Source organism: Patagioenas fasciata, chromosome 5 (genome assembly GCF_037038585.1).
Source record: "Patagioenas fasciata isolate bPatFas1 chromosome 5, bPatFas1.hap1, whole genome shotgun sequence".
Taxonomy (NCBI): domain Eukaryota; kingdom Metazoa; phylum Chordata; class Aves; order Columbiformes; family Columbidae; genus Patagioenas; species Patagioenas fasciata.
Window position 1 is genome coordinate 68,405,747 of NC_092524.1, and position 245,736 is coordinate 68,651,482.

Genomic DNA, 245,736 nt, shown 5'->3' on the forward strand with positions numbered 1-245,736 from the left:
CAGGGCAGAATGGGAGCAAGGTGTCCCAGGGAAACAACCCCGGGGGTCTCTCAGAGAACAACCTGCTGTTGAAGGAGATGTTTGAATATTAAGATATTCAAAGCAGGCAACTAATACCGGTATTTGTACTTCAGAGTCAATCCTAGGGGAAGAGAGCTGGGGGAGGTGAGTCCAGCCTGAGCTGCTGTCACCACGACCAAGTCTGAAATGGGGTAGAGTTAAGAGACCCCAAATTTGTGCTCTGCTCCGGGTGCTGCTGCATCTCAACCCAGCACAGACAGCATCTCCCACCTAAACCCTCCAGAGTTATCTGGGGTTACCTGTAAAATAGAGCTAGGAAGCAACCAGCAATACCTCCAAGTAGGAATATTGATCAGTTAAAGTAATTTCCCGGTTATTTCTCATTCAGATCTCTCTTTTCACGTCTGTATGTTGCTCACACTGGAAGTATGAGACAGTTTTTCTCAGTGATCTCAAGGAGATCCCTGTCCCTACACAGGATGCTCTGAAAAATCACACATCAGAGCTCTATCAGGATGGGTGTTTTTGGAAGCAGAGAAGCTGGATGAGCAGCACAGCCCATATAAATGGTACAGCAGGGACACAGCCTCTGTGTTTTCTAGATGACAGAGGGATGTGGCGAGCAAGTCAGAAGGAGGGAACAAACCAAGGGGTGTCCTGACCTTGGGCACTCCCAAAAAGCAGGAAAAAGGAAGTTTTGCTCAGTCTACAGAGAACTCAGTGTGGGCACTGAGGCTGTGTCTCCAATGGACCCCAGCATCTCAGACAATCACAGAATCACAGGATATCAGGGGTTGGAAGGGACCTGGAAAGCTCATGCAGTGCAATCCCCCATGGAGCAGGAACACCCAGCTGAGGTTCCACAGGAAGGTGTCCAGGCGGGTTTGAATGGCTGCAGAGAAGGAGACTCCACAGCCTCCCTGGGCAGCCTGGGCCAGGCTCTGACACCCTCACCAGGAACAAGTTTCTTCTCATATTTAAGTGGAACCTTTTGTGTTCCAGTTTGCACCCATTACCCCTTGTCCATGCACAATGCACAGCATGGAGCCTCCTGGATGGGATCTGTGTGTCCTGGCAGCAAAAAAAGAAAAGCATGAAGCAAAGGAAAAAATAAAACACTTTCAGCACCACTTTGGGTCTTTCTGATTTTCACAGACAAGTGCCAACACTGTTTTCATCACTCAGGTACTGATGAGCTTCGGCCAGGCTGCCAGCAAAACCACAAGAAGCAGAGGTAGAGGAGATTCAGCACAGCTAAACCAGCTGCTAAGGCCATAGGGTATGAGATGGAGAGCATCCAAAGCTGCTCACCTGGGGGGATGTGTAGGCAGAGCTGCCTGTTCCCAAGATAAATCAAGTCATCCAGGATGCCCTGTGTGGGGTGACATGAACCACATCCCCTCTAACTGAGTGGGGACCCCGAACCCCCAGCCCTCAGTCCAGCAGCTGGCGTGTCCCCTTCCCCAGAACCAGGCTCATTCCTGCAGAAAGGTTTATATCCACAGTGGTAAATTATTAACTGTCCCAGGGCACACACGGCTGCCCTGAGCCGAAGCCGGATAAAAGCACTCACGCAGGCTTTTAAAGCAATTTTGGCTACTGCTGCAGTAGCGTTTATCATTATGGATGCTGTGGCTGAAATGTAGTAGCTGGTGCCTTCTCAGTGGGGTGAGTTCAGTGTCCGCTGCCATCCTGTGACCTGAATGGGCAGGACAAGCCACAAGGGCCACCTCAGCTTCTCTGGGCTGCTTTGTGCAGAAATGGCCCCGTTCATCCCTGGAGACATCCCAGGCCAGGCTGGACGGGGCTCTGAGCAACCTGAGCTGGTGAAGATGTCCCTGCTCACGGCAGTGGGCTTGCACTAGGTGACCCTGAAAGGTCCCTTCCAACTCAAACTATTGTACTATTCTCTAAGTGTGCACTAGCTCTCTTTAACCACAAGAGTGTGCCTGGACCACAGTTTTGGGAAAACGTAAGCATTTGGCTAAGATGATGTGAAAACCTTTCCCTCTCATCTGCAAGCAAAGGGTCCTGGCTCTACCCTCCTATCCACACGAGATCTCCCAAAACATCGGTGTCATCTCCAGAAGCCACTTCGCTTCATTACTGTTCCCATCTTGCACCCGCTCTGCCCACAGAAAAGCTGCGTTTTGCCTGAGCTACCAAGATGAGGTGTAGGTGTTCTGGGAGAGTCTCAGCCCTCCTTTCATCAAAGGACCAGCCAGGATCCTCTGTAGGCTTGGAGAGATGAACCAGACTGATAAAAGTGATTGCTGATCTGCATATGGTTGGGAGTTTTCAGAACACCCAGCTCCATGTGGTGGGATCACACCGAGGATCTGAGGTCTGATTTGGAGCTGAACACTCACATTCCATGGGGATTTGGGCAAAACTGCTTGGGAGACACTTCAGGAATCAAGCCAAGCTGCCAAGTCTTGGGTTTGGTGCAAAGCTGAGTTCTCTCAAAGCAGAGGTGATGGGGAAGATGGATTTGGGTTGGCAACAAATCCCCATCACTTTCAATTTGTTAATGAAGACCAGACTCTGCCAGCAGCTGCCATCTCTATCAGTCTGCTTGGACACAGCCATTTCTCTGCTTGGGATCCAGGCAAAAGAAGACAGCCGAGATAAATATTTGGTTCTAAAGTGCTCATAGCTTACCAGGGGCAAAATGACATATTGCTCATCTGACGGACAGGGTTCCTCCTGGCGCAGTCTTAACCTCTCCAAAATGGGAATGGTGGATTGCCCTGTCTGTGCATTGCTCTTGACATCACCTTTTCTTAAGCAGATGGGTGGGAGGATTGATCATCGCATCCATGCTATGAAAACACTAGAGCAAAGAACATTTTGGAAGCTACCTGGCTATTTCAGCAGCGGTGGTTTCCTGGCTCTCCATCTACGTGGCTGCTCAAATAATTGAACCGCTTTGGTTGTGTTCATTCAGCAGAGGTGTTTCTGTGGGCCTTTGTTGGGGGGAGGTTGTTGGTGGCCTCTGTACACGCACGTACATGCTTTCTCTGTCTGCTTCGGGGTGCAGAAGACTTGGGGAGCATATTCTGCCCAGGCTTCCCAGCTCCAATCTGCCCCTCCCAGCAAAGGATATATTTGGAGAATTTTTCTTTCCTTCATCCCACTTACACAAGAGTCAAATATTGTAGCCAATAAACTAACCATGGTGACTTTTTTTTTCCATATAAATACATATACATTACTTTCAAGTGGCTCGAATTATAATTACAGATGAGCTTGTGCTGTCTGGACTAGAGCAACGGTTTTATTCAACAAGCACATGTGGAATAGAAACAAGGCTGAAAACTGGGTACTAAATGCCTATTAGTTATCCTAACAGTCTTTACAAATGTGGATTATATTAGGAGACAGATTCTGCCTTCTCTTTCTCTGCTTAGTATATTACTTATCTTCAATTTTACCGGGAACTGAATTTTTGTTTCCACAGAACTATCAATACTGCATAGAACTATCAATACAAATAGATTTCTTTCCTGAGCAGGTAAGAGCCATTAGAGTCTATCATTACATATACATACTTAGTTATTTTTCTTGTGTTTATAATTTGGTGCTTATCAGAGCTTCCCTGGAGTTTACCCGACAGTCATTAGGTATTGGGATCTGTTTTCTTCAATAGACATTAATCTTTAGCTTTGACTATCCCATGTAATTGTGTACTACCAGCAAGCTGTGGCATCTCAGAAATGCCCTGGTGAGACCACACCTGGAATATTGTGTCCAGTTGTGGCCCCTCAGTTCCAGAAGGACAGGGAACTGCTGGAGAGAGTCCAGCGCAGCCACCAAGATGCTGAAGGGAGTGGAGCATCTCCCGTGTGAGGAAAGGCTGAGGGAGCTGGGGCTCTGGAGCTGGAGAAGAGGAGACTGAGGGGGGACTCATTCATGGGGATCAATATGGAAAGGGGCAGTGTCAGGAGGATGGAGCCAGGCTCTTCTCGGTGACAACCAGTGACAGGACAAGGGGCAATGGGTTCAAACTGGAACACAAGAGGTTCCACTTAAATATGAGAAGAAACTTGTTCCTGGTGAGGGTGTCAGAGCCTGGCCCAGGCTGCCCAGGGAGGTTGTGGAGTCTCCTTCTGTGCAGCCATTCAAACCCGCCTGGACACCTTCCTGTGGAACCTCAGCTGGGTGTTCCTGCTCCATGGGGGGATTGCACTGGATGAGCTTTCCAGGGCCCTTCCAGTCCCTCACATTCTGGGATTCTGTGACTCTGTGAAATCCCTTTTTTTTCTGGTCAGCTGCAAATATTCTGAACAGTTTGAGCAGACCTTTAGGCAACCCTGCTTGATAACCCCTCCATGGTGAAAAATGATCATTATTTCTATATTTTCTTTCCTCTCTTTAAAAAAAATAGTAATTACTGACGCAGCTTCCCTCTTATCCCATGATAATGTAATTTCTTCAATAATTTATTGTGATAAATCTGCTAAAAAGATTTTGTAGTGACTGATCTTCCCCAGTCTTCAATATTACCAAGTATTCTAGTGTAAAATTCCCTAACACATCTTGCCAATTTGCCTGCTACACAAACGAGCCTTGCCAGTCTGTGGTTTCCAGGGTAGCCCTTGCATCGCCCAGCACCAGAACCACACCACACCAGGCTGATTCAACCCACACTTGCTTTATAACTTGTCTCCTGCATGGGCCAAATTGAACATCAAGGAAAAGAACAGGATGAACATAAAGTGTGTTTTCTCTGACACTGTCTCAGTCTACAACGATTTGCCTCTTTGGAACTACCGAAGCCAAAGATGTTTGCGGATAGAAGCTCTCAGTTGATGCTTCTCTCTGGCCTCTTGAACCCACATACATGTTGTAATTCACAATTCCACTTGATCTACAGCCTTTTGCCATCCCACTATACATATATATAGATATGTTTACATATCCCCCTCTATATCCATAAATGAACCAGAACTGATATACTCAAGATGGAGCGAGCCATAGACTTAGATCATGACATGAAAATGTTAAAATCTGGTGTCACATCTATCACTTCCCATTTTTCTGGTAGGTATCACTGCGTTCATAAGACTTTTTGGTTACATTTCTATGCTTATTTTTTCTCTTTATAATATTCAAATTCAGGAAGTTTGACATTTTCTACCCTCAGTGTTCCAAAGGATGCTGGAAAACATCCAGTACTCATTTTATCACTTTACTTTTTGGCCAGATTTCAGTGTAGCCTTTTTCATGCGGAATTAAAAGATCATACAACAGATTCATTTTTCATATGTTTCATTGTTTTAAATAATTAGTTCAATTTAGGGTCTTTTTTGTGTTCTCTTTTCAGAGACTTCGCAATCAATATGTTTACTACCAACTGAAGACATCATGAATATATGTGCGCATTAGCGGATAAATGCAAAAATTACATTTCGAATTCACTGTCACAAGCACTCACCCCTACAACACTCTTTTGAGGGTTTAATCAAGAAACAAAAACTTGTGAACCCAAAGAAAACATCTCGACTTTCTAATTTCATCTGCTAAATACTCACCCGGGCTGTATATGAATGAATTACCGACCTGAAATTATGCACATAAATTATTCGGCAAACAAGGCTGAGTAATGAACAAATGTGAGTGAATTGCTGTGTTGGGGAAAAGAAAGCGAGGCACAATTCATTCAATCACCTACTCGTTATGGCTGATTCCCTAGGCTCAAATTAGGCAATAATCAAGGATCCTTCAGCACGGCGTTGCTGGGGCCTCCGACTCTCATTCATAGCACTAAAAGCCCTGATAGAAACACTTGGACACCCCACATGCATCAAGAAACTGCAATGCTTGATTTCACTTCAAAATACTCTCAGGTGTCTTTGTGCCAAACAATACTCAATGTGTGGCCTAATCCAGAATCATAGAGTCATTTCAGTTGGAAGAGACACTCATTGAGTCCAACCATAACCTAACCCAACTCTAGCACAAAACCATGTCCCTAGGAACCTCGTCTAAACACCTTTTAAACCCCTCCAGGGATGGTGACTCCACCACTGCCCTGGGCAGTCTGTTCCAATGCCCGACAACTCCTTCCGGGAAGAATTTCTTCCTAATATCCAATCTAAACCACCCCTGGTGTAACTTGAGGCCAAACTTGAGACCAACTGCTATCTTGTAGTGTAAACAGGGTAATGACATCAGCACAGGTAAAACCCTGAGGAGAAGGAATTGGGGTGTTGGTTGATGAGAAGCTCAACACGACCCGACAACGTGCCATCACAGCCCAGATCAATTATATCTTGGGCTGTATCCCCAACCCTATGGGCAGCAGGTGGAGGGAGGTGATTCTGCCCCTCTGCCGCGCTCTGGTGAGACCCCCCTGCAGTGCTGGTCCAGCTCTGGGTCCTCAGCACAGGACACACATGGACCTGCTGGAGAGGGGCCAGAGGAGCCACAGGAATGATCTGAGGCTGGAACAGCTCTGCTGGGAGGACAGGCTGAGAGAGTTGGGGTGTTCAGCTGCAGAAGAGAAGCTCCAGGGAGACGTTATAGCAGCCTGCCAGTACATAAAGGGGACCTACAGGAAAGCTGGAGAGGGACTTTTTACAAGAACATGTAGTGATAGGACAAGGGGTAATGGCTTTAAACAGAAATAGGGGAGATTTAGATTAGATATAAGGAAGAAATTCTTGCCCAGGAGGGTGCTGAGGCCCTGGCACAGGCTGCCCAGAGAAGCTGTGGATGCCCCATCCCTGGAAGTGTTCAAGCCCAGGCTGGATGGGACTTTGAGCAACCTGGTCTGGTTGGAAGGTGACCCTGCCCATGGCAGGGGGGTGCAACTAGATGATCTTTAAGGTCCCTTCCAACAAAACCATTCTGTGATTCTACAAAAACCTATCCTGTGTCATATTTGAGCTTCCATACTCACACTGGGCACAGAACATGCACTGATGCTCCTGCACACTCTGCTTTTGGCACATCCACAGGATAAACCCTGATGAGGATTTGCTTGCAGGAAGCCCTTTCTTCCAGCCTCAGACAGAAAGGGCCACTCTAAAACTCCATCCATAATCCTCATCCTTGCAGAGTGGTCGGGCAAGGTGAGGACGGGCTCTCACTGCCACCCAGGACATCACCCTGAACCCTCCAGAAGGGTCCCTCCAGTCAACCCAGCACCGACTACTGAATCACTGGGGCTCATGCAGTTTTGCGCTGTTGCCTGCAAAACTCTCCCCTACACTCCCCAGTGGATCTAACGAGACTTTGACAACAGGCTTCCCAGTAAGGGGGTTATATTGCAGGATAAACTACCCCTTGTTCTGTTATCTGCTGCGTGGTGACTTTCTGCTCTGCGAAGGAGCAGGAGGTACTGTTATTATGCACCTCTGCAAATGGGAACAGCCATTACCTGAAAATGTGGAAAGGATGCACAGACCAAATCAGATCCAAATCTGTATTCCCACTTGTAATTACCAAAGAGGTTTAAGAGTGATTTAGGAGATCTCCACTTCTTGAATAAGGCTGTCTTCTAGCCAGTTCTTCAAAGGCACATTCTTTTTCCACGCAGAATTATTGGTCACTTGCATTTTGCGGTTCGCATGGGACTTCTGGAAATCTTGTTCTTGATGAAGGATCCTGACAAACTTGTGCACAGCTTATACATTGGGTGTGACCTCTCACCGCAGCTGCTCTCTATCCAACCATGCCCTCAGCCCTCATCTCCTGCCCGCTGAGCCAACACGACACACAAAGTCCACCTCCAAGCTTCCTGGCTGCCCTTTGGCCTCACCATACAGGTGTTTCATAGCTCTGATGTTTTGGGGAGAAACATTGTGCTAGCTGTGCTGGATGGTTGCTCTGTGCATGCACAAAACAGAGCCGGCATGCAGACATCTCTCAGGAAGCCAAGGATCGACAAAACACCCTCTGCCCTGAAGCTTTTTGGTTAAACACCTCTCCAATCAGACTTCTGGTGACTTAGTCTTCTGCTGAATCTCATGAAAAGTAAAAGGTGGAGGTTTTCTATGCAAACACAGCACTAAACAGATTATTAGCATGGGCCAAAATGAGCTCTATTCTCCTTTCATGTGTCCCCATTGCATTCTCAGGGTCCACCCTGAAGTGTCCACACCTTTGGTTTTGGCTACCAGTGTTCATTTAGTGCTTAGGCAACATGGAACATATTTTCAAAATGCCTTGAAGGATGTAGAAGTTACTATTCCCATAAAAATATGGGGATAGTAACTATATTTTAAAGGAGAGGAGAAATAGAAGCAGGAAAGAGATTAAAACCAGCAGTCATGTAGTGGAGAAAGAGCTTTCCACTGTGCAAGTCCACTGTATTGTTGACAGCTTTACCATTAAATGTCACCTGTTTGTTGTAAAGGCTGCAGCAGCCGGTCTGTTGTTTGGTTTGGTTTTTTTTTACAATGCACAACTTTTAGATCAAGACCATAATTGTAACAGTTTTGTCCAGAGTCATGACAGGGTGTCAGTAAATGAGCAGAGTAAAAGCATTCAGAGCATCGAGGGTCCTGTTGTTTTCCATTCGAGGAAAATATACAGCAAAACAAGATCGAATATTCAGTTAAATCTGGATTTTGGTTCTGGTGACCATCAAAACAAATGTAAAGGTGAGATTCCCAAGCCACTTTTACTCCAGTCACCTTCATCCAGCCAATTCTGATTTCCTGAGTAGGAGTAGCAGGTGGTGGAGGAGTTACAGCCAAGACTTACCGGGAGGATATTTTTGAAAGTATTAAAAAATATATCCCTGGAACTATCCTGAGCATTGCAAGCAGCACTTTTCTGCCTCAGAAAGGAATGTGGACACTTGTATTTCCTCACTAAAGGCAAAATACCACTGCCTATCTCTGGCCCTGTGTGAGCCAACTAAGCCTCAGTGTAGAATAGCCAGTATGAGTTGAATTCTTGCCCCAGGGAAATCAGAGCTGAGTTATTGTTTGGTGACATCAGGATTTGATTCAGTGCGAACCAGAGAAAAATGAAGGCAAAACTATGAGATCCCAGCCAGCAATATATTCAAACCCACATGTAAGCTTAAGATCACAAATAGTCCCAAATCAAATACAAGTACTGGAGGTACTGGTCTTAAGTGAATAAAAATGGGTTTGCGCATGCACGGTAATAAATTGTAAGAAGGATGATGGTTGAAGTTGCCTAATTCCCTGCAGCGTTTCGGAGTTTCTGCTTCTAGTTATCTTAAATATCTACGCCACGATGAAGAGAGAGTGACAAGATCAGCATTGCCGCAGTGTGGTGTGGAGCAAGCGGGAGTTTCACTTCCCAGGCCAGATATTCTCCCTTTCTGCTCCCCAAGCGAGTCCTGTTAAAGGGAAATTTGTGCCTGTAGCATCACATGAGAGAAGTAACCAACACTTTCATACGCCACTTTACACTGAAATGTTTGTTTAATACTCACTGTAATGTAATCTTTGATATAATTAGATTAGCAGACACGAAATACTCTGCTAGTTCCATTCTCAGTACCCCGCCAGTGAAGTTAGTAGAATGATCTGGCGTCAGCTTCGCGTTCATCACACGTGCTTGTAATATAAAATCCACTTTTTACAATAAAAGATTATTCTATTGCTGAAATTTTAGTAAAAGCAGAGGATGAAAAGACCTCAAGAACATCCTCTAATCTATCCCCGTGTAACCAGAAAGGATCAGCTATACATTTTTTGTTCTTAAAAGCTTGCCATGGTGACCCTCTCCAGGAGCTGACTGCAAGACTTCACTGGCCGCAGTTAACATCTTTTTCAGGATTCTTTAGGTCAGTACTTCTCGCCCTGTCCACCCTGGACATGAAGATGGTGTCTTGTGTTAGTTGACTCTTTCATAAGCTGAAGAAGCCCATGACAAGTCCTGGTTTGGAGCTCTCTGCTCATTGCTGTGTGCCACTTGGCACACTTCTGAATTAGCCCCCGGGATTCTTGCTGGGCTCCAGCTGCTGCTTCCTGACAGCTCAGGCTCCTCTTCATGCTCTTTTCCAAAGAGCTCCAGCTGTTTTCCCATTGTTCTCCAGCCTGTATTTGTGTAGCTGTTTGTTCCTTCCTAAGCCTAGCACCTTGTGCTCCTCTTAATCCAAGTGTTCTGCCTTTTTCAGACTGCGTTTCTGCTTTCTCAAGATCCTTTGCAACTCTGGTCCTGTCTCTGCAGTTCAGCCTTGCCTGGCTTTGCCTCCAAATGTAAAAAATACCATTTCTAGTCCATTGAAAATTTTGAATAATACACCAGCTCTCACCCATCTCTTAGACTTTACTGGTGAACCATTGAGAATTATTCTCTGAATCATTTTGCACTCAGACTTTTACAACTTCACATACACCACATTTCCTTAGCTTGCCTGTGAGAACGGCCGGTCAAAGTCTAACTCATGTCAAGACTTACGACTTGAACCATTTCTCCTCTGTCTCAACACCTGTTACTCTTGTCACGTAAGGAAATTAGACCGGTTTAACATGATTTGTCCTTGACTAATCCATGTTGACTGTCATTAATCTTCTCGTTTTCTCTTAAATGCTTAGAAATTGTTTGATTATTTGTTTCAGGATTTTTCAGGAAATTTAAGATAAGCTGATGTGTCCATAATTCCTTAACTCCTCCTTCCAACCCTTCCCTATTCCAATAAGTTTCCATTCCCATCTTCTTCATCTTCCACAGTTATGAAGGGTATTTACTCACTTAAATATTTCATATCATAGGGAATCTATAAGCAAAACAGCAGCTGGCAGAGGACCTTCTGAAAATATTATTGTATTTTAATGACCATATGCTAAATCATATTTTAAACAGTTTTAGGTAGCTTTTTTCAAAAGACTATAGTGTTGATCTGTGTGTCTGCTGAAGAAAATAAGAGATTTCTCATTGGCTCCAATTTATTTCCTTAAATTCAGAGATATTCAATATACATTGCTACGGTAAATGGTGAACATGGTGCCTATTGTACAGCTTTCAGCAAACTCACTCAAGAGGATAGAGAGCCACATGATTTTTTAATATGCTGGAACTACATTCTGCTCTTGCTTGACAGCTGTAAACCAAACCCAAGCGAAGTGGTCAAACTGAGCCTAAAACTGTTGACGGGTGTTATTGCAAGAATTTCCTGCCAGCCTGCTCTGTTCAAGCAATAAAGTGGGATGGGTCGGAGTGTGTGGGTGAGCAGCTCTTGCAAGAAGATCAGCATATTGACTTGCTCAAGTGAAAATATCTCCTTGTGCAATGCTGAGAGCACCAAACAATGACGGAACGAGCAACTGGCTGGATGAGAAAGCCGAACACGTGTAATTCTCATAGCGCTTTCCCTTCTGTGCCAGGAACTGTTTTCAGCGGAGTTGGGTCTATACACATCAGCTGAGATCATAGCTACCGGCCTTAGCTTTGCAGCTCTACATTGAGCTTTCCCGTACATCACATTTGCAGCTTCCCCCTGAACCCTTCCTTCTCTGCCCCTTTTTGATAAAGGGTTGTGAAGAGAAGAGCTGGCTCTGGCTGTCCACAGTGCAGCACATCATTTTAAATTGATAATTCCCCATTAGCTTCACAGGCCAGGTGCCAGGCATAACGGAATGTTCTATGAAATCATCTCTAAAGAAGCATCTCTGCTCTTAAGTATATTTTCACTGGGTTTCTAAGCACACATCAAGTGCAGGTTCAACAGAAAGGTGGGGAGATTCCCCGTGCTCTGTTGTTTCTTCCAAAACCAGTAAGGGCCGCTGTGTCCCCAAGAGATGGGGAGAAGTGAGAGGAGTCTTGGCAGGGTAGCAAAGACAGAAAGAAACTCTTCCTGGAAAGCTCAAGAGCTCCTTATTAGAAGGAGCATTCTCAAATGAGGTTACCAACCCACCTTTTACTCCTGCTGAGCCAGGACTTCTTCCTGCCATTGAGAGTAGGCAAGGGGGAGAGAAGTCAGCTTTACTTATCAAGGAGTCATATGATTTCACCTATAGCAGGAAGAAAAAAGTTAAGTCCAAGAAATGGAATAAATATTGCAATGACGCATCAGTGACAGATCTCTGCTTGATTTGTTTCTTTTTTTTTTAACCTGTCCAACCTCTCTCACTGTTATTTCACACTTGGTTTCAACGTACCTACAGAGGTGGAGATGGCAATTCTGCCGCTGTATTGATTCTGACGCATGAGAAAAATGTCATCTTCCCAAGGACTGCTGTCGGAAGTGATGCAGATTGTGACTTTTGTGTCTTCCTCTGCTAAAATAAACTTGGTTTATGGCAGAGGGTCACTGCTGTGGGAATTGCAGAGAGGCTGGAGTGCTGTACAACACTACCCTCTTGTGATTTCTCTTGTTACGACACTTTCTGAACTGTGTTTTTTGCAGAGTGACCATTTTACACAGAAGATTCCCTCTCTGAACATGAATCCTACCATTAAACAGCCAGTTTCCTCACTGGGAACTGAACAACGCTATTTGATACAAACACCTACATTTTGTTTTTACCGAATTCCTCTTTTCTTGTGTTTATAACTTTGTGTAATTTTTGTATGATTCTATATTTGCTGCTTCAGGAACTTGGACAAACCCAGTATTTCCACTTCTGTCAGCAAGTGTTGCTTTTCCCCTCTGAACGCAGAGTTCAGTGCAGAAATTTCAGACTTGCACGTACATCTTTGCTATCATGGAATCATGGAATCATAGAACTGTTTGGGTTGGAAGGGACCTTAAAGACCATCTAGTTCCAATCCCCTGCCATGGGCAGGGACATCTTCCACTAGACCAAGTTGCTCAAAGCCCCATCCAACCTGGTCTCAGACACTCCAAGGGATGGGACACCCACAGCTTCTCTGGGCAGCCTGTCCTAGAGCCTCACCACCATCATGGGAAAGGATTTCTTCCTTATGTCTAATCTAAATCTCCCCTCTTTCAGTTTAAAACCATTATCCCTCGTCCTGTTACTGCACTCCCTGATAACGATCCCTCCCCATCCTTTTGTAGGCTCCCTTTAAATACTGGCAGGCTGCTATAAGGTCTTCCTGGAGCCTTCAGTCATCTCAACTGCAGAGGACCAAAGTCAAGCCGCGTTAGTTTAACAACAGCCTGCCAGTTGTTTGTACCCTCTCTTTATCCTTAAAATATCACAAAAAAAGACAAGGGAATTAGCACCAGGAGCCCTGATCTCCGTGGCGAGGTGCAGGGACACTCATACACCCAGTAGCCAAGGAACAGCAAAGTTAGACGCTGGTTGTCCAACTGGTTGTCCAACTGGTTGTGACAGCAAGGTGGGCTGGGTGGAAGAGGTGAGGACAGCAAGGTGGCCTCAACAACAAAGACACAGCCCAGCAGCACCCGAGCAAAGCAAACAGAGATGCTTGGGTGCCAGAGCCTGGCCCAGGCTGCCCAGAGCGGGTGTGGAGTCTCCTTCTCCGAGACATTCAAGCCTGCCTGGACCAACCTGTGTGATCTGCTCTGTGATCCTGCGTGAGCAGGGGGGTTGGACTGGGGGATCTACAGAGGTCCCTTCAACCCAAACCACCCTGTGATTCTGTGATTTTGTGAGAGCAACCAGGTTCAGTTGAGAGTCCAGATCATCAGACAAGTCCATGGCGATGGGGTAAGTGCAAGGAGAAGCAGACACAGTCGTGCTGGTCAGCCATCCACTGCAACCAAAGGTGTCCCTGAGCCCAACCACGCAAACCCCCAGGAAGGGCACGTCCATGGGGCCGTAACGCTGACAAGCCACATGAAAACCTTCTTACCTGAAAAATCAGATCCTAAAATGTCTCATTTATTTTTTACTTGGACACGTGGAAAGGAAAAAGTGACAATTTCATTATTGATTTGCTGCTGAACTCAGAGTTCAAGTAACATGGTCACTGTTACATGCTGGGTAACCTTTTTCAAGAATCATTGTTGATAAGTGAAGAACAATGGAGAACATTTAGTTGGAAGGAATTCTACTTCCATGTCAAATGCTCATGTCAAACTACTTCCCCTTCTTTGAGAAAATAAAAGAATGCTTCTTTGTTAAGCACTGACCTGCTCCCACTGTTTATTGCCCAGATTAAGTACATCTCAATATTCTGTCACCAACATCCCTATTTCTGGTGCAGCTGGGATGTCACCTTTATTATAACAGGGATCGTGGCATGTTTAGATGTCCGTTTTCCACCAAGGTCTCCTTGAGATCAGATCTAATGTAGAGCCATTGTGAAGCTAAATAAATTTGTAGGTATTTCCTTTAAATACTTAAGAGAAAAAGAGGAAGGTCATGAACAGCTCCCTTTCTTTTCATAGATAAAAACTACACAGGGTTTCCCTAAGTGTGGGTGTTTTCTTAACAAGTAAGTTAGCCATAGAAACCCCCGAGGTCACAGAGTTACTAAACAAAGAACTAGAAACAAGGAAGCTTGTGTTCCAACCCCATCTCTGCTTCAGAAGGTGTGATTTTCAACAGCATGAGGGTGCTCAAGGCTGCCAGAGGTTCAACAAACACTGAGAGGAAACCTATGGAATAAAATGTACCTAAAGCTATTTTAAAAAGACAAGAAATAAAACAACAAAGAGGTACAGTAGGGACTCAGACTAAGACCATCTCAGTAGTGACTGTAGGACACCTTTCACCTAACGTCAGAGAGTGACAGTGGGGTTATCCGAGACAAACCAGTTATGCCAAGTTCCCTTTATTGAACGAGATGATAGCAAATCCAAAGCACAATTTATCTACTTTAGGATGAGCTCGATCCCAGCACAGAAGCGCCTTTTCCTCTCCGTTGAAGTTAAGTGGAATCAAAAGCACCAGCTCAGAGGCATCTGTCCTGCCCATGTCTGCTTTGGGCAGATGGATCCTCACTACGGATAAGGAACAGTTAAGACCTTCTGAGGTTGGAAGTGGTTCAACAGGTATTGGAAGCGGAACAAAGAATATTACCGGTGTGTAGAAGAGCACACAAAAGAGGCTTTTTTTTTGCATGGTTCCTGTAGCCTCACTGCAGTTAGTAGCGTGTTTCCATGATAAGTTAGATGATCTTCACCCTCTCTAATAACGTTTGGTGGCATTGGATCATCTTCCTAACACAGATATCACCCTAATGTGTGGCTGAGACGCTCTCAATCACCCTGCAGCAACATAGCAAAGTAGAACAGAATTTGGGCCACCCCTGCAGTGACAGGACATTTGTTTGTTCTTTCTGTTTAAACTACCAGAGGACAGTGAACGTAACAGTGCTGCTGGTGAGCCAGAGCAGTTCTGATCAGGCCCACAAGTGTCCTTTGGTGCCCGAAAACACACCAAAAAAACTCATTAAACCCCTGAACAAAATTATTTATGTGAAACATCTTTGCAGAGCAGATATAAGTGTCTAAAATCTGCAGAGCAACTGGATACATGAAGTCAATGTGAACAGAGATAATATGCATTAAACTTTCTCAATGGGGACTTGGAAAAGAACAAATATATCTCATTGTCAAAAATAAAGCATTTCCATCATTAATTACTTTGAATAATAGCTTTATAATTCACTCACTTTAAAATAGCTATTTTACTCTTTTCTTACTTTACTTCAGAACTCAGCAATTCATAAACAGAAACCTGTAACCCCACGGTCTATTTTCTTCCTAATTAAAGAATCCTGTTAGGACACGTAGAGTAGTTGCTGGATTTTCCTTTTAAGTCCAGACCTGTCACTTCCTTGAAAAATAACTGTAGCAAATGAAAATGAGCAGGTCTTACAACAGCCCTGCAAAGCTTTCATGTGAGAACAGACCGAAACACAGGAGGCTCCATCTGAACATGAGGAGAAACTTCTTTGCTGGGAGGTGCCAGAGCCTGGGCCAGGCTGCCCAGAGCGGGTGTGGAGTCTCCTTCTCTGAGACATTCAAACCCGCCTGGACCCACCTGTGTGATCTGCTCTGGGACCCTGCGTGAGCAGGGGGGTTGGACTGGGGGATCTACAGAGGTCACTTCAACCCCAAACATCCTGTGATTCTGTGAACAGAAAGAACGCACTATTTCTTTGTCCTTTGAGAAGCGGCGTGTGTACACTAACGGAAACCTCCGACTGAAAGGATTTGTTGCTGAAATCTAGCAGTGTCTTCTTAAAACTGGGATTATTTAATGTGGAACAGCAGTGGAGAAACTAGATTGCTTGATACTCAGCTTTGTTGAGTTTCCACCGTGTTCAGATGCACAAGGCAGCCATGTGCCCATCCAGCTGAGGAACCACGTCCTGCACGCAGCTTTGGGAAGGAATAGCAACAACTCCTGTGCTCTTCCCTCATCTGTAACCGAGCATCACCCACCAGAACACTGTTCCCAGACCCAGCACTGCTGGCAGCGTCCTGTGGGCAGCGCCTGTGCTGACAAAACAAAACAAAGCACAAACGCCAGTGCGACCACCTCCTGGGGCAGGGGAGGCAGCAAAGGGAGGTGTTTAATCATAGAGTCCCAGAATGCCAGGGATTCGAAGGGACCTGGAAAGCTCATCCCATGGAGCAGGAACACCCAGCTGAGGTTCCACAGGAAGGTGTCCAGGCGGGTTTGAATGTCTGCAGAGAAGGAGACTCCACAACCTCCCCGGGCAGCCTGGGCCAGGCTCTGACACCCTCACCAGAAACAAGTTTCTTCTCATATTTAAGTGGAACCTCTTGTGTTCCAGTTTGAACCCACTGCCCCTTGTTCTGTCACTGGTTGTCACCCAGAAGAGCCTGGCTCCATCCTCCTGACACTCCCCCTTTCCATATTGATCCCCAGGAATGAGTCCCCACTCAGTCTCCTCTCCTCCAGCTCCAGAGCCCCAGCTCCATCAGCCTTTCCTCACACGGGAGATGCTCCACTCCCTTCAGCACCTTGGTGGCTGCGCTGGACTCTCTCCAGCAGTTCGTCCCTCTAGAACTGAGGGGCCCAGAACTGGACACAATATTCCAGGTGCGACACAATATTCCAGACATAGACAGAGGCTCCATAGGCGCAGGGACACCGGCCGGGGGCTGAACGGGCCCGAAGGCCTCAGCCTCACCCCAGCGCCGCCTCACCCGGCCAGGCCGCGACCCCAGCAGCTGCTCCGGGTGCGGGTGTCCCGGTCCTCTCCGGGCTGTGCAGCGGGGGCCGCAGGATTCTGCGGTCACAGACACCGCACACGGGGCGGCGGGGCCGGGCCGCCAGCCTGAGGAACTCGCTCCCCGCCCGCGCTCGCTGCCCCGCCCCGCCGTCGCTAGGCCGCGCCGCCAAGGGAGGAAGTGTCGTAAAGGCTGACAGGAAACTTGGCCGCGAGTTACGGCAGCGGCGGCCGCGCTTGGCGGCCGCTGGCTGAGCGGAGAGTGGGAGCCGCGGCGCTGAGGAGACGCGGGGGTGAGTGGCGGCGGCGGCGGGCGGGGAGGCCGCGGCGGCGGCGGGTGCCCGCCCGGGGCCCCCAAGGGAGCGGTGAAGGGCCCCGGCGGCGGTGGCGGGGGGAACGGGACGGCAGGAAGAGGCGGCGGCGGGGCGGCGAGGCGGGGCCCGGGCACCGTCTCTGCCTTTGTTCGCGCCCCCCCCCCCCCCACCTTCGCCCCCCTCACCCCGACCGCGGACCGTGAGGAGGCCGCCCCCCCCCCCGCCCCCGTCTCGTCTGACGCCCCCCTCCTCGGTGGGTTTGTGTCGGTCTCTCCCGTAGGATATGGCCGAGGTACCGCCGGGGCCTAGCAGCGTCCTCTCCCCGCAGGGGGACACGCTCTCCCCCTTCCCTGGAGGAGGAGGAGGGGGGGCTGCTTCCTCCTCCTCCTCTTCCCCCTCCTCTGCCGCCGCCGCCGCCTGCACCGGGGCCCAGGACGAGGAGGCCGAAGAGGAGGAGGAAGAGGAGAGACCCGCGGGCGGCTGGGAGCAGCAGCAGCGAGGAGGAGGCGGCAGCGACAAGGGGGGGCAGCAGCACCGCCTCCACCGCCACCACCACCACCATCCCCCGCACCACAACCACCAGCTCAACGGCCTCATCAGCCCCGAGCTGCGGCACCTGCGGGCCTCCCTCAAGAGCAAGATCCTCAGCTCGGAGGCAGGGACAGCCCCCGAGGGGCTGGAGAACAAGCGAGCCAGCAAAACAATGGGCTCCGGACAGCAGCAGCAGTCCTCGCCCCCGACCACAGCACCGTGCTCGTCCCCCCTTAGCAACCACCTCCCTCCCCAGGGAAGGACTGCGCCCTCTCCTCCTCCTTCTCCCCCAGCAGCAGCAACAGGGGACAGGAGCCAGCCTGCTGCCACAACTACAACTGCTGCTAAGACTGCAGCCCGCAATGGACTGGCAGGAGGGACTGGCTTGGAGGAGGAAGAGCAGGAGGATGGGGATGAAGGAGGTGAGGAGGAGGAGGAGGAGTCCCTGCTGCAGCTCTCCAGGTCCTTAGAGGCAGCTTGCAGTTTGAAAGGCTCGGGAACGGACTCTCAGCCCGAGGAGGACCTAACGATACGATACGTCCGATATGAGTCAGAGCTGCAGATGCCCGATATCATGAGACTGATCACCAAAGATCTGTCTGAACCCTACTCCATTTACACATATAGGTATTTTATCCACAACTGGCCACAACTTTGCTTTTTGGTAAGTGCTGGAGGGGTCAGGGAGGGCAAGAATGGGGAGTGATTTGGGGCTGGGGAGGAGAGGGTTAAAGGGTTGACATTTGTGGAAATACTTCTAATAATTTTTTTTGTGGATAAGGCCAAGGTTTTTTGGAAGTACCTGTCTTCCTAATGAAGTTCCCTTGTGACCTGTGCTTGTATAAGTAAAACATACGACTGAAGTTCTTACATTCATTAATTGATGTTTTAAGTGGTGGGGTAAAGGTTTGAGCACAGGGCTAGGATCCAGGAATTCAAGGCTTCTAATCTTGGGTTTGACATTGACTTTTGTGACCTTTGGTAGATCATTTTGTCATTCTGTCTCAGTTCCTAGGTTTGCATTTAAAAAAAGAATGTTCTTGCCCACTAGTGTCTTATGAGTGCTTAGTAATTCTTGCACAATGGTTTTAAAAGGGACTTCATGGCTAGCTTATAAACGTTAAGTGATACATGGAGAGGCAGCTGAAGGTTTTGTAGACTTTTTGATCTACTAGCTTTGAAAAAGACAAGTACAACTATTGCTTCTTACAGGTGTGATAGTGTTTGCTGCTTAGATTCCCTTGCTGTGCTAACAGTGTGATCAGTTTTATGTTCTTCCTACTGTACTATTGGAAAGATTGGTTTAGATGTCACCCTGTCTTTCTAAACGTTCAGGCCTACTTATGGAAAAACTTGTGTCTGGGTTGAAAAGGATGCTTTTAGGATGCTAATCTGCCCACAGATAGAGGAAACTGAGTGTAAGTTGGCCTGGGGGGTGTACGTGCATAGCGTGAGCTTAGCTGTGTTTGATTTACTCACAGGAAAACTGATATCTTCAAAAGAGAACATTTCTGGGAGTGTGTGGCACTTCCTTGTTAAGGTAAATGATGAATTCTTCTCTCTCAGTGTTTTAATCAAGGCTGGACACCTCTCTGAAAGGTGTGATTTAGCCAGAGCCAAGACACCCTTCGATTCAGGAGTGTCTCTGTAAAATTTCAATAGAATATGAGTACAGGAGGTGAGGCTAATGGAATCCATCTGGCCATAAACTTCCTGAATGTTCTTGGTTTAGGGTCTGGTATAATTTATGGCGGGATTTATGTGATTTATAGGAGGATTTTCAGAGCTGTGCTTCTTAAAACCCCGCAAAGGGAATACAGTAGGATTATACAAAGTTGAGCAAAGCATTAACTTCTGGAACAAAATAGAAATATGAAAATATTTGAAAACATTGTTCGGTACAGAGTCATGTTTGCCATTATAAGGATGCTGATGGGAGCAGAATGGTATTTTTCAAGCCCTGAGCTGTGCGTGCGACCGGTTCACCTCATATTGAAAAGAAATGCTTGTGAACTACAAATGTCCATCCTTTCAGCATCAAGTGTATTGCCGGTAATGTTGATTACTGTTAGATCACAATGCATCTGTTTAGACTTTAAATGTTGTGGGGTTTTTTTTGTCCAGGAATAACTGGGGAAATTTTGTTAGGAAAAGAGCAATAGCAAGTCGTTTGACAGAGAACTAGATCAGATGATTTCTAATAAGTGCATTCAAAGAATAAGATATCACTCAAGGAAAAGAAAGTGTCTTAAGCTTATTTTGTAATGACAGCTTCTTTTTTTTAGTAGCCTTGAAGAATCAACAAAACTTCACATGAACTCTGTATATTTGCCACTTTTTTTGAAGGGTGGCACAATGTAAAGTACATAAAACCATAGAGAAGAATATATGGCTATGAATGTCTAAAGCTGTTAGCAAATAGTTATCTACTTAATAATTTCAAGCTTTTGCAGTATGTTGAGTCAAATTTGATGGTGGTGTTTGACTCATTTTAGTATTTGTAAGGTTTGTTTTTTAGGGGTTGTCTTGGAGACTTTGTGTTCTATAAAATTTAATTTGTTCCTGCAGTTAATGGATTCCTGAACTACTTCTGTCTAATAAGCCTCTTTGAAATATTTATCTTCAGTCAGGGACTGCATATTCCAATTAGCAAGAACAGTGTCAGGATGGTGAACAGCAGCATAGCGCCTGATCTCACAGAATTATTTGCCTTTGATACCTTGTGGCCTCCCACCCGTCTGGTTTCAGGTTTTGGTTTGATTGGTCTTGCAGAGAGAGGTTAGTCTGCAATTCAATTGTATTTGAAAAAATTATGTCTAGGGGTTCAATCAATTCCTTTACAGAACATTGCCGTCATTTTTTAAAATCTCTCAGTGCATATTCAGCTGTCTTCGTTGCGCTGTCATGGGCTTCTTTGCCTTTCTCCACATGTGAGGGGAAAGTACTAACACCATTTAAATTGAACATGGGATGTGTATTTTCCATGCGTGATCAGCAATTGTCCCTTGCTGATATTTATTCAATCAACCATCTTAAAACACCGTATTTTTGCTGTCTAGCGTTTTGCATACCTGACAATGCAGAGCTGTTTCCTGGGGACGTTATTAAGATTGTTTCTGTCAATGATTGTCTCACGGGTTTGAAACTTGCTGAGTTTTGGCTTGGCTTTCCCAAAGTGTGCACTGGTGCTCTCAGGGCAAGTGCGATCCAAAAGGCTCCTCGCTTTTCCTTTTTGTTCGGCTCCCTCTTCCTGGCTTGGCTAACCCTTGCATTTCTCTGATTTGGGAAGCTAAGGTAGCCCTCCCACCACAACCATATATTTAAAAGTGTGTGTGTGTCTGTATATATTTTAGGATCAGGCTTTTGTTGGTTTAGGGCTCCAGACATATTCACAGTAGGATGTCACACGTGTTGGTACAAGGGAAGAGGTGAGAATGCCCAGCAGGAGGGAAGCCATCGAACCAACCCTAACTAGTCACTGTATGAAACCACATCCTATCTGTACGCTCAAAAAAGAAGTTCATATTCCACTTTAAATGAACCTGGAGATACTGGGCATCTTCGAAACTAGAGTCACATGTATCCTTATAACTGCCTTCCTGAATCTAGGGGTAACAAGTTGAGAACACCTGATCAGTTCTGATGTGTTACACTCCAACAGCTGAGCTGTTGCAAGGTAATAACCTTCTCCTCCATAAACTGCAACTCTCTGCTTAGACTCAGGTCTTACTTGTCTTTGGGAGGGCAGGTTCACGCTGCGTGCTGGCTGGGGATGCCCTGTAAATACCTGGTTTGTACTTATTCCCAGGTGCTCTGTCAGTCCAATTCCTCTTCAAATGACTTATGATAACCACTCATCTGTCAAAAAAATGACAGAGGAAAGGGCTCTTTTCTTTTACATGAAGCACTTTCAAGCATCACTACAGCTATGTCCTCGTATGGATTGTAAATGCATTTTCGAAGTTGAAGCTTCCTTTGAAAGTGTTTTCATGGCTTCTGGTCTTAGCAGTGTTCAAGTTCTAAAGCTTCCATTTAGAACTGATACATTAATTATTTCCGAAAATTGTTTTCAAAATACTTCAGTGTGGGAGAGGTGAGCTTAGGAAACCTTGCTCTGTGTCAAAGTTTGGATAGACAGGACATAATAAAAGCAGAGTTGGGGCTGAGTTTTGTAACCTCTCCTGTAATTCGTAATATCGTAGCACTCAGCTGCCTTTGAAGAAAAATCTGGAAAATCTGTGCTTTTATTGGGTTCTTAACTTTGCTACTAGCTATAGCACCATTTATAATTTAAATTTTCACAAGTTTAAAAATAACCTATTAATTCCATGTGAGTAGTTTTAGATGTGTTGTGAATCCTAAGTGACTGCAGTTAAGGTCTTGTTTTATATTAATGCTTTGCCTTTTTTGTTTTTCCATTGGATTTTATTCAAGAGTCTGAGCATCCTTCCTGTTGAAATTAAGACTTGTAAGGCATCACCCCTGTTTTTCAGTTGTGGAAACCTTGGGGAATAAAAGAAGAACCAGAAAAATTAGGAAATTGGTTGGGAAGTCTCCTTAGCCTCATGGCAGACCTAGGAAGAAATTCTCTCTCCCAGTTTGCAAACTCTCTTTGCATTCCAGTTTCCTCTTAGGTACGATTGTGCTTTCAGGTACCGGCTTGCTCTGCTGCTTCTCACTGTCACAGGCTTTGTGAAAACTTCAGTTATTGCAGCATCCGAGTACGTAAAAACAACCAGAGTAGTTATTCTGGCAATGCCCTTGTACGGGAGGGAATTACTGGTGTCCAGTTTCATCGAGTGGAAACAGAGCGACTTAGTGATTTGCCCAGTATCGTAAAGAGCTCTGACTGAATTGCCAGGCTTTAGGTTAAAACCATTAGCCTAAATGTATCCTCTAATGGCATCCAAGAACACGATCACTAAATGTGAGCCGAAGGATTCGTGCAGAGCTGTTTCTGTGATGCTTCGGGATGGATTTTGGTGCATGTGCAGAAGGGAAGTTCTGTTGCGGTAGCGCAGGTTCTACTGCATTTGAATCACAAAATATTTCTCTTTCAGGGCTAGTTGGTTGTTTTAATCTTCTTTAAATGGGAACAAGTGTCCCAGAATCTGGGTATGAAATGCATACTCGGACTGTGGGTGACAGACTTCATGCTGTCTTTGATAATGAAGTTAATGGCAATTGTTTAATTTTGTGAAAAGTAATATTCTTGCTGATTTACAGCCATTTCTGTGCTAACTCTTCTAGGAATACATGGTTGCAATACAAAGATATTAAAATCTACTTTATTTTAAATATCTAAACTTATTCATAAGAACAAAGTTGATGCAAATGTTGGATTTGAATTCATATATGTAAATCCTGGTAATGACTTATGATTGAGTAAATCTAAGAGTACTCTGTGGGGTTTATAATATATAATAGCAACTTGGGCTGAATTCTGTTTGTAGAAACTCATGTATGTTTAGAAGTAATCCATACACCTGAAAAGAAAATTTGGCCCATAATTGACTTTTCATAAATGTTCTGTGGCTGCTGCTTCTCTCTCCTCCCCACTCTCTGTATTTCAGTCTGGTTTGGTTTTATTCAAATACTTCAACCTTCTCCAGGGAATTAAATTATGAAGTTTTACATCACAGTTCAAGTTCATTTCTGGCTCTAGGTAAGGTTGGAAAGAAGGAGAAAGGAGAGGAAAGGCAACAAAAAACCTCAAACTGAGGTGGAAATGATGCAGCACTCCCTCAGTAAGTGGGAAAAACGTAGATTAACTGGCAGATTTACCTGCCTAAAGACAGAGAAATAGATTCACGTGTTGGGGAAACTGGTTACAAAGTCATACGTTATTCAGCTTTCTGGCTATAAGTGGTAAAACCAGTGGGTATTTGCTGCTTTGATCACCGAAACAAAATTCTTTACCGTTCATTTAGCGCTTTAAATCTATGATTCATGAACGCAGCTTTTCGCCAAAGTTCCCCAAATGAGAACAGACACAGATATGCGGTGTCTAGAATGTCATTCTCTTGAAGTTCGTGAAATATATATCTTCAAAATTCTTCACATGACTGTTACAATCAACAATTTGCACGTGTTCACTTCAGGGCAAAGCAAAACTGTAACATGCTAGTTTGTAGTGTGCTGCTTTTTTTTTAGTGGAGTATAAGATTACATCTAGGTACTCTGCATAATTATAGCAGTGTTATGAGCAGTCTGTCTGCTGATACTCTTTATTTAACTCCCCGGTTTTCTCAGGTCTGAGCCGAGACACAAAACTTGCCTTGAGCTGACACTTTGCATACACAGTTTTAGTATAAGTACAACTTTCCTAGGGAATAAACTGTATTTTAGACCAAATGGAAGACTGCTTAGAGGCTGTGTATTTCAGTCCTTTTAGGTCATGCTACAGTTTTTAAGAAACACTTGTTTAGATTGTTCAGAGTTGTTCTCGGATACTGCTAAAACATGTATTTTCCTGCCAAATAAAAACTTTGCAATAATTCTATTTGCCTGATGAGCTTAAACTATATTAGAAATGCATTTAGGATCATGCTCTGTCATAGAGCTTTGGAGCTGCAGCACGGATATTTTGGGCTGCTTCGTTTTCACCTTTGATACAGCTAGGTGGTTAATAACCCACCTTCCAGGTAGGGATGCTAAAAGACGTTCTTTTTATGACAAAAAAGCTGTGGTTCTGTACCTGTGATATGATCTGCATGAACCAACCTTCTGTCCGTTGAGCTTTAGCCTATAGGCCGTGCACAAAAATGTTTAGATGGTTGGAGACTATAGAGTCTATACCATAGACTTTAGAGATCCCGGCTTTGCCGAGTTCTTTTCATTTGCCGTGTTTTCCTGCTGTAAATTTGGATTATCCCAAAGCGCTTGTGCCAGCACATGCTTGTGCCAATCATGTGCTGTAGTCCCGGTTTAGCTGCTGCACTTGAGCCGAAAGCTGGTTCCCCACTACAGATACAGGTCTGTCAAAGTCTGTGGATCCACTTATACGCCCGTATGTACAATTAAGAGTTTCTTTTTATCTCTGTCAATCTTTCCTGAATGAATAGAGTTTCATTTTGCCCCTGGATGCTGTCCTACTCTGCAGCATTATTCAGTGTTAGTGCTGCAGGTTATAATGTCATTAATCCCTCACGCTGCCTAATCCTTCAGTTAACATATGACTTAGTTTTTCTTACAGCCTTTCTCTAATATATTTCATGGTAAAATTTTGGTGAACAGAATAGTTGTGCAAGTAGTTTGATAAGTGGTTGGGGGGAGTTGTTTTCCTTAACATTTCGGAATAACATCTCCTTGACCACACTTTTTGTGACAGTGCCGTTGGGATTAACTGTCAGTGCGTAGCTCTTAACAAATGAAATCTCCAAACAGTTAAAATGTGTGAAATTAAGTGTGTGCTTTTTTGTTTGTTCTTTGGGTGTCATATGGCTGAAAATGACAGTTTCTAAAGATGAAACACAGCAACATTTTTCTCTGATCCATTGTGGCCTTGACATTAAAACCAGGCAAGAATTAAGCATGTTATCTACTACAGCCCTTGTACATGAAAATTCAGATCAGTATAAAACAGAAATGGACTTGTTGAGAAGGTCATTTATGCCTTAGCCTTTTCCCTATCACACACCTGTAGACTTCGTGGAATAATACTGTGATTCTCTCCAGGACAATTCATCGGTTGTTAATTGACTGTAACTTTATTTGAATGTAATAAAGAAATAAGAGTCCTTTAATGTTATTTATACTTCTGGATGAGTTTTAAAAAATTAATTATTTGGGGTTTTTTTTAATAGCTTTTATGCAAACAAATGTTATGTGGCTGTTTCAGTTAAAATGAACTGGTTTACTGCTTTTGGTAGCACTGGAGATCATGAACTGAGGATGCGTACATGTATGTTTGTCTTTAAGGCCATGGTAGGTGAGGAGTGTGTAGGTGCCATCGTCTGCAAGCTGGATATGCACAAAAAGATGTTCCGCAGAGGTTATATAGCCATGTTAGCAGTGGATTCCAAATACAGAAGAAAAGGAATTGGTAAGAATAGCCTTTTTTTTGTTGTTATTTCCTATTTCAATCCTATAGTTGGGATAAGTATAGCAGTCATAAAGATTTCAGCAAAACCAAACTTCCAGATGTGGTGGTTTGTCTGTCATCCCTGCATTACTCAACCACACGAGCTCCCCGGTGACCTTTTTTCTTGTGTTAGAATAACCCGAAATGCCCTATGAGGTTTACCCCTGGGATAAGATAAAGCTAAAAAGAAAGGCGGTCAGCAGCCCCTTGCTTCTGCCTATTACCACTCTCAGACAACCACAGTGGGAATTGCTTTGCATTCTTATTTGTGCCCTCAACACTGTATTTCTGTGTTGTGTTCAATCTGTCTTGTTTCAGTCAGCTTACCCCTGGCTTTCCCCTATCAATTATGCATATATTGCCCATTGGGGAGAATGTATGTAGCTCACTGTTGTATTAATAAGAGAAGAAAAATAGTTGTGTGTTGTTACTTGAATGACTGAAAGGGAGATCTGGTTTGTTGGGGAGTTATATCATAAAAGAAATGGTCTTGGCAGGGAGTTTCCCTTCCCTCATTGACCATTTTTCCCCTCCCTCATTGATCATTTTTGCCCTGATGAAGGGATTTAATTCTAACACCACTTATCCTAGTTGGCTTAATTAAAGATCTGTTCTAATATAACTTGATTTTTTGTGTGTGTTGGTTATTGCGAGATGACATTTTAGAACATTTTTAACTTAAAATGTAAAAGCGAGCTTTAAAGGCTAGAAATGTGCTTTGTTGCTCGTTCCCACCGAACAGGTCATACTTTTGTGATTAAAGACAGAAAATTCCTTGCAATGGAAAAATACGGTGATCCGATACAGAATGGTACCATTGCCTTTGTTCTGCTCTTCAAAAAAACCCCTAAACTCAAAAAACCTCGAAGCACTACCCATTATGACGACTCTTGAAGCATGTGCAGATTTCTTTCCTTTCTTCAGTGCGGTTCAAAAGCCGTTGTTGGTTTCTGAAGTGGAGCAGAGGGAAGAGGATCCTGAGAAATCCCTGTGTCTCCTTCCCTTTTAGCTGAGTCACGAAGGAGACGGCCATAATTTAATTGCAGGTGTTTGGGTTCATAAGTAAATAAGAACCGATGCTGTTATTATGAAGATCTCTGCAAGATTTTCCCCTCGCTTTAGTCAGTACATTATTTTAGAATGATATAAATAGAATTTATATGTAAAGCATTGCTTACTTTAGCGTTCTGTATGTTGACTTTTTCCTACGCTTGCCACCTCGCTGTTTCTCAAAGCGTGCTGTTAATCTGAAGATTTGTTTGAAATGTAGTACAGTTTTGTCATACGTTCAATGAAAATCATAATTGATTAAAGTTTTGAGAGTACTTTAAAACATTCTCTAGATTCCTTGGGGTTTTTTTTTCCTTTTCCTTAGCTTTCTTATGGAAGTGAGATTTATGCAATTTCATTGAACAGCAGTTTTTTCCACTAATAACTTTGAAATCAACTTTCAATTTCACCCCAATTCTACAGACAGGTAGGGATATTACATTTGTAGAACTGTTGTGAAATAGATGAAAAATAATGATAAAGAATTAAATTAATGCTTGGCTGAGGGGAAGGGATGGGCTTCAACCATGTTATTAGATACTAGCAAATCCAAATGGGAGTGAGCCCCAAGAAAAGTGGTTTCATAAGTTCTGTTACTAATAGAAGAATTTGTTTTAGTAAGAGGAAATTCCCTTGGAAGATGAATGTCCTTCAAGTACGTGCCAGCGAATTTTGAGTTTAAATGCAACAAAAAGGAATGAATCACATCTTGGAAGGCTATATATAACACTATGTTAAACATAGAAGCCTGTTTCTAATATCCTTGTGTTAGAAGAATCTTGCGCTCAAGCTGAGTCTCTGGATTACTTTATGGATTATTTTAACGTTCAAGCTTGAGACTGCAACTTGACTGCAACTTCCCTTCTCCTCCCTTTTTCCCCCTTCTCCTCCCTTTTTCCCCCTTCTCCTCCCTTTTTCCCCCTTCTCCTCCCTTTTTCCCCCTTCTCCTCCCTTTTTCCCCCTTCTCCTCCCTTTTTCCCCCTTCTCCTCCCTTTTTCCCCCTTCTCCTCCCTTTTTCCCCCTTCTCCTCCCTTTTTCCCCCTTCTCCTCCCTTTTTCCCCCTTCTCCTCCCTTTTTCCCCCTTCTCCTCCCTTTTTCCCCCTTCTCCTCCCTTTTTCCCCCTTCTCCTCCCTTTTTCCCCCTTCTCCTCCCTTTTTCCCCCTTCTCCTCCCTTTTTCCCCCTTCTCCTCCCTTTTTCCCCCTTCTCCTCCCTTTTTCCCCCTTCTCCTCCCTTTTTCCCCCTTCTCCTCCCTTTTTCCCCCTTCTCCTCCCTTTTTCCCCCTTCTCCTCCCTTTTTCCCCCTTCTCCTCCCTTTTTCCCCCTTCTCCTCCCTTTTTCCCCCTTCTCCTCCCTTTTTCCCCCTTCTCCTCCCTTTTTCCCCCTTCTCCTCCCTTTTTCCCCCTTCTCCTCCCTTTTTCCCCCTTCTCCTCCCTTTTTCCCCCTTCTCCTCCCTTTTTCCCCCTTCTCCTCCCTTTTTCCCCCTTCTCCTCCCTTTTTCCCCCTTCTCCTCCCTTTTTCCCCCTTCTCCTCCCTTTTTCCCCCTTCTCCTCCCTTTTTCCCCCTTCTCCTCCCTTTTTCCCCCTTCTCCTCCCTTTTTCCCCCTTCTCCTCCCTTTTTCCCCCTTCTCCTCCCTTTTTCCCCCTTCTCCTCCCTTTTTCCCCCTTCTCCTCCCTTTTTCCCCCTTCTCCTCCCTTTTTCCCCCTTCTCCTCCCTTTTTCCCCCTTCTCCTCCCTTTTTCCCCCGGTATCGTATCATATAGGTAGCATATGTTAGTCATATATAAACCAGCATTTTTTGCATTGCAACTCTGACACTGAAATCTATATTGCAGGTACAAACTTGGTTAAGAAAGCTATTTATGCTATGGTTGAAGGAGATTGTGATGAGGTAAGATTTTTATAATAATAAACTTCCATAATGTAAATGGTTTGCATTCTCCTATATGTGGATTCACTTCACAGGTTTTTCTTCTACAGGACTTTTTTTTTTTCCTAGGTGGGGAGTGTGTTGGTAGCTATTTTGCTTAATAATGAAAAGAAAACCTCAGAAAAACACATGGCACAAGTAGGAGAAGGATTTTCTGAGTTCACTATAAGTGCTCAAATTCAGGTTTTGTTGTATTTTGCGAAGCTGTTCCAGCCTTAGTCACAGGCACATTTTCCTCCTGAGACTCTAGCTGAAGGTGCTGCTGACCAGTATAACTTGCCTGTCACGTGTAATGCTTCCGTGCTTTCAGAACGCGCGGAGATGCTGGAACGGTGCGTGCTGTGGCGCTGCAGAATGCGGTTTGATCACAGCGAGTCATCAGGCTGTTCTGACAGCACGGAGCCGCGTTACATAGCACTAACAGAACTTGAATAATCTCGCACGTCAACCAAAACTTGGAAGGAAAGTTGACTGAATCACTGTCAAACTTTCTCTGCCTTATGTTATTAGTGTTCCCTTTTACCAGATTACAGTCTCTATTTTGTTTTTTTCTGTATATAAAGCAACTAACTATCTTTATGTGCTGTTTAACTTGTGAGGAGCTCTCCATCCATCCTCCTTAATCTGCTTATCTCTCCCTTTAACTTCCATCTGCGTGCTACAAGGCAATGGTTAGTTTGTTCCTGCTGTGTGAGCGCTGTGTCATTGCAGTGTGTCACCGTTAACGATCCTTTCATCACTCTATTACCTTGTTTCAACTGCTCCCTCAATTGTCCCACTGTGTTGTGGCCAAGTTTCTTAAGCAAAACTTCAATTTTTGTTGCAGGACTCGTGGCACGTACTCTGTTAATTTTTCCACTTGTGTTGTGCCTCTTGCAGCACCCTTGCATGTGTTCTGACTTCATTCATTGCTTGAGATAGTTCTTCCCTTCAGATTCCTTCATGCCTCTGTTTATTGATGTATTTCTTTTTCTCTCTTTGATTTATGTTGCACTCAGGCAATACAGTGCAATCTGATACGTTCTGTGATTCTTTAGGTTCTTTGTTTTGGCTTGTTGCTTCTATGATTGTCTGTAATGTACTTTGCTGTAATCTGTTTTACTACTTCCTACACTGAAACAATCAAGAAAAGGGGTTTTGCTTGTTTGTTCTTTTTTTTCATTGCTTTCCACTGTGCTCTTGAATTCATTTGCCATTGCTAGAGTATTCAAAATATTTTAAAAATTAAGAAATAATCGAGGAATGGTATCACACTGTTCACGTCGCAGCTGGAGAATTGACATGCAGAGAAGTGAATCGCCTACTGTTGTTAGAGAATCACTACTAGAACTGGCTATTTCTACTCAAGCTACCAGAGTTGCAGTCATTACCGTAAGATTTATGAGCGATTATGTATTATTCTGTACCATTTCTCACTTAACTTCATTTCTGAATTGGGCTTTCTAACAGATATGTGCCCAACAATCTCTCTTGTGGCTTTTTTCCTACCACTGTAATATTAGTTCTAAAGTCCTCGCTGATTTTTTTTCCCTTTGTAAAAATGAAATAAATGATAAGGATTGCAAGCTGGGCTGCAGTGAGACCTCAGGAGGTTTTAGTCACAGATTTTCATCTATGGTGCTGTATAAATGCTTTGTACCAAGTGCAGGCGGCGTTTTTCAGCCTGTCCCCCTTTAATGGAAGGTCCTACAATTCCAGCTCCTTAAAGCGTGTGCTGGACGGGTACGGGCACGTTGCAGCTCCGCTTTGGAAATTCGTGGGATGATGATTCTGAACTAATTATGCTCTCCTTGGGGGCTTTTGCATTGGCTGAGACTTATGCTGGCACAAATTTTGGAAATGGGAGCTTATTATACCTCGACAACATAGAGCATAAGCAGAGCATATTTCTGACTTCCAACACTGATCAGCACAGGCATACTCACACTAACTTGATATATTTATGTTCTTCTTCACATACAGATTATCTACAGCCAAATAGCCAATGTTTCCATGTTTTCTTTGCCATTAAGTGTAGGTTTCTTCCAGCTGTACGTGATACAGAGTAATGATGTTGGTTACTTGTACCTCATGATGGATTGCTGAGTTCTCATTCATGACCAGAACCCGAAAAATCCAACTGGCCACCCATTAAAAGCTCTGTCTGACAGAGCCAAGACGCTTGGCCTCACCAGTTTTCACTGTCTGATCAAACATGAAATAGCACATCACAGTAATTTGTCTTTGTGAGGTGTGTAAATAGCTTAATAATCTCTACTGCTCTTAAGATGTTGTTCTACATCCCATCATAAAACCAGAAGCGTGGTGAAAACAGAAAGGTGCTGCTACTTGATGATATAAGATTAACTGTGATTTAAAAATACAGTGTTTTCTGCAACTTGCTTGGAACAGGATTAAGAACGTGAATATGCAGCTGTGGGCGTCATGAAAAATTTCCAAAGGCTGCTTGGAAACTCTTCCCTTCAATCTAATTATGGAAGAGATGCAATAAATGTACTTAATTTTAATAACTTGTGGCATATAATCTGATAAATGCTTTGCTTAGTGCATTGCTTTTCAAAGTCATATAGATTGGACTTTTGAGGTATCAACATTGAGTCCTGAAGAATATAGGATTTATACAACACCATAGATGAAAACCTTGAAAATCACTACTGATGTGCTGACATTTCAAAGTATGCTGCAATATTTTAGTGATTAAGGATGTTTTTTTGGGTGTTCATTGGTTATTTTTCCTGTAAGATAGTTTAACCATGGCCTATGTTAGAGTAGAAACAAGGGAAGTGATCTGATTTGGGGGTGGGCGGTTAAACTAGAAATAACCTTCAAGCCTGAAGAAAGGACTTGGATAGTAATGAATTCTAATATTTGGCGTAGTGAACTGAAGGTTTTCAAGATTGTAATGGCCTGAGTTTCCAATAGGTCACAATGATCTAGAATAACTTTATGGGTTGGTTGCATTTAAATAAATGCAAACTATGGAAATAAATAAAGGGGGAATAGTGTTTCTCCCATCTCCAAAGTCTTGAAGATATTATTGTTCCAGCGTAAAAAGGAAAGTATGTGCTAACTTCAGCAAGTTGGGCATCTGACTGCTTTTTGTACATTTAGTTAGGTTTTCTTTTTAAAAATGGTTCTACTGAAGTCTTTCATGTGGAACTGTTACATCCCTTAATTGCAGCGAGGAAGGAGCAGTTGTTCATTCATACGTAGGGTTTCCATCTGTGACAAATGACTCCAAGTAATCTGCATACAAATCATTCACTTCATATTACTGAAATAATGTACCGTGTAACTGGGAACCGATCAAAATATGACTGCAGTAAGTGGGACTTTTAAGAGCTTTTCTTTAAGCAAAATGTAGAATCTGAAAAGAAACTGCAACTTTTCATTCAAAATTTCCCTTGAAACCTTTAGGGTGATTTAAAGTGGGAATTTTTGACCACGCCGGTAGATGTGCCATTTGAATTCAGTACCACACTTGTAAAAATTCCATTTATACTTTAAGTAATTCTATTCAAAACGATCAAACTATGGACATCTTAGCTTTTTCTGAATCTCCAGATTATCTGAATTATTAAGTGTTACATTTTGGGTACTACCTTTCTTTAAATGTTAAGGCCGTTAAACTGATTAGGGACACTGGACAAGCACCCGTAATTTGAGTCTGATAGGCCAGACTTACAAGTAAGAATAGCAACCTCTGAGAGAGAACTTTCCTCATTTGCTTATTTGATTTGGCTTCATTAACTCTGTGACGTGGTCGCTAAACTTGAGTTCATTCAGAGTTTGAAATGAAGAAGCAAGAAAGCTCGACCTCTCCATTTTTCTTCCATTTAGCACTAAAAGGTAGGTGTCAAAAAGGAATAACAAGAAGCATCGCACTCTGCTCTCGCTATAGAAGCAGAGTTCTTACTTCTAAACACAGTTAAAATGAGACAGTTGAGATAAAATATTAGGTTTATGAAATAGACATAAGAGAAAGCAGCAGCCTTCAGAAAGTTGAAACTTGTGCAGAAAATGCTGTGAAATGCAATCAGACCTTTGCTGGTCTCCAGGGGAGGATGTGATTGTGTTTAATATTAGAGAACTTAACAGGCAAGTGTGTACAACAAAATAGACCCTGTGAGACCAGAAATAAATGTAATGTTTGAAGGTTTGGAGCTCAATAGAAGAGACATAGAATAGAAGGGACAAATCCTTCACAAAATGAAGCGAATGAAATTTGGGTGAGAAATTACCGTGTTTCCATTTTAGACAGCAGAAATGTGTCTTTAGACGCATTGAGATCAACGCTCCTTGTAGAGATCAGGGAATTAAGTTTCACTGTGCTGAGTTTTCCGTAGGAATCCCAGAGCAAATCTCCTGCGTTTGCTTTCAAGACGGGCAATCGCTCAGATAGTGGGATTCCAACAAACCTGAATTTCAACATTGAACCACTCCCTTAAATTCAATGATCTGTCGGGAGTCTTTTAGCATTGCGAGGTGTGCGAGCTTGCAGTTGAATGTAGACTCGTTATATTGCTCTGCCATTTGTAGTTCCGAGTTCAAATAATAGTCTCTTGCGCTGGATTTACGTGGGTCGCATTTGCCCTTTGGCAGAACGCTTGGTGTTGATTGGAATTAAACAGTTGCACAATGCGCATAATTGCGTAGAAATTAGCGTTCTCTAGGAAAACTATTGCACTTCCATAATTTGCTATAAGTTATATATTTTAATAGATATGGGGTATTCAGACTCCTTGATCAAGTCACAAGACTGGGTAGAAGTATCCTATGTGGTGCCAGCTAGGGAAATTCAACCTAATTCTTACCATAGGACTAAGAATTGAATTAGGCTTGTCCTAAGTGAGCGGGTACAACAGACTGTCCTGCTGTGACTTAAGAACTCTGACTATTAATATTTGAATGCGCGAATTCGTTTTCAGAAAACAAACGTCTACATCTTATGTTGTTCATTGAGTTGTTAGCCCCAGGTTTACTATTCATGCAACATTCTTACACTGAAAAGTGCAGGGAGAATGAACAGTTGGAATGTGGTTAGAGTAGCTTGAAACTTGAGTGCTGATCAAATATATACATTAAATAGACTTTTAAACCTTATTGAAGGTGACCAGTCTAAGTGCCTCTGTCTTTTGACTTAAACTGCTCTACAAACACAGAATAATACTTTATTCCTGGTTTTAAGGCGATGGGGCGGTGTTAACTACTTTTATTGGAACAAAAGGGAGTCCTGAGTTTTGAAGTGGGGTAGATGACGTTTTTTTTGGCCTAACTACACAACATGGGCATCAAATGCTGGTTTAGAAATGGCCATTAGCGGACTTGACACCCGCAGCGATCACTGGTTTGCTGCAGAAATTGCTTCAACTGCGTTTTCATTCCATGCTCTTTCTGCAGTTAGAATCCCAGTATCATTTCGGTTGGAAGAGGCCCTCAGGATCATCAAGTCCAACTGATTGTCCATCAGCTCCTGTTTAATACGCAAACGTACATTGTCTGGTCAGCACCCTTGCACAACCATCATCTGGCCTTAATAGCAGAATCCTTAAGTAATTGAGTTGGACAAGAGTAAAGAGGCAAAACAAGTGTTTGTATTTGACTTCTTGTGAACACCAGTGTAGTTTTTTGCCTGTACTTGAAGCTTCTGGGATACTATTGAGTCTTTCCTTAGGTTGGACTCTATTTACATTTGGGTTTGGGCTGAGCTACTATGGCAGGTCTTCCTACAACTGGGATCTTAAAACAGGAGGGAAAAGGTGGAAGAAGCTGCTTTTTCTTCCCTGATTTGAGTTTGGTTGAGCACAAATATTCGTTAGCTTGTATCTAAGTCTAAATCGAGGTCAAAGATATTCAATGGCTAAAGAAAAGCCCATGTGCCAAGTTGTTGTGACATGCAAAAGTTCAGTTGCTCATTCAAAGGATGTTTTGGACCTTAACCTGGTTGGTAGGTTGGGTTTTGGGAGGGGTTTTTTCGGGGGGGAGATATTGGGAGGTAAGAGTTTGGGGTTTTGTTTGGTTTTTTACCCTAGCTATTAGATAATGAGTTGAAATCCTATTTACAGCATAGAGCTAAAATCTTGATATGAATGAAAGTTGTTTACAGTTCCAATTGTTGATTAACTGCTTTATTTTATTAAATGTGGGAATGGAGATGGGGGTGAATAAGGATAAGAATAAAGTAGTTCCATTCTTTGTTAATAAGTTTAATTTTAAATAAGGACTTTTAATTGGTTCGGTAGTCATGCAATTGCAACTGCTTTCTAATATCCGCTTCTTTCTTTTGCTTTTTCCTTAAAGGTTGTATTGGAAACAGAAATCACCAATAAGTCTGCTTTGAAACTTTATGAAAACCTTGGTTTTGTGCGAGACAAGAGGCTGTTCAGATACTATTTAAATGGAGTCGATGCACTGCGTCTTAAACTATGGCTGCGTTAAAAGAAACCATCCCGTCGAGCAACTGACGTCCCAACAGCGCAGAGTTGTCCTTTGCATGCAATGCAATTTGTCCAAAAATTGCTTTGCAGGTGGACTTAGTAATTTCCATGCAGCTCTTTAATCTGTCAGTGTCTCATTGAGTGTCGCACATATTTGTTGCACTTTGGCATGGCGCATTACTTGTCAGAATTAAACCCGATTGGTTTCAAACTTGGAGTTGTCTTGGTACCAGCGAGATGTGCCAGTTGATAGCCAAGATATGTTCATTCATTTGCAAGTCTACTGACTGTATTACATACACAGTGAACATTTTAGCAAAGAACCTGTATGCGGAGCGCGACTTTTGGTTCCAGAAAAACAAGCCAATGTAGATTGTAAAAATTCTATGAGTATACTAACATTTCATACAAAAATTGCCATAGTTTTCTGGAAAAGGAAAAAAAAAAAAGGCTTCAATTTTAGGTTTTATTTTTCAATATTGAATTTTCCATTCTTAAATATTGGTACCTCAGTGATTAGTGAATGAAAAAAATGTATTGTAGGGTGGGGTGTGTGTTACAATGAGTAACAGTAACAATTAAATTGCGTCTGCCAGTGCCTGTATAGATAAGTATATTTGTCTTCACCTCTAAGTTTGGAGTGCATGCTTTTATTCTTTTACTTTCTTCAATTGTCTTTGCGAGAAAAATTTCGGCTTTTATTTAAATTCTGGATTTGATAATAAATTATTTCAGATTTTTATAATTTGGAATACTTCTCCCAAACAAGGGTTGGAAGGCCCTTCTTTTCTTATAGCCAGAAGTGGAAGCTATTTTGAAAACCCTGAGTAGCTGCTAAAAGAGAACCTGATGTCACCAGTCATTCTCTGCTGGTTTCGGATGCACTTTTTTCATTCAAAGAGTGAGGGACTTGAAAAAAAAGAAGATATAGAAAATTAATGTAAATTGGTATGATTTTATTTAATCAAAATTATTGCTAGAAGCTCTGAGAAACAGCTATTTTAAGATAGTTGGAACAGTTTTTTTTCAGATTGCTTTGCTTCAGTGTTCTAAAATGCTTCAATCTTTGGTTCTTGGTCTTGGAAATAAATTTCAAGGTGTATTGTATCCATTTTTAGCTGCTCTCATTTTCTCTAAACTTACATGAGCTAAATTATTGGGGGATTTTTTTCCCTCTAAAATCAAAGCAGTGGGGAAGGACTTTTCTCTCTCTTTCTCATACTCACTCTTGCTTTGTTTTTCTCTATATTTTCCCCTTTAATTGGGCTCACACATCAGTATTTTTTCAGTAATTCCAACATCTAGATTTTCTCGTTCGACGTGATCATAGAGCCCAGTTCGATGAATCACTCGGGGTTTTATTTTCACTTTGGAGAAAAGGTCATTGGTTGACTTGTAATCTGTGAAAAGGATGAACTCAGTGAATCTGCTCTTCTGTAGCTGAGCGTCATCTTCAGATTTGCCTTACTACACTTTCTTTTGTTTGTTTAGAAGTTGATTTGAGTCTTTTCTTTTGCTAATTACTGTACATTTAAAACAAACCCAGGAAACCCCCTACCTCCAGTACCATGTAGAAAAGAGCCCTGTGCAGGAAGACTGGATTTAAAGGAAAGCCTTATTTTGCGCAGATGCGGTGACGGGCATTTCTTACCATGTGCAAACCATGAGTTGTATTTGAAAAGAGAGATTTAGAGCGGAAATTGGCCCTTTTGGCTTTTCTTTATGTATTTAACACGGTGCCCGAGTCGAAGTGCTGTAAACTGGAGTCTGTTATTGGGAGTAAAGCCGCTATTGCCTTGTGATGCACCTGAACCTTTCATTCGGATCATCCTGATCCTTCAGCTCTACCAGATTCTCTGGGCAGCTTTTCAGGAGGTTTGGTTCATCGTTAAGGCTTAAATATTGATAATATTAAATGGATCGGAGCAGATATCTCCAAGCACAGGAGGTGGTGGCTGCTCTGGCTCAGTTGAACTAAGGAGACAGATCGGGGAGGTTTTGTACCTTGTTAACAGCTGTGGGACCTGTATCCCAAACTGCAAACTGTGACCACTGATGTTTAAAAACTGAAAAGCCAGACAGGCAAGTTTTCTATACATTAATATTTAAGCCATGGGTGTCTTCAGATTCACAAACTGACTTCAAAGTGGGCCAGAATGGCTTTTCGTGAAGGCGCTGCCCAAAACGTATTTCCTGAGCAAACTTCAACCACAATTCTGTTTGTTCGTTGTAAGGAGCGGTCGTCGCCGCGCACGCTTTGAAAACTGCGCAAAATAGGTGCCTGTTTCCTTTATAAAAAGCACATGGCCCAAAAGGTTCTGCTCTGGCTGCTGCGGAACACGCGGCTCACAACGGAAGATGCTGAAGCTATACGTGTTGGTTCCTATGGAAAGAATCAGATCTGTTCTCTGTGTTGCTTGGGGTTCGAGTATCAAGTGGGAAGTTCCCAATTTGCAAAGAGGTGAAAGCAGGTTTTCAAACCCCAGCCGTGAAAAGTGGGTCTTTCCTCCTGTCTGTCGCTAAAACACAGTCCTCTCCCCCCTCTCACCTTTTGCATTGACAAATCGAAGGAGTGGATCACTTTTCTGTTCAAATTTGCCCAAACGTTGCTCTGGGCTGACGTGTTGGTATGGATGTTTGCATTATGTTGTTTATTTTAAGAAACGATCAGGTTCATCACCTTCAAGAAAAGTCGGCAAAACGGAATTGGCGTTGCATTGTGTGTCACGAACGATTCTTCAGGGCACTGCAAGAAATTGCTGAAAGCCGGTGCGATGTTAAGAGTTCCGGGTCTTGTATGAACATTGCAACCTGTATCGGAGTTCAGGTATCAGGTGGGCATCTGTGAAAATATCAAATGTATCTCAAAATACTGGACTGCTGTTTTGAGTGGGTTATACGCTGTCCCTTTATCCTTTTTGATGAGAACAAAAACAGTGGGGTTAAGAAATGTACAAGCTGTCTAAATACAATGCAGTCAAATAAATGGTTAAGTTGTTTATCTATTTCCTTTCGAATGGGGATGTTCCAATCATTGTTTTGCTTTGGCGACTAAACACGAAAACACACTTGAGGGAGAAATGGAAACATTTTTACATTTATCGCTGTTTGATTTTAATTCCCATGCGTGTATTGGAAGAATCTTGAATAGCGTTTAGATGAACGTGAGTGTTATAAATGAACTAAAATGGGTCCTTTTTTCCTGTCTATTAAGATATGACTATGTAGCCATTCTGGACTTTCCTGGGAGGTAAGAAATGGGGTTTTATTACTTGAGTTATAAGCAGGAGGTGGAACTGCTTGCAGCCCTTGTGGAGATGCAAACTCTCTTTCAAGTGTACAAGGGAGCTTATGGATTTGGAAAATCCTTGGTGCATTATTCCCTCTACAATTAGATTTAGGCTCCTAAATATTGTTGAGAATTTGCCAGCAAATATTGTGCCTGTTTGGCCATGAGTTTGTAAGATGAGTGACCCGGAGTTGGAAGCAGCTCCTGCTAAACTCCCTGCTCACCTGCCAGCAGCTCCAGTTTTTCTTCTTCCAGCTGCTTTTCTGATTCCTTCCAGTACCTAAATACCAGGATTTGTTACAAATTAACGCTTCACAGACATTTCACCGCTTTTTGCGCTTCTTTGTCCTGGTGGTAGGAACTGTTGTGTATAAATGGAAATTTCCAGCTTCAGGAGCTGGATGCTGAGTGCTGGAGGTACCTTCTCAACCAGTTGTAAACCAGTGATGAACAACCCTGCTGCTTTTGTTTTACTCCTCCAGTTCCTCCAACCATTGAATTCTGTGCAAGATAAGAGTTAAATGATTTTCTTGTGCTGCGGTGTATTTATAGCCCTGGTAGATCTACTTAGTATCCACAGGCTAAGATATATTTGGAGAAGCCTAACATTTCTTTTAACGTGAAATTATAAGAAGTATTTTTCTCAGAGCTAGTCCAGACTATACAAGACCAGTAGTTTTAGGAATGAGCTTTTCATGTGTGCACACTTTACAAATCTCTGATTTCCTCAAGTCTTGCAGGGCAGAGGGATCCTGAGCTATGACTTGAACAGGGAAAAATGTCTTTATATCTGCAGAAAAGGTTCTGGGAAAGGAGCGGAGGCTTTTCTCCTATTGCTGCCCGACTGCCTGTGGGGAAGACAGGACTGGGACTGATCATTGTAAGGCTCAAGGGTAAGATAGGAGTGAAATTCAAAGAAGTTTAGGATAGATGACATATTGATGTTCTTAATGGATAGTGAAGTCCTCTGCGAAGGAAATCCTGGATACCCACAGTTCCTGTGGGTCTGAGACTGGCAAACATTTGAGATGAGAGGCCGCACTGGACTGAGGTTCCAGTGCAGGATGGAGCGACGTGACCCCAGGGCCCATGTCCCACCTTCGCAAGCTTCAGATTCTAAAAGCGCTCTTGATTTGTAGACTTTAGATGTGGGGCTCTGGAGGACAAGTGGTGCTTTTGTTCAGTAATATTCCTTTAATTCAGTGCCAGTAAAGCTGCTCTTGAGGATAAACAGTTTTCTGTGCGTTTTCCTCCCGGGCCAGGGGCTTTTCCCCCTGCGAAGTCAGAGGTGAGAGCAACACCCTATTACAACTAAAAAGTGCTTTCTGACTCGGATTTTTATAAAATGTGCCTCGTTCAATGCTCGTCGGTTCTTGCACCTTCCTAGGATCGCGTTCAGCGTGATCCGCTGCTGGAGTGCAATTGTGTTCTTCACTTGAACATGTGTTGTCATTTAGAAAATGCAACTAAATAAAAGGAACATCCCCTCTGTCTCACCGCCAGCAATCCCTATTGATCCTCCTTCTACATAAGAAAGATAGAAAAGAAAATATCAAATCCCATTTATGATTGACAATCCGCACACTCCTCCGCTAAAGCTCGAGGGCAGGTCACTGCATATTCGTTGTATATATTTGTATAGTATAGGGCTTAGGTTGATGATTCCTGGATTTTAGGTGATTGAGTAGGAAACGAGAGGAGATTTTCTTGGTTTTAAAAGATCTGAGTAGGAACAAGAGCGTCCTGGAAAGTCAAGAAAAACGTCCCTGGGAGAGCACAGGTGGCCTATTAGAAAGCACTGTAGGGAAAGGGACCTGGGGGTCCTGGGGACAGCAGGGTGAGCATGAGCCAGCACTGGGCCCTTGTGGCCAGGAAGCCAATGGTACCTGGGGTGGGTTAGAAGGGGGTGGTCAGTAGGTCAGAGAGGTTCTCCTGCCCCTCTGCTCTGCCCTGGGGAGACCACACCTGGAATCTTGTGTCCAGTTGTGGCCCCTCAGTTCCAGAAGGACAGGGAACTGCTGCAGAGAGTCCAGCGCAGCCACCAAGATGCTGAAGGGAGTGGAGCATCTCCCATGTGAGGAAAGGCTGAGGGAGCTGGGGCTCTGGAGCTGGAGAAGAGGAGACTGAGGGGGGACTCATTCATGGGGATCAATATGGAAAGGGGCAGTGTCAGGAGGATGGAGCCAGGCTCTTCTGGGTGACAACCAATGGTAGGACAAGGGGTAATGGGTACAAACTGGAACAGAAGAGGTTCCACTTAAATATGAGAAGAAACTTGTTCCTGGTGAGGGTGGCAGAGCCTGGCCCAGGCTGCCCAGGGAGGTTGTGGAGTCTCCTTCTGTGCAGCCATTCAAACCCGCCTGGACACCTTCCTGTGGAACCTCAGCTGGGTGTTCCTGCTCCATGGGGGGATTGCACTGGATGAGCTTTCCAGGGCCCTTCCAACCCCTCACATTCTGGGATTCTGTGATTCGCATGTTGTTAGATCTCCGTGTTTTTCTTTCCAATGGGGTGGAAGATGAACAATTCACTGAATTTTTAGCCATTGCCTTGCAAGTAGCTGGAACGTGTGATCTCCAGGTAGGAGGCACAGATTTAAATCCCACCTCTGCATCAACCAGAAGTTCCATCATCATCCAACAGTCAAAACCCCAAATCTAAAGAGTGACAAAAAATCAACTGTCCAAAATGTTTTTTGAACTTTGATGTCTTTCTTATTCTTTGCACCAGCTAATGCTTGTGAGTTTTGGTTGTTTTTTCCAAAAAGATGCCAAAACAGGAAAGAAAATAACATTTCTACCGAATTGAATGTTTCTTTCCAAGTGCTGGAGAGTGGGAGAAGCTGATAAAGAGGAGTCAGTGGCTGAAGATGTAATATGGCAGATTAATAGAAACTAGTTTCTACTTTTTGGTTTCAGTAGTAAGATGCAAATGAAAAAAATTAAGCCGGTGGTAAAATATCAATAAGGATGAAGGTTGAAAAAGTAGATGACTGAGCAGCTTTGCTAAGGTAAGAAAGGTTAACGCAAAGCTCAAGTTATTACTGATATTATAAAGGAGGGGACCCAAACTCAGCCCTGTAATCCCTGTCTTTGCAAATAGATGTTCTGCCCATGTCAACATGCTCCTTGCCGTGAGTAATTTAGAGCAGACAACTAATTGAATGATCTCGTGTTGTCGCGGCTCCCTCCTGGGGAATGGCTGCGCTGCAGAAGGCTCTTACTCCACATCAAAATTAGCCTTTGATGTTGGAAAGGACAAACAAATGCTCCCCAAGTTGGGTGCGTGTGCTGCAAGTGGCTGATGCGTCGCTTCGGAATTGCGCTGAGTGCTCTTCAGCCTCATTGACTTGAGCATAAGGGCTCGCGGGAGGAGTTAATTACGTTAAGAAGAAAACCAGCTGCCAAATGAAGGATGTCCTCCTTTCTCCTCTCCCTTCTCCACAATAATCTGAGGCTCCTGCAGTTTTCCAGGGAACAAACAGCAGTTTCAGGTGTGCAAAGCTGCCTTTGCCAAATCAAAGGCTTGCGTCACCCGTGCTGGCTGGTGAGACCATTTACCAGAAGATGTGGGTTTTATATTTCCCTGTTTTAATGTTTTTTACACCGATGACTCGACCCAGCAGCTTTTTGGTTGCCTGAGGTCTGAGTGCATCTCGTGCTTGGCACAAAGTGCGTTCTTAAACCGAGCTTAGTGAGCTTGGCTCTCTAAAAATGTAAACAGCCTCCAAAAGTAAATAAATTGGGATGCGGTTCAAGCCGCGAACGACAGTCGGAGCCTTTTTCTGCAAATAGCAGAGATTTTTATCGTGTTATCTGAAAGTGACATTCAGAAACTTGCTCTCTTGGGGCTGGAAGAGAAGTTCTTCATTACAGCAAACAGGGCTGGGTATGATGAGAAAGAGGAAAGTGTTCTCCTTGGGGTTTTTTTGTTTTATCGAAGCGCCAATTGAAAGCTGGCGATCGCTGGGCTGTCAATGAACCAACGAGCACCCAGCAGTTTCATATATTAGCTGGCAAATGGAATATATAGAAAGCATCTACATGGATGCTGCTTTGCATTGAGCAGAGTTAGGAGACTGCTGTGTAGTCTCAGTATATTCCATCCTCTGTACCTTATTGAAATATGCCAAAAATTCATTTATTGAAATGTAAAACTTCAACGTTTTGACTTTGTCCAGGTAGAAACAGCTTTTCTATCTCTCAAGGGGAATTGTGCCATGCTCTGCGAGGCTGTTTTTCAGTAAACCGTGCATTCTTGGAAAGTCCTTTGGAACTTTCCCAGCGTCAAAATCCCAGGAACACTTGGAAACCTACAGAAAGAACCTTTTTCTTTCGCAGATCCTGGAAGTGACTTCTGCTCTTTGCTCACCAGCTTAGCAAATACTTCCAAGCGTGGAAAAGAAAAAGCAAAGATTTGGAAAAACATCTTTTACACATCTTTTTAAAGATCTTTTCCCAGCTTCAGCCGCCTTCTACTCCTGTTTCAGTTTTGCAGACTTTTAGTCTTTTAACCATTCAAGGAATGCATCGCTGTACGTTTTCTTTCATAAATAGTTTCTAGGAAGATTTGAATTGCTTTAAGCTGCCAATTTCTGATCCTTAAAACTGAGGTTTCTTTCCATTGTATGCAGCCTCAAAACTGTCTTCTGTCACTGTGCGGCACAAATCCAGCGCTCTTGGTGGGGTTGGTTTACACTGAGTTGCTTCTAAAGCTTCTCCTGTTGTCTTAAGGTGCTCTTGGAAGCCCTTCCCATGGCTGGGCAGGGACAACCTCATCCACGTGCAAAGAGCACGATCCATGTGCATTCACTTGGATGCCACCAGCAGCAGATGACAAGGGGTGAAGGTTTGAAACTAAAGGAGGGAGATTCAGGCTGGACATGAGGAAGAAATTGTTGGCCCTGAGGGTGGTGAGAGCCTGGCCCAGGTTGGGCAGAGAGGTGGTGGCTGAACCATCCCTGGAGACATCCCAGGCCAGGCTGGACGGGGCTCTGAGCAACCTGAGCTGGTGAAGATGTCCCTGCTCATGGCAGGGGGGGCACTGGGGGAGCTGGGAAGGTCCCTTCCAACACAAACTATTCTATGATTTTACGACACGACACAGGCAAGGGGCTGGGGCTCAGGAGATGCTTGTTCTGGTGGGAGAATATGGCTTTGGGGAAGTTATTTCTCCTTAATGAGGTTTGATGGTTTGTGTTGTCTGTGTTTGGGCATTTTTAAAGTTACTCCCTCTCATCCTATCCATGTGTGTCTTGCAGGAGATTCACCCTTATCCTGTACAGACACAGAACTGGGAGCCAAGTGCTTGCTGTCCCCAAACCCCCTCAGTCCTGGGTGGGGATGGTCCCTGGCACAGCTGGTGATGCCAGCAAAGAGGGACCATCGTCCACCCATGCCAGGAGTTTCGTTTGGGAGTTATCCTTTGTTGCTGCTTATTTATTACAGGAGCCTGATCTTATGGGCTTGTGCCAAAGCAGTTTTTGCTGGGACTTTATGCAGCCGTGGGGCTTAATCCTTAAAGCCGGTCCTGGCGCAGGATGGGGCCTCTGGCTCCTGTGGCTCAGGTGAGGCTCAAGGCTCAGGCCACCTCCCTTCACCAAACAGAAACCAAAGCTTTTCCTTAAAATTAGGACTTTAGGGGAAAACAGGATGCTATTCCCCATTCCCAGCACCAATAGCAGAAGGATCACCTGGCTGTGAAACTACACCTGCAATTGTACTCCTGGGTATTTTAGCTGTTTTCCCTATTTCTCACTGTTCTGCAGCAAGAGGATTCACCAAGGTGCCTGCAGAGCCGGGCGGTGAAGGCATCGCAGTGGATACCAGCGATAGGGTTTCAAAAGGTGGTATGAAAAAGTGTGTGAAGGTGAGTGAAAAGGAAGGTTTAGGGGGTTATTTTTACCATAGATGTGTCAGCTGTGGATAAATGTGCAGACACTCTTAATGGCAAGTCAAATCTCCTTTGCAAATCTGCTGGTTTCCTAGTATGCTTGGCAAGCTGAATATCATCCCCAAAATTTGCCTATCACAGTGCTGCCCTAACCTAGGCCAGCTTAACCCAGCTAAAACATAGATTTAAGCAGTGAACAAAAGCTAAAACCATTCCTAAGCCTCCATATGCCGTGTGTTCACTGCTCTCTGACTGCCTGGCTTACTGCAGGTGTATGAGTGCATTTTAAAAGTGTTTGTCCTGGGCTTACATGCTTAATTTGGTTCCTATGACCACAAGCCCACCAGCATCGGTTTGGCTGTAAACACCTGGACATGGCTCTTGGGGCCTTCAGACTTCTCCACATCCTTGCCCTGAATTAGCGGTGGTCACTCAAAAATCATAGAATCATTTGGTTGGAAAAGACCCTCAAGATCATTGAGTCCAACCGTAACCCACCCCTGGCACTGCCTCATGTCCTGAGAACCTCATGTCCGTCTGTCCAACCCCTCCAGAGATGGTGACTCCAGCACTGCCCTGGGCAGCCTCTTCCAATGCCCCACAGCCCTTTGGGGAAGAAATTGTTCCCAGATCCAACCTCAACCTCCCCTGGTGCCACTTGAGGCCGTTTCCTCTGCTCCTGGCGCTTGTTCCTGGGGAGCAGAGCCCGACCCCCCTGGCTCCAAGCTCCTTTCAGGCAGTTCAGAGATCAGAAGGTCTCCCCTCAGCTCCTGTTCTCCAGCTGAACCCCCAGGTCCCTCAGCCGCTCCCATCACACTTGTGCTCCAGCCCCTCACCAGCTCCGTTCCCTGCTCTCAACCCACTCCAGCACCTCAAGGATTTTCTTGGTGTGAGGGGCCCAATGAGACAGGAGAAGGTTGGGATACACAGGTCTAATCTCTCTGCTTGGTTTATAATAGGAAATAAGAGGAAAAGCAGGTGGGCTGTGCCGATGGATAAAGCAGTACCACGGGGCAGAAGATGGAGATGGACGCAGAAGTCCTGTATTTTTGTGTGCTTCACACACTTGGGTTAAACCCAGCCTGGTTAAACAGATTCTTCCTTGAGGGTGTTTGGTTACCCTTCAAATTACCCTGCAGGGGTTGGGAGAAGAGATAGAAGTGAGGGAGTGATTAGGGGAAGGAGGCAACAAGCAATGTGTGGAGCAGATGAACTGTCTCCTGGGCCTCCTGCATGCATGCAAATACGTACTTGGTGGGATTTGGCAGATCATAGAATTATAGCATAGTCTGGGTTGGAAGGGACCTTCAAAGTCATCGAGTCCAACCTTCGATCCATGATAATCCGTGAGTGAAAAGCACGAAAACGTGGTGCCTGTTGCAGAGGGTTCGGGAGGATCTGCACTGAAAGGGCAACACTTAATTCACCTGTGGGGCTGCATGTGGCCTGAAGGAGATACCCAAAGAGGCCGAGAGGTGATGTCAGGAAGACTAACCAAAAAAACCTCGAGCACTTTGGTGCAGAATGGGCCCCTAGGCCCTGCGGAAAAACAGAAATAGGGTGAAAAAGCAATCCTGGCTGCAGACCAGGTGTGTGCCCTCCTCCGAGAAGATTGTATCTTCTGACAAGGATATGCATCTTGTGATGTATTTCTGCCAGGTTAGTGAGCTGAACCAGCCCCTGGAAAGGTTCAGCTAGCAGAGAAAAGGCTGGGAGTGGAGGAAGGGAGAGGTGGACCTGCATAAATCAGCTGTGATGAACCAAGAGAGCAGCTCAGCCCTCACCTTCCCCTGAAGATGGGTCTCGGCTGAATGCCGGCAGTGCTACCTGCCCTCTCTGGGTGCATTCCCATTGAGTAGCTTCCAACTCAGTTATAAAATAACCCAGATTTTAAACCCAGGTTAAACCCTGCCCTTGTGTACATCTCTTCTAGGAACAAAAATACCTGCCCCTGCGCTTCCAGCCCCCTCCGATTAACCTTTCTTCCTCCAACGCAACGCAGCAGCAAGGAGCCTCCCAGAGCAGCAAGAAGGTAGAGGGACTTCTCAAGATGTTGACTCCAAGATCTGTGTCCAGCATGTCCCCTGTTCCAAGATGCACGTGGCCAGGAAAGGACCACATCCTTCTCATAGGCACGTTCTGCGTGCTCTAACATGTTGCAGAGAGCTGAGCTTCTGGGACAGTTTAAGCAAGCAGATAGATGTTCTCCTATTTAAGAGCAGGGAATTAATCACACCTGCCAAATCCTTCTTGGTAAATAAGATTAAGCTTCACCGAGGAAACCTGAAATTATAAACCATGCTTTTCAATTTGAAAACTCCCCTGTTTCCTTTTAGTAAAGATTTGTATGTCTTAAGAACGCTTTTGGGGTTATTGTCTGGTTCTGGCCAGTCACTGAAATGGGAAAAATAATGAAAATTGTGCAAGAGACCTTTCTCCTTCAGGTGGGAAGAGGCACCATAGGAGGTGTGGGCTGTGTCTCCATGAGCCAGCTGCATCAAAACATCCCCGGGAGGAGGATGCTCAGGGGTCCCTGCTCAGAGCTTTCGCAAAGGCCACAGCTTCACGTCAGTCCAAAATTATGGTGGTGCTCAAGTCCCTGTGACAACCTTGAAGCTCACCCCCCATCCTTAGCAGAACAAAGGACCTTGTTATGCCTTAAACGTCTGTTTTTTGTTACTTTGGGAGGAAGAGATAGATGGCACCTCTCGTCTTATCTTTCCCAAAGTTTTATGGCCATGGGCGTAGACACCTTGTAATATAGGGGCAATTAACAGTGTTGCTGTAAAAGGTCTCATGGCCTAATTGGGATGACCGAGATGAACCATCTGTCGGACAATCAACTACCAGAAGAAACCACGAACCAACAGCTACCCCTGATGGGTCAGACAACTCACTTCTGGTCAACACCATGAACTTTCCCCTAGTTTGAAGACCCCAGACCCATTTCCAGAAGAGTCTTCCTAATTAGCATGAAGAGTGAGCAAAGGGAGGAGACGAACCACCCTCTCCTATCTCGCATGTAAATGAACTGGGTTATAAAACAACACAACGTATGATATGGTTTGGCAGCGTGTAAATCAATGCGTCCCCATGCTCCAGAGGTCATCGTGGGACCAATGTACCTGTGGAGTGGTGATGTCTTTCTCTCTCTTTTTCTCTCTCTCTTTCTGATATCTTAGTTTTCCTCTTCTCTCTCTTTGTTTTTCTTGAACATATAAAGTAATATCATTGTAAGTTCTGCTGCTAAAGTCTTGTTAAGTTTTGCATTACAGTTACTAATTGTTGCCAATCCACCGTTTGTAGAAGTACTTTTGCCGTCAATATATTGATAAGTTTTGTGCTACTGTAACATACTTTTGCCAAGTCACTAATCACTAATTTGTATACCACCATGTGTAATGTGGTATACATTTTAGTAAATTCATAACTGGACCCCGGAGTGATTGTCTGTCATTCACTTCGCGTTGCTGCGCAGAATTACCCGGAGTTAACTCACACCTGATCTCATCTGTTGAGTCAGGGCGCGTGTCCCATTCAGAGCGAACTCATCCCTCATCCCATCTGTTGGGATGGGACAGTCCCTCAAGAGGCCCCTGAATGGAGCTTGAGCAGAAGCCAACATCCATTTCTGAAAATACACCATGGGGAGGAATACATTGGCAATAAAAGATCAAGGAGCTATGACTCTTAAACCTTTAGGAAACCTTTAGGAAACCTTAATATCTTTAGGAAAGGTATCTCTGCAGAAGATGTTGCAGGTTGGGAACCTGGGCAAAGGCTGAGTGGCCTCAGCTAATGTCACCTCAGGGGATGGGGAAAAAGCCCATGTGGTTCTTTCAGGTGACTTTGCTCTTCTGATCTTCCAGCACATTTAACCCAAGATCTCTAGGCTGGATTTTGTGTTAACAGGCTTTGATTGTGTGGGTAATGCACTCGCTTCTCCAGGTGCTGGATTGCTGTCTGTCCTCTGAGAGCAAGGATGTTTCTCCTCAAGTTTAGGAGCTTCATGTGCATTTATCTGTCTGGTCACCAAAATAAAACCTTTCTTCTTGGAAAGGAAGCTGGTGGTGGTGCTTTCTGTGCTGTGTAAAAAGCACCAGCAGAAACCTGAGACAATGCTGTTCATGTTTGGGGGTGGTTGGTTGGTTGATATTTTTTTTGTCTGGGATCTTTTTGCTTGTCTTTTTAAAAAAGTCATCTTTCTTGGGCTCTTCGAAATGCACCAAGTGGATGATGCAGTGCTGGAAGCATCCAGTCTCTGGGTGTGGTTTGTATGCTAATCAATAAAACCAGCACCATGGCGTGCTGGCACACTGGGATATCAAAGGACATTAGGGAATGGCTTGAAGAGCTCCAGTGGTGGCCACGATCCCCGGTGACAGCCATGGGGCACAGCAATGGCCATGGGCCCGGGGAGCTGGAGGTGTCCCCTCAGGACTGGAAGTCCCATGGCGAACAGGGTAAGACTTGACTTTATTCCTGACTCACTGGTGTTGTTTAATAGGAGAATCTGCTTATGATTGGCAAAATCCACCGCTGAAGGGAAGTAACTTCAAGGAAAACGTTGCCCTAAAAGCATTTCATTGTTTTTCTTGTGGCAGAAGCCATCTGAATAGAAGCACTTTGGTACGTTGAGCCAAATTTCATCATGCCATTCTCTCCAGCTTTGTGAAACCTTCATTCCAAAAACATCACGGTTTCAAATACAGCCCTAATGACCATCGGTCCCATGAACCCCAAAGGCAAAGAACTTCGTTCTATACAAACAAACAAAATGAATAGGTAGGGTTGCCATAGGTGGGTGTTATTTATATGGTACAAGGTCTGAATGCGAACACATCTCGGTGAAGTGGAATTATTTTCTTTGGAGGTTTTTGTTAGCACGGATTCACTCCCTGCTCCAGATCTCTGTGTTCCTCTCCAGTCCCTGGTGTGAGCAGGGACTCACTGTGCTTAACAGAACATCAGCTACAAAATCTGAGCACTTGAAAGCTGGGAAATGAAGAGGTAAGACCTCGTTCATTTTAACTACTTCCACATCATAACCACTGCCGTGATTTTTCTTGACTAAATACAAAAGCCTTTTCTATCTCTGCAGCTACCTAATCCCAACTCAGAAACTTAACAGTCTTCCTTGTTTTTTAATAGTGGACTCTTTTCTTCAATGTTTAGTGTTTTGTAATTATTTATCTCCTCCTTACACAGGTGAAGACCAGGCTCTTACAATTTAAACACCTGGATGAAAAAACTCATCAGTTTGTTGCATCAAAAGAGCAAAATGGTGGCTAACCTTGAATTATGAGCAGTTGAACATCTATTTTCCCACGGTAAGTGAAGATACATCACACTGGCCATGTCCCGGGTCCTTCAAGTCCCCTGTCCAGAAGTGATACCTTTCTATAGAGGCCACAGTCCTACAGAGAGAAGGCCAAACATCTGATCCTACAGCTGCCAAATCACACGATCTTCCACTTTTCTTGAAGGGGAGCCCTTTGACAGCTTCACAGACCACCATCAACCCATCAGGACCACCATCAACGCCTACAAGTCAGGTGCCAGGCTGTCCATGTCTCCAGCACCAGCAGGACCATGATGGCTTTACCTCCTCATCACACCCTTTCTCCAGGCAATGTCTTATTTCATCTAAGCCTGAAGCCATCCCTGTGCTCTTGTGGCCAGGAAGGCCAATGGTACCTGGGGTGGGTTAGAAGGGGTGGTCAGTACGTCAGAGAGGTTCTCCTGCCCCTCTGCTCTGCCCTGGGGAGACCACAGCTGGAATCTTGTGTCCAGTTGTGGCCCCTCAGCTCCAGAAGGACAGGGAACTGCTGGAGAGAGTCCAGCGCAGCCACCAAGATGCTGAAGGGAGTGGAGCATCTCCCGTGTGAGGAAAGGCTGAGGGAGCTGGGGCTCTGGAGCTGGAGGAGACTGAGGGGGGACTCATTCCTGGGGATCAATATGGAAAGGGGGAGTGTCAGGAGGATGGAGCCAGGCTCTTCTGGGTGACAACCAGTGATAGGACAAGGGGCAATGGGTTCAAACTGGAACAGAAGAGGTTCCACATAAATTTGAGAAGAAACTTGTTCCTGGTGAGGGTGTCAGAGCCTGGCCCAGGCTGCCCAGGGAGGTTGTGGAGTCTCCTTCTGTGCAGCCATTCAAACCCGCCTGGACACCTTCCTGTGGAACCTCAGCTGGGTGTTCCTGCTCCATGGGGGGATTGCACTGGATGAGCTTTCCAGGGCCCTTCCAACCCCTGACACTCTGGGATTCTGTGATTGGATCATGATGGGAAATCGGGTTGCTTAAAGCATGGAATAAGTGCCTCACTTGTTATAGTGCAGGAGTCAGTGCTGTGGTAGGAGATGCTGCAAATGGCCAGGCAGGACCAGTCCCCACCACGGGGAAGTTTTTTACACTGAGGGTGGTGAGAGCCTGGCCCAGGTTGGGCAGAGAGGTGGTGGCTGAACCATCCCTGGAGACATCCCAGGCCAGGCTGGACGGGGCTCTGAGCAACCTGAGCTGGTGAAGATGTCCCTGCTCATGGCAGGGGGGGCACTGGGGGAGCTGGGAAGGTCCCTTCAACCCAAACCATTCTGTGACGCTGTGAGGTTGGAGGGGGCTCCCCAGGCCAAGAGCAGCGTGTGGGTGTAAGAAAGAATCAGAAAGGGAGGAGCCCCCTCGTCCTTAGAAACCGCACGGGGCTGGCTGCCTTCAAAGCAATTTCCAAACATTAACTGAGCTGCGCAAAATCCCTGCAGGTAGTTAATTAAGTATCATCTTCTTCCAAAAGATGGGAAGGAGTAGGGAAAAAAGAAAATGAGGGCAGAGCAACATAATGTGCCTAAAGGATGAAGGAAGGGGTTATCAAAACAGGCTGTTCCCAGCTCCTCACCCTCGGCTTCAAAAGGGGCCTGGGCAATTTGTTTTTAGCAGGTAATTCTACAGCAAAAAACCCAAGATTTAGGGTATGCAGGAATATTTTAGTGTTCTTTTGCTTAGTGGCCACTTCCAGATCTTCTCACAACAACAAAGTGGACCTCGAGGGCCTTGGGAATGAGCAAAATCAAAATAAAGTATGAAAGCAAGTGTTACTAAAAAAATAGGCTGTAGAGACAAAGGGGCTCCTTGATTTTTGCCTTATTTTCTGCTCTCGTTTTAGCACAATACCTTCTACATTTTGGTGATTATTTTTGGTAGCGTGCAGCTAGATCATTGTTACGAATTAGCTTTACACAAATAGCGACCATAACTTGTTGTGGCTGAAAATGGGGATTTCAATAAATCAAAAACAGGAAAAAAAAAAACTAAGACAAAACCCTGTTCTTTAAGCTTGTTTTGGGGTTGGTTTGGTTTGGTTTTTGGGTTGGTGGTTTGGTTTGGTTTTAAAGGTGGCCAATTCCTAAGGAAAAAGTGGAGTTTAAAAAAAAACACCTTTTGCAAAGACCTACAGACACATTTTGAATAAAATAATATTGCTCAAAATAATATCTGCTTCTTTAAGTATCGAGTTTGGGAGAACATCCAGAACTGTGTCGGCACTGTGTGCTAATTCTCCATCTGACCTTAACAAAAGCTTTAAGCACGTTGTTCTGTCAATCCCCGTCGCACTGAAGCAGCGATGGGCTCACAGTCCCTCATAGTGCAACACAGGGAAATGGAGCTTCAGTCGCTTCTTTCCAAGACAGAGCAGCACTGTAAGAAAAACCAGCTCCGGCAAGTCTCACAAGGGAGGCTTTGTGTGGCAAAAAGCTGTATTTTTAGGTCAGCTCGGCTAAACTGAAGGAGGTGATTTGTGTGTTAAATAGAAGGGCTGCCTGGCTTTTAAGCTCAGTCTGTTTTTTTTATACAGGGCAGACATAAATCGTGAGCCACGCTGGTTGCTTTTGGGTGGTGTTGGTAACCGGGATCAAGCGGCTACCAGCAAGAGGCAATGTTTGCTCCTCAATGTTTAATGAAAAGTGTTTCTGCAAGGGGGTGCTGCAAAACTGGTGTTTTCTTGCTCCTCTTTTCTCCCAGAGCAGTTATTATCTAACATTTTAACTGAGTACCAAGCTAACAGTTTGGGTTGAAGGGACCTTCAGACTCATCCAGTGCCACCCCTGCCATGAGCAGGGACATCTTCACCAGCTCAGGTTGCTCAGAGCCCCGTCCAGCCTGGCCTGGGATGTCTCCAGGGATGGGGCACACAAACACGTGAGCTTGGCTCCCTCATGTATATTGAACTCCACCCCAAGCGATGACTTAGCACCCTTTGTGCATTGCTTAAGCCATCAAAACAGGATTTAAATGAAGCTGAAGCAAGGCAGGGGGACCTGCAGAGACCTTCTGACTCTGATCTGGAGACTTCGTCTCACCTAAGGAACAAGAAAAATCCCAAAGCCAGGCAGAGACTTTAGGGGGAGATGAAAGGAAAAGGAAAATAGTTGAACTGGAAAGATAGAAGTGGGGGGCAGCCAAGGCTTTGTTTTTCCAAGTGAGATGTGTGATTTCTCCCACATTCCTGCTCTCTGCAGGGATGAAGCAAAAAATGCTCAAGGAATTGGGCAAGGAGGGAATTATAGAAAGGAACCACTGATCAAGTACGTGTTGCTCTCCTGTTAGCGTGCCGAGTGCCGAATTTACTCTCAGTTTTATTTTTGCAGATGGCTCATCCCATGCCGGACACGCTATCAGCGCCACCGAGCCTTTCTGCAGGGAGCTCACAGGACGAGCCGTTCCCACAACGTGTCAGTAGGTGGCAAAAAGCTACAGCCCTTGTGCTCTGCAGGAAATAAATGTTTTCCCTACTCCCACACGAACCAGAGGTACCTGTGGGCAGCTCCATCCCATCGGTGGAGATGGATCATGTTCCCCCTGGGATGGAGATCCCAGCACCAGCACTGCTGTAATATTTCCTGGTTACTCAGTGTTAGGGGTTTAGATTGCGGGGTGACAATAAAACCCTGGCAGATGTATTGTTAACCTCTGATCCTCTCCTCTTCCCCCTTTTGCCCCTTCCTCTCCCCCCTTCCCACTCAGCACAGGCGATCGGGAGGGAAAGAAGGACAGAGAGAAGAGAGCTGGAAATATTAAAAATGTTTTACTAATGCTACTGATAGGAATAGAGAAAATAATACAAAACATACAAAACCGATCTTGAAAGTCTCAGCAACTGCAGAGCCGGCAGCCGAAGTCCTGGACTGGACTCTCAGCCAACCGGAGCTGGATTCAGTCTGTCACTGGGCCTCAGTTCGCAGGGACGACTCGCACGGTCCTCTGCTAATGTCACCATAAGGAAGAGGGATGACATCCTGGTGATCTCCCAACTTTTATATGAAGTATCACGTGAATGGGATGTTATACACAGTTGGTCACCTGTTTCTCGTTGTCCCTCTGGCGAGATGTCCACCCATGCTTATCAATAACTTCACATTCCATTGCTGTGTTCACCAAAACACGGACCTGGTTCTCCAGGAAAATGCAGCTGATATGAAGCTTTAGCTGACAGGCAAATTCACTAAAAGAGAAACTTGTTTTTTAACAAAACCAGGACACTAAGTTAGTTTTTTATATTTGTTGTATTTTCCAAGTCTTTTCTCCTGACTGCTGTGCTTTGAAGAACAGGAGCTTCAAAAATGGGATGAACAGATGAAATGTTTCATGTAGGTGAGGTTCTTAGGGACATGGTTTAGAGGTGGAGTTGGCAGGGGAAGGTTAATGGTTGGACTTGATGATCTTAAAGGTCTTTTCCAACCAAAACGATTCTCTTGTTCTATGCTGGGAGGGAGAGGACATCATTCCATACAGGGCAACATCCCATACAGGGAGCAGGTAAAGAGGCTCAGAAGAGAAACAGGAGCTGCCTCCCTGCTCTTAGTTCATCAGGGACCCTTGTGCCATCTCATGACATTGCTTATTTAAATAAAATCTTATTTAAAAAAAGCTGCGAACCATAATTGCTGTTTCCAGCATTGGGAAACAACAGGTTTAGGGCTGCACTATCGTGGCACAGTCTGAGGTTGCCTACTTAGACCGACCAAAACGTGCCACGGGTGGTATTTTTCGAGCTGGTGATAATACTTTAATCTCCATGTACAGCCTGAAACGGACCTGCTCAAGTCAGTGTTCCTGGACGCTTTTCTCTCACGGCTTCGTGTAAGCAGATTGAAGCAATCCCAGTTGCCTGTCACACACCTTGCAGTGAGGCAGGGCAGATAAAGGGTTTAATAAGGTTAGTGGATATATCCCACTGCCTTTGATGGGGGGTTTTTTCTGCTTTTTCAACATGTGTATGTGTTAGGGAAGGGGGAATGTTGCGTGGTGCTGAAAACCCGCATTCCTGAGGAGGTCAGATGCTCTGAGCACCAGGTAGGACAGCTGAGAAAGGTTAGAAAATCACATTAATCCGGATTACTTGATGAGATCCAGTTACAGCGTGGCTTTGTTCAACTTTATTTACCTAACACTTCTCTTTACTAAGTGTAAGTAAATGTTTTTTTCTGCTTAGGAGCAGAGAAATTACAGCCACCCTGTACAGCTGCAAGACCTCCGAAATACCTTCCTGCTTTCTTAAAATACAGGGGTAAAGTTCATCAGCATTTCCTCTTATAAGCTGGGTGTTTAATTACTGATGATTTTGCCAGACATTCCCCACTAGTGCTGACTTCCCCACCTCAGTTGTCTGCTTCAGGCTGAGCATTATCATCTTGTTTTAACGCCTCAGCAAAACTGGCTCAGCTAATCCTGGGCTGCAGGAACTTGGGTTGCTCCGGCCATGTTCATACCAATAAAACATCCTATCACCAGTCCTCTGGGAAGATCAAGTGACCTTAGGCTTTGGGGCAGGGGTCTATCTGACCTACATCTCCCCTTTCTTCAGGGCTATGCCATTTGCTGACACCCATAGCCACATCATTATCTGCATAAAATCTCTATTTTTTTCCTTATTTTGGTGAAAAATGATGTGAATTCTCTGAAGGTGCTCAATCTGGGCTGAGCAGCCTCAGCAGAGCTCCTATGTGGAGATGTGTTTAACCTGTAGGATGGGTCCAGCCTTGTCTCAAAGATGGTGTGAGATACAGAAACACCATTTTAGCCAGCAGGAACTCCATCCCAGGAAAAATAGGGAAATGTCACCCCTGGAGATATAAGAAAGATGGGGACAGACTTTTTTAGTAGGGTCTGTTGCAACAGGACAAGGGGTGATGATTTTAAACTAAAGGAGGGGAGATTCAGGCTGGATATGAGGAAGAAATTGTTGTCCCTGAGGGTGATGAGAGCCTGGTCCAGGTTGGCCAGAGAGGTGGTGGCTGAACCATCCCTGGAGACATCCCAGGCCAGGCTGGACGGGGCTCTGAGCAACCTGAGCTGGTGAAGATGTCCCTGCTCATGGCAGGGGGGGCACTGGATGGGCTCTGAAGGTCCCTTCAACCCAAATTGTTCTGTGATTCTATGACCCCTTACTCCTCCTCCCATGCTCTCAGCAATGATCAGGGTAGGTGACTGGTTTATATCAGTGTCACAGCCCTTCAATAGCCAGAATCAGGCCAGACAAATCCCACTCTACTTCCCTGCTCTGAAATCCCCCCTCTCGGCTCTTCCTCCTCTGGCTACACTTTGCTCTGTACCGCCAAAATCAAACCCAGCACAGATTTCCTCTTCATTTTCCTTCAAAGCTCATCCCGCACCCATCCTGCCAGCCGGGATGCAGCCTCTCCTCCCCAGGGATGCTCACTGGGGTCAGGGCAAGGGGATTTCTGTGGTTTCACTGGTTCCTGTGGTGCGTGACTTGGATTGAAGCCACGTGTGCTGAGTTACATTGAGTGGCAGGTTTCATCCTCCCCATAGTTGACTGTAATGACTCAGCCTTCAACTGATGAGCTAATATCGAGCATCTGGATTCAGGAGCTATACAGAGAAAAACAGCTCTGTGAAGCCTTCCTTGCTGAATTGCAGCATACATGGTGTGGGGTTTTGTTGGTTTTGTGTTTTCCATTTTCTGTAATTTGTAGAAAAGCCTTAGTTTTGCCTTTAGTAACAGCAAAAACATTTTCATTTCCAGCCTCTGGAAGGATGTTAGAAAACATGAGATGTGGATGAGTTGCTGTCTGCCTCCCTATAGGTTGTGATGAATTAATAAAATCAAGAGCAGCATAGTCAATCAATTTGGAGCACCAGGAGTAGAAAGGTTTGCTGAGTTTATCGCATCCATAAGAGCAAACTTTGCATGCTGCAAATTGATAAATTAGTGCTCAGAGTCTCTTCTCTGCACAGCCTGGGATATGGATTGACTGGTCCACACGCTCTTCTCCGTGGGCAGCACTTTTCCCCAATGTGGCAACACAGTTATTGGAAAAATAATCAGCTCTATCTGAGATAAATTGCATTTCTACCAATTATAGCTTAATTGTTGACAGATGGGAACACAGAAGGGAGATGTGTCACATCATTAAGAGGACAGGTGTATAGACAAGTGCCAGATTAATTGTTCCAGCCCATTAAATCATTGACCTTTTCAGCATACCCTCAACATCGCATTCAAAGCTCTCACGATATTTCCAGCTCCCGCATGATGACTGTGTTTATCAGCTATATACTCAGGGGAATTTTTGAAACAAACAGACAAAGGCCATTAGCTGTGAGCAATTCTCCTTTCTTGTTAAAATAAGTTCTCGTCTTCTTCCTTCTCTTGGTTGGGGTTTGTGTTCTTGGCTTTTCTGTGGTGGGCTTTCTCCAAGGAGCCGTTTTCTCCATGAAGACGTAGACATGCTGTAATGGGTTATACATTCAGGGATGTCAAAAAGAGAGAGAGAGAGGTGAAATCAGGACGGAGAAGCTCAGTGCTGGGCAGCTGTGCTGGAGGCTCCACCTTTCCTTTGGACCTTTGGCTGTGATTTCCACCTCTTGCTCTGCCTGGAATTTTCAATAAAGCCTTAGAGAGACAAACAGCTAAATACCACTGAAGCTGAGTCAGCCACGGATGTCTAATTCCCCCAAATATGCGTAAAAATGTGTCTCCTGGCCTTTTTTTTGGCTAGGTAATCCAGGAAGCTGAGGATGGAGTGCAGACACATCCAAAACATCTTCGTGGGAGGTAGCACAGGGAGACAGTGATGCAGGACAGGCTTCACCTGTCCTGAGCTACTCAAGCCCTGCATTGTCCTGATAATCGAGAACTGGCTCCAGATCTACTTCTTTTGCATATCCTGACATGAAAAATAAGAGGATGAGATTCCAGCTGAAGGAAATGAAAATCACTGTGATGGTAACTGCATTTGTTACTCCCAGAGTCCAAGTCCTGTGTCAACAAGTGATTTGAAGATGTGTTACCCTTTGGTAGGTCTTAAAGAGACTGAGTGGAAAGCAACCTAGGGAGACAAGCAGAAGGTATGAGGAAGGCTCAATGCCCTTCATCAGCTCTTCAAACAGAGGTAAAATGGATGCAGGCAAGTCTTTTCCCAGGGCTGTTGGTGGGTTCTCACCTCCCTTATGTAGCACTGGTACCTCACATACCCAGTTTGTCACAGTAAAATATTAATACCTATAAGAAGTGTAACTGAAATGTCAGGGAATTATTTCATACATGTGCTTGAATAACCTACCAAGTTCCACAAAGATGATGCAGCTTTACTGCGGTGGCCTTTACAGACCTACAAAGACAACCAGATAAGAGACGAGAGAGCTGGGTGAAGTTCTCTCTCAGATAACACATGATTTTATATGGAAAAGTAGATAACTGTGTGAAAAAATATGATTTAGAAGAGATGGAAACTGCGAGTATCTCTTTGATAGATCTGGTATGCTTCATATAACCATCTTTTTCAATACACTTGGAAATGTCAGGGTGCAACAAGGGCAGCTTGTTCAAGTGCTCAGTGGATGCAGCAGCCTCGATCAGCACCACCTGGGGATGTGTCTACAGAAGATGCTGGAGATGGCTCAGTTTCCACTGCTGAACCCTGCACAGAGAAGGTGAGTGAATGAAACTCAGCTTTTTGAGATTATCCATACAACTGGAGGTTAGTACTGAAGACTGTGCATGTATTTCTGTGTCTGGGGCAGGGAAGGAGATGAAATTTAACAAAAAACAAAAGTCAAAAAGGAATTTTAGAAATGCCAAAATATTTATTCTAAAGGTTTCCTAAATGACTAATTTCAGCTTGCATTTTGAGCTGGCTTTTTGTGGTTTAGAAAAGGACATAAGGTTAAAAACAAGATAAACAGAAAGGCTGAGTAACCCAGAGGCAGGCAAAACACTTCATTTTAGTTGGAACCTAATATCTGGGGTTAACCCAAAATATTTGCCAGCTTCTACTTGTTTTTATTCTTTTGCCAGCCTCCTCCCTCTATCCCCACTTCATTGGTGCTTGGTCCAAGCAATTTTTCCCCCGCGTATTTTGATGCAGCCACATAACCAAGCAGTCATTATTCATTCCACATCAGTGATCTCCTCATTTCCAGCTGTCCTTTCCTCTGGGCATGAAATGTCATTTATCGCAAGCATTGTGTCTCCACCCTTGGTCAACCCAACCGGGGGTTTTTCAGCCCCCACCAGAGCTGGGGCTCATTTCTTCAGCTTGTCCCTCTCACCCCACGCCGTGCCACTAGAAATCTTCATCAAAGAAGTCATCGAAGAGAGAAACTCTCTCTGTCTTGGTTCTCACGAGCGTGGGTTTGTGGTAAATCTTCTCTTCCCTTTCCCACTCCTCGGAGTCTGTGCTGGAGGTGTCCCAGAACAGATCCCTCGTCCGTGGCTCCCTGGAGAACCACAGCTCAACCTTCTCGCTCCTGCCTGGAGAGAGGTCAGCCCCACCATGTTGTCCGGAGGGTCTTCCACCCCATGTGTTTCCTTACGGGAAAAAAAAAATAATAATAAAATAAACCCCACAATTTTGCAAAGCTTGCATGCCCAGTCCCCTAGGGTTTAGCTGGAAATGGCCGTGGGCAGCTGGAAGCATGTAAAGAAGATCCCAAGAGATGCCCTCCAAAACCAGACTCCATGATCAGGGCTGGGCAGGGTGAGGTATAATATATTCAGGGTTATATTTGTTGAAATTATAGAGTCTGGTAAGAAGCAGAATGGTTTTATCACCAGGCAGAAGAGAGCTGAGACAAAGAAATGCAATGGAATAGGAGCAGCCATGTCTGTTACCCTTTCTCTTGGTAAAAGTTCACTGGCAGACAAGTTTTTCACTGATTTAAGCACTTTTACCCTCAGTAATATGTTTCCAGCCTATGCCAAAGGTTGTCACATGCCAAGCATAACAGAACTCATGCATCGGGGATGTCAGTACAAAGTTACGGCTGAGATTTGCTTCGATTTCCCCTTGGCTGGGGACAGTGAGGTCACCTTGTGTACCCTGGCGTCTACAAACCCCACAGCTGCACCCCAGCCTGCATCAACCAGTACCCCAAAGCTTTGATCAGAGTCACGGCCACATCCAAAGCACTGCAGGTTGCCCTCCAGGTTTACAGAATCACAGACTGGTGTGGTTGAAGGGACCTCTGTAGATCCCCCAGTCCAACCCCCCTGCTCACGCAGGGTCCCAGAGCAGATCACACAGGTGGGTCCAGGCGGGTTTGAATGTCTCAGAGAAGGAGACTCCACACCCGCTCTGGGCAGCCTGGGCCAGGCTCTGGCACCTCCCAGCAAAGAAGTTTCTGCTCATGTTCACATGGAGCCTCCTGTGTTTCAGTCTGTGCCCGTTGCCCCTCACCCTGGCGTTGGGCACCACTGAACAGTCTGGACCATCCTCTGACACCCACCCTGAGATATTGATCAGCAGAAATAAGATCCCTCTTGGCTTCTCCAGCTGAGCAGCCCCAGCTCTCTCAGTCTTTCCTCGTCAGAAAGATGCTCCAACATCTCTGTAGCCCTCAGCTTGACTCTCTCCAGTCTTAATTCACATCTGCTCAGGTCTATTTGGATGATATCAAACAAGCAGCCCAGACACCTGCATCCTGTCCCTCAGCATCCCAATGCTCTGCGTTATGGCCACATCTCACTGCATCCCTCCTTCAGTCCTTTGAATTTTTACTATGTCACAGCAGGAGATGGAGCAGTGGAAGCAGCTTCCACTGGGAAACTTCTCTGATTGCATTTAGGTGAGTTTTACATCTCCTTGGAAAATTATTCTACTTACCATGGTCGTCTCCATAAAAACGCTGATTGAGCTCAGCAGGGACGAGGTCTCGGCTTTCAATGCTGTTGCCTCTCTGGAGATTGTCAAGGACTTTCTCCGAGCTGAATTCCTTGATTTTTTGTTTGTTGATTTTTGCCTCCCTGTGGAGATTTCGCTTCAGCTCTGCCTGGGTTTGCAAACGAGTCATCAACACGAGCAGCGGAGGAGCAAACACGTTTTAACAGTTCTACAAGGCACAGCGTTAGGGGGCCAGGGCTGAAAATAGTTACGCAGTTAAGTAGTTTAACCAGGGCAAATGGTATTTGCCGAACTGGGTATGTGACAGAACATGACCCGTATGCAGATTTTTGGTTTATCCATGGGCCATGGCCTAATGAAAGCAAAGCATTGCAAAAATCAGAAGTAATTACCGATTGTGGGGGTCCCGGAGGTGTTCACCGCTTCAACTTTGCCTAAACTACCAGAAAAGCTTCATTTGACCGTCCTAGTAAGAGGCTTTAAGCCCCCTGATCCATGGAAGAGACCCTGGGGATGGACAGACCCCATCTGAGAGGGGAAGCCCCAACCTCTCCCCAAATCCATCGCAGCGTTACCTCTCGGTGCCTGCGGGTCAAGTCCAGCATCTGCAGTTTGTGCAAGTGCTGCCGCCTGCCAGGGGGGTGTCTCAGGCTTTGCCCCCTCTCCTCCAGAGCCTACGGGGTGTAAATAAATATACCTGTGCTTTTTGACAGAGAAACAGCCACAAAATCCCAAAGCCATGCCTGCCCCCTTGGGTTCCCCAGGGATACAGACAGCAAGCATCTCCCTGCACAGCCAGCTCGCAGTGATTTATCACAGACTTCTATTGCACTTGTAGTTTATCATCTCATAGCTCTGGGGTACGGCGGGAAAAATTTTAATTAAAACAGAGTATAAATGTTCCTCCTGCCCCCCCGCCCCGAGGTGTTACCGCTTTGAGTTGTTGGTCCGAGATAATCTCACAGTCCAAAGGGAGGGAAACGCTTTTGCACATTTGGGTTTGCAGGGGGTGTTCACTGCACTTGCAGCTTTTTCCATGCCCACTGCAAGCGGTGGGTGTTCAAGTCGCTCGGCCATTTCAAAAAGTGGTCCTCAAACCTTTAGCCTCGAAAATATAAGAGGTCCTGGCCCAGCAGGGAACTGTCATGCCGGAGATTGAGAAACTTTTTCCCTGTATTTTGCATCCTTTCACCCACACACCAGTTATTTCAGCCAGGGATGGGAGCACAGGCAGCATAAAACACCAACTGATGCTTTTGGGGTGCCTGAATTATGAGGGAAAGCAGTCTGCAGCCAGCAATGACCCATTCACGGGGTTCAACCATGTACTTACCTTTTTTTGGGGGCTTGCAGCCACTTCTCGCTGACTCCAGGGCTTTGCAGGAGTGATTGCTTGCATAGGGCCAGCAGGTTCAAGCCTCTACAAGTCCAATATTTATAATATTCAGCATTGCTTGTTCCACACAATCATAAAACCTGAAATGAAACTAGCTTGACATTTTTCCATCTCCAGTTCTGCCCTGGCTGCTTGAGCTGCAGCAAGGAGATTGGCATCTCTAGCAGATGCTCAGGGAGATGAACATATTTATTATGGTGCTTTGGAAATGGACAAACCAGGGGGGATGACCTGCATGGCAGTCAAAGTGACAAAACCCCTGTCTGAAATTGGTTTCATCCCTGTAGGTATTCGTCTTTGAGTCTCATCTCATGGAGATGTGTCATAATTCAATATAATGTCTCCTACCAGGACATCTGAGGGCAGATCCTGGTTACGTGAGACACAGGGCACCATTCCCTCCATCCATCCAGCTTCACAGAATCCCAGAATGTGAGGGGTTGGAAGGGCCCTGTAAAGCTCATGCAGTGCAATCCCCCCATGGAGCAGGAACACCCAGCTGAGGTTCCACAGGAAGGTGTCCAGGCGGGTTTGAATGGCTGCACAGAAGGAGACTCCACAGCCTCCCTGGGCAGCCTGGGCCAGGCTCTGACACCCTCACCAGGAACAAGTTTCTTCTCAAATTTAAGTGGAACCTCCTGTGTTCCAGTTTGAACCTATTACCCCTTGTCCTATCACTGGTTGTCACCCAGAAGAGCCTGGCTCCATCCTCCTGACACTGCCCCTTTCCATATTGATCCCCATGAATGAGTCCCCCCTCAGTCTCCTCTTCTCCAGCTCCAGAGCCCCAGCTCCCTCAGCCTTCCCACCTGTGTTGGCCTGAGCAGGACCTTTCTCTGCATGGTACAAAGTACTTTTCCTGGTGGCTTATGAAGTGGGCAGACACTTTGTTTACAGACTAAGCTATACAGACTAAGCACAGATTTTTATTGTAAGGAGGCAAGTTGTCTCCTTAAATCGTGCCACGCTACGGGATGATCCTTGGCCATTTCATGGTTTCATATCATTAGTGTCCCCTTCTTGGATGGGAGTTCAAAAATAAGGGGAGCATCATCGAGGATGTCATCAGCAAGACCTGGATTACGCTTTATGTGAGACATCATTAACCCCTTGAATATGTGCTAGAGTGTCCTCTAAATGGTGACAATGCCTCTGGCTGCACTGAACTGCCAAAGCCTGAGCTATAATTTGTAAGCCTCTTGTAAATTAATGCAAAAACACAGGAGAAAAGAAGCCAGCAGCATCATGTAAAGGGGGAAATCCCTGTCAGTCCTGAGTGCCAGGTTCACATGTCTCTTACCATTAAAAAACTCCTCACAAACCTGAATATGAAGCTTAAAAAATGGCACTAGATGGCAGCATGTGACACCAGAAGCTGCAGTCCGGGTTGTGCATCACTCTTCGATGCCACCAAGGCAGATAAACTCCTGCATCTGTCCCCTCATCTCACTGCGCCTGGTGGGGTGGCCAAGTCCCAGGATTTTGGCTAAAGTTGTGTCACAGGCTGGAAAATCAACTCTTTCGTCTCTGTGAATCTCACGGGATTTTTCTCTGAAAATACTCCCTGACCGAAACCCTTTAGAAGTCCTTGGGAAGGCCACATCATCCTGCTTCGCTGTCTTTGAAAATATTCCTGCAGGGAAAAGGGTTTTTGGTGGTGCCGTTTACACTCCCTAACAGCAATGGCAGAATCGGGGGGTAGGATTAACAGATTTGTTGTCCTGCACTAAGTGTTACCAATGTCTGAATAATACATAATTAGAGCTCTAATGGATATAAGATCAATGAGTAAAAATTACGTGCTGGCAGGGAATTTTAAAATGAGGTTGTGATTCCAGGTGACAGTTCACAGGGTGTAGCTGGGCTCATTCCAGGTGCTGCTGCCTCATCCTCACACCAAATCCAAGGACACATTGTTCAACAGTCGGTGGCTGCCTGTGCTCTCTGAAGGCACCGGTCTTGGCCAGAGCCACAGCCTGGAGCGTCGGGGTTTTATCTGACCCTGTCCGCTGTCTCTTCTGTTCTATATTATATTAAATAGACCTTAATCACAGCAAGGAAGGTGCGAGCCAAGCAGCTCTGCTTCAGCAGGTTTGCTGCTCTGGGACACATGCAGAGGGCTGGTCACCAAATTTTAGAGTGGAGATGCTCTCAGAGCAGCACAGGGAGGCGAGATGTTCACCCAAGGATTTTAATGGCAAGGGGTGATATAGGTGGCTGGGAAGGAACGTGACCAGCATGGGCAGCTGAAGGACAGGTTGGTCCTGGTGTAACCCAGGGCTGGGACAACCATGACCTGCAGGAATGCTGCAGAGAAGACCATGGCCCATCAGGGCAAATACATCTCTTTCCTGGGTTAAACAGCCAAGAAGTGTGTTTTCTTCTGTTTGTCCCCAGCCAGAGCTAAGGACTCCCTCCAGCCGCCTAACTAGGCTGCTAATGTGCCCCATGCAGCTGGGCTCTCTTGGAGGGTCTCAGCAGCAGGCCCTTAATTGCTAATTAAAAGTCCTTCCTAAATGAGGGTATGGGAGAAATATTTCCATCAGCTGAACACTTCCTGGAGCAGGATGCTCTGCTTCACCCATGCTGGAGGGGCCTGCTAAAGTTGTTCCCTTTCTTTGTCTGGTTTTATTGTTTGCTCTCAGTATTAGAGCCCCCAGATCTGGGCTGAGCAGCAAAGAAACACAGCTGAAAGCCTTGGGCTAGGACTCCAGAGGAGAAAGATCTGATGAATAAATTGGGGGAGCTGCAGCTCTGGGCCATCCAGAGTAGTGCTGAGCCTGGTGTCGTCAGTGTCCCTCCTTGAGCCTCTGTGGGCACGTGGAGAAGGAGGGAGAACTTCATCTTAGCCAAACGTCATCAGCCTTGCATCTCGAACAGTGAGCAGGTAAGAGAGGGGAAGTTGGATGCTGTTGCCGACTGGTTTGGCAGGGTGTTGAGAAGCAATGAAAATGCAGGTGTAGCAGACGAAGGGCTTGATTTTTAAATAACCTGATTCATAGCAAGAATTGTACGGCCACGGTAATGCAGCTTCGGCTTAACCCTGTGAGCACATCATGGCCTGAGCCTCACCCGGGTTTTGTATTGTATAAAAGCATCGGTGCAGAAAAACATCAGCACAGAAGATGCATGTGGAGGGCTTCTTGTCACTGTTGTGGGTTGTTTTTAATGAAATTACAACTCTAACCCTTGGGCAGCATGGTGCACTAGTGATGTTTCCTTTCCTTCTTTGCAGTAGATTATATGGATATAAATACATTTTTGAGCTTTAGTTATGTTGTGGTAGCTTTTGTGTGGGGAAAATCCCGATTGCCAGGTCAAGCAGTGTTATGGGTTTCAGAGCTTGGAGTGGATGGAATCTGGGAAGTGCCAGAAGGGCAAAAGAAAATCATGGAGGAGTGAACAAGGGTGTTTCATGTTTGTTGGGGGAGGCTTTTTTATATTTAGATACACAGATGTGTGTGTACACAAGTATATACAGTGCTGTTGAGGGGAGAAGGTGGAGGTACGCGTAGGTACAGAGCATGTATAGCAATTCTTTAAGCCTAAAATAAATAAAACAGAACTCAACTAGAGATGGTCATCTAAAGGTAGGACCTTCTACTTGCATTGCAGTGGGTTCTTTGTTTCTCCCATTGTGGTTTCCCCCACGTGCCCACATCTCCAAGAAAGCCCATATCATTGGGTCAATCAGAGCAACACAGGGAGCTTTTCAAACTCGCCTTACTTGAGGTCTTCGGGGTGGGTGCTGTTTAATGATGCTGGTTTCTTCCTTTCCTGGCACCATGTTGAAGGAAAGGGACCCTTAAAATTTTGAGAAGAAATGAGTGAAGTTACTTTTGAGTGATCATAGGCTGCTAGGTTATACTCACCAATAGTTTTCTGCCCTATTTTTTGATTGGCATGTCCTACGAACATCTCTCTTGCTTCACCCCTGTAACACGTGGTATAAATTATTCTATTAGCTGCAGAAATAATGAAAGGATGTATCTGTGGTTTCTAACAACTGTGTCTGCTGTGTACCTCTCCTACTTAACCTCTACAGCCCCTCATACATCCTATATGTGACAATAACCATCCTCCGTGTCTCCTGTAGCCTCTCTGACTCCCATGTGTGACCAAGGGTCCTCTTCTCCCTGTGACCATCAGCTGGCCAAGAAAACTGTGAGCTTTACTGCCTTCTGAAGTTGGGAACAGGCAGCAATTTCGGTCTTTTCTTGCTCCCTGAGACTTTATTATCGTTGTTTTTTCGTGGAACTGAGAAATATCTCTGTTTTTATGGACCATGGCAGAGTTGGGCTACAGCCAGCCAGTGAGTTCAGAAGTTAGTGGGTTACAGCGAGACACGAGTTACCATCACAGACCTTCATCTTTGGAAATAAGCCCAAAATAACATGCTACACACCAGCGATCACTTGTTAATTATTAAAGTCATGCTTTCACTGAGGCCTGAACATGGTCTGGGCCCAGGCCTGTTCTGCACTGGTGCTCTCCAGTGGACATTGCTGCCTTTTCTTTTTCTTGCATAAATAAATACTTCCTACTGCAGTATTTCCTTTACAAAAAGAGTTTTGCTATCCCATTTAGTCTCCCCAAAAACTGCCCTGGTGCATTCAGATGCCATTTTACACATGGAGCTGAGTGAGGTGTTGCTGAGCAGCTCCTGCTCCCAAATGATGAGAGCCCCGAGGTGGCCATAGGGAAGGAGAGCTGGGGATAAAGTGCAGGAGTTACATCTTTCTTGATGCCAAATTCAACAGTTACATTAAAACGAGATATAATAATTTGGAAGTCACCTTATGGGGGTCCTCGGTGGTCACTTTAAATGAGCCCCATGGAAGATTGCCAAGGAAGGGCTCTGGGAGAAGAGAGGAAGCGATGGAGGGTGTTGGGATACGGGAGGAGGTGGTGACTCCATCGGATAAATGATTGCTGGGCTCTGCTGAGCGCTGGTAATGATTAATTAACTGCTGAGCGGAGCTGTGGCTGCTCTGCACAGGCAGGACTGGGAGCCTGAGTGTTAATCTCCAGCGCTGGAGGTTCCTCTGGAGACAAACTCCAGCTGCCGGGGAACACGCGCTGAAACAGCAGCTTGTGAGAGCAAAAGGGGGTTATGAAGTTGTCACTTCTCGATCTGCAGGACAAATTAGTGCATAAGGAATCCCTAAAGGGGAAGCAAAAGGTAAGGGGGTGGTTCATGGCACTGGGAATGTGGGATGGGTCAGAGGGATGGAGCAGCTCTGCTGTCAGGACAGGCTGAGAGAGTTGGGGTGTTCAGCTGCAGAAGAGAAGCTCCAGGGAGACCTTGTTGTGGACTTTCTATACTTAAAAGGGGTTGAGGAGAAAGATGGGGACAGACTTTTGAGCAGGGCTTGTTGCAATAGGACAAGGGGTGATGGTTTTAAACCAAAGGAAGGAGATTCAAGCTGGGCATGAGGAAGAAATTGTTGTCCCTGAGGGTGGTGAGAGCCTGGCCCAGGTTGGCCAGAGAGGTGGTGGCTGAACCATCCCTGGAGACATCCCAGGCCAGGCTGGACGGGGCTCTGAGCAACCTGAGCTGGTGAAGATGTCCCTGCTCATGGCAGGGGGGGCACTGGGGGAGCTGGGAAGGTCCCTTCAACCCAAACTACTCTATGACTCAGCACAGGCAAGGGGCTGGGTCTCGGGGGATGCTTATTCTGGTGGGAGAATATGGCTTTGGGGAAGTTATTTCTCCCTTATGAGGTTTGATGGTTTGTTTCATCCATGTTTGGGTATTTTTAAAGTTATTCCCTCTCATCCTATCCATGTGTGTCTTGCAGGAGATTCACCCTTATCCTGTACAGACACAGAACTGGGAGCCAAGTGCTCGCTGTCCCCAAACCCCCTCAGTCCTGGGCGGGGATGGTCCCTGGCACAGCTGGTGATGCCAGCAAAGAGGGACCATTGTCCCCCCGTGCCGTGCTGCCAGCTCAAAGCCACAGCTCAAGGCATTCTCATCACTTTTATTTTTCACCCTTGCACATTAGTATCTGCAGATTTTCCCACTGGGAGAAGTGGGATTTAACACAAGCCAAGATGAACCCTCCTAAACCAAATAAAAGCTGTTCTCTTGAAGGCTTTGCTTAGTTAGTCAGCAGCTCAAGCTAATACATCACTCAAGTACTCTTGAGCATACTCTTTTTATTTCTGGAAACGAAAAGTAGTAGAAAATTACATTTATTGAGAGAGGGGGGTTAATTTTTTCCATAGAAGTGCACCATCCAGCTCCTTGATTTGGATGGGTGCAAACCTCCTTTCTCGCCTCTGGGAAGGTTTTGTGTGTTGATGGAGTTTAAGCCCTGCTGTGAAAGGCTGGGGGAGAGGCTGCACGATGCCACTTGTAGACACACACACACAGTTGTGCTATTTGCCTTGCTCTGCCTCTTGGCTTATGAAATTAGCCCTGCGCGAGACATGGCTGTAATTCATTTTAATGCCGAGTTTTACCTGCTGAGCGCATTACCCAGAATCTAACGCTAATTAAGCTAATGACAGCGACATGCCCAGTGGCAGCAGGTGAGCTGGATGGGTGTATAACCAGGAGTTATGGGGTTGCTGTATAAGGACGTGCTCAAACACAGGCTGGTGTCAATATAAGGGAGTGGAGCTGTTCCTGGGGGGTGACTGATGGGAGCAAGGAGCCTGGGATCTGGGCTCTGGTGACCGAGACGCTTCCTAGAACAGGCCATGATGGGGGAAAATAATGGTCTTCCCAAAGCTGAGATGCCCTGGAAATGGCAAAAAGCTACTCATGCAGGATGGCGTGTCCATGTACCTACACCCACCCCACGCTGCACCTCCAGCCAATGTCCCTGTCCTCTGCTTCACAATAATTTGGTGCCACCCCCCTTACCTGCAGAGGATCTCCCGTACCAGGTCTCCCGGAGAGGTGGCAGCTCGTGACGCAGGCTGGGCTGTCCCGGCACCCCGAGGAGCTGGCACGGGGTGACAAGAGCAGGCAGGTCCTCCCCGGTGTGCATCGGTGCCACCTTGGTCACCTTGTGATGCGCCTTGGAAGAGCTCAGGCCCATTTTGCGGAGCGGTGGCTTTGAAAGGAGAAGGAGAAACCCCTTGTGCACCGTCCTCCCTGAACACGGAGGGAGCTTTGTGAGTGATTGTGGCTCCTGGGGAGCTCTGTGCTGGCTGCCAAGGCCAGGCCTGATTCCCACGGACGTGCCTACATGTTGTTCACAGCTTGGTTAAACATTGACCTGACTCCAGCCATTCCCCCGCAGGGAGGAGAGGTGGCTGCTGATGATGGTAAAGTGGGAAGCAGCTTGGGCAGTCAGCACCAAGCCCTGGGGAAGGTTTGTTTTTTACCAACAAGTGACTTTTGAACGACGGGCACCGCCTCAGCTGGCCATAGGCTGACCTGGAGGTATTCCTACAAGCAGCTCTTTTGCTAAATCTTCAGTTTTTGGAAGGAAATTAACCCTTTTGGCCCTCTGAGGATTTAAAGCGTGTCTCACCCTGCATGGGAGAACAGCCTGGGGACAGGGGCTGGCTGGGGAGCATCCTCCACCCCTGCTCCTGCCAGCTGGTGGCAGTTTTGGCACAAACCCATCCGAAAACATCAGCCGAAGTGTGTCATATCCTGCAGTTCTGGAGCTGCTGCAGGATTTGGGCCAAACACAGCAGGATTGGTGGATAAGGGAAAGATCTGCACTTCTGCATTGCTCCCAAGGTGAATGAGGGGGTTGGGAGGCCACATTTTCCTTGGAGGTGTAGTCAGACATTCATTTCCAAGGTGGAGCAATTGGAAAATATGTAGGGAGGGTTATTTATGCAAAAAGATTACTGTTGCAGGGTGGGTTTTTTGGCAGGAATATGGTTCCAAGAAGAGGTCAGAGGACCTGTGGGCTCAGCTGTGGAACATGTGGAAACCAGCAAAAATGGAGTGTGTGAGGAGAGCCCAAAAAAGTGTCAGAGCTGGGGTTCATTTAGCAGAAGCTTATCCCACCGGGACCCCTGGAGTGATCCTGTAGAGGTCTGGAGCAACTGGGAGAGGGAGAGGGGTGCTGGGAGGAGGGTTGTGCAGGACATGAGGGTCATGGTAGAGCCAAGAGTCCAGCACTCATGGCCAGTAGATCCACAGATGGAACCACTCAACTCCCCATTGACAGAAATGAGGAGGTTTTGAGCTGCAAAATACCACTGGCCAGGGGTGGCAGCTCCCGGTAGACACTGTTCCTCCCTGGAGCAACCCAACTGGTTCATGTTTTCATCTGCAAAGCACCAACAACATTCACGACTTTGCTTTGCAAGAAGTCAAACAGGGTTTGAAGCAGCCGAGTAGCTTTGTCTGTGGGTTTTTTTTCCTCCTTCTTCTCAAATGGAAATATAAAAACAACACTTGGCTTCCATCCTGAGTTTCTCAATGCTTAATGTCTATTTTTCCCATTTTTATTGTTTCTCTTTCCCCTCCCCTGCTGAGAACAGGTAACTCCTGTTAAGCAGCTTGGGGAAACTGAATTAAATGCAGTGTTGGTGGTGTTGGAGCAGTGGAAAACCCACATGGCTGTTAAAGATAGTGCCTGCCATGTATCTGGGTGTTTCACCTGCTGCCACACTGTGGACCTGCTGAAGTCCTCACAGGGTCCCACTGCTCCCCATGCCACCAAACCCCTCTCTTGGCCAGGTTGCTTTCCAAAGCCATACGGGTTTTTCCCCACCTGTCGTGCAGGATGGCACCACAACCCATTGTAGAGTGATTTAGGGAAGAGGATTGCAAAGGGACAGACATACCTGAGGCTGATATTGCTCCAAGTACTCATCCAGAGGAGTTTTAGGTGCAGAGATGTTCCTCTTCGCATTTAAAGGTGTTGCAGTGTCCTTCTGGGAGGTCACAGCAGGGGTGCTGTGGTACAGCTCTGGGGGACACCTGCCCCAGGACGTTAGTGTGACCAGGACCTGCTGGAGAGGGGCCAGAGGAGCCACAAAAATGATCAGAGGGTTGGGACTCCTTTGCTATGAGGACAGGCTGAGAGAGTTGGGGTGTTCAGCTGGAGAAGAGAAGCTCTGGGGAGACCTTATTGCGGCCTTTCCATAATTAAAAGGGGCTGATAAGAAAGATGGGGACAGACTTTTGAGCAGGGCCTGTTGTGATAGGACAAGGGGTGATGGTTTAAACTAAAGGAGGGAGATTCAGGCTGGACATGGGGAAGAAATTGTTGGCCCTGAGGGTGGTGAGAGCCTGGCCCAGGTTGGCCAGAGAGGTGGTGGCTGAACCATCCCTGGAGACATCCCAGGCCAGGCTGGACGGGGCTCTGAGCAACCTGAGCTGGTGAAGATGTCCCTGCTCATGGCAGGGGTGGCACTGGGGGAGCTGGGAAGGTCCCTTCCACCCAAACTGTTCTGTGATTCTATGACCTTGATGCTGCATCAGTTAAGGACCAATATATCTCAGAGTGTCCCTAAAAAACTCGGCATCTGTGTATCCCGGAGCTGTGCTTTGACTTATCACAATCCTTTACTTTGTAAATCGAGGAGCGCCGAGAGCTGGGATGTGGGTTTGGGGTGAGGGAGGAAGGCAGGATGCAAAAATATCCCTTCCTGCAGGTTTGGGGGGCAAACCAAGAGCAAGCTTGGAGTTGAACTGAGTCCCAAAAGGGCCCAACGGTACTGGAAGAGGCTCCCAAATATTATCACTTGCAACAGCTGTGCTAAAATGAACCCTTTGTGCCTTTGCCTGGGCTCTGTGCACAGCAGCTGTGCAGGGTGCAGGGTGGGTGTTGTGGGCTTTGTTGGGTGAGATGTCCATGTGTGGTGGTGGAGATTGTGGTTATCAGCATTGTATCAACCTGCTCAGCAGAAAGTAGTAATACCCCACATTAACCCCCTCGCTTAAACCTGCCTTTAACACCAGCATCTGACGGGGGAAGGATGGGTTGAGGTGTGTCTGCTCAGGCTGGCTTTGACACTGATCTCCTGATGTTGATAAACTCATCCTTTTCTTTAACTGGGGGGTTTATTTGGTTGCAGGTTTTCTTATCTGTATTTAAGGTTTGGTTTGATTCCCAAGTGCTGTAGAAACATGGAGCTGGAAGGAGCTTTGGTCTCATTCATTGCCGTTAGAGACATCATGTGGTCCCTCCCAGGAGAGCTCTTTATATCTTTCTCCCACTTCATTTATGGCCTGAAACCCTCCACCAAATTCAGCTGGAACCTGTAAGTGATACCGATCTTCTCAGAATTGGATTTTCCGGCAAGTTTAGTGTAGTCAAAACAAAATCATCCACCCCTAAGTGCTCTGATGCCCTTATTTTAAGGAAGATACTGGGAAAAGCTCAAGGGTAGGGCATTGCCATGACTTGGGGCAGGGTGTTTTCCCACGGAGGAGCAGAGTTTGCTCCATGTGCAGGTAACAACGGTGAACCAAGGGCAGGATTCAGCACAGGGCACCAGTCTAACATCCAGCTGCACCAGCAGATTGCCTCTGCCTTAAACCTCGTTTTAAGGAGGAGTTTTAAATTACAAAAAACACACACAGGCACAGGAGGAGATGGAAAGTGGGCAGCAGTGATTTTTTTTTTTCCTGAAATAATGCCTAGACTTTATGCAAATCTCTGGACAGTAAAGCAGAAAGAACCATAACAATGTGATAGTGTTGCTGTTTATTATGCTGGAAGCGTGTTTAGCTGGAGATAACATGAACAAACAGAGCAGCGAAGAGAGGAAGATAATCCCGCGCTGTTTCACTGGCTGGGATGCACACCGGTGCGACTTATAGATCCTGGTATTAGACATCTGTAAAGTCAAGAAATGCGGCTCATTCCCCCATCTGCTGCTTGTCGCTTGTATTAACAGGGGATGTTCATCTTATCCCAGCCAGGGCTGAGGACTCCAGTGGTGCTGAGATAACATTGCCCGGTCGCCGAGCGCTCTGGAGCGCGTATGTGCAGGCAGCGATGCTTGAAGTGGGTTATTTGTAGCATGATTTGTTTTCCTTCTAGAGAGCCGGGCCCTGGCTTGAAGGAGAATCTGATAAACGTGGCTACCAGCTCAAAACTGGCAAACAAGATGGTGCAACCAATATGAAACCTTCACGTTTTGCTGGAGGTGATCGAAGGGCTCATCAGAGATACCCAGAAGTAACCGCATACTGATCAGTCACTTGATGGGTGTGATTATTGGTTTTCATTCCTCTGATGGGTAATCAACGTGGTTGTACAAAACAGCCTCCATTTATTGTCTGATTTGTTGCTTTTAATGGGTTTTCTCTGGCTGAAAGGCAGAGTTGTGCTCTAGGAAAAACAGTTGCTTCTCTCTTCAGCCTGTAGAACAGGAGCTGAGGGGAGACCTTCTGATCTCTGAACTGCCTGAAAGGAGCTTGGAGCCAGGGGGTTGTTGGTCTCTTCTCCCACGTAGCAAGTGATAGGATGAGAAGAAACGGCCTCAAGTTGCACGAGGGGAGGTTGAGGTTGGATCTTGGGAACAATTTCTTCCCCAAAGGGCTGTGGGGCATTGGAACAGGCTGCCCAGGGCAGTGCTGGAGTCACCATCCCTGGAGGGTTGGACAGACATGTAGGTGAGGTTCTTAGGAACATGGGTTAGAGGTGGACTTGGCAGCACCAGGTTAATGGTTGGACTTGATAGTCTTAAAGACTTTTTCCAACCTAAAAGAAGCTGTGATTCCATGGGGGATGCTCTGTCCTAGCAGAAGGCTTGGGCTGGCTTAGGTGTTGGTTGTTAAGCCTGAGATGAGGTGGATGGCAGCTGCTGGGCTCAGTTACATGTCCTTGCTGCCTACAGAATGTCAGGGTGATACCCTGGGGATGGGACAGCCACACGCTGCACCCCTGGTGGGAAACATCTCAAATAGGGGAAAACTGACTCAAACACAGGGATTTCATATGATTTTTCCCTACTGAATACTCAATGAGGTTCCTTGAAGGATCCAGTCCCGGGCCTGAAGGTGCTGCCATGAGGCTTGTAGCCAAAATGCACTCATCGCTGCGCGCTGAAAGGGAATGTTTGTTTTTCCCATGTGTTCAGTTTGGCAGGAGCTAAAATTCCAGTAAAACCCATCTCTAAAACTCTCAAGCAATGGAAATGAATAGGCCAACTCCAAAATGGACTTGAGGCGGTGTTCAAGCTGCCATGTGCTCTTCACTCTCAGCCGTATCATCCCACCAGTATCTCCTGTTCAACATAATTCACTTAAGAGTATTTTTGTCTGTCTCCTATTGAAAGCAGCAGACAGGGGGCTGAGTCCATCTTCTCAAAAGCTAGAAGAGACTTTAAAAAGACTCTGTGTGTGCATACTAAAAACTTACACGTCTGTATTTAGTGCAAATGGTTGGTTGGGTTGGTTTTTACGGCCCTATTCTGCCGTCATAAGATGACAGAGCCCAAGTTTGTTTCGTTTTTTGGTTGGTTGGTTTTGTTCGGTTGGTTTCTTGTTCTTGTTTTTGTAGGTTTTATTGTTTTTAATATACATGAGTACTTTGTTAGCTCTGCTGGTTGCAAGGAACAGTTTAGACAAGAATTATTAGAAGATAAAAGCCATAAAATAGAAGGGAGCCAAATACAAAAGGGTGCTTTTGTTATTATTTATACAAATTGCTTTGTTTGCAGCAGTATTAAGCCCTAAGGACTGAGAGAAACACCATTTAAAATAGCCCTAAAACTGCTAGTCAAACTCCCAAGCAGTGGGCAGGAAGGCTGTAAGAGGGAACAGCCAGGCTAAACTACATGGTGATGGGTTGAGTATGGAACTGGGTAGGTTGGTTGGTTGGTTGGTTTGGCTTTTGAAAGGCTTTTCCGCAGTGGAAGTTACGGAAAATATTTATTTGCCTCAAAACTCTCAAAACTACAGGTTGTTGCGAAAAAGATGGACCCAATTTGAAATCACTTCATCTTTGCAAGCATGAGCTGCCCATGAATTAAACTCTTACAGTCCATGTAGCAGATGTCCTGGGTGACGTGTTGGGTAGGACATTGATGGGTTTCCACTGGCTGCAAGCACAATATTCAGCAGAGAGGAGATGAGTTTGCAGCACTGGTGCATGTCCAGGTTAAAGTGAAATACCTTTCATCACATATTCCACAATAACATAACGAAAAATTAGTTTCACACTTCACAGAATATGTATTCTGATACTATTTCCTAATAATTCCTAATATCACTGTGAGCATCGGCTTCTTTTGGAGATGAATGCCAGGAGAGGTTTGAAATGGCTTTCCAAGACCTCATGGAAAGGTCCCTCTATTGAAAGTAAGGCAATATGTTCGATTTTGAGATTTAACTAGAAATATCCAAGATCTCTTTCCTTGATAACGGCTCTACTTTTGCCAGCAAAAGGAGATAAATGTAGACGTGATCCATATTTCAAACCCACCAATTCACTAAGACACAAACGTTTTTTATTACAAAACTTTTTATTATAGTTATTTACACCCGTTCCTTGATAAGTGTATAAATGTAAACATTTACTATAGATGTATTTCTCTTATCTTACAGTTCAGCTCCAGTTCAGAGTAAATGTCGTTTATAAGCATACAAGTAGTGAGGGAATTTAAGCTATATTCACAGAATATACATCTGCGTGCAGTTGAAGTCCACCAGCCCTAAGCTAGTGGTATAGACACTGTCCCATTAGCTCTACTTCTGCTTCTCGTGTGTACGCTGGACTCTGTGATGTCGTCGACGTGATCCTCACTTTTCTTCTCCTTCAAGCTGTTGATGAACCTCAGGGTGATTTCATCCCATTCCTCGGGGAGCAGCATCAGCAGAAACCCCATGCAAATGATGATGGTGGCTCCCAGCCTCACCACGCTGAAGATCATTTTGTGCTTCAACAGATCGACAGCTGTGAAGGAGAAACAACAATGCCATGAAAACTGCAAGGGGATGATCTACAGCATCAGACCAGGCTGGGACATCTGCATGTCACACTCTCAGTCCTCGAGAGTGACAGAATCACAGGCTGGTTGGGGTTGAAGTGACCTCTGGAGATCATCCAGTCCAACCCACCTGCTAACACAGGGTCACCAGAGCAGATCCTACAGGGTCATGTCCAGGCAGGTTTGAATGTCTCAGAGAAGGAGACTCCACAACATCTCTTAACTCTTATCCTGATGCAACCTGCTGGAGATTAATGTTTCCTTGGGGTTGCATGGACCCGTGATGGGCAAAGAGCAGAATGAAGGTCAGAACGCTGGAGTTGATGCCTCCAGGCCCAGCTGCCCAACTCCACAACCAGCAACACCAGCACACCTGAGCTCTTCAGCAGCCTCTCACAGGTACTGACTGTTGCACAGCTCTGACCTGCATCCCCCCAAAACCAGATGTTTCTCTAACAACAGACGAAAATACACAGTGGTCAGGGTAACTGGGTGGAGGAGGAGACTGGAAGAGTAGAGATGGGGCCATTTAAGAAGACTCTGGAGTAAACTTCTACCCTGCACCATGGGTCTCATCACATCTCAGCAGCAACCAGCTTTCCTGGTTGGGTTTCACCAACTGAGAGCATCTGTGGAAGCTGAAGGAGACTGAACTGCTTTTGAAATACGTGACAACAGATTTAGATCATTTGGACAACAGATGTTTCTGCCTGCACGCCCGTGAGCTCGTCCTCCTCCCACCAACCACCACGGTGCTTGTACCTGCGTTTCCAGGGACGCTGAGCACCGTGCCGATGGAGATCAGGATGGGGTAGGTGAGCACGACGCCAACGTTAACCAGGATGTTGAAAGCTGCAGAAAACCAGAAAGCAATAAATGACTATGGGGAAAAGTGCTAGAGTGAGACTGTTCTCCTCCACCTTGACCCTATGAGCATGATATATACTCTGTGTGCACGCAATAATGAGGTACTTGTCCAACTGACTGATTTTTTTTTCTTTTCTTCCTTTTTTTTTTATATATAAGATGTGAAATGAGAAGTTCTTCTTGGGGCAAGAGTGAGGGCTGTAGGTCCTTTCCTAAACTGTAACACCGAGGTTATCACGCTGCTATTTCACAGCTTTAAGCTTTAATTAGATACCAGCATCCCGGTTTTGCTGTCATAAACCATCATTTCTCCTCCTACCAGGAGGATGGTCATCCCAGTTTTTCCTTTGGGCTGAGGCCATTCTGTCCTTGTCTTAGCAAGACCTTTCCCTGGTGAAAGGCCTCCCACTCCCCCATCTGGAACACACACCGACAGTGACAGCAGCAGGGAGCTCAGGCTCTAAAGGACACTTAAATACAATGAGCTGATGGAGATGTTAACTGCAGACTAAGCAGATTGGAGTGATGGAAGGCAAGGGGAAAGCTGACAGAAATACAAACGTTCAACACTTAAAAACCAGAAAATCCAACCCATAAATTAATTTTTAATGTGACACTTTCCTTTAGTTTGAAAGCAGACTGCAAAAACTTCCCTTTTGTACCATTTTCCAAGGTGCTCTTCCAGCTCTCACCCCAGTTAGTGAGCCCCATGTTTCTCTGCTTCACAGGATTGTTCCCTCGCGGCTGGGGTTGGATGCTTGGGTAGATCTCTGGGTGGTAAATTATCCCTGCTGTTTGTCCCTTAGGTGCTCACAGAACAGCTGTAACTCAAGCTAGAGCAGTTTCAAGGTGCTCTCAGCACCTTGGCCACATACCTGTCAATGCCATCCTCTTTGTTTCCATTTAATACACTCACAGTAGAGACAAAAACCTCTTCAATTATGAAATAATGGAGACTTTACTAAAGGAAAGGATGTTGTTGTATGTGGAAATTAAAATGCCCCTGGGCTGAATCCAACAGCTATCCTGCCTGGTTAGAAGATACAAGTTGTGGCTGTGAAAGAGATCTGCAGGTAATGAAACAGCATCAGCCTTTGCATGCTACAGCAAAGCTGTGTAAACTCTGCTCAGCGCCCTGTAGCACCCACAGGAATGGGCCCCAGTGCTGTGTCCTGCACACACAACCCACACAATGTGCCAGGAACCCGCTGGGCACACACAGCCCTTGGAAACTGGAGTTACAGCAACCGAGCTGTGCCAGAGACAGGGAAATCCCAATGAAATTGTGGGAGGAATGCAAAGACGGGAAAACAGACAATTAGTATGACTACCTCATGTTTATTCTCTGCTATTTCTATTAGTATGAAGGCTGCTTATGAAAAAAATACAAACCATTTCTCAAGGAGCACCTGTTTGCAGTGGGATCAGATTTCTCCCTACTTAAGGAGGGGAACTGTTGGTGCCCGAGGCTAATTTTGTATTGGGTGGGAAGAGAAGAGCAGTACAATGAGCAAAGGTTTTAACACTTACCTAACCAGAGGCCGGCTACTCCGCACAGGTAACCCCACGGCACAGCAGAGAAGGGGGACCAGTACTCCACTTTGGTAAAATACAGAATGATCGGGGTAACGGAGATGAAAATTAAATTGAAGAAGCCCAGAGTAGAAACAAAGTGAGCTGCTTCCCCAAAGTTTGCACTTCCAAGAAACATTTTGAACAAAACCTGCAAAGGAGAGGAGGGTTTCAGAGCTCATGTATGCCATGGGAAGCAAAACTCTTCACTCCCTTGGGGATAGGGGGGCACAGAGCAGCTCTGACCAGGACATCACACCACAACCTGGCCCCTTCTTAGAGAAAAGCTTTTCAAGTGGTGTTTTGGACTGATTTCTGCCCTTTTCTGCTTTTTTAGCACCGAGGGGGATACCATGTTATTGCTATGGGGAGGGTCGAGTCTGTATAACAAAGCTGAATGCTAAATGCCACAAGAAGCAAGCGTAAGGAAGAACCCAAGAACAACACCATCCATACCGTGTCAGGGTCCTGAGGGGATTCCAGTGACTTCCACATCATGAACCAGCTGTGAGAGCAAAGCCCAGCCTGGAAGAACTTGCTTCATGTCCATGGGCAGCACAAACCTCATAGAAGGTTTGTCCTACATGAGCCTATATTTATGTACTTAGAGTGACTTGTAAACCATCAGAACAAATTTATTAACGAGACAAGCAAAGCCTAAAGCTGGGAGGCAGCTTCTCATCCCACAACAACTAACTCCAATCTCCTTCTCCTCTTTACACACACTTACTTAATCACAGAACCATAGAATAGTTTGGGTTAGAAGGGACCTTTAAAGCTCCCCCAGTTCCCCCCTGCCATGAGCAGGGACATCTTCACCAGCTCAGGTTGCTCAGAGCCCCGTCCAGCCTGGCCTGGGATGTCTCCAGGGATGGTTCAGCCACCACCTCTCTGCCCAACCTGGGCCAGGCTCTCACCACCCTCGGGGACAACAATTTCTTCCTCATGTCCAGCCTGAATCTCCCTCCTTTAGTTTAAAACCATCACCCCTTCTCCTATCACAACACGCCCTGCTCAAAAGTCTGTCCCCATCTTTCTTATTGGCCCCTTTTAAGTCCAGAAAGGCCGCACTAAGGTCTCCTCAGAGCTTCTCTTCTCCAGCTGAACACCCCAGCTCTCTCAGCCTGTCCTCCCAGCAGAGCTGTTCCAGTCTCAGATCATTTCTGTGGCTCCTCTGACCCCTGTCCAGCAGGTCCATGTGTGTCCTGTGCTGAGGGCTCCAGAACAGGACACAGAACTGCAGGTGGGATGCACCTCACCCTCCTTGAGCTGACAATAAACCCATCCACCTTTAGCCCAACCTGTTTCTAACCTGGACACATCCTTGCCCTTTTCATCCCTCTCCTTCCAGAGCAGCCACAGCTTCCAAGCAACTGGCAAAGCCTCACGTGCCTCTGATACCAGGGGCTCCGAGCCCAGCACAAGCACAGAATACGCAAGAGAGCTGCAGTGCAGAGCAGGACGAGCCGTCTGTCCCTGTCTGTCCCTGCGTGGGGACAGCGGCACTCTCCGCATTCTCCCTCCTCCCTCCTGCATAAGGCAAGCCCCTTCAAAACGGTGTCGATAAACCGTGGTGGCTGGAAATGACTAAAACACAATCCTAAACCCCTCACAGCATAGTTAACGGAGATTTCATTAAAGGCTCATCAAGAAAAGTCACGCCGAATGTTTGGCAGCAGACAACTAATTACCCTGATAGCAGATTCCCTGACATCGTGACAGCGCCTGGTCACAGTATGAATGATGTAGGAGGGATTAATAAAATAAAACATTGCTTTTATAGCGATTCGCTTGGTACTCGTGCATTTTTAACACGCAGAGCTAAAGATTATAAGAATACTAATAAACAGCTATGACCTACCTTATACAGCGCAGATGTAGAGGCTGATCCAACAGCATATGCTACCCCGATAATTGAATCACCCTGGAAACCATCTGCATATGCCATCATTACGATTCCTGTGATTGCCATTATCGCTGCGACTATCTGCAGAGACACAGCAGAGCAATGTAAAGCTCAGCGCGATTTCATTACACGGAAAGAGATTACTGCTGCATGGGGGTTTAATGAGTGCCACTAGCTACTTTCTCTGACTTGAAGCTTTCTTGCTTTCCCTTAAACAGGGAAAATTATGTACAGTTGGGAGAGATGTAAAACATAATGGAAGTGTATGCACTGATAGTGGTATTGGAGCTATAGCATTGCAAATGCTCCTGGGACCTACTGACAGAACATTCGTCATTAAGTATTTTATCAGCTATACATCTACTTCGGAGATACGACTCCAAGAAATGTTTAGACATTATGCTCTATATACAACAAGAGGAATATTTAGCAATGCCACAAATTTGGCTTAAAACACCAACATTGAGATGGACACCACTCCAGGAGAATTAACCCTGTACTGGGGAACACCAGTGTCTTACTGGGAGCTCTTCCAGGCTGCTCCGTATTTCCTAACAGCCCTGCCAGCTTTCTTGGGCAGACACGACCACAGTTCTTTATGAAGCCTTTACCTTTGTACTTAGGTTTTTAGCCTCATTTGAAAATCGCAGACAGAGCTTCTAAGGAGCTTCAAAGAAAAAGAACAGAAATGAGTAACTACATCGTATCTGAAATCCTGGGTCTTGACTCCAGGGACCTTAAGGAAGTGGTAAGGATCCCAATGTGTTTTATTCTTTGAAAAACTCCTCCTCTCTACCGAAATGCCCTCAACAGGTAAATAGAGAATCTGAATTTCAAAGACACTGAAAACCACGGACTGCAGAGGAAAAAGTGTTTCCCCAGACCTATGGAAAGTCACAGCTCCACTCCTGAAAGATAGTTCTTTTAACAGAGATTTTAAAAAAGATAGATATCAGTATGATGTTAAACATGTTATCATTATAAAAAAAGAAGGTTGTTTGTGTATTAGAGCTGGGTGTAGAGCAGGAGATGCACAAATGCCGATACCAAAGCTGGCTGTTACAGAATCAGCAGCGACATTTAAGGCTCAGACCCTGTTTTCTATTCCCATATATCTATTAAATTACACTGTTCCCTAGGCAAGGCAATTCTCCCCACTCATATGAAAGGAAGAAGCTAATGATGTTCACCTCGACAGCGCTAACCCCTACAAACCAGCTGCCTCCTGCAGCTCTGGAACAACTCCTGAGCCAACACCAACGTGAGATGGACACTGCTTCCTAGAAAAACCTCATTCAACTTCCTTTAAGGAATATTTACTGCAAGACAAACCTCAGCCTCACATGCTCCACACCACAGACTCTAAAGGCATCCTGAGCAAATTTTGCAGAGAAACCTCAACTTTCAGATCTCACGTAGTTTTACCAAGAATCCCAGAAAAGCCACTGAGGGTCACACAAGCAGACATGAGCCAGAACAGGCAATAAGCACGAAAACCCCACAAAACCATTTCAGAGCCAGTCAGTGGAGAAAAAACATGTTTCAAGGAACAAGTGCCTGACTCAGGTAAAGGTGTCCACACATGGGGGACAACCGGGAACCAGGAGTCAACCCCCAGGGTGGTGCCAATCTCTGAAATTACAGTTAAAATGTTAGTCCTCCTAAATCCCATTGGCATCTAGGCCAACTTCTTCACTTCTCCTGAGTGCAGTTAAGCGCTTCCCTCTCACCATCAGCCCTGTTTTACCAGTAACCAAGGCACACGGGTTCCCCATCACGTTGCAGTCGCAGTGATGATGGCAGAGTCACAAAGCACAGCACACATCTAAATCCCACCTTGTTTCTACCTAAAACATCCAAGCTCCAGTTCAACAGAGCTGCCCAGCTGTCACCTAAACCTGAAGATACAGAATCCCAGAAGTCAGGGGTTGGAAGGGCCCTGGAAAGCTCATCCAGTGCAATCCCCCCATGGAGCAGGAACACCCAGCTGAGGTTCCACAGGAAGGTGTCCAGGTGGGTTTGAATGGCTGCACAGAAGGAGACTCCACAACCTCCCTGGGCAGCCTGGGCCAGGCTCTGACACCCTCACCAGGAACAAGTTTCTTCTCAAATTTAAGTGGAACCTCCTGTGTTCCAGTTTGAACCCATTACCCCTTCTCCTATCATTGGTTGTCACCCAGAAGAGCCTGGCTCCATCCTCCTGACACTGCCCCTTTCCATATTGATCCCCATGAATGAGTCCCCCCTCAGTCTCCTCTTCTCCAGCTCCAGAGCCCCAGCTCCGTCAGCCTTTCCTCACACGGGAGATGCTCCACTCCCTTCAGCATCTTGGTGCCTGCGCTGGACTCTCTCCAGCAGTTCCCTGTCCTTCTGGAACTGAGGGGCCACAACTGGACACAATATTCCAGGTGTGGTCTCCCCAGGGTAGAGTAGAGGGGAAGGAGAACTGTTGATACCTCCAAATTCACCATGAAATGGCACTTGAAATCATAGCGTCATTTTGGTTGGAAAGACCCTCAAGATCATAGAGTCCAACCATGGCCCAACTCTAGTACTAAACCATGGTCCTAACAACCTTTTCTATGCATGTTTTAAAATATTTCCAGGGATGGTGACTCCACCAGCCTGTTCCAATGCCTGACAACTCTTTCCAGGAAGAATTTTTTCGTAATATCCAATCTGAACTTTTCGTGGTGCAACTTGAGGTCATTTCTTCTTGTCCTATCACTTGCTACCTGGGAGAAGAGACCAACCCCCTCCATGCTACAACCTCCTTTCGGGTACTTGTAGAGAGTGATAAAGTTTTCCCTCAGCTTCCTTTTAAATCCAAGGTCCCCAACCTAATGGGCGAGGGTGACAAGGGCTGGGGTCACATACGTTCGGTGGGAATGGTCCCCCAGAGCTTCTCCCTCCTACCTTTGCTTTAGCAAGCAGTTTGTTAGTAATGTAATTGTCTAATGCTGCTGTTCTCCTTACAGCTCACCCTAAGATACAAATACCACACAAGTCCAGCCTTGAAGCAACACAGAATGAGACCCAGCACCTCTCAGACACCAGCATGGTCCCTCCAAACAGTTTCCAGAAGCTTCCCCTTGGCCTGTTACGCTGCCTGGCTGGTTCCATCTCAGGCTGTACGTCTTGCCTTGCACATAAATTCGGATCGCAGAATCGTTTTGGTTGGAAAAGGCCTTTAAGATCATCAAGTCCAACCATTAACCCAACACTGCCAAGTCCAGCTCTAAACCATCTCCCTAAGAACCTCATCTATACATCTTTTAAACACTTGCAGGGATGGTGACTCCACCACTGCCCTGGGCAGTCTGACACTCAAGGATCCACAAGAAAGGCCACATAAATGCCCTCAAACCAGGAACTCATCAATCTCATTACAACACTCAAGAACAGTGCATGAAACATCCCAGTTTTCAAGCTCAATCACCCACAAGACACAGATCAACTGAAAAGACACTTCAATAGTTCTGGAGGTCATAGAACTATTCCTTAATCATTGGACACATATTTTGAAATCTCCAATTCTTTTGAACTTTCTGTCTCACAATAATGAAGTGTGAACCTGGTCAGCCATCTGCACAAGATTTACACAAGATACTGCTGGAATATTTCAGCTGTAATATATCAAGCAATGCCTCTCACAAGGCAAAACAAAAGTGCAATGAAGTTATCTCCTCCTTCCAAGGGAAAGGATCGAGGTCTCGTTGTCAGTGAACTTGCTGCTCAGACCCAGCAAGGGACTCCTTTTCTCATATTGATTGGTAGGTCCATCATCCCCCATAGGAGATTCTTCCTATTAGGAAAGAAAACCTTCCCAGTCTGACTACACCAAATTCAGAGAGACAGTTTCCTAATTTAATCAAATATTTAGAAAGCCAAGCACTTGTTTGTCTGAAACGACCAAAATGATGGATACATCAGGAGCTCTATCTCATGAGACATTAGACAAATAAGACCTGACACTAGAAAACAGCAAGAACATTATTTAAGTCGCATGTTCCGAGCTCTTCATGTAAATTATACACCACAGCATTAGCACAGTTGACCTCTACTGAGCAACTGTCCCCTGTTTGTTTTTGAAACCTGGTTGTTGCAGCTGGCAGCACATTAAACAAGGCTTTTAATGAATGGAAGAGGGTGGTAACTTTTTTCCATGTGGAGCACAGCAATAAATGAGGTGCTGTAGCAAAGAAACCTGCCTCGAGACTACAGACAACATTTTGGGGGGAAAATGTCCCCAGACCACTCCATAACTACCTAATAAGCATTAATTCTGCTTCCCAGATGAAACACAACCAAGGGCTCAAACGTGCAAACATTTAAGCACATGGTTAAATCCAAGCAACACAAGCCAACAGAACTCCTCAAATACCTGAAGTCTTTTAAATATTTGTGCTTGCTCGGAGCCAAAGCTGTCTGAGCTTCCAGAAGTCCCAGTGTAACAGGGATGCATTATTCATTTGTGAGATGCTCAGCAACGCCCAAGAAAGAAGATTACGATGCAGGCAGGGATTGTGCTGTTTTCTTGTGCAGGGCACCAGGTACTTAAGGGTCACAGAATCATAGAGTAGTTTGGGTTGAAGGGACCTTAAAGATCACGTAGATCCCACCCCTGCCATGACAGGGACATCTTCACCAGCTCAGGTTGCTCAGAGCCCCGTCCAGCCTGGCCTGGGATGTCTCCAGGGATGGTTCAGCCACCACCTCTCTGGCCAACCTGGGCCAGGCTCTCACCACCCTCAGGGACAACAATTTCTACCTGTGCCACTTTTACATGTAAATAGCTACATAGCCATTGCTGTAGATGTCCTTCTCATATGAACACTCTTTCCTTTGCGGGCAGGGAACCGGTGATGCTGAGATCTGCTGCAGAGCCGCTGAGCCTTGATGGACGTTGGTTCTCAAGCCCGGGAGGATGGAATTTGTCTCAGGTACCCAGGAGCCGGTTGCATCCCCACCATGTGCCACAGACGTGCCCGACGGCTCTGAAGCTCCAAAATTGCTGCTGGGGGCCGAGCTCCTTTGAAAAACCACCTGTGCTCCTGGGTTCTGAGTGCGTTTGCACTCACAGCACGCGATTAATCCCGTATTTCTTTCTTGTTTCCTTACTGTCCAAATAACCTAACTCTGCGAGAGGCTGGGGGTGAAAGCGGCAGAGGCATTCACAGCACAAAGGGCTGAGACCGCGCTGCTTCGTCGTGTTTTAGTTCTCAAAATACTCTCCTGCGTGGTTCTGAACATCATTAAGCGTCATTCTGGCAGGAGGGTTGCTGGAAAATGCTTCTATTACCTTTCCAGTGTTGTGCATCCACAATCTGCCAGTTAGCAGCAAAAAACAGTTTCTTTTATGCGCGGGATTTGCTGCTTACTTCTGCCAGGTGTTTCTTGTGCAAATCTCATGGTGTTTACAGCATTAATACTAATGCATATTCATAGCAATGATTTCTTAGTGAAAAATTAATAAATTAAAATAGCTTTAGTGTTTTTTATCTGGGCTTCTTTAAGAGAGTAGGCTGAGAAAATACAATAGCTGTGCCTACTCTTCTAGAAAGAGGTTGATTTTAGACAAAAAATAGCTAAAAAGGATCAAAATTTCCTATTTTTTCAGCTAGACTCAGTATCAGCTTACACAAGCAAGTAGTAACAGCATCACAGAATGTTAGGGATTGGAAGGGACCTTGAAAGATCATCCAGTGCAATCCATGGAAGCTGAGATGGTCAAGGGCCAGAGGAAGGAACTACAGCCTCAGAAATTACCATTCCTGTTGATTTCTGTAGAGAAGAAGAAAGGATTTGAAACCCTGCTTGGTCTTCAGCAGGCTGAGGGTTGGTCACATTCACCTGATGATGCTGTATTTTAAATTGTATATGAAACAGATATACAGGTGTCTGGCTAAGTTTAGCACTGCAGGATGGTATTTGTGTCCGTGGATGAGCTCTGCGAAACACAGGTTCACCTCCTGGGTTTTGCCAGGTCTGGACAGACCCTGCCCTGAGCCAGCCTAACAAAACTCTCCTGGCAGATCCTCGCCTAAGAGCTCACTCGTGTGAGCGTGTCTTGAGGTGCTCAGGCCTCAAGCCATTACGAACTGCCTGAGCAGCCCTGTCTGACTGGGAAATTAGGCCTTAAAATCAGTCTTTAAGACTAATTAGAATTTAAACAATTCCTTCTTCCATTCCCAAACCTGCAGCACAGTGCTCTCCTCCATCTGCTGGTGGCTTCTCCAAGAGCTACATCAGATGCCAATGGATCAGGATGCCTTTTCTTTCAATTTCTGAACCCTTCTATCACACTATCAATCAAAACAAGCTGCTGCCCTCATTTCTTTAAAAAGAAACCAACCTAGATGAATGTCCTGCTCCACCACATTGCCCATGGAAATTAAATCCAACTGCTGGTCACAGGCATCAGACCTGGTCCCAACCAGTCCCTGATAAAGTTCGAGGCTCCTGACAGTTCAATTGGGATGGTACCCAACACAACCATTAGCCCTTGAGCCCTTTCAATGGGGGAATCTCCACCAGCAGAACTGGCAGGGTCCCTATTACTGCCAGTGAGTCCTATTACAATTTAGTGCATAATAAAACAGCTGTGGTCCCCTTCAATGTATATTTGGCCCATGCACAGTTGTATGCATTTATGTGTACATGAAAAGTAACAGGGTGGCGTAAGAAAAATACATGACATACTGGAAACAGCTATCTACTCAAACAAGGAATAAAATTGCTTTGTTTAGAATGTAAACATCAATCACTAAGTTAAAAATACAATTAACTGACTGTATTTCAGCACTGTAACCCAAGACAGAATAGGTTTATATGGAACTGGAAGTCCTCTTATTCTAATTCATCAAATTACACTTAGCTGTAATAGCTTCTTTAAATTCCCACATCGTATTACCCCTGGAGCCTGAGATCTCTAAGCAATCTTCAGGTTTAGGTTTGCATCATAAAATTACATGAGAAATGGTTTCATGGTATATACAAACCATAATGCAGCAGTACTATGGCAGCACAATAGCTTATGGATTTAAAGGCAATTATGACAAGAAGAAAGAGTTGAAAATCAGGCATGTCATTACCCTTGCTCCCATGAACCTGTCTTTCAGCACAATCCAAGAAAGCAAGAAGACAAAAGCTTTGTTACAACAGAATAGGGCAGAGACGTCTGTGGCTGTCAGCTTCTTTAAAGCCAGTAAATACAGGTAGTTAGTCAAAGTCCACAGAATAGAAAAGGGAGCAGTCCTTTTAAGAAAGAGTTTCAGCGTCAGACCATCTTCACCAAAAATCCGACTGCATTCCCTATGAAAAGAAAAGAGTTTAAAACTCAGCTAGGATTTTCCTTAGCATTCACTCCAGCACAAAAAACACATCCTTTAGACTTTTATTGCATTCAATTAAGTGCTTTTCCGAGCTGCTCCGCACACCCATAAGAAGCTGTTGTTTAATTCACGTAGAGAAAATAACCTACAAGCTTCTTAAAACCACAGTTTCGCAAATAGAAAAGCAGCAACTTACCTGGAATAATCGCACTCTATGCAACAATAATCCCAGGGACTCACACGCAGAAATGTGGGTTATCTATAATGCACCGACAGTTCCCAGACTCTGCCTTCGAGGCCGTGAACAGAGGGATTATAACTGCAATATTTTCCCTGTAGCTCGATAATCTTTTCTTGGTCTGCTCCAAAACCTGGTTTGCTTCTTATTGAAACATATGGCCAAGTAAGTTTTAAGAATCACCTAAAGATACTTTAAAATATTGCCAGGGACATCACCAGGGTGGGAAAGAGTGATGGACCGGTGGGACTGAGCCAGGCAATAAGAGTGTAAGGAAAGGAGGGAAAGGGAAGAGTATTTAACAGCTGTATTTTGTTTTATAGCGAAAAGTTGTGTTCACTTAGAGACCCTTCTCTGTGGTCTAAATCGCAAACTACATCTCCAGTTTCCCAAACACTGCGTCACACACAATTTAAAGGAGATGTTTGTTTCTGAGGGTTTTGAGAAAGAGAAGGGTCGGCTCAGAAGACATCGCTTTTGGGGTCAGCACAAGTGGTACCTGAGAAGACCAACACGCAGCTTGACTAAAGGTCCATCACCAAACCCCTCCTGAGACATCTCAACCTGTCCCAAGCTGGGAAGGATGTTTTTTAGCAACTCCACTGTCTGCGTTCGTGGTCAAAGGGATTCCTCGTGATATTCCCAATACACTTCATTTCTTGACGTGGCAGGCTCTCTGAAAGGCCTATTTAAAACATTCCCAAAGCGAATGTTTCGTACAACCGAAACGCCAATGGAGCGAGCCAAGGTGCCATCAAACACAACACATCCTTTCGAGGCAACATTAAGGGACTGATTGAAATGCCATGAGGCCTCAAGGCCCCAAAGCACTCACAGCCAAACATGGCTGTGTTTGGAAGTTGCTAAAATCCTAATTACGTAGAACTAATTGGTAAATTCAAAGATCGTGCTGCAATGTGAAGTCAAAGCTATTTGGGGGGTGATGGTAGTGGTGTAATAATTATCCTGGGTTGGCTTTGCCTTTAAAAACAAACATTTTCAGTTGTCCTAAAGCCCTTTTTGTAATTCTGGGGAATTCTACTGTTAAAAATGTTGTAGCTTTTTACTACAAAGAATGGAAACCATCACTCTCGGTTCGAGGAAAGCAGAATAATAACTTCTATGTAATACATGAGATCAGCTACGTCTTAATAACCATTCATTCCCTGCTGGCACTAAAGTGATCTGGGGTACAAAGCAGTCATTTCTGGGAATGATAAATTCCCTTCTCAAACTCTGTGCCAGGGTATCCAACGCTCAGGCAGGCAGATCTGCTCATTATCTCCTTCCCTCTGGTTGATCCAGACCTTCTCACAAGTTAGTCTGATCTCCAAAGATCAGAACAGAGTTGTTACACATAGAACGGGAATAGTTTGTATCATTTACCTGGGATGCAAAGCAAATAGTGAGGAAAATTAATCAATGCTCCCGTTTGACTGTAGGCTTTCATATCACTGATTTCAACAACACTTAAAGGTGATGAGTTTCCTTGTCTGAGAAGGGACTCACTGGCAGCACAGACCTGAATGTTTGTTGACATGCAGATGCAGTAGTTTACGTTTAAAAGATGTTGAGACTTAGGTGGATGCAGAGGGTGATTCTGAGCTCAGACTACTTCTCATTTCAAGACAGGTGGCCTCTGAATGTGGCTGTGCCACGGCTGTGTCACCACGACGTGACACCAGAGCCAGGATTTCTCCTGGCAGGAACAGATCCGTGCTCTGAACTACAGACCTGTCCGGAGCTGCTCCCTCCAGCCCAGCGGGAATTCTGCCGTCGGTTCTGATGCACCACTGGATCGTTACACGGTTGTAAAACCAACCTGTCTTGGAAGCTGTCAGGATCTGTCTTAGAGGAAACAAGCTTGTGCTGTATTAAAACAAGAGAGGAAGGCGCTTGGGTTGCGTACAGTAACACGGGGCATGGTTAAGCACCCCAGTGCTATGTTGACAGCGTACGAAGGAAACAGCAAAACCAGCCAAGCGCATCACTGATGGAGTCTGCAAGGCAGCAGGAAAAGCTTCTTCTACGAATGTGCCATGGGAAATTGTACCCCAGTCACCCTCCATGGTCGCCCATGGCTGGGGAGATGCTGGGAAGATGCCTGGTGCTTCTGCTCCTCCATCCACGGGGAGGACGGGTGCCTTGCATAGCCAAAAAGTGGTGGGGGATGCCAGATGGGTCAGGGTTTGCTGTCCTGCAGATCTCTGGGACGTTTGCACACAGACAAAGTCAGAGCAGGGTCAGGAGGATGGAGTCCGAAGCGCCCTGACTGTGAATCCTTGGGAGGACGAAGCCTCAGTGGTTATTACATTATTCCGAGCTGGACGCTGTGGGCTGATCAGCTATTTGGGAGAGGCAGTTGTGGCAACGCTGCAAATGTCACTCATCTCTGAGTTTCCAGAAGCAGTGGGAGGGATGAGCACAGATTCACAGCTAGGAAAAGAAATCTGGAAGCACTTCAGAGGCCCCGGGCAATGATCTGTTTGAGCAGAGGGAAGAGCCTCCAACACACAGAGCAGCGTACAACGACCAGACAAAACAGGGCCAGCGGTTCCTCACCTCTCAATTAAAAATAAACAGTAAAGACTTGTGACAGGCTCATGCTGTGTAAGACAGAGACCTGATGAATTCGCTCCTGTGCCTAGGAGAACTCCATGATTAATGCTCAGCGAGTGAGGACATAGGAAGAATACTTAATTTTCCCAGCTATGGCTACAGTAGATTGCCTGGGGCTCTGTGAGGGCTGGTTGCTCAGTGGTTAACTCAGCCTCTTTGGCATGCAACTAAAATTAAACTTGCAGGAGTCACCACGACATGACAGCGATTAAAACCCTGGGCTCAGGAGAGACGGCTCCACGGATCCCTCCCCGCACGGATAATATCCGTAGGCTGTCGACTTCAAGGCAGAGACATATCTAAGGGCAGCTGACCCTGAAACTATGACACAAACTATTTCCAAATGCACAACAAGTCTATTTAAAACCTGCCCTCTAACATAAATAGCTCTTTTTATTTGCAGGTAGCCCTCAGCCATCAGCTCTGGGCAGGGTGCCACGCTCGCAGGAATTACAGCACCTCGGGCAGCTTTGCCTCTGGCACCCACCAAATAGCTTGTGCTGTCTCTCAGTTATCCTGGTGCCACGTCCTGCAGAAAAATGGGTTTATTCACCCCTGACGCGCAGCAGCCTCTGGAGAGTAATGCAGCAGCTGGTTTTAAAACAGCTGAGAGAAAATAAAGAGCTAAGGGATGCAACCTGGGGTAACGTGAAGACGGTGAATGTAATTACATCACCTGGATTAAAACTTGGCAAGGCCACCGGTGACATTATGGCAGCAAGAAGCACCGCGAGAGCTGTTGTGAGCACAAGTTGTTACGCCGCCATTTGGTCCTTTTATCTCAATGATGGCATCTGCTGCAATAAAAGATCTTCTAGCTCCATTTCAGAAGACGATCACCGAACAGAGTAATCGTGGTTATGCAACTCGTGAATCGTTCTCCAAGATCGATCGAGTTCCGCTGTTTTTTGTCTGAACATTAAGAAAGAACCTGGCCAGCTGCATCTGTCTGCTCAGAAGCTGGAGGAGAAGGAAATGGGATTGTGTGTGAACCTCTCACATAAGCAGTGGCTGGCTTGGGGGGGCAGCACCATGGCAATGATGTCCTCCAAAAAGGAATGGCCCAAGGGAAGCTGCTTTGTGCTGCTGGGTTGAGCCATTCGGAATCAGCATCTTCAGAGATCCTCATCTCTCCTCTGCAAAGACCCTTGTAGGGAACATCCAGATTTGCAGTGTTATTCCAGAAGTGGAATAGATGGAGAGTTTTGTAGGTGACAAACTTGCAGGTAGAATCATAGAATAGAATCATCGAATCATTTTGGCTGGAAGAGACCCTCAAGATCATCGAGTCCAACCGTTAACCTAACTCTAGCACTAAACCATGTCTCTTAGATCCTCATCTATACATCTTTTAAACATCTCCAGGGATGGTGACTCAACCACTTCCCTGGGCAGATGACAGATGATGGCAAATATCAGCTACTCTGGGCTCTGGTTTTACTTCAAGTGATGGTCACATCTTGTTATCCTCCTTGCTAGAAAACCAACTCTTCCCAATATGTTCATATTTATTAAACCTGTGCCTACCAACACTCTTCCCAGCCAGTGCCTCAAGGATGCACAGTGCCTGCAGGACTAACCACATTGTGGATATATTCTGGCAGAAAGCTGCTGAATGTCACAGTGTTTGTCCTCGAGAAGCCAAGACAGTGGATGGGAGGGCAAAATCTATCGATATTCAAAATATCATCCACCTATTCCAAATCATAACTCTATTAGGATCCTATGTCGAGTCTGTGAGTGTTTCCTGCTGTGGTAAATGCTGGCAGGGTTAGATTTCCTATTGCTGAGCTTACTGAGCTTCAAATCATTTTATTCACCACTAATGCAATGGGTTTGGTCTCACATTTCAAGCTCTTTATGTGGGACATAACTGTTACCTACAATACTGGGAAGGTACTAAAAGCTGTCTCTTCTGCTTCAAAATAACCAAGATATTTTACTGAAAGGCAGCAGGGAGGTAATAACTGTGAGTCAGTTTCTAAGACCACAAAGTTTAATCTCTAAGGTAAGGCGTGAAAGGGAAGAAATACCTAATTCACAGTTTTGAAGATTATAAGCCTTTCAGAAAGCCAATCTTAAGTTGAAGATTGAGACTTTTATCCTTCCAAGTGGGATTTATTAAAGTTCCAGTGGCTCCGCACAGCTTTGCAAGCCCGGGGCAGCACTTTGCGAGTCACTCGCAGCATCACTGATCTCTGCCAAGATCTCGTACACGCCGTCTGTTCTGATCCACCGGGAATATTGGCTGGACAAAATGTCTGCAAAGCGCCTGGTGAGTAACTACAGCCTGCAGAAACACAAAGACAAATCACCTCTGGACTCTGAGGTAGGCCTGGAATCGCTACAGGATGGGCTTTGTTGACAAGAACTCAGGACTCCACAGAAATAAGACCAGCAAAGAGGCAACAAGAAATCTTACAAAATGTAATAAAAAGCCACGTAATAGGAACAATATAAAGAACACAAACCAAACAATTACACAACCAGCTGATCTGGCTTTGAAAAGAATGACGCTCTGGGTAGGAGACTGGGCTAAATGATCTCCAAAGATCCCTTCTGAACTAAATCTGTCTATAACTGAATTTAAAACTACAAATGATGCTTTGCAGCTCTTTAAGCCATCAGAAAATTGAGTGCTCATCTTAAAGAGATGTCCATTCCCATATCCAAATGGGAAGAGTTTGGGTCGTCAAGTCATAACAGGGCACAGACCAAGCAGTTGGGCCCCATATAAAGTCAGCACCTGCCAGCAGTTTCCTCCTCCCTGATGTAAATTCCTGAATAGGAAACACTCTGGGAAGATGCCAATCCACGCTAACACTGACCTCCCATTTCCACACATTCGCAAACCAACCTCACATCACCACGTGTGCACAAATTACTCTGGGCACGTAAGCATGAACTCCTAATATCTTGGGAAATGCATCCATTATTTAAGCGTACTGATATTATGCATTGTCACAGATGTTTTCCCCAAGTTTCTGCTCCGATGGGTATATAACCAACCAACCAAGCAATTGCAGAGGATCTATCTGCAGGGATATTTATTCTCACCTTCGTCCTCATCTGCTGTGCATTTGTTGTTAGTTTACCCCGTACCCAGAAGCCAAGCTGACACTGTTGACATTCCCACAAATACTCCAGCAAGAATCTGAATGAAGGCGTCACTAATGCACAAAAGCACCGGGGTTTTCAGAGAAGCAGTTAATTAAGTGCAACCGTTTGATATCAGTCACGCTGACTTGACAGAAATGATAATTTAGGGCTATATTACACCCCAGATGCTGGCAAAAGCAGCCGAGGGAAGATTTCGGCCCTGCTATGCTCCAGCGTGACAGTGACAAATTGAATTCCCTGTGTGGTCGGTGACAGCTGTGCCGAACCCCTGTCCGCGAGAACAAGGCACAGGTCACAGGCTGCTTAATACCTTTGCAGAACAGACAATTCTGCTCAAGTCAATAGGGTTGTTTTCAAAGCAATTCTGCACTGGAGCAACAGAATGAGGTCCCAGCTCAAAATTCTCCTCGGAATTTCTTCCCTCCATGAGCAAGGTGTGTTATCTCCTGGCAAGCTGAATTTAGTTCTATCCTTTAAAGAAGTTTCTATGTCACTCTCAGATTGGTGGAATAATGGAAGTGGAGGAGGAACTGTGAAGTGAATAGTCCCAGAGGGTGGTGGTGGTACTTCCAAGCCCTGAGGACAGGTTAGATGAGGATTTAAGGGCTAGGGTGAAGCTAAGCCAGCCTGGTCCTGCTGCAGTGCTGGTAGTTGGGCTGGATGATCTCTTTGAGTCTATCCTTGTATTTCTACAATTTCACCGCAGCTACTGAAGAGGGATGTAGAGATTTCCACCCTGCAGACTGATGTTATAGTCAGTACTATGGGCTCTTTTGCAGCCATGGAGTGTGGAAGGTAGGAGTAAGGAAAGGGGTAAGGAAAGGCTGAGGTCAGAGGTGTCTTCCCCTGGCTCTCATGAAACAAAGCATGAGGCATTTCCACATGGAGCCTGGCAGAAGATGGGACAAAGTCTTCACATCGTTTCCTCGGGATAACAGCCACTCAGCTATTACAGAATCACAGAGTGGTTGGGGTTGAAGGGACCTCTGGATATCCCCCAGTCCAATCCCCCTGCTAACGCAGGGTCACAGAGCAGATCACACAGGAATGCCAACTTACCCCTCAGAACTACAGAGGGACAAGAGCCAAGAGCCTGCAACCTGTTTTAATTCCCACCCCGTGGCCAAAGAGAGCAGAGAAGGCTCCTGGGATGCTCCTCCTCTGTGCTATGACTGAGTGGGAGGGGGGAAGGGCAGTTTTCATCCTGCTATATGAGCTGAGCATAGACAGCAAGCCATGGTCTTCCTCATGGAAACCATATTCTGGGCTTTGAGCATCCTTCTTCTCAAGTGTGAGTTGTTCTGGTTGCACTTTACGCTCCTGTTCTATCATAAATGGACTAGAACAGATTAATTAAAGGTCTGATCCCAACGAGAACACAAAATATAGTGCTGTTACATAGCATAACGGCAAGATTATAAGCACATTACTGACCTTTTCAACTCAGTAAAAAACCCTCTCTAACAATCAATTATCCATTTATTCAAGATATCACTCATCTGTTAGCCTTCTGCAAGCTATTTATGAATGAGATTTTCTGCAGCACGACCTTTATTCTGTCTTCAGACACCACGGGTCAAGCTAAGAAGAGCAGTGACCTCAATCCACAGAAACCAGGTTGTTCAAAGGGATATTGCCACGATAAAACCTACCTGAATTTCTTGATTGGAGACTGCTTTTCCTGCGCAGTTGCAAGGTGCCCAGAATAATAAATGGGAAAAACCATAATGTTCCAGTTTGTTGAGAACCAAGTCATGAAAAAAGGACAGTCAAAGGTCTCATACGTGATTTTGACAAACTGCGTGGTCCCGACCCAGGAGGATGAGACGGACAAAATGATCAGAAATCTCCAGATAAGCTTGAGGAACATGGATGTGCAAGACTGGCATCGCGTCTGTCCTTCCGCTTCTTGGCTGCTGCTCTCTGTGTGCGTTTGCGTTCCTTCTTCTCCTGGAAAAAAAGGCAAATAGAATAAGAGAAAAGCTGCACGCCTGATAAACGCATTCAAAACAATCCTTGCCTCCCCCCGTAACTCCTCTACGCCCCACAAACACTGTAATCCTACATAGAAATACTTCAGGAATACTTTGGTAAGGCCACCTCTGTCATTTCAAGGGGATAGGAACAAAATACAAACACAATATCGAGGATTGAGGTAACAGCGTTATCAGCTGTTCTTCTGTCAACCAAACCTTTAGCACAGAGTTATATCCCTTGGAACCAACCACATTATAAAGTCAATTGCTGTGCAAGTGTGCAACATAAAAGCTATCTGAGCCTGTACATCGGAATCCAGGAAGACGTTCTTATTATTCAAGATTTTAACTCGATAATCGTGCCTTTTTAAAAAAAATATCTGCAAGCTGTGAGGGGAAAAAGAAAGAGTTTGGTGGTTTTATGTACCCGAGTGGAGAAAGGCTTTTTTGCAGTCGAGTGTATTTCTAGTTTTGAATTTAAAAAGAGGGAAACTACACAAAACTGAAGCTTGGCGTGCTGTCCTGATTTCGTTAAAAACCAAGTTTCTCTTTTAGTGAATTTGCCTGTCAGCTAAAGCCTTCATATCAGCTGCATTTTCCTGGAGAGCCAGATCCATGTTTTGGTGAACACAGCAATGGAATGTGAAGTTATTGATAAGCATGGATGGACACCTCGCCAGAGGGGCAACGAGAAACAGGTGACCAAAAACTGACCAACTGTGTATAACATCCCATTCAAGTGATACTTCATATAAAAGTGGGAGATCACGAGGATCTCGTCCCTTTTCCTTATGGCGATATTAGGAGAGGACCTTGCGAGTTGTCCCTGTGAACTGAGGCCAGTGACAGACTGAATCCAGCTCCGGTTGGCTGAGAGTCCAGTCCAGGACTTTGGTTGCCGGCTCTGCAGTTGCTGGGACTTCCAAGATTGGTTTTGCATATTTTGTATTATTTTCTCTATTTTTATTGGTAGCATTAGTAAAACATTTTTAATGTTCCCAGCTCTCTTCTCTCTGCCCTTCTTTCCCTCCCGATCGCCTGTGCTGAGTGGGAAGGGGGGAGAGGGAGGGGCAAAAAGTGGGGAAGTGAGAGGAGAATGTTAACAATACATCTGCCAGGGTTTTATTGTCACCCCGCAATCTAAACCCTCAACACGTGCCTAGAAAGAAACCTCCGCACATAAATAAGGAGGAACTGGGAAGCTGGCGTTCCCCATTTCAGCACAGTACTCCTCAGATCCAACCTGCAGCCCGCTGCAGGTTTCCCCACAGAAGCGCAGCCAATTCAATGGCGCTGCCTGGCGATTGCTCTCCGGACACATCTTCCCCAGGGGCAACCCACGAACCCCATTTCTGATTTCACAGATCCTGGCTGAAAACAAGGGAGCAAACGGCGCTGGACGCTGCGGAGCGGTAACGTGGTGACACGAGCTCAAGTGGCACCACCGAACTCCAACCATTCACCCCATTTCACACCAGTTTAATACCAGAAACAGGAATTCCCTCTAAAAACCATGACCTGCGGCTATTCTTCACTATTACTACCAATTACATCAACACATGATGTGAGATCTATAAGAAACAATATACTATAATTTTTGATGGAAAAGGAGCTATAGACCCACTGCAGTGAGAGCATATGCTGTCCTATATTCAACTTAAAATGTGAAAAAGTTACCCCTTCAGACCCAGGTTTACTTCCCTTTTATATTACTGTTTCTGCTACAGCCATTAAGAAATGTCAAACTGAAGTTTCGAGTTACTGCTTTAGACCAAAATTAAATCTAAAACCCGATACATCATAGCAAGGAGCGCATTTGCAATCATGGATTTTCCCAACCAGGACATGGAGCTTTCTGTAATTGCATGGTGTATTTTTTTCCTAAATATAATTAGTATTTAGTGGTTCCACTGTTTAGTAGTAAATCAAGAATTTAAATAAAATTGCAGGTTTATTAAAAACACGCAGAGGATAATCAGATACAGGTCTGAAAAGGCAAGTGTTTCAGCATTACCTTTGGCTGCTGAGAGAAAATAGATGTTTTTATGGTACTAATAATGACTGACATCTTCTATTAAAAGGTAAATTACAGATTATTCACAAGTTAGAATGGCTTGAAAAGTACATATTATGTAACATACGCTTGCGGGTTTTCCTGCTAAGCACAAGTACCATGCAATTAGTCCTTCTTCAGCTAACAATTAAAATAATTGTTCAGTGATACAAGAGCAAAGCACCTTTATCCCCACTTTCTATTCCTCAGTTACCAAATAACTATGTAATTGCTGTTACTATACATGACATTAACGTTAGCATTTGAGTTGGATTTTACAGTCCCAGGTTTGAATGGTAAGGAAAGGCACAGACATATAATCTTGTTCCAAGTCCTACCTTAGATTTAAAGACCTAAGGAAGTTTTAGCCTGATTAAATGTACAGTGGGGAGCTTTCCTAAGCACTTAATGGGTACGATTAATCCCACGTAATGTAGTTAGCAAATAATTGTGTATTCAGACTAAACATACTGGCTAGGGCCCCTTTATATTTAATGATAATGGACAGGCATGGTGAGAAGGTACCTGATTCCATCCTCATATATAATATATCTAAGTCCACTGGAGGTGCTTATGTCTACCTAGGTGAGATATTCACATTTAATTTAAGTGAAACTGAGATGGATCCCTGGACAAAGTGACACAGTAGCTTGTTGCTTTCACCTAAATGGTGGCCAAAGAATCAAAAGGTCAAGATAAGAAATAATTGCAAAAATAATCGCAGGGCTTGAACTCAAAGGCACATGGCAAGCCGGCACACAATTAATACTAAATAGGTTTGAGGATTTCCGAGTCACGAAGTTGGGCTGGACAGAGCTAGAAAATAGCACTTGTGTCTGATAGCAAATGATTTGCTAATGAAGGGAAAACAAATTGATCAGCCCAAGTGGTTGGCAGACAGTATTTTACAGATAGCGAGGTGGCAGAAACCAGTTCAGTCTGAACAAAAAAACCCAACAGATTTACCCTGGCAAGAGCACAGAAACAATCTGAGAACTCGACAAGGATGAAAGGACAGGGAAAGGATGGAGATGACACTGCAGGTGACACACGGAGATGACACCGGTCAACAGCAAACTGTGTTGAAAGGCAGAAATACCCCTGCACAGTCCTATTGTCTGTAATATAATTCTTGCTTGTGACATCTCTGTTACAAGACAATGACAGAGAAGCCTTTTGCTTTCGTTTTTCAGAAGAGAGAGATGAGGAAAACCAAAACCTAACACTTTTCTTCTAGCAACTACATCCTAGAAAATAACATTCTTAATATTTGTTCACTTACCTGTCAGGTCAGTCCTACTTAGACCTCACTGATGAGGAAGTGAAAATCAGGATTAAAAGGGAAATTAAAAAAATGCAAACTAAATGTTTAGAAGAGTATGATGTCATGGCACTACTCTTTTCTCAAGGGGACTAAAGTCTTGTCTTAGAGAAGACTGATTCTGATTTGGATGCATCCTAGAGCCAGCATGCACAGAGTTATTTCAGCCTCATATCTGCAAAAATGAGAATAAATTGGTTTTCTGGTATCTTAGGTATGATCTTTACCGCAAAACGCTGTATCATCCACTCTTTGCAGCAATAACCACCTCCAACGTTTTTCTGAGGCCTTCTCTGAGGACTCCTAGAGTACGAGATCCCTCCATCCCCCAACACAAGAAGAAAGTGGCGGACTCTTCCTGCCATCGGTGGTGAAGTGACAAGAGGAAGGTTCATCTCCCACAGCTCCAGTGTGCAAGGGAGATCCAACCTGTTCTTCCTACCCGTTCTGCTCACCATATCTACACCGACAGTCTTCCCAAGAACTTGGACAGCTAAATAATTCCAGTCATCTAACGGTTCTCTCCTCAACAGTACAATTCTGCAGACTCAAAGGCCTGTGGTTGCACATTATAACTGTTCCCATCCCATCCCTGCTGGTGATGGATGGACACCATGGTGAGGAAGTCCGCGTTCGCCATATCTACAGGTTCCTTTGAACTAAACCGCTGCAGTAAAGTGGGTGACACATGCCCGATGATGGAAGCCCTGATGTGCAGCGGATCGACGATCTGAACTGCGATGGTCTTCCCAAGACACACTTCCACCTGTTGTTCCTTCTCTTCCTCTTCATCAGACCGTCCACGGTATGAGCTGAGATTGTCATTGTCTTTGAGAAGGAACATGGCTGGCTCTTAAAGGTCCTGGTCTCTGGCCAGGCCGAAGCTGAGGAAAAACAACCACTTTGTAAAAAGTAATTTGCGTGCTAACGCTAATCATCCTTTCAAGATCTTCTGTGCATACTGGCCTTATAATTCCTCAGCGATCTACCGCATCATGTGTTCCTATGGAGGCCTTTTCCTCCCATCCTCGCTTCCTTCCCGCCTAACCCCAGTTTGCACCCCGGTACGGGAAGGACTTTCCACCAACGTCAACACGCTCGGGACTCTGCCCCATCTTTTCAAAAGACAGAGGAGAAGGAGCCTTTCGCAGGCATGCTGTGGGGCCGGGGATGCGGCTGGTTGTGCCTACCTGATCTGCTCTGCCTCTCGACTCTGCTGTGCCGACAGATTCCCGAAGGACTTCGATTCTGCAGCTCAAGAATGGGAGCAGCAGAATCTTCAGCAACAGATAGAGGGGAGAGCTGCCTAGTCATGCCTCTGTGTCTGCTGGGGCAGTTGCCTCCTGGCTTGCATTGGATGACAGATGATCGTGAGGCACCTGAGAAGAAAGAGTTTGCATCAGTTTTGGCTGTAAAGTCCTTGGAGGAAAGCGGGGCTTTCAATACCCTGTCAGTGAAATGCGTGCAAACAATTCAGCGGGAAGAAAAGGAAACATACTGAAAAAAATCAAGGTTTCAGGTCTGGTGAGAATAAAGTAAATAAGTAAATAAATACTTAACTCTCTCCCCCCTTATAGAAAAAAAAATAGGTGCTGCATGAAAACCAGTCTTTCCCCTGAAGAAACAAGAGCCCTACGCTGCAGTATATTCTCGGCCCTATGTCTCTTTCCATAGGGTCTGAACAGGCAAAGGAATTTGTACTCACGTGGGCCCCTTCCTGAGCACTGACACTGAATCAGGCCAGGGGAGAGGTCACCGTTCTCCCTTAGGGTGGAAAGGAGGGCTGAGGAACCACAGCCTCCCAGAGGAGAGCATCCTCCTTCCATCCTCCAGCATGATCCGTCAGGCTCTCGCGTGGAATGAAGCCACGGTCACTGACAGGTCTTTTGGCTGAACATTTCTGCTAAACCATTGAAGATGCCAGTTTTAAGCCTTTGTATTCACCAAATCAGAATCTCCACATCTTCCGAGAAGCTGCTTTTTCTTCTTCTGGTAGGTGCAGACAACACCAAGACGCTGTACGGAGGCACAAGGCAGCAGAGAAGACCAGGTCCCAGAAATACCAGTGGTACCAGGCAAAAGGTTTGCCGGTAAGAAGGACACCACATTCTACAACTAAGAGCTTGAAGGACTGGATGAAGAACCAGTGAACAACAGAAAAGAGTGCAGCGGTGGAATCTGGCAGAGTGAACCTGCACATAATTTACTGAAGGTGGCTGTTTAAGAGGTGGACACACGAGCAGCACAAGAAAATCCTCTTCTCAGTCAGAAAGGCAAGATGACAGGCCATCTTGGTAGTGTATAAACATGTGTTCATGGGCAGTTCAGAGCATCCACCGCTTGTTTGCAGCTGCTGCTTCAACTGGTGACCATCTTACCTAAACTCACGGTACATACATACACCCAGAGTAGCCACTGAGCTTCCCATGAGTTGGAAGGACTTAGTTTGACAATCACACCTACTTCCTATTGAAAAGAATACAAAAATAGACACAAAACCTACATGCAAAGGGTCAAATGTGCAACAAATACAGCAAACTTCTCAGAGGGCAACATTCCTTGCTGCAACTCGAGCTGTTTCAGGACACTTTCTGCAAATAACTCCACGCCAAACAGCAACATAGAAGTATACTCAAAAGCAAGGGCTGTGTTCAAGATTGAAGAGATTCCATAAATCAAGTCAACACTCTTTTGCCAGAGGAAGCTATAGGGTTCAGATGACCTTCCATGAAGTTAAAGCCACGTTTGGTGCACCAGGTCTAACTATAATAAAAAAATCACAAATGAAGAGATGTATAGAATGTGGTATTATACAGAAAAACCCTCTCTCTGGTTATTTAGAGGTTCCAAGGGTAGTTTTTACCCACCAAGAAGACAAGTGACTGAAAGAACAGCTAAACCCCCAGCGATGATCCTTCTCAAAGATGCTCTTCCCTTTCTCCTCTGTCCAGTATAAGGGAACCTTGACACAAGGGGACACCCAAGTCTAGGTTGCACCTTGCCACGCAGTCCTACAAATCCTAACAATGCCGTATACAACCCACAGTATGCGACTGTACACCCAGAAAAGTCAACTTTGAAAAATGAAGACCTATATGAACTTCAAACACTGTATTGTCTCCCCTCATTTTTTCAATGAGCTTTACTCTCTACAGAGCTTTTTAGAGCCTACTGGGTATTTTTAAATCCTTAAAAAGCCATTCAACTTCATAAATATACTTTTTAATGGAGAAAATAATAATCTAAGAGCCACACAACTCCCCCAATGACTTTGTTAAACTCATTTCATAACTCTGCTTGACTTTGTTCTACTCATTTCATAACCCACTTGTCAAACAAGGAAAACATTACCTGCTTCATAAGACTATAAACATCTTGCAAGTCACTCTGAGGCTGAAAAGCACATTAGAAACGGCAGCCTTTGGCCATTCACACACATAAATAAAGACATTATGCCTTTATTTGATAGCCAGAAGCTAGTTCCAGCCTCCATGAGGTTAAGACGAGTATTTGGGGGTTAAACATTCAAACAGGCACTTACAATTTCTCAGGTCTGTAACTTAAAGAAGTTTTATGTTCAGAACGCCCTTTCTGACTGCTTGTCCTCTGAGAATCAGCCACCAAGGCGCCTTGACCCAAATCACTACTCACTTGGATATGCATCATTTAAAGAGATTTCACTAAGTTGAAAGACACGCTACATCTCCATTCAGATATAATTTAGGACAAGATCAAGATTCACATTGCACTCAGCGGGCGTATAGCAGATGATCCGCAACCAAAATTTCAAGGAAACCTATTTCTCCTCACATGCAAAAACAGCTCTTGAGTTATTTATATCTGCTACAACAAAGCAGCATCAATCTTTCCCTGTACACTGAGAAACTCAGCAGTTGGGACCAGAACAGCAATTCAAGAGATTGCATTTAATCGAAAGTCACAGCTTGATTCAATGAAATCTTCACTCTGCTTGAAAGCAATCAGATACTACAGTGATTTATCAATATTTCATTGCTACAGCTAGAAAGCCTGGGCCATCTAATGCTACAGAAACTGAACATATTTTAAGGATATACTTTCTCAGGGAGGGTGAATAGATATATGTTGGCCTAACTTAACCAAACCCGGTCCCAGCAGTAAGGACAACAAATCACCATTTGCACAGAAGAGCAATGAAACCTTGCACATGCGCACAGTTGCCGCATGTGAGATGAAGGGAAGGCAGAACTCATGTAACTTTGGTTGTCTAACGCAGCAATTATCAGTGATCAAGCAAGGATCACAGAATCACAGAATCACAGAATGTCAGGGGTTGAAGGGCCCTGGAAAGCTCATCCAGTGCAATCCCCCCATGGAGCAGGAACACCCAGCTGAGGTTCCACAGGAAGGTGTCCAGGCGGGTTTGAATGGCTGCACAGAAGGAGACTCCACAACCTCCCTGGGCAGCCTGGGCCAGGCTCTGACACCCTCACCAGGAACAAGTTTCTTCTCAAATTCAAGTGGAACCTCCTGTGTTCCAGTTTGAACCCATTGCCCCTTGTCCTATCATTGGTTGTCACCGAGAAGAGCCTGGCTCCATCCTCCTGACGCTCCCCCTTTCCATATTGATCTCCATGAATGAGTCCCCCCTCAGTCTCCTCTTCTCCAGCTCCAGAGCCCCAGCTCCCTCAGCCTTTCCTCACACGGGAGATGCTCCACTCCCTTCAGCATCTTGGTGGCTGCGCTGGACTCTCTCCAGCAGTTCCCTGTCCTTCTGGAACTGAGGGGCCACAACTGGACACAAGATTCCAGGGGTGGTCTCCCCAGGGCAGAGCAGAGGGGCAGGAGAACCTCTCTGACCTACTGACCACCCCCTTCTAACCCACCCCAGGTACCATTGGCCTTCCTGGCCACAAGGGCCCAGTGCTGGCTCATGGTCACCCTGCTGTCCCCTGGACCTCCAGTTCCCTTTCCCCCATGCTGCTCTCTAATAGGTCATTCCCCAATTTATAATGGAAGGATCCACTGAGGCCCAAAAAACCAAAAAGCAGCATCTCCCTTCGAACTTTATACCTTGACAAATCATCATAGAATCAGAGAACGGTCCAAGTCAGAAGAGACCCACAAGGATCATTGAATCCAAATCATGTCTCTTCATAAGACAACCCCAAAATTCACACCCTGTGAGTTCCACACATCACACAAATCCCCCACGTGGAGACCTCATGGGTTTAGGCAGTGACACCATGTCCTCTCCAGAGAGGACAACAGCAGGGTGCTGCTACAGCTTGCCATGTGAAAATGGAAAAGCAGCTATGCAAGAAGAAGGTACCATAATACATCTCCAGAGCAAAGGAGGAGCTGGACTGACTCATTTTAGATGTCACCCTTAGGATGAGAAAAATAGTGCCCTGGAACTATCTGCATCTTCCTGATCTGCATCTTTACCTGATCTTCCTTCAACCTGACTACTTGATGTAAGAGGTTGGAACAGATACTGGTAACTCTGGACAGAACGTTCACCCAGTTCCTAGTAGAATGACCCAGTCAACTCCATGAACACGATCCATGGTTTTAGCACAGATTAATCCCAGGCTGAGAATGAATCCGCAGCTTGGGCATCATTTGATATTTTAAGGGAATGTTACTGGAAGAGATTGGGAAAAAAACCTAACAAATAGGAAAAAACCAAACCTGCCAGACCTCGTTGCTAAAAACGTTCCTTGATTGGTTGGAGCTTATAATCGAGTGTCAAAGCAACACTCAGTCCCACGGTATTGACAAAGGAAGGAGCTGGAAAGGACCACACGCGATTGAATCGAGCACGTCTTAATGAGCCAAATCCATCTGGATGACTTTTCATCATTGGATAAAAACGAATCCCTGCTCTTTCCCATTTTTAAAGGTTATTTTTAGTTTATCATTCTGTTTCAACAAAGCCCTTCCCTTGCCTTGAAAATGTGGACACTTTACAGTATAGGAGGTAAAGCCTTTTCTCTGCACATGAAGACCAAAGGGAAACCGGCAAGGAGAACCCGCAGCTTTCCACATGCTTCCATAATAACAAAGTCTGTCCTTGTCTTGAATTAATTATGATACACTTATCCCAGCGTACTTCAATTTAGCAAGCTAATTATGCTTGTGACTACCCTAGACCACATGATTAATATCACCAAATTCCACGTTCTTGAATACGGGAGGAGAGGAGCCACTGGGAGCTGCTGCCATGTCCACTCAAACCAGCAACCAGCAGCCTGTGCCTTGTCCTGAGCCCTTTCCACCCACCGGCTGTAACCTCTGAGCAGCTCCTGATCCTCTGAAAGATGTGACACCTTATTTCATGTGTTTTAGTTCATACGCAGACTTCACACACAGTGACAAAACACGACCTCTCCTCAGCTGCACAAATCACTCCTGTTCTGCAGGGGGCTTGGAGAGAGGGGATTATGCTTTGAGGTTCAAACTCAACTATATTCAGATTGTTTACATCTATATGACGTGTTTAGCATGTGACAGCAGTGCCTGGAATACAAAATACCCCTCGCGCAATTTCATTTGGGACAACTTTTGTGGTTTCAAAGTTATTACTAAAAATCAATTAAATGGACTAATTGGACCCCCCCTTATAGAAAAAAACAATCAGAACCTCCACATCTTCCGAGAAGTTGTTTCCTCTTCTTCTGGTAGGTGCAGACAACACCAAGACGCTGTATGGAGGCACAAGGCAGCAGAGAAGGCCCAGGTCCCAGAGTAAAATAATCAATGCAACATGAAAACGCAGCTCTGGAAAGAATTTTTATGTCCAGAACTGATTTTTTCTTTTATTATTTAACCAACTGCCTTGCTGGAAATTTAGAGCCTCTCAAACAGGGAAACCAACTCCCTTCCAAAAGCCATCCCTGCATTCATGAGCCTGGATTACCAACATGAAGCGCTGGCTTATTTAGAGACAGCAACACCCGGCTTGCTGGTATGTGCCAAAATACATCTTCTCTTTTTGATGACACAACTAAATCAATGATTAAATAGGTGATGTAAGTGAGCTGGACAGTTTCTTCATACCATGTTCACAAAGCCCTAGAGAGTGGTGGTCACCGGTGGCTACCATTGTGGTTTGGAGAGAGACCAGCTTTTCCAAAAAGTCAGTCAATCTATCTTACTCGTTCAGTATTAAAATACGCTTACTCTACCGTGTCCTCAAAATCTCAGCTCCTAATATGTCATTGTTTTTGCATTGTCAACGTGATGCCCTCACACCACTGCCGCGGAAACAATCGCCGGGATTTGACAGATGGATGGAGGTAGAAGCCAGCCTGGTGTTATGCGGTATGTACGTCAATCGAATGCTCCTGCTAAATTGGGCCCCGGTGAAAGAACTGACAACATTTCCTTCACCCCGCGACGCTACCTGCGAGGAGCAAGCATCCGCGGCGATGATGGACCCGCTCACACATCACGAGCCTATTGTTTCCTACAGCCTGCGCACAGGCTCACGTGGATAACAATCAGTTCACCATCGTGAGGGCTGGAGACTTAATTCTGGCCTTAGTGTCACGCAGTGAGGAGAAGATGACGTGAATTTTGCGGCCAGGGAAATATCAGATGCATACGACCCCACGGGAAAGGGGACTGAGTTGCACTGCTACTGGTAGAGGTGAAGAGAGCTTATTCTGCCCGTTTTACAATAAAACCTCATTAGCTTGGATTAGTCACGGCTTTAAATGGATTGTTTGCTACTCTTGGCACACAACTGAGGGCAGGGCTATCCAACACCATCAATCCATCGGTGAGTTAGGTCCATAGCTTATTTTATTTCAGACAAAGTGACTTTAAAATAATATCTTGCCTTTCCTTATGCTGGTGTAAAACCACTGCAACTCAGTACCATCAGCAAAGCTGTTCTGGGCATACACTGAAGTGCCTGGAGGTAACAGCTGAACTCGGAAGTTAAAATTCAAGGGCAAGCTCTCCCCAGTTTTTAATGAGTTCAGAACCAGCAGTTTGACTCAGGACATGAAGCCGTAATTACATTTACTAAACCCAAGCAAAAATCAGGGAGCTTGATTTGCAGACCGCGTGCTCCACAGGTTTGAGGAATAAGCATCTCTCATTCAGTGAAGAAAAACCATTTTGCCACGTCTCAGATATTTGGAGACGATGTTCTCCTTTTAAACACATTCTTCCGAAACACTGCTGTGGTCTGTGTATTAGAATTATGCACATATGTCTGCTCAGAGTAAAGCCCTGCTCATTTACTACTTGCTTGGTTTGGAAGTTTTTGTGTTTGCAGGGGATAAGAAGGTTACAACCTATCTTGGGGAAAACAAGATTTTCAGATTTTAACGAAAAACAAATGACTCAGTGATGGTGTACAGCATTTCTCTTGTACTCTGATTAACTATTGTCAAGAAGAGAAAGCAAAAAAGCAGATATTTTTGTTGTAGTTTAACAGTGACATCCATCAGCAATTTCTGCCAATTATCCCTTCGGTGTCTGTACACAGCCATTCACTTCAGATCGGCAGACAGCAACTTCACTCGCAATTAGAAACCTCAACAACTTCCACGTGTCCTCCTATCCTTGTTATAAAGCGAACAAAGAGGCACCAGAGGGAGTAAACAACCTAAATTTCACATCCTATAACTAAATGAGCCGCTGATCAAGGGATGTGTCACTCTATACCCCCGCACCTACTTACCCTTCCAGATGAGCAGTTCCAGCCTGATTGAAGGAAAGCTCTGAGCACAGTGACCATTAAGAGACAGAGAGACCTGTGGGGATGGCCAAGTTATACCTGGCTCTACCTTAGAGTTGGGATGACACAGGTAACCTCCTGATGTCACCCTCCAGCCCTGCATCTCCTTGGCTTTCTGATGGTCACGGTGTTGGGACCAGTCCCAAGGTGCTAATTTCTCCTGATGTAACATCCAGACTGATGAACAAGGCGGCCATGGACCTTGATACCACTTACAGCTAAGATCTAGAGAAGAAGCACAACAATCTAAAGCAATATATAAACAGCAAGAAAACCTGATAATACCCAGATAGACCAACGATGCATCATTAGGTCAAAGAGAAAAGATGAGCCCAACTCTGCCAACTGCAAAACCACAACTCAGTTTTGAGCAAAACAAATAAAAAGAGCTAAGGAGAAGTTGGGTGCATCTGCATCTATAACACTATGAGATCTGGCAACTTAAGGAATTCAGAATTTAATTAAAACTACTGAAATTGAGCAGGACCATCTGTGTATGGTCCACCTTAGTTGTGAAAGCAACCTGGGATTGTGTATGTGCTCCCAGCTTCTCCGGTTGCCACACAGCAGATGATTTTGGGCTGCACTGCCAATATGGAAGTTACATCACGCTGCTGTCCCTGTGCTTGATATGATCTGTCAGATGAAATCTGCGGTCAGAACATCAGTGACATCTGTTCATACAAAGTTCAAGGTCTGTGAAAGGCCCCGGCAAGACAAGGTGTAGCATTTGTACACAATCTGTGCTTGGAGTGGAAAAATTGTAAGATTTGTACACCAAGGACATGCAAATGTACATTATTGTTAGAAGCAGTAGCAGTAATAATCATAATGAGATTTAACACACATATATTGAAGAGACAAGGAGCTTCCATTTATGCTATTATACTGACTCTGCCCCGCTCTGGTGAGCACCCCCTGCAGGGCTGGTCCAGCTCTGGGTCCTCAGCACAGGACACACATGGGCCTGTTAGAGAGGGGCCAGAGGAGCCACAGAAATGATCTGAGGCTGGAACAGCTCTGCTGGGAGGACAGGCTGAGAGAGCTGGGGGGTTCAGCTGGAGAAGAGAAGCTCCGGGGAGACCTTATTGCGGCCTCTCTGTACTTAAAAGGGGCCGATAAGAAAGATGGGGACAGACTTTTTAACAGGGTCTGTTGTGATAGGACAAGGGGTGATGGTTTTAAACTAAAGGAGGGAGATTCAGGCTGGACATGAGGAAGAAATTGTTGGCCCTGAGGGTGGTGAGAGCCTGGCCCAGGTTGGGCAGAGAGGTGGTGGCTGAACCATCCCTGGAGACATCCCAGGCCAGGCTGGACGGGGCTCTGAGCAACCTGAGCTGGTGAAGATGTCCGTGCTCATGGCAGGGGTGGCACTGGGGGAGCTGGGAAGGTCCCTTCAACCCAAACTATTCTATGATTCTGTGATTCTATGATGAAGATTCTCTATGAGATCACATCAATAACAACTTCTGAATGAGTTCCTTGAACACACATTCCAAGGGATGTCCTTCGCTGCCAAAGATCTACATGACTTTCTTTTCCCCAGATATGCTTGACCTGACACCAACTCAAGCCAGTCACAAGATTCATCAGCCTGGGACCAAACTTGCTTTCCAGCACTTCAGCACTGACTGGGCAACAGATAAACACAAATCACTTCATTCAAAGCTGCACATCGTCCCATTAAAGAAAACCTCTGTTAAAAGCTTTGTAATAAATTATACCAGATGAACCTCCAATAGGTTCACTATTCATATACTTCACTCCAAAATAAAACGTTGTGAATCTCTATAAAGCTTCCTTTGAAAATGAATCTTGTTATTGCTAAAATTGAGTGACATTTCTAAAAAGTAATGGACATTCTGAATTACACTCTCATTTTTATTTTCACTGCAGTAAACCAAGAGTAGCTTCAGTAGAAGACATGCAGCTGTTTTGGCACAGAGTTGCTGTGAATGGAGTTTAGGCCCAGGACACTGCAGAAAGCACTCATCTGCATCTCATTATTAAATAATTACAATATAGCGTCTACTTCCAAGAAACACTGCAATAAATCCAGGCCGGTTCACGTGTCTGCTAAGATCTGAGTGTAAAAGCAGTGAGCACGCTGACACACAGCCCGATATCAAACCGCCTGTAGTCATCTACACAAACCGCCTCTCCAGTTTGATGGGTGTCTCCAGAGGGTGATTCATTGCAGCTCCCTCAGACAGCAGCCTTGGGAGATGAATCAGCTCTCGGAGGTGCCCACCTCTCCTGCTGACTCCTGGAAGCTCAGCTTCCTTAGTACTTACTGACGGTGACATTGAGATGCCTCAGGATGAGTCCAAACCTGGCGGTCTCGGGCTCAGTGTCCATGGCAGCACTGCAGTACATGAAGTAAGCACATGCTTTAATTTCCTTGCCTTAGAGCCTAATTAAGCACATTTGAGGAAGAGTTAAAAGAACATTTTACAGGTAAGCAGCTGGGGCAAAAGACAGGAAAGGAGGCTGAAGGGAAACCTTCTCGCTCTCTACAACTGCCTGTAAAGAGATTGTAGCATCGAGGGTTTTGGTCTCTTCTCCCAAGGAACAAGTGATAGGACAAGAGGAAACGGTCTCAAGTTGCGTCGGGGAGATTTATATTGGATATTGGGAAAAATGTCTTCATTGAAGGGGGTTTTCAGGCATTGGAACAGGTTCCCCTGGGAAGTGGTTGAATCATCATGCCTGGAGGGGTTTAAAAGACGAGTAGATGAGGTTCTTAGGGACATGGTAAGGACCACGTTAGGTTCATAATGGACTTCATGATCTTGAGGGTCTCTTCCACCAAAATGATTCTACGATTCTATTTATCACTGTATTCCTGCATTTTGTAACCCCAGGAGATACTTCCAACTGTTTTCTCCACTGCCATTTGGGCAATACCCCTGACAGGTCTCACCCCGGCCTTTCCACGATGGCGCATTTAGGACAAGTCTCCTCCTCACGGTGTCCATACATCCCACCCATCTCAGGCGGTCACTACATAGAGCCCTGTTGCTGTAGTTGATGCCGGGCTGGGCCGGGAGAGCTGGTCAGACCAAAGCAAAGGCACGTTCTGAAAAGTACTCTGTTGTTGTGGGTCTCACCTCAATACCCACCTCGCATTCCCAGACCCACACAGACCACGTGCCAACCCTCCTCGGCCGCTGTCCCCGCTCCATTTCCTTCCACGTGCTTTCTGTGTGGTGATCTGCAAACATCTGGGTGCCTCTTTACTACTGAAGGAGGCTTCTTGCTTGGATTTCACTCCACCACCCATGAGCCAGCAGCTTCTGTGATTCTAACAGAAGGTTTCTAGGAAGCCACAAACCTCAAGTGTCTGGAAAGTGCCCACACGGAGCGTGCTGGTCCCTGCTCTCCGCTCAGCGCCCAAGATGCTGCAGCATCTGTTCCACGTGCCCTCCCCACGCCTGGGAAGGAAAGCGGGGGACAGGACCAGTGCTCTTGGGAAGCTGACTGCCCTACCCCATTAGGATTCTTCGGGAATCCCTGCTAAAACCTCTGCTGATCTGTAAAACTGGCTGCAAACACTCACATTTAATGTATGGGTCCAGTATTAGTTCAGCTTGGCCAGCTTCATCCCCAGCAAGAACCTTTCCATTTTCAGCCTGTCGGATCTGACAAGCGCTGTCATGTAGTCACTTCCAGTCTGTTGCTCTTTCCTCCTACCACGGCTGGATTTTCCCTGCCTAAAGAAGCAGGCAGCACAATACCTGATGCTGCTGCTGCAGCCCAGCATGGGGAGGAGGTTAAGCCCGGACAGAACAGAAGCGCCTGACAGCACTTGGAGTGGTTACGTTGGAGGCGACCACGACTTTGAGTTGTCTTAGACCCTATGGGGTAGGGGTCTCTCATCCTCTGCATTCACTGCCTGGCGTGACATGAGCCTGAGCTATGCAAGGAGCTCTCAGGGAATAAAGGGCAGCAAATCGTCCCATTAACCAGCACAGAAGCCAGCGCACCCGGCCGCAACACCGCTGCTCTAACAGCAGACGACTGTCTGAATCACAATTCTGCACGTCCTAGAACCTGGTGCTGTGCAACAGCGACAGACCCACATCAGCAGGCAGGGCCATCAGCTCCTTCAACTTTCTTTAAGGCATTTTTTCCCCTCCAGAAAGGAACACCAGGTAACCACCACGCCTGAAGAATACTCAATATCACACATACGCTCCAAAGGAAAATGGCACAAACTATTGCCTGCTGTATCAAAACCCAGCCCCGTTTGTAATTTAAGCCAGTGTGACCCAGGTAGATCGAAGAACTGGAAGTCACGCTCTGCTGACAAGCGCTGCACCGCGGCTCTTGCTTTGTTTTTATCCTGGATGTAGCACTGAATTTAACTCAGCGAGAGGAATCACATTTCATTGCTGGCCGGCGTAACAAAGCTCAAACCAGAGACAGCACACACCTTGTGATTTTACGGCTTGGGTGTTCTCAACAATGTACCACATCTGGTGGGAAAACAGTCTGTTTCTGGTAGAAAAGCAACTTCAGAAAGTACCACTCAGCTCTTTAAAACATTTGATGCTGAATATCACAAACCTGCAACAGTGCAGTCAAAGCCTGAGATTTCTACAGACATTTTAAACAAAAACGTGAACATCAGGAATATTTTTAGAAAGCTTGGCTGTCCACCTTTGATTTATACCACACATATACCCGCTGTATTTTTCCAGCATACCGAGCTTTACATCTGCATCACAGCCACCAGCACAGTCGTATCCCATTCTGGACAACATCACCCCATTCCCAGTTGACACTGAAGTGTGATGTGAAGTCGCGATGTGTTCTGCAAGGAACGAGGCTGTCGTGTCCGATCGAGAGCACACAACCGATCTCACAATCTCTATCTTGTGGTTTTTGCATTAAGGAATTGCTTTAGAGCTGACACTTCTAAAAATAAAGGTGGGGGAAAGCAGTTGAAGGGAACAATTGCTATCTCAAGCTGAGGGGCAGCAAGCACTAAAAAGTTGGTGCTTCTGTCTTCAAAGCAAAAAAACCCAATAAATCTAGTGCATAATATTAAAATACCACAGAAAATTGGATAACATTAGGCGGACCTAATTTCACAACATTTTAAAAGCCAGAATTGAAGTACGACAACTTTATCGGTTGTTCCCATTTCAACAGCAGTTTCTTCATCAGAAATCATTCACACAGCAGTTGAATACGAGCAACAGAAATTTAACTGTACTTTTCCTAGATGATATTAAAGTGCTAAAAATGCTAACCAATAATTAGTTACTTTAAAAATACACCTACACATACACACGCACATTCACATTACTTTGCATGGAACAGAGTAGGAGCAAAGTAAATCCCTGCCTAGGGTTCGATATATAGGAGAAAAAAGAATTTACCGTCTGGCACAGGCGAATTTAATTCAGAAACATTGTAAGAGGGTAACGGTGCCACTCTCGCCGAATGTTTCTTCATCCTTTGAAACTGCTCCCCCACTCACACGCTCGCTCCGTCTTCGGTCTGCATCGCATTTGGTCCCGAGTCCTATAGCAAACCCCCGGCTATGGCTGGTGCTGGATGTTTTTCTGGAGATGCTGCAGCAGGCTATGAGGACTGATTTGCTGTTTCCCTGGGAAACCATTTGCAACACATTCAAACAATGCTTGACCCCCGCTAACACTTTTTCTTTTCGTTCAACTGTTAAGCGCGGCGGATAAAATATAAATATATATTAGCGATCGCGCTGCGTAAACTTGAAAGCGCGGCAACCCCTTTGCATGAAAGCAAGGGTTTCATCAAATATCTGCGCTGTGTTAGCAAAGCAGACGGCAGATTTCTCAGACAACTGCAAGAGAATTATGCAATGCAATTTTCTGGTCCCTTACACTGTGACAATATAGGGATGATTACAATAATTATTTTAAACAAACTTTGAATAATGCAACTCCTATAGAGCTGCCAAATCAGGAATGCCTTGGGCAAGAGAGCCAGTAGTATCTAGCCCTGTATCAGATAGCAAAGTAATGGTATTGGAGGAGACTCTTCTTTTAATGCCCTACAAAAATTGCCACCACCAGGAGACATATATATACATATATATATATATATATATATATATATATATATATATATGTATAGGCCACGGCTGGTCTACATTTCTTCCTCACTTCCCTTGAGGCAGCTGGGACATTTTTTTCCCCTCTTTCCCTGACATCTTCTCTCTCTTCTACTCTCTTTTTATTATTATCATCTATATTACTGGGAGTTGTTCCTGGCCTGGGGTTTGGTCCTCCATCCCCTACTATATCACCAAACAGGGAGAAGTCACCAGCTGGAAGAGTCGGCATGAAGAAGGCTGAGAGGGATCTGATCAATGGGATCAATATCTCAGGGTGGGTGTCAGAGGATGGACCAGACTGTTCAGTGGTGCCCAGCGCCAGGGTGAGGGGCAACGGGCACAGACTGAAACACAGGAGGCTCCATCTGAACATGAGCAGAAACTTCTTTGCTGGGAGGTGCCAGAGCCTGGCCCAGGCTGCCCAGAGCGGGTGTGGAGTCTCCTTCTCTGAGACATTCAAACCCGCCTGGACCCGCCTGTGTGATCTGCTCTGGGACCCTGCGTGAGCAGGGGGCTTGGACTGGGGGATCTACAGAGCCCCCTTCAACCCCAACCAGTCTGTGGTTCTGTGAGGAAGGACATTCGAAAAGGATCAAGAATCACTGACCTAGAATGTCACACGCTTGGCTTCCTAAAGCAGGTGGGTGGCATCTCACATGTTTTACACAATAACAAGCAATGTGATGGGTATGTGTGCAAGGAGCCGTCCCTTCACCCACCCATAAGGAGCCAGCACACACGGAGGAACAGAGGGGAGGAAGCAGAGTCCCCAGCAGACCACCCTCTGGACGCAGTCAAAGAGCCTGGCACATGTGGAGAACTCAGCTGCAGCAGCTCGTGACTCCACCATACCCAGAAGGGGCAGGAGACCACCCTTAGGTCTTTGTGGCAACCAAGCCAGAAGCACAGGACATTACTTTAAATGCACGACCTTGCCCTGCACATTCCTTTAATGCCGCTCTCCTATTCCTCTTTGGGAGCCAGAGTGTCCTGTACTCTTTATTCTGTTGATACAGTCAGGAAGAGACAGTGGTTAACCCTACAGAAGGGCAGGAGAAAGGACCTCACTACCCTCTCTTCCCAAGGCCATCCCGCCCCAGTATCTCATAGTCCGGTATCTCCTAGTTCATAGGATGCCTTGAATTGGAAGGATCCACAAGGATCATTGAGTCCAACTCCTGTCCCTGCACAGGACAACCCCAAAGTTCATACCATGTGTCTGAGAACGTTGTCCTGTCTCTTCTTGAACACTGTCAGGCTTGGGGCCATGTTCAGTGCCAAGTACATGGGATACACTACAGAACAAATACATAGAAAAAAAGTGGTTACGGTTGCCTGGTTTCCACCCAGCATGTCCTCCCCTAGAAGGCTTGGAGCTCTCCTTTAGGATCTTCATTATATTGCTTGCGACTGGTAACGCTCTCCACCGTGACAGTCTTTTCCAAAGCAACACACTGTGTTGCATAAAGCTAACTGGCTTTTACTGCTTATCTGCATGCAGATGATTTCCAGCACTGTGTAACAACCACTTTTCCAAACAAAATTATCTCCTCAATTTGCAGAAGGAATTTTATTCTCCCATCTTAAGCGGAGAGTCAGCAGACTTTGTGATAGAGCAATCAGCAGTCAAGTAATTGCTGGCTCCACAATCACAAGTCTATCTATTAATCCATGTCTAGTCCTTGAGCACTTATATAATATAAACAACATAATAATATAACACAGAGATTGTTTTTAGAAAACCATTTCTGCAAATGGGCGCTTATAATGGAATCATTAACGAACCTTAACAACGGTGAGGATGAAATGCATGAGACAATGTCAAGCAATTCGAGACATTTCTTTCAGACAATTTCAAGACTAACAGCAGAACGTGATTCCGTCTAAAAGCTGCTGCATTTCCTCCCAAGGAAAAATCAGCCATCATTCTAACACTGTAACTCAGAAGCCATATGCAAACCCACAAAGCCCTCTTTCAAATAACTACCCCAGCAATCTCCGCTTCGTACAACACTCACAAGAGAAAAGAAGCCAATATAAAACTGTTCTAAAAATATGTGTGATTGATACCTGTGACTCCCATCAAAGACTGCAGCTTCTCTGGCTACACAAGAGCTTTGCCCGTCTGTTTCTGCTCCTGCTATGAACACCTGATTGCACTTCTTATGAGGTGCTATTCATATAGGTGCTCTGATCTTTCCTATGTACTCTCTACCTCCACCCTAAACGAGCTGAAGAATGAAATATGGAGCAGAAGGGAGAGAAGCAAGCTCTGTCCCTCTCTCCTGAGCTACATCAGATGCAAATCCATCTACAAGCGGCATGTGATGCCCAAATCTGCCAGGATGGTATGATAGTTACTGCACAGACTGCAAGCCAACATCAAATCTGTGGCGCTGCACCACCTCACCTCATGTTTATGCAAGGCACCACAGTGGGAAAATATGGGTGTTTTCCCCCCAAAAAATCATCAGTAAACTAGTTTTCAAGTATCTTTAAAACAGATCTCCATATGCCGTTGCTTGACTCAAATTCTGCGCTTTCAGTCTACAGTGTGTTGAAGTTTTCTCATTTGCAGGGAGTGGGAGCTGTGGGATACCTGGAAATGCAGCTCACGACTTCTCTGACCACGTCTCCTTCTCTGAGACATTCAAACCCGCCTGGACCCACCTGTGTGATCTGCTCTGGGACCCTGCGTGAGCAGGGGGGTTGGACTGGGGGATCTACAGAGGTCCCTTCAACCCCAATATCATCCTGTGATTCTGAGCCCCAGGTCCCCGTCAGCTGCTGCCAAGCGTGTGGGCTCCACAGTCTGGAATTCACAAAACCCAATGCAATCCAATGCTCCACATAACCAATCTACATATGCAATTATTTTCACTCCGGGAGTCCCTGTTTGCCAGGAAAACACGCAGTATGAATTACAGCAGTGCAAATTATACGGCGTGTAACTAACGACACAGTGAAAACGAGAACGCGGGCTGCAGGCTCACAACCTCCGCATCTGTTCCCAGTTGAAGCGAACACTGCTAAGACACCAACCAAAGCTCTCGAGACAGAAGCAGCATCCATCCCCTTGCACTGCTTTTATTGCAAAAGATGATTATTGGATGTGACATGTCTCGGGAGAGATTCCGCATCCCCAGACAAGCGTCCCAGTGGTTGGAGGCCTCTGAACTGCATCCAGGTTGCTTCATATGGCCATCCTTGTGTAGGCACGCTGCCTGCAGCCAGCTCTGTCCCCCGGCTCACTAAATATTAATCCAGACGGGAGCACAGGGAAGCTGGGAGCTTGCTGACTCACTAACCAGAGAGCAAACCAGCGCTGGAAGCGGAGTCGGAGCTAGAGAGCGCTGAGTCACATCCACTAACAAGTACTCCACGCTCACGGCAGAAAGGGACCGATGCTGTCAAAACACACACCGTCCTCCCGGCTCGCAACATCTCTGTCTGCAGCAGTCAGTCATACATATTTATGGGATCTACTGCAAATGTAAAGGCTATTTACTTCACTGAAGTTGTAAACTACACCAATTTTTCTACAGGGAGGGTGGTGAGAGCCTGGCCCAGGTTGGGCAGAGAGGTGGTGGCTGAACCATCCCTGGAGACATCCCAGGCCAGGCTGGACGGGGCTCTGAGCAACCTGAGCTGGTGAAGATGTCCCTGCTCATGGCAGGGGAGGGATCTACGTGATCTTTAAGGTCCCTTCAACCCAAACTATTCCATGATTCTATGTTCCAAAGCTGTAGCTGACCTCTGAGTAACCAGAGGTTTATCTCCAGTGTCGGACCCAGAAGGGTGGATGTTTGCTCACGACCAACCACACTCCAGTCACAGATGTACTCACTTTCTGCTGACAAAACTGCCAAGAGAGAGCAAAATCATTCGGAGGTTTACCTCGTGGTTAAGATATAAAGGATAAGGTCTCCATGAAGGACACTACACCGTCTCGCATCACCAGTTGGTTTTGATGTCTATAGTCCTAATCAGTGAACAAATTGAGCTATGTCAGGTTTGGTTTAGGTGGCTTTTTTCCCTGTGGGAAACAATTAATAACCAAAATTACAATATTAATATAATCCCGATGGGGAGTGACAGAATATCTGATCCAGAGAAGATGACAAGTGCGCAATGGCCCCAGGGAGACAGAATCATCTCTGCTAAGGGAAAACAGCTGCACAAATACAGGAAACACTGATTTTCCACACTGATAATGCGATTCATCTCACTTGGCTTGGGACGCCAAAATCTGAACCAGCTATACCAAACTCTTTTTAAGGTGAATGGCTGGAAACTGGCAACTCTAGAAGCCAACTTGCTTGGTCTCTGTTAGATGTCTACTGTAAAATGAGATTAGTAACGCTGTGAAGGCACCCACTTCAACCCACTGACCATGATGATGGGGATGTGACTCGCTCACGCCTGGTCACCATGTTAAGGCAGATGCTCACAATGGGAAAACACATTGTGTGAACACCTGATAAAGACATGTAAGGACTTTCTTTGACTCAAATCCATTTTCTGAAACAGCGTTCAGATGCAAAACTGTAGTCTTTGCTTGTTTTGAACACCACTAGTTACAAGATCCATATGAAACCCACTTTGCATGCGCTCCTGTAGCCAACAGGTCAGTCTGTTCCCAACCACTAGACTATAAGACTCTCATAAACATGACTTTTATTGGCTCTTCCAGACTGAGCATGACAAGCTAAAAGGCCATTACCAAGTTCATTTTATCCTGGTGGAATACAAATCAGACGCAAGACGCAGAAGAGACAAACAGTCAAACCGAGATGAAAACAGGCGTATCCCACAAAAGGGATTTTTATGCGTAGCAAAGTCAGGGCTTTAGTTTGAACTTTTACCTCGCTTCCAGCAAAACCACAAGCATGCAGTATATGTTATTTAATTCAAACAACAAACTCAATCCAAAACAAATTCCAAGGCTCGCAGAAAAAAGTACCATACATCTCACTGCTGTGCCCAGCCACACTATATGGATTTTGAAGAGTCAAATCCTGAATTCCTTAGTCTGTCTTGACTCTCAGTGACTTAAATACTTTTGGATACTCCTGCTCAGCAACCCAGAATATCGGCTGTGTTTGATAAACGCTAGGGAAGTTCCTTTTCCTTAGGTTTTCCATAGCAGAGACTCAGACATGGATTCCAGAAATTCTCCTAAAATTAATAATTCATTCATAAGCGACAGCATAGAGCAGCTCAAGCTGCTGCCTCCTGAAGAGGGACCCTGGACAATTATACCCCCCAAATCCAAGCTCCTGCCCCCCAAGTGTCCCTCTGGGCCAATGGCAAAATGAGAGTCTGGGGTCTCCCTGTTCTCCACTGCATCTCTCAATTTTCATCAGGTGGGTTGTCAATTAAAATTCTGACCTTCAGGTGCTATTTTGCACCCGCAGCTGGAGAAAAGTTGTTCTTGGTAACAGCCAAAACATGATTCTGTTAGACACGTTCTGTTCCTTTACTTATCTCCAGGGACGTAGCTCTCCTTATCTTCTGGCTTAAAGACTCTGGGGCCTTTTTTCACTTAACGAAGCAGAAAGCTCAAAGGTTCACAGCTTGCAGAAGTTACGCTAAGCAAACTCACATTAAGCAAATTCTATACAAGCAGTTCTATATCCTATATAAGCAACCTGAGCTGGTGAAGATGTCCCTGCTCACGGCAGGGCTGGCTCTGGGGGAACTTTGAAGGTCCCTTCAACCCAAACCCTTCTGTGATTCTATGAGCTATGATTCTATGATCCAGTGGCTACATGACCAAACACCTGACCCCACCACAGAGATACAGCAATTAATCATTCCCCAAGTGTAAATTAACCAGCAATCACAAGCCCATACTCCAGTGGTGGCCACTGGATTCACACACCCACAGGAGCTCCGAGTATTTAAGTGCTTAGAGGGTCCCACTTGCTTAAAACATTTCAGCCTGGGATCTGCTGCTCCCAGCCAAGTCCCTGGCTTGTGACATTAACAGAAAGATGCCCTTAATCTCAACCTCATTAATAACCAGGTATGGTTTGAGAATATTCATATTTAAGGCACACTAAAGCAGAAGAGGCAGAAACTGAGCTTCATCCCGATTTGCTGGTATTCTGCAGATACCAAGAAGCAGGGTACTCCTTGCCTGCTAAAATCTCACTTAACAGATGTGAGAAATACTACAAAATCTGAAGGGATTTTAATTCCCCTGGTGGCTGGGTGTTTCTACAGTGATCTTCAGTTCACGCTAACATGAGTTGCTATTTTCAGTAAATCAGCCCAGGAATTCACTCCTTAATACCCACCCTGTTTTCCTAACAGAGAAAAAAATGCAATGCGATCTGTTTTTAGGTTTCCCAAGCAAGCAATTTCCAGAAATCAGATTAACAGCAGCAGCTAAACAGCCTTTCAAAGACAATACAAAGATCTGCAGCGGTGCTCAGTTGTCATCCAGGACCTGAGTGGCCTTTTCAGACCCTGAGGAGCTTCTGCAAACCAGCTGAACTGTTGGGAAACCAGTTTAGAAACGCTCTGATCACCAGTTACAGAATCACAGAATGTCCTGGACTGGAAGGGCCCTGGAAAGCTCATCCAGTGCAATCCCCCCATGGAGCAGGAACACCCAGCTGAGGTTCCACAGGAAGGTGTCCAGGCGGGTTTGAATGGCTGCACAGAAGGAGACTCCACAACCTCCCTGGGCAGCCTGGGCCAGGCTCTGACACCCTCACCAGGAACAAGTTTCTTCTCAAATTTAAGTGGAACCTCCTGTGTTCCAGTTTAAACCCATTATCCCTTGTCCTATCATTGGTTGTCACTGAGAAGAGCCTGGCTCCATCCTCCTGACACTGCCCCTTTCCATATTGACCCCCATGAATGAGTCCCCCCTCAGTCTCCTCTTGTCCAGCTCCAGAGCCCCAGCTCCCTCAGCCTTTCCTCACACGGGAGATGCTCCACTCCCTTCAGCATCTTGGTGGCTGCGCTGGACTCTCTCCAGCAGTTCCCTGTCCTTCTGGAGCTGAGGGGCCACAACTGGACACAATATTCCAGGTGTGGTCTCCCCAGGGCAGAGCAGAGGGGCAGGAGAACCTCTCTGACCTACTGACCACCCCCTTCTAACCCACCCCAGGTACCATTGGCCTTCCTGGCCACAAGGGCCCAGTGCTGGCTCATGCTCACCCTGCTGTCCCCAGGACCCCCAGGTCCCTTTCCCCTACACTGCTCTCTAATAGCTCATTCCCCAACTTACACTGGAACCTGGGGTTGTTCCTGCCCAGATTCAAGACTCTACACTTGCCCTTGTTACATTTTATTATATTTCTCCTCGCCCAACTCTCCAGCCTGTCCAGGTCTCTGGATGGCAGCACAGCTTCCAGTGTCACCACTCCTCCCAGCTTGGTGTCACCAGCAAACTTGCTGACAGTCACTCTATTCCCTCATCCAAGTCATTGATGAATATATTGAATAATACCGGCCCCAGCACTGACCCCTGAGGCTCTGCACTGGACCCAGGCCTCAACTGGACTCTGCCCCATTGCCCACGACTCTCTGGTTCTTCCCTTCAGCCAGTTCACACTCCACCTCACTACCTGATCGTCCAGACCGCACTCCCTCAATTGAGCTGTGAGGATGCTGTGGGACACTGTGTCAAATGCTTCGTGCCTTGGCTACCAGGGGCCAGATCCTCTCTGCACCTGAAATGCTCCAAACACTGACCACAATACATTGCTTGCTAATAAACCCAATATCCCTGATGGTTCCCTAAATATCAGCACCCTCTCCTCACCACGAGCAGTTAACTGAAAGTATTAACATCTGCTATCGCTTTTGGAAAGGTTTTTATTTGCTATGTGGTTTTACAGACCTGACCACGAGTGTTTCCAAACTTTCCCTGGGAAGCACAAGGATTAAAGATGTCGGTTAAAATAAAACACAGATTTTCCTTAATCACGCGACTTTTGAAACATAAACCGCCAACCCACAATGATCCGGACATACACATTAGCATCTCCAGAGCTGGCAATGCCTCTTTGTAGTTCTTTTATTCTGTTATAACAGGAAAATATCTTGTAGTAAGAAATATTCAACTTCTAACGCAGTTATAAGGGAAAAATGTGAATTATGGGCATAGAAAGCTGTTCTCCAATCTTAATAAAAGTCGTTCAGCGTTTCATAGGAAAAGCAAATACATCAACTTAGATGCACTTTCAATATGTTGACATTATAAGAAACAAAACATGGATTTCGGGTTGACAACAATAATAAATGTCACCTTCAACATTAGAAACTCGTATTTACAGAAAAATCAGAAGAATTAAAAATAAAAAGCTACTCGGTGAAAAAGGATTCAAGAGGAATTTTATTTCGGGTGCACATGGTGTTACTGGCACCAGAGCCTTTGCCAGGCTGAATGGATCCTAATTCGGAATCAAGACAAAATGGGTTTAGTACCCCAACATAGATTTCATACCATCAGTTTGAGATGGGGGGATCTGCTCATCACTGGCAAAGTGATGGGGCTGCAGGACCATGCCTGAAAAACTACCCGGTTGGCTTTGATCTACCCAAAGTCTGTGCATCCCCCATCAAAAATCAACCCCATTTCAAACTCTTTCTAAGTTTAAGAGAACATGAGAAAAGGTTCCTACTTCAGCCTGGCCACTCCGAAACTCGCTGGAAGTAAAACACAGCACAAGCAGACAACTGACACACAGTCTGCTCAACAACAGAGAATAAACCTGGTATTAACTCCAAAAACCCAATACAGACCTTCCAGACAGAAAAATCAAATCAGATGCCCAACACTTACATTGTTGGTTTTGGTTTTTTTTTCCCCCCTGATTAAAACAGCTTAGATGCGATTGCACGTCAGATAATTAATTGCCTTGCCCATGTTTTATTAACGAAGCTGCCAGGAATGAGTAAGCTGTCTCTCTTTCCTGGCTCCGCAATTACGAAGGGCCCCTTCTTTACCACAAGAGAGATTTGAGTTGAGACATCTTCCAGTTTGTGTTTGTCATCGTGACTGTAAAGCATGTCAGCCAGACAGCAAATCATTCCTCATATTTGCCACCTTTTAGGTGGCCAGCAGTTAATTAGATGGTTTTGGGCTTTTTTTTTTTCAATATCGTAATCATAATTACACTTCACAGCCCCTCTAATTTCAACGGCTGCGCGCGGAATTCACCGAGCTTTCAAAGCGAGATCTGAAGCTTCAGAAAAGATCTTATAAAGGACTAAAGTGATCAGAGGTATGAAATAAAACCAAACAAAGCACAGTCTGTGTGTGACAATAGAAGGAACTGGGGTCAAACAACTTAAAGAAGACAGAAGGACGACAGCAAGTCATTGTCCTGCGTGTAAAAGGTTCCTGCCCAAAAGAAAGGACTAATTTTGCACATGTGCGCTGTCAGGGCCAGAAGTAAGAGACTTTAGTTGCATTAATGGAAAGGTCAGTGGGCCAGCAGGCCAGCTGTTAACCAAGGAGACCAGAGAACCACTCAATGAGATGACACCAGGTAGAAAATTCCCGTTACACAAGGGTTTTCCGATCCAGCTGTCTAGCATGGGTGGGGTTGACCACCTCGGAACACGAGGACAGAATAGGTCCACTTTCTATCATAAAGGGATTGTGATAAAAGATTCTACTTCCCAATGAAGAACCGGTCTCCAGAAGGTGCTAAACATATTCAGAAATACCGTGTGGGCACTCATGTCCTCCTGAAAGTAAAGGCCTTGCTTTTTGTTTAGCTTGTCCCATTCATTCACTTCAACTACGTTCAAGTAACACTGAGCTAATAATAAAAAACGTGCTAATAATAAAAACTTGCTATTATTAGCTGAGCTAGTAATAAAAACCAGGGTGAAGGAAAAGAGACTCTGAGCTCACAGCGGGTGTCAGAAGTAGGATGCTCTGCAGAATTCCCAAATAAGCATCTTGTCACTGCATCCAAGTGGTGTTTTCCATCCTGTATACCACAGGCAACTCAGAACCACTGTTAAGGACAGGCACAAAATATCAGAATGAAAAGCAAGCCTGGAGCCAGCAAGCACCACTTGCTGTTAGGCCTTCTGTGTCTTCTTTGGAAGTAATTTAGGTCTCTCAAAGCCAAAACAGTTTGACACCCATGAGCAGGAGACACTGGGTTTCAGCAGATTCCCGAGGCAGATGTGAAGCCTTGTGAACAATTCCTGCACAGGGAAGAAACACGAACACGCCACTCCATGTTGTAGCTTTTCAAGGAGAACAAAGCGACCAAGTCCTGATTCAACGGCTGATTCTGTTTTAGGATTAACTTCCAGCTGCTCTGATAGTCATAAAATCTACCACCCCTTGGTTTCGGGCTATTTGACTTAAAAGCATTTTTATTTTCCATTTTAAGTGCTGATGAGACGCCAAGGTGGCTTCTGCAAAATTACAGCGACATTTATTTACTGAGGGTGAAATAACAGCCAAAAATGGCAGCTGCAAGAGATCAGCCCCACTCCACCACAGCCAGTCCTTACAACTGTGGTTGTAAAAGCTCAGCACAAAACACCTTCCAGCACCCACAGAGCTCCTCTGAAACCACCGATCTCTGCTGAGGGGCCGAGCTTACCTGCACCCATCAGCACGGGTACCACGGAGGATGCTCACGTATCCCTGGTCCAGCAGGAGGATCCTGTGTGAGTTTAACTCCCCCTCTATCTCCCCCAGAACTTAGGTTGACTTTAAAAACAATATTATACAAACAACAAAAAGATCTCAGGCGACAAATTCACCTCTTACTAGTCTGGAAAATAAAGCAGTGCTGAAGTTTGAGTGAATTCTTTTGATCAGTAACAACTTTTTGGATTTTCTAGCAGGAATTCTCCACAAATCCATTGAAAAATAAAACAACGACCCAGTAAAATCCTTGCGCTATAGGAATGAAAAATTTTGGTACTAAGAAATCTCCAACCTTTTGTGAGTGCTTGTTGTCTAATCTTCATATAATCCTCCCTAATACCTTTCAGTGGAAATCTCTGTTACGTGCGACATCTTATTAGCAAGACAATGAAGAGAACACAAGAAAAGTCTCCTGAGCAGCATTAGGGGATAAAGGAAGGATTAAACAGTTGTGACACAATGAAAATGTGGGAGCTGTGTGTTCACCAGAGCAGTCCTGTTTCTAATACTCTCACTGGGCCAGTCCCTGCACTGTCCCATGGGACTGTGCTCAGGGTGATGGGTGGTGGCAGGATCCGGCCATCGTCTCACCACTAGGGATGGTTTTCCAACATAAGAGGAGGGACATCGATGCTGTTCTCAACATATATGAAAAGCTGAGTGCATGTGCACCAGAAACAGTCTGTAAAAGTGAAACAGGCTCATGCTTTACATTTACACTTATGGGTCAAGCGTGGAGAAGAGAAGCTCCCGGGTGACTTTATTGCATATCTAAAAGGGGCCTGTAAGAAAGATGAGGACAGACTTTTGAGCAGGGCCTGTTGCGACAGGACAAGGGGTGATGGGTTTAAACTAAAGGAGGGAGATTCAGACTAGATATAACGGAGAAATGTTTGACACACAGGGTGGTGAGAGCCTGGCCCAGGTTGGCCAGAGAGGTGGTGGCTGAACCATCCCTGGAGACATCCCAGGCCAGGCTGGACGGGGCTCTGAGCAACCTGAGCTGGTGAAGATGTCCCTGCTCATGGCAGGGGTGGCACTGGGGGAGCTGGGGAGGTCCCTTCCCACCCAAACTATTCAATGATTCTATGATTTCTTCAGGATGATGATATCCTTTCAGTAACGTGGAAGGGACTCTTTCCCAGAGAGGAACTGGCAGCCCCATGCACAAGGAGCCTATTCCAGGGACACTTTCACAGAATCAGAGAATTCCAGAATGTGAGGGGTTGGAAGGGCCCTGGAAAGCTCACCCAGTGCAATCCCCCCATGGAGCAGGAACACCCAGCTGAGGTTCCACAGGAAGGTGTCCAGGCGGGTTTGAATGGCTGCACAGAAGGAGACTCCACAACCTCCCTGGGCAGCCTGGGCCAGGCTCTGACACCCTCACCAGGAACAAGTTTCTTCTCAAATTTAAGTGGAACCTTTTGTGTTCCAGTTTGAACCCATTGCCCCTTGTCCTATCATTGGTTGTCACCGAGAAGAGCCTGGCTCCATCCTCCTGACACTCACCCTTTATATATTTATAACCATGAATGAGTCCCCCCTCAGTCTCCTCTTGTCCAGCTCCAGAGCCCCAGCTCCCTCAGCCTTTCCTCACAAGGGAGATGCTCCACTCCCTTCAGCATCTTCATTGCCCTTCGTTGCCCCACTTTCACAGCTCACCCTCCCCACACACATCCCCATCATGGGCTGGGGAAGCAAACACACCACCCCAGCAGCAGGTCCTGCAAACCCGCTTCATCTGATGGAAATGGGAGATATTTTAATAAGTCATTTCTTCAGGTCCTCACTCCACCTAAAGAATTGACCAGTGGTTCAAAACAAGGTGGTTCAAAGTGAAAATGCTCCAGCCAAAAGTACCCCTGAGATCTCTGCTGCCTTCCAGTTCACAGGGACGAGATGCACCCCTGCTTATACTGGCTCCCCAAGCAAGGCTTTGCAGAACCCGAGATCTGGACCAGCTGGGGGCCAGCAGCCATCCACAGGCTTGATCTGCTCTTTACTTGAAAGAGAAGTGCACTCCATCCTTTAAAAATCAGACCTTAATCCAAAATAAGTTCTTACTCAATACTTAAAATCAAGCCTATTTACTGCAACAGAGCACGATATTGATTGGGAGCTGGTTTAACTTGTCAGAGGTAAATCAGAGCCCGCAGCAGGATTCTATTAAGTTATTGGAGAACCCATCTCCTCGTTAGGCAACTTGCTGTGCTATTATCAGCACTCAGTTCCCAAACCAATTAATCTGGCATCCAAGCATCCTCTTATGTCCTTTGCTGGATAGCAGCATCTTCAAGCCCAGAACAACCCTCTGCTTACGATACTTGTGTGTGAGCGTGGCCTGTTAATGGGTAGGAACTGGTAGGTCTGGTCAGAGAAGATCAAGTGCACGGACCTCAAGAGATTCAGCACAACTTCCCACAGCCCATGGGACACAACTGCCCACTCAGAGGATTATTTTTAACACCTCCACATTCATGTTAAGTATTTGAGGAGGGGTTGCCCCACTTCTGCAGAAGTATTTTCAGAACCCAGAATCCATGTTGATGAAAAGATGGAGGTTTTTTAGACCTTTTTCTTTTCCTCATCTATGACTTTCATGTAAACCATAGAATCGTTCTGGTTGGAAGATACCCTTAAGATCATCCAGTCCAACCATAATCTAACTCCAGCACTAAACCATGTCCCTAAGAGCCTCATCTAAGCGCCTTTAAACCCCTCCAGGGATGGTGACTCCACCACTGCCCTGGGCAGCCTGTTCCAATGCCCAACAGCCCTTTGGGGAAGAAATTGTTCCTAATATCGAATCTGAACGTTCCCCAGCACAACTTGAGGCCACGTTTTGCTCCAGCCATGCAACAAATCGCAGCACAACAGCTGACTTCCACCATTTCTGAATAGACACCGCATCCTGCCCACTGCACCAGCATATAAAAGGTCTCCTCCCAGTAAGTGCTGCTCAGGGAACAGAAGGACCGTGATTAATCCTGGCTCTTAAACTTACTGTGTAAGGTTCCTGGTGCCATGTGGACCACATACAGCCAACATCATCCATCCCCTGGCCTTAACACACAGCTATGGTGTTCAGCCTTGTGGAAAGTGGGTGTATTTGCTGGCACTCATGGGCGCTGCGGGCTCATCTCCCTGGCACATCTCTCCAGCTCTCCCAGGCTCGGCCTCCAGCACAGACAGCAGCTTCGACATCTGCAAACTGGCACTGTAAAACAAGGCTGGCCCAGCACTCCTGTGGCTCAACTGGTAACTTCGCAGGATTACAAATGCACAAGTCCAAAACAGCAGTGCAGCACCAGTGAGGAAATGGGACCTTGAAAAGGAACCACCTTCCTTGGTAGGAGACCAAAAAAAGGCTACAAAATTGGGGGGGTACACCATAAGGTGCTTTGTAGCAAGCTTCCCAAGCCTCAGGCTGGGCATGGACACAGATAAGGGCAAAGAAAGAACAAAACCCATCTCTGGTAGGTGTGGTGTCCTTCCCTCGGGTGGGACATTGGGGAATGAGTCGCCCTGAGATGCAGCAGCACCAACGGCTGCTCCCCAGGGGCCTTTTGGCAGGTGGGTGTTGGGATCTGGCAGAGGGTCCTTTGGGAGGGATAACGCAGGGTAATGGTGCAGAGACCCTGGCAGAGCAAACAGACTCTTCTGCTTCTTACAGACGCGACTTGGCAGCACAAAACCCTTTGAGTTAGTTTTTGATGTGCGTAACTTGCCTGTGGGCCTCACTCTGCAAGGACTTTGTACAAATTCAGTTTCCTGAGGGAGCTCGGTCAGACTAATAATCTATTTCCTCTCTCCACCAAAACTTCAAGAGTCTGAAGGAAAAACAAAACAAAATTAAAACCAGATTTCCATGTGTCATGCCCGCTATGCAGCTCACCCAGTAACGCAAATCTGCATTTACTGTGCACACAAATTGCTCTAATAATGAGAACTATGCGGTGAATTGACCCCGGGGAACCACACGTCCCCCTGTATTGCTTGGGCTCCATTACAGGTGGAGCCAGCCCGGCCTCTCTCACACCCCACTCTCATCTGAACAGCAGCTTTTCCCACAACTGGTATTTTCAAACTGTTTTTACGCTGCAATAAGCCATCCATAATGGCTTTCCCTGCTCTGAGGAACCCTATTTCAGGAGATCTTCTCCAGCTATTATCTCCTGGGGTTTGTAAATGAATAAAAACTCAGCATTAACCTCATTAATTACTTCAAAAGGAGGTTGCACGGGGTTTCATTGCACTTGTTCTTTTATCTCTCTTTTCTCTTTTAGATATATTCCCCTGCCCCCTGCTCTTTCCGCTGCAGGATTCTGGGTGTTTAACACGATTCCCTCCTGAATGCCAAAAGCAATAAAAAAAGGTATAAAAGAAGAGAGGCACAGGACAGCCCACCTGAGACAGGGAGTTCATGCACATTAGCAAGTTGGTCCTTAAAGTGATGTAGAGTGTCTCCTACCTAATGAAGCTTTGGCCTCATTTTCTTTGGCCTGTGAGCACACCTATGCCACTGTGTGTCTATATATATAGAGGATATGTCTATAATTATATGTTTTTTATATATACATATATATATACACACACATACATGTACATATACACATAGGCTCTGTGCTCTGCATTGCAGCCCAGCCCAGCTGTCCCCTGCCATGCTGGGGTGACACAGCATCTCTCCCACGAGTGGTGGAGCAAAGGGATGTTCTGGCTCATGCAACTGCTCTGCCTGTCATACAGCAAAGGAACAGGCCCAGGGTTTAAGCCCAGCTCATTCAGGCAGCCCTGGGGCTTGGCTGGTGCTGTAGACAACACTCAAGCGTTGCTGGCATAAGCCTGGACAGCTGAGATGTCCCTGCTTGGCTCAAGAGTCCCTAAAGCTGTGGAGTGGTGCTGAGCCAGGCTCTGACACAGAACAAAGGAAAGTCAGTTTTAACCTGGTCCCCAAACAACCTCGTGATGGTTTCGTCGGGGCGAGGAGCTGAAAAAACAAACCAGGAACAAATGGCTAAGAACGCGCAGGCCAGGGATGAGGTTAAACCAGCCCTAATTTTGCAAACTGATCTTGAAACTTAGTCCTCATTCCTTTCAGAGGAGCACAAGCTACTGAGCTTGCGGTGATTAGAAACGACGCACACCGGGACACAGACAGACATGCACAGACAGACAGACATCTTGTCCAGGAAGGAGCGCAGAGCCAGGTAGAGCAGAGAGCTAAGCCAGGCTGAGGCCTTCTGTATTAGCCAGTGACTATTTACAGGATTTACAGATACGGACCTGGACTAAGATGTTACATAAGATGTTTTGCCAATAAATGTTATTAAAAACATACCACACTGATGTTATCTTTGTTTCAGTTACGTTCCCACTCATTCACAGACCAGGCCCAAGGACATTCACACATCGTACATATGGGGGTGGTTTTCTGACCTGAGATATCACTCTCACTGGCCTGGGCTATCACTTCTTATACTCATAAAAACCACACTTCTGTATAATCTGTCCAAGGCCCTTTAGCTGGAACTGCTGCTCCCACAGAGCTCTGGGCTCAAGAGCTCCTGGTGCCCCCCAGAGCAGGTACCACCATGAAGGACCCCAGAAGGATGCAAGGGACAGGAGGCAGCCTGGGGATGCTGCTGGGCACAGGGGGAACTGAGAAGACAGTGATGGAGATCAAGGCAAAGGGCAGGACAGAGGGCAGCAGCGCAGGAGGAGAAGGAACGAGGAGGGAGGAGGACAGCTGATAGTGAGCAAGCACTGACAGGAGACCAGCTCTCCAAGACAAAGCTTTTGGAAGTCACATAAGTCAAATTCAGCTTAAACCACCTCTTCTTGTAATCCCTGGTTGTTTAAAGTACCTATTTAAACACTCTTCCCAAAGAGGGAAAAGCTGTGTTGGGAGAGGGCATGGAAAACACAGACTGAAGCAGCTGCTGCTCCTCCTGCAAAGCTCCAAGCAGTGGGATGGGATGGGATGGGATGGGATGGGATGGGATGGGATGGGATGGGATGCCAAGGACTTGTCTTGGTGTACCAGGCTTTGGAGGGAGAAGCTGGAGGTTCTCAAGTTAACAAAGAAAACCTCTTTTGGATGCTCTGCATATGAACACCTTTCTGTTTGATACTCTACGTTCTGGTTTCGCAGAGCAGGGCCCTGGGTTGCACAGCTGTAGAAATGAGAGATCCTGCAACCACATCCTTTGCAGCATTTATCATCTTGTGCCTTCCTAACCAGAGATTCAATTTAATTACAAAAGCTGTGCTAGGCACAGCTGCCAACAATACAGTCAACAGCCCAAAACTATTTTCCTAGTGGCAGATGAAGCAACTATCTCTCTTTGCATTGTCAACAAGCATCTATCAAACCAGTGCCCCTCCTGTCACACCTTCCCTTTCCTGCTCCAGCTGCAGCTCCCTCTTATTCCACTTGCAGCCAATCAACACTTGGGTTTTTGGCTTTTTTTTTTCTAAAGCACAAAGCAAATTAAAAGACAAAAGGGACATCTGCACTCCAGTGAGATCTGGACATTTATCTCACCTGCAGAGCCCCTGTATTCCCCACTTGTCCTGGAGCAAGGACACCCCATAAAGTGACTCCAGCAGAACAAACGCATCGCCTCCCTTGATGATGCTTTCTTGCATGAGCTACTGTGGCACGGGTAAAGTAGCCACAGGATTCACTTTCTTTGTGGGCTTCCTACTGTGTTTATAGATCTTAATAAACTAGAAAAGATTAATAATTTCACTGCCTGTTTCCCAAAGGGTCAGCAGGACTCGAAAACGTGAAGGCTTGGGCAGAGCAATGCGCCCTTTGGTTCCCATGCTGAGTGCACGGCTCAGAAGCACCAAGCAGGGTCCCCAGCATCAGCTCAAGCTGTCTCAGCTCTAATTCTGGCTCCCTGTGCCCCCAACCAGGGCAAGAATAGCACGTTAATCAGTCAATACCTGCACCCTGGGAAAGAAAGAGATATAGCTGCTCTTGTCCCCAGCAGTGGCAGCTGTATTTCGGTTGGTTCACAACACGGTACCAGCTCCCTGATACAGGAACCAATCCATAGGATAATCTACACCTCAAAAGTATTTTCCTTCGCATTAGCGGGATACTGGCTAGGAAACTGTGATCTCAGATAACTAAATCACTGGTATAATGTCAGTGTTACGCTCTCTTAAAATAAAACACAAGCTGCGTTATTCAGCGTGCAACACCGCAGCAAAGTGCTTTTTCATACGCACAACCTGCCGTCCCTGTTCTGATTTTCATCAGTTTTTTAAGCGGCAAAAAAATCAAAGATCAGGAAATCTGTGGGCATTTTCGGTTGTGCTCATTAGTGGTAAATCAGTGCTATGCACTTAGATGGGTAATCTAATTTGAGCTGGAGACTTACCTGAGAGCTGCCATGATATACCCACAGCTGCATTTCTCCATATGCCTAAATTCTGGATTTTATTTTCTTATTAAAAACATTCTCAGTCGCCTGACTGTATCCCTGCTGTAATCCCACAGACAGCAACACTTGCAGTGGCTCTAAGAGATCAGAGCTGGCACCGCATTAGGATAATTATCCTACAAAGAGACAAAGTTCTCTGGTTGACCTCCAGCCCAACCTGCGGACAAATCCCTTTCAGCAGCGTTCAGATCAGGGTAACGGCTCCAGCTTTTGATGAATGCCTACAGCCATGTTTCACAAAAGCCAAAGTGAAACGATGGACGTGAATTCAAGGACTTGCAGTATTTCACCATGGGGATGCGAGTCTGTGATCACTCATTGAGAATCTCATATTATCCATTACATATTAAAGGTGTCTCTCTCCCCAAAATCCCCATTTAACTCTGTGAGGGACTGACCTGGGCTGAGCTTCCAATCTTTCCACGACTTAGTCTCTCCAAAAATAACACAATGGTGGAGATCAGGCTCTTCTCTCCATGCTCAGGACCCAAATATAAAAGTGACCTGATTTCCAGGACTCCTGAGCATCACAAATTCCCATGGAAATTAAGGATAACAACAAGATCCAGCACCTCGGAAAACGAGGACATGTGCACTCCGAGGTGGCTCGGCACAGATTTAGAAGCGAGTTTGAAAATCTGGCCTGCTAATTTTACTTTCCAACAAACTGTTTCTTATTTATAGCTCAGACTCTATCAAGTATAGCACGTAGTATCCACCCAGGAACTGGGGTGAAAGGCAAGAATGAGGACAAAAAAGCAAGAGGTGTTTAAAAAGCTTTAAAGGAGAGAAGGGGGAGGGAAAACAGCTATTTTCTTCAAGCAAAAATACGCTGGACATTTGACAATAGGCACAGCCCAACACACAGGGCAGGATCCAGAGCAATGGTCAGGGGATGCTGATGGTGCTCAGAGCCACAGATCACCTGGTAACTGGAGCAATGCCATTATCCAAAAGGTGAGGCAGGAACTGGAGATCTGCCGTCCTCCCTTGCCCATCCATAATCAGACACCAAAAAACGTATCAAGTCCAGCAGAACTAATGTATTTTTTTTTTTTCCAAAATCAGGACTTGATTTCCAGGTTGAGAAATGAGCAATGTACTCCATGCAGCTCACACGGATGAGTAAGGAGACAAACTTCAGGCTCCTGTGGCCAAGATCAGCATCAGCCCTCCAGGCCATCCTTTCCTTTGTAAGAGAAAGGCAGGAAAAACACTTCACATGAAGCCAATTTTAAAAGATTGACCATTTATCACACAGAATTGCAATCAGGTGTAATTTAAAATAAACAGGTATCAACAAGCAACGAAGCTTAACATTTGGATGGCAACTGCAGTTCCCCGCATTTAATTCACGTGTCCACTACGGCAGCAGATTTGGGAATAAATCATCTCTTTTTTACGTCTGTTCCGCAGGGAAGACGTCTTCCAACTTCCTCTCCAGATCATTCAGGGTTAACTAGCAGCAAAGTAACCCTAGGAGCACAACAGATGCCTGAAATGTCTTTCCTCTCCTGACCATTCACACGTGTGTTTTACACCCGGGTGAACCCTTCTGTATCTCAGCAGAGCCCACAGCTCCCTCTTGTGTCACCTACGAACTCTCCAACCACCCCTTTGCATCCGGACACCTCAACCCCAACCACAAACTCACCCCAGCTGCACCGCAAATTCACTGGCAACCTGCAGCAGCTCCGGCTCTGTTTTCCATGCCTCCTGCTTGCACATGGTGCTTTCCAGGCTGCGAGGTCACAGATCTGTATCTCAGGGCAGCGTTGAAAGGATGAAGTCGCTCAGGGGCAGAGACTGTGTCTGGATGCATTTGCAGGAAGACAAGAGAAGTCTGCGGTGACATACTGCTGTAATTCTGCACCCGATGAAGCGCTTACGTTTGAGGTTTCAAAGCACATTTGAAGGCAATCTGGGAGAGCAGCGTTTCTTACACTTTATGAGCCTAAATTATTCATTATTCCAAAGAAAAGAACAATTAAAAAAAAAAAAAAAAAGGATGTACAAATCCAGAGAGAAATAAACCAAATACAGAAAGATGCTCCAAAATACCCTAATTTGAAGGGAAATGTCTTAAGCAACCTGATTTTTGCAGCAGAGAGCTGTCAGGTTCCCTGTCTGCAGCTACATTAAGGCAGTGTATTCTCACTGGTGCTCTCCCAGTGAGGCTTTTCACACACTGTCACCTTCTAATATTCCTCTTCAGATCCAGAGGAAGCGAAGGACCAGCTGAATCAGAGCCAAGATGCATTTGTATCCATTTTTGCCCATTTTCTCTCAGTTTGTATCACCAATTAAGGGTTGGCATTATGTATTAAATGGAATTAGCTTGTTGTTGCAAGGTGGCAATAGAAGGAAAAGAGATTTATACACTGTGCTGCTCTTCCATAAGCAGCTTGACTCCAATGGATGTCACCAGGTACTGATGACTACCAAACGAACCTAATCGAACCACGTGGCCACGCAGGTAACGAACCCTGAAGGAGTAACAACTTCAAGGTGACCCCATCACAGAACAAGCAGGGATCACCATGCCAAATATGTTTGAAAGAATCAGTAGCTGGCGTGCCAGCAGTGGGATTCTGCCTTTCTGCAGCAGGAGCCGGTCCCTGCTGGGACACTGTGAATACAGACACAGTGGTGTGGGGCAGGAAATATTGCTGTTTCCATCAGCCCTCTGCAAATAGTTGTCACAGAAACATAGAATGTCCTAAGGTGGAAGGGACCCACAAGGGTCACAGAACCCCAGGATGTCAGGGGTTGGAAGGGCCCTGGAAAGCTCATCCAGTGCAATCCCCCCATGGAGCAGGAACACCCAGCTGAGGTTCCACAGGAAGGTGTCCAGGCGGGTTTGAATGGCTGCACAGAAGGAGACTCCACAACCTCCCTGGGCAGCCTGGGCCAGGCTCTGACACCCTCACCAGGAACAAGATTCTACTCATATTTAAGTAGAACCTCCTTTGTTTCAGTTTGAGCCCATTGCCCCTTGTCCTACCGTTGGTTGTCACCGAGAAGAGCCTGGCTCCATCCTCCTGACACTCACCCTTTCCATATTGATCCCCATGAATGAGTCACCCCTCAGTCTCCTCCAGCTCCAGAGCCCCAGCTCCCTCAGCCTTTCCTCACACGGGAGATGCTCCACTCCCTTCAGCATCTTGGTGGCTGCGCTGGACTCTCTCCAGCAGTTCCCTGTCCTTCTGGAACTGAGGGGCCACAACTGGACACAAGATTCCAGGTGTGGTCTCCCCAGGGCAGAGCAGAGGGGCAGCAGAACCTCTCTGACCTACTGACCACCCCCTTCTAACCCACCCCAGGTACCATTGGCAACCTCCCCGTTGGCCTCACACACCTCAGACCAACTGGGGGGAGAAGCCATCAAACCAAACCCTGCTCAGACCTCTCCCAAAGCAGATCCTACCCAGGGCTCGAGTTGGTGAACGTACACACAAGGCAGAGAGACCTGTCCCATCCAAGCACCGGTGCTAAGATGGGGAACTCCTGAGAGAAGGTTTGAGTCCATGCAAAACATCACCCTTGGGTGCATCTCCTGCCTTCACAAAGACAAATCTTCACTCTTGGTGTGGGGACAAACCAGTGTCTAGTAGGAAAAAAAATGACCTCATTAATGGTTTAGTGCTGGAGTTAGATTAGGTGATGGTTGGACTCGATGATCCTGAGGGTCTCCCAATTGAAATGATGCTATGATGCTGTGAGGCTAGACTTGCAACTGCTATTAAGTGACTTCATTTTGCTCCATCCTCTGGAAGCTCCTCTCAAACAGAGATTATTCTTGCCAACTCTTTATTACCATAAGCTGTTTGTTACAGTTTTGGAGCATTTGGGAATTTCATCCTATTTCCAGGGGCTTATCACCTTCCAAAACTGCTCCCTTTCAAGCCAATGTTTCTCACGCTGGCATTCAGCCTGGAGGTGAATTTCTTCAGAGAGTTTAAGTATAATCTGTTCAGTATTTTCCTTATGATAATCAGAATACAGAGTGGTACAATCTTCCGATGACATATTTCACGCAAAACTGCACTCTTTGTTTTGCTTTAAAGGGAATTTTATCGCAGAAGACAGATAGGGCTTTTGGTGAAAGCTAAATCAAGGCCTTGAATTGTACAACATCAAGAGATGGAGACGTAAAGCTGCAGCAGCAGCTCCAGCCCCCTCCCTTCCAGTGTATGCATTGCATCCCCGTGCAGAAGCACAACAGAAGCAAAGTGATGCACGCTCAGAAAAATACTACAGAAAGGTGAAAAAAAAGGTTATTCCTCCAGGAAAGCTAAATATGACTTCTAGCTTTTTATATAAAATTAACCTTTAAACTCTAATTTTACCTTTAAAGTGGAACTTTCTGGGTACCCATGTGGCATTTTGGGTCAGCGCCTTTAAAATGCACCATCATGGAAGGGGATGAGTGCAACCAGGGACGCACAGTTACAGTTTGCTCTGGGAACCTTAACTGAATTCTGCAATTTAGCTGCAATTAAAATCTTAAATTGACTTAGAGGGAGGCCAGTTATTTTTCCTCAGTCATTTCAATGGAAGATTTTGACTTTACCAGAATCTCAGGAGGTTAGGTAATTATTTACCTTTCCTCTTCCCTTTAGGAAATTTTAAAGGGTGATTTTATTTTATTTCCTTTGCACAGAGCTTAGCCTTAGCAAGAGAACTGCCAAAAACCAATAGCTAGTGTTAATTATTCATACACCATGTGAAAATCCCCTTCAGTATTTAGCTGACATTGAAAACTGAAGTATAAATTTAGCTATTACTAGATTTAGGACTTTTCACTGGTCACTTACCCACTAAAACGAGCGTGGAAATCACACTGAGGCCGCACACGGACGGTGTGATCCGCAAGATGGAAGCAACACTGGATTTGCACCTAAAGGGTAGAACAACACCACTCCAACTCACCTACACCAGGTTTGGTGAAGGTTGAGAACCAGCCCTTGGGACATATCTAGTGTGATGGTTTGAGCAAATCTCTAGGGCAGTTAAATTGGGACCACTGACTTTGGGTGTTTGGCTAACACATTTGAAACACATTTTACCTTGCCTCTGCCTTCTGGCAGCTGTCCCAGACATACCTGGTGGTGGCCACCAATGCTGAGAGGGCATGGAGCTGAATGGCTCCGCAGCTGGAGGACCTTCCCAATTCTGCCCTATAATCCATCCCTACTGCAGCCCAGAACCACGCCGAGCCTGTAAGGAGTCAAGGGCAATGCCTGCAATATGTCATGCAACTGGCCAAGCAAAAAACCAAGTTATTCTTCAAAGCTAAAACTTTGAATCCCACACACAACAGGGCTAAGACGACACCCCCAGAAGTCACTCGATGCATTTCTCCAGCACAGCGAAGGATCCACTCAGCCTTGCGGGAGGATGATGTGTGCCTGACATGCTATCTAAACCCTCCAGTAACGACTCCACAATCTGCTCGAGAGATTCACTGAAGAGATAACACAACTCTGCCTGGCTGCAGTTTAAGCCTTTTAACTTCTTGTCCTGTTCCCGGTGGCCACCACAACTAATGCAAGTTGACCACATCCATCTGGGAGGGTCTGCGAGCTCTTCAAGCTCTACCATCTGCTCCAACATCTTTCTGAGCTCTGAGCTACGGAGTGAGCATCAGTTTAGAGCTACAGTGATTCTCTCACGTGTGGCCACGGGCAGGTTAAAGCTGTTCCCACAACAGCACCAAGACAGAGATTTTCAGTTGCGTTGCCAGTAGCATTGACACAGATGTGTGCGATGGTCACGCTGCGGGTTTTGAGGGCAAAACCCAGGAGGAAAACTGCTGCTCTTACATAAGCAAACACTGAAGTTTGACACATGTAGCTCAGCTCATCCTAAAAGGTATTTCCCTGTAAATTAATGGGTGAGGGAGGTACACACATCGAGCAAGATGTACACACACCAAGCAAGACATACTCATCTCGACCACAGGCTTTCCTACATAAACGACAGATCTATAGGCAGCGCTCAGCCTGCTGTGGTTAGAAACAGAGAGAATCATTAATATTTGAAGGAAGAAGGGTTGTGAGGCTTGCTGGTAATTCTCTTTGGCATCTCTATGCCCGCCCAGATGTCTCCAGACAGGAGAGGCTGGAAAGAAATCCCGCCCTGGCTTGGTTTTGTGACCTGACGAAAAGCATAGACTCCCCTTTTTGCGAACAAAGCACAGCCAGCTCCCAGAGACATCGTGTTTCCTTGCCTGCATGATTTTCACAAAGCCATTAGACTACCCTAAAACTCACTGACATCCCCCTTCCCAACCCCATGATGATATTTGTGGATAATACAATATTTGGTTGTGAAGCACTGGAACAGCCAAACCAGGGCAGTGCTGGAGTCACCATCCCTGGAGGGGCTGAAAAGAGATGGAGATGAGGTTCTCAGGGACATGGGGTAGTGCCAGGGGTGGACTCAATGATCTTGAGCATCTCTTCCAACCAAAATGATTCTATGGTTCTGTTCTGTGATTTAGCAAATAAATCCCACGAAGCAAAACAACTTCCCATTTGACTTCTTCAGGAAAAACACCAAAGTGCTGTGCTCTGCTTACTACCAGAGCATGGTGCTTCATGCTGTCCTTTACCACGAAGATTCGAAGGGACCTCACGGTGCTGTTGCACCGACACAGATTCCTCATTACAGAAAGATTCCACCCAATGGCCCCCAACAGCAGAGAGCTCCCCGCACCACAAGGACTGAGCTCAGTCTGAGACTGCTCCTCTCTCCATGGAGGAAAACAGATCCCTGGGGAGTAAAAGGTTCAAACTACTCGTTGTCTTAAGCACAGACACTCCAATGGTCACGCTACCTAAATTAGGTATCTGTTGTAAGTAGATCTCTAGTCTGTGTGTGTGAATTGGGACGATTCAGCTGGCAGATGGGCATATGGTATTTATCTGCTTCATATGGGTGTAGGATTAAAAACAAAATCAAACAAATGAAAAAATCAGACAACTAATTCCTGAGAACTACTCTGAGATCCATCGTCAGAGTCAGAAAAACAGTCCATAGCCGTCACGGCTCAGTCCCTTGGGAAGGAGCTGAACATTGATGGGTTTATGGAGATCAAAGCATCATAGACCTGATCTTTGAAAATACAGCTACTGAATTATGTCAACCACATCCATCAACCAACTCAAGTCCGTTCAGGCCCAATATTTACCACTACTCTACACCATCTTAACTAAAGTCAGTACGAACTGTTTCTTGCCAACTCTGCTGGCATTTGGGGAACTGAAGTCTGTACTGTTTTCTGTACTGCTTTCCTTCCAGTTTTCCAGAGTAAGAAGATGTGGTGCTTGCAAACCCTCTAAAAACCACCTTCTCTGGCAGTCCTGACCTCCTCTGCCCCAGGGACCCAGCTCAAAAGCCTTTCAGCTCCTGAAGTCATTGGTTTCATTTATCTCTATGCAAAGTGTGCATCAGCAGTGTATGAAACAGCGGAGGCTAGCAAAGTGTGATGCTTCATATGCTTTTTGAACAGGCATCACAAATAGCAGCTACCAGAGAATGGAGAATGAGACTTCGGTCTAGGATATTTTTAGTCATTTAGGTTTTGTTCCTATTAAATAAATAAATAAATACTCATAAAACTGTCCCACTGAAATCAATGCAGTTCTAGTAACCACCTTGCTGGGTTTAGAGCCTGACCCTAAATATCCTTTTTCTCTGCCAGGCAATGTACCACAGCAGTCAATAGGCTCCCAGACAAAATGTAACTCATCTTTAGATTCTGTTCTTCAGGAAATTTTGGGAGCCTGAGGGAAGGCAGAAGCGCCTCACTACAATTTACACCTCAGTCAGAAAAACAGCCAAGCTCTCCTGGGGCTCTCAACCCCATGGCGTGAGAGCAGACACCACGAGGGCTTTGTGCCCAAGGTGTCTTTTGAAGAAACCTCAGAGGGTACACATCAAATTATTTTGGTTGGAAGAGACCACCAAGTCCAACACAGGCAGCACAGCCCATCGCCACAAACCTGACTGAGCAGAGCGACCTCTGGTTTGCACATCTGTGCTACACACAGTATCATGAAGGCTTGAACCCACTGTCTCCTATTTTTTTCTAGAAAAGCAACCACAACAGCCATCGTGCTTTAGGGCAACACAAGTCAAGGCCAAATCTTTGTCAACAGAAAAGAGCCAGGAAGCTCCACTTCGCTACCACTTATACAACAGGAGCCAACCCCAACTGTAGTCACCACCAGCAAGTGTACCAAGAAGAGCTGGCTCCTGGTCCGAGGAGGTTGCATGCCAAGGGATACAAGAGAAATAGTTAAGATGGAAGAGGAAGGAACTATAACTGTGTTTATGAACCCCAAAAGATATCCACACACTTTGTTCTCATCAGCTGAGGGACCACTTCACAATTCCAGACTGGAGTCCACACGTCCTTTCCGAAGGTGCAGACGAGTCAAACCCAGAACTGAACTGAGACCTCAGCTGCTGCTCAATGACTTCATCACAGGCCTGTCCTCTCCCTTACTAGTCAGTCCCCAAAAGATATTTACAGCTTAAAGGTCAGTGTGAAACTTAAAATTACCATAAGAACAACACAACTACACCCCAGGTACCATTTGCCTTCCTGGCCACAAGGGCCCAGTGCTGGCTCATGGTCACCCTGCTGTCCCCAGGACCCCCAGGTCCCTTTCCCCTACACTGCTCTCTAATAGGTCATTCCCCAACTTACACTGGAACCTGGGGTTGTTCCTGCCCAGATTCCAGACTCTACACTTGCCCTTGTTATATTCCATTACATTTTTCCCCGTCCAGCTCTCCAGTCTGTCCAGGTCTCTGGATGGCAGCACAGCTTCCAGTGTCACCCACTCCTCCCAGGAAGAAGCAGCACAAACCTCTGAGAAATGCCCCTCGCTCCCCGCCAGGCTCCAGCCTGCAACACGCCTGCAGCCAGAACTGGATGCATTTTTAAAATCGACTTAGCCAGTGCTTGACTCAAAACTTAATGGATCAGTGCTTCGGTGAGAAAAATCACTGCAATTGGTGGGGGGGTGTAAATTCAATCCCTCTTGCTTATTCATTTCAGTGCTTAACTCGGTAACAGGCAGTACGGTCCGAGCAGCCTCCCTGCACATCATATACGTGTTGTTTTGACTCTTCACGCCAGGGAGCAGGGACCGTGGACGCTAACCAGAAGGGAGGGCTTCATTTTTTTGCTATTTGCAGACATTGAAAGTTGATGTGAACAACAGCTGACAGGGAAGCGCATGAGGAATTAAGGTTTCAACTGCTTTGAGGGAGGAGGGGCGGAGAGAGGAAGATCACCCGGTTGGAAGCATTCGGGAAAGGGATGGAGCTGGAGAGGTGACTGGCAGGAGCGGGGCTGGAGGAATCCCTCGATGGCCACATCCAGGCCACACTCTGCAGAGTCAGAGCTCATTTCCCAGCCTCCCTCCTCTCTTTTCCCTCCCTTCCCTCCTGCTTTGTTTGTCAAAGGTTCCTCCCCAGCAGAATGTGATGCCAAGGTTTTCAAAATCTGCCTTGCCTCGAGTTAGACACCTCAAACCACGTCCTGCCAGCACCTACCAGAGCCCTTCGCAGGAGGAAAACACTGACAGACTCAGTGACTTCAGTGCCTATTTACCCGTCCCAGAGACTCACATGAGGTATCCAAGCTCAACGAACATGAAATATTTCAAGTCCCGTTCATATTCCCCCTACTTCTTTTACACCAGTGGAAGCGTGACCAAGGCTGACGTGTCCCAGCATCAGCTGATGCTCCTCTCCCTGTTGTGTGATCTACCATGATATTGACCCATGCAGGTAAGAGAAGAGTATGTAAGGGTGATTATCCCAAAAACAACAGCCAATATGCTCAGTACCTTGTACACAGCGGCGATCCAGCTGCAGAGACATGCGAGATGTGTTAAGCAACGCTTAGACCTGTTCCAGCTCCGCTTGGGTGTTACCACGTTGTACATGCACTGGTGTGGTACAGTCAGTAGGCAAAGACCACAGCTTCACTTTGAGAACAGAGATGCCACCTCAAGGAGAACAAACCTTTCTGGTCCATTAAGAAAGCTATTGGGGTTTTTTGTGTGCATGGTGAATTTTTTTGGGGGGATGTTCGGTTGTCCTTTATGGTCATGAATCCTATTTGAGTCCCTATGTACTATTACAGTTGACACAAACTACCAGGTCTCTGCTTCAAGACCTTTCATGTACAGTACGGCTCAACAGGACTTTTGTCCTGCTTGGGGTGAGCTCCAAACTCCAAAGCAAAACTGGTTTAGACAGACTGTCTGACCACACGTTATATTTATCTGTCTGACAAGCCAGCACCCCATTGTGGCAGCCACAGTCCAAAAAATCCTAACTGGAAGCTCTTTCTCCTCCTGATTCAAAGTATTTTGTGTCAGGGGACAAAGAGTATTTCATAGCAAGGTTTCCTCAGGGTGCCTGACAAAAAGCAGGAGTTTCAGGTCACGTCTGCTGACCCAGAGTGAAAACACTCACGAAAACCGACTTTTTTTAACACAACTGCTTGCTGTGGAAGTCACCCAGCTCAGAGCTTCTGTTCCCACGGGCAGTAAGAACAGGGACACAAAGCAGAACATCTGGTCAGTCCTGAGGGACAGTCCCACGAGTTCACCTTTGGGGATCAGGTGCCGGGTTACAGGACTTGCTGCGGGGGGTTTGAAGGCACATCAGGAGATGAGGTTTTTAAGCAGAGATCTGAGGAACAAGCAGAAAGGACATGGCTGTTGGGAGGAAGCCTCCTTCACGCAAAGGGCAGCAGAGCTGAAAGACTGAGGGTGCTTTGTGAGAAGTTGCCTTAAACGGGCAATGAAGAGCAGCTCTGCAGAGCAGAGCCAGACAGGACATGGATGGTCAGCAGAGCCCTTACAAACCAGGCACATCATTTACATCTGAAACAGAGGAAAAGAAAGGAGTTAAAAAGAACAAAGACAGAGCAGCCACCCCATCGCAGGGCAGTGAGCCCTACAGCAGCACTTGGAGGGGCATAAAGCAGGCAGAGGGGAATAAGCACTCACAGGGATCTGTGGTGGTTTTAGCTGGATTTAGCTCACTGTCCATCTGAGCCGGAGAAGACAGGAACGGTAGAACAGCCACTGCTGCAACTGGATGTTCTTATTCATATAGTCTCCCTGTATCTCTCCCACTTGCAGAGCTGTAACAGTGATGGATTTGGGCTCTAAGCACATCACTCACGACCAGGGTTAACCATGTTCTGTCCTGTGATTTTTTCTTCCCAGGCGCTGCTTGCATTGGCAGAACATGACCTTTCCGCACCACAGCACCAGGCTCCTTCACATCTATTCCCCAGTTTCCTGCAGCTTATTTGTTTGTGATGGACAGAATACTAATGCATCTGGCGACTCGTTTTCCACCCATTTTTCTCTGACACCTCTGAAGGTGAGCCCAGCTGAAGACAAATCACAGGTCTGAACCGACGTGCCTTCTTGTCCATACAGCACTTAAAGCTTGTTCTGGGCTCCGACCGCACCTCTGAAGAGATGAATAGCGACAGCTCCTGAGCTGCAGTGCAGAGCCCCCGCGCAGCCTCTGACCCTGCTCGGCGCATCTCCGCTGTCACCAAACAGCCACGGAGTGGCAGACGAGGTCCCCCGGAGCACATCGAAACACCCTCCCGCAGCCGAGACTGTCTGTGGCACAAAGCTCCCCGCGCTCAGCGCCGGCCCAGCCTTGCTGTGCCCTCCAGAGACAAAAAGGATCATTTGCAGCCCTGGGACAACTCCAGATTTTGCAAAATTCACCTACTTGACTAGCTGGATAGCCCTGTGTGATCCTTCCCTATAGATAACAGCATTCGACCACTCCATATATAACTTTGTGAAGCCAACACAAAACAACTCCACTGGAGAAGAAAAGGCTCTGGGGAGACCTTGCTGTGGTCTTTCCAGACTTAAAAGGGGTCGATAATAAAGATGGGGACAGACTTCAGCAGGGCCTGTTGCGATAGGACAAGGGATAATGGTTTTAAACTAAAGGAGGGAGATTCAGGCTGGACATGAGGAAGAAATTGTTGGCCCTGAGGGTGGTGAGAGCCTGGCCCAGGTTGGCCAGAGAGGTGGTGGCTGAACCATCCCTGGAGACATCCCAGGCCAGGCTGGACGGGGCTCTGAGCAACCTGAGCTGGTGAAGATGTCCCTGCTCATGGCGGGGGGGGCACTGGATGGGCTCTGAAGGTCCCTGCAACCCAAACTATTCTATGATTCTAATTAAACAGCAACAAATGACCACAGGGAAGCCAGTGTTGTGGGCAGCACACCCCAAACTTCCATTCAGCTGAGATCCAGTGACTATGCTCTTCAGAGAACAAAATACAAAGTTATCTCCAAAGGGCGCTCAGCAGCTCCCCAGCACGCTCTGTGATGATACTGGGCTGCCCTTGCTGTTGTGTGGCCCTGGTCAACAGTGTCTTATTTCCCCCTTCATCCTGTAGCATCTCCTTCAGCACAGATCCACTCCCACAAAACCACCCCATTTGTATTGTGCTTAAATCACATCTGGCTCAAAAGCCACAGGTTGATCACACTAATCGCAAGGCTGAGCCTTACAAAAAATCCAGAGCAGAACTGGGTCCCTTTTCCCCATCCTACTGAAGGTGATTCACACGCACAAGCCCATAACCCAAATACCCTGACGTTCCACCTGGAGTCAGCAGAAAGAGCTGGCTTCAAATAAAAGCCATGTTATCTTCTGGGAAATATCTGTGCCATAATATGCATGAGCCAAAAATAGACACTTCAGTAAAAGAGAAACTGCCTCCGGTACCGGCTGCTCTTGTCAGTCCCCGGCTCCACCTCTCCTGCAGTTCTCTGCTCAGACGCTCGTGCCTCCTTCCTTGGCCTAGAACCGGCTGGAATGCTTTTCTCCTAAATCACCGAACTATAAATATTGGGGTGAAATCTTACCTAGCTCACGTTCCAGCGCTTGGCTCTCAATGGGAATTTAACAGAGGCCCGAACTTCTCTTTTCAAATCACGTAAAGAGAATGAGAGAACATGGGCTGCTCCTTTCGACGCAACCACCGGAAAGGCACGAGCGAAGAGTCAGATTGCAAACGTCAAAACAAGCGATTGGGTTTGAAATACGGGGAAAAGTTCATTCTAGTGATCGTAGAAGCTTACAGACTTATGTAACATAATAAAAACCCAAACAACCAAAAGAGCAGTAAAGCATTCTCCAACTTCCCTTCGCTTGGTGGGGCAATGGCAGACACAGTGTGCCTACAAAATGTGTTTTTCTCATTCCAGCCCAGCGAAACAGCAAAAGGTACCACGGTCTGCAGCAAAAGGAGCTCGTGGGGCTTTTGTTTAATATCTGCCTCAGCTACAGGCACCCTCATGACTTGGCCCTAATACATTCACCTCTCTGCAGCTTCCTTGCCTGCTTGAATTGGATGCTCTTGGGGCACGATCTGTCTCTAAAATCCAAGCATGTGAGCAGTGCTTCAGCACAACACGCTTCACACGTCAGAGACAGCCTCTCCGGTGCTGCCACAACAGAAAGAAGAGTAAATATTTGCTGTAATTCTTCAGTGCTGTGGGATTTGAGCCTGTCAGCTACTGATGCAAAAGCAGGTCAAGAAAACTGGAAATGGCTCAGCTGACAGGCTCACAGATTTGACCTCCTGGCCCTGTGGGAAGCCATTGAGCTGGCACTTCCAAAAGACATGAAAGCACAGAGATGGTCCTGGCAGTCAAGAACTTGGTGATGGGCCAAGCAGGGGAGCCCAGCAACCAGAGCTGGGGTTGGTTCATGAGCTGGGTATGAGGTTTGGGGAGATCACAGGATCCCAGAATGTGAGGGGTTGGAAGGGCCCTGGAAAGCTCATCCAGTGCAATCCCCCCATGGAGCAGGAACACCCAGCTGAGGTTCCACAGGAAGGTGTCCAGGCGGGTTTGAATGGCTGCACAGAAGGAGACTCCACAGCCTCCCTGGGCAGCCTGGGCCAGGCTCTGACACCCTCACCAGGAACAAGTTTCTTCTCAAATTTAAGTGGGACCTCCTGTGTTCCAGTTTGCACCCATTGCCCCTTGTCCTACCATTGGTTGTCACCGAGAAGAGCCTGGCTCCATCCTCCTGACACTCCCCCTTTCCATATTGATCCCCATGAATGAGTCCCCCCTCAGTCTCCTCTTCTCCAGCTCCAGAGCCCCAGCTCCCTCAGCCTTTCCTCACACAGCAGATCCTCCACAGATAAATTGGGAGCTGACCAGTGCTTCCAGTGGGAAGGACCCGGCTTCTCCTGAAAGGTCACACCATGCTGATGCCACAGGAGTCACCTGGAAAATCACACATGAAAACCAGCCTGGCCCTGGTCAGTCACACGCCAAGGGACAAGGGACTAATGTGAGCACCAGAGAGAGCAGAGGGGCTGTAGGACAACACAAATCATGGGATTTGAGGCAAAGTGACTCACTGACCACTGACAACAAGCTCACCCAGGTAGCTGGGACCACATAATCTTCAGATGGCCACCACCACCCCTTGCACAGCTCATTTGTTGAGCGCAGGGTCTTACCCAAGGTAGAACATGAACCCGAGGGCCCTGAAACCAAGGCCAAGAAGATCAAGAAGCTTGTAAGTTCATGTTAAGCCTGGGGAGATTTGAAAAACTGATGCCTTGTCCATGCTGGGACAGTGAGGAGGGTCCCCAGATGCATCCCATTGCAGAGCCACAAGCCAGGAGTTGGGGGCAGAACACAGATCAAGATCAGGACCTCATTTACTGGGTAAAATTCCAGCAAATTCTTCACTGTTTCGGGTCAGCCTTGTAGCTCCTCAAACCAGGAACTGGTCTGGGCTCATACGGCTCTGCAGAAATAATAATTCTTTTCCAAAATTATTTAAACTGATATGAAGAGTTATTTATTGTTCTTTTTACTCATTTTTACTTAATTTATTCACTTTTCACCCAAGCAGTACATTGCTTTTTAAAACCAGACTTCAGAATATATTTAATTCATTGATTAATAACAGAGTAAATTAGTCTTACTTTTTGCTTAATGACCTAGTAAAGGCCTTGGAATTTGGCTTAATAACAGTGCTGCAAGACACTTCAGCTGATGAATTATAGCATAATAATTAACATCCTTGCAGTTGTCAGGCACAAAGCCCAGTGATGCACGAAGCCTCCGCATCTGCAGGATATAAATGATTCCAGTAGCCCACAGTCTGATGTGTTTATCGGTCATATCATAGCTGATATTTAATATATCTGTAAAATATCCCGAGACTATCCTTTCTTTCAGTTATAGAACCTATAAACATATTTAAGCTCCGGAACATCAACAACAGGTTTAATACAAACTGTAAGGAAACAAGCCCTCACCCAGACGTTTTTGCCTCAAGAACCCATTAAAAATATCAATTTGAATTTTGCTTCCAGAAGAATCTTCTGAGCATTAATCAGCGAGCTGTTCCCAGCTCTACGATCCTCTAATCAAAGTTGATCTCAGCCTGACCTAAGCCAGAGCAACTCACAGCAGTTAAACGGCTGCTCTTATTTACGTGACCTGGCTCTTCTGAGAGCACCCACCAGCTCAGAATATCTGTAGGTCCTACAGTATGTAGTGTTTCATCTCTTCCAGTATTAAACAAAACAGCTTATAATAATGTGGAAAACTCAATTTTTTAAAAAAAAAAAAAGAAAGAATAATTCAATCTGGAAAGAGGACAACAATATAGCACATTTGGTCAAAACCACCTGTGGCATGGGCAAATAGTGAAAGGAGAAGACAAGCCACTGACCTCTCTGAGCATCAGTAAATAACAGGGCAGGAGATTCAGGTGATTCCCGGTGCTCCAGCACTCAGATGCTGCTTTGCGAGGAATACAACTGCGAGCTGTGTGCGGCTGATGATGCTCAGAGCTAAAACTCACCTGAGCAGCTCCTCCGTTCTACTTGTGATGGGGGTTGTAGCCAAGTCCAGTGGGACCGGAAGGTCCCCAGCTGGCACAGCAAAGATGCAACTGGGTGTTTCTACCCTTTCACCAAACAACTCAAGTAAAGCCAAAGATGGCCAAAGCTCCACTTAAAACGATAAAAACGAGTCTTATTCAGTCAATAAGAAATCTAGCACAGCAACGTCCATGCAGACTAAGTTGTCTGGATATTAGAGCAGGAACTTCCCCAAAGTCCTTTGGTTTGAAACAGGCACCTTTCACTCAGAAGCCAACAAGACAATCGTGGCTGTTTGAAAATTGCCCTTAAACAACACGTGAATGTGTCCCCATCCAAAAAAAGAGCAGCTTATAAAAATCACCTCAGCTCACTTAGCTGTAAAACAATTGTGTATGTGCAGCTGACCAGACTGCTTCATCAGGAGTTGTTCACCTCTGGAACCTCCAAAATGCTGCTCTGAGGATGAGTCAAGAGCCAAGGGGCTTTTTGCAGGGGTTGTGCAGGTTGTTCAGGGTCTTCTGACCACGCTCATCTGTGTTCTCTGGGGAAAAGAACACGTGAAAGTGCCTGTGGGGTGGAGAAATCTAGAGCAAACACTATAGCACGGAGACACTGGATTCCATCTGTTACACCAAAAGCAACAAAAAACGAGGAAGGCAAGAACACACTTTCTAGAAACTGGTTCTGCTATAGTGTTAAGAGACCAGTTGAACCTCCAAGACAAGGCTAAACAAAGTGAAGGCTTGAGCTATGACTTCAAAACATATTTTTTGGACCAGGTAGGTTTAGTAGTTTCAATCTTCTGATTGAAGTTGTGACACTGGTGTAATCACCCACCTTGCCTTACCAGAGCAGTTATTGCAGGTAGCGATCGCCTGCACCCGCATCCACCTCCACCTGAAGAAAGGCCTAAAGTTATGAGTGCAATTTCTGTAAAAAACAACTAAAATGGAAGCTTTGCAGCAGCTCACGCTGCCAGGGACGTTGTCAGCCCTCATGACACCCACGTACAAGCGATCTCTCCCACTGCCAGGCCATCCAGCCAACGTGGAAACAACTGCTGAATTCTCGCTTCACTTCCAAACAGGACTATATTGGCATCAGAAGGAAATCACAGACTTCCAAGGGCAGAGTGGAAACTTGCAGGATCCACCACGTACCCGATGCCAATTTGTTTTAGCCACTTTGGCATTCATACATACTGGATAGCAAGTGGCTCTTCCATGAAAAGGATTAAGTTGGGCAAAATCCAGCCAATTTTGAATGCTCAAGACCGAGCCTAAATAGACCCTCTGATTTCTTCAAAGAAGTCTTAGGAGTGAAAAGGATGCTACAGCAGAGAAGATGATCCGGTTTTGGTGGTGTTTGCTTCACTGGGCACACTTAAGCAGAACATGTAATCAATCCATTTAACATAAAGTGACGGTTTGCCTGCACATGCAGAATTGAAAGCGCTTTATTTTTAGGCTCGAGTGGGAGAACTCCAACCTGACAACGGCAAACATCGCAGTGATTTAGTGACCACATCATTTTGGTCACCCCAGCAGTTTGCTGACATTCTGTCTGTGAAAGCGAAGCAGATGCTCCTCGGCTTTCCTGTGATGATTTTTAAAACCAGAGGTTTTAAATGTAGCACATAGCAGACATCAGGCCCAGGAATGACTTTAAAGACAGCTTTACAAACCCCACCTTAACGACTGTGGGTGTCATCGGGAAATGATTGCAAAGGACACTTGGTGAAGAAGATAGGAGATGTTGGAGGTTCTAAGGACAGAAGAGCAGATATATCACACAAATTCACTATAAGGCTGGTGAGAAACACTGGAAACTGCCATGGAAGAAGAATACAGAATAAAAGGAAACTGGAAAGAAGGAAAAACACAGAGGAGAATTAGCTTGAAGGGTAAGAGGCCCAGCAGAGACAGCACATCTGCACCAAAGCTTGGCCTGTGAAGATCGGAGGCAGAACACCTCAGAACCCACGGGGCAAGAGAGCTTTTTGGGACCAGTTTCCATACCTGTGTGCTCTTCCAAGCCACCCCAGCAAACAACAGTCCTGTCAAGCCTGCAGGCAGTTTCTGTACACACCAAAGAAGATGTCAGAGAGCTCCTTCAGGGAAAGGATTTGCTACAACCATCCACTGCGCTGCACTGATTTCACAATAGCCCTGAAGCCACCATTCCTGCAAAGACGTAAAGAAAGCCAAATTTTTAAGGCTCTCTCCTCCAGAAGGGCAGGAAGTTCTGAGAAATGACTCGCTGGGTCCTGGTGCGCTCCAGACAGTGCCAGCAATCTTGTGATTCCAACAAAAATCAAGGGCCTTTTCATGAGGCTCTTGCTTTGTTCTCATCCTTTCTGATCCGAGTCCACAGGGGCAAAGCAGCATTAAATCGCCAGCACCGCTACACGTTACAAAGCAGCACAATGAGCCAGAGATCCCTGGCCAGACTGTCCTGGTTTTGTCAAAACCAAGTTTCTCTTTTAGTGAATTTGCCTGTCAGCTAAAGCTTCATATCAGCTGCATTTTCCTGGAGAACCAGACACATGTTTTGGTGAACATAGCAATGGAATGAGAAGTTATTGATAAGGACAGATTCACATCCCATGAGAGGGGCAACGAGACACAGGTGATCAAGAAACTGACCAACTGTGTATAACATCCCATTCACGTGATACTTCATATAAAAGTGGGAGATCACGAGGATCTCGTCCCTTTTCCTTATGGCGACATTAGGAGAGGACCTTGCGAGTCGTCCCTGCAAACTGAGGCCCAGTGACAGACTGAATCCAGCTCCGGTTGGCTGCAGAGTCCAGTCCAGGACTTCAGGTACCGGCTCTGCAGTTGCTGAGACTTCCAAGATTGGTTTTGTGTATTTTGTATTATTTTCTCTATTCTGATCAGTAGCATTAGTAAAACATTTTAAATTTTTCCAGCTCTCTTCTCTATGTCCTCCTTTCCCTCCCGATTGCCTGTCCTGAGTGGGAAAGGGGGAGAAGGAAGGGCAAAAGGGGGCGGAGGAGGGAAGAGGGAGGTTAACAATACATCTTCCACGGTTTTATTATCACCCCGCAATCAAAACCCTCGACACGGGCACAAAACGTTCTTGCAGTAGAGTTGGCTGGCACTAAGTTCAACCAGACCCCTCCCGCTCTATGGCAGGACAGCTCGAGAGGTCTCACACCACCCCAGGTGTGAAGAATGTTGTGAAGGGTTGTGAAGCATTGGAACAGGCTGCCCAAGCAAGTGGTGGAGTTGCCATCCCTGGAGGGGTTTAAAAGACACAGAGATGTGGTTCTTAGGGACATGGGTTAGTGCCAGATTTAGGTCATGGTTGGACTCGATGATCTTGAGGGTGTCTTCCAACCAAAATGATTCTGTGTTGTCTCCTGATGAAAGCCAAGCCATAAGTCCGCAGAGGAAGGTCTTCTCATCTCCTAATGAGGTCTCAGGGGAGATGCGCTGTGACTGTCTTTTGGGAAATACATGAGATCATTCTGCAGGTAGCAGACGGGCTGAAATGCCACCGTTTGAAGGCTTTTGAGAGCTCTAAGACCTCAAGTGGCTTTGGACTAAGGAGCTCAGTGTCTTTGAAGAAAACTCTTTTGCAGGAAGCTTTGTCAGAAAGGACAAACTGAATACCCAAACGAACATCCCAAAGAACTCACCGGTGACGAGAGACCTCGCAGCTCTACCAGGTACACTGCAAGAACTCCATGGAGAATATTGTGACTGTGAGGCTCCCGGAAACCTCGTAGCAACAGCTCTGGTTCAGGTGGACGTTGGGTTCAAAGTGGAAATAATCACCAAGTAGCAGACACTGCTAAAACTCCTCAGAGAGAAAACTGCAAAATGCTTCCGTGCTGCAGCACAACAAATGATAGGACTCATTTTTCAAGACAACAACAACAACAAAAGCTATTTTGCCAAGAGCAGACTTATCAAGTGCAAATAAAAGTTAAAAGTAGTGTAAGGTGGGCTGCTAACATGATCACTTAAATCCTCCCTCCAAGTTATGCTGCAGTATAATAGGATTTCTCAAACCCAAGACAGGCAGAGCAGGCTCCTTTGCATGAAGATCAGCTAAAACAATGGCTTAATCTTTCTTCTGAACTGCTTAAATCTGTGTTTCTCTTCCAGAATCCACAAGGCAAAATTAAACACAGGTAAGGCCACTTCAAACATAGGCAGGACCAGCGAGAAAAAAAAGCCACAAACCATTGAAAGTGTCTCTGTTAATTATAAATCACTGAAGAGTGCTTGGCCAGTTAAAGCGGTGCAGATTATAGCTGGCGTGGACAAAAGGCAGAGACACCTTTCCTGCCTGCTTGTTAGTCTGAGTTTATATTGAAAAGTTACACAAAGGGAAAAGCCAAGGCATCTTGGCCATGACCAGAGTCACAACGAGGTTTAACGGCCCCTCTGACTTCCCAGTTTAACCAGTGGGAATAGATCATACAGCAGAAGGATGAGGCACCACCATCAACCCAAAACTGAGGAAGATCCACCACGAACAAAAGGAGACAGACTTAGTTGAACTTGGTCATGAACAAAGACTTCCAGTCCACAAGTGTTCCCCATCTAAATGACTGTGGCACGTAAAAAAGAGACATGTTGCCTAAACTGCAAAAAGCTTAGAATACTCCCAAGGTCTCGTGAGGAGTTCATGGAACAGCAGGGAATTAAACCCAAACCTCAGTCCCATTTCCAGCCTTAACCCCCGTATCATCCTTTGTCTTCTCTGCCAAGGCTCAGCTGAGCAGACACAAGATCATTCGCAAGCTCTAAATAGAGTATAGAGGATGGAAAATCACTTTCAGCGCTGACAATATTGTCCCTATTTAGCTAACAAGTATTGATTTTTTCCCTCAGCCATTCACATGCAGATGAAAGCAGCACAGATTTGGTTCTTTTGTTTAATTCCCTGAATCCAATCAGTGCTAGTGATGCTATCACCAGGCTCTGAGGACTGATTGCCCATGTGCTATTTAAAGGCAGAGAGGTGCTTACATCTCATTTCATTCGGGACCAGTGGGGATTGTAGGTTATGCAGGAAGTTTTAACTCCTTTCCCCTCCTTTTTTTTTGTTGACAAAGCTCTCCCATGTGAAGGGACAGATCTTGGAAAAACAAGCTGTTCTCAGAGCAAGGGAACAGATGACGCCTCGTTCTCCGACAGATTTATCCCTTTCCTACCCAAGTGCAGAACCCTGCTTCACTCCTGCCGCAGTTCCATCTCTCCATGAAATTCTCAAAGCACTATTATCTTCCACGAATCACCTTGTCAAGCCCTTTCCCTGACATTTCAAGCTGAAGGAGCTCAAATGGTCATACACAAGCTGCAGCTGAAGTTTTCCACCTGTGACGGAGAAAAACAGAAGCAGTGGGGGAAAAATTAGCGCATGCATCATTTATTCCTTCTCTGTAGGTAGATCTTCCCTCTCTTAATTCAGACGAAACCAGCGCTCAGGCATTTGCCTGCAGTCTCACCGGTTGTCCACATCTGTTACAAAGACGAGGCGTCTTGACTGAAATGACAAATAAAGACGCTAATTTATCAACTGCCAATATTTCTGCCAGCTTTGCATTAAGCAAAAAGAGTTTGCAGGCAGGAGGGTCACGAGGCATCACTCCAAGCCTCGCAGCCGTAGGCAGGAGCAAACTTTGGAGGGTTTTATAATCTTTACGCTTCTTTGCCTTCAAAGCCATCCCGTCGGAAAAATCCGTTCTGCTTGCTCACGCACAGCAGAACCTCACTCATGGCTTTCTGCTTTAGCTCAGCTCCATTTTGGTGTTGCCACATTGAAGATATCTAGTCTTGATGTCAGGATTTCAACTGAGAGAGGATTACAAACCAGGCAGGTATGCCTGTATGCCTTCAACATACACATCCACCTGGTACCGCCTGTATCCTATACAGGCTTATGTACCAGCTGAATCCACTGTCTTTCTGCAAAAATCTTCCCCAGAAATCAGGTACAGCAGCAGATGTATCTCTTGAAATGATTGCTGGTCTGCTTCCCACGTCCTGTCAATGGTACAACCACAGATGGGGTAAAGTGAATACATTAAGCAGCAGCACCCCTGCATTTCTGTAACATCCTTAGGAAACACGAATATGCAGCAGCACCATCTAAATTCTGTGCCCGTCGCTGCGCTTCTTTCCCACAGTTGTAAATCTGTTATCAAACATACTCTCAGACACAATCTGGGACACACGCCTGATGCACGTGGTATTGGGCTATAAATAGTCAGATATAGACAATCACACCAGAGGTACTGGAGATGATTTGATTAAGCTGGGACTCTGCCCTGCTGAACAGCCCGTGATCAGTAAAGACACCTTGTAGAAGCTGGGTGGGAACAGCAAAACCACCTCTCGGGAGCAGAGAGATGCTGGAAGGCTGCACAAATACCCTGTGCCCTTGGAGTCTTATGTTCTTTTAGCTCACACGACCAAGGCATTTCTAATAAGTGGAAAACTGTAAGCAATAACTGAAGAGTGTAGGGCCTCCTGGAAAGTCCAATGAAGCCTATATTTGGGGATTCTGGAGTAAGTGGATGCTCACTTCTTAATTGAAAAAATACTTGGCTGACTAGGACCAGTAGGGACCATTTGAGCATCTGCAGCCAGACTTTCTAGAAAAAAGAAATCCATCTTCAGAAGGAAGGCAGGCAGCAACAGAAGGTCAAAACTACCCTAAATACACATTATTATCACCTTATCTAATATCTCTGCACAACCCACAGACACTGCAAAGTGTTTAACATCGTGTAACCCTTTCAGAGCTGCCGCATCTCACACACCGGGCATGGAATTGGTGCACGAACCCAGAGCATGGAGGCAACGGGTCCTGCACGGCCCAAGTGACACGCAAAGCACTTCAGACCACACGAGTCCCGGCCCCACCAGGGCAGCAGAGAACAGCAGACACTGAACTACGTCTTTAAATGCAGACAAATCTGAGCACACGCACTGAACCCAGCCCCGGGTATCGCACCTGTGTGCTCATCTTCTAAGGAACACTGAAAGACAGTAGCTTGGATTCTCCAGGGGTTGGGCGCGGTGATTTAAGGGTGTCTTCAAACGAAAATGATTCTATGTATTTGGCATTGTCACACTCACCCTCACAAACCAGAGCTGTGCTTTTCTTCAGATCGGATTCTCTGGAGCACTTTAACCCTGCTTTGTTCACATACAACGAGTTTTGCGAACCACAGGTAAAAGCCAGACCCCAAAAACTCAATAAACTGGATTCAGGGCAGAAGAGGAACATTTGGAGCATTCAAAACCCACGTTTGAAGTCCAGACTGAAAGTCCCAGCACGGCGGCGCTCCCCGCTGCGCTGACAGGGCAGCGAGCTCCCTGCCTGCAAACAAGATAAATTATATATAAACCAAAGTACCTGCTGGGAACAGCCGCGAGCTGCTGTGCCCGGTGCTGCCGCAGCGCTGTCGGGATGCTGAGCTCAGCCGAGCTCTCGGCTTGCCGCAGCGGTGACCGCGCCGGGACACGGTCGAGATGGAGCCGTTTGCCACATCCGGCCCAGCCAAGCTGCAGAGATCTGACTCACGCCACGGGGATGGTTCGACAAGGTGCCGGTTTTGGTAGAAAAGCCAGTTTCAAGCGTTTCCATCCTTTGCCTTCCCTGTCTGAACATGCCATGCTCTCCCTTCCCACCGCTTCCTCCCTTGGGCCGCGCCACGTTTGAGGGCCTGTTTGGTTAACTGGATCACTGAACCGAGCAGGATTAAAACAGTGCCAAGCAGAGAGCTGGTTTTGAGAGACAAGGCCAGATCGCTCCTCCAAAGGGATGGAGCAGCAGAGGCAGCACCACAAAAAGCCCAGGAGATCTCAGAGTGCTGTTTCCTCCGTTTGAGCTACCCAGGTCACCAAAAAGCCACCGCTGAGGCACTAAGTGATGTTTACACCGCACGATGTGGATGCTGCGTCCTATCCAGCCAAGGCAGAGGTACCACCTCTTGCTCGCCAGCTGGGAGGAGACCCCAGCGCATCTCCTGCCCAAACCCTCGGTCAGCCCGGGGACCCAACACTCACATTTGAACTGCTCCACAAGGCAAAGCTCATGAGGCCCAGCCCTCAGCAAGGAACACGAGCCAGCATGTATCCAGGTGGCCAAAAAGGTCAACAGCATCTTGGTGTGTATCAAGAACACTGTGGCCAGCAGGACTAGGACAGTGACCGTCACCCTGTACTTGATGCTGGTGAGGCCGCATCTCAAATCCTGGGGTTGGTTTTGGGCCCCTCACACCAAGAAAGGCCTTGAGGTGCTGGAGTGGGTTGAGAGAAGGGACCAGAGCTGGTGAGGGGCTGGAGCACAAGTGTGATGGGAGCGGCTGAGGGACCTGGGGGTTCAGCTGGAGAACAGGAGCTGAGGGGAGACCTTCTGATCTCTGAACTGCCTGAAAGGAGCTTGGAGCCAGGGGGGTCGGGCTCTGCTCCCCAGGAACAAGCGCCACGAGCAGAGGAAACGGCCTCAAGTTGCGCCAGGGGAGGTTGAGGTTGGATCTGGGAACAATTTCTTCCCCAAAGGGCTGTGGGGCATTGGAACAGGCTGCCCAGGGCAGTGCTGGAGTCACCATCCCTGGAGGGTTGGACAGATGGACATGAGGTTCTCAGGACATGGGGCAGTGCCAGGGGTGGGTTATGGTTGGACTCAATGATCTTGAGGGTCTTTTCCAACCACAATTATTCTGTGATTCTATGAAAGCAAAGCTGAGCTGTTCTCCAGTTCACAAACTGGTCTTTGGAAGCTACCTGCATCCAGCTGGCCATGTGCAATCTTGAAAGTGTAAAATGTAGCTGAAGAGAACAAATATGTTAAAAACAATTGCTTGATCCACATGTGCATCTTACCCACTTACAAAGGAGGGAAGGAAAGCATTGCTAACTGACTGAAGTACCTCAAAGACACACAGTCCTCATGAGGCAATATTGCTCTGCAGTCACAGGGTCTCCTTATGAATAAAACACAGACAGTGGCTGGACATGACCGTAATTCCTGGTAAAGCCAAAGGTACAGGGAAAAACGTAACCACGCTACAGGCAGAATGAAGAAACGCCGTGCAAAAGGCTTTGTGAGACGGGCTCTGCAGGAAGCAGCTTCCTGGCCCGCACCAGGATGAGCAGAAAACCATTGAACATGACAAAATAAAACAAAGAAAAGCAAACAACAGTCAGTCACTGTGAGGTCAGAATATCTGCAACGACTATTGTCCAGTTCCACGTATAATGAATTTGCTAGAAACAGCAACCAGGTGGAAAGCTAAACATCTGTTCACACCAAATACACGCGTTTCTAGGGATAAACCCTTCCCAAAAGGGTCCTACAGTATCTCCAAAGCCTAGAAGACATTCAGAGCTCAAATAAGAAGTGAAAAACATCACACGGCCAGTAAAACTTATCCTCCCAGCACAAACCTACTTCTCCCCATCACCCCTTTTCTTTAGCCTGTTTCATGGTGTCACCGAGTGTAGCCTGCAAAAAATAACAAGCGCTGAAGTAAACGACAAGTCAAACTCCCAAAATATTGTACAGCCTGTTGGCAGCAGGGATTAACATTGCCTTGGGCAAGCGGAAGTTAATGCAAGATCAATTCTGCCATGTCAGGTTAAATGTCCATCTAGGCAGGGAACCCATCTCCAACGAGGGCCGATGCCCAGCAGAAAGCCCAAGATCAGAGGTAAGCACAGTGGAATAGTCTCCAACCTTCAGTCCTCGGTGACTCTGAGGGTTCCTGGTGGATCATCCAGCAATAATTTTAAAGATGCAGCCTGTATTCAGTATTTCCTTATTGCTGTAACACAAATGGAAACCAGAACTAAAAAGGCAGCTTGGAGCTGTTACATCCTGCATGAAGAACACAGAGAGGAATCTGTTCTGCCTTCTCATCAAGGTCAAGGAGGGAAAGGGGACCCTTAGGCACTGAAACACGCTGGAATAACTTACAGTCACCTAAGGAAAGACACGGAACTGCTGGAGAGGGGCCAGAGAAGCCATAGGAATGATCTGAGGCTGGAACAGCTCTGCTGGGAGGACAGGCTGAGAGAGCTGGGGTGTTCAGCTGGAGAAGCTCCAGGGAGACCTTACTGTGAACCTTCTGTGCTTAAAAGGGGCCCATAAGAAAGATGGGGACAGACTTTTGAGCAGGGCCTATTGGGATAGGACAAGGGGTGATGGGTTTAAACTAAAGGAGGGAGATTCAGGCTGGACATGAGGAAGAAATTGTTGTCCCTGAGGGTGGTGAGAGCCTGGCCCAGGTTGCCCAGAGAGGTGGTGGCTGAACCATCCCTGGAGACATCCCAGGCCAGGCTGGACGGGGCTCTGAGCAACCTGAGCTGGTGAAGATGTCCCTGCTCATGGCAGGGGTTGGATTACATATATTCTATGAAAGACTGCTCTGAAATCTGTGGGACACAAGGCAGAACCCAGGTACTGCAAGGATGGTGGGGGCAGGTGGAATCCACCTCCCCGTGTTGTGCTGAGCACAGCTTTGGGATGCAGCTCTGTATCACAAATCAGAGTTTAAATTGTTGTTTGACCTGAACCATTCAAAAGCAGTACAGCATCATTCTAATACGGTTCCCTTGCCTATTCCAGTCTCTGCTAAATCCCTACTCCCTCCTTAGCAGAACATCAGAGACGAAGGATACAAGCAAGAGGCACAAAACACACAGCCCTGACAGCTTATCCCAACACAACATCCAACTTGCTCCCCAGAGAGCAAACAAACCGAGCTCCCAGTTTTATTTAACCCCACACAAAGCAGCACGAGCTGTGCCACAACACTGGCTACCGGTGCCCACGTTCTGAACCCAGAAGTGCCACCTTGCCCAAGCGTCCTGCTGAACTTTTAGCAGCCCCATCGTCCCCCTAATCACACTTAGCAGTGGAATCCCAACTCCGGCAGTGAATCTAAAAGCCAGCGACTGTCCTTGAAAACAAGATGCCATCATTTGAAAGGAGGAACACCATACCCAAAGCTGATGCAGTTAGGTTAATATTTTAATCCTTATTTGGGTTTAAGTGTTGTCCTATGCAGGGACAGGAGTTGGACTCGATGATCTTCGTGAGTCCCTTCCAACTCAGGACATTCTATGAAAGCAAACCTCACCGAAACCCTCCTCTGGCTGCGATTTCACCCAGTATCACCCATTACCTGCTTCCACCTTCACCTCTGCTTGAGGCAACTCTGCTTGAGGCGGGGTGGCCGGCGGTTGTGCCTGTGACGCGCTCTGGCGCCTGTGACATCACAGGGGACGAGTCCCCGCGGGGCGGTTATCAGGGGCGCCAGCAGCAGCGCTGCCCCAGTCCAGACTGGGCCAGCGGTGAGTGCGCAGGCCGGGGGAGGCCGGGCTGGACGGGAACCCCGGGGTTGGGTTCTCACCCTGCATGGAGGGCCCGGCCGCTCACGGGAGCACCTTGGCCAGGGCACGGAGCCACAGCCCCAGGCCGGGGCAGCCCTTGCTGCCTCCCAGCTGCCTCGGCCCCGCTCCTGCCTGCCCCCAGCTCCCTGTGGCCCCTGTCCCGCTCTCCCCACCACCAGCACCCTCCATCCCGCCCAGCCCCACTGAGCCCCTTCTCTTTCTTCTCCACAGACCATGGCTGTTTTGGACACTTTCTTGGTGATTTGGCAAATTCTTACGCTGAACGTTCAATCGGTCGGCTATGAGCCGGATGAGGAGACGCGCGAGCGCATGGAGCAGCGTGCGGAGATGCTGAGCCGGGAGATGACTCGGCTGTGGCGGGAGGTAGAGGAGAGGAGCCGGGAGCTGAGCAACCAGGAGCAGAGCAACCAGGAGCAGAGCGGCTTTGCCTGGGCATCCCTGCTCCTCCATGCCTTGCAGCACTGGCACTGCTGGGCCCTTGCTGGAGTCCTGGTCCTGCTCTTCGGGTTCTGCTGGTGGCTCAGGAAACGGAGCCGTGGGCCAGAGAGAGGTGCAGATGACCTGCGAAGGCTTTATGTGCGGCGCATCCAGAGGCCAATTCAGAACTGGGACAGAGAGAGCGAGGCTGTTAAGCACCTGGTGGAAAAATTCATCTTGGTCTTCAAGTATGTCTTCTTCGATCCATGGTACCAAGTGCTGGAAAATGCCATTGAGGTGGGCAGCGCCTTCGAAGGCTGGAGTCCCCGTGAAGAAGACATCACCTACCGGCTGCTTGTGCTCCTGAAGCCCCCCCGTGGACACATCTTCCACCTCGAGCCGAGCCACCTGGGGCCGGTGAGGAACTTTTGCATCCGTGTGGACTTGGTGTGCACCTGTGAGACGGAGCAGCCGGCAGGAGAGCCACGTTGCTTCCTCCACGACCACGAGGAGGAGCAGTGGAGGGATGAGGGCCCCAGCATCCTACACGACCTCTGCACTGACTCCTACCTCGACGTGCAGAAAATCGCCCGCTGTTTCCAGGACATGCTGAGACGTTCCTGGAGGATCCTGCCTGAGTCAGCCACACACTGCCTAACAGTGCTGCCCTCCGACCGCTCCTGCAAATTCCAGCTGACACAAAGCGGGGGGAAAAGGTTCTTCGTTGAGCTGATGTTTGGGGTGAGGCAAGGCGACTCGGACATCTTCGTGAGCAGCCAGAATACAGAGGCCGCCTACACCCCAAGCACGATGTGGCCGGAGAGCTACGCTGTGGCAGAGATGAAGTTCCTCAGGCATATTGCCAGCCAGGCTCAGCCTGACAGCGTCCACCTCCGATGCCTGCAGCTCTGCGCCAACAGCCTGCGGAACACGGACTTTTCCACCCGTACGTTAAAGACCGTGATGATGCACCTGCTGACCACCATACCCCTGCCAGACTGGGGCAGGAGGGATTTCTTGGAGCGGCTGGAGGACATCCTGCTGTACCTGCAGAGCTGCCTGGAGGAGGGACGCCTGAACCACTTCTTCATTGGCAACGAGAACGTGCCTGAGGAGATCATCTTGCCCCAGGCTCTGCGAACGGCTGAACCGCTCAACCTCTTCCGCCACCTGGAGCAGGATCCTGATGCCTGTGAGAGTGCGTGGCTTGAGTTTGTCACGCTGCAACGTTGGCTTCGTACACTGGCGCTCCAAGGACACTGAAAGAGCTCTTCCTGCGCAGAGCTGTGTTTGCGGTGGTCACAGCTGCCGGCAGGCGACTGTTGTCTTCCAGGAAAAAAAAGAGGGGAGAATGCAGGACAGAGAAAGCAAAGGGAACACCGTGTGCAGCAGCCCTCTGCCAGCAGTGGCGGTGTTCCCCTCTCGATGGTCTCCCCAGCGCAGCAGCCGGTGATGTCTACACTGGGGACAAAGGACTCCATGTGACTCTGTGTGTCCTCTGGTGTCTGGGGGACACTGCCCACTCCAGACACTCCCCGGGGAGCTGGTGCGGCAGAACCGAGCACGCTGGACATGGGGAACACGCTGATCCGTCGGCAGCGGGAACTGGTGCCGCACCTTTCCTGCCCAGCAAAAGCACACGCTGGGGAGTGGGACCCGATGCAGCTGGAGAGGCCATCGCGAGGAGGCTTGTGACAGGGACTCCGTTACCACCTGCACAGCCACCGCATCCCTGACTCTGAGAGCGTCCATTCCTTCCGGGAGCTTTGCCATGTGTGAAGTTGCCAATAAAAGTTGTGTTTGAACATTTGTGTCTGTGCATCACTTGCTTGAAGAACACAAGCATAGGGTGCAGCTTCTTATAGAAGGCAGCCCTGTAACCTCTGGTAAACAAGACCTTGCCACACAAAGCTGTCCATGACGACCTGATGAGTCACTGTCATTAAGGCTCATGCCACAGCCACCACCCTCATGTGCCACCTCCGGCAATGAAAGCACCTCTCTCCTCAAGCTGCCACTCTGCTGACCGCACACACTGATGTGGGCACATCCAGGTAGGGTTTAAACATCCACAATTAAACCCAGGCCAGCTCTACTGTGAAGAAATGCTGCTCATCTCTAAAATCATGTCAAAGCACCAACTCACAGCACTCTGGACTGCTAGACCTGAGCTCAGAACAAGGCCTGGTACAAACCAGCAGAGCACCAGCTCTTCTCCCCAGGTTTACACACAGAGTCCTGCACACCAAGACCTGTTCCTGCACCCGCAGCAATGGTACCCATCTTTTTGCTATAATAATTCAGAATTGAGATACTCCAGGAACAACAAAATCCTTGCTCTTCTTCCCGGAGAGAAATCTGACCCACCTGCTTTTCCATAACGTCACTATTTCTTCACTAAACATGCATATAACCCACAAAAAGCTTAGAACTATCAGGGAAATAACCACCGTAAAAGAAAACCATTTGGGAAAACCAGAAAGGTTTTGTCTCCTGCAGTTACTTAGCTTTCATACCCAAGGTGATGTGAACTCAGACTAAAGCATTTCTTGTCATTAGGAAGTGGATAAGGACCGTCTGCTTGTTGTTCCTCTGACGTCTAAGGGTTGAGCTCATACCATAGACCTTCCCAGAGCTGGGTGCTGAGGACTTCTCTCCTTACTCTGCCTGCTGTATGCACAGAACTAGCAGATCGAATCTCTCTTTGAATCAGAATTCAGCTGAGATTCCAAGCGATCCAAAGGTCCAAGAGATTCTAAAATTCTGGGGAGCACCACACACGCAATGAGAGCAACATCACTGCTTCGTACCCTGAGAAAATGAGGTTGAAAGAAGAACTATTGCAACAAGCGTTTGAAATACGTGAATGAACAGCCAGCAATACATAGAACGAGACTCCAAAGGAATTCCGGATGAAAGGGTTAATAAAGGTCAATTAACAACAAAATGAAGTTGTGTGAACCAACGTCAGGGAGCTTCCACCACCATCCTTAGAGGTACATGTCAGAATTGGGCTCCAGCTTCTCATCATCCGGCAGCAGAGAAACAAGAGGAGGGAAAGGGACCAGCATTGCCGGTCTTGTAGTAAAAACATTCATTAGTCTCAGCAGAGAAGTCGAAGCTGGCCAGTAAAATAGGATTTTCCATCCCCTGGAGAATCCCAAAGCAGTGAACAACATCAAGCTCATTCGGCCACGTTCCTCATTTGAGGTAAGCCCATTTTTTAATAACTTGCAAACCTTCGGCAAGTGAAGCTTGCTTTTAGGGAGAGGCACTCTCTTTCATTAGCCAAATTGATATAACGTCATTAAATCTGACACTTGAGCGCTTCCAGCTACTAAGGACCGGGGTTATTTTTAAAAAGTAGCATTAAGCAGAGGGAGAAGTTTCTCCAGCAAACCACAAATGTCTTTAGGTAAAGTGCAAGGAACAAACCCGGCTGGAGAAACTTCCGTGTTCCAGAGTATTAGTCTTCCCTAGTGATTAATTAGTTTATTAAAGGCTTGGTGAAAGTTTAGTTTTTAAATTGCATGCAAATAGTGTTCTGGCTTTATCGTGTTCATAATATGTTTGTGCAGCTCAGCAAACCCTACGTCCCATTCCCTAAATTCATAGGCCGCATGCTTTCTTTCTAAGGACAACAGATTGATTTAAACTGTCTGGGAAGCCATATTCTCTTGAGAATTGTCTTTGGGGATTTAATTTGAAATGCTGATTTTTTTGCAAGTAGCTCTCAATGCTTTTGTTGGAAGTTGAAGGGAGAAGCTACATTTCGGAGACCAAATCTCATCTGTAGACAGCCAGAGACTGATTTGAGTACAACTCTGAAAATCGAGCCTCTTTATTAAAAATGAAGGAAAAAACTTCTGGTTCAAACATTTGGCCGGGGAGCACCCTTGGGCCAAATTGCCTGGTCTTGATTACGTGGGTTGGCTTAGATGAAGTTTCCTTCCACCTGCCTCAAGTGAGATGACAGACTTTGAGCAGGGTGATAGGACAAGGGGTGATGGGTTTAAACTAAAGGAGGGAGATTCAGGCTGGACATGAGGGTGGTGAGAGCCTGGCCCAGGTTGGCCAGAGAGGTGGTGGCTGAATCATCCCTGGAGACATCCCAGGCCAGGCTGGACGGGGCTCTGAGCAACCTGAGCTGGTGAAGATGTCCCTGCTCATGGATGAGCTTTGAAGGTCCCTCCAAGCCAAACTGTTCTGTGATTCTATAATACATAGGTCATATTTTCTCAATTGCACCAGTATAAATCTCCAACAATTTCAGTAAAATCTGTAGGTTTCCACCAGGGTAAACAGGTGGAAAGATCTTCCCTGACTACCACTGTTAGTCTTGAATTCCACCAGTAAAGGTAACTATAATTTCTCATCAAGGCTGGTCTCTTTTTATATTTAGAATATGGAAAAAAAAATAACATCAAAACTTCATTCAGGGACAGAGTCAACTAGAGCCCATAATTACGGTCCCTTCCAACCCAAATTGTTCTATGATTCTATGACTGAGAGTACGAACGACCATTTCTTCTACCAGGCACTAGGCCGCAGAGCCAGCACATCTCCTGAAAACTGACTGCAATTAGAAACCAAGTCAAACGAACACAAACAAAGTCTATATACAAGGTAGGAGAGAAACCACAATCTCCAGCATTATAGTCATGGTCCTTAAACAGCACCAGTGCTCTACAACCACCACGGACCTTTCCTTTGCAATGGATTCGCCTGTGCTCCACTAATCCAGAACTGGCCTCCTTAGCAGCTGGCAGTAAAAAGAAAGTGCCAAGTCATCTATTTCCACATTTGGGGATGATGAAAAGCACTCAAAAACGCTCAGCACTTCTGCGGTAATTATAACAAGCACAGTACTTCTTTTGGGAAAGTATAATGTATTCTGGTGAGCAGCCTCATATCAAAGAGGAAGCTTTCAGACACTTCAAGGAGCAGAATACGAAGGCATATGTAGAGAGATATAATTATCACCAAGGTCACTAGTCCCTCTTGGCGAGGGTTATAGGAATGAGAAGCAATCAGTGCGGCGTAGTGGACATATACCCTGTTTTCCTGAAAGTAAGACCTACACTGAAAATAAGCCCTAGCACGATTTTTCAGGATGCTCAAAATATAAGCCATACTCCAAAAATAAACCCTAGTTTAAGTTCATTAAAAAAGTCAATTTAAATAGTGTCCAGGCAGCTACACCTGTAAAAAAACTAATTGGCAATAGATTGCAGCAGGACAGATGTGACAGAATGTGATGTCACGACTATATTTGAATAAACATCGATTTTTTTGTTCAAGAACAAATGTAGATTGTTATTCATGGAAAAATAAGACATCCCCTGAAAATAAGCCCTAAAGCATCTTTTGGAGCAAAAATTAACATAAGACCCTGTCTTATTTTCGGTGGAAACATGGTAGCTGAGGCTCTATGTTGGTGTAATGTGAGTTCTCATTACCTGGATACGCTGGGCTGCTCCTGCAGCAGTGCCAACCACTTTGCATGACTTTTCTACCCAAGGATGAGCTATAGCTGGTCAAAAACCCCCAATCTTTCTCTTGGGACAGCTGTCTGCTTACTCTGAAAGGCTCGAAGCTGGCGAACAGCTCCAACACAACTCATCACAGCCTTTCCAAAGGTTTCCCTGCAAGTTTCCTCCCCACAATTTCCATTCTGCTACACCTGACTGTTCTGGCACCTGTGCAAATCTTCCTGACAGATACCTCCACCCCATCATCTAATGGATGTGAGTGCATGTCACCAAGAAAAAGCCACATCTGCCATTTTCCTCTGTCTATAGTCCCATTGCCAGGGGAAGGTGGTTGGAATCAGTAGAAAAATCACAGGGATTCAGCAAACGTGGCTGCTGGCTGAGCCACGCTCGGGAAGTTTGACCAAGTTATATTGCTTAATTGGCAACCAAACTGAGGACTTATTTTAATCAGTTCAGCCTCATCATCAACAACTGCTGAGAAATCTCATGCAAAGTAACTTGCAGCACATCCTCGTCACAGCTGCAAGGTGGGATTACATGAAAAATGACTTCTCACTCCATTTAGGCAGAATTTAGGAAATAGGAGCATTTGGCCTCGTTTGGAGGTAGGGGAAAGAAAAAACTTGGTGCACTTGGGATAAAAAAGCAAGTAACACAAAGCTAAAATGCATTTGAAAACCTCCCTTGGTACTTTTTCTGCCTTTTGACTTCCAGTCATCACAGAATCCCAGAATGTCAGGGGTTGGAAGGGACCTGGAAAGCTCATCCAGTGCAATCCCCCCATGGAGCAGGAACACCCAGCTGAGGTTCCACAGGAAGGTGTCCAGGCGGGTTTGAATGGCTGCAGAGAAGGAGACTCCACAGCCTCCCTGGGCAGCCTGGGCCAGGCTCTGACACCCTCACCAGGAACAAGTTTCTTCTCAAATTTAAGTGGAACTTCCTGTATTCCAGTTTGCACCCATTGCCCCTTGTCCTGTCATTGGTTGTCACCGAGAAGAGCCTGGCTCCATCCTCCTGACACTCCCCCTTTCCATATTGATCCCCATGAATGAGTCAGCCCTCAGTCTCCTCTTCTCCAGCTCCAGAGCCCCAGCTCCCTCAGCCTTTCCTCACACGGGAGATGCTCCACTCCCTTCAGCATCTTGGTGGCTGCGCTGGACTCTCTCCAGCAGTTCCCTGTCCTTCTGGAACTGAGGGGCCACAACTGGACACAATATTCCAGGTGTGGTCTCCCCAGGGCAGAGCAGAGGGGCAGGAGAACCTCTCTGACCTACTGACCACCCCCTTCTAACCCACCCCAGGTACCATTGGCCTTCCTGGCCACAAGGGCCCAGTGCTGGCTCATGGTCACCCTGCTGTCCCCAGGACCCGCAGGTCCCTTTCCCCTACGCTGCTCTCTAATAGATCATTCCCCAACTTACAGTGGAGCACTGGACACGCTCGAGTCCCCTTGGCATGGAAATAAGCAAATCCAGAACAGCAGAGCCAGCAAATCTTATGGATTTGCCGCTCCACACTGGCGTCTTGCATCAGTTCTCTGACTTCCAATACTAACTAATTACTCATGGGATTTATAGGACCTTAATACTAATCATTAATTGTTATTCCAATAAGAATAACCCCAAGATCTGCATCTAGCTTGTTTTAAATAAGGCACTGAGTACGAACAAGGTGAACTGCACCAACACACAATCTCAGTTGTCTCCCAGGAAATTATGCTAAAATAGAGTCAAGAAATAAATTCTTACAACATTTTTCATCCCCCTGAAGCCAGGATTTACTGTGCGGTTTCTCAGACGCATTTTCTCTGCAATGTTTCATAAAGCAACTTGTTATTTTGAGTGAAGAAGATTAAGAACGGAGGTCGTTTGCTGCACAGAGGCTGGCAGCTTTATCTTGTTCGATAACCAAAGTCCTTCGCCTGGCAGGGCACAAGCACGTGAATACTAAAATTATTCAGCTGAGATGGGGCAGCGTTATCTGATCTGAATAAGAGGAAGGGGAAAATGAACACAGAACAGGTATTGCACTTTTCCATAGACAGAAAGCTCAGCCCAGCCCCTTTCCCCAGGTACTCAAAGGGTTTCTTTAGGGTTTTCTTCTTCTGGGAGCCTGAGATATTGGTGCAATGTGCTTGTGTGATCCCCCATGGGACTTGTGCAGCCAGGGGTGTATTTTGCGCTGTGACCATTAGGAAAAAGATCTCTGCACCCACTACCTGCCCTTGTCCTTCTTTCCCCAGCAACCCTGCTTTTGCTTCCAGCCACACAATCTCAGCTCTTCCCTGCACAGCTCCCAGTGTTCAAAACTGCTGGATGAACGAAATAAAAAGAATATTCCTGCTTCCCTCTCTCTCCCAATGTTTGATTTCTGCTGTCTCAGTGAGTTAAACCAGCACAGCACTGGGTCAGATGCACATAAAGCAGCAGCACGTAACTTGCGGTGTTTCAGTGCTACATGCTGAAAATACAGCAAAAGTCATCTGAGACTTGGGATTTTTCATTTCCCCCCTCCCCACAAGAACCTGCTGAGGGTTAGAGCTGTCACCTTAAGCCTAATGCTGTGCCTCATGGACTCTTTGAGCACCACATGGACAAGTAGGAGCAAGGCCACAAGCTGGACCCCTCCAAATCCCTTAAAATTTGCCTTCAGACCACACTGCCAGTTCCATCTTCTGCCATTCGGAAGCCCCTCAGCCCCCATCATCAAACACAGGCACTTCAGAGCCCATCCCAGCTGGTAACACATGCAGCAGGACATTCCCCATCCTTCTCCACCTTCCACCAGAGCAGGAACAGTGATTTGCATGAGAAATGACCATGGATGTGCGCTGGTGGTTCTACTGAGCCCAATTCAGCTGTTGAAGCAGGAACACAGCGAGAAAGGGCAGAAGAGGAGGAGGAAGGAGCTCAAACCTGCTCACAGCGACAATTCGTCCTTCATCTTATTCTTCCCCCTGGGAAGATCAACTGCATCTTCTGGGTCACCTGAAACAATCCTTCTCCACAAGCCTGTTCTGCTCCCAAATCCACCTGCCCCAACGTCCTGGTTTTGTTAAAACAAGTTTCTCTTTTAGTGAATTTGCCTGTCAGCTAAAGCTTCATATCAGCTGCATTTTCCTGAAATCCAGATCCATGTTTTGGTGAACACAGCAATGGAATGCGAAGTTATTGATAAGCATGGATGGACATCTCGACAGAGGGGCAACGAGAAACAGGTGACCAAAAACTGACCAACTGTGTATAACATCCCATTCACGTGATACTTCATATAAAAGTGGGAGATCACGAGGATCTCGTCCCTTTTCCTTATGGCGACATTAGGAGAGGACCTTGGGAGTCGTCCCTGTGAACTGAGGCCAGTGACAGACTGAATCCAGCTCCGGTTGGCTGAGAGTCCAGTCCAGGACTTCGGCTGCCGGCTCTGCAGTTGCTGGGACTTCCAAGATTGGTTTTGTATATTTTGTATTATTTTCTCTATTTTTATTGGTAGCATTAGTAAAACATGTTTAATATTTCCAGCTCTCTTCTCTCTGCCCTTCTTTCCCTTCCGATCGCCTGTGCTGAGTGGGAAGGGGGGAGAGGGAGGGGCTGACGGGGGCAGAGGAGGTTAACAATACATCTGCCACAGCTTTATTGTCTCTCCGCAATCTAAACCCCGGACACCCAACAAAGCCAGAAAGCACAGCAGACAGTGCTGGAGGGACCTCAGGCTCTGCCCTTTGCTCAGCCTTACGACAGGCTCTGCTGTACTTCCCATTGCTGACAAATTGCCAATCACCCTGTTCAGAAAATAAAGAAACAGCCACAAGCAGCGGGTACTCCTTTTTAGTCAGTCCCACTGTTTCATATGTTTTTCCCTACTGAGTCTTTGTGAAGTCTCTGCTGATAAAAAGCCCAGTGCTGGCTCATGCTCACCCTGCTGTCCCCAAGACCCCCAGGTCCCTTTTCCCTACACTGCTCTCTAATGGGTCGTTTCTCAACTTATACTGGAACCTGGGGTTGTTCCTGCCCAGATGCAAGACTCTACATGATGCTGCCTTCTCCTGACTGCTACTAACCTGCTTTGCTGAATGCTCACGAGAAACCATAAAGATTGAGGAATGGGTCTTTTTAAAGCCTCCATGGAAGATGAACAGCGGGGAGCAGCTGCTTGGAGGAGAAGAGGGAGCAGTCAACCTTGTGCCTGGAAACATGGGAGGATATCACACAAAGCAAGGCCACAACATCCATGGGATTGTCCTGCTGACTGTTGGCTTGGAAGCGTCTTGTCTTCTTTGTGCCCCAGCGGTGGCACAAGAATTGTGTGTGATTATATGATAGCACCACCTCAAAGAGGGACAGAAAGTACAAGAAAGTCATTTTTCCTGCATGACTTGCTACATTTCAGCCACGGCAGGCTCTGCTGGCAGAAGGAAGCATGATCCAAAAGGCGTTAAGAGGCAAATCTGAATCCCTGCCCTGCCCCAGACTGCCTGGGTAACCTTGGGCAAATTACTCCATCCATCCAAAGCACAATCCCTCATCTGTAAGGTCAGCCTGACAGAGCTTGTTCCATGGCGTATCCTCAGAACATCCCAGAAGGAAAATGAGTCACTGGAGTAGCAGAGGCCAGTTTTGATGGAATGTATCCCCACGGCATGAAAACAGCCACAATGATTACTGGTATCATCACTCTCCTGAAATAAATGAGGACCTACTCGGAGGAGAAGAGAAACGGGCACTTCGATAACAAGCCAACTCTTCAGGAGGAAAAGCAAATCAAGATTTCTCACTTCCTCACCTCGGCCATCCATCAATAAGTAAGGCTTCTAATTGGGAAGCAGCAGAAGCAACCGCCTTTGACCCGATGCCATAAATTGGCTTTCAAATCAACCAAGCAACGATATTCCCTTCCAAAGCAGAAAATTTCTCAGTGCTTCTCTTCCTCATGCTTGTAACGGCTTAGTCATCAAAACATGGGGTAGAGCCATGTGCTTCATTAGCATTATAGACCCAGCCAGGTGAGGGACAGAAGGAGCTGCTGTCACCAGCACAGACACTGTCCCTCTGTGGACCCACCAGCACCCACACACCCCCCAGACACCAGTGAGACCCAAGGAGCATATTTCTCATAAAGACACACATCTGAAACCAGCCCAGCTGGAGCATCTGCTCTGTATCTGCATCACTACATAGGATTCTTCCACTGGCTTCTTCGCTGCAGAGATGCTGGCAATTCAAAACAACCTCTGTGGTTCTACCTGTCTCACCTGAGCTCTGTGATTATCACTGAAATAACGACAACAAAAATTGGAACAGAAACCTAAACTCTGCTCTCAGTGAAATCATCTGCAGGCTCAGAATAAACTATGGGCTTAAGGGCTTTGCTGTACCAAGCCCTAAATCACGGAGGTGGGAAAGGAACAGAGTCCACAGCTACTACAGGACCATGAAAAGCAAAGCGAGACCTTGCATGAACAACCCAGACAAGACAGAGAATCCAAGCACAACCGCCTTGACACGTTCTTAATTAAACCATAAAAAACACCAGAGAGCCCAACAATGCTTCAGAAACGCAAGCAAGAGCCTGAGTGCTGTGGGGGGATCACACCAGTCCTGCCACCCTGCTCCCACCTCGGCCATCGGCGCCAGAAAAGCCCCCTGAAAGAGACCCTCTCTCTGCTCATTAAGACCCTCTCTCTGCTCATTAAGACCCTCTCTCTGCTCATTAAGAAGCAAGAACAGAACAAGCGAAGGAAGCCAGGAGTTTTCTAGTCTCAGGTCACAATCCTGTTGATACGTTTATGAAATGTGAGGGGGAAAAAAAAAACCACACACACAAAAAAAAGAGAATGAGTTGCTCATTTTAGTCTCTCTTCTTGACCATATAGTGGATGACAAAGTCACAACTTAAAAAAAATGAGGACAGCTGCATTTCAGCTCTTGAAGAAAGGCAGAACTGAAGCACCTCTTCCTGTCTTCACCTCTCAAGAGCTTCCAAGATACTTTCACGCCACACAAGTCCTGCCTCCCATCCACTGAAGATCCCCCAGTTCAACCCCTGCTCACGCAGGGTCCCAGAGCAGATCACACAGGTGGGTCCAGGCGGGTTTGAATGTCTCAGAGAAGGAGACTCCACACCCGCTCTGGGCAGCCTGGGCCAGGCTCTGGCACCTCCCAGCAAAGAAGTTTCTCCTCATGTTCAGATGGAGCCTCCTGTGTTTCAGTCTGTGCCCGTTGCCCCTCACCCTGGCGCTGGGCACCACTGAACAGTCTGGTCCATCCTCTGACACCCACCCTGAGATATTGATCCATTGATCAGATCCCTCTCAGCTTCTCTTCTCCAGCTGAACAGCCCCAGCTCTCTCAGTGTCTCCTCATCACAAAGATGCTCCAGACCCCTCAGCATCTTTGTGTCCCTCCCATGGACTCTCTCCAGTAATTCCTTGTCCTTCTCAAACTGGGAAGCCCAGAACTGAACACAGATCATTAAAAGCAAACATACATAGTACATGCAATTCAATCTGGACTGTGCTGTGTTTAAGTAAAAGGAGGTCACCTTTATTTCCAACTATGTGCTTCTTTATTTTTTAATTTTCATTAGGAGTGTGGGAGAAAAGTGAATCGAACTCCTATTTCCACATGAGCCTTGAACCTCACAGGGGACGCCAGCACAAAGGCAAGAGGCCAAGTGACACCAAGGGACCAAGAGCTAACGGAGGTGACTCCAGCCTCTCCTCATTAGATCTACCAGGGGGAGCTAATGAACTGAGGATGGCTTGAGAGCACAGAGCAATGGCCAAGGATTCAGCTGCCCCCTCCCACCACTATAGAGGCTGAAGAGCTCCCCTCTTTTGTACTGGAAGATTTGAAGCCATGTCCCCAGTCTCTGTAACAGCAGAGAATTATTTAAGTAAAAAAAAATACAGCATCAAACCTCAAATACAGGGAAAGCCTAGCCAGGAAAACACCTTCTTCCAGCCTCATCACTTAAAAACCCGCAAGTAGCGAGTGGTTATGAAGCATTTAGAAGAACAAACATCCTGGCAGGCTGAGAGCAGGAACGAGAAACCTCATCTTCACAGGTAATTTTTCACTAGGTTATGAGCAGGCACAACCACGGCTTTGATCAAAAGAGCCAACTCAGCTTCCACTGGAGCCCCAGTGCTGCCGCGCCAGCATGAATTTTAGTAAAATAGCAATATAAATGTAGTCTTTTTACCCCTTGAAGTGTTGCTGTATATAGAACGAGACTCGCAGGTCTTTAAATAACAGCCCGTTCAAGCATTACAATGAACTATTTTGCCTGCGTAAGTAGGTACTTCATTCCGGCAACCTGACAGTGATTCAGAGAGCTGCCTTTCCTTATTCTGAGCCATAAAGCCTCTCCATATACTGACAAACTGATTTGTCAGGTCTACTACTACTAAATTTTTTCTTTTCAGCCTGTTTGTCTATGACTTTATCACCAAACAACTCACAAAGAGCATTAAACTTTCATTTCTTTTTTAAAGGAACAGCCTCTTATCCGTTGGAGCACTGATTTAAACCGAGATCAATGTGAGAGATCAAAGACAGTGTAAATACATGGTGTTCCCTGTAGATGCTGATGTACCGTAACGCAATTATGCTGCTGTTCCTCGCATGCTCAGCTGATGAATCCAATCATAGGCACACAAGGCTGGGCTGGACGGACTGACTGACCATGGCAATTTCATATATAACGTGTGCACATGGTGAACTCAGGCACAGACCAAAGATGCTCTACAAAAATCCTCCATCACCTGCAACAGCTGTGAGCAAGGTCTTGATAAAGACCTATATACAGACGCATCTTTATAAACCTATTTAGTTTTTATTACCTTTAAATTATGGCACAACCACACTCATTTCACAGTTAAGGCAAGAACTAACATTAACATTTGTAAGACAGTTATTTCTAACTTGCCCCAAAAGGCTGCTTTCTACATGAATTTTTATTTCTAACCCAAGAACTTGGCTTGCAAAGTCTACCATAAATCAGGCACACTAAAATAGAGGTGAGACTTCCCTTTTCACAAATGCAACCCTCCCAGCACTGTACCTCAAGAGCTTAGCCTAGAAAACCCAGAGCTGCCTTATTTACAACTTCTATGTGAGGGCCAGTATTTGAGAACCTAAAGTCTTGGTGGTTAATGGAGGAAAACAGCACAGTTTCCAAACAAAAGTACTGTCTGGGTTTGCTTCCCGCTGACATATTTCATTTATGAGATTTATGTGTTAGGTGACTGCAGTAAAATGGTGCTGAGTGACACAAGACAAGTCAGCATCACCCCCACCGAGAATGTGCTGAAAATACAGAGTAAAGCAAAGGAGAAGGGAGCATCACTGAGCAGAACCTGGGTAACCTCTCCCCCTCAGCTCAGGCACACCAGTGATCTCCATCCAGAACGAGAAAGTGAGGTGCACTGCATAAAATTGTGGTTTTTATATCCTACATCATTTTTTCAGCATCCCTTGGGTTCCTTACAGTACCAACAGCAATCTCAACAGAACAGAAAAAAAGCTTCTCCTGAGTTCACCCCAAAATCCCAGAATGTGAGGGGTTGGAAGGGCCCTGGAAAGCTCATCCAGTGCAATCCCCCCATGGAGCAGGAACACCCAGCTGAGGTTCCACAGGAAGGTGTCCAGGCGGGTTTGAATGGCTGCACAGAAGGAGACTCCACAACCTCCCTGGGCAGCCTGGGCCAGGCTCTGACACCCTCACCAGGAACAAGTTTCTTCTCAAATTTAAGTGGAACCTCCTGTGTTCCAGTTTGAATCCATTACCCCTTGTCCTATCACTGGTTGTCACCGAGAAGAGCCTGGCTCCATCCTCCTGACACTCCCCCTTTCCATATTGATCCCCAGGAATGAGTCCCCCCTCAGTCTCCTCTTCTCCAGCTCCAGAGCCTCAGCTCCCTCAGCCTTTCCTCACACGGGAGATGCTCCACTCCCTCCAGCATCTTGGTGGCTGCGCTGGGCTCTCTCCAGCAGTTCCCTGTCCTCCTGGAACTGAGGGGCCACAACTGGACACAAGATTCCAGGTGTGGTCTCCCCAGGGCAGAGCAGAGGGGCAGGAGAACCTCTCTGACCTACTGACCACCCCCTTCTAACCCACCCCAGGTACCATTGGCTTCCTGGCCACAAGGGCCCAGTGCTGGCTCATGGTCACCCTGCTGTCCCCCAGGGAGGGGAGGTGTGGCAGGGAGGGGAGGTAACACAAAGACAAACAAAACTGTAGAGAAAAAAAGTTTTAGAAAAGAAACTACTCAGAGAGAAAAGTGAAATCATTCAAGCAACGCTGCAACTGGGGTCTGTCAGCAGGAAAAGGGACGGGACCTTCTCGCTACAAAGGCCACCTGGATCAACCACAGCCCGGGGCTCACAATGAGCGCACCCATCTGAACATCCCCATGGCAGAAAGCGGCCCTGGCATCTGCGCTCTGTGCGTGGCAGCAGATGGATTCCAGGACAGAGCTGGCTTTTGTGCCAACATCACAAATCCACTTCAGAGACCTGCAGCGAACAGATTGTTCTCCTGTCCACATTCTTCCCAACCGTGCAGCCTCAGGAGCTGTCAAGCTGTCCTGTGACGCACGGCCTTGTGCCCCACACCGGCTTTCGGGAGCCAGCTGCACACCTGGACATGGGATGATACGGGGGCGGTTGTGGCCCTGCCTCCTGCCCAGTTCCACCTTGTGCTTCATGTCACAAAGGCAGAAGCACCCAGACATCCCCCTCTTAACTCCTTCGTGCCTCTGAAACAAGGAGCCATTCGAGCAGGTGAATCAGCTCCCTGGATTTTAGGGAAAACTACTCGTGTAGTAGTAGAGAGGAGTCACTCCTCTCAGTGTATTCTGCTCCAACATATGTAAAACAACCAAAACACGCACAGATATGTGGTTGAGTCTCATTTTATCCTTTCCTGGTCCAAGACACAACCAGAGGTTTGCCCAGACTGGTCTGGAAAACCACCACGCAGAGAAATCCATCCCTGCACCTCCGAGCACTGACCCATCTTTCCTGAAGTGCAAGCTGAACATCTCCTGTTGCAGCCTCAGCCCAAAGACTTCTTGTCCTTGACTTCAAGGATCATGAGGAACAGCTCATTCCCTTCCTTTCACTGTTCTGAAGACAGACACCGTACATGACCTCAGCTCGCTCCGTTCCGTACTGAACAAGCCCGTGCTTTCAGCCTTTGTGGACAAACCACATATTTGACTCAGCCACAGAGGTGATCACCCATCTGCTTTCAGAAAGGCACTGGAGTGACACTGACAGGACCAGAAATTGTGATACTGGATCTAGACGACTGGCCCAAATGGTTTAAATTTTCCTCTTCAGCAGCTGGGATGTGATTCGCATTTGCTGAACGAGCAAAAGAACACAGATTTTGCTGAGGACCAGCCTTATCAAAGGCTGCCAAGCTGGCAGGCACACTCCATCTCCTCCTGATCACCATACTTTCCCACAACAAAACATTTAATGGAAAGATTTCTTCCAATTTCAGGCCCAGTGTGAACAGCAATTTTAACCCCATTAACTTGCAGAATGTCCTGGAGCAGCCTCTATGAGGCTCCTTCTTTCCCCTACCAGAGCCCAATGGGCTGTCACAGGATCCCAGAATGTGAGGGACTGGAAGGGCCCTGGAAAGCTCATCCAGTGCAATCCCCCCATGGAGCAGGAACACCCAGCTGAGGTTCCACAGGAAGGTGTCCAGGCGGGTTTGAATGGCTGCACAGAAGGAGACTCCACAACCTCCCTGGGCAGCCTGGGCCAGGCTCTGCCACCCTCACCAGGAACAAGTTTCTTCTCATATTTAAGCGGAACCTCTTGTGTTCCAGTTTGAACCCATTGCCCCTTGTCCTACCATTGGTTGTGACCCAGAAGAGCCTGGCTCCATCCTCCTGACGCTGCCCCTTTCCATATTGATCCCCAGGAATGAGTCCCCCCTCAGTCTCCTCTCCTCCAGCTCCAGAGCCCCAGCTCCCTCAGCCTTTCCTCACACGGGAGATGCTCCACTCCCTTCAGCATCTTGGTGGCTGCGCTGGACTCTCTCCAGCAGTTCCCTGTCCTTCTGGAACTGAGGGGCCACAACTGGACACAATATTCCAGGTGTGGTCTCCCCAGGGCAGAGCAGAGGGGCAGGAGAACCTCTCTGACCTACTGACCACCCCCTTCTAACCCACCCCAGGTACCATTGGCCTTCCTGGCCACAAGGGCCCAGTGCTGGCTCATGGTCATCCTGTCTTGGCTGTCTAGGAGATGACAATGGCTCAGGGAACATGAAGTTCTGCAGACAAGGACTCACAGCTTCATCTTTCATCTGGTCACAAGCCATCTGCATGCACAGCACCCATCATCATCAGTTCATCACCCTTCTGTAACCACAACCCAGGCCTCTCCTTTCCTCCGTAACTAACGGTAATGTCAGAGCCTACATGGGATCCGGGAAACACAAGAGCTGCCCAGAAAGCAGACATCAAGATTTTCACATTAAGGTTTTTTCTACAGAGAGAAAGTTGAGAGCCTACAACACTATCATGGCAAAACAGGGAGAGGGACCCTGCTCTTTTGGAGCAGGGAACCCATCCTACACTCCAGCAGCCCAGAGAAGTGCCCCATCTCCTCCCTGACAGGCTGTTCAACCACTAGAATAGGAAAGCCGGGTCCAGACAACCTCACCTACAAAAGCCATCACCCCAAACCCAGGGGCACTCAGCAGGATGACAGATTAACTGAGGCTTGCAGGGAATCCCCACATCCAGCCAGAACCCCACATCACAGTCAGTGTTCCTTACCCAGTCAAGTTGTGAACATCTCCAAAGATGAAGATTCCCAAACTGCCCCCTATTTCTGCACTTACTTGCTCTCATGGTGGATTCCATCCCCTCACCCATATTCAGTTGAATTTTCCCCATTGCAACACATATCCACCGCTTCTTTTCAGAGCTGCACAGCAGAGGGACATCTTCTATCTAACACATCTTTAACTAACTAGAGACCACAACTACACACTGTGTCCTGACCACCTTAGTGGTCATCACTCCATTTTCTTTAGTCTGGAGATCTCCAGCCTCTATTGAACCACAGTGCAAAACAGAGCGGTCCAGATGTGGCCTCACCAGTGCTGAGACAAGAGAATTAGTTAATCACCTCCCTCGGGTGGCTGGTTACACTCCAGCTAACGCAGTCCTGTCCTATTAGCTTTCAACACCCATACACCGACTCAGGTTCAATGTGCTGCTCCCCAGGAACCCCAGGTCTTGCTCTGACTTGTTCCAGAACCTGCTTTAGCAGGTGGGTTGACTGGGTGATCTCCAGAGGTCCCTTCCAACTCAATCACTGTGTGAATCTGTGCAGGTTGCTCCATCCCAGAGGCAGTATTTTGCATCCATACCGGTTATTCCCTTCAATCAGAATGTTTTTATTTGACCTGGAAGGTGTTCCTCATCTGTCAGCTCGGATGAAGCATTCCCACAAGAATGCCATCCCTCCAACAAATTGCCATCTTCTGGCATCTGTCAGCTGGAAAATTCCCAGCTGGGTGTTAATGTGATAAAGCCACTGCTCACATTGGAGATCTGTCCTGCCTCACTTGGCTGCTCTTCACACCGCACTGCTTGCTGCCCAGGACATATCAATAAGAACGCGTGTCTGGTACAGGCTGGAAAAGGAGGCAAAGTAGTAACATTCAGTCAACAATATCGACACCTTCCAGTGGCAAATCGATGCCTCTAAATAGTGATGGATGGTAAGTAGAACCAGCTGCTGATTGCTCTTGCACTGATTAAGGAAACAGGAGTAATAACCGCAAAAAAATAGATCAAAATTTGAACTTGTCTCAGGCTGTGTTGTCTTCCTGATGTGAACACTAAGTCAAAAAATAAAGACATCAAGATAAGCTGAAAGCGCACATCAATAAATTAAAGTAGATAACAGTCAAGTTTTAATATTTTTGCCACCTAAAAGCAGGATGTGAGCACTATGAGCAACTAATCTAAACCACGTTTCTCCCTCACTATGAGCAACTAATCTAAACCATGTTTCTCCCCCACTTTCAGGGCAATATTCGCTATGCACTCATGCTCATTACAGGATCCGATAACAAAGCAAGCATAGGAACTGCCGGGTTAAAACTGCAAATCCGAATCTGTGATGGGTATGCAGGTTTGCGCACTCGCCCATCCTTAACTCTTCCCTGCTGATTATACCGAGACAAAGGCGTATGAGCGGAATGATGATACTTCAGCAATGTGAGCCTCGAGCATTGCTGCAGCATAAGACCAATACCTGATGAGAGGTTCACCAGCAGACAAGCCTTTCTTTAAATGGAACATCTGACTTCAGCTTTCAAACCATGTGTTTTTGGGGACTGCTGCTCCTCTGAGAGCTAATGCTGGGTTGGAAAAAAATCTCATCTGCCACAAATGGCTTAATCTGACACCAAGAACCAAAACCAATTCACCTAGATTCAGATGAAGAGCTGGACATCAAGGACATCTGTAACATGAGGCTGGGGATGGCTTCTTGGGTCGCTATACCAAGTCCTTGCTGTCACAGGTACTGTGATATACAGGGTGCTTCAAAAAGATGGACACACTGCCTCAACGTTGGATAGGTTGCATGGGACCCCAAGAGTTGGTGATACACTCTTGGCCCCCAAGATCCCACGACATTACACCCTGTAACTTTTTATTGTGGGGATACATCAAAAACCATGTTTTTCTGCGACCATTAGCAACAAATAGTAGAATAAAATAAACTGGAAAGTGGACAATTGCCTTAGTTCCCCAACTCCTGTCCCCCCGCTTTCTGCCAGCCCTACCATCATACAATGGGAATTCTGCACAGCAACAACAGGAGCTGTGATCCTGTGACAGGTTCAGTCTTCCAAACACAGCAAAACACACAAAACCTGGAACTGAAGTATTTCATTCACCAGACCAGCTGAAGAAATCAGAAGCATTTAGGAACAAGAAGCCTAGCAAGAGCAGAACTGCTTCTAAATTCCCTTGGGCTGACTCTGTGTAAGCATTTAGAGAAATAAGAAGAACAGACAGATGCCAAACCCCTCGCACAGACAGAACCCTGGTATTTGGGCAAAACCACCACGGGACACTCAGGATTGCTGTAGGCAGAGGATGCACCAGTTCTTCTGTCAGAGAGAGAAGCAATAATCTCAGTTTCACTCCACGGAGTCAGATGCTGCACTGTCCCACTCATGGGGGGTAAATGTGCCCCAGCAAGTGCAAAGATGGGGTGCAAGCTCCATAGCTTGTCCTCCACCTGATGAAAAGTCTTCATCAGATCGCACCTGCTTTTTCAGTAGCCTTTGGCATTTGTGCTGTTCCACTGGACTCACTTCAGCTTATGAAAGTCCCCGAGAAAATGCCTGAAAAAGCCAAACAAGCGAGGCAAGATTATTTGCACAGTGGATTTAGTTTACCAAGCCCATCTCTGCAGAGCTGGCACGCAGCCCGAGCATGGCAGGCAAACAAAGGATTGATGGATTGATGTCCTGAGCAACATCGGGTACCAAAGAGCAGCACACAGCAGCAAGAGGCTAAAATCCACGTGGAGATGCAGAGGTTTACACACTTCCACGTGCAGACGTGGCTGGACTCCCTCAGTCTGAAACTTATATCTGATTGAACCCTACAAGTTGTTGTGTGGCCCCTGTGCTCCTTTCTCCTCACTGCAGAGGTGGGTAAGGGCTAAAAAGCCGGTGTTAGCCTCAAGTCAAGATGTTCAGATTTGCTTTAGGAAAACCCCAAGGGTAGATCTGGTCAGGAGTAACTATGGCAGGGAAAGCGTATTGGAGACCGAGCTCGCACAAATGAGTGTCAGGTCTGTGGGATCACAGAACCACAGGGCGGCTGGGGTTGAAGGGACCTATGGAGATCCCCCAGCCCACCCCCTCTGCCCACGCAGGGTCCCAGAGCAGATCACACAGGCGGGTCCAGGCGGGTTTGAATGTCTCAGAGAAGGAGACTCCACACCCGCTCTGGGCAGCCTGGGCCAGGCTCTGGCACCTCCCAGCAAAGAAGTTGCTCCTCATGTTCAGATGGAGCCTTCTGTGTTTCAGTCTGTGCCCATTGCCCCTCACCCTGGCGCTGGGCACCACTGAACAGAGTCTGGTCCATCCTCTGACACCCATCCTGAGATATTGATCAGCATGGATCAGATCCCTCTCAGCTTCCCTTCTCCAGCTGAACAGCCCCAGCTCTCTGTGTCTTTCCTCATAAGATGCTCCAGACCCCTCAGTATCTTTATTGCTCGCCACTGGGATACAAGGCACAGGTGACTTGGTGACGTTTGTGAGCATGGGAAAGGTCCTAAAATCACCCAAGACGTTTCAGAGTGCACCAGAGCCCTGAGTCCATTCAACCCAGCACATCCTCACCATGCAACAAAAAGGATGGCGAGCAAACCGGGATGTGCATTTGTTTTACTGTCAATCAAAAATCAGGAAACTACGAGTCACACTTAGAGCGGCAGGAGCAGAGCAAAGGCTGCTGAATGGATCGCTGGAAAACACTGTTACCCCCTGCAAAACCATCCATGCTTCAGCAAAGCGTTTAGTGGGATTACCTAAGCATCAAAATTACTGAATTGTCCATGAAGACCTTGGATTATTGTGCAGTTGTGTTGTGGCAACAAGACCGAGATATGAAGCATCAGAAAAAACATCATTCTTACAAGTAAAAGCAGGATTGTGCTCTCACCCACCTCATTACTACACCTCCAAGTAATCAAACACGGATAGAATTTTGCTGTTTGTTCAAATGAAACTCATTCCATTAAGCAATCCATTTCACAAGGCACCTATGAGCTGCACATGAAGTTCTGCACCAGGCTCGACGCCGCTGTGTATTTCTTTGGAAATAAGAGGCCTGAAGAATGGGAAGCACAGACTGGGAAGCTCCCACCGACCCAAGCGTCTGTGTGGTCTGAGCATTGAGATCTTGGGATCAGTTCTCTGCTGGCATCGACTGGTAAATTCTCCCAAACTCCACGGAACTGAGTAAGGGGAATTTGCTTTTACCTGCATGACCACCATCCACCAGAAGAACATTCCAGGTGTGAAGTCCAGATGTTGTACCGTACACCATGGTAATAAGCAGCTCAGATGTGTATTATTACCAGAAAGGTGAACAATGAAAAGATCATAGAATCACTTCGGTTGGAAGAGACCCTCAAGATCATCAAGTCCAACCATAACTTAAATCTGGCACTGCCCCGTGTCCTGAGAACCTCATGTCCGTTTGTCCAACCCTCCAGGGATGGTGACTCCAGCACTGCCCTGGGCAGCCTGTTCCAATGCCCCACAGCCCTTTGGGGAAGAAATTGTTCCCCACATCCAACCTCAACCTCCCCAGGCGCAACTTGAGGCCGTTTCCTCTGCTCCTGGCGCTTGTTCCTGGGGAGCAGAGCCCGACCCCCCTGGCTCCAAGCTCCTTTCAGGCAGTTCAGAGATCAGAAGGTCTCCCCTCAGCTCCTGTTCTCCAGCTGAACCCCCAGGTCCCTCAGCCGCTCCCATCACACTTGTGCTCCAGCCCCTCACCAGCTCCGTTCCCTTCTCTCAACTCGCTCCAGCACCTCAAGGCCTTTCTTGGTGTGAGGGGCCCAAAACTGAACACAATATTCAAGGTGCAGCCTTAACAGATACAACTTTCCTGTTTGCCTTCACTTCAGAGCAAACCCAGCCAAAACGGTCGCACCATCCTGAACTCAGCGCAGATCCTCATGACGAGCATCATCTGTTGATGTGGGCATCTGGCCACGTCAGAGGAGCAGCCTGGAGATCGCTGCTCAGAGCAGTGCAGCGTCTGAAATAAATCCCAGGCCACATGGGAGTATTTGCAACCACTGCTCGTTGCTGATAGCCTCTTTTTTCCATTTCCTAAACGCTCAATACCAAATCAAACTCACCAAGATACGTATTGATCCTGACAATTCACGTCAGCGTCTTCAGAATACAACCATAATGTTCCCACCAAAGGGTCAAGCACAGTGATGCTTTTATACTGCATTTTGTTTCCCTTAATTGCAAGGCAAGAACAACTCCTCCAAATTCAGTTATTTTATAGAAAACATGCCTGGTTAGCTTAGCTGGGCAAATCACAACGGTTTATGCTGACTTTAGTATTTGTTTTACAGTCTGCAGGAGATTATCTGCACCCAGCAGTCAAAGAATCTTCCTAAAGAAAGATATCATTCATATTTAATAAATATGTTGTTAGTATTGCAGCAAAAGAAGTTCGCTGAGGAAGGCTGATTGATTATGTCAGGCATTGATTCCCACTTCACATATTTATTTACTTCATAATAAAGATGTTTGAAAGGCAGGAATCCAGCAGTTGCAGTAATACAATTCAAAAGAAATTACTATAACTAACAGACAATCTTGATTCTGAGTTTCCATCCTTGCAGCCTTACACAAGCATAATTAAATAGCAGGAGGTGAAAGGAATACACATCACACGCACAATTTAAATAAATAAATGAATAAGCAAAAGCCCTCCTTAATACACTCCAAGTCATTTCACACCAGGATAAAGCAAAAGTCAAGGAAGTTAAATGGGAAGAGATCAACACACAACCTTTGCCTGCATCAACCAAACTTGACAGCAATACTGCTAAGGAAAAAAAGCACCACAGAAAACCATAGCAATAGTCTTAATTTACTGCTGAATCTTTCAGTTCTGTTTCCTTCCTTTGTCTTCCTTGGAAAGCGCATGTTTTATTCATGATTAGAGGAACTTATCCCTGAAGGGCATGTCTCATCAAGCGGATCTTTTAGGGGGAAAAGTAAATTTAATATGAACTTTGCCTGCTTCAAATTGCCAGAATGTTAAATGAGCCCATATACTTGTATCAGATTGTCTTGTTCAGTTGTTGTGCGTTGGTTCTAAAAGAAGGAGCAGGCTCCGCTGCCAGAGTTAGGAACGGCTTAAGTTCGCTCGATACCTCCTTTCACCAAAGACTTCTTACAGACAATATTATTTTCCAGAGAGTCAGGTAAAGCTCCTTTTACTGATAAACTAAGCCAAAGCTCTGCAAAAGAGCTGATCAAAAATAGTCAAAAAATCCATGTACTTGCCTTTGTCCAATTTCATCCTACGTAGAATTTCCAGAGACTTTTGTCAAAGGTCCATAACTAAACAACAAAAAAATAACCCCCACGCCTCTCACCCTAAAAACACAACCTCTTGCTGTGGGAACTGCCAAGCACTCACAGTTCTGTATTCAGCCAACCTAAAACCCTTTCTGGAAGTTGTCCGAGACTTCCTGGAACAACCGGTGATCACCTTGAGGAACATTGTCCTTGAACGTCCCTGTTCCACCACCGGAGATGACACAACAGCCTCCTCCTCACCCCAGCTGATGGGGACGGCAGACATGGCCCCTTGAGCAAGCTCAGGCTTAAATTCAGCTCAAAAACACAGACTTAACGAGTGGTGAGACGGAGCATGAACAAGCGTCGCTGGAAGATGGACGTTTGACTTAATTAGCTCAGTCTGCACCTACTGTAGTGGGTCTCTTCATCACCAAGATCACCAAGGGCCACACCTGAACAAATGGTAGAAGGTCTTAAAATCTCTTGCTATGGAAGGAAGGAAGGAAGGAAGGAAGGAAGGAAGGAAGGAAGGAAGGAAGGAAGGAAGGAAGGAAGGAAGGAAGGAAGGAAGGAAGGAAGGAAGGAAGGAAGGAAGGAAGGAAGGAAGGAAGGAAGGAAGGAAGGAAGGAAGGAAGGAAGGAAGGAAGGAAGGAAGGAAGGAAGGAAGGAAGGAAGGAAGGAAGGAAGGAAGGAAGGAAGGAAGGAAGGAAGGGGAGGGGGGGAAGGAAGGAAGGAAGGAAGGGGAGGGGGGGAAGGAAGGAAGGAAGGAAGGGGAGGGGGGGAAGGAAGGAAGGAAGGAAGGGGAGGGGGGGAAGGAAGGAAGGAAGGAAGGGGAGGGGGGGAAGGAAGGAAGGAAGGAAGGGGAGGGGGGGAAGGAAGGAAGGAAGGGGAGGGGGCGAAGGAAGGAAGGAAGGGGAGGGGGCGAAGGAAGGAAGGAAGGGGAGGGGGCGAAGGAAGGAAGGAAGGGGAGGGGGCGAAGGAAGGAAGGGGAGGGGGCGAAGGAAGGAAGGGGAGGGGGCGAAGGAAGGAAGGGGAGGGGGGGAAGGAAGGAAGGGGAGGAAGAAAAATGGAAAGGAGGGAGACACTATTGTTCTCAGCACATCATTTGTTTCCTGCCTCCAGCAGATGAAAGCAATCCTACCGTTGGCTGATGACTACGCAATTCAAGGGGGGAAAAAAGCCAAGGATTAGTCCTATGAAGCTGGCCGTTCTGGAGCTAATCAAATCTCATTTCCTCTAATTTGATCCTTATTAGACTTTGCAAGGAAGATTTTCCTCAGGCCATCTAAAAAAATTCCTTCTTTCCTTTTTGTCATGCTGTTTGTAGGAAGAGAATACATTTACACACAAAGAGCAAACTATCTCCAGATTTTCAAGTAAGCCCGAGATGCTGTTTGCACAGCAAATCCCCCCAAAGAAAAGAGAGCAGGACTGAGAACACCTGCTCATGCCCAAAGTGCAAGTTTTTGTTTAGTTCTCCCTTCGAGTGTTTGTTCATCCCATTACAGAACTCTCACCACTTGCAAATTATATTAAGTCCCTGCCAGGAGAATCACGGTGAGTCAAATGCTTCATTATAGAAGGTAATTCTCTAAGTAACCCTCCAGCTCCTTGCATCAGACTTTACCTCCAACTTTCTCATCTTTATCAAATCAGCCTTTAGTTCTCCTGGCTCTATTAGGACTAAGTTAACACACAAAATGGCCCATCAGAAGCTACAAGAAGTTTCTTACAGTTGCTTGTGAAGAGCAGAGATTTTGCACAGCAACGCTACCCACCAAGAATACAGGTGTTACCAGGCTCCACCAGTATGGAGATCCCAGTTAATATGCTGGGGCATTTAGTACTGTTAAGGCAGCTCTTATACAAGGTAAATAAAAGTAGTTCTTCCATCGTGCAGGCTTTCCCACACAACACAACTCTGAGAGGAGCTGAAAGACAACAGGTCATCACATCTCAAACTTCTCATCGCCAGGTGGGGCACTAATACTTGTGGGATAAGGAATAACGCTAGTAAAGAAAATACTCCGAGTGTGAAGAACGAAGTCAAGCTCATCCCCATGGACAACAGAAAACTGTTTCATTGTGAATCCTTCTATTCCAGCTGCAAGTTCGTGCTCACACAACGCGAGGCACAAAAGCTAAGCCTACAGAATATAGTCTTGATGCTATAGCATCTTTTCTGCCTTGTTGCCCAATTCCCTGCTCCAAAAGAAGGAGGTGAAAACTAGAAAACAAACCCAACCATAACACACACAATCTCTCAACAACAGCAGTCATAGGTACTAATTAAACACCGCTCATCAATGAGTTATTTATAAAAAGCAGCTGTTCTACAGAGTCATAGAAATGTGGGAGACATTGGAAGGTCCCTTCCCACCAACCTCTCACTCAAAGGGGTACCAATATTAAAGCAGGTCAGCCATGGCTTTATTCAGCAACATCTTGGAAACCAACGATGGAGATTCCACCACCCCCCGGTCCAGTCTGTTCCAGTGCAGCTCAACCTCTACTGAGAATCCCAAAACGAACATCCCAACCTGCAACTTGAAAGACATTGTCCCTTATTATATTGCTTGTACTATGCTGAAGAGTTTGCCTCTATGGCCCTTCCAAATAAGCTGCAAGGATTCATCATCGTGTTTAACTCCAGCTGGGGCAGCAAGACGCAAGGAATAATTTTATCGGTTTTCAAAAGATGAGATTGTGGCTTGTAGCTACTGCAGAGATTAATACCAACACAATGACTACAGAGCACCGAGTTTCCTCAGGTTCCTCAGCTCTGAATGGGTGCTGAGTGACTGAGGGCAGATTTTAAAGTTCTCAGCAGCATTTTGTATCATGATGGCAAGCACAGAACCACCGCGGCAAGACACCTCAACAGCTGAAATTTAGGCATCCCGCTACTATTCACTTGCTCGCACACAGTGAATGGTGGAGACTAATAAAACAGGCCAAGATAGAAGTTTGGATGGCTACACAGAGACTCTAAAACACACTCTCTAAAATGAAAATCATAGAATAGTTTGTGTTGAAGGGACCTTCCCAGCTCCCCCAGTGCCCTCCCTGCCATGAGCAGGGACATCTTCACCAGCTCAGGTTGCTCAGAGCCCCGTCCAGCCTGGCCTGGGATGTCTCCAGGGATGGTTCAGCCACCACCTCTCTGGCCAACCTGGGCCAGGCTCTCACCACCCTCAGGACAACAATTTCTTCCTCGTGTCCAACGTGAATCTCCCTCCTTTAGTTTAAAACCATCATCTCTTGTCCTATCACAACAGGCCCTGCTCAAAAGCCTGTCCCCATCTTTCTTATCAGCCCCTTTTAAATACTGAAGGTACTATCTGTTTTTTCCAAAACAAGTGTTGCTGTCAATACATCATACCCAGAGCATGAAACAAACCAGAAAGAAATGTAGAATCCTAGAAAATCATGAAGACTGGCAGATTTTGCTCTGTAATTTCATTGACCTTGACCAATACCAGTTCTTCTGTCATCCTCAACACTCCAGCTTTTCTCACCCTGAATCCTCCGCAGGGTTTGCAGGAGGATTTTGTGTGTGTGGTGGTGGATGCTCAGCAGGTGTGGACCTGCCCAGCGAGGGTCAGAATGGTGATGGGCAATTGCTGCCCATTGTGGTTTTATTGTAATGTCTGATCGCAATGAAGCAAACAAACCAACCCTATCAAACCCCCCCAAACAAGCAAACAAAACCTGACAAACAAAAACCCCAAAACTAAAACCAAGCAAAAAAAAAAACCCACAACCCACCACAAAGCCAACCCCTCCAAAAAACCCAACAAACCCAACAAACAAAATAACCAAAGCAAACCCAAAAAAGTAAAAAAGACAAACCCATCAAACAAACAAAATACACCAAAAAAACAACTACAAACCCCCCAAATCAAACAACAAAAAACCCTTCAAAAGCCCCACCAAAACTGAGGAGGATTTCTGAAGGTTTCCTCTGTCTCTTCTGTCTTTGATCAGTGTAAATCCTGGCTCGTAAGGGTATTTCATGATACATTTTTGCCTGTTTTGCATCCCATCCATTCAAGAAAATAATAAGCAAAGGATAACTGCAGGTATCCAGCTGTTTGTTTCAAGTAGAAACCACTGTGCAATACTGAATTAATTGGTTCTTATTGTGGATGAGACTGATTTGTATGGGAAGAAAGGACACATTGATGATAAAAAAATAACTGCATACGACAAAATTAAAAAATTAAGACTAAAAATTCTTTATAGTTTTTCAAGCCTGTAAGCTTGTTTCCAGTGCTGCTAATATGAATTGTTTAGGAGTTCTATAAAGAGGATTGGATTTACTTCATGCTGTCTGATTAGAAGTTTTTACCTTTTATATGTTTCAACAGAATATGTTTGCCAAGCACTCTTATTGCTTCCACCAGTTTAATTTTGAAAGACTGATGAACCTGACAGAAGCCATTGGCACATCATGTGATCCTGGAAGCTAAAAATACTGTTCTCTATGGGGCTCACTTATTTCATGCTTCAAAGCCTGAGAAATGTTCGTTTTAAGAGGGAAAAAAAACCACCAATGAAGTTTGCATTTCACTTGGTGCCAATAACTTACTGAAGGACAAATCCGTGGTGCTTTCCTGAAGTCTTGGGGATGCTTTGTTGTTGCAGGAATGAAGTGTTATTTGTTTTACAGAAGTGCCTGAACAGTTGGAGTCAGGGACTCATCCTGCTGTGCAGATACACAGAGCAAGAGGCAGTGTCTGTACAACAGAGCATCCCCTCGGCTGAGGCTCCAGAGAGGGAGACCAAGGATGGGGCGCAGTCACAATCCTGTCACCAGCTGGGAGAGGACTAGGACCAGCTCTAGCATCTCGTCTGCTTAATCCAAGCTTCAAATCTTCAATAACTAAATGGTGTTCCCTTGCCCCTAGAATTGCATCGAGTCTGTGCTGAACTGCGACAGCTGAGAGCTGGGGTGTTCAGCTGGAGAAGAGAAGCTCCGGGGAGACCTTGTTGTGGCCTTTCCGTACTTAAAAGGGGCGGATAAGAAAGGCGGGGACAGACCTTCCAGGAGGGCCTGTTGTGATAGGACAAAAGGTGATGGTTTTAAGCTAAAGGAGGGAGATTCAGGCTGGACTTGAGGACGGAATTGTTGGCCCTGAGGGTGGTGAGAGCCTGGCCCAGGTTGGCCAGAGAGGTGGTGGCTGAACCATCCCTGGAGACATCCCAGGCCAGGCTGGACGGGGCTCTGAGCAACCTGAGCTGGTGAAGATGTCCCTGCTCATGGCAGGGGGGGCACTGGATGGGCTTTGAAGGTCCCTTCAACCCAAACTATTCTATGATTCTATATCACATGGGTCAGATTTTCTCAATTGCACCAGTATAAATCTCCAACAATTTCAGTAAAATCTGTAGGTTTCCACTGGAGTAAACAGGTGGAAAGATCTTCTCTGATTGCCACTGTTAGTCTTGAATTCCACCAGTAAAGTAACTGGAATTTCTCATCAAGGCTTGTCCCGATTTAGAATATGAAAAAAAAAATTAAAAAATCAAAACTTCATTCAGAGATGAAGTCAACCAGAGCCCATAATTACAGTCAAATCTAATTGTTAAAAGGAGGTGACTTATGGGCAAGCTCCACTGACATGAGCTCGAGTGAGGCCACACAAAGGACCAGGTGCTAGAACCAGCTTGTGCACTACAAACCAGTTTGCATTTGCTCCCATGACTAAAAATAATTGTACTCTCTTGTTCATTGATTGGTATCTATAAATACTCAGAGCCTGAAATGACTTTCCCTTCAGCTGGGACTGACCAATTTCCGTCCAAACCCGGGAGCGAGGCACAGTGTCCAAGTTCACTGCAGCTTGAGACATAAACCTTCACGTTCCCTTGCAAGGAACCAGGGAGTCTGAGCCCAGTTACAGTCAGAGACTGCAGGGACTCTCTCATAGCTTCAATGAAGAACTGACCACTATACTATGGCTTTAACACACATGGTTTAAAATGACATCACATACATGTCTTGGTTTATGTATCAGATGTTAGACTATAGAATCATATATATTTGTATATAGTGTAATACAAATATAGAGGAAGTCAGATTAGAATCACAGATCACAGAATGTGAGGGGTTGGAAGGGCCCTGGAAAGCTCATCCAGTGCAATCCCCCATGGAGCAGGAACACCCAGCTGAGGTTCCACAGGAAGGTGTCCAGGCGGGTTTGAATGGCTGCAGAGAAGGAGACTCCACAACCTCCCTGGGCAGCCTGGGCCAGGCTCTGCCACCCTCACCAGGAACAAGTTTCTTCTCATCTTTAAGTGGAACCCCCTGTGTTCCAGTTTGAACCCATTACCCCTTGTCCTGTCACTGGTTGTCACTGAGAAGAGCCTGGCTCCATCCTCCTGACACTCCCCCTTTCCATATTGATCCCCATGAATGAGTCCCCCCTCAGTCTCCTCTTCTCCAGCTCCAGAGCCCCAGCTCCCTCAGCCTTTCCTCACACGGGAGATGCTCCACTCCCTTCAGCATCTTGGTGGCTGCGCTGGACTCTCTCCAGCAGTTCCCTGTCCTTCTGGAACTGAGGGGCCACAACTGGACACAATATTCCAGGTGTGGTCTCCCCAGGGCAGAGCAGAGGGGCAGGAGAACCTCTCTGACCTACTGACCACCCCCTTCTAACCCACCCCAGGTACCATTGGCCTTCCTGGCCACAAGGGCACAGGGATGGCTCATGAAACCTTAACTGGCCTTAAAAACATCTATTAGCCACAAGGCTTTACGGACACACACACAGAACCAGCTGATCCAGCTGCCGAGCAAACTCGGTCAAGGGAACTGGACCAGAGAAGCTGCTCCCCGGCCAAACATTTCGGAAATCTAAGGGTGTCGCTGATGGTAGCAGACAAGCAAAGCTCACAATCCACAGCGAGCAGACTGTCTCCAAAGGAATTATTAGACAAACATGTTTTCCTGTGATACTGCTGGGTGAAACTCAGTAGTTTTGGAGGTTCTTCTCAACCAACATTTGTGGAAATTCCCTGTCCTGGTGGGATCGCATGGACACCTGCAGCACGTCAGCACCAAAACTGGCAAAGGTTGAGCAGAGTTTACACTAACGGCACCTTAAACTTGTATCTTCCTGTTTAATCCAAGCGGACCACAAAGCACACACACAAAGGAGACTTCTGGAGCCCCAATATTAGAGAATTCCTTGAGAAGCGGCTCCAGAGTGCAGCTGCTCTCATGAAAATTCAAGAAGATCTCAGAGGATCTGTGATATCGAGGAGCCTCCACTACTTGTTTATTTCTAGGCTTAGCAAAACCACTTCTCCCACCTGCTTTCCTACAACAGACAGCTGGAAATTCAGATGCGTTAGGTCTGGGTGAATTAGATTTGGATGGACCAGTAAGAAAATCCCACAGGAAAAAAACCATAGAGCTTTTATTTATCATGTTTTCTTTAACGCATGGCAATTAATTGAGAGGAATAAAACCATTAATAGCCATCCACAGAGGTGGAAAAGTAAAGAATACTTTCCACTTCCCCTCACCAGCCACCTCAGGACGTTCATCTCAGTCCACAAGAATTGCCAGAGCCAGTTTAACTTCTATTTTAATAACTCACGACCCTCCCCGAAAACAAATACACCCATTCAGTTTTATTATGTTCTGCTTAAACAGAACAACAACCAAAGAAAAAGCCAGGCTGTACAGAGAGCAGATGATGCTTTTGTTCAAAGGCAACTTCAAGTCCAAGGTACCACAAATCACTCTAAAACCGATCTCTGCTTCTGTAGTGTTTGGGTACCCAAGGGGCTGGGCAGGACTCAGATCTTGGTTACACCGTGTAAACCTGAAATGAACTCCTATGCTGTACAGGAGTTATTTGTAAGCAGTTACTTTGGGCTGAACCCAAGCTCACAAATGGCCACATTTCACATAGTGGAGAGGAAGGTGATAGCTTGATAAAGAAGCATTATTTTCAGTTTGAGCAAACTCTGTGTATTTTCTATTTAAAACCGACCCCGATTGTCCAAAGGAGCTTGTGTGTCAGATGCTCAAAATCTGTGCTATAAAAAGACTCCAGCAGTCTTCCAAAAAGCACCGAGACATAGGAATTATCAAACACAGACAAAGCACCTAAATATTCAGTGATCTGATCCTGATCTCACTCACACAAGCTACACACTGGTGTAATGCCGTAGTTTTTAATGGAGAGAGGATTCATCTATACGCAAGATTAGTACTCCACATTTATTTCTATTTTTAATCCTTGTGATTAATTATTAATGTGACACGGTATGTTTAAGATAAGAACATATTGCTGCTCCCGAAAAACTAACAGAGTAGGCTTCCTCACTTTGAGATACAAGAAAATAACAAAGACACAATCTCCTCCAGTTTCACAGCACAGTCTTCCTGCTATCACCAAATTAACAGTGCTATCACTTTGAAACGGTATAGAACACTGAAGATTATTAGTCAGCTGTTTGCTTTTCTACAAAAAACCCCCTCAAATATACTCCACAAAGCAGCAGACAAAACCTGAACACCTCCCAAGCGATCTGCTCCCCCAGTCTGATCCTTTCTAGTTGGCAAGTTCAGGTCTGCAGAAATCACTGAAGAAGGCAAAAGAAAGCAAGTTACAAGCATCGCGCTGATAGATGAGCACCTGCAAATAAGTACAAGCCAAGATCAAAATTAACTCACTTGATGCACCAGTAAGTACAAGTCTATTTGCAAGCAGATTCGAACAAGACAAAATACTGCAATGGGAAAACAAGACCTGACTCAAGGCAATATTCCCATTAATTTCAATAGTTTGCTCAGGTCCGGACTCCAGCTCTAGAACCCTGATTACAGCTGAATAACCCACCCACAAACAACTCCGCTGGTAAATCAGTGCCTCCCTCTAAATCATGTAAGAGAGAGCAAGATGTTGGCCATTGTTCGCTGCTCCTCCATTCCCCACGACACCGCGAACGCCCCATGCCCAGCAGCTCCAGCCAACGGCAAAGCCGAAGGGTTTGTCACCAACATGCAAAGCTCGAGTTTTGGTTCTGAAAGTGACCGATGGCCTCACATTGGGAGGGGATGACAAGGGGCACTTTGTTCACGTCCTGCTTCTTTCCTACAGCATCTCCAACGGGCTCTGCTGTACGAAGCTCCCATGCTAAACAGAATTTGTGACCTGAAATGCTGGATTTAGAGCCCAGTTATTCACAACTGTTTCTCTGGAGCCCACAACCACACCAGGCTCTCAGCTATAAAGACAGATTTCTAACTTTTAACATTATTTTTTTAAAACAAAAAAAAAAAGTTGACAGTTTGATGAAAAAATATCACATAGACCACACACCGCTACAGTCTCCAAAGACACAGAACAGTAGTTTGAAGACGGATGAGTTGTCAACCCACTATGAGTTGTATGAGGATTTTTATGCTTAAACCAAGGTTAGGCGACCAGGAATACAACACATCACAGGGGACACACAGAGCACCAGGCAAAAAACAAACAACAAACTTTAAAATATTAGTGAGAGTCACACTAGCAAGAAACACATTGGCGTTGATGAGCTCAAAAACTGATTTCCAGGAATATTCAGAAATCAATATGGTCATGACCAACCCAGCCAGGGCTTGGGATGTGGCAGGTGATGAAGAATTCAGCTTGTTTGGCCTTTCCCTTGGGTGGTGTAAGGAGATGTCTCCTCCCAGAGACCATTTCTGGATAGGAGATCCTCCTGCCCAAGGTGGGATACACCATATATGTTATGGTAGATCACAGAATCACAGAGAATCCCAGAATGTGAGGGGTTGAAGGGCCCTGGAAAGCTCATCCAGTGCAACCCCCCCATGGAGCAGGAACACCCAGCTGAGGTTCCACAGGAAGGTGTCCAGGCGGGTTTGAATGGCTGCACAGAAGGAGACTCCACAACCTCCCTGGGCAGCCTGGGCCAGGCTCTGACACCCTCACCAGGAACAAGTTTCTTCTCAAATTTAAGTGGAACCTCTTGTGTTCCAGTTTGAGCCCATTACCCCTTGTCCTATCACTGGTTGTCACCGTGAAGAGCCTGGCTCCATCCTCCTGACACTGCCCCTTTCCATATTGATCCCCATGAATGAGTCCCCCCTCAGTCTCCTCTCCTCCAGTAAAAGAGCCCCAGCTCCCTCAATATGTGGGAAGACTCTAGAGAACTGCGTGCCAGCAGTGGGATTCTGCCTTTCTGCAGCAGGAGCCGGTCCCTGCTGGGACACTGTGAATACAGACACAGTGGTGTGGGGCAGGAAATATTGCTGTTTCCATCAGCCCTCTGCAAATAGTTGTCACAGAAACATAGAATGTCCTAAGGTGGAAGGGACCCACAAGGGTCACAGAACCCCAGGATGTCAGGGGTTGGAAGGGCCCTGGAAAGCTCATCCAGTGCAATCCCCCCATGGAGCAGGAACACCCAGCTGAGGTTCCACAGGAAGGTGTCCAGGCGGGTTTGAATGGCTGCACAGAAGGAGACTCCACAACCTCCCTGGGCAGCCTGGGCCAGGCTCTGACACCCTCACCATGAACAAGCTTCTTCTCATATTTAAGTGGAACCTCCTGTGCTGCAGAGGAAAGGATAGGTCAGAAGGTCACCGGGACAAGTAATGGGTCTGAACCACACCAGGAAAGATTTGGCCATGAGGAAAACAAGAGCAAGTGAAGCACTGGAACTGACAGCCTGGAAGGATGGGCGATATCCACCACTTACATTTTAAACATGGACCAGACATGTATCCATTAAGAATGCCATAGGTAACCCTGCTCATTAAGACCCTAGTTATTTCTCTGACAGTTCTGCAATCCTCTTATGAGATGACCACTGCTCAACCTGCAGAACTCACCAAAAAATTACTTGAAAGCAGCCAAACCCCACACATTGTAAACAGACAAAACTTCCCCTGACCCTGGAATCTGGATCAACAGCAGCAATAAATACCAAAGGCCACGTCAGGTTCTGCCACTCTTCACCATGCAGCTTCATCTGAGGAACAAATCATTATTCAGCCTGGGTAACATCCCGCTTGAGAAAGAAAAACGTAGCGGGCTGACACACAATTTGGATGCCTGTCCGTGATTTTGTAAATTTTACGAATACCTTTGTGGTTTTACACATGCATCCGATCTCCACAATTACTTGAAAATGCTCTGCTCTAACAGAATAATCAGAAGCAATTATGGAAGGTCAGAGAAAGAGCGGGCACAATAAATTCTGCTGGCTCCTTCTGATGGTTCGCAGTGTGGTGTTTTATTAATGTGTCTGGGACACATCCCCCAGCGCTCTCTGGGGACAGCACTGAAAAAGAGAAACATAATGAGATCCAAAAGTCAAATGGGGCAGTAAGAATGGGTGGCAGAAGGATTGGGGTTTCCTGTCACCGACCTGGAAAGGCAAAGCTCAGCCTTGCTCCAGGTTTGTCCCCAATTCATCCAGCTCCGAGCAGCTCAGACCAAGCGTTGAAAAGCATCTGGATATAACATGAGCCGCTCCATGACCTTATGTCGTGATGATCACAGGCAGTGCTGTGCTTTAACTTCACTCATCCAACAAGGTGTAACGTCTGAGGGAACTGTCACCATGGCCAAAATCCCCAAAACTGTCCGAAGAGGGAAACTCAGAACTCTTCTACTCATCTCACATGTCAGTGTCAGGCAAGTCCAAGTTCAAATTTATGGGCTGGTTGCCCTTCTCATCTGATCCACTCCAAGTACACAACATGTTATTTGCTCTGCTTCTTTCACTCACACACATGGATGGGGCAGACAGATGCCTTTGCATCTCCATCTCTTTCGGAGAGCAAAGAGCTAAGCTTCTGATATTTTGCCACACTTCACATTAAGGACACATTTATAGAGAATATATAGAGTGTGAAGAAGTTGCTAGTTACATCAGTAAGCACCAAAATCATGTAAGTTATAAAATCTACAGTCATCTAGCGATACGCTTCCAACGACATGTTCATATATCTATCGTTATAAGACCAATCATCCTCACTGTCCTTCATTAGATCTTGCTCTGTTTAGAAATGGAGTAAAGAAACATTTCTCTCTCGGACATGCCCCACAAATGACTTCTGTTCTCAACATCCATCTCTGCCACACCACAACTGACAAGTTACATATGATCACAGTTAACCTACAACCTTTCCCTTCCAGCTAGTAACAAGGACACATTAAAAAATTCAATGAAGATACCAATAAATGCTGACACACTTGCTCCTTAACCCCTTCTTTCTGTATTCTACTGTCTCAGAGCAGTACTGAAATTATGGGTACATCCCCACAGTCTTTTACAGGTAGACATCAGCAAGTTTATGCAACTTGGAGCAACCTGAGCTTGTGAAGATGTCCCTGCTCATGGCAAGGGCTGGACTGGATGAGCTTTGAAGGTCCCTTCCTACCCAAACTATCCTATAACTCTAAGTTGTGGCCCCATTCAGAGCCCAGCACCCGCAATGGGGTTTATCAGTGCTACCACAATGCAGAGCTGCCATGGCACCGCGGTTTCTAACTGGGAGGTGCCCAACATCCACATGGCCCACAGCATGAGCAGAGCAAAGCCACCTCCACCCAAAGACTAAACGTACAAAGAAAGAAGCTAGAGCCAGTTCTTCTAGAGCCTTTGGGTCTGCTAACGATGAAAACTCATTAATTGCCAGTGCTGTATGTACCTCTTCATCAATCACAGGACCCCTAGGACTCCACCACAAACTCTGCTCCAGTATCTGATCTTGGTGTAGAATCATAGGATCATTTTGGTTGGAAGAGACCCTCAAGACCATCGAGTCCAACCATAACCCACCCCTGGCACTGCTCCATGTCCCTGAGAACCTCATGTCCGTCTGTCCAGCCCTCCAGGGATGGTGACTCCAGCACTGCCCTGGGCAGCCTGTTCCAATGCCCCACAGCCCTTTGGGGAAGAAATTGTTCCCAGATCCAACCTCAACCTCCCCTGGTACAACTTGAGGCCATTTCCTCTCATCACTTGTTACTCAGGAGAAGAGACCAACCCCCTCCATGCTACAACCTCCTTTCAGGCAGTTGTAGAGAGCGAGAAGGTCTCCCCTCAGCTCCTGTTCTCCAGGTAGAGGAAAATAAAGAAAGCCGAAGTGACTGAAAAATGCCTTGGGACTACTATTTCTTTCAAGCTACCTAGACTTCTCTGCAGCCTCTGCCAAAGTAGAGAAAGTCAGCTCTAATTTGGCCTCCAGTTGCGACAGTCGCTTCCCAGTTCCCATCAGCAAGATCACCAGGTAGCTCCAACCCAGCGCTCGTGGTCTGCAAGCAGCACAGTGCAACAACACTACGAGTACAATCACTGAATGTCCTGAGTCGGAAGGGACTCACGAGGATCATCGAATCCAACTGCTGTGTAGGACAATCCCAAAATTCAAACCATGTGTCTAAGAGTCTTGTCCAATTGCTTGAACATTGTCAGGCTCGAGGCCATGGCTGCCTCAACCCAACTCCATGCACAGAGCCCCCAGCTGCCCTTCTTATGCAGCTTATGCTTAAACAGCATGGAAGTGGGAGAACGACATTAGCGTCACTGAAGAAATTCAGCATTTCTCTCCTCCCATATCTCATTAGGGCTCTCAGCCCCGTTTTCCTGTCATGCTCCCGCAGGTCAGGAGTCAACCCAGAGGAGCTGGCACCTGGATGTTAAACCTGGTCTAATGGTCTCAGCCCTCAAGGAACATCTTCAACCCTGTATGGTAAAACCAGGAGATAACTTCCTAAACCACTTTCCGTAGGTTTGCAAACATTATCTCATCACCAGCCACTTTTTTGCACTTATGAAAGTGAGACTGAACTTCGTATTTTACCTCCCAAGCCGAGCAGAGTCCTCCCATCCAGCAGCGCCACATAAATGAGTTTCACACCAGCGGGGAGAGCCTAATAGATTTTGTAGGTCAGTGCTTCTGGCAGATATTTCTCTAAAGACTGTGGCTTGAGTTCAAGGGAAAAAAAGCCCTATCCTTCAACTAGATTTCCAAAGGCACAGTCCAGTAAAAGTTAATATGATTGAGGAAGAAACAGAAGGAGGGAAGAGTTCAATTGATTTGTTGTAAGCCGATCTGAAAGTGTTTCGAAAATTCGGAGCATGTGAGGACAAAATAAATAAAAAATATATTCTAGCAGCAAACAACTCAAAAATAAAAATAGCAGCAGCGGCTAAGAACAGTTCTTCAAAGGGATGTCAGACTTTGCAATACTTCGCACAGCAGCAGCGACTAAAAAGGTTTCGTGTTGTCACCACATGGCGGTATTAAAAACCAGTGTTCATTTCTTTAGGAAAAAATAAATAACAAAACACATACAGCGGAATAATAAAATGCAGCCATGGAAAGGTTGCTTTAAATCCTAGTTATAAAACCCCAGGCCATTTTTCTTTGTTCAGCGTGGCCACCACAATATCAAACTCTAATTCTGAGCACAGGTCAGAAATGTCATAACTGGCAACGCAATGGATGACACGGGTGACACAAATAATCTCTAGGAACTCAGCCTTTAAAATAAACAGAACCGGTGGCACTTCTTCATTGTCTTTTTTTACAGCTTAGAGTTACACTGAGGATTAATTTGGTAACAGACAAACTTTGATGCTTTATAGGAGTCCTCTTGTGCAGCAATGTTTCCCTGGGTCCTGAGGAGCCGAGGTGTGTGACAAGACTGCAGAAGCTTTTGTCTCACTAACCTGCAGCAGAAATAAGGGGGGAAAACCTTACTTCTCCTTCTCAGGGCACCATGACATATTTGTGAGGCTAATAACATCCTTGCGAAGTAGATAAAATATTAAGTATGATCTCTACATTGCACCAGCAATGAAATAGAAGGCCAACAGCCAGCCACCAGCTTTCTGCAAGTACAAAATTAACCTTGGATTTATTATTTCAAATAAGAGGAGATGATCATCATGAATATTTTATAACATTTTCTGTAGCCTTAATAAAACAACTACGTTCTCTCCATTTTTTAAAACTACAAAGGGTTCACAACCACCATCTGCGATGCTCTACAGGCCTTTACCAATAGCTGAGGTTCTGGAAATTCATCTTTTAGTCACTGAATTTCAGACCAAAACCTGAAACCATGTTGCATCACCTCAAAACCCAACCAAAGGCAGATATACCCTGTGAGATTTCTGGCTGTGTCCTGGTTTTGTTAAAAACAAGTTTCTCTTTTAGTGAATTTGCCTGTCAGCTAAAGCTTCATATCAGCTGCATTTTCCCGAAATCCAGATCCATGTTTTGGTGAACACAGCAATGGAATGTGAAGTTATTGATAAGCATGGATGGACATCTCGCCAGAGGGGCAACGAGAAACAGGTGACCAAGAAACTGACCAACTGTGTATAACATCCCATTCACATGAATACTTCATATAAAAGTGGGAGATCACGAGGATCTCGTCCCTTTTCCTTATGGCGACATTAGGAGAGGACCTTGCGAGTCGTCCCTGCGAACTGAGGCCAGTGACAGACTGAATCCAGCTCCGGTTGGCTGCAGAGTCCAGTCCAGGACTTCAGCTGCCGGCTCTGCAGTTGCTGAGACTTCCAAGATTGGTTTTGTATATTTTGTATTATTTTCTCTATTCCTATCAGTAGCATTAGTAAAACATTTTTAATATTTCCAGCTCTCTTCTCTCTGTCCTTCTTTCCCTCCCTATCACCTGTGCTGAGTGGGAAGGGGAGAGAGAGAGGGGCCAAAAGGGGGAGGAGGAGGGAAGAGGGAGGTTAACAATACATCTGCGAGGGTTTTATTGTCACCCTGCAATCTAAACCCTCGACACTGGCACCCCAGCACAGCCTGGAGAAGTAGCCAAACAGTATGAAGCCAACATCTCCAGGCCAGTATCTTATCTATGTGCTGGAAGGAGTTATGAAATAAAAGATGTGTTGGCTTCATAAGATGCTTATTCACACCAAACAGGCCAATGCTTTGTTTCTTTTCTCCTTCTCTATCTCCATGTATACGGGGGGTAACTGGCTCCAAGACTTCATGGGAGTTCCCCCCATCCATCATCTGAAGAGCCGTATCCAAAGAACCAACAGCAGAGACAAGCAATGCTACAACTACAAAGTGGACAAAGCCACTTTCCTACTGAATTGTGTCCTCTGGCCAGGCTCCCCAGTGTTTAAAAAGCAATTAGACAAATTAATGGACAAAAACATCCATCAAAAGACACTAAAATATACATATATAAGAACCTTCCAAGGCACAGACCAAAGGAGGATGGAAGCGCACCAGGAACTGGTGTTATACTCTTGTCTGCACAGCTCCTGTTGAGCACTGCCCAAAGCTGGATGTTAACTTGATTCATCATCTTTGATAAGACCTCCACAATTTTACATCTTCAGGAGTGGGGGCTAATTCTGAAGCTTTCTCGCTGCGGGAGAACCAAGAGGTCCCCCTTTTTCTACCTGTTTTTATAAAGTCCATCAGGGCTGCAAGCCTTTCACATTCCTTTCACATTGGACTTGGCCAATAGATTAAAATGTTACAGGTGAAGGGAGTAGGGACAGAGATATGATGTTCACATGAGCCCTGTTTCCTTAAGAAACCGGGTTAAAACAATAAAGAGATGACGAGTTACAAGACGTTCTGTAATCTGCTTTTAAAACACCCAGGAATGAGGTGCAAAGTCCTAACAGGGTATATGAGGATGTGTTTGACAAGGAGCAAGTGCTTACATTAGGTAAAACAACTTAACCTAAATATATATATATATATATATATATATATGTATATATATTCCATGATAAAAGAGAGACTCAGTAGCAACTCCAAAGAGCAGGAATTTGACAGTGTCCCACAGCATCCTCACAGCTCAATTGAGGGAGTGTGGTCTGGATGATCCGGTAGTGAGGTCGAGTGTGAACTGGCTGAAGGGAAGAACCAGAGAGTGGTGGGCAATGGGGGAGAGTCCAGTTGACGCCTGGATCCAGTGGACCTCAGGGGTCAGTGCTGGGGCCGGTATTATTCACTATATTCAGCAATTATTTGGATGTGGGAATACAGTGACTGTCAGCAAGTTTGCTGGTGACATCAAGCTGGGAGGAGTAGTGACACTGGAAGCTGTGCTGCCATCGGAGACCTGGACAGGCTGGAGAGTTCGGAGGGGAGAGATTTAATGAAATAGAACAAGGGCAAGTGTAGAGTCTTGAATCTGGGCAGGAACAACCCCAGGTTCCAGTATAAGCTGGGGAACGACCCATTGGAGAACAGTGTAGGGGAAAGGGACCTGGGGGTCCTGGGGACAGCAGGGTGACCATGAGCCAGCACTGGGCCCTTGTGGCCAGGAAGGCCAATGGTACCTGGGGTGGGTTAGAAGGGGGTGGTCAGTAGGTCAGAGAGGTTCTCCTGCCCCTCTGCTCTGCCCTGGGGAGACCACACCTGGAATATTGTGTCCAGTTGTGGCCCCTCAGTTCCAGAAGGACAGGGAACTGCTGGAGAGAGTCCAGCGCAGCCACCAAGATGCTGAAGGGAGTGGAGCATCTCCCGTGTGAGGAAAGGCTGAGGGAGCTGGGGCTCTGGAGCTGGACAAGAGGAGACTGAGGGGGGACTCATTCACGCTTACAGATATATAAAGGGTGAGTGTCAGGAGGATGGATCCAGGCTCTTGTGGGTGAGAACCAAAAACAGGACAAGGGATAATGGGTACAAATTGGAACACAGGAGGTTCCACTTAAATATGAGAAGAAACTTGTTCCCGGTGAGGGTGTCAGAGCCTGGCCCAGGCTGCCCAGGGAGGTTGTGGAGTCTCCTTCTCTGCAGCCATTCAAACCCGCCTGGACACCTTCCTGTGGAACCTCAGCTGGGTGTTCCTGCTCCAGCAGGGGGATTGCACTGGATGAGCTTTCCAGGGCCCTTCCAACCCCTGGCACTCTGTGATTCTGTGTGGAATGTGCTTGCTCACAGACCCAACACAAGGCACAGGGCTATTCTTTCCTTCTAAATCATCCCTTTTACTCTCTTCCAGCCCTTAACAGACTGCTCCAAAAATACCATAAATTATAGAGTATGAATGATGTCAAAGCCTGCTCTCAGAGGAAGGCTGGGAACAGCAATCATGTTCAGCTTGGGAATACACAGACACAGTTTTTGTTCATAGCCTACAAAAAAATAAAAGGCTCTGCACATCAAAGGCAACAAATATTATTTCCTTTCAGATCTTTCCTTTAACAAGCCCAGACTGATGCCACAGACACAGGGAGGTTCATAGGATGAAAAAGGGAAAGTCTGGGCCAAGTAAAATGGCTTAAACCACTGAAATACACAGCGAAAGCATCAATGCACCAGAACACCCAGTACCTACATATTCAGTTCAAACCGCACTTTGTTGTTCCAGTTGGCTTCCAGAGAGACCTGCTTATGAAGCCCTGAATGTGACAGGAGATAATGGCCATAAGCCTCAAATTAAGACATATGAATCTTCTCACCAAGTGCATAAAGAATTTTTGGCAATTCAAGCTGTTCCAAACTGTCCACAGTCCCAAAGGGGGAAACCGAAAAATTTGGGGAATGTTAACAAAAGAAAGAAAGAAAAAGCAGAGGAAAGGATCAGAACCTTGATGTTGTTCTCCAGACCTACAATAATCAGAAAATCCTTGAAAAGGGGCTTAACTTTTGTCTACAACTAAACCAAAACCACCCTCAGCTGTGAACATCCCATATCTGTGAGCAGCTTTGGAACTAAAGTGAATCTGAACCAAGCCAACTGAGATTTGTAACTTCCTATTATTTGTGCAGCAAATCTAAAACAAAAGACTAAAAACATGAGACCAAAACCACCATCTTTTAATAATGTGCATGGTGATAGTGACAGATTTCTTCTACCTTCCGTTCCCCTACACGGTGTCAATCTGAGAGCCGTACCTCCTGTTCTCTGCCTCCTTACAGTAGTAAAGTAAATATCACTGCAAACTGCTATGGAACTTCATTACACTGTATAAATGTCTTACACCAACAATAATTAAGAGGTACGTTTTCAAATAAGTGCCTCTAAAAGTTAAGCACATGAATTTGAGAGCACTGCAGCTAAGTAACATGCACATGCCCACCAGAGCAGTAATTGGAGGTGTCTGCCTTAGAAACTTTGCTTGCATCTGTGCAAAGTGTGAACCACAGAAATCACAGAACTGTTTTGGTTGGTAGAGACCCTCAAGAACACAGAGTCCAACCATAACCTACCCCTGGCACTGCCCCACATCCCTGAGAACCTCATGTCCGTCTGTCCAACCCTCCAGGGATGGTGACTCCAGCACTGCCCCGGGCAGCCTGTTCCAATGCCCCACAGCCCTTTGGGGAAGAAATTGTTCCCCACATCCAACCTCAACCTCCCCTGGTGCCACTTGAGGCCGTTTCCTCTGCTCCTGGCGCTTGTTCCTGGGGAGCAGAGCCCGACCCCCCTGGCTCCAAGCTCCTTTCAGGCAGTTCAGAGATCAGAAGGTCTCCCCTCAGCTCCTGTTCTCCAGCTGAACCCCCAGGTCCCTCAGCCGCTCCCATCACACTTGTGCTCCAGCCCCTCACCAGCTCCGTTCCCTTCTCTCAACTCGCTCCAGCACCTCAAGGCCTTTCCTGTAGCAAGTTCTCTAGAGTCTTCCCACATATTGAGGGAGCTGGGGCTCTTTTACTGGAGGAGAGGAGACTGAGGGGGGACTCATTCCTGGGGATCAATATAGAAAGGGGCAGTGTCAGGAGGATGGAGCCAGGCTCTTCACAGTGACAACCAGTGATAGGACAAGGGGTAATGGGCTCAAACTGGAACACAAGAGGTTCCACTTAAATTTGAGAAGAAACTTGTTCCTGGTGAGGGTGGCAGAGCCTGGCCCAGGCTGCCCAGGGAGGTTGTGGAGTCTCCTTCTGTGCAGCCATTCAAACCCGCCTGGACACCTTCCTGTGGAACCTCAGCTGGGTGTTCCTGCTCCATGGGGGGATTGCACTGGATGAGCTTTCCAGGGCCCTTCCAACCCCTCACATTCTGGGATTCTGTGATACAGACATCTTTTCTTCTATCTGACTTCTCTAAGCCCATAACCGAGGATTCCTGTCTTCACAAGATGCTCAGAACAGTTCCTCTGACTTTACTTCAAAGCAGATGTGCACAAAGACACTGCCCAGACCCTGGTTAGAAACAGACCTGTCCTCATTTGATCTAATTAACCTCCTTTCCAAAAGCGAACAGGTGGAAACAAACAGGACGCATCGCAAAACCCAGCTAAGGAGCCTCTTCCCTGCCACATAAAAGTACAACCTCAACCTTTAAGTCCACCCTCTGAACAGCCAGCGAGGCCTGCACAGGAGAGCAGACGGCCTTCAGAGGGCACACTCCTGGACCCATGTCCCTGTGGAGACACCAGGTCCGACAGCAGTTGTGCAGGTGAACCATCGAAATCACAGAGTTGTTTTGGTTGGAAAAGACCTTTAAGATCATTGAGTCCAACTCTTAACCCAACACTGTTGAGTCCACCACTAAACCATGTCCCTGAGAACAGCAGTTGTGCAGGTAACCACACGCTGAAGTCGGTGCAATGCCCCTGCGAGCACTGAGCTCTGTGGCGCACAACCGCGGATAAATAAACCCAAACGGTCCCCCAAGAAGAGTGACACAAGTTCGGCCTCGTACTGGATGGATCACCTCAGCAGGACACATATGGCTCAGCACACCAACAGCTCAACTAAATTTTTCAGCTGAAAAAATGTCTTTTGTTCATTCCTGAGGGTTTTCGAGCATTGGAACAGGCTGCCCAGGGCAGTGGTGGAGTCACCATCCATGGAGGGGTTTAAAAGACGTATAGATGAGGTTCTTGGGGACATGGTTTAGTGTTGGGCTAATGGTTGGACTCAATGATCTTAAAGGTCTTTTCCAACCAAAACGATTCTGTGATTCCTCCGAGGTTCTTTTTTTAATGCATGTGAGCAATGTCACTTCTTCAGTGACGTTCCAGACACTTCACCAGTCTGAATTGTTTTTTCTCAGAAAAAATACCCTCAAAATATTTAAAGTTTACTTCTTATCTAATCCCTCGCTTTTTCTTTTCCCCACCCCATCCCATCCTGGAAAGACACCAGAATTGATAGAAAAATTAGGAAACTTCATCAGATGTGTTCTTCTTTCCCATCTTCCTGGTAAACGCTAAGTTCAATAATTTACCACACGCTCTTTGTGTTCGCAGCCTCACTGAGTATTGACAACCGAGTCAATGCCTTCCTACGTGTAGAAACAACCCTCCTTGGGTAGAACACCAAACCGTGGTACAGAAACACCACAAAGAGTTCACTTTCCTACCATCCATGCTGTCAGCATTGAAAAACTTCCTCCGGTGGAGCCCTGAGGAGCATCACACTTGCACACAAGCTGCTACAAATTCCAGCCCCTGTAAGGTATCACACAACAGGTTATTTCTGGCACTGCAGAGAAAAACCCCAATCTGCACCCATGCAACTCCAAGGCTGCAAATTCCACATTTCCTGCTTAAGAAAGGATTTTAAAGCCCTGGGATTTAGACATATGAAAGAAAAGGGTCATAAAAACTGCACTATCAACTGCACCGTAACAACCACGCCGTATTACTTCAAGATGATGAATATAAATCGCTCCGTGCGAACTAATGCAATCACTTTCTTGTCTCGGAGGGCTCAGACAGAGAACATGTGTTCCAGCCCCGATTCACCCTTATCTTACACAGGCACAGCACTGTTGTCCTTAAACACTCAGGTATACGATGCCCATTAGCTGGGATGGACCCAGACGGTTGTGTTCCTATGAATCATACGAAAACAAAAAGGAAACAAAAACCATTCCCCAACAGGAAACTATTTCTGAGTGAAGTGTACGGCACCTTCAGCTATCCCATCAATAATAGAGGTGTATGCTAGTCCTCATCAAAAATGTCCCCCCAGAAGACTCATCCTCTGCTGGAAGAGAGATGGTTGTATTGCTTCAGCAGGCAATCGCTCAAGCAATACTGCTTCAGTGCCATCAACAGCCACTTCCCAGTCATAACCCAAACACAAAATGCCCAAAATGCGAAGAAATAACATGGGAAGAGTCACCAGTTTGGCTTCAAGCTACAATTTCTTTCTCACCTTGGATGGAGAGACCACCACCAGGTCTATCATAGAAGCACAGAATCATTTCAGCTGGAAGAGACCCTCAGGATCATCGAGTCCAACCATCACCTCACCTAAGTCTAGCACTAAACCATGACCCTAAGAACCTCATCTAAACGCCTAGTAGTGGATTTGGTGGACTCATACTGACCCATGAACCAGCCTGCTGGTGCTCAGCTCTCCTTCCCCTCCTAAAAAAACTGTAATTGGAAATGTAAATGAGACTCAAAACATGCATGGGAGCTCCTCTTGGACAGACAAAATAGCATTGAGACAGGAAAGAGCTTTGAGATCACCAGAAACAGCAGAAAACAAACACCTCCCACCCCGGACCCAAACCCTGCTCCCATGCGTTAGCTCATAATGAAAGCAAAACAGGGAAAAAAATCAGCTTGTCCTTCCTCACCCCTACAAGAGGACAGCAAGGACACCCCTCCCATCCCCTCACTTTGCTACCCCAACCCAGGGAACGCAGGAAAACGCAAGTCCATTTTATTAACACCATTTGCAAGCAAAGTCAGGAGGAATCAATATGTTTTTGAAGGAATATCAGAAGGGTGGCAGATACACCGAGAGCCTGGGACTCAAACACACACTGTATGCCTCTGATTAAATTCCCTGTAGCCACCCAAAGTGCCTGGGACACCCTCACTTACAGCTTTGCCATGTAAGCCATACCCAGGCACTAGGACAACGTTACAGATTCCACCTGCCTGCAGTGAGATTGGCCATTTTGCAGAGGATCAGCCCAAATTCGTAGGGCCAGGGAGTCCCACTTCACCTCACCGCAAGGATTTCCATTCTCATTAAGTGGAGCCGGCCCACTTACTTTTGGTGAATAATTCAACCACTTCGTTAAACAGTTCGCTTTTTCTCTCCCCACCCCATTTGCACATTTGCCACAAAGAGACAGTGACCATTTATTCGTGGGCATTTTCATTATTCAGTATTGTGATCATCCAGCAGGAGGTTTGTGTGAAAATATCCAGCAAGCGCAAATCCATTTTCATGGGTCAATTCTCATGCACGTAGCTGAGCAAAAGCCCATCACTTTCCGAATGTGTAAAAGAAACAACTGCTAATTTTTAAAACTGCTAATAAAAACAAGGAATGCAAGCTTTGGAAGGATAAAAGTTTGCTCAGAACCATCTGTCATTTCGTAATATTATTTTACCACATTTAACCAAGACCAGCAGGGCCTGTTGTGACAGGACAAGGGGTGATGGTTTTAAACTAAAGGAGGGAGATTCAGGCTGGACATGAGGAAGGAATTGTTGTCCCTGAGGGTGGTGAGAGCCTGGCCCAGGTTGGGCAGAGAGGTGGTGGCTGAACCATCCCTGGAGACATCCCAGGCCAGGCTGGACGGGGCTCTGAGCAACCTGAGCTGGTGAAGATGTCCCTGCTCATGGCAGCGGTGGCACTGGATGGGCTTTGAAGGTCCTTTCCAACCCAAACTACTCTATGATTCTACGCAGCTGCCTGCCTGAGAGGCTGGAGAAGACAATGTGAGGGAAAGAGTGCTGGAAGGACACTCAAAATGAGAGATCTCTCTTCTCCGCACCTCTAGCAAACTGAGCACCAGGTCAAGTTCAGCATAGGCCTTGTTGTGCAGTGACCAGTGGAGGAAAAGATGGGTCCATCAGGGCAACAAAGACGCTGAAGGGAGTGGAGCATCTCCCGTGTGAGGAAAGGCTGAGGGAGCTGGGGCTCTGGAGCTGGAGAAGAGGAGACTGAGGGGGGGACTCGTTCATGGGGATCAATATGGAAAGGGGGAGTGTCAGGAGGATGGAGCCAGGCTCTTCTGGGTGACAACCAGTGATAGGACAAGGGGTAATGGGTTCAAGCTGGAACACAAGAGGTTCCACTTAAATATAAGAAGAAACTTGTTCCTGGTGAGGGTGGCAGAGCCTGGCCCAGGCTGCCCAGGGAGGTTGTGGAGTCTCCTTCTGTGCAGCCATTCAAACCCGCCTGGACACCTTCCTGTGGAACCTCAGCTGGGTGTTCCTGCTCCATGGGGGGATTGCACTGGATGAGCTTTCCAGGTCCCTTCCAACCCCTGACACTCTGGGACTCTGTGATCAGACATCATGGCTTGTTCTGCACAATCTCTAACAAATTAACATCCCCACACACCCCTTACTCTCTCAATTTCCCCTGCCAAATAGGAGTAATTTTTCTCAAAATTGCGGCAAACTGTTTTATGAGATATCTTTAAAGCTTGGGAAATAATTCTTATTTAGATACATAAGGCTGGGAAAGACTTTCTGGCCATTAATTTCAGCCTTCTGCTAATTTCCAGCCTTAATTTATTCATGGCCTGCTCATACCCATTTGTCTGTGTGCCAACATGCTGCTTCAGTTTAAATAATTCTCCTTTCCTACATTCCCTGTTCGTCCTCCCAACATGTTTCTGGTGCAGCAGCCACGTTCCCATCTTGGCCAGCCTAAGCAAGCCAAGCTTTGTCAGTCCCCGCTTGCAAGGGTACGCTCCCCATCACCCTGGTCCCCATTGCTGATTTAAATTCACCCGTGTGCCCACACGCCATGGTGTAACCAGGCACCATAATTACATGGCTCATCTCTCTAGGGTTTGATCCAAAGAGACCAAATCAATCCCTGACAAGGCCAAGGGCTGAACCAGTTCCCTCTAATGAGACCCACTGTCCCCAAAAATTCTTCGAGTCCCCAAGTGAACGGCACTTCCAGCTGCCCCACTGTCCCTTCCAGTGCAAACCTGCGCAAAGCCTGGTCCTACTTCCAACAACACGCACCCCATCCTCCCAAAATTAATGGGCAAATGAGTTTTTATATCATATTTATAGTTGGGGTTTTTTTTTCTGAAAGAAATTAATTCAGAAGTTATTCCTGCCAGTGCTGATATAATATAAAGCCATACATTTACTTGGGGTTTTTTTCTACCTGAGCAGAGAGACAAGTTTGCAAGGGGAAGGAACTACAACAGCATCCCATGCCAAGACATCCGCTTGTGCCTCCAGAGCTTGTGGGGAGAAAAGAAGATTATTAAGGCTACAGACTGCAACCCAGCCCCCACAGCAGCACATCTTCCACAGAAAAACCACGAGGAAGGGAAATCACTGCCCAGCAGAGAAGGAAGAGCTTTGAAATAAAGATTATCTGGAGTCCTTGCAACCCGAACGCTGTTGGATGGCACAGGGTGGCTGCAGGCGGTACAAGCTGAAGCAGCCCTGAGACTTCAGCTCAGAGACTGATGCAGACATCACTGCCCTGACCCCCTCAAACACAGCTCGGTGAAACCAGCCTCACACACCGAAAACATCCAAGCACCTTCCCCTCGACCGCTCCTTTCCCAGTCTCTCCTCTCACGCGTGTTCTGCATGGAGAAACCAGGGGGTTTTGCGAACTTCTGGGGAAGCAGCCGGGTGCTCCAGTAATCAGAGCGAGACTTGGTTGCCGAGGCTGGAAGCGACGAGCACCGGGAGCAGGGTGCTCAGCACGCACGGCGATGATCCGGGCTCGCCATGTGATCCGTGCTGCAGCAGAGCTGCTGGCACAGCTGCTGTAATAACCAGCATGTTATTCCCTCCCATGTTTCCCAGTTAAGTTTCCGCTCCACAGCCTTTGACTCTGCAAGAGAGCCGAACTGCCAAGCCACTGATGCTGGCTCAGCGCGCCTGTAATCCCAGTCTTATTAAGCAAAGCAATTAAGCATGGACTTAACTTTAAACACATTGTCAAAGCCCAGTGGCTTAGCGCAAGTCCAGGCTTAAGCAGATGCTTAAGTCCATTGCTGACTTGAGGCTTAAGCTGCCAAATGAAACCACAAGACCTTGCTCAAGCTGTTCCAGTGAAATAAGAAAACACAAAGCTTAACTTCAGCACAGTTGCTGAGAAGAATAAGGACAGGTTTAGCATTTTGTTCCCGGGTGCCAAGCACCACCAAGGACACACACACACTGCTGGAAGGGTTCCCTGCAGACGTGTCTGACCACGCTGCTGCACCACAGGGGTGGTCACCCACCACCACACTGTGTCCCCAGGGACACGGCCGATGTCCCCACTGCTGCACCACAGGGGTGGTCACCCACCACCACACTGTGTCCCCAGGGACGCAGCCGACGTCCCCACTGCTGCACCACAGGAGTGGTCACCCACCATCACAGCGTGTCCCCAGGGAGACGGCCAATGTCCCCACTGCTGCACCACAGGGGTGGTCACCCACCACCACACCGTGTCCCCAGGGACACCGCCAATGTCCCCAGGGCTGCACCACAGGGGTGGTCATCCACCACCACACCGTGTCCCCAGGGACGCAGCCGACGTCCCCACTGCTGCACCACAGGAGTGGTCACCCACCACCACACCGTGTCCCCAGTGACACAGCCAAAGTCCCCACTGTTGCACCACAGGGGTGGTCACCCACCACCACAGTGTGTCCCCAGGGACACGGCCGAAGTCCCCAGGGCTGCACAGACCCCAACCTCTGCTTCCAGGGGCTTGCACAGCCCCAGGGTTTCACAGCAGGTCTGAAGGAGAGAAGATGGGGAGCCCGAAGCAGCACGGGACAACGTATAAACGCTTAAAAGTCTAGCAAATGCCTGCTGAAGGGTGGCATTCTGAAGCGGTGGGAATCAAACCCTCCTGAACTGAAGGAGAGATGCCAGAAGGTCAGAGATTAGCTTTACATATTAAGAGAAGCAATATGATGAAAAAGAAAAGGTGACGGCCCCCATGAAGAGCCAGGAGAACAAGCACAGCCACCGCATTTTCAGCACGGTTGTGGTGTTCTTGTGTCGCTTGTTCTTCTTCTTGTTTTCTGAGAAAGCAGCGCTACGGAAACACAGATCTGTGATGCTGGGAGCCAGGACAAGACATGAAATTTCGTGGATGGTGGAAAGGACTCCAGTAAAAAGTCATTGCACAGGGAGGAACTGCTTGACTTGGAGGTGGACCTGGTGAAGCTGATGAAGAAGAGAGATGAGAAGCTTCGTTTTAATTCGGTGCAAGGCACAGAAAAGGTGTTAGGACAGACTTGAAGGAGAAGAACTTTGCAGTGTGAAAGTAAAGAGGCTTTCAGTGCTGAGATGAAAGGCAGATGGGGTGGCAGTTGGAAAGAGTCAAAAAAGAAAGCAGAAAAAAGGAGGAAACAACAAATAAACACCACACATACCCTTAAGACTGGAGACACTAAACACAAGTGTATTACCAGCAAAAAGTTAGAGAAGGATGACAAATTATGGCAAAGATCAGGAGGGGAAACAAGGTTTCCCACTGTTTGTGTAGATGGAAAGGCTGGATCAGACCAAATGAAAATGCACGTGTTGAAATGTGAAGTCAAGGGGTCACAGACACGGGAGCACCCCCGGCAGCCTCTGTTCTACACCAGCACCGTGCCCCGAGAAATTGTGGAGTAACGTTGAAGAAATTCACTGGAAAAGGGACACAACCCCTCTCCCCTCCCACAGAAGCCAGAGACCTCATACCTACTCTATACATTTTCAATGCAGGAACTGAAGGATCAAGTCGTGCATCCAAAGGCACGGGACGACTGGGAGCAGGAAGACCCCTTTTCATCTCCAAAACAAGTAGAATGGGGAAAAAACCCACATCATATCTTGCTCCAATTCCTGTGACTAATATAGGGGTTTTTTTGCAATAAGACATGCTACTGCTTAATCAAATGACTTACAGAGAAATAAACAAAGCATTTTCCTTCTCTAACAGCTGTTTTTTAAGGATAAATAAAATTATAGAAGTGCCTGACTTAAAGTTAACAAAAGAATAATCATACGCACGCTCCCAAGTCTGAAGTAGGTTAGTGCACGCAAATATAGAGGACGAAGCAAAAGTCTCTAGAAAATACTGCAGTTCACTGTGATAACAGCCCATTAACAGAACAGTCCTCTGACACCAGATTTCATGACCATCGGCGGCTACTTCTCAGCCTCCTCACAAAGACACCCAGACGTGATCTCCCGCTAAACCACGGAATAAACGCTAATCCACTAAGGGCATGTAAATCACTGGGACAATTCACAGTGCCTTGGGCTTTTTTTTGACCAGTTCCAGGACCCCTTGAGCGTGAGTAGAAGAGCAGCCACCCACCCCCTGCCTTCACCTGTCCTCATCATGAGAAACGTCCCTGGCCCCAGCTGGCTGAACAAACCCAAGGGATCACAGAATCCCAGAGTGTCAGGGGTTGGAAGGGACCTGGAAAGCTCATTCAGTGCAATCCCCCCATGGAGCAGGAACACCCAGCTGAGGTTCCACAGGAAGGTGTCCAGGCGGGTTTGAATGGCTGCACAGAAGGAGACTCCACAACCTCCCTGGGCAGCCTGGGCCAGGCTCTGACACCCTCACCAGGAACAAGTTTCTTCTCAAATTTAAGTGGAACCTCCTGTGTTCCAATTTGCACCCATTACCCCTTGTCCTGTTTTTGGTTGTCACCCACAAGAGCCTGGCTCCATCCTCCTGACACTGCCCCTTTCCATATTGATCCCCATGAATGAGTCCCCCCTCAGTCTCCTCTTCTCCAGCTCCAGAGCCCCAGCTCCCTCAGCCTTTCCTCACACGGGAGATGCTCCACTCCCTTCAGCATCTTGGTGGCTGCGCTGGACTCTCTCCAGCAGTTCCCTGTCCTTCTGGAACTGAGGGGCCACAACTGGACGCAAGATTCCAGGTGTGGTCTCCCCAGGGCAGAGCAGAGGGGCAGGAGAACCTCCCTGACCTACTGACCACCCCCTTCTAACCCACCCCAGGTACCATTGGCTCCCTGGCCACAAGGGCCCAGTGCTGGCTCATGCTCACCCTGCTGTCCCCAGGACCCCCAGGTCCCTTTCCCCTACACTGCTCTCTAATAGGTCATTCCCCAACTTACACTGGAACCTGGGGTTGTTCCTGCCCAGATTCAAGACTCTACACTTGCCCTTGTTATATTTCATTACATTTTTTCATGCCCAACTCTCCAGCCTGTCCAGGTCTCTGATGGCAGCACAGCTTCCAGTGTCACCACCCCTCCCAGCTCCGTGTCATCAGCAAACTTGCTGACAGTCACTCTGTACCCAAGAAGCAGACATCACAAAGCCATCCTGGGGACGACAGTTCATCCTCAGCTGCCTTCTTCCCCAGGCACCCTTCAGGAGCACGGGGACGGCATCAGAGATGACCGCACATGCTACATGACATGACAACGGCTCCTCTGCCACTGGAGAGGGTAGGGACACAACTCACCTGAAAGTCTGGGCACACTGTGTGTCCCCAGTAAAAGCCACGGGCACCGTTTAATTGCACTAAAACCACATTTGGATAGCGGCAACAAAATCAAGCCCTCACAAAAATACACCGAGATATTAAGAACATTAATAATCAGTTGTACAAAATTCCCAACTTGAGACCCTCATTTTGACAGTGCTGGGGCTGTATTGAGCACTTAGCTGAGAGAAGAACTGTCAAGAGCACTTTGAAGGAGCATGTGAAGGCAACACTTGAGTCTAGAACGGAGTAAAATGTTCAAATGACCTCCAAGAGGGACCCTCATTGCATCAGTGCCAAGAGGCTGTGCATGTTCAAGATGCCTGAACGGTGCCTGTTCGTTCCAGAACATCTTTGTGAAAATCCTAACGCACTGGGATAACTGGGTTACACACTCAGTGCTCCTCTTCAGGCATGAGGGACGCAAACTGTGCTTCTTCAGTCAGCAAAACCTGACATTGGTTATAAACCCAAAACACACAGCCATGAGGACACGGTAGTCATTCACCAACTGAAAGCCCTCCAAAAATTACGATGATGGTTCTAAAACTTATGAGATGGCTTTAAAAAGCATTCATAGCTTGGAAGGGGTACATGCTTTTCATATAACTGAGGGAATTTAAGTATTGGGATAACTCTGGGTTGCACACTCAGTTTTCCTCTTCAAGCGTGATGACCACCAAATCAGCAAAACCTGAGGTACTAATTGCCTTTGTTTTGCCTCAGCACCCGTTCTTCAAAGGTGCAAAAGGCCAGGAGACTGGCAACAGAATCCCAAGAGTCAGCACTTTTGAAAGCCTTAGCCTCTCCTGTCACACTCTAATTTGAAGCAGATGGAACTTGCAGCATCTGCAGAACCTGGTCCTGGACTAGGAAAGCTTTTCTTTGCCCGGGCAGGCCCCTCCTGGCCTCCCCTCGCATCGCCAGCACCGAACTCAGGTTTGCATTTGGATGGAGAGTGGCAGCGTTGCTGCAGACTGAAACAATCACATTCTGCCACCGAAGCAAACTCACGACGAAGTATTAAGCCAGCACCCTCATCCGTCTGGGTAAATCACACTGTAGAGATCTTTCAGAGCCACCGCGGAATTGGGAACACAGGTCCCACCTGGCTCAGGCTTAAATAGTCCCTGGATGTGGTGCAGATTGCTCTGAGCTTCATCCCAGCTCCTCGGATTACAGACAAAGCAACTGACCCCACCAAGTGATCCTAACACCTGCCATGCTGTGGATAATCATAACAGCTGAATAATAATAATTACTAATAAACAACCTCTGGGCTTGATTGCTTTCTCAGATTACCATTACACAAAGGAATGATTTTCTTTTTAACGGGTTCAATGCTTGCCTTTCCTCCCTCTGTCATAAAAGCCCCACAAACGTTGTTTGTCTGCTACGAGCAGTTTATTAATTGTGCCTTTATTATTGTATTAGAGACGGAGAGCACTGCACTGCCCGTCCTGGCTATCAGTTCTCCTCTTTGATTTCAAGGGGAGTTTAAACACACAGAAGAAACCCTGTTCCTTCAGTGCTCATCTCATGTAAGGATGTAGAGCGTTTTCTGTTTGTTTGGGGGTTTTATGGTTTGGGGTATTTTTCCTTTTCATTCCCACCCACCTTTGCTTCCATCCCCTTTTGTTTTTTAAGCTGCGGCACATCGCAGCTTTCGCAAACTCCAAAATACCTATTAGGCAATAAAACCCTGATGCGTCTATTTCCTCGGTGGCAAAAAGAAAAACATGAATAATTTCTTTCATTAGCGTAACTTTCCCCATCAAAATAGCTCTACAGAGCACTGGGACACCCACAACCTCAGAGAAACCCACTAAGGCACTCCCAGCTGCCAGAAACCCGCTGCTCCTAATTAAAAACTTCAAAAGCAAATAAAAACAGCGAATTTCCGCAAAGGACCAACCGCTTCAATTTCAGCTGCTTCTTTTAAGGAAAAGAAAATAAAAGCAACACCACCAAGCCCCTAAAACACAAGTGTCTCGTATTAAAACGGCACGAAGGAAAACCCCTCGGTAAAACTCCCCACTTTTCTGGAAAAATCTAATTAGTTTTGCGAGGAAGATGAATAATCCAGGAGCTGAAGCAGCCGCCCCGGGGTGGGGGGACCCACCGGGACCCAAACTTTTCGCGGAGCAGCGGGCGAGCAAACCCCCGCGGAGATGGGAGGGGGAGAGGATGGAAATAATAATAATAATAATAATAATAATAAAATGGAAAGGACCCCGCACCGCTCCTGAGCGCTGGCTGCAGGATGGAGCCGCGGGCGCCGAAGTTCCGCGGCCAAACGCCGCCGCTCCCCCCGGGCCGCAGCGCCAAGGGCTCGCCCGGCCCCCCCGGGTCTCCCCGGGGCACGGAGGTGCTCTCAGCCCCCGCGAGGGGTGGGGATGACATCTGGGGGGGCTACAGGCACCCTCGGGCTTCTGCCGCCACCTCCCCACCCCACAACCCCCCCACCAAGGACGCGGAGAGGCGGGAGGGCGCCTTACTTTTCTGGCTGGAGTAGCCCGGGTAATATCCATAGTAGCCCGTGATCCGCAAGATCCTGTCCTCGATGGTGGCCACGCCGTTGGGTGCTGCTTTCCCATCCATAAGAGGGAGGGAGCCGCTGGCGGGGCGGCCGGGCGGGACGCCGAGCCGAGCCGGGCTGGCAGCAGCAGCGGGAGGCGGAGGAGGAGGAGAGGAGGAGGAGAGGAGGAGGAGAGGAGGAGGAAGGCGGTGCGGGCACGGCCGCCGCAGCCCGCGGTGCCGCCGGGGCGCTCGCTCTGCCTCCGCCGCCTGGTGCAGGACGCGCTCCGCAGCGCGGCAGCGGCCCCGGCCCGGCCCGGCCTCTCCCCCCGCCCAGCCCCGTGCGGGGGAGGGAACGGGGGAGGGAAGGGGGGCGGTAGTTCGCAGAACCACAGAATGTGAGGGACTGGAAGGGACCTGTAAAGCTCATCCAGTGCAATCCCCCCATGGAGCAGGAACACCCAGCTGAGGTTCCACAGGAAGGTGTCCAGGCGGGTTTGAGTGGCTGCACAGAAGGAGACTCCACAACCTCCCTGGGCAGCCTGGGCCAGGCTCTGGCACCCTCACCAGGAACAAGTTTCTTCTCAAATTTAAGAGGAACCTCTTCTGTTCCAGTTTGAACCCATTTCCCTTTATCCTATCATTGGTTGTCACCGAGAAGAGCCTGGCTCCATCCTCCTGACACTCCCCCTTTCCATATTGATCCCCATGAATGAGTCCCCCCTCAGTCTCCTCTTCTCCAGCTCCAGAGCCCCAGCTCCCTCAGCCTTTCCTCACACGGGAGATGCTCCACTCCCTTCAGCATCTTGGTGGCTGCGCTGGACTCTCTCCAGCAGTTCCCTGTCCTTCTGGAACTGAGGGGCCACAGCTGGACACAATATTCCAGGGGTGGTCTCCCCAGGGCAGAGCAGAGGGGAGGAGAACCTCTCTCGATCTATCAACCACATCCCTACTAGTTCAGCTGTTATTTAAAGGTGGGGTTGGGGTGGTGGGCTCGCTGCCTCCTTTGGGCTGCAGTTGAGGTGGGAAGGGGGTGTGAGCGCCAGCTCTGGCACCCAGCACACTGAGGGGGTCTCTCCTCCGAGCAGTGGCTCAGGTGGCTGCAGTCTATGTAAATCAATAAAGGTGGCACCCTATTCATGCCAAGCCCCCTAAAATCCCTCTCCAGCCTCGTGACCACCCAAAGAACACGGTTGTCTGTGGGGTTCATAAAACCATTTTGGTTGGAAAAGACCCTCAAGAACATCGAGTCCAACCATTCCCCCACCCCTGGCACTGCCCCATGTCCCTGAGAACCTCATGTCCGTCTGTCCAACCCTCCAGGGATGGTGACTCCAGCACTGCCCTGGGCAGCCTGTTCCAATGCCCCACAGCCCTTTGGGGAAGAAATTGTTCCCCAGATCCAACCTCAACCTCCCCTGGTGCAACTTGGGGCCACGTCCTCCTGTCCTACCCCTTGTTACTGGGAGACCATCTCAACAGGAGTTTCCTACATGCAGGAAAGTATTTCTCACAGCTCAGTCTAACACCATGGAATACTCTTTCCCTAGGATCTCCACTATCATGAACATTTCCATTTTTCATTTGTATTTTTGATGATACAAACACGTGGAGGACCGCTATAATGTATTTAACTCAGAATCGCTCTGGCTTGCGGGATGGTCAGCGCTTCCCCACGCACGGGTCGCTGGGGGCTTGACATGGGTGGGGAAGGTGGCGTGGCATGGACCTGAGAAAGGTCCGGATCCTCAGATCTGTCCCCCCTATGGGTGTCAGAGAAAGGACAGAGGCCAAATTTGGCCTCAGAGGACTGTGTGGTGGTGAAGGTCTCACCACTCCGTGTCCCTCCAGAGGAACCCGTGGCTCTCCCTGTGTCACTGGGATGCTCAACCGTGCTGTCCCACGCTGTGGGAAAGCTCAGAAGAGGAGTTGTATACCTGCTCTAAGATCTATCCATCGGCTGTCCTTTAAATCCTTGCCTGCATTTGAAAAAAAAAAGAGGTGAGAAATCCACCATTTGGCTTCGTAACTCATTCCAAAGCTAATTCTCTCTTTGCTAACAGGCTTTGAATCACTTGACTTTTCCTGCTACTGGTCCTTGCTACGTTTCTCTGTGCTAGACTGAAAAGACCATCAGTAACCAGCCTTTCTTCCTCCAAGGTGGGTTTCTAGCTAGTAATCACCTCACTTTATTCCAGCCCGTTCGTTGTTTTGTGGCTCTGTCGTGCCTTCTCTTACCTTCTCCTTTTTCATCCAGCCATTTCCATTAACTGGTGCACGGGGAACCCGCTCAAGCCATTTCATATCTCCTGCCTCCACCACTGTTCACATTCATTCTTCTCCCTTCCATGCTTGGCTAAATCAGCCGGTGGCACAAAACAGCCTTTTATGAGCACAAACAAATAAGAGATGTTTTAAAAATAGCTGTCGCTGTGGCTTTGCATGGGGAGTCATTAGCTAGTTTGTGTGCATACGGTGCTTTGAAGATCAACATTTTCTGGTATATGAATGCAGATAAAATAAATGCACTTAAGGTATTAAATCCTCTCTTGAGCTTGATTTCTTGTTTCCTGCCATGCTGGGTAATACTAAGGGCAGTTACAAATCGGTGATAAACCACCCACCTATAACTCAGGAATTCAAGGTATTGCTCATTTCGCAGCTTCTTCACCCAATTTTAGCCTAGCTGTAAAACAAGATTAGTGACTTTTAATGTTTTTCAATGCATAGATTTTCTTTATATATACATTTTTTATTTGTCCAACAGAAGCACAAACTTCCCGCGTGGTGAATTTACATTGACTGACAACACACATTTTCCTTTTACTTCTGATCTGTGGGGTGTTATAAGCAGCCTGCGCCCCTCCAGGATTTCACAGAGCTTGGGACAGAAGCAGCTGAGAGCCAGACCAGGTGTTATTTGGCTTTGGGAGGTGCTGGGTCAGAAGGAGCTGGTGAGGCTCTGACCCCTCTGCAAGATTCAAATTCCCTGTCCTAGTTAGGGAAGCGCAGTTGATGCAAAAATCGCTTGTCTGGTGTGTTGTGTGGAGTCTCTGAATCCAGCACAAGTCCCCCCCCCCCTTCCCAATTTCACCTCCAGTGGGAGTTGGTGTTATGAGAACATTACCAGCATTGATCTCAGCTTCAAAGTCAAATTTCAGGACTTAAAAGTGTTACTTTGAAGAGAAGGCAAGAAATGACTGGTTCATTTGAAGGTTAAACTTAAGTGCCCAGAAACAACTCTAAGCTTCAAATTCTTTCCAAATACCTTAATTCTGGCTTAATTTTTCATCTCCTCTCTTCCTTCTATCCCTGGGCTTTCAAGGACATGCTATGCATGTTGAAACATCACTAGATGATAATAGAAGCAAAGCCATTCTTGAAATTGCTCCTCTGGTTCCCTTCCCTTCCAACATCACTGTGTGCAAGTGATGCACAGCGTCCCTTTGAAAGCTTATAATGAATTGCAGCTTTGGATTGTTTCTGAATCCTTACTATGATCATTTTTCTATTCAGAAAAACCAAGCAGATTGCTTTTCCTGCAATCAGGTTTTTTGCAAGTTACAGTTAAAGGAGTGCAGAGGAAGCCTGGCTGAGTAAGATGGATGAACTACCATTTATCACCAAGAAAAAGGCGCTTAGATGATTAGGGGCACATAGGGACTTATTTGTTTCATCTTTTCAGGTTAAGAGGCTCATCAAAGTCACCAGTTGCATAAATATGCTAAAATTACTTTGCAGAGAGTTTTGTATAGGTACCGTGCTGTGACTACAATCTGTGAGTTGATCTAGAAAAGAGTTTTATAAGCATCAGTTTAACCCAGAGCTTGTTGTACAGGTCAAATTTACCCCAGACTCTACAATGGGTATTTTTTCTATAGAGAAAGGAGGAGACTTGCACCAGTAATGGGCACGGTTTAAAAAATAAACCGCAACAACAAGGAGAAGGGGAGGAAAGGGAAGAAGGGGGAGGAAAGGGAAGAAGGGGGAGGGAAAGGAAAGAAGGGGGAGGGAAAGGAAAGAAGGGGGAGGGAAAGGAAAGAAGGGGGAGGGAAAGGAAAGAAGGGGGAGGGAAAGGAAAGAAGGGGGAGGGAAAGGAAAGAAGGGGGAGGGAAAGGAAAGAAGGGGGAGGGAAAGGAAAGAAGGGGGAGGGAAAGGAAAGAAGGGGGAGGGAAAGGAAAGAAGGGGGAGGGAAAGGAAAGAAGGGGGAGGGAAAGGAAAGAAGGGGGAGGGAAAGGAAAGAAGGGGGAGGGAAAGGAAAGAAGGGGGAGGGAAAGGAAAGAAGGGGGAGGGAAAGGAAAGAAGGGGGAGGGAAAGGAAAGAAGGGGGAGGGAAAGGAAAGAAGGGGGAGGGAAAGGAAAGAAGGGGGAGGAAAAGGAAAGAAGGGGGAGGAAGAGGAAAGAAGGGGGAGGAAGAGGAAAGAAGGGGGAGGAAAAGGAAAGAAGGGGAGGAAAAGGAAAGAAGGGGGAGGAAAAGGAAAGAAGGGGGAGGAAAAGGAAAGAAGGGGGAGGAAAAGGAAAGAAGGGGAGGAAAAGGAAAGAAGGGGAGGAAAAGGAAAGAAGGGGAGGAAAAGGAAGAAGGGGTGGAAAAGGAAGAAGGGGTGGAAAAGGAAGAAGGGGTGGAAAAGAAAGGGGTGGAAAAGAAAGGGGTGGAAAAGAAAGGGGAGGAAAAGAAAGGGGAGGAAAAGAAAGGGGAGGAAAAGAAAGGGGAGGAAAAGAAAGGGGAGGAAAAGCAAGAATTGAGGGAAAAAAATAAATGAAAGAAAGAAAGAAGGGAAAAAAGACCACACCACAAACTTCAGGCCATATGTTTGCAAAAATAACCTCTCGAGTGAGAGAACAGTGTAAGTGTCTCCTGATCATCTTGCTGATTCTGCAGACAGACAGTCCCAGTGTCTTTTTTGCTGCTCACAGCTTTCCCAGACAGCCTCAAATAGAAAGGAACAAGAGTCTGGATGTATTTCACAGCTGCCTTTCAAATCCCACTGGGTGGTTCTGTCGTGAAACAGAGAGTCTTTCCACACGAGTAGAGCCTGGAGCAGCAGACCTTTCCTCACCTGCCTCTTTTCCAACCACAGCAGCTCCGGTTCTTCCTCCATGAGGCATCATTGCGTCCTTTTCGGTTCCTTATTTATGTTGCAAAGTACCCAAAAGACCCAACAGTCATCAAAACTCAGTAGGTCCTTGTGTTGGACAAACGGCCCAAGGGGTTAAGGGACAACAGGCACAGACTGAAACACAGGAGGTTCCATGTGAACATGAGCAGAAACTTCTTTGCTGGGAGGTGCCAGAGCCTGGCCCAGGCTGCCCAGAGCGGGTGTGGAGTCTCCTTCTCTGAGACATTCAAACCCGCCTGGACCCACCTGTGTGATCTGCTCTGGGACCCTGCGTGAGCAGGGGGGTTGGACTGGGGGATCTACAGAGGTCCCTTCAACCCAGCCACCCTGTGGTTCTGTGATCAACACAGGGCAAAAGGGGTGGCAAAAATGCTTAGAACTGGAGTGACCACAGATCAACCTCAAGCTCGGAGGGTCACAACCCAGTTCTACTGCTTCCCACACCAGTTTCCTGCTCCATCACTACTTCATCCTCCTCCATGTACCTCCCCAGCCCGCCTGGAACGAGCGATCTCTGTCCGTGAGCAGAGGTTGCTGCCAGTCCTGCTGCCTCATCTCTTTGGGGAGGTTCTGACCTAAGCCATTATCAGGAGTGAGCTATAAAAACACAGGTAGCTTCGGTCTGTTAGTCCCCGCTTCTTTCTGGATGTGGCTTTACCTATTGAAAAACAAAAGGCTAAAAACCTGCCACAGCAAGGAACGTTTAATGCCAAATGACTCTTTTAACTGAAAAATTGATTACAAGTTGATCATGCCAAATTGTTTCCATTCCAATATACCATTGCGGGTTGTTGTTTTTATTTTTTAACAGGAATGTGATGTTTTAACTTGGACTTCAACTTAGCAAGATGTTTTTAACAGTCGTGGCAAATAGGACTTCTCTCGTGTTATTTGGAGAAAGCTGGTTTGTGTGTTATGGCCCCAGTTCTCTCAGACAAATCTTGCTGGTGTAAAAGCAGCATAAACGTGAAGAAGATGGACCCATAGATAGGGAAAAGCAAGCCTGTAGCGTTTAAAGTTCCTCTAATTGTCCTCTCCAGCACAACCAGGTCCTGCTCGCTCTGCCCCACACACACCGGGGATGAAGGCTGGACCAGCTTCTCCATCAGCATGAAGGTCAAGAAGGACTCATTGACAATATGAAACCATTTAGTGTGAAGATGCCTGAAGCTGGCAGCTTGGTTTTAAGAGCTTTTCTCCCCTGAAAACTGGGGAGATTCCAGCTTGGAAGAAAATCTGACGTCCAGTTCCAAAATATTTCAGAGCATCACCAGATATTAAAAGGTTTTGATTTGGCAACGAGCTAGGCAGCTTTTTCAATGCCAGTTGATTTCATTGAAGGGAGGCAGAATGAGAAACAATCAATTCTTCCTGAAATTAAGACACAAAGATGGTATGAAAGACGGAGGAGAAAGCTGCCAGAAAAATAACACAAGGGACGTTGAAGAGCAAGGAAGAGAAACGGGGATGAGCAGGAAAGGAAAGAACAGAAAGGAAAAGAAGTTTTGCAAAAGGAGGAGGCCCCAAGTGAGATGTGTCCATGCAGAGACTGGAACAGCGATAAGCCGAACTAGAAAATAATACATAAAAATGCAAGCCGCCAGCTCTGCACATTTATTCTAACGAAAGCCAGCAAGAAAGGAGCTTTCAGGACACTCATCATTTTTGTTTCCAAGTAGCAAAGGGAGGTAGTTACTCCCCTGAGCCCATACTCTCCAGCATTTCCTAGGCACATGTATTCAGCAGTAGGGGAAGTAGACAGAGACTTGGTCCAAATTGCAACCGGTTGTTGAAAGTATTTGCTCCCTAAGGGTCATTCAAGGCACCTCCGCTCATTCTCAATGGAAAAAGACGTTAAGAACTCCGTACAAACGGCACATGGCTGCTGCGTTCTCCATCACTTAAGATGGGCTGAGACACATGTTTTGCACATTACTGACCATGCATTTTGTCTGCCTGCTTTACTGGCTAGAGTTAAGCTCATTTCCAGCTGATGGACTGGTCTTACCCATTGCTTTACTTTTTAAACTCCCACTTCTTCAGCAGGGTCTGGGAGCAATGAATGGCCACAACTAGGTTCTTGTACTGCTTTCAGTAGAGCCATGAGCATGTAGACCAACAGATGATCTTTGTTGGGAGCAGCAAGAATGGGGTGGACAAAGTCTGACTGCGGTGGCAGGGATAGGAAGTCATTATTTGTAGACAAAACAATAAATCTAGAATAGAATAAATCTAGAATAAATCTATGATGATCTTTCCAAGGAACCACTTTTCTGCTAGCACCCGCTCTTCCCATTCAAACCAGGATTTGATCTCTGAACGCTCTCCAGCGTTTGGTGCGCAAGGAGGAACCGCAGCTCTACACTGCGACTCAGGAATCGGCTGTGATGGGACCCACACAGGTTTCTTGAGCACCTGGTATGGTTTTGTGCACTTGCACCCATCCCTGGATTTGGAGGCTGCTGTCACTGCAAAGTGAACATGCTGACGCAGCGACATGGAAGTGTCTGAATGGTGGTCAGGACGATACTGAACTCATGATTCGGTGTCAGAATCCTCTCTGCCTTGTGATCAGCTATACCAGTTTTTCAATTGATTTTGGTATCAGCAGGAGGCACAACAAGCAACACTGCATGTAACACACACAAGAAATCTGCAACACTGGGCGCTTTTACAAAACAGCTTTAAGCCCTGGCTCTTTTAATCCATCTGCACCTAAGAAGTTGCCCAGAAGGTATTTTGAGGAGATAAGGGGGTTGATGAGAAGTGGTAAGGAAAACTCAGAAATCTCTACCACCTCCTGGTGGCAGAGATTTGGTCTCTGTGTGAACGGAGATGCCGATGGAATGACACCCGCTCATCTGACATCACTGTAAAGATTCTAGTGTCTTCAGGTCAGCTCTATAACCCCTTAGAACACCCAGTGACACGTACGGTGTCACCTGAGCAGCAGTGGCGGGTCTGTCCTCAGCTTTCCCTTCGCACCCGTCTCCCTGCCTGCATCAAATCGACTCCTTTAGGCTCTTCCACCCTCCAGCCAGTTAAGCCAAAAAGATCATTTTGACATATTGTGTGCTGCTAGAGAAAGTGATCTTCCCTCCAGACTCACTCCTAAAAACATGGAGATTACATCAACCAACGTGACTTAGCCCCAGCAACATAATTAATCCTGTCCCCTGGCCTTCACAGGTCTGTCAGATCAATATGGTATAGAAGGATAGAGGCTCCTTCTGATGTCCTAGGCTGAGTCTGTAGCTGACACCGAAAGAGAGGAGCAGCCTTATCCATCATCTCCTGCTCAGGAGTGAGCAGCTGGGTGATACAACCACGTGTGCCACAAGGACCCTCCAGTCCCAGCTCTCAAAAGAAGAGCTCACAGCTCCTCCCCAAGGGCCCTTTGTGCCCGGTCCCATCACACTCGTTGCACTTTCACTGCAGAAAGCTTCTTCTTACTTTCATTCCAGTTCTTGCTGTGAGTCAGGGCTCAATCCGTTGACCTGATGTGCTGGTTTAGCTGAAATCGAGTTAATTTTCTCCAAGCAGTTGGAAACTTCTTTTTTCGCAGCTGGCACAGTCAGTGTTTGGGTTTAGTTGGAGGATAATAAGATAGCACCCCAGAACAGAATTACTGTCTTTCTTCAAGCAACTTTCCAGTGGTTTTGAGTTGAAATGAAGAGAATGTAAGAACTTACTGTTATGTTAACTGTTGTCTGGGAGCCCAGGGTGCCCTCTTCGCAGGACTGGCTGCTCAGCATGGACACAGTTCATGAAGAGTTGCATTGAGCACCTTCTATTTTATATTCTCTTTTAATTTTATATATATTGGAAGTAGTAATGGTATAGTGATATTATTTTATGTTATTATACCATTTTTATCTCCATGAGTTTCTCCCCTTTCAATTCTCTCCCTCACTTGGGGGTAGAAGTGAGTGAGCCAGCAGCTCTTGTGGTTTTGATTGCTAACTGGGGTTAATCCACAACACCTGAACATCACCATCTGGTGTCATGGGCCACCTGAGAAACCTGCGGAGCACCAACAGGTATGGGAGAGGATTTAAAGAGTTCGTGCATTTTGGTGCTGGAGGTTATAAAGTGTTTTATAGCACATCCCCAATGGCTCTGGTGTTTTGTGTGAATCAAGCCCTCAGTGTCACCACTAAATAACTCTGTGCATTTACTTGGGGGAAAACACAAAAGTAATCCTGATTCTTCTGAAGACAGGGATGTTTCATCCTGAGTCGTGTGGACTTGCAGGAGGCAGAAGAGCAGAGCGGTGTGTCATCCTGAGCCTGCATGCTCTGAGTTATCTGGGCTGCACCGGGGGGATACAGGGCAGCACAACCCAACAGATGCCATTGACAAGCACTCAGATGAGCTGAGTAAATGTGTCTGGGTGTGCATATCTACCCTGAAAGCACACCAGCCAGTCAGAAGGATGGATTATGTGGGGAAAGCGAGGCCTCCCAGACACGGGACAGGACCTTTGGCTGCTTTCTGCTTTCCCCGCTGGCTGCAGGAGGCTGGGTGCATCACTCGCTGGAGGAACACAACTGCAAGCTGAGCCTTTTTGCCTCTGGGAATGAGGTTTTCATGGCGTGAGCTGCCTGTGAAGGTGAGGGTGATTGTTATCCTTCTCTTCCCATCTGTTTACTGTGCTGGGCTAAGTGGAGCAGATTGCAATCGGTCTTCACTGCCCAGCCTCAGCGTGCTGGCTTTGTCACGTTGCCCAGCAGCGTTGACATCCCCGACCGCTCTCCAGAAGGAGCTCATGAATTTGGGTTCCCTGGGCTTCTTCCAGTCCAGTTTGTCATCTTTTGGCACCCTTATCATGTGGCAGATCCGGCTGGAGCTCCACGCACCCTCCTCTTTGGGCTCACACCTGCCACATTTGTAGCCCAGCACCCTGACCTCTCTTCTGCCCCACAAGCGGACACATAGGACTTGTGATCTGATGCTGCACATGCAGCACCAAAAGGCCCTGCCAAAGGAACTCAGCCACCTTCCCCAACAAACACAATGAACTTGACCCAGATTCCTCATGCAGGTCTCACCACAAGTTGCAGCCCCCTTGCCCAGAGCATTCATAGAATCCTAACACAGAATCATAGGACAGATTGGGTTGAAGGGACCTTCCCAGCTCCCCCAGTGCCCCCCCTGCCATGAGCAGGGACATCTTCACCAGCTCGGGTTGCTCAGAGCCCCGTCCAGCCTGGCCTGGGATGTCTCCAGGGATGGTTCAGCCACCACCTCTCTGCCCAACCTGGGCCAGGCTCTCACCACCCTCAGGGCCAACAATTTCTTCCTCATGTCTGGTCTGAATCTCCCTCCTTTAGTTTAAAACCACTACCCCTTGTCCCATCACAACAGGCCCTGCTAAAAATTCAATCCTGTTCCCTATGCCCCAAATCTGGAGTCTCTTGTGACAAAATATAAAATAAACCTGGAAAGGTCTGGCCAGTACCCTAAAAACACTGTGAGCTTTTTCCATATTATTTACTGCAGTGCATATTTGGAGACTATTATAGTAATACTTTTCTGCCTTTGTAGCTACTTCATAGCCATGGGAGAAAACTTGCATCAACTAAGACTTTAAAGGATCCGTGGGTGAAGTTTGGTTTTTAACATCTGGTTTCTCTCTGGAATCTCTTTGGATCAGATGCATACATAGGAAAAAAGAAATCTGGAGTCCCACTCCCTCTGCTGGTGCAATTTTTCACCATTACTTTATACCAAAGGCAAAGCCTTTTTCCATTTCCATTTTCCTTCTGTTTTCCATTGCCTAACCTGGCTCTGCTACTGGGAGACCTAGCACTGTGCCCAATGAAAAAGCTTCATAGGGACAGCAGAGCTCTTTTTTGCAGAGAGTTTTGTAGTTAAACCCAGGTTGTTTCTGCCACTGGACTTTAAACATGAGATCTGCTATTTGGAGATTTATTTCTGTGTCTGCTGCTACCCAAAATCTTCTGCTTGTATTTTTTCCTGCTTCCATAAGCATTTCAAAACTCACATGTATCACTGTATCTCTTCCTCCAAGCTCACCCAGCCTGCTGCTCCTCTCATTTCAGTGCTTCAGCCATTAGTGTGTACATCTCATTCTCCCCTTGTATTTAAAGAGCTTTCCAGACTGCTAACAAGCACTGGGCGATACTTTCAGTCTGATGTTCTTGTTTAAAATAAAGCCTATTATTACGTGTTTGTCAAATGCCACACAGCTGTTTAAAAGCGGGTAGAAAAATGAGGTATTTTGCCTGTTACCACCAAGCACAGGCAGGGATGTCTCATCCAGAGACCTGGACCAGGTGTGCATCTCCAGATGTGCCAGAGATTCGCTCCCATCCTCAGGAGCCCCAGGGACCATAAAACCATTGAAAGCTGCACCTGAAGCAGCATCTCGGGGGGGTCATTGCAGCCAAGCCTTCCTCATGGGTTGGACAATCGGCTCTACCTGTTTCTCGAAAGATTCCCACAACAGAGTCTCCATCCAACCCAGAGCGCCAGGGAATCACTCCTAGATGCTCATTATTAAAAACAAATAAATACAATAAAAATAATTTCCCTTCTCTCTCTTTGGTGCAACACCCCATTCCAATTCTAGTGACTTCAATTTTATTATGCAAGATGAAAGCAAACGTGACCTATCGGGCCGGAAAGAAAATGGCAATATGGTTCTTCCTTTAACAATCCTGCATATTGCATTGAAGCCACTTAAATATGATCTAAATACGCTCTTTGGTGTTTACACAATCAGAGTTCGGCTCATGAACCTAACAGGCCTTGTCAAATATTGGCCCAGACCAACATATTCTGCAGCCAGAACTTGCTGTCGTATTCAAATAGTGACCCAGCTACCATCAAAACTATTTGCTATTCATCACGGAACTTATTAAATCTTTCATCAGGAATGGAGGCAGATGTTAAAGTATTTAGCTAAATAGATTGTTTTTAAATTATAGTACTTTTTTTTTCCCGTTTTCAGTGACAAAAATGATCCTCGGAGTGGCACTGAGATCTATTTGACAGAGCGCCATAGAGCACTGGCCCTGCAGAAGAGAGGAATGTTTTAAATATAAATATATATATAAATATATATATTTTACATGACAGCCCAATGGCATTTGGCAGAAATCAGGCTGCAGGGCAGAAAACCTTCTGCTGCCACAGCCAGGGTGTTGCTGGGTTTCTGTTTGAAGTGTAATACGGAACTGACACATCTGCCAGCATAATCTCTAAAAGAAAGACATTCGCTAATCCCAGGGCTGTGACTATTACACTATTGAAATTTAGACCACTAATAACTATTTCTTATCATTTGGTGTGAAGAATAGGGCCTTCCAGTCATTTTCCTTTGTTTGTAATAAATTACCTCCCTGCTAGCTGTTTGATTGTGGTATAAATCAAATGTTTCCCTTTCCAGGAGATGTCATGTATTTGAAACTTCTGTCACTGCCTCTCAATTTATTACATGGACAACAGAGTCTGTTAATGTTAAGGTCACAAAGTCAAGCACTAAAAAGCTCAGAAATGCCAGACTAAAGGTTGTCTGTGCCATCGGGACTGTGCTGGATGGGTTTTAACCGCCTGTTAAAATCATGTCCTGCACCCAAACTGGCTGCTATGAAATCACAGGATCCCAGAATGTGAGGGGTTGGAAGGGCCCTGTAAAGCTCATCCAGTGCAATCCCCCCATGGAGCAGGAACACCCAGCTGAGGTTCCACAGGAAGGGGTCCAGGCGGGTTTGAATGGCTGCACAGAAGGAGACTCCACAACCTCCCTGGGCAGCCTGGGCCAGGCTCTGCCACCCTCACCAGGAACAAGTTTCTTCTCAAATTCAAGTGGAACCTCCTGTGTTCCAGTTTGAACCCATTGCCCCTTGTCCTATCACTGGTTGTCACCGAGAAGAGCCTGGCTCCATCCTCCTGACACTCACCTTTTCCATATTGATCCCCATGAATGAGTCCCCCCTCAGTCTCCTCTTGTCCAGCTCCAGAGCCCCAGCTCCCTCAGCCTTTCCTCACACGGGAGATGCTCCACTCCCTTCAGCATCTTGGTGGCTGCGCTGGACTCTCTGCAGCAGTTCCCTGTCCTTCTGGAACTGAGGGGCCACAACTGGACACAAGATTCCAGGTGTGGTCTCCCCAGGGCAGAGTAGAGGGGCAGGAGAACCTCTCTGACCTACTGACCACCCCAAATGGCTGTGGCAAACCCACCCCCCTCCCTGTACAGCCTCCCCACTTCCAAAATCTGGATTATTTAAGCCTAGCTCAGAGCATGGCTTTGATTTTGATTTGGAGGCAGAGCCATCCCCGTTGTCGATCCCACCTCATACATTCCCCTCTAGCATCTCTAGGACTTATTAAGTAGCACAACCTCCAAGTTGGCTTTTACTTATCTCCCTGAATCTGAGACCATATTCCATGACATAATTTTTCCTGCAAGTGTCTTACGTCCTGAAGGTGCTGACACAGTAGGGACAAAGACACCAAGTCACGTTTTGTCCACACTTATTGGTCCGCGTGGGAGCTGAGCCCCTGTTTTCTGCACAGCACCAAACCTCTGCACTGAACCGAACAGAAATAATTCCCTGTAGGACTTTTCTGGGACGCTCATCACGGGAAAAATTGGGAGTCTGGCAAAGTGCAAAAGTCACTTTGACTTCATCTTCACAACACGCCGCGAACGTCAAAAGGCCTCGCTGCCCTCATTTTGCATGTGGGGAAGCAGGTGCAGAGTGAAAGGCACCAATTTTCTATTTAACTGTGTTTTAACGCTTTGTTTGTTCAAAGCACAGCTCACGGTGGCTTCAGTTGTAGCCTGGAGAGCGCAAGGCATCTCCAAATCAGGCCCAGTGGGTGTCTGAGTGGACCTCACAAAATAAATCACTGCTAATCACTGACCGCATGGGAAAACGTGGGATAAGAAACTTGCCCATCATTCCTCCTCCTGTTTTGGTTGCCTTACCAGGGCACACTGGGCGATGAAACACTAAAAAGGTTTTGCTTTCTTCTTCTTTCGCGTTGCTCAGTGAGATATGGGAGGAAAATTATATTCTACAGACAAAGATACATCATGACTGTGTTTAAAAAACGAACAAAAAAAACAAATACAAACAAAAAACACCCCAAAAAAAACCTCCACCTACAACAACATCAAATACAAGCAACCACTTTGGAAAGTACCCTCATGTCCTGGTTTTGTTAAAAACAAGTTTCTCTTTTAGTGAATTTGCCTGTCAGTTAAAGCTTCATATCAGCTGCATTTTCCTGGAGAACCAGATGCGTGTTTTGGTGAACACAGCAATGGAATGTGAAGTTATTGATAAGCATGGATGGACATCTCGCCAGAGGGGCAACGAGAAACAGGTGACCAAAACCAGACCAACTGTGTATAACATCCCATTCACGTGATACTTCATATAAAAGTGGGAGATCACCAGGATCTCGCCCTTTTTCCTTATGGCGACATTAGGAGAGGACCTTGCGAGTCGTCCCTGTGAACTGAGGCCAGTGACAGACTGAATCCAGCTCCGGTTGGCTGCAGAGTCCAGTCCAGGACTTCAGCTGCCGGCTCATCAGTGGCTGAGACTTCCAAGATTGGTTTTGTATATTTTGTATTATTTTCTCTATTCTTATCAGTAGCATTAGTAATACATTTTTAAATTTTCCAGCTCTCTTCTCTCTGTCCTTCTTTCCCTCCCGATCGCCTGTGCTGAGTGGGATGGCGATAGAAGGAAGGGCAAAAAGGGGGAAGTGGGGCGAGAGGAGGTTAATAATACATCTGCCGGCGTTTTATTGTCACCCCGCAATCTAAACCCTCGACACCCCAAAAAGCAACTTAAGAGATTACAAAACCATCCAAACAAAGCCAGTTGGATTTGTAATACGCAGAATTATTATCGCAGCTGAGGGAACACTCGTGGCTTTCAGTGCTCCTGATTCCCTTTCGGTGTAAGCAATGATCAATGCCCGTTGCGTATCGAAGGTTGGACCATCTCCCCTCTTGTCCCTTCACTCTGAGCCGCCTCGTCTTGCTCTGCACCCTTCTGGATCTGCTTCTTACCATTTCAGGACATCAGCTGCTGTCCCTGTGTTCATCCAGCATTGAGACAGAGAATCCAGCTTGTTGCTGATCACAAGTTGGGCTCATCACCTCATACCTGAAAGAATTTATCTTCCTACAAGGCTTGCGCAAGTCGGTTCTAAGGAGAACTTGTCAGAAAAGGTGGAAAAATGTAATCGCACCTTCCTAAACCAAATCTTTATGTTCCTGCTCTAATCAATGGAGAAAGACAACCAGTTCCAGAGGATGCTGCATCTCATCCTGGTGCAAACACCTCAGACAAACTACATGACATTTTTCCATGTAATTGCTAAACTGCATCAAAAAGGACTTTTCTTCCCTGATTCTTTTTGAATGTCTGTAGGCTTTTCTATAAAACTTGTTGTCTTACAACAAGTTCCTGGCATTAAAATGAATATTGCGAAAGGAAATTTGTGTTGTTACTTTAAAACCTCCCACTTTGACCACCCTTTACTCTCTTCATTATGAGAAGCAATAACTACTCCCTTAAATGTTTTCCATGCTACTGCTGCCTTTACAAAACTCCACCATATTCTCTCCCTGTTAATCTCTGTTCCAGGCTGGAGGGGCTTCTTTATTTCACATTCCACGTCTTTGGCCATCTCTGATGTCCTTCACTTTGTCTTTCTCTGGTCCTGCCTGTCCTTTTTGAGATGAGGGACCAGCTCTGCACACAATGTAACTGCAGACACACCGCAGGAAAAGCCAAGGAAGAGTTTCTGATTTGCTATTTATTCCCACCTAATAATCCCTCCCATGCTGTTTTCCTTTTGAGCACCGCTGAGGCTGGAAGTGTTTTCAAAGATATTGCCACAGTTTGAAGGTCTCTCTCTTCTGGATGGTAGCAGCTAACTTGAAGCTTGTTTTGTAACACCACCTTCCTCCCTATTTACCACCTTTGCATGTCATCCAACATTTCACCACCTCATTAGTGCCTTCATTTTCCAATTGCATTTTTACCACCCTGAAGAGAAGGAGCCCTGACGACAGCCTTAAAGAGATGCCCACCTTTTGGGATCATATCCTAATAGGCACTCAAAGGAAGATTAAACAGAAAACTTTCCAAACAAAATTCTCTGAAAGCAACACAATAATTTCCACTGCTTGTGACTCAGGGGAAAGCTCCAGCTGTCAATGTGACTCTAGGCTGAATTTCGACTCCTTTTGCCTCAGGCTTCCTCTGCTGTAAAATAAAGATGTGTTTATAGTGCATGGCAAAGGCCAGAAAACTTCCCCAGCCATTTCCACCTCCATCCTCCCAGGCTGCCAGAGCTCCTGCATGTTGTTAGCTTGATACCTTGAGATTTCTCCTGATGGGCAATACCTGATTGTCCAAATAGACTCTCACCATGGGAAAAGAAATCTCTATATAAATCCCCAGTTTATAAACTCCCTTAAAAGATAATTCTCCCTTATAAATAGCTTGGTAGGTCTGCAGATCATTTTGGGTGGCTTGAAGCATAGCATAGCAAAGGTTAATTCAGCTTCCCTTGTAGGCAAATAGTCCCTTCAGCCTGATCCCAAATGTGTTACAGGTGGTACAAGTACAAGACATCATTGCTAGCTACCTGTAAAAAAATAAAATCAATCCACATTTCCTCTATAAGCATGTCCTTTATTATTATTATTATTTTAAAATCTGGAGCCTTTTCAAGCTGTATCCCAGCATTTGTGGACCCTTGGTTCATAGATCAACCCTACACCAAAGAGGCAGACACTCCACCCTACTACATTCAGAATGGTTTTGCTTGGGCTGTTGGAATGCAGAGATTGCCAGCAGCATGGACAGAGGACAATTTACAGTCATTATATGTTTTCATTTCAGACCTATAAGGAATAAGCGACCTCCTCCAGCAGCCTGGACAGCACAGGGTGATGCTACATGAACAGGAGATGTGGAGGCAGGAGGACCAATGGATCTCCAGGCCAGATCCAGTGAGGATCCTTGTCTAGCTGACACTCCAGATTGCCCATGGAGCACCATGGAACATCAGGGACATCAGCGGCCAGAGACTGTTCTGAAGAGAAGCTGCCAAATTAACGTACACTGCGATTAAGTTAATAAAGATGTACCCATCACTAACCAATTGATACGACAAATGCTTTCTGACCACCTGCAAAACGAGGGGATATTTTTCAAGTTTTAGATCCTTCTGCATGACAGGAAGGAGACAAAAGGTTGAGTGATGCATTGTTTAGAAACAGCGTGCCTAGTTTTTATTAAACTAATAATTAATAAATGTAAGTAAGAAACTAAACAATTTTAACTAACTTCATCCATTATTTCCTAGTATAGCTGTATTGTATGTCAACATTTTCAAAAATTGTAATGCATATGTAATAATTATGTGAATATAAGTAACACAAGAGCATCCAATTCTTGGAGGCACTTATGGAGGATGATCCCCAGAGCTCCCAGCGCTGTCGGTAAAATGATGCCTCTTAACAGTATAATTGAATCTGCTGTTAAGTTTATTTCTTTGTTTCAGTTCATTCCAGTTTGCTGACCAGGATGTGCCCCATGAGCAGCAGATGAACAGCAGCGTAAGGTGATCAAAACCAGGTACATCAGCCTCAAATACTTGACATCCGCAGCCCTGGTGGAGACAGTACCTGTCTACGAGGAGCAAAGAAGGGGCCTTTGAGCTGCATTTCAAGCCCGATTTTGTCTGAGTGATCAAAGCTCCCTTGTCACGCCGCAGGCAGAGCCGCTCTCTGTTTTGTGTGCGGCGGGTGATGTGCAGACAGCAGGGAGAGATGCGAGGCTGTGTTCCTCTCCAGAAAGACGGCATGACAAGAAGAGGGAAGATCACAACATCACGCCAGAAAATGGCACCGGAGAGCTGTGACACAACCAACCAGTTTTCTTTGCTACAACCAGCCTGGGAATCTTTTCTCTGCTCCAGCAGATCCCTGGACCGAGTCTGCGGGGCTGGATCCTCAAAGACTCATCAGTACCGCACTCCTGGCCACGCAAAATCATGGTTGCAGTGTGGAGCTCCGAGGGTCACAACACAGAGTGTAGAGAGAGCTGATTCTGAGAGATGGGACGCTCAGAAACCAGATTTATGATGGGAGGCTGTGCAGAGACTGAGTGAGCTTGGGGAAGTGGGACAGACACATTAGTTCAGTGCTTTGCCCTCCCTAATTAGCCCGGTTTCTCAGTTGGCTGCATCCAGGGTCTGAGCAAGCTTCGCTTAATGCCTTTGCAGTCACTTCAGGCACAGAGAAATCAAAGGACTTCCACCAGTCAGAAGAAAAAGGGAGAGAAGGAGTGGAATTAAATGCATTAAGCAACTGGTGTGGTCAAAGATAAACCATGATCTTTTCCTTCCTGGAATTAATCTGTTCCTCCCAACAAAGAATAAACTTCATATCCAAAGTAGGCAACAGGCTACTTAACTGGGCTTGGAGATGGAAATCATCTCCTTGATGTGGTGTGGAGACTTACACTTCCATTCACGTCCAACGCGGAGCATCCTGGCCACCAGGACAGCACTTTGACTCTTGGCCAGTCTCTTCTCTACAAATAAGTAAATGCTTAATGGACCCTGACTTTGGTGTGTTTTCAACCTGAACCAAAAGATTTTATCTAGAAATCATTTGTGAATAGAAGTGGCAACTACTTTTAAGAGAAGGAAAGAGTAATTCTATATAGATTGTGGCCAGCACCTGTTTATTGCTCCTCCAGCTTCTCCAACGGTGACTCGGCCAAATGAAATCCACCGCAGAAACCCTGCATTTAGTGTATAACCAGAAGAAAACATCTCAGCACTGTTTGGGGAATGATGGAAAACATAAGTAATAAGAAAAGAAAAAGCTGTATCATAGCAAAGCTCATGGAGGGAGTTTGTGGGTCTCTCTGCAATCAGCATCAACGTTTCTATTGGCACAAGAAAATGAACTTGAACTGAAAACATAAGTCAGAGTTGAATGAGCTACGTAAGGCAACAAGCTGGACACCTCCATCAGGAGCACTGGGCTCTGTTCACTGTGGCGGGGAGTGCGGAGCTACAACTTTGTCATATCAAACTACCCACAGCATACACAGTGTTTGTTGTTTGCATATCAGGAGTGCTTGGTATAAATACTGCACTAAAATTGTGAATAATATGCTCAAAGAAAAGCATTACTGAAAGTCTAATATCGGCATAATAATAATAATAATAATAATAATAATAATAAAAGAAATCTCACACTTATTCCCAAGCTACACAGCGCAGTTAAACAAAACCAATCTTTCTAAGCCTTTGTTTCAAGATTCACTTGCACTGAGGGAGATTTGGAAGCAATTACCGTGGCTTTCATAAACCAGTAATTTTTATATTTGCAGTTCAGATACTGATAGTAAATATGACAAAGGGGCACTAAACCTTTAAGTAACTCAAAATATTGCTGTGCTTAGAGTAAGACAAACTGAAAGAGAAGCCAATAAAATACTTATGCAGAGCATGTTATCAGAAACGTTTAAGGAGACCGCATTTGTAAAATTCTTAGTTATTAGCCAATAAGTGGAGCAGTTCATTGGCAAAGACACAATATTACACAGCAGGCTGCTGGAGCTCTTAGGGAAAATACAATTAACTCGGTAACAAAATTAAATATAGTAGATGTATAATAAGTGTGAGTAGCTTATAGTAAACCCAAAGGGAGTATTAAGAATACAATCCATCAATCATCACAGCACGGAACCACCCCCGGACAATGTTGCTAAAAACCTGTTTGTAATTTTTATGCCAGTTCCAGTTACTATATGAATAAAGCTGATCTTTGATTTTAGCTGCTATGGCTCCTTGAATTTCAGTACAAAAATACTACTGCACACCAGTCTATCATTTTTATATTCTTGATTTATAAACGTGTTAATTGTTGCAGCATTGTAGCTAGAGCACTGGACTATTTCTACCTCTGCCAAATGGTCTTCATCAAGATTTTCACCAAAATGTGACTCATTTCCTTCATCTATAAAATGTGGATAATGACATTACTTTCCATTATGATCTGACTGAAGACCTAAGGCTGCTTAATGGAAATGTGTTGGTAGCGCCAACTCTCCTTTTACCAAACCTAAAGTAATCGTGAGTAATGCCACAAGCCTGTTGAAGTTATTATGGTAAAATCCCAGCACAAGAGAAGACTGTGTCTCAAATAATTCTAAAGAAAAGAACATCAATAGTGTTATCGCAGTTTACAGACAACCATCCTGCATGAAAAATTACCGCCTGCTTTGTCTCATTGTGATAATCAAGATTAGACTCCAGAGCGGTGATTTGAGATTACAACACATTTACTCAACAACTTGTTGTTTTTCACAGCCTCCCTTCTCCATCACCGGGCAGAAAAACACGCTCTGTCTCGGCCCCACAAGGAGGACCCTGGAAAATATAATCCCCTCTTCTTCTTTCTGTTCAAGATCGCATCATCCCAGGTAGTCAGAAGCGTCTTTAAGTGGAAATCTCAAGCTGTGCTTCCAAACGATACTGGGACACTGACCACCATTCATAAGATCACCTTGTACTTCCAAAGCCCTCATGGGGTGCGTAGCCCTGGTGTGTGCTGACTCCCTCACCCCAAAGGAAACTGGAGAAGCTGCAGCTTCCAGGATGATCTTACCCCTCTCTACAGCTACCTCAAAGGAGGTAGCAAGGTGGGTGTTGGTCTCTTCTCCCAAGTAGCAAGGGGAAGATGAGAGGAAACGGCCTCAAGTTGCACCAGGGGAGGTTGAGGTTGGATCTGGGAACAATTTCTTCCCCAAAGGGCTGTGGGGCATTGGAAAAGGCTGCCCAGGGCAGTGCTGAAGTCACCATCCCTGGAGGGCTGGACAGACGGACATGAGGTTCTCAGGGACATGGGGCAGTGCCAGGGGTGGGTTATGGTTCGACTCAATGATCTTGAGGGTCTCTTCCAACCAAAGCAATTCTATGAAACTATACAAAGGTGAGGAAACATTGCAATCCAGGACCTGCAAAACTGCAGAAAGCAAGAGCATGCACCTGAAAGCAGAGGAACGCTGCTTTAAACACCAGCCAGTAAACACTTGGTGCAAGCCCTGTCTGAAAAGCTGCCACTGTCTTTCTCCCCAACAAAAATGAATGCTACCACCAGCTGGAGTGAAGTCAGCGATGGTGGATGCAGCAAGGGTTGGCGAGGACTATCCATCACACATAGCTCTATGAAAAAGCTCATTTTCCCCTCAGAAAGGTAGACAAGCAACAGCTCTTGTTATTGGCAAGTATGCGGGGGCCAACGCTGCCATCTATTTTCCTAGCAAAGCTGAGAGAAGAACGGCAGCTTATAACTTGGTTTCAATGCCTCCTGAGGGATGCAAATAGTGGGACCCGTCATCCTTGTAAGTGGCCTCAGAAATAATTTTACTGGGCCCCCAGAGAAACCACATTGATGGAGGAGAACAGGTTGTGCTTATAACCGAGTTATGCATCACTTGTAACTGAACTGTGCGGTTATCCCTGTATTCTTGTCCTGGAAAAGGCTTACAGGAGAGAACCAAAGCGTACCTTAGAGGACAGAGGTGTTGAATGAGAGTATTATCTCCACATTGGCTTTGCCCCTTTCCTGGAAACATTCTAGGTTAGGCTGGACCAGGCTTTGCGCAACCTTTTCTAGTTGAAGATATCCCTGCCCATGGCAAGACAGTTGGACGAGATGATCTTTAAAGGTCCCTTGCAACTCAAATCATTCCACGATTCTGTCTCCCTGGCAGCTTCTCCGGATCCTTATATTCTTACCCATCTCCATTCATAAATCAGGGAAAGCACTAAAGCAAAAATTCCCACAGCAGGAGCATTTTAAACTCAGTCTCCACCCAAGGCAATTACAGAGAGGAGCTGTTAATCACTGAGCAGACAGAGTAACCTTTGAGAGCTGTGTGATGAGAATTGGAGTGAAAGCATTTGCTTGAACCATTTGGATTCCCACACTGTATTTTCTTGGAAATATCAAAGTTCCACCTCCCCACAGCTTCCTTTTAGGTCTATTCAGCAATCATCCAGGAAAAAAACATATATATATATATATGTATATCTTCAAATCCCACTAACCATTGGTATTATGAAACCTCATTTCAGAAGGCAAGTCTGCACCAGTTGCTTTTCTAGAGAGGCAAACCAAATGTTTCTAGTCCTCCTGCCCTGTGCACTTTGTTAAGGAAATTGCACACGTTGACTGAGCTCTCTGTGCAAAACAAAGCTGTTGTCTCACCCACAGAGCCCAGGGGCTGCTCGTGCCCCAAACCAGAGCTGCTGTGGGTGACCCTCCAGCAAGTGCTCCCAGCACCAGGAGCGTGGCACGGACCAGTGGTGACTGCAATAGGGGAAACATTGAGTAACAAGTGTGTTTACCATCCACAGGATGCTGCTCCAACTCAGGCAATGCAGAGCATCCTCCAGGACAGCCCAGAGGAGTCCTTGTTCACCCAAATTGTCCTGTTGAATCTCTCTAGAGGGTTAAGCAGACCCTTCACCTTTTCTCGCTCCATTCACATGGCTCAAGGTAGCAAAAGCTTGCTTCTCTTAGTGAAATCCAACTCCATGTTGCTTCCCTCCTGCCATCCCCATCACCACTCGGTCCAAGGATTAGCAATAGATCCAAGACCAAAATCTACAAGCTCAGTTTTCTCAGGTCAGCTGATGACTTATTTCTTCTCCATTTAATCCCCTAATCCGAACACACAGCAGTGGAGGGTTTGTTGCCTCTATTTGAGGCACTCCCACAGAGACTTGTTAGCCAACAGCAGAGATGCTCCTCCATTCCCAGGTGAAAAACAGAACCTGGAAGCTGTGTAGACAACACAAAACCTGGACCGAAGTGGACTGAAGCATTCCAGGCATGACAGACCTTCCTCGATCCCAAGGTGGCCCCTGCAGTGATGGGCACGGAGAGGCTCACAAAGGGTTTGATCCCAGCCAAGGAAGGTCTGTATGAAAGGCACTGTTGACTTCAGAAAACATGAAATCAGCTTGGTTTTGCTGCCACCCTAAGCAGCGCTTGTTCAAGGGGGCGGGCAGGGTGGATCAGCATGTTTGCCGTGAGCAGCGAGAGCTTGGCTAAAAATGCAGAGCCTACGCACACCAAGAGAAACAGAACCGTGTCACCTGGGACTGTTCTTCAGAGTGCAGCTCAGGTGAAGCCTTTAAGCAGAGCAGCCTTTAGTGTTTCATAGAAATAGGCTCTTAATCACCGAGGAGCCCCTGGGCCTCACACGAGCTGTTCTGATTTAACCTGCATTAACAGAACACCGTACCCAGCTGCAGAGATTGATCAATGACCTTCCTCTCACTGCTGGTCACAAATGCCAGAGCCAACAGCCACCTGGAAGCACCAGCCGAGATAATTCACGTGCATGCGAGAAAGGGGCTTACACCGAGTAAAACAGGCTTTGGATCATCCCCCAAATACACCCAGTTAAGCTATCTGTTTAATTAAATCACTGTGCCAGCACACGCATTGATGGATCTTGACAGCTTAGGAGAAGGATCTTAATTTTTAACGCGGAGCTGCAGTTCCATTGATGGAATGCCAGCTGTAATATTTAGCAGTGCTGCCTTGTGCCAGCTACCACCCATAACCTCTCAGATTAGGCAACAGACTACAATTTTGGTGAATTATTCATTACACTGCAGAGCGGTGGGGAGCAGCAACCATGGGCCTTAAGTATAGAAGGAGCCAAGAGCAACAGCTACTTGCCCTCTCACATGTTGTGCTTCTTTTTGTTCATTGCTGGCAGGTTTGCATGTGCCTAGTGCTAAATTCTCAGTCCTATACTAAAAACAAAATTACATGGAAAGTGGAAAGCTTCTTGTTGAAAGTACGGTTACTAAGCCAGAAAGTCCTTTCATAGCCCAACAATTGCCGTCTTCAATATTCCTCCCATGTATCCTCTAAAGGCTGCCCAAAAATTCCCTGAAAATTATGGGAAGTTGCATGTTTTGGCACAAAGATGTTTTGTAGATGTCACGGAGGCACCCCGACGTTTGCTTAAGGGACAATAGGGTCCAGAACAACTTTTATTAAACCGGTGAGAAACAGGGTTTTAGCACTCCAAAAGTGACTTAAATACAGGTTCGGATATCAGTTGAGGAAAATTATTAAGGGGCAGCAACTAATACAACAGGAGGTCCACAGAGTGCATGCACGTGGCTTCACCAAAACAATGCTGGAGCCACCCCTGAGTCCGGGAGGAACCCACACTGCATGAACACGGTGTGAGATTATTCTAAAGAGATACACGTGCTCGTAGTGAGTACGGAAAGTACACGCGCAAATGTGCACAGAATATATATGTACTTGCAATCCTGCGAGGGTTAATTTACTCACACCCCTGGCGGCGAGGCCAGCAGAGTCTCAGTCCCGGGAAGCAGGGGGGGCCGTGGCTCCTGGCGGCAGTGGCTCCGCTCGTGTTCCCACAGACCCGCGACAAGGGGCTGAGCCTCGACGAGAGTCCCATTTTGATTGCCTGATCTGACTGGCATTCCAGAAGCTTCTCTGCACCCCCACACTGGCTGTGGGTGCCCCTGAAGCCTCCAAACATCCCCACACTGGTCACAGGTGCCCAGCGGCTCCTGGCGCATTGGCTCCCTTCTCCTAATGGCCCTGGCCAGGGGCTCTGGGGCCAAACCAAAGAAGCTGTCAGCCTCAAACAGAGAGAGAGGGAGATGTGCCTGCTCCTTCCATGATGAAGGAGGGAGGGGGAGAAAGGGGGGTTTGCATCCTGCCACAGTAGATACGTCTGAATAAAGCCATGAAACGTTGCTGCTATACTTACTGGCTTCAGAGAAAGCCCATAGCGCTGCTCAGAGCGTTGTGGTGACTCCTGATACCTGCCAGGACTCTGAGAGCAGCGGCTCCTGCGGTCCTGAGACCTTGGGCTGGATTCAGTATCTCCCCAGAGACCTCTCTTGCTCTTGTGTTTGCTGGAAGAGCTTGAGCTGACGACGGGAGCAAACACAAGATCGAAATAAAAAGATGACCCTCTCTTGAGTTTGTTTCTTCAAGCCTCTGATTCAAGAGCTGGAGAAGAGCCGCTGCTCATGATTTTGAAATATTTTGGCAGACCAAAGGGCATTAACAAAAGGCTCTCAGGGAGCGGTTTAGAGGATGCTGCGCTTTTTCTTCCCCCCCACCCTTCAATTTCAGCCTTAATTTGTAACCAAGATGAAACAGAGCTCTGTTTTTCCTTTGCTAGGCTTGAGATAAGGAGACTGGTTTGTGAAGAGCTTACCACAGGCTTAGAAAAGGGACTTACCAAAATCTCCCTCTGTTTTGCCTGGGAAGTAAGAGTTCAGCTCTAACTCCTCTTCATGGAGGAGCAAGCGCTGCCTGTAATAGCTGGAAAGTCATGCGCTTCTTTAAGCATCTTCTTGCACAACCAACTACTGTTGAAACTTCTTCATAATGAAAGCATTCAACATCCATGAACCCCTGTAGCAGAGGAGACCTGGGGTGGTACATGGACCAACACATGCTCCTCAACCCTACCCCAGACACCACCTTCCTGCACAAATATCCCAGTTGAAAGTAAATAGATGGCTCAGAGGGTGGTGGGCTTGCTGATACGAAGGTAGAACAATCTACTCATGAGGCCGCTGGGACAATAATACCCACCTGAAACTTTGCCAGTGTGAACTGGGTCAGCTCCACCACAGCTGATGAAGCTGTGTTGATTAATCAGGTGTGAAGGTACTGAGAAGTCTTAGTTGTGGTGAACTCTGCCCAGTGCATCATCCCCACACGGTACCTTGTGGGTTACACACTTTCTACAAGGAGTTATGGGCAGAGAACTACTTGGTCTAGATGACCTTTGAAGGTCCCTTCCAACCCAAACTGTTCTATGAACATCTTACTTCTGTCAAAGCCAACAGCAAAAATCCAGCCACCTTCAGAGAAGGCACAAGCATATTTATTTTAAAAAGTTAATACATATGCTCTCAGGGAAATGTTCTGCTGTCAGAGTAGGTTACGGCAGCACTTGATCTATGGATTCTGAAGCTACTGGTGGACATCATGTTCTTTACGGGCAGTTATATCCCTCTTCTGTATCAGGCAGATTATTCCGCTTGTAACCATTACATTTTTGCTTTTGTGGGTCGTTTTAAAGGGCTCTGTGCTTTTAAATAAGCCATTGAAATAATTATTCAGGCTCCAGCCTCACCAAGAGCCACCCCAAATGGACAGATGTGCTGCAAGGACAATGTGAGCAGGGTCTGTGGTTGCCCAGAGCCACGACAGCGTTCGGTGACATCCTGCTGCAGTGTCCCCATCCCAAATGAGCCTCTCCAGGACAGCAGCAGAGCATCGCTGATTGAGACAAGCTGCCCCAGCTCCTCAGCAGCGTTTTCTGGTCTATATTCAGAAACAGGGTGTTTTCTGTGCCTGGAAACATGCTGGGATCCAGCACACGTGGCCTCAAGAACACTAAAGGTCTCCAGGTCCGCAGCTGAAGCTGTCATGGCATCATACTGTGGAGAAGAAAAGACACTTCTGGTGGGGTTTTGAGCACTGAAGAGCACTGATCTAGGGCACAGTTGTTTATCTACCACCCAGGAGCAGGGGGTAGCTGGGGCAAAAGTAGGAAATGCCCTGGTGTGGGTACCAGCGACTGCAGGAGACAGGAGAGGTGGGATACAGATGGACACAAATTGTTGTTGATCTATGAATGTAATCACTTAAAGGAATAACATTTTTATACCAGTCCCTGAGTGAAGCTTTTCCATTCAGCCCTGTTTAAGAGGTGCATTAAGTTATTTTAAAGTCCCAACCCAAACTATTCTATTATTCTACGCTTGGGATGCAAAATTGCTCAAAGACACTCAAATGCACTTTTTTCTCCTACCTAAGAAGGGATGTTCCCTTATAACTGATATGCCAGATGCATTATCCCAGACTGGGCCAACCTCCTTTCCTCCTGAGACCTTTCCTCTTCCCTACATCCCACTGGTGGATCTCAAGCATCATCCATGTAGAGACCATCACTTTCTAGTTATGGTCATTACTTGAACAGATCGTCATGACCAGGGCTCCCATCCTCCTTTGGTGGAAGGCCAACAGCTGCAGCAGATGTTGGCCTGAGCAGGTTGTCCCTCAGTAGTTTTCAGCCTGAGAAGGCTCTTGAAGGAAGGCGGAAATCAATTGACTGATGAGCTCCCATGTGCTGGGCAAAGGACCCAATTTCAGTTGTGCTGCTGCTGTTGGATGCTGGTCCAAAATAGGTGGCAGCTGATGAGCTGCAACCAAATGGTGGATCTGAGCCAACTGGTGCTCAATTTATTACAGAATCCCAGAATGTCAGGGATTGGACCTGGAAAGCTCATCCAGTGCAATCCCCCCATGGAGCAGGAACACCCAGCTGAGGTTCCACAGGAAGGTGTCCAGGCGGGTTTGAATGGCTGCACAGAAGGAGACTCCACAACCTCCCTGGGCAGCCTGGGCCAGGCTCTGCCACCCTCACCAGGAACAAGTTTCTTCTTATATTTAAACAGAACCTCCTGTGTTCCAGTTTGAACCCATTGTCCCTTGTCCTATCACTGGTTGTCACTGAGAGGAGCCTGGCTCCATCCTCCTGACACTCCCCCTTTCCATATTGATCCCCATGAATGAGTCCCCCCTCAGTCTCCCCTTCTCCAGCTCCAGAGCCCCAGCTCCCTCAGCCTTTCCTCACACGGGAGATGCTCCACTCCCTTCAGCATCTTTGTTGCCCTGCCCTGGACTCTTCCAGCAGTTCCCTGTCCTTCCTGAGAACACTGAGTCTGGTGGATTTATCCACCGGTTTTCCCACCCGGACCTAAATGGTTTCCCCCTGCATTCAGCCAAGACCTCTCTGTTTTCTCCTCCACCATCAGACATCCTGGAGAATATCATGTCACCACCCAAAGCTGTTTCATGAAGTGGCCCTGTGGTCACCACCTCCCCACTGCCTCAGCACCACAGTGGATCCCAGATTGACCACATCTTCAGGAGAGCTGGGGGTGCCCAATGAGGGAGGTGGAGAAGCGAGTGGTAGATCTGCTCTCCCTGTACATGAGACTCGGAAAGTCTGTGACTTGCACTTCCAACGTGCTGCTGAGCAAAGAAAAGGGTCTCGCTCACCTTGAAGCGGTGGGAGTTGGGGTTATGGACAGCCTCTCTTCTCCTCTTGAAAAGCATCTGTTAATACAGAGGAGTCGGAGGGGAGCATCAGACAAAGAGACATCACTAGCACGATCCTCCCCGTCGGTGGAACTGCCGCTTGCTGGGAGGTTTCTCATGCAGCCTACGCCTGTGATGTGCTATTATATTTTATGAAAAGAAGGGAAAATGTCAAGTTAAGAATGCCTCGGCTATTTCCAGAGGATTCATGCTATTACGTCTGTGAGATGACACGCAGTGGAGACCGCTGCCTGCTCCCAAGCAGCAATTCGGAGCCCAGCTCTTTGAGGACTCATCTGAGCCAAAACAAAACCAATCCCGGACTAAGACAGAAGCTCCTCTTTTGGCTTATTTTGTCCATTAGATCTCACCCTAAAGTGCCACCTGTTGATGGCTGCAGATGTTGGGTTGTATGGACCAGGAGGGGATAGTGAAGGGCTCTGATCTCCTGTGGTAGTTCCCAAACTTGTTCTCCTTCATTAAACCTCTCGTTTTCTTGTTGCATTTGCAACAACACAAAGAACTCATGCCTCATCTCCTCATCCCAGGTCATTCCTCAGCTACTGAGTCACCATCCCCCCTCAAAAGGAGCTTTAAAAAAATCCATTATATCATTTGCTTTGTTTTTTTTCATTAAATACTCCAGGTTTCCACTTCAGCATCCAATTCCTCAGGATGCCAGCACTGCAACAACTCCCTTCTCATCAGGGATATTATTTGAAAGGGCAGAATAATCAAACATCACACACAGGTTTTCCTTGCAGCATTTAAAAAAGAAGCCCCTTTAATCTGCGATATGACACATCCCGATCTGGTACGAGGGGGTGGAAAAAGAGATCAGAGAGATTTTGCTTTTGTGTGGCTACAAGATAAATCATTGCCCAGGGCAACGGGTAGTAATTGTACCTCCCCTTTGAGTTTTACAGAACATCAGAGATCTGCAAGGGTTGAGATTGCTCGATAGCCACTGCGCCTTCCAGGCTCCAATTACCGTCCTCGCTTGCAGTATCAAAGGCAAAAAATTGCTTTCTTCACGCTAAATGGTCCGCAGAGTGGAGCCAGATGGGCAAAGGGGCTTGGAGAAATTATGGCAGGCTCTGCTGTGGTATCATCTATTTCTTTTAGCTCCTTCCAGAGGAGGAAAGGCTGTATGGAAGGGGTGGGACTGAAGGTGCTGCTTTCTGCACCTTGCGCCCTCGGTGATGAGCTGGTTATTCACTTTAGGCAAAAAAGAAAAATGAATCCCTGCTCGATTTCTTTGTCGGACACGTCAATATATCAGAGAGGAAGAATCAAACTGCAGAGAAAAAGCCTTTTTTCTTCCAACACTGCACTTATTAAAAACACCTGCCCCTGCGACAGCGACTGCCAAGGCAGACAGCCACGTGCATTGAGCTCAAAACCAGGGAAAACCACAGCACAAAGTTAGTGAAATTAATTGGGTAGTGGAGCACCCAGCACATGAACCTCAGTCTCTGGTGTCCCAGCCAGGGCTCAGTCCATCACGCTCTGCTGCTAAAAGCAGACACATCCCTTTGCCGACTCCAGCCCGAAATGGGTTTCCCTCCTCCCACACAGCACAAGACCTGCCAGGATGCTCAAATCACTGTCAGGCACTTGTATGATCAAGGACGCTTCCTAACCATCTATTAAATCAATATACAATTAATTTGGGCACAAGCTGGCTTGGCTTTCACCCACCTGTGACACTGGCAATTAGGTGGCCACACAACAGCAGTCTCTTACGTTGTGTTGAGTTTTGGGCGCCTTGCACTCGTAGCACCCCTTGTATATGTGGTTGTACAAATGTTGCCATCGCTGCCTAAAATGCTGCAGGTCCAGCCAGCTCCGTTACAATGCCCTGAGCTTTGCTGAATGCAGACTTTAATTAATCGGTGGGATTGGCAGTATTTCCAGTGCTTAGGTTCCCTTGTAAAATCCAAGCTGTCTGCAGCATGAATTCCTTTCTCCACTGTACCAATTCTGGGTGACATACATACTTATTTACTGTTTACAACATCCAAAATTACATCTATTGCTTCAAGTTTGTCTTACAAGCAGTGGCCACGTGTGTCAGCTCAAGGGTGGTCAAGCAAGCAAAATCTCTTCCTCCAGCTTCACCATTCTTCAGATCAAGCGTTCAGTCTGTAAAATAGCACCAACATTTCATTTCCATGGTGTCGGCTGAGATCCCTCTTCTGCAGAAAAACTCCAGAGCTGTGGTTTTCCCACGTGCAG

The 245,736-nt window shown here is 46.6% G+C and overlaps 4 protein-coding genes and 1 long non-coding RNA gene across 9 annotated transcripts; 3 read left to right on the forward strand and 2 right to left on the reverse strand.

Annotated features, from left to right (window-relative positions):
• The first annotated feature begins 17,234 nt into the window (after positions 1–17,234).
• NAA30 (N-alpha-acetyltransferase 30, NatC catalytic subunit) lies at positions 17,235–38,358 on the forward strand. Its single transcript, XM_065839402.2, has 5 exons — positions 17,235–17,324; positions 17,626–18,540; positions 25,797–25,920; positions 28,841–28,896; positions 35,236–38,358. The coding sequence occupies exons 2-5, from the start codon at positions 17,629–17,631 to the stop codon at positions 35,371–35,373; spliced, it is 1,230 nt and encodes a 409-aa protein (XP_065695474.1). The 5' UTR covers positions 17,235–17,324; positions 17,626–17,628; the 3' UTR covers positions 35,374–38,358.
• A 20,318-nt stretch (positions 38,359–58,676) lies between these two features.
• Positions 58,677–69,372, reverse strand: CCDC198 (coiled-coil domain containing 198). Its single transcript, XM_065839416.2, has 6 exons — positions 68,963–69,372; positions 65,816–65,892; positions 62,026–62,112; positions 61,268–61,366; positions 60,675–60,840; positions 58,677–59,380 (listed from the first exon to the last, which is right to left on the reverse strand). Exons 1-6 carry the CDS (start codon positions 69,138–69,140, stop codon positions 59,136–59,138), a joined length of 852 nt encoding a protein of 283 aa, XP_065695488.1. The 5' UTR covers positions 69,141–69,372; the 3' UTR covers positions 58,677–59,135.
• On the forward strand, positions 66,955–87,056 carry LOC139828152 (uncharacterized). The gene is made up of 2 exons (XR_011739482.1): positions 66,955–67,270; positions 85,155–87,056. It is a non-coding gene; the product is annotated as an uncharacterized lncRNA (long non-coding RNA).
• SLC35F4 (solute carrier family 35 member F4) lies at positions 75,463–215,421 on the reverse strand. Of its 5 annotated transcripts, XM_071809816.1 has the most exons (9): positions 215,146–215,227; positions 113,082–113,311; positions 100,151–100,339; positions 95,263–95,560; positions 87,394–87,613; positions 80,255–80,380; positions 78,352–78,544; positions 76,717–76,806; positions 75,473–75,920 (listed from the first exon to the last, which is right to left on the reverse strand). In XM_071809816.1, exons 2-9 carry the CDS (start codon positions 113,155–113,157, stop codon positions 75,679–75,681), a joined length of 1,434 nt encoding a protein of 477 aa, XP_071665917.1. In that variant the 5' UTR covers positions 113,158–113,311; positions 215,146–215,227; the 3' UTR covers positions 75,473–75,678. The 5 variants fall into 5 exon arrangements, with proteins under 5 accessions (XP_071665920.1, XP_065695485.1, XP_065695487.1 ...); XM_071809819.1 differs by lacking the exons at positions 113,082–113,311; positions 215,146–215,227 and adding an exon at positions 100,666–100,824 and having other exon boundaries at positions 75,463–75,920; XM_065839413.2 differs by lacking the exon at positions 113,082–113,311 and having other exon boundaries at positions 75,465–75,920; positions 215,146–215,421.
• LOC136101771 (inositol 1,4,5-trisphosphate receptor-interacting protein-like 1) lies at positions 159,461–160,927 on the forward strand. The gene has a single exon (XM_065838186.1). It carries the CDS (start codon positions 159,461–159,463, stop codon positions 160,925–160,927), a length of 1,467 nt encoding a protein of 488 aa, XP_065694258.1.
• Positions 215,422–245,736: the final 30,315 nt, after the last annotated feature.

Coding starts and splice junctions, on each gene's coding strand:
- CCDC198 (XM_065839416.2), bottom strand. CDS start 69,140: ATGGGCCTGAGCTCTTCCAAGGCGCATCACAAGGTGACCAAGGTGGCA. Junction 65,893..68,962: donor GTACGGGAGATCCTCTGCAG/GTAAGGGGGGTG, acceptor CAAAATTTTAAG/GGTCCCTTTCCTTCAACATG. Junction 61,367..62,025: donor CTGCAAGCCCCCAAAAAAAG/GTAAGTACATGG, acceptor TACACCCCGTAG/GCTCTGGAGGAGAGGGGGCA.
- SLC35F4 (XM_071809819.1), bottom strand. CDS start 100,786: ATGGAAGGAGGATGCTCTCCTCTGGGAGGCTGTGGTTCCTCAGCCCTC. Junction 100,340..100,665: donor GTGCTCAGGAAGGGGCCCAC/GTGAGTACAAAT, acceptor CTTTCTTCTCAG/GTGCCTCACGATCATCTGTC. Junction 78,545..80,254: donor CTACATCTGCGCTGTATAAG/GTAGGTCATAGC, acceptor TCTCCTTTGCAG/GTTTTGTTCAAAATGTTTCT.
- LOC136101771 (XM_065838186.1), top strand. CDS start 159,461: ATGGCTGTTTTGGACACTTTCTTGGTGATTTGGCAAATTCTTACGCTG.
- NAA30 (XM_065839402.2), top strand. CDS start 17,629: ATGGCCGAGGTACCGCCGGGGCCTAGCAGCGTCCTCTCCCCGCAGGGG. Junction 18,541..25,796: donor GGCCACAACTTTGCTTTTTG/GTAAGTGCTGGA, acceptor TTTGTCTTTAAG/GCCATGGTAGGTGAGGAGTG. Junction 28,897..35,235: donor TTGAAGGAGATTGTGATGAG/GTAAGATTTTTA, acceptor TTTTCCTTAAAG/GTTGTATTGGAAACAGAAAT.